Source organism: Stegostoma tigrinum, chromosome 6, assembly GCF_030684315.1.
Source record: "Stegostoma tigrinum isolate sSteTig4 chromosome 6, sSteTig4.hap1, whole genome shotgun sequence".
Classification (NCBI taxonomy): domain Eukaryota; kingdom Metazoa; phylum Chordata; class Chondrichthyes; order Orectolobiformes; family Stegostomatidae; genus Stegostoma; species Stegostoma tigrinum.
The window spans coordinates 87,367,460-87,655,817 of NC_081359.1; the positions used below are offsets into that span (position 1 = coordinate 87,367,460).

Here is a 288,358-nt window from a genome sequence, read left to right on the forward strand (position 1 = left end):
TTAACTGGTAAAATATTCCGTTTTCACATATTATGTTAGAAAAGTTGTTAATTATTAATAGAGTTAATAATATCCCAATTGGAAGCCGCTTGCTTTTGCATCCTCAACAATTGTCGATCTCTATTCTCCTTACCTTCAGCCTCACCTAATTTGTCTTCAAATTCTTATTTTCTGGTTTAAAGCAGCACTGAACAATACTCCTGAGTCATTGGGGGAATGTTCCTGATTTCACATCCAGATGCTGCATTACACAGCAGAAGAATTTCAGAGATTTATAATAATTTTACTGTAAATCTACAGTTTAGCACAAATATCATTTTCCACCTTTCCCTTCTGCACCCCTTTTCCACATTCAGAAACCAACTTTCCATTGGGGAAGAATAAAGCTTTTTTATATAAAACCTGAACCCAGGCTCCCTCACAAACTAATTTGTTACACGTCCCCAAGCAAGAATCATACATTTTGACCAACAAATTGACTGAACTCAGCCCAGTTTTCTAGAAATCAAATAAACCCAAATTAGATAAAGCAAATCTGCCCACCTGTTACATTGTGACAATAACCAGAAACCAAAAATAAAACAAAAAGGGGAAAACAAAACGGATAGTGGACAAAGTCAAAGTATCATTGGAGCAGGAAAAATTGCAACCCAGCCTCGTCTGGGCAGGGATAGAGGGAGGGGGCTAAACTTAAATGGTGTTAAAAGGGGGAAATATTGTGCCCCAGCCTCCCTGGTGCTACCTCTCTCCAAAGCTAGTGGGCACAACTCTTCAAGGACACCTGGACACAAACATAGTTAGGGAAAAGGGGCTGGGAGTTGGGAATCACGGCTCCCCCTATAGCCCACCATTAGGTCCTGTTGAAGGCTACTTTCATCAAACTCAAGAGTAGGATCAAGAGGGGATATAACTCAGCTCAGTTTTTCTTGCATTTCCACTGCCAAATCATTCCATTTGCAAGTTATTCCGAGAATGGCACCTGAGAAGATGGGTCTAGAATCAGTCGTGATGGATGTCATAGGGGTGAAGCAGTTAGTTGATGATGTGAGACTCACAAGAAGAGGCACAAAATCTCACTGGGCCTTATGGTGAGAATCACTGCAAACATCTCAATGCAAATTACACAGTAAAAAAGAATTCATTCCTAACACTGTCCTTTATGGTGATATCACTGAGCATCAGCATTTAAATGAGAAATTGGAGGGAGCCAAGGATAGATTTTTTGTGGGTGAGGAGGGCTTCAGAGGTAATGGTCTGGAATGGTAAGTTAACACATCATAAGAGGTATTCAGTTACGATTAGGTCGATGAAAATGGAGCCAGTTGAGAAATATCCTATTCGTCTGGGCAACAGTGAAGGCTGGTGTGGTCAAAGGCTATGATCAAATTGAGAATAGTGAAAATGGAACATTTATCTCTTTCGTAGACACTTAGGAGTCATTTTGGTTCTGTGACAGGGCACAAAACTGTATTCATGGACTAGAGGGTAGCTAATATAACCCCACTCTTTAAACAAGGAGGGAGAGAGAAAATGGGGGATTATAGGCTGTTTAGCCTGACATCGGTGGTTGGGAAAATGCTGAAGTGAATTATTAAGAATGTGATACGTAGGCATTTAGAAAGTGGTGGCAGAATCCACTCTAGTCAGCATGAATTCACTGAAGGGCAATCATGCTTGACAAAGCTTTTGGAATTTTTTGAGGATGTCACGAGTAAAGTGGACAAGAATGAATTAGTAGATGCTGTGTAGCAAGACTTTCAAAAGGCTTTTGACAAGGTTCCACCAAGAGATCAGTAAGGGAAATTAAATCTCATGGTAACGGAGGCAATGTATTGACATGGGCAGAGAACTGGTTGGCAGAGAGGAAGCAGAGAGCTGAAATAAATAGGACCATGTCAGTGTGGCAGGCCGTAATGAATTGGGTACCACAGGGTTCAGTGCTGGGACCCCAGTTGTTCGCAATATACATTACCAATTTGGATGAAGGAGTTGAATGCAATATCAGCAAATTTGCAGATGACACTACGCTCTGTGGCAGTGTGTGCTGTGAGGAGGATGCTAACAGGCTGCAGGGTGACTTGGACAGACTAGTTCAGTGGGCAAATGCGATATAAAGAATAAATGTGAGGTTACCCATTTTGGTCACAAACACAGGAAGGCAGATTATTATCTGAACGGTAGCAGTTTAGGAGAAAGTGAGGTGCAATGAGACCTGGGTGTCATAGTGAAACAGTCACTGAAGGTTTGCATGCAGGTGCAGCCGGTGGTGTGGAAAGCTAATGGCATGCTGGCCTCATAGCTAGGCCATTTGAGTATTGGAGTAGAGATGTCTTGCTGCAGTTATATAGGGCTTTGGTGAGGCCACACCTTGAGCATTGTGAGAAAACAAGATGTGGAGCTGGATGAATACAGCAGGCCAAGCAGCATCTTAGGAGCAGAGGGGTCTAGGCCCGAAACGTCAGCTTTCCTGCTCTTAAGATGCTCCTTGGCCTGCTGTGTTCATCTAGCTCCACGTCTTGTTATCTTGGATTCTCCAACATCTACAGTTCCTATTATCTCTTGAGCATTGTGTACAGTTTTGGTCTCCTAGTATGAGGAAGCTTATTCTGAGGAAGGCTCACCGGAACTGAAACGTTAACTCTATTTTCTCCTCCACAGATGCTGGAGACCTACTGAGCTTTTTCCAGCAACTTTGTTTTTGTTCCTAATTTACAGCATCTGCAGTTCTTCTGGTTTTTATTGAGGAAGCATATTCTTCATTGGGAGGTTGGGTGTGGTGAAGCCCAGTGAAGATTCACCAGACTGATCCCTGAGTTAGCAGTACTGACATATGAGGAAAGATTGGGCTGACCGGGCTTGTACTCGGAATTTCATAGAAGCATAAAAAGTCCTGACGGGATTGAACAGGCGAGACATGGGAAGAATATTCCCAATGCTGGAGAATCGAGAACTAGGGATTGCTGTCTGAAAATAAGGAGTCAGTCTTTGAGGACTGAGAGGAGGAAGAATTTCTTCATTCAGAGAGTACTGAACCTGTGGAATTGTCTCCCACAGGAAGCTGTTGGGGCCAGTTCATTAGGTATATTCAAGAGGGAGCTGGACATGACTCTTGTGGCTAAAGGAATCAAGAGGTGTGGAGAGAAAGCGGAAATAGGACACTGAAATTGTACAATCAGCCATGGTCATATGGATTGGTGGTGCAGGCTCAAAGGGCCAAATGGCCTATTCCTGTATCTATTTTCTGTCTATGAATTAATTATGGGCTTCTGGGAAAAATGGATGCTAATTCAGAAGGCAATAATATATTCAAGGGCTTTGCAGAAAAAAGGGAGTTTGGAGAGGAAATGTGGTTTATAAGGATGGTGAGGATTATAGTTTTGAGGAGAATTTTGAAGGCTGCAGATTTAATGGAGATAAGGGTAACTCCTGAAGAGAAAATAGCTGTTAACAATATCAGGTTCTTTGTTCATTCAAGGGCCTGGAGTCACATGTCACATGTCACATTTATGAATTAGACAGGTTTTTCTGACAATTGACAATGGATTCACACTCATGGTTAGATTCTCAACTCCCGGTTTTTATTGGAACTCAAATTCTACCATCTACCAAGGTAGGGTTTGAACCTGGATCAACAGTTTAGCATTACTACTAGGCCAACCCCTCCCCTAGGCTAATAGATTGTTGATAGGACCCAGGAAGGTGAGTTTGATGGTCAGTGGGTTAGTTGAAAAAGGGTGAGGAGACAGGAGATGAGTCCAATGGAGAGATGATATTCAAGATTAGAGATGAGAGGAAGACTAGAAAAACATGCAAATTCAGAGCTAGAACAACAATCAAGTTCAGAGGAGGCTTGGCCTATTGGTCTAGCAGCAGGAAGGTGAAAGGATAGCGCCAGATGATTGGATGCTTAGTAACAAAGAAGTCCGTGGATTTCATGCATTTATTGTTCACAATTAGAATAAACGAAGAAGGGAAGAATGGCTAAAATGGCAGCTTGCGGTATAGATAACCCAATTATCATGGGTGACTTCGGTCTGAATGTAAACTGAGTAAATCAATGAACACTGAAGTACATTACAGACAGTTTTCTAGAGCCGCAGGTTGAGGTCACAGCTAGAGAACATTCCATTTTACACCAAGGATTATGTAACGACAAGGGACTAATTTACAATTTTGTTGTAAAAGAACCTTTAGAGATGAACGATGACAATATGGTAAAAATTTTATATTTTGTCTGAAGGAGATATACTCTATTCTGAAGCGTTAAATTTGAATAAGACAAATTATGAAGGCACGAGGCTCAACTTGGCTGAAGTGAATTAAAAAAATACACTAAGAAGCATGAATACACATAGGCATTATACATAGTCTTTAAATAACTATTGCTTGACTCACAGCAACTTGGAGTGCACCAAATTCAGACAAAGTCAGTCAATTGTGACTAACAAAGTGAGTTCAGAATTGCGTAAGATTTAAAGAAAGGCCTATAAATTTGTCGGAAATAGCAGTAATTCTGAGAGTTGTTTATAAAAGACAATAAAGTAAGTTCTAGAAGCAGATAAGGAGAAGTAATATCAAATATAAATGCAATCTAGCAAGAAATATGAAAGTGGTCTGTTTAAATCTTTGATAGGTACATAAAAGAAAATATTTGGCTTAAACAACTATGGGTCTATTAAAGTCAATAGCATTTATTATGGGGAATAGAGAATGGCACAGAAGGTAAATGATTACATTGCGTCTATTTTCATTGACATAGACACAAAATCTTCCAAGAGTAGAGATCCAAGTGGCTAGTGAGAAGGAAGAGCTGAAGGAATTTGGCACTCATGAGAAGATTGTACTGAGAAATTGACGGGGTTGAAAGTTGATAAATGCCCCAGAGCTGATGGTCTTCATCCCATAGTGTTGAAGGGAGTATGTTGTTTACCCGTGGTTGGGAGCTCCTAACAAGGAGGCACAATTTTAAAAATAAGGGTGATGCCACTGAAGTCAGAAATGAGGAGAAATTATTTTACTCAGAGGATTGTGAACCTGTGGAGTTTGCTACAAATTAGAGCTTTAGATGCTCGTTGAGAACATTTAAGATGAAGATAGATAGATTTCCAATTATCAGGAAATGAGTGGGGAATGTTGCATGTGCAGTGTTACGGGATGGCCTGAACATTGAAGTGTTCATTCAGCCATGATCATGTTGACTTGTCAGCTAAGCTCAACAGGCTGAATGGCCTAATCTTAATTCTATGTTCCAAGAAAAGAAGCTGGGGATTGATTTACATTCCAGAGTGACCCTGAAATAGTGAGCACTTTTAGTGGATGGGAGCAGAATTCAAATAGTGCTAGCAGTGAGGTAGGTGTCTTTAAGGGGGAAGATGCCATCCTTCCTCAGTATGATTTCTATTAAGACTACAGTGTCTATGAAATTGTCCTAAATGTATTCATGGGAGCCTTGTTCATGAGGAATGGATAATCTGGAGTTAGATGCAGGAAGGAATGGTCACAACTGATCAGCTGCAGAGTGCATAGAGTCAGTGTTGGGAGCAGTGAGTTGGACAGAGGAGGATTGGTAAGGTTAGTGCCCAGTGGGTGTACTGGACTAGAATGTGGTCAGGACAGTGGTATGGGGAATTTGGGGATGCTGTTTGTGAGGACCCAGTGCTGCTTACTAAGAAAGGCAAAAAGGGAAATTATATTATCTACAGAAAATATAAATCTAGACTAATGACAAGTGAGCAAAAATTTTGAGGAATATTGAAGAATTAGGATTGGGAATTGAGAGCACAGAGTATGTCAGAAGTGGAAAAAGGTATGCCAATACACCAGAGGGATCCAGGAAGTGTAAGAGGAGGGGTATAGAGCAAAGTAGGAAAAAGAAAGAACAAAAGGGAGAATAGAACTCAGATCCAATAAACTTTCAGCAAGAGAGCAAATAACAAATCAGGAGCTGTAGCTCCTGGTTACGCCAGGGTGAGGAATTAATTTTACTGATTTATTTTTATTGCACATGGATTTCTGTAAAATTCATTCAGGTAACCAATGCAACAACCATGGAAAAGTTGCCACTTCAATTGGAAAAACCACAAAGAAATGCTAGTGTAATTGTTTAATGATTGATAAGTTATCACAGATGGCAAAGGTCTTGCAGTTAAGCTGAGCTGAATAGAAAACCAATAATTTGGGAAATTTGAGCAAATTTCTGGAGAAGATAAAGCCAGTAGTAAAAGAAACAATATTTACTAGGATCAAGAAACAAAGACACCCTGTTAGAGAGATAGTAGGAACTGCCGATGCTGGGGAATCTGAGATAACACGGTGTGAAGCTGGATGAGCACAGCGGGCCAAGCAGCGTCAGAGGAGCAGGAAAGCTTGATGTTTCGGTCCCGACCTGAAATGTCAATCTTTCCTGCTCCTCTGATGCTGCTTGGCCCGCTGTGTTCATTCAGCTTCACATCCTGTTAGACATGACTTTGACAACTTAGTAACAGACAAGCAAACATTGAAACTCTCAATGCGAAACCCTTCAATGTGGGTGATTTGCACCAACAGAATGTGGCAAAGTATTTCTGAAGGGGAAGATCCTGCCACTTCTATACATGCTCTCACAAACCATTTCTGTCAATCAGAAAATTCACTGCAACTACCATTTGACCCATTCTGAAAGAGGTAATTAACTGGAGGTGTTTATACCAAACCCAGTTTTAGTGGTGCACCCTATTATAATGTACAGTTCCCCATAATTGTCCGTTTGATCTTTACTCATGACAGCCTCAAATGATTGAACTTTTCTGCTGAATCATGAACTATTTTCATAAACATGAACAATCTATGGTTTGACACTGAGAACTGGAATGAGCTTCTGCTAGCATGGTTTGATCTGTCCTCTATGTTTGGCTTGCTTTATCCTAGTCCCCTTTGTGCTGGGTTGTTTGGTAGACCCTGTATCCTGATTCTACCTGTAATCTGGATGTAGGTATGGTAAAGTAAGTCAAACATTTATTCCCACTATATGGTTTTAGTTACTACCCAATTTTGGCTACAATCATGTCTGTCCAGGTACAAGGCTGTCACTTCCCTCTCTGTTCTGCTAATGTCAACGTTACCATCATCAGTTACATTACTGACAGATTTACTTTAACCTCTTACTCTGATTAGTAAGAAGGTGATAATACTTAAAGGAAAAACACTAAGGAACACCTTAAGCACCACAACAGAATAGCCTGAAATGGGTTGTTAAGATGCAAAATGCAGATGCATTTTATGATCTACCACTTGGCCACTCTTTTATTTTCCTTGCTCAGTTTATCAAGAATGCCACACATAGTCATTTAATCCCTCAGTGTTGTCCTCCAGCGTTCACTTAATAACAAGGATCTTACAGTGGATTTTGACCAGCCTTATGAGTTTTTCAGTTAGACAGGTCTTTTTGATTTGAGTAAACAGAGGCACATTCTTTGTGCACGTAACCTTTTAGTCCTAAGACTCATAGACAACTTCTCAATGTCAAACATCTCCTGCCCCACTTTCTTATATCACAGCTGAAGAGTGTTTCATTTCTACTAAGAAAGAAACTAGTAGGCAATCGGAACAAGATAAAACATGCTGAAATAATACTCACAAATTAAACTACGTCACATGCAGTTTTTCTGCTATGTATCTTTTTCTCGATAAATGGATGTTCTGTTTGCCCAGTGGCTGGTGATAAATTTGGAATGTTGTTGGAATGGTGGCAATAAAAATGTTTGGTTGCTTTGGACTCAATTATAAAAGTGGAAATGGAGGAATGATGCCTCAAATGCTCTGGCCTGCATTTTAATTTCATAGAAATCATGCCATAATTGTTTCCATATTCCATGGAAATATATGGAGAACAGAAAAATTAGTAGTTTCAAATGACAGAAAGAAAAAGATTGCCAGTGCTCTCATTACAGGCTCATGTGAGTTTTGTCAGTTTTAGCAGCTGCACATTAGCAGGAAACATAAATCTCTGCATCTATGTATTCTTTGGCATTCACATTTAAGAGTGAAATGTTTGTGTTTTTAATTTGGGATTAGTAAGATTCTGGATCTGTACAGAAAGCAAACTGTTACGTTGCAGAGATTAATAACCTTGTTATAGCAGAGAAAATAACTGAAAAGCTGCCCAAACCCTTAACCACTGTTAACCACAATAAGAAATTATATCTTTCCCCCTCCAATATTTTTGAAATATTAAACATAAGTTTTGATTTGACGAAAAAATACAACAAATTCTCAGTGAATTGAAACTTTACAGAAGATGGCTCAGTTGGTTAATTGTATTGTCCAAAAGCAGAAAGAGCACAGGATTTTCTGCGCATCAGTGAGTTAGTAAATCAAAGCCAATTACCTGGTGCAGCTATTCTCTGTATCCCTGAACATGAGAGAGGACAAACAGTCAGGCATTCTGTTTCTGAATACTCTCCAGTAACTTCACTGAGCAAGGATGCAGCAGGTGAGGACATGACACAGGGTGTCTGCTTCAATTGGACTTGAAGCTAATGAAATCAGGCAGAGGGTAAAACAAGCATTTGTTGTCTACTAAGAAACAAAAGAACTGAGGATGATGTATAGCAGGAACATAGTTGTGAGGAAGAGTCACCAGACCCAAAATGTTAACTCTGTTTTCTCCTTCAAAGATGCTGCCAGACCTGCTGAGCTTTTCCAGCAACTTTGTATTTGTTGTCTACTCCCCCTTCAGTGCTACCATGCACAAATGCAATACTCCTGTCTGATTTCAAGGCTGACACATTTAAAAGTTCTTTTTTATTCTAGTTATTCTGTCTCCTAGAAACCTGAGCTTTAGAAACTATAAAGTAATATCAGTTTTCAATGGCTCTGACCAGAGTATAACTCAAACTAAGATACACAATCATATAATCATAACATCAAAATTGCCGTGTTAAAAAGTTTATTGATCACTGATATTCTTATGGGCTTGTAGGACCGCTGAACTCTGTAGGATTTATTGCACTTGCCAATTGTTCTGGACTTTGCTGTGCATGGATATATAGGGAATAAGATACCACCAGATGTAAAACGAGCTATTATATCGGGTTGGGCTGGAAATGTAAGAATAGTTTTTAAATTTTGGGGTGTTGGAATTCTGACTCGTTGTCTGCTGATCTGATGCAGGTATGAAAAGCTTGGGTTCTTTTTGAGGCCTCATGCTATTTAGATCAATCTAATGAATTGCCTACCCTCTACAGGCAGCCTGTGTTTGAGATTTGTGTTTGGAGTTTGAGATTGTCCAACTGGCAGTGAAGTAAATTGCGGACATTTGGGCATGGCTGGTTGCAACTGTTGTAGGGAAGCCTAAGGTGACAGCAACCCAGGATATTATTTTCCTGAAACTAGGTAGAAGTCCAACCAGATAAAGATGGCAAATGTGCTTCCTAAAGGGACATTAGTGAAACAGGTGAAAACAAAAATTGTCCATTGCTGATGTTAGATTTCATGTAAATTTCACCAGCTGAAGGAGTGGGATTTGAACCCAAATCCTCACAGTATTAAATAACACAGTGTGGAGCTGGAGGAACACAGCTGGCCAGGCAGCAGAGGAGCAGGAAAGCTGATGTTTCAGGTCAGAACCCTTCTTCGGAACTGTCAGCTTTCCTGCTCCTCTTATGCTGCCTGGCCTGCTGTGTTCCTCTAGCTCCACACTGTGTTATCTCTGACCCCAGGATCTGCAACTCTTACCATCTCCTCACAGTATTAGCCTGGACTCTAGATTACGGGACAAGGTAATCATAACCATGAGGCCAATGTCTTCCCGAAAGAAAAGGGGTTTAGAGGTACACTCTTGCAGGCAAAGCTCCCTTCAATCTATTTAATTGTCTGCAGCCTGTTAGCTACTCTGTGCAGTCAATTTAATTTTGCACAGCACTTTCTAAGGGGAACATTGCTTGTTGAGTAAACCGGTTTACTGATCTGCAGACTATATTGTAAATTTGCTATGCAATCACAAATGCACTCTCAGCTGGAGAACTGGTGAGATTCTACCAACCTGTGATGCTAAGCTTGTTTCTCTTTTCACAGATGATACATGATCTGTGGAGTATTTCGACAATTTTGTGTATATTTCAGAGCTCTAGCAGTAGTATTTTAGTTTTGAGTGAAGAATGCTCTGTCAGAGCCGACTGTGTCATTAATATGGAAAACTATCGTCTTCCTGCTGTAACCTCATTAGGGGTTTACTGCAGGGCCCCCAATAGCAGCAGGGAGATTGAAGAAAGCATAGGTTGGCAGATTTTGGAAAAGTGTGGACGTAGTAGGGTTGTTGTAATGGGTGACTTTAACTTTCCCAATATTGATTTGAACCTCCTTCGAGCAGAAGATTTGAATGGAGCTGTTTTTGTAAGGTGTGTTCAGGAGGGTTTCCTAACTCAGTATGTTGACAGGCCGACGAGGGGAGAGGCCATTCTAGACTTGGTGCTCGGAAACGAGCTGGGGCAGGTATCAGATCTTGTGGTGGGAGAGCATTTTGGTGATAGTGACCATAACTGCCTCACATTCTACATAGCTAAGGAGAAGGAGAGGATTAGGCAAAATGAGAGGATATTTAATTGGGGAAGAGGAAACTATGATGTGATTAGACATGAGTTAGGAAGCATGGACTGGGAGCAATTGTTCCATGGTAAAGGCACTATAGACATTTGGAGACTGTTTAAGGAACAGTTGTTGCGAGCGATGAATAAATATATCCCTCTGAGACAGGCAAGAAAGGGTAAGATAAAGGAACCTTGGATGACGAGAATGGTGGAGCTTCTCGTCAAAAGGAAGAAGGTAGCTTACATAAGGTAGAGGAAGCTAGGGTCAAGCTCAGCTCTAGAGGATTACAGGCAGGCAAGGAAGGAGCTCAAAAATGGTCTGAGGAGAGCCAGGAGGGGGCACGAGAAAGGCTTGGCAGAACGGATTAGGGAGAACACAAAGGCATTCTACACTTATGTGAGGAATAAGAGAATGGTCAAAGAAGGAGTAGGGCCGATCAGGGATAGCATAGGGAACTTGTGTGTGGAGTCTGAGGAGGTAGGGGAAGCCCTAAATGAGTTTTTTGCTTCTGTCTTTACAAAAGAAACGAACTTTGTAGTCAATGAAACCTTTGAAGAGCAGGTGTGCATGCTGGAATGGATAGAGATAGAGGAAGCTGATGTGCTGAAAATTTTGTCAAACATTAAGATTGACAAGTCGCCAGGCCTGGACTAGATTTTTCCTCGGCTGCTTTGGGAAATGAGAAATGCAATTGCTTCGCCACTTGCGAAGATCTTTGCATCCTCGCTCTCCACTGGAGTCGTACCTGAGGACTGGAGAGAGGCAAATGTAATTCCTTTCTTCAAGAAAGAAAATAGGGAAATTCCCGGCAATTACAGACCAGTAAGTCTCACGTCTGTCATCTGCAAGGTGTTAGAAAGGATTCTGAGGGATAGGATTTATGACCATCTGGAAGAGCATGGCTTGATTAAATGCAGTCAACACGGCTTTGAGAGGGGCAGGTCATGCCTCACAAACCTTATCGAGTTCTTTGAGGATGTGACTAGAAAATTTGACGAGGGTCGAGCTGTGGATGTGGTGTATATGGACTTCAGCAAGGCATTTGATAAGGTTCCCCATGGTAGGCTCAATCAGAAGGTCAGGAAGAATGGGATACAGGGGAACTTAGCTGTCTGGATACAGAATTGGCTGGCCAACAGAAGACAGCGAGTGGTAGTAGAAGGAAAATATTCTGCTTGGAAGTCAGTGGTGAGTGGGGTTCCACAGGGCTCTGTCCTTGGGCCTCTACTGTTTGTAATTTTTATTAATGACTTGGATGAGGGGATTGAAGGATGGGTCAGCAAGTTTGCAGACGACACGAAGGTTGGAGGTGTCGTTGACAGTATAGAGGGCTGTTGTAGGCTGCAGCGGGACATTGACAGGATGCAGAGATGGGCTGAGAGGTGGCAGATGGAGTTCAACCTGGATAAATGCGAGGTGATGCATTTTGGAAGGTCGAATTTGAAAGCTGAGTACAGGATTAAGGATAGGATTCTTGGCAGTGTGGAGGAACAGAGGGATCTTGGTGTGCAGATACATAGATCCCTTAAAATGGCCACCCAAGTGGACAGGGTTGTTAAGAAAGCATATGGTGTTTTGGCTTTCATTAGCAGGGGATTGAGTTTAAGAGTCGTGAGATCTTGTTGCAGCTCTATAAAACTTTGGTTAGACCGCACTTGGAATACTGCGTCCAGTTCTAGTCGCCCTATTATAGGAAAGATGTGGATGCTTTGGAGAGGGTTCAGTGGAGGTTTACCAGGATGCTGCCTGGACTGGAGGACTTATCTTATGAAGAGAGGTTGACTGAGCTTGGACTTTTTTCATTGGAGAAAAGGAGGAGGAGAGGGGACCTAATTGAGGTATACAAGATAATGAGTGGCATAGATAGAGTTGATAGCCAGAGACTATTTCCCAGGGCAGAAATGGCTAACACGAGGGGTCATAGTTTTAAGCTGGTTGGAGGAAAGTATAGAGGGGATGTCAGAGGCGGGTTCTTTACACAGAGAGTTGTGAGAGCATGGAATGCGTTGCCAGCAGCAGTTGTGGAAGCAAGACCATCGGGGACATTTAAGAGACTGCTGGACATGCATATGGTCACAGAAATTTGAGGGTGCGTACATGAGGATCAATGGTCGGCACAACATCGTGGGTTGAAGGGCCTGTTCTGTGCTGTACTGTTCTATGTTCTATGTTCTATGTTTTTAACTCTCAGATCCACACCTGCCTGAGTGTGACCTTATATTGTACGCTTTCATTCTGATAACTCATTGTGAATCAGCATCTTACCATCTAACATGTTAAGACACCTTGTGCATTCATGGTACATAATGTAACAATGAGATTTGCAGTGCAGTCAGAGAGGTTTCCATCACTCAAGCACACAGCATGTCATTTCAGGAAACACTGGTGGTTCAAAATGAAATGAAAAGTTATGCGAATTTATAAGAGCTTTCAATTTAGTATGAATTTAAATAACAGTGTCTATCACACTTTGGCAGTCAGTATATTGACTCCTTTTATCAGATGGATCTTTTTAATTTTTTTTCTCAGTTGTTTAATCCTTGCTTTAGTCATACAGGGGATTCAATCTTAGTGTCTTAATTTACAAACTAAGCAAGTTCAAGTATCATTAACTGTTGGTGCTGGCCACAAATCCAAGACTTTTTATTCAGCTCTGTCCAAAATGTTCAACAACTTAAGCTCATCCCAAACTAATGTCAGCTATGCAGCCAGAAATTTAAACACAGGCATCAGTGCATAGGCAGGTTGCACCTTCTCAATAGCTCCCTATAACTTTAAATGTGGATTATCATTATGAATTTATCCAGCTTTACTTTGGCTTTGGTTCAATGTTTACTAATGTATCACAAATCATTCCAAACCATGTGAGAAGCACTTCCATAATGCTTTCTTTGTAATAGCTACGCAGAATCCTTTGAGTAAACTACTGAAGGCTTGCTAATGTCTTGGAAAAGTATCATGTTCAGCAACAACATGGCTTGGTACGATGCCATATGTTAGTGCATATGAGAGTGCCAATTAACAGTTTAATTTCTCGTGACAGGTGTCAGAACAGCAGACGCTACACCAACAAAACTGGATATAGAGACAGATGTAGTTACACTTGTAACTTATGTACTGATTGTTTCCCTTAAAACTTGTTCAAGGGTACCAGAACATCGCGCAATTTACACTTATACTTTACTGATTTCACGTTTATGCTCCGTCCTTCCCCGAAAGTAACCCTCAGGCCGTGGTTTAGTTTCAGCCACCTTCTAACAGCATTACCACACAGTCAGTGTTTGAAAAGCCGAGCATACAGCACACACTGATATGACACAGGCCTTTAGAAATCGGCGGGCACCACAGGGGCTGGGATGCATCATCACTCGGGACAATGTATTTTTGATTTGATAAGTTTCCATACACTGTTTTGGAGCCATAGTGTCAGGCAGCATGGAAACAGACCCTTTGGTCCAACTTGTCCATACTAACCAAGTATCCTAAACTGAACCAGGCCTGTTTGCCTACATTTGGCCGATATTTGTCTATACCTTTCCTATTCATATACCTGTCCAAATATAGTTGTATTTTTGTTACAGTGACCCATCAGTGTCTGTTTAACCCAATTTAAGGTTTAAAAAAGTAGACAGTGCACAGTAGTAATGGTAATGATGTCAGCCAGGTCGACATCATAACACCCTGCAGCCCAATGGTATCAATGTGGACTTCACAAGCTTCAAAATCTCCCCTTCCCCCACCGCATCCCAAAACCAGCCCAGCTTGTTGCAGCATGCTAACGTCAGAGAAGTTATTAAAGTGACTGGCTATGGGATGGTCAGGGTCATACATGCACACAGACTGGAGGTGCTCTGGAAAGCTGTTACCCAGTCTGCATTTAGTTTCTCCAATGTAAAGTAGGCTGCATTAGGTGCAACAAATACAGTACACAAGATTGGAGGACATATAGGTGAAATGCCGCTTCACCTGGAAGTCTGAGTCATTGGTAGCCACTGAGAAAGGAAACATGGCTGTGAAAGCAACTTTTGGAAAACACCTTGTTGAATGCCAGCAGCGAAAATGGAAAGCAACAAAGATGAGCATCGTGAAAAGGACAACCGAAACTCCTGTTGGAGGGAAGAGCAAAGCATCTTCAGCAGTTTACAGCCTTCTGGGCTCAATATTGAGTTCAATACCTTCAAAATGTGAACTAATTCCTTCCCTTTCTTTTAGCTTTGCTTGTTACACTCTCTGTCACTCTCTCTGCTCTCCCTTCACCCTAGTGGGACTGTCTGTCCTTTCCAGTCTGGCAGTTAGACACACAATTGTTCTACCATTCTCACATTCCTTAATCAACATCTCTTAATCAAATATCAACATCCTTTCTCCCCTAGCACTCTAACCTGACACCCCACTATAGCATAAATGCTGCCCTCTCCACTCTTCATTTCAGCTCTGATGAAGACTCACCTTTTCAAACATTAGCTTACTTTCTCTCCGTGGATGCTTCCTGACCCACTGTGATCCCCAGCACTTTTTGTTTTCAACTCATGTTCTATGATGTCGAGCTAACAAGGTGTAGAGTTGGTGAACACAGCAGGCCAAGCAGCATCAGAGGAGCAGGAAGGCTGACGTTTCAGGCCTAGACTCTGCTTCAGAAATGGGGGGAGGGGAAGGGGGCTCTGAAATAAAAAGGGAAAGAGGGAGAGGCGAATAGAAGATGGATAGAGGAGAAGATAGGTGGAGAGGAGACAGACAGGTCAAAGAGGTGGGCATGGAGTCAGTAAAGGTGATTGTAGGTGGGGAGTTCGGGAGGAGATAGGTCAGCCCGGGGAGGACGGACAGGTCAAGGGGGCAGAATAAAGTTAGTAGGGGTTAGATGGGGGTGGGACTTGAGGTGGGAGGAGCGGTTAGGTGGGAGGAAGAACAGGTTAGGGAGGCGGGGACGAGCTGGGCTGGTTTTGGGATGCAGTAGGGGGAGGGGAGATTTTGAAGCTTGTGAAGTCACAGCAATAGGGTGTTTGGTTCATAAATATATCTAATCTCCTAAGGGAAATGAGGAACTAGAGGTTGTTTCCATTTCAGAAGATGTGTGAAAGCCTTTTTAATGGCCCGCATATTAGTTTAAATTTAAGTTAACAGTGACAATATGTACCAAACAAAATGATACTAAATTTGTAAGGGTGTGTCCACCTCATAATTAAGCCAAGAAAATGAGTGACAAATAATGATTCCAGCATACAATTTGGCACTAATACCTTGGCATAGCTCCAAATGTTCAGATTAGGCAGTAAGTCAATGTGTCATCAGGCAATTTGTAGAAATGGTAGAATCAGAGTGGTTGCATAGGAAGGTTTCACTTCTATTACCATTTACATTATTATTTATTTTATTTTAGTTTGCTTTATCACTGGACACCAGAATCTCATGATTCCAACTCCAACTCTGCTCATTGCTGTCATTTTCAATAAGAGAGTCCAAAACAGGTTCAAGGCTGCAATAGTCTATTCAGTCACTGGAAGCAGTTTCACCATTCCATTAGATGCAAGACAATGTGTGCCATGTTCATTAGCCCACCTTTGCTCCATTTCTCTTTTATAGCTTTTTAACAAAAACTTATTGATTACAACCTTGAAAGTTTTAATTCTTCCAGTTTCAACACCCTTTTTGGGGAACAACATTCCAAGTCTTCTCTGCTGTTTGTGTGAAAGATGCTTCCTGACTTTGCTCCTAAATGGATTATCTCCAATTTTACTTTTATCCCATCAGTAGGAATAGTTTGCTTGGGGACCGCTTTGCAGAACACCTCCGCTCGGTTCGCAATAAACAACTGCACCTCCCAGTCGCAAACCATTTCCACTCCCCCTCCCATTCTTTAGATGACATGTCCATCATGGGCCTCCTGCAGTGCCACAATGATGCCACCCGAAGGTTGCAGGAACAGCAACTTATATTCTACTTGGGAACCCTGCAGCCCAATGGTATCAATGTGGACTTCACGAGCTTCAAAATCTCCCCTTCCCCCACTGCATCCCAAAAACAGCCCAGTTCGTCCCCTCCCCACACTGCACCACACAACCAGCCCAGCTCTTCCCCTCCACCCACTGCATCCCAAAACCAGCCCAGCCTGTCTCTGCCTCCCTAACCTGTTCTTCCTCTCACCCATCCCTTCCTCCCACCCCAAGCCGCACCTCCATCTCCTACCTACTAACCTCATCCCACCTCCTTGACCTGTCCATCTTCCTTGGACTGACCTATCCCCTCCCTACCTCCCCACCTACACTCTCTCCACCTATCTTCTTTTCTCTCCATCTTCGGTCCGCCTCCCCCTCTCTCCCTATTTATTCCAGAACCCTCACCCCATCCCCCTCTCTGATGAAGGGTCTAGGCCCGAAACGTCAGCTTTTGTGCTCCTGAGATGCTGCTGGGTCTGCTGTGTTCATCCAGCCTCACATTTTATTATCTTAGTAGGAATAGTTTATCTCTTTCTGTACCTTGTGTGCCCCTTAATATATATTTGGTGTTCCGTTTAGGTTACCCCTCCGACATGTATGGTTTCAGCATGTCACCTGTCTAATTTTGTGCACTGGAATCAGCTCCCTGTCTCCAGTGGGGAAAAACAGAGCACTCCAGACAGATGTAAGTTAATGTCTTTCCTGAACCCAATTGAATAGGTATTATCAGATTCAAGTAGGTCATTGTAGAACAAAGGCTCTGAGTCACAAATTCTCAGACATATTAGTTCTAACGAAGGATGTGTAATCAACATGAGGACCCTACCTTATTTGGAAGAATAATTTGAATTTAGGAAGGGTCATGTGGAGGCAGACATGTTGTCTTTGTCTGTTCAAGAGAACTATTTGCATACAGTTTCACCTAAGCCTTTGGAAGCACACTTCAGTCCGTCTATGAATCAGACTTGGAAACAAGCTGTGGGACATTCAGTTGCAAACATTCATAACCTATTCCAGTTAACTTTCACCTGGGACCCAACTTTCTAGAAATTTTATAACCTGCTGAGAACTATTTGCTTTACAAAACCAAGACTTCAACTTTAAAGCTTTGAAACCATCGAAAAAAACTATAGACAACTGTAGGTGATAAATTACAAGCTTGAATCATTATAACCTGTAAAAGCACATTATCTTCTTGTTAATTTAATCATTAGTGTATGCAAAAATTGGTCTAAGTGTGTGAGAATAAATACCCTTCTTTGAACTAACGAAAGCTTGCCGCTGCTGAGTTTAATTATAATGTATAATCAAACCATACCACTTCCCATACAAAATATACAAAGCATAGGAAGTAAGAAAATACATAAATTCTATCAGTGACTTCTTAAACTTCAAAACTGCTAGCAGTTAAAGCCAATGATGACATCCATTTTCATAACTGAACTATTTGATTCTTGGTTCTATCCATGGCTTTCCTTCTGCCCTTACTGATTATTTTTCTGTCTATTGCTGTAGCCACATCTTTCTGCTTGCGTTTTTTAAAGATTAGATTCCCTACAGTGTGGAAACAGGCCCTTTGGCCCAACAAATCCACACTGCCCCTTGGGCCATCCCACCCAGACCCATCCCCCACAACCTGAACACTATGGGCAATTTAGCATGGCTGTTCCACCTAGCCTGCACGTCTTTGGACTGGGGGACAAAACCGGAGCACCCGGAGGAAACCCACGCAGACACGGGCAGAATGTGCAAACTCTGCACAGACAGTTACCTGAGGCTGGAATGGAACCCGGGTCCCTGGTGCTGTGAGGCTGCAGTGCTAACCACTGAGCCACCGTGCTCTCCCACATGTCCCTGATCCTTACTGATGCTAAATATTAACCAAGTATTTCATTAATGATCATTTCCAGCTTATGACGAGGTTTCTTTAACTAAATCATGGCTGATGCATTGTTCTTTAAAAATAGTCCACTTTGTTTTTGCATGTGGCACACATTGATGTATTGAATTCTCATTTGGACAACTGCTCTCAAATTAGTCAGCAACGCTCATATCTCATGAATGAATACTTTAATTTTTTAATTTTGGGTGGTATGGTGGCTCAGTATGGTAGCACTGCTACCTCACAGCATCAGGGACTCGGGTTCAATTCCGCCCTTGGACAACCGTCTGTGTGGAGTTGTACATTCTCCTCATGTCTGCATGGGTTTCCTCTGGGTGCTCCAGTTTCCCTCCCACAGCCCAAAGATGTGCAGGTTAGGTGGGTTGGCCATGCTATATTGCCTGTAGTGTTCAGGGATATGTAGCTTAGGTGGGTTATAGGGGGATGGGTCTGGGTGGGATGCTGCAAGGGTCAATGTGAACTTGTTGGGCCAAAGAGCCTGTTTCCACTCAATGATCGATAAACTGTTGGGATCTTCAGAGTTGTCAGTAATTTAAAAATATATATTCTGGAAAGATTTGCAAATCTTTCTTTCATAGTTACTTATGAGATTTTAAAGGCTGTGATTCATTGAGCACATTGAAATATTGGCAGAAAAGTTAAACAAATAAAGCAAATACTTTTAATTATAAACACTTTATCAGATTGAAATATGACAAAGTGCTCGGTACAGTGAATTATTTTCTGAAATCTGATATTTATTATGCAGGCAACATTACATATATTTTGCTTCAGTGGGCTTTGAAGATATGGGCATGAATTTAACTTCTGTTCCTATTATCTTAAAATGGTTATTGAATCAACCCAACTAAAATCCGTGGTTGATCGGACCACACACACACACACACACACACACACACACACACACACACACAACTTAAAACGGGTTCTGCTCTCAACCATGGTTAACTCTTAGTTATTTATTGTTGATTATTAAGATTTGACCTGAAAATCTGAGGTCAGGTCCTATTGTACTAGCACTTTAAGTACATTCTCTGGCATATTCCATACTTGTAATTTTACAAAGGGGAAAGAGAGCTGATTAACTCTTCTGCATCCATAATTGTAAAAGAAACTGGGTTTGGGTTGTTTCTTGAATCCTACTTTCCTGCATTATCACCGTGTTGAAATCAGAATTTGTCACAATCATCTCCACTAAAGCATAAGCTTCAAACTGCTAAAATTCTTCTTTCACTCTCTCTTACAATCTGCAAAGTTTTAAAACTCAAAATTAGCATTACCTATGATTTAAATTGCTGCCAAACAACTGAAAACTTAAGCATTGATGGAAGAAGATACATTTTATCATGCTGAACTTTTTCAGCACTTTGTTTTTGTTCCTGATTTACAGCATCTGTAGTTCTTCCAGTTTTCACATTTTATCAAAACCTTTTGTCTTGCACTCATCAGGGCAATTCACATCAACTATCACAAAAACAACATTTAAGCTGAATGACAGTAGAGTGCTGTTGGAAGGCTAGTGGATTCTGATTACCTCATTGCCATGAATGAAGCACAAGTTAATAATGATTGACAGTTAACTGGCAAACCTTTTTAAAAATGTAGGCAGGTTGACTGTGATTGTTCCAGTCATTGTCCTGTGAAATGTATAGAGAATAGCTGCACCCTACTGTGCTAAATTTAACTGGATGCATAGTGTAGATCTATTTTGTCTATAAATTATACTATCCAATGTACTTTGTCTAAGATAGTTGGCTTATAGCATGTTCAAGTCTTTTAGCAGTCAAAAAGGCTCCTTAGACAACGCCTCCCAAACACATAACTATTACCGCATCGTTTTTGACAAGGACAAAAGATTCATGAGGACACCCCTACCTACACGTTTCCTCCAACCACTTACCATCCTGATACAGAAATGTTTCACTGTCACTTCAGGGTTGCTGGGTCCCTAATGGTATTGTGCGTCTGTCCACATCAAATGGACTGCAGCAATACCAAAAGACAGCTGACCACTGACTTCTCAAGGGTAGCTCAGAATGGGCAATAAACGCTGGCTCAGCCAGCAATGTCCACATCCCATAAATAAATAAAAGAAAACCTGTCACACCATAATCCCTGGCAATCTTAAAATGGTTGTCAGCATAATTCTTCAGACATTCAGGATTATTTATCAAATGTTGCCTAATCACAGAATCAATCCTTATGTTGGACACTGTTTTGTGTTTTGCACACACGGGCTAGTTGGATACAGTCATTACCTTGCTGAATGCAAAATGCTGAAGGGATAGGATTTTTGGTACAATCTATCAGTCTGTGGGATGCATGGTCTACATATCTAGCATCACACCGGTACTGAAATTCATAAAGCATGTGACTCATTTGTTGGCAAATGATTGACAGAAAATCATTTTCGTCTGATGCAGCATTCCATTAGCAGTAAACACAAGCATGTTGCTAGAGTATTATAGCAGTGTGAAACAGCTGGCTTCAACTGCTGTCCAAACATCTCAGATACCTTCCCTTTTCAGGGTAATCTGAGGTAGATTGGGCACTTTTCAGCACCAAGCATGACAGCCTTAGAACTCTTTGTGAGTTTGCATGATATCAGAAACAATTTGATCTGCATATTCATTACCCAACAGGCTTGCATTTGAAAAACTTAGCATTGGATGTGATTTTGTGATTGGAAAGTATTCACTAAATAATCCTGTGTGTGCAATGATTTATGCTGCCAAGTAATTTAAGACTGCAGGTAGGATCTCTTGCACTTACATTAATTCACTTACGATGTTCTTTGCAGACAAGAAGCATACTAAACTAGTTAGAACTGAACAAAATAAGTGACAGCCAATCTCTGGTTCATTTTCCAGGCAATGCCTTGATCAATCAGAAACAACCAGCCTGCATTTAAAATTTAAACAAAGCTAGCTTAGTTAACTATCAATCATCATTAACTGTTGCATTCCCATGACAATGGATATGCCCATCAGAATTGACTTGGCAAAAAAAAATCACTATTCTCTCACACAATAAAATTGTTGATTTCCCATTACTTTGGTCTTTTTTGCACATTGTCCTGATGAGTGCGAGAAATGCTTTGACAAAATGTGTCTTTTTTCAGCAATACTGAACACTTTGTAGTTGATTTTCCTTAGACTGACACATACTGTTCCCTCATCCGCCTGGCCGAACTCGTTCTCACCCTCAACAACTTCTCTTTCGATTCCTCCAACTTCCTACAGACTAAGGGGGTGGCCATGGGTACCCACACGGGCCCAAGCTATGCCTGCCTCTTTGTAGGTTACGTGGAACAGTCCCTCTTTCGCACCTACACAGGCCCCAAACCCCACCTCCTCCTCCGTTACATTGATGACAGTATCAGCGCCACCTCTTGCTCCCAAGAGAAGCTCAAACTGTTCATCCACTTCACCAATACCTTCCACCCCAACCTCAAGTTCACCTGGACCATCTCCAACACATCCCTCACCTTCCTGGGCCTCTGTGTCTCCATCTCAGGCAACCACCTACAAACCGATGTCCATTTCAAGCCCACCGACTCCCACAGCTACCTAGAATACACCTCCTCCCACCCACGTGCCTGCAAAAATTCCATCCCCTGTTCCCAATTCCTTTGCCTCCGCATCATCTGCTCCCAGGATGAGGCATTTCACTCCCGCACACCCCAGATGTCCTCGTTCTTCAAGGGCTGCAACTTTACCCCCACAGTGGTCGAGAATGCCCTCAACCGCGTCTCCCACATTTCCCGCACCTCATCCCGCAAACCCCGCCCTCACAATAACCTCCAAAAGAGAATCCCCCTAGTCCTCACATACCACCCCACCAAGCCCCGGATACAACGCATCATCCTCCGACACTTCCGCCATCTACAATCCGACCCCACCACTAAAGAAATTTTTCCACCCCCACCCTTGTCTGCCTTCCGGAGAGACCACTGTCTCCACGACTCCCTTGTCCGCTCCACACTTCCCTCCAACCCCACCACACCCGGCACTTACCCCTGCAACTGCAGGAAGTGCTACACTTTACCCCACACCTCCTCCCTCATCCCCATCCCAGGCCGAAGATGACTTTCCACATCAAGCAAATGTTCACCTGCACATCTGCCAATGTGGTATACTGCTGTACACAGTGTGGCTTCCTCTACATTGGAGAAACCAAGCAGAGGCTTGGGGACCGCTTTGCAGAACACCCACGCTCGGTTCGCAGTAAAGAACTGCACCTCCCAGTCGCGAACCATTTCAACTCCCCCTCCCATTCCTTAGACGACATGTCCATCCTGGGCCTCCTGCAGTGCCATAATGATGCCACCCGAAGGTTGCAAGAACAACAACGCATATTCTGCTTGGGAACCCTGCAGCCCAATGGTATCAATGTGGATTTCTCCACCTTCAAAATCTCCCCTCCCCACAATGCATCCCAAAACCAGCCCAGCTCATCCTCGCCTGCCTAACCTGTTCTTCCTCTCACCTATCCCCTCCTCGCACCTCAAGCCACACCTCCATTTCCTACCTGCTAACCTCATCCCGTCTCCTTGACCTGTCCGTCCTCCCCGGACTGGCCTATCCCCTCCCTACCTCCCCACCCATACTCTCCTCTCCATCTATTTTCTCCTCTATCTATCTTCAGTCCACCTCCCCCTCTCTCCCTATTTATTTCAGAATCCTCTCCCCATCCCCCTTTTTGGGTCAGAACGTCAGCTTTTGTGCTCCTAAGATGCTGCTTGGCCTGCTGTGTTCATCCAGCCCCACTCTTTGTTATCTTGGATTCTCCAGCATCTGCAATTCCCATTATTTCTGATCACTTCTTTTACACAACACTGAGTGGGGATGAAATCTATTCCCTCTCTAGTTTTGTGGATCATTAAATTACCCAGACAGATATTGATCCAATTATTTTTGAGAGCCAGAGAAAGATTCTTACCTCCAAGAGACCAAATGAATTTCCAATATATAGAAATTCCAACAGCAAAATAGTCCACTTATGCAAAAAAATCGTATATCTTAGGTCCAAATTCAGTATCACCTTTTCTCATACAAATCATGGAGTACATATAGGCTAAATGCTTCAACTAAATTGTTTCAACTAACATAAAATTAAAACCCTTTGATCTGGAGTAAACTAAATGATTAACTAAATGATTATAACACATTAACTTCATTGCACAGAAATGGTAGCTCTGTAATAAATTAAAATTTATACAAATAAGTTAAAGTAATGTACTTTAATGGTCTAAGCAAAAGTACATGGTGTTTTTTGAAAATCAGTTATTTAACAGTTGCACTGATGTGTTGCAAAGTATTAAAAACTGCAAACAATATATTGGAAAGAAATACAGATTTGGATTATAGCATTGATTACAAGTGCAGACAAACATAACATTAAGTTCAGAATTGCTCTCAACTTTAGTGTTTCCCAAATTGGTAGCTCGAAAAGCTTACAAAATATGATGATCTTATGGTAACATATCTGTGGTACTCAGAGGCAGCACCACTTGGCATACATCTTTGTTTCATATGAAGTAGGTTATAGTCTGCATGCCAGTAGCCTTATTGTGGCAATACTTAATAATGTACAAACTTGTACATAATAGAATTATATTTTATATATGCATATAATAGTAGCATGTATATGTAGAGTACAAAAGAACAGCAATTCTTGCTCAGTCAGCAGAAAAAAAAATTATCCTGTGGCAGGTTCTAAATGGACCAATAGAGGACAGTGGAGGGCAAGATCATATTGATCCCTGTTGGTCCTCGATGTGCACACCATCTTGCTGAAGTTACTTTATTCTGCTTCTCAACTTAACACCAAGCTATTCAGTAGGTGTAAGGTAAATGTTAAGTCAGACAGTAGACAGACTGTTCCACATTCTCTGACTACAATGTTCTTGAGGCACCAGGAATCAATCATAAGTGGACCAAGCAAATAATTTTGCTTTCACTCTACTTATGGCATGCCCGAGATTGGCAACGCATGGGAGGGCATGCTTCAGCTAAGAATTCCCATCCCAAAACTTCCTACATTGTTCATCAGTCAGTTCATCAGTGTTTCATCCCAAAGCTTCCTACCATTGTACATCACTTCTTCCTGATAATTTTGCAACCTGCTGCTTTTGTATGCAACAACACGTTGGTGGGATGACAGAAAGCAATGGTGAAGATGTGGGAGGAGTTTGGGAGAAACTAAACTTTTATGGTATTACAAAATACTGTAAACTACCAACTGGAAAATCATAGATTACGTATTGCACTGGCTTTCCTCTGTATTAAGAGAAGTTAAATTTCACCCTCACATAGTTCAACATCCTTATGAGATGGTTCCAATCAATGAAATGCTTGTTGAAGAGAATTTCATTGCAACTAATCCTCCAACTGCTTTAAATAAAATAATCTAGCTGAAATGAACCTCAGTCTCCTGTAAACCCTCAATCTTTCATCTTAAAGCTTCCAGGAATTTTTATTACATGTAAAGCAAATTTCAGATGATGACCTAAATTCTGTCAATTACTGCATTTAGTTCTATTCGATATCTGAAGTGCCTTTAGACTTTTAAAAAAAATTACTCTATAGCTACAGTAAACTAAATGGGACATGGTGACCTCTTGATAATCAATATAACGTTAAAGCTTTCATCTGTATCACAAATTGAGGTATGGGAGATATCTTGAGGATAAAATAACAAACAAATTTAAGCACCTCCACCTAATGATATTAGAATGTTATAAATCATTTATCTATTTTGGACTTTTGGGACCATTTTGAGCACTGACAGATTTAGCATCTATATTAAGTATTACTGTAAATGTTTAATCATTTGGCTCTTATTCCAGACAGTTGCTAGGCGATTGAGAACATACCCAAGATTTCAGAAGACCTCAACAATCACACAAACAATTTCTAGGGAACATATTTTACTATTATTTGATATTGTGATTTGAAGGCATGTTTCTAAACATGATCACAAAACAACTCTTGTGACCACCTTCAGTCACAATACATTTCAAATTCTAACTCTACCAATTTTCCCATCAACTATTTGGAATTTACAAAGCTGTTGGATCATTCAGCTCAATGTAAACTACAACAGCGCTACCTAATTATTTGTGATCTCAGTTCACACTTTGCCTTTTGGTTGGTTTTTTGATTTGGGCTAGGATACTTCAGGTTTTCAGTCACAGGCCCAAATATCTTCAAAGGTGTAAATGTCAAGCAAAAATCTCTCACTTTTGGATCCAAAATTCCGATCTGATGTACGTAAGACGTTTTACTTGACAAGAAGTTCATTTTATATTTTTAGTCTAAACCTGATTTTGAACTGCCTGCGGCAAGATACCTATGAGCCAGATGGTTCCTGGTTAGTAAATTTTTCACTACTGTCAATTAAACTCAGAGCCCGCTTCCATTTAGGCTTTGTTTTATACCATGGGATTGGCCTATTTGGGTTTGACAGATCTAGTGGCCCAGAAAACTGGGTGTATATGTCAGGAGCAAAAACACAAGCTACTGGAAAAGCTCAGCAGGTCTGGCAGCATCTGTGGAGAGAAAAAACAGAGTTAACATTTCTGCTCTGGTGACCCTTCCTCAGAACATCATTTGTATATCAATGTGTTAAGGCCAAACCCTTCAGAAATAATTATTCCACCAAACAGAAACAGATAAACTCAACAGCAAGGAAGAATACCACTTTCTGTCATGTTTTTTCTATCAGTTCCTTTGCAAGTTCAAGGGAGAAACTTTATTTGACAATTCCAACTGCTCTTTATCACAGGATGAGTCTGCAATCCAGCATTGAGGTCAGAAATGAGAAATGAGGCCCCACATGTGAACTGAGATGCTGGCGATCTCAAAGCAGAGTTATAATTACAGAGTAGAGTTTTGTCTTAAGGAATTTATGGTGGATATAATTCCAAGATAAATTCTGCTGTGAAGACATGTATGTTCTATCACATGCCCACATTGGAGTATTGATGCAGTCATGACTTCTGATCAGTGAGGAGTAATGTAATTTTTGGTGTTTGAAATTATAAGGAGACAAAAGGCTTGGATCATCTTGCACCTCAAATCAGGTTGGAAAGTGGTTAGACTGGCGGAAAAAGGAAGCAGTGAAGTCTACTACGGATTGCACCCCCACCTGGATTTTCCCCATGTCCCATCATGATGACTATCCTCGTTTGATAATGATGGGGTGCATGGACCCTGACTTCAGTCCCCTGAAGTACCGTCTATTGAGGGTGGTGGTGATCTCTGGGTCAGCATCTCACTGCCTCCCTACCACTGATCAAGAAAGAGCCCCTCAATGGGTGTTTTTCCCTCCTTGCAATTGTCCTGCATACCCAAAACTTTGTTAGGTTTTGAGCCTGAGTAGTGAAACCTAACTCCGATCTTTGTGACATCCTAAAATTGCCTTCTGTTCTGCTGGTGTAGCAGCAGTGATGTCTTTGCAAAACCAGTTTTTTTCCTTATTTGCACTGGTGGAGTGCAGGGACCTGTTCCCACTTGCTGCCCTACAGGCAACCTTGCAGACATAATGACCCCTAGCCCAGGAGATTGGGCTGGATTTACAACATAATTAGACTATTGTATAGAATTACTGCACTGACCCTTCTCCGGCATGAAGAGGAAAATCCATGCCCAAAACTTCTGTATTTTTGCTGTTTACAGGATTTGTTACACGTCTGCATAGAAAGTGACTGTTACTTGTATACAGTAACAGCAAAACACTGACACAAACTTGAACCATACAAACCTATATACTGAAGAATACACATGTTGAATACAATATACCTTGACATGATATTATGGAACAGAACATAAAATACTGCTATTAAGTACATTTACTAAATTTTAACAATGTCACTAAATTACACAATTCTACCCATTTTTGTGTACATATGGATAGATAATAATATTTATAGTTATGTACATGTGTGTAAAAAAAGGCTTTTGCTAGTAAATTGGTCCATTGAACAGCCTTATATAAAAAGGTGAAAAAGTGTGAAAGGAGTGCCATTCTTTCAAATTTATCTATCACGTACAGAGCAGAACGATAGGCTCACCATAAATCTTTTGTTAGGAAACAAAAAAATGGTGACTATTTCTGCCAACTTGCAGATTGATTCCCCTGAGCAGAGCATGCTCTCTGAAACTTCCAAGCAGCTTGAAAGCGAACAGAAGGCATGACTTCTTTACAAATGAGCTTGAGAGATGCCCCAAAAGTCACTGATCCCAGAAAAAACAACTGACTGGCTGTTTTGTAATCAGTTTGTCTTTCCTATGGAGCCATTCTAGGAAGTTCTCCATTAGTGAAAACACGTCTGTAACCAAACAAACAGAAACATCTTCTTCAAGGGTCTCCATTCGTTCTGAAGCATCATTAACTGTTACAGGGAACATCTGCTTTAACATCAGTGAGTTTCAGTCTGGAAAAAAAACTTGTCCAGCACTATCCTTCCCCATAAATGATTTGGAAGGCCTGACACCATGTATTCTACAAACAAGCACTTAAAAAAGAAAGAAAAAGATTCATAAAACCCAGGCCTTGAGGCTTTTGTTCAGATTGACATTCAGTTTGCAATCTTCTCATTTCCCAGATTTTGAATTTCATTCGGAGCAATCAGCGAAACTGAACAGAAACACTGGACAAGTTTCATAAAGTGTTCTGCCTGCAGTTTTCCTCCTCCACAGCCCTCTTGCTCAGAGCTGTTTCTTTGTCCATATTTGGGGTTTCAGTATGGATACTGTTTCTGTTTCTTGCCAGCAAAGCAAGCCAGCCAAGTGCAGAGAAGCATTGCAGCCGCTGCACCTCCTCCAGTACAGTAATAGGCCCATCCCAGCTGGCAAGTACCTACAAATAAACACAATTGTATTAATTTTGATATTGCCCAATTTAGTTTCACATCCAGCTTTCCAGTCAAAGATGTATGAGCTTTTATAACAGGCTCAGCTGCCACGTCTTCTTGGACAAATTCAAACTTCCAATTCAGACCAAGAAGCTGTATCCACAGAAGGAAGCTTCCCAGAGCTTTGTGGGGTTTGTCAAATGGCAAACTCCCAGTCATGGATAAGGAATTCTGGCTACGCACAGAGTGAGACAAGGCCAAGCACTTACTCACCGAGAGACTTGAGCCTAGAAAATACTGGGCAACGTTTATACATCGTACAAGTGATTAATACACTCATATCGCATTCTTCTCTGTCATTTTAATGGAAGAATTAATCCCTTTAGTTTATATGACTTTTAAGATAGGAGTGCAGAAGCAGGCCATTCAACGAGATGTGGCTGATCTCTTAATCTTCAACTCTGCTTTGCTGTCTTCTCATTATTACCCTTGATTCCCTTACCAAATAAAGTTGTGTCAATCTCCAGTAAAGCCTTGAATTGTTAAAAAAGCAGGTAGAGGAATAACATGATTGTGTTCAGCAATCTCACTTTTGCAAAACCAGCAAAGCCTACAGATGGACAAATCAACCCTTTGGCTGCCCCTGGAAGACAGATAGCAATGAACTCACCCATGAATTATTGGGGGCATTGTTTTCAACTCAATATGACACAAATGCTCCACTTGTCTCAGAGATAATGGGAACTGCAGATGCTGGAGAATCCAAGGTAATAAAGTGTGGACCTGGATGAACACAGCAGGCCAAGCAGCATCTCAGGAGCACAAAAGCTGACATTTCGGGCCTAAAAGGGTCTAGGCCCGAAACGTCAGCTTTTGTGCTCCTGAGATGCTGCTTGGCCTGCTGTGTTCATCCATCTCCACACTTTGTTATCTTGCTCCACTTGTCTATTCAGCCGGATGTACCTTTCCTTCCTGTCCTGACACCCCACCAAAATTCATCCCTCCAGCAACGCCATCAAAATAGATTTACAGATTATTTACCAACAGTAACAATTTGTTTTAAACAACGCCTCTCTTGTGGAAAAGCATCAAAGAACCTCAAGGAGGAGATAGATTTAAAAAAAGACCATGAACTGAAGAAGATATTATGAAAAAGTTGTCACAGGTTTGGTTGAAGTTGTGAAATTTAAAGAGGGGTTTAAAAGCTGTGGGGTGGGAGGAAAATTAGAAAGGTTTGGGGATGGAATGCTTGAGCGTGAGGCCTAGTCAATTGTTGGACAACAATTAATGACAAGATAAACTGAGAAGGCATGCAGAGGAGGCTGAATTTAGAGGAACAACGAGTTGAACATGGAGGAGATGACAGAGCTAAGGAGGGGCTTAGTTGGGTTTTAGGCACAAGAATAATTTTAGGCAGTAGAAAGACTGTGTCATTGTAGGCCAACAAGGACAGAGTATAGATGGGAAAGTGCATCACTTTGGAGATCAGTTGAATTATACAGGGGGCGGGAGCTAGGTGACTGCAGGAACACAGGACATAGGAGGACTAGGTCATTAGGTTTTAGATGAGTATACTCAGGCATTAATGAGGGTGTCAGTGGGATATGTGCTGAGCTTGAGACAGTATCAGGTGCAATTTAAGAGGTGACAGTTGGTACTGTTTATGATGGAAAGGATATGAGTTCAGAACTCTAGTTCAGAATTGTATATGCTGCAAACTTGTGTGGAGACTGATATCGTGGTCAGGCGGGAATAAAGCTAGGCATAAGGATAACTTTCAATCTTCTCAAACTTTAAATGCATGAAGTTTTGCCTCAACTAAGAGTAGGAATCAGAAAGACATTCTGGCTGTGTAGTGGAAATCAAGGAGTAAACACAACATATTTGCATATCTCTATGTTAATACAGAAGAGGATAGAGTCAGGAGTGGATCCATAGGGAGCTCCTGATGTGATGGTACATCTGGGAAAATAAGTCATTCATTTTCTGAACAAGAGCACCAATCCGAAACATCAACTTTCCTGCTCCTCTCTTGCTGCCTGGCCTGCTGTGTTCCTCCAGCTCTACACTGTGTTATCTCATTCATCTCTCTGCTACTTATGGAACCTGCTGTGTAAATATTGGCTGACGCATTTGCCTGCACAACAATAGTGAGTACATTTTAAATGTTATGAATTATTTGTGAAGCTTTTGATTAGATTAGATTCCCTACAGTGTGGAAACAGGCCCTTTGGCCCAACAAGTCCACACCAACCCTTGAAGCATCCCACCCAGACCCATCCCCCTATAACCCACACACCCCTGAACACTACGGGCAATATAGCATGGCCAATCCACCTAACCGGCACATCGTTTGGACTGTGGTAGGAAATCAGAGCACCAAATATCCAAATTTGTTCTGGGTTTTGTTTTTCTTCTTCTGATAAGGAGCACGTTTTCATCTATCCAAAACACTTCAACTGTTTAGTTTAGCTCATGCAATCCTCCTCACAATAAACAAATTATCGTCAGGAAGCACTGGCCAATCAGGAATATCATAAAAATGGGAAACTTGGGTGATATGGATATCCTGCTCATTACAGTCTCCTTTTGAAAATATTTCACTGGGCTCTATTCAAGGCAGACTCTAACATTAAAGCCTGGGTTTATTTGGGTGTTGCCTCTTTGTTGGCTGATAGGATGCTCGCGGATGAGAGATCAGGCGGGTTAAGTCAAACCCTGGTCACAGCCAGTGCTGGCTTCTAACAGTCTACTAGGATATATGTGGGAGCCACTTGCACTGTCCCCTCTGGGTCAATCCCTGTTTACACAGGGTCACACATCAGGAGAACAAAATCAGTGATAATGGGAACTGCAGATGCTGGAGAATCCAATATAATAAAGTGTAAAGCTGGATGAACACAGCAGGCCCAGCAGCATCCCAGGAGCACACAAGGCGACATTTTGGGCCTAGACCCTTCATCAGAGAGGGGGATGTGGTGAGGGTTCTGGAATAAATAGGGAGGGAGGGGGAGGCCGACCGAAGATGGAGAGAAAAGAACATAGGTGGAGAGTAGAGTATAGGTGGGGAGGTAGGGAGGGGATAGGTCAGTCCATGGAAGATGGACAGGTCAAGGAGGTGGGATGAGGTTAGTAGGTAGGAAATGGAGGTGCGGCTTGGGGTGGGAGGAAGGGATGGGTGAGAGGAAGAACAGGTTAGGGAGGCAGAGACAGAGATAATGGGAACTGCAGATGCTGGAGAATCCAAGATAATAAAATGTGAGGCTGGATGAACACAGCAGGCCAAGCAGCATCTCAGGAGCACAAAAGCTGACGTTTCGGGCCTACACCATTCATCAGAGAGGCAGAGACAGGCTGGGCTGGTTTTGGGATGCAGTGGGGGGAGGGGAAGAGCTGGGCTGCTTGCGTGATGCAGTGGGGGGAGGGGACGAACTGGGCTGGTTTTGGGATGCGGTGGGGGAAGGGGAGATTTTGAAGCTCGTGAAGTCCACATTGATACCATTGGGCTGCACGGTTCCCAAGCGGAATATGAGTTGCTGTTCCTGCAACCTTCGGGTGGCATCGTTGTGGCACTGCAGGAGGCACATGATGGACATGTCATCTAAAGAATGGGAGGGGGAGTGGAAATGGTTTGCGACTGGGAGGTGCAGTTGTTTGTTGCGAACTGAGCGGAGGTGTTCTGCAAAGCGGTCCCCAAGCCTCCGCTTGGTTTCCCCAATGTAGAGGTAGCCACACCGGGTACAATGGATGAAGTATACCACATTGGCAGATGTGCAGGTGAACCTCTGCTTAATGTGGAATGTCATCTTGGGGCCTGAGATAGGGGTGAGGGAGGAGGTGTGGGGGCAAGTGTAGCATTTCCTGCGGTTGCAGGGGAAGGTGCCGGGTGTGGTGGGGTTGGAGGGCAGTGTGGAGAGAACAAGGGAGTCATGGAGAGAGTGGTCTCTCCAGAGGCAGACAAGGGTGGGGATGGAAAAATGTCTTGGGTGGTGGGGTTGGATAGTGGATGGCGGAAGTGTCGAGGATGGTGCATTGTATCCGGAGGTTGGTGGGGTGGTGTGTGAGAACGAGGGGGATCCTATTTGGGCGGTTGTGGTGGGGGCGGGATGTGAGGGATGTGTTGCAGGAAATGCGGGAGACGCGGTCAAGGGCATCCTTGACCACTGTGGGGGGGAAAGTTGCGGTCCTTGAAGAACGAGGACATTTGGGATGTGCGGGAGTGGAATGCCTCATCGTGGGAGCAGATGCGGCGGAGGCGGAGGAATTGGGAATAGGGGATGGAACTTTTGCAGGAGGGTGGTTGGGTGGATGTGTATTCTAGGTAGCTGTGGGAGTTGGTGGGCTTGAAATGGACGTCAGTTACAAGCTGGTTGCCTGAGATGGAGACTGAGAGGTCCAGGAAGGTGAGGGATGTGCTGGAGATGGCCCAGGTGAACTGAAGGTTGGGGTGGAAGGTGTTGATGAAGTGGATGAACTGTTCGAGCTCCTCTGGGGAGCAAGAGGTGGCGCTGATACAGTCATCAATGTAACGGAGGAAGAGTTGGGGTTTGGGGCCTGTGTAGGTGCGGAAGAGGGACTGCTCCATGTAACCTACAAAGAGGCAGGCATAGCTGGGGCCCATGCGGGTGCCCATGGCCACCCCCTTTGTCTGTAGGAAGTGGGAGGAATCGAAAGAGAAGTTGTTGAGGGTGAGGACGAGTTCGGCTAGGCGGATGAGGGTGTTGGTGGAGGGGGACTGGTCGGGCCTGCAGGACAGGAAGAAGCGGAGGGCCTTGAGGCCATCTGCATGCGGAATACAGGTGTATAGGGACTGGACGTCCATGGTGAAAATGAGATGTTGGGGGCCAGGGAATTGGAAGTCCTGGAGGAGGTGGAGGGCGTGGGTGGTGTCACGGACGTAGGTAGGGAGTTCCTGGACCAAAGGGGAGAAAATGGAGTCCAGATAGGTGGAGACGAGTTCGGTGGGGCAGGAACAGGCTGAGACAATGGGTCGACCAGGGCAGGCAGGTTTGTGGATTTTGGGAAGAAGATAGAAACGGGCCAAGCGGGTTTGGGGAACAATGAGATTGGAGGCTGTGGGTGGGAGGTCCCCTGAGGTGATGAGGTCATGAATGGTGTTGGAGATGATGGTTTGGTGCTCGGGGGTGGGGTCATGATCAAGGGGGCGGTAGGAGGAGGTGTCGGAGAGTTGGAGTTTGGCCTCGGCGATGTAGAGGTCAGTGTGCCATACTACCACTGTGCCATTCTTGTCTGCGGGTTTGATGGTGAGGTTGGGGTTGGAGCGGAGGGCTGCCCGTTCTGCGGGGGTGAGGTTGGAGTGCATGAGAGGGGTGGAGAGGTTGAGGCGGTTGATGTCTCAACGGCAGTTGGAGATGAAGAGGTCGAGGGAGGGTAGGAGGTCTGGGGATGGTGTCCAGGAGGAGGACTTGTGTTGGAAGCGGGTGAAGGGGTTGGGAACTGTTTGGGAACCTGCTTGGGAACCCTGCAGCCCAATGGCATCAATGTGGACTTCACCAGCTTCAAAATCTCCCCTTCTTCCAATGCATCCCAAAACCAGCCCAGTTCATCCCCTCCCCACACTGCACCACACAACCAGCCCAGCTCTTCCCCTCCCCCCCACTGCATCCCAAAACCAGCCCAGCTCTTCCCCTCCACCCACTGCATCCCAAAACCAGTCCAACCTGTCTCTGCCTCCCTAACCTGTTCTTCCTCTCACCCATCCCTTCCTCCCACCCCAAGCCGCACCTCCATTTCCTACCTACTACCCTCATCCCACCTCCTTGACCTGTCCGTCTTCCCTGGACTGACCTATCCCCTCCCTACCTCCCCACCTATACTCTAATCTCCACCTATCTTCTTTTGTCTCCATCTTCGGTCCGCCTCCCCCTCTCTCCCTATTTATTCCAGAACCCTCACCCCATTCCCCTCTCTGATGAAGGGTCTAGGCCCGAAACGTCAGCTTTTGTGCTCCTGAGATGCTGCTTGGCCTGCTGTCTTCATCCAGCTTCACACTTTATCTTAGGAGGACAAAATCAGTTTGGTTATTTAGCAACCAGAAATTTTACTGAACAGACAGTCACGATGAGGAGGATTCCCTTTCATATCACCAATCGGATTTCTCTGCAGACTAATATCGAGCTCTAGGTTTTCCCCCGGAATGCAGCTAAGATTGCACGTTCCCAATATCACTCATATTTTGACCTTGACATTTTACGCTGACTAGAAATCAAATTCCATTACCTAGCTCAAACTGGTCTGAGAGATTGTTGCAGGTCTGCTGCACCTCTTCACTATTCCAGCCCAGCGGATACAGGGCACAACCAGAGCCAATCAGTAGACCTGGAAAACAAAAAGGATAAACACATTTGTTGGACATTTGAACTGGGTGATATCAGTGCACATTATAACGTCAACAACGCACTGAAAACCTAACATGGCACGAGTACATTTGTCAACCTTGTACCCTTCTACAACCTCATTCCATTTACACAATGCTATCCTCAATGTTCGGCCTTGCTAATTAAGGAGTCTGGGACCCAGCAGGCTTGCTGGAATCATGGGGTCAGTTAGCACAGTTGACTGGATGCCTGTGATCTGCAGTGCAAAATGATACCAACACTGTGGGTTCAATTCCCATACCAGCTGAGGTTACCATGAAGGTTCTGTCTTCTCAGCCTTGCTGTGGTGACCCTCAGGTTAAATTTATCACCACTCGTTCCTTTCTAATGAGTGGGCAGCCCCATGGGACTGCATGTTTCTTTTTTCAGAAACAATGATATGTAAAGGAGTTGCCTGAAAACTAGATTTGAATCCAACGCAGTACTGGGGGGAAATACTCAGCAGCGAAGCAAACTAAATGAATGATGTGAAGTAGTACCTTTAGGTCTCAGCACAAAGTTCCCCTGTTGATGGGACAGCTTTCTGAGAGGAAATATGTTGCTTTCATTTGGCCTAACCAAAAAGAAAAACAACAGGCAAACTGTGCATGAGGCTTTTTAAGACTCCCCCCACCTTCTCACCCCAGTTTCCCCCTATTTAGCCTTGAAACCTAATTTCAGTCTCTACAAAGGTCAGACTCACATTTGACTCATTTATTCCAGGCTACAATCATGTTCTGGACACTAAAATGTTTTAACAATCCATGCCTTAACAAGCCACATGCCGAGTCTCTAAAGAGGCCACACAGAAACTCTAATGTTCTAAATGATCTCCCTTTAACCTGTCTTTTGCTGCTGGACTGTTAAAGGGCAGGTACAGCATCTTCTCTTTACTAGTCTGAGATACATCAGCAGAACGGCAACAACACAAAGAAAATTCCCGACTTATTTTCCAAACATTTGGGTGCATGCTTGATGAGGGAACTGTGGGAGTCTGCCAAAACTGCCACAAAAACCAGCTCACCTATGTTCAACTCCAGTTAAGTGCAAGACCTTGGATGCAAGGTTTGTTTCTGGACAGCAGAAAGCAGAGCCGAAGGACAGAATTTAATGATGAGTTCAGAAATGGAGTTGCAGTGTAAAAGTGGAGAGTTGCTTCGAAATCACAATTCCCTCCTATTAGCCTTCATCAGAAAATGCCTGCTGTTCTGATGCTGCTTGGCCTGCTGTGTTCATCGAGCTCCACACCTTGTTATCTTGGATTCTCCAGCATCTGCAGTTCCTACTATCCCTCCTATCCCGTTCTGGATAGGAAGGGTGCAGAGGTTATCTGAGGCTGTTAGGTAGCTACTTAAGGACTGCTTAAGAGCACCCTGTCATTGGAACTTCTACCAAGGGGCAGACAGGGAACTCACTGCAGAGTTAGCCATACAGCAAACCCTCTCAGGCTTCAGGAGGTGGGGTGGGGTGTTGATCTCAGGTGCTTTGAGCCCAATGAAGGACCTCACCTTCCACTGCTAATGCCCCCAACTGTGGGATGTCCCCATCTTACCTAGATGCCGTTATGATCCCAAGCTGAAGTTATTAAAGGGTATCAGGGATGTTGTTGATACTGGAAAGTTTCTGATTGGCAGACAGCTCTTGAGGGTTAGATTCCCACTTTCTACCACCTTAATCCGAAAGGAGGAGACTTCACATTTTTTAGTTAAGTGCCTGCCCCTTTGCATTGAGCTTCCTGAAAATATTCAATGTGGGATTGTGAACTCATCCTCAAGCATAACTTCCTGCCTTAAGTATCAGGCAACATCCACAGTGGGTGCAGTCAAACCACATGCTGTGTACCTGCTCAGTATCAACTTTGGGTGTCTGAAGTCTCTTGTCTTGATCAACATATAATTAATCACAAGAAACCAGTGTGCGCTCATGGGTCATTTTTACATGATTGTACTATCAGTGCTGAAAGTATGCAGGCAATTCTAATGGAACATTTACTGCAGAAGTCTGATCTGCCCATTAAATGTAATATGTGAACCTCTTTGGACACACTACTTTAAGCAGTAATATCAACCTAATTAAATTCAGGAAGATGCATCCTTCTCTCTAGCCTTTAGCAGAGGCCTTTAAACACTATCAGGTTATCCGACTGTTGTAAACGTTTCACCCCCAATCTGCACTAGGGTCTTTGCAGTCACATATCAAGCTGAAATACTCAACTTACAAAAACATACAGCGAGATCAAACAATTAAAAGGCTTTTAAAAATTTGTTCACAGGATGTGGCCGTCACTGACTTAATTAGTCTTTCTTGCCCATCCCTAATTATCCCTGAGAAGGTGGTGGTGGGTAGGTACACCCATAGTGCTGTTAGGAAGGTAATTCTTGGATTTTGATGCAGTAACAGTGAAGGAACAGATATAGTTCTGAATAAGGATTGCACTGAGAATTGGAGAGGAACTTGCAGGTATATTGATGCCATGCATCAGTTGCCCTTGTCCTTCTAGGCGGTAGAGATTGTGGCTTTGGAAGGTACTGTCTCAGGGGCCTTGGCCGTTACTGCAATGCATCATGTACATAGTTCACACTGCACTCATCCAGTAAATGGACAGTATTCCATCACACTAGATAATAAAATGTGAGGCTGGATGAACACAGCAGGCCAAGCAGCATCTCAGGAGCACAAAAGCTGACGTTTCGGGCCTAGACCCTTCATCAGAGAGCACTGTTGACTTGTGTGTGGCTGATGGTGGTCGGAGTTTTGGGAGACAGGACATCAGTTATCTCACCACAGAATTCCTAGCCCTTGATCGGCTCTTGTAGCCACAGTATTTAAATAGACGGTGCTTTTTTTTTCTCCGGTCAATGGTAATTCCCAGGATATTGATATTGGGGGATTCAGTGATGCCCAGTCAATGCCATTGAATATCAGAGGGAGAAGTTAGATTCTGTCTTTTTGGAGAGAAGTGGAGTTTCATTCCTGATTGTAAATTCACTGCACATTCAAACACCATTTGTAAAAGGTATATTTGTGACATAATAAATAACCTGACAGCGATTTGTTGGTAATGGATGAGAAGTGCATATATCTATAGTGTTTGGGTAATACAATTTGGTGCTAACTGGTACTAGGACAAGAGCCAAACAGTTTATTTCTTTCTTGCTGTTTGAAGAATTGTTAATTGAGTGGTAGCACTGAACATGTCTGTTTCTGCTCACCAGCGTGTTTTCTGTGGCTTTCCTCAGCTGTAATTTAATTATTATTTATAACCCACTGTTAAAAATAACAGCAATTGTAAACATGAAATGTCTCAGTCAATTTATACTGGAGCTTATATTTGATGTTACGTTTCACACTGTGCTAAAATTCTACCTTTTATGGTTAGCTCAGTTAGTTAGACCACTAATGTGTGGATCAGATTAATACTAATAGCACAGAGACTGATCATTTTTACAGCTGAAATAAACTTGGGGCGTGTCTGCTCACCCCACCAGTAGTAAAAAGAACCATAGTATTTTGCTGTGGTTCAGCAAATAATTACCAAGGACGTGCCTTTGGGCAGAAAAGTCAAAAGGAATATTCATAGAACCACAGGAACATTGAAAATAGGAGCAGGAGTAGGCCATTCAACTCTTTCTGCTGCTTCACAATTCACATGATCATGGCTGACCATCCAATTCATTACTCTGTTCCTGCATTCTCCCCTTATCCTTTGATCTCTTTAGCCCCAAGATCAACATCTAACACCTTGCTGAAAACATTCAATCTTTTGGCTCAACCGCCCTCTGTGACAGAGAATTCCAGAGGCTCACCACTCTCTGGGTGAAGAAATTTTTCCTCATCTCAATTTTAAATGGCATACCCTGTAGCTTAAACTGTGGCCTTTGGTTCTGGACTCCCTGGTCATTGGGAACATCCTTCCTGTGTTTACCCATGTCTAGTTCTGTCAGAATTTTATAGCCTTCTATGAGATCCTCCCATCATTCTTCTAAACTCAAGTGAATATAGCCCTGACCGATCCTGTGTCCCTTCATGCATCAGTCCTGCCAACCTACAAAACAATGTGGTAAACCTTTGTGCATTCTCTCCAAAGCCAGAACATCCTTCATCAGATAAAGAGACCAAAACTGCACATAATACTCAAGGTGTGGTCTCAGTAAGCCCTGTACAACCATAGCAAAACATCCTTGCGTTTGAACTAGAATCCCGTTGCCAGGAAGGGCACTATAGCATTTACCTTCTTCACAGCCTGTTACACCTGCATGTTTACTTTCAACAGCTGACAGAAAAGGACACTCAATCCCAATCTAGCACTGTTCACCCTCCCACCCAGCTTTGAGTGACCTCCAACTTTCTTGTTGGTCTGTGAAATATTGACTGTGTTCCCTGAACAGACAATATTCAATGACAGAGTGGCAAAATCTGCCCCTGAATTCAGCTAATGGGCAATCACCATGTGTTCAACTAACTGCATCTCCCTGCAGGGAAAGTGTTCAGTATTTCTTGACAACAGCATAAATATAGTTAAGGCCTCAAAGTTATTGGAACTGTAGTTGTGGAGTCTGTTCTAGCATTCTCATAGCCTGAACCCTGGCCATCAAACTTCAAATAAGGTTCATGTTTACCAACAGTCTTGGCATTTACTTTTCTTCTGGTAACTTTCATAACTTCACTACCTCAAGATACCTACTTCTTCCAATGAATACCATTTCTCCATTCTTTGGTTGCTTCTTCAAGTATTAGAATGTGCTATTGCCTCAGACCATTCTGTGTCCCATTACTTCTTGTTTGAAATTGTCAATCTGGCTTCAGGTCCACCATTAGACTCAAATTGAAATAGTCTAAATTATTACAGATTACATTCTGAGTAACTATAATCATGAATCTTAGTTCTTTCTCAAAACCTTCAAGTTCTATGCCATCATCCACTAATGTCCCATCCCTACACTCCATGTCTTTTCTCATCAATCTGATCATACCTGTTGAATGTGGAGTCAACTGCAATAGTCCAAAAATCTTCCTTTCCTACCTGTCTTCACTTTTCAATTTCTTTTGCTTTTAAACTCTTCAAATTCCTGTTATTCAATTTATTTTTCAGCCCCTCCCAACCTAACTCTCCCTCTTGAACTTATTTCTCTTCTGCATGGCATCCACCTTAATGTAACTATTGTTAAGTCTTCATCCAAGGAATGCTATAGGAATGCAGAATCACAGAAGAGTTATGGCGTGAAGAAGGCCATTCAGCTCATTGTATCTGCCTCAGTTTGGTAAATGAGCATCATTACCTAGTGCCAACCTCCTGCTTTCTTCCCATAACCTTGCACATTACTTTTATCCAAATAATCATGCAAGTTGCTGTTACGGAGTATGGCATATCAGAACTTCATTACAAATAATTCAGAGCACATATGGAGGTTATGCAGCCCATTGTACCTGTGTCTTCAAAATGATATCCAATTGGTCCCATTAGTTGCCCTTTCCCTATAGCCCTGAAAATTATCCCTTTACAAGTAGATACACAATTCTCTTTTGAAAGTTGCTGTTGAATTTTCTTTCATCATCAATCAGGGAATACACTCCTGGTCAAAAGAATTCACTGCACTGCGAAAATGTTTAATCATCCAGCTTGCCTCTTCAGCCAAATAATAAAGGCAATTACCTTATTATTCTACTATATCAGTGCTACTGAAATGTGACTTTATTTATAAGCACTTCATCTTTATTTAACTGGTGCTTGTTTTATATTATTTTATTAATTTCTAAATATTGAAGCTTGGTCTCTCCCAATATCTCTTTAAAGTCTTCATCTCAAGTAAATGAAAAAAGGAGCAAAACAAGCTGAGAATTATAACCTTGAAGCATTGACACATTAATCTATTGATGTGTATTCCCCAGAACATGTGCCACCAATTTCCGCTTCAGGTGACAGTATTTGCATTAGCTTCTTTATTGTTTCAAAGGGGAAACTGGTTGGGCTGAGCAAGTCACATCCTTAATTCTGCATTGGCCTGGCAGCTATCAGCTAAATATCATTGATTAAAACATTACTATTTTTCAGTTGTTTGAGAAGCGTATATTCTAGAAGAAAATAAAAGGATAAGTTCATAGTTTTTTCACCTGTTCCCAATAGCTGTTATGTTTGCCTTACAGAATCAAACTAATTTGACTTTCTCCTTTAGTTTCTTTTCCTTCACAGCCCCGGATCAACTCATAGCCTTGGGTAAGCCTATGGGAAATCTTCCCCTGATAATACCCCATCTATAAATCAGAGAATTATTCCCCAAAACTGGAAATCTTTTAAAAAATCCATTATTGTTGGAAAACCAAGAAGGAATGTGTGGCCTAAAATCTCCAGCCTTAAAAAAACTGCAATTAAAGTGAAAATTATTTACACTTTGAACCAAGTGAAATATTTCAGGGACTATTTGTCTGGAACATCAATGGACTGAAATATCTTAGGGACAGTCAAATCATAGTAAGTCTTTGGATTTAGCTCTAATAATGATTAATGAGACGACCACACAGATAAATTACAGTGACACAGAACAATGTCCAAATGCTAGAACCTGGCAAAATGCCCCTGGCCAACTTTATTCTCCTTTTAGTTTCGCAGTTGATCTACTTACGGGTTCTTTTCAAGTTAACTATCAGGAATAAAAACAGGTAATAAGGGCTGTGATTTTCTTCCAGGTTGAAGTCAACAGATTTGAAGTGAGCACCATCTATAATAATGTTTTAACCTCACAGGTATAATGGTAATTCCCTATGAGCAAATGCCTACTAGGTATATTTCACCATAGGAAAGCCAAGAAAGGACTTGAAAAGAAATTGGTAAATAAATCTAGGAAAACCCAACTTTTTAAAATATAAAGATATGAAACACAACAGAATGTCAAAAGAAAGAGTGCAGTTTATTTGGGATCATTTTGGTACCCTGTTTCTGAGGAGGATATTTCTGTATTCACAAAAGTGTAGATGATACAGACTTCTCAATCAGGGAGGAGTGTGAACTATCAGGTGAAATTAATAAAGTGAAAGAAGATGTATGAAGGAGTTTAGTGTCTTTGAAAATGGATAAATCCTAGGTCTGGATGAAATATATCTTTATCTGTTGAAGGAGGCAACTATAGATGTTGTGCTGTGGTTGAATTTTTCTGAAAAGTTTACATGAGGGTTGATGACAGTAGTGAGTTGTTTGAGTTTATACAGATTTCAGCAAAGCATTTGATAATGTCCAACTTAACACACTGTCCATGAAAGTAAAAGCCCAATGCAAAGTGGCAGATTGGATGCAAAATTGGCTCAGCGACCAGAAACAAATGGTCGTGGTCATGCTGTTTTTACAACCAGGATCTTGTTTCCAGTGGTGTTTCAGAGGTTTCAGTGTTAGTTATCTTGTTTTTTCTATTACGTGTCAATGATTTGGACTTGAATGAAGGGAGTATTATGAAACATGAAACAAGCTTTCAAAGTGGAATCATGCAGTTCTGAACGCAAGAAGGTAACATAATTGGACGGAATAGTGGCATATCTGTATCTCACTTCCCTCCAGTTAAGTTCTGGACAGGAAGGCCCAAGCCTGAGTGTCCTGCCCTGCCACCAACGGAGGTCACTTAATGACCGGTTAATGATCTATTCCAGCCTGCGCTGCAATTCCCTCAGCTTTGGGTGGGATTGGAAAGAGTTAACTCGCCCAAACGGTAAACCAGTGTGGGCAGGCAGCCAGTTGGTTGGATGGGGTCCCCTGGATGTGCACTGGATTGAGGGGCTGGAACCAGAGCAGGGGGATATGGTGGGCCTTGCCTTGCTGTGAAGAATTCAGTCAGGAGTCATGACAACTTTTCTGCAAGTAAGCGCTAAACCCTGTGACCCCAGAAGATCTGTGTGTACCTATTTAATCCTGTTAAGAATCTTGCACGATTCATTCAGATTGTCTCTCACTCTTTAAATTTCCATGTATTTTAGAATCAATTTATCCAGCCTTTCATTGCATGACCACCTCCTCATCCCAGGAACCAATTTAGTAAACCTTCACTAGGCCACCTACAAAGCAAGTGTATCTTTCCATGCCAATAGATGCCAACCCCCATGTATAATGTGGGCAGTGATCACTCTTCCTGATATTGAGCTTAAAGGCAAGCAGGGTATTAACCTGGGTGGGATGGTGGCATATCTGAGCCTTGTTTCTCCACACCTTCTGAGTTCTAGATAAGCAGGCCCGTCTTTGGCCATCTTACCCCTTCACCAGTTGAAGTCCTTAAATGACTAATTAAGGATTTATTTGGGCCTCACGCAGCTGTTGACAGTAATAAGTTAGTGGCAGACAGGACCGGTGACTTGCACAGTGCGCTGCTGATAAAATTGTGCAGTCAGTTTTGTACAGATTCTGGTTTTGAAAAGAAAAACTGCTACTGTTTTAGGTAGTTTGATCACCCCCAGTTCCCTAGTTCTGACACCCGACTTAATTTAGGCATGTGAAGTGAAGAAGGCAGTAGACAGGAATTTCAGGGCAAAGAATCTCTGTGATTATTAAATACTAAGGTGAGAATATTGATATAGTGTGGAGCTGGAGGAACACAGCAGGTCAGGCAGCATCAGAGGTGTGGTGAGGATTGGCCGAGCCAGGGTTTTGTACAGCTGGAGCATAACTTCACGGCTCTTGAACACAATCCCTCTATTAAAGAAAGCTAACACACCATATGCCTTCTGAACAACTCTATCCACCTGAATCCTCCACAAGAATCTTTCCATTAACCCTGTATTCTGCTTTCAAGTTTGTCCTTCAAAGATGAATCACCTCACACTTTCCATCTGCCATTTTTCAGCCCAGCTCTGCATCCTATCAATGTCCCTTTGTAACCTAGAACAGCCCTCCGCTCTGTCCACAACGTGGCCCACCTTTGTATCATCCACGAACTTGCGAATCCACCCTTCATCCAAATCATTTACAAAAATCACAAAAAGAAGGGGACCCAGAACAGATCCTTGTGGTACACCACTTTTCGGCTTCCTAACAGCAAATCAGTTTTGCACTGGGGAGCGAAGTTGATCTAAGCCCATTGTTTGCATATGCACAGGGCTTCCAGATGAAGCTGTGAAGCCAACTGCATTTACTAATGTGGCAGGTGGCCGATTTCTGGCAGATAACATGCAAGTCAAACCTGTCCTCCATATTGGAGGCTAAAGAGGCAATTTCAGCTCCTGATAAACATGTCGGGAGTTGGCGGGGTTGCGGGGGGGGGGTGTGGGGAGTGGTCCTGCCGCATGGTTGAATTTCTCCAGCATGACATTTCATGTTAATATCATGAAGACACAGATACAAGACACTGTTTAGCCCTCAGCAGGAGTATGGTGTACTGTTGCAGGCATTACATTACAGGGAAAATGGGAATGCATTGAAGACAGTGCAAAAGTGATTCACAAGAATGGTTCCAGAAATGAGAAACTCAGTAATGAGGGCAGATTTAAAAAGTTGGCTCCTTGGTGAGAAGAAAGCTGAGAGGAGACTTGACAGGGATTCTCAAATTCACAAGCAGACTGGACCGAGTAGATAGGGAGAAGCTGTTTCTGACTGTAAAAGATTATGGAAAAGTACAATAGGGCAAGTGAAATTTGAAGTGGCGTGTAACTGAAACAACGCTGATGTGTGAAAAACATTAAATATTTGGGTTATGGAATGCACTGCCTGGAAATGTAGTGGAGGCAGTTTCAACTGAGGCATTCAAGAGGACATTGTATAATAGTTTGGATTGAAATGGTTGCAGGGAATGTGGGGAAAGGTAAGAGATTGGCCCTAGGTAATAAAACAGGTGCAGGCACAATGGGCTGAATGGCCCTATCTGTGCCGTAACAATTCTGTGACCCACATATATGCTAATTTGCTAAAATTAGGCCTTTAAATGAATGGCTTTTTTCATTGTTTTCAAAATGCTAGTACCACAAGGGTACATTTAGAATGTTCTAGCAATTATTAAGTGGGGAATGTTCCTTAAGGAGGAGAAGTCTCACAGTTTTTGAAGCAGATTAGTTTTGCTTATATCAAGTTGCCAATGCAAACAAAGTCTTCCTGTGGGTCTTTTCCAAGTACATATTTTATTAACAGTGCTATAAGAGTGCAGGTTACGAGTTTTTAATTTTCTTTGTCTCATTTATTCCTCAAGGATTTTTAAAGTCTACCTTGGGTTGACTAACTCCATAAGCCAGCATTCCTCTAGAAATCACTTGAGAGGTAAGTCAATGTCTCTGTGAACATATAATTAGCAATGAACTCCAAGATCGTTGTTAGTGATTTTAATTCACATCCTGTTTTACACTGTGATAATGGGAACTGCAGATGCTGGAGAATCCAAGATAATAAAATGAGAGGCTGGATGAACACAGCAGGCCAAGCAGCATCTCAGGAGCACACAAGCAGACGTTTCGGGCCTAGACCCTTCTTCAGAGAGGGGGATGGGGTGAGGGTTCTGGAATAAATAGGGTGAGAGGGGGAGGCGGACCGAAGATGGAGTGAAAAGAAGATAGGTGGAGAGGACAGTATCGGTGGGGAGGTGGGGAGGGGATAGGTCAGTCCAGGGAAGACGGACAGGTCAAGGAGGTGGGATGAGGTTAGTAGGTAGGAGATGGAGGTGCGGCTTGGGGTGGGAGGAAGGGATGGGTGAGAGGAAGAACAGGTTAGGGAGGCAGAGACAGGTTGGACTGGTTTTGGGATGCAGTGGGTGGAGGGGAAGAGCTGGGCTGGTTGTGTGGTGGAGTGGGGGGAGGGGACGAACTGGGCTGGTTTTGGGATGCGGTGGGGGAAGGGGAGATTTTGAAGCTGGTGAAGTCCATATTGATACCATTGGGCTGCAGGGTTCCCAAGCGGAATATGAATTGCTGTTCCTGCAACCTTCGGGTGGCATCATTGTGGCTCTGCAGGAGGCCCATGACGGACATGTCATCTAAAGAATGGGAGGGGGAGTGGAAATGGTTTGCGACTGGGAGGTACAGTTCCCAGAGGAGCTCGAACAGTTCATCCACTTCACCAACACCTTCCACCCGGGCCATCTCCAGCACATCCCTCACCTTCCTGGACCTCTCAGTCTCCATCTCAGGCAACGAGCTTGTAACTGATGTCCATTTCAAGCCCACCGACTCCCACAGCTACCTAGAATACACCTCCTCCCACCCACCCTCCTGCAAAAATTCCATCCCCTATTCCCAATTCCTCCGCCTCCGCCGCATCTGGTCCCACGATGAGGCATTCCACTCCCGCACATCCCAGATGTCCAAGTTCTTCAAGGACTGCAACTTTCCCCCCACAGTGGTCGAGAACGCCCTTGACCGCATCTCCCGCAACACATCCCTCACACCCCGCCCCCGCCACAACCGCCCACAGAGGATCCCCCTCGTTCTCACACACCACCCCACCAACCTCCAGATACAACGCATCATCCTCCGACACTTCCGCCATCTACAATCCGACCCCACCAGCCAAGACATTTTTCCATCCCCACCCTTGTCTGCTTTCCGGAGAGACCACTCTCTCCGTGACTCCCTTGTTCGCTTCACACTGCCCTCCAACCCCACCACACCCGGCACCTTCCCCTGCAACCACAGGAAGTGCTACACTTGCCCCCACACCTCCTCCCTCACCCCTATCCCAGGCCCCAAGATGACTTTCCATATTAAGCAGAGGTTCACCTGCACATCTGCCAATGTAGTATACTGCATCCATTGTACCCGGTTTGGCTACCTCTACATTGGGGAAACCAAGCAGAGGCTTGGGGAACGCTTTGCAGAACACCTCCGCTTGGTTCGCAATAAACAACTGCACCTCCCAGTCGCAAACCATTTCCACTCCCCCTCCCATTCTTTAGATGACATGTTCATCATGGGCCTCCTGCAGTGCCACAATGATGCCACCCGAATGTTGCAGGAACAGCAACTCATATTCCGCCTGGGAACCCTGCAGCCTAATGGTGTCAATGTGGACTTCACCAGCTTCAAAATCTCCCCTTCCCCCACCGCATCCCAAAACCAGCCCAGTTCGTCCCCTCCCCCCACTGCACCACACAACCAGCCAGCTCTTCCCCTCCACCCACTGCATCCCAAAACCAGTCCAACCTGGCTCTGCCTCCCTAACCTGTTCTTCCTCTCACCCATCCCTTCCTCCCACCCCAAGCCGCACCTCCATCTCCTACCTACCACCGCATCCCACCTCCTGGAGATGTCCGCCTTCCCTGGACTGACCTATCCTCTCCCTACCTCCCCACCTATACTCTCCTCTCCACCTATCTTCTTTTCTCTCCATCTTCGGTCCGCCTCCCCCTCTCTCCCTATTTATTCCAGTACCCTCACCCCATCCCCCTCTCTGAAGAAGGGTCTAGGCCCGAAATGTCAGCTTTTGTGCTCCTGAGATGGTGCTGGGCCTGCTGTGTTCATCCAGCCTCACATTTTATTATCCTGTTTTACACTGTGTTTTACTGAGTGCAGGGGGTGTGTTTCTTTTTACCCCTCTACATTGTAAAGAGAAATAACTATATTTGTAACTTACCACATATTGATTACTTTTTGTTATTTATCTACAAATAAACGTGTTTGCTAGTTTTAGATTATGCATGCATAGTAGTCACAGAATACAGTTTAAGTTACAAACAGGCTTTAGAAAAGTGATAGAATCAGAGCTCTGTCTTGCTTCAAGCTATCAACGTTCTGCATTTGATTTGTTTCATGTGAGACTTATAACTAGGTCAAGTATAATAAATTCAAAATCAAACACAGTCATTTTTGAAAGGAATAGTTGTTTTCAGCATTGCAGCCTGTGTCTATGCAAATAAGAAAGATTTGCATTTATGTAGCACCTTTCACCTTTTCCCAAGGGTGCTCCAGCCAGGTAAGTGCTTTTGAGTTAATGAAGACATGGCCTCCAGTTTGTATACAGGTGCGAAAACACGGCATTCTGATAATGAAACTATCTGTTTATAGTTTTGGTAGAAGGATATTGGTCAGGATAACACTGGAGAAACTTCCTCATGCTTCTTTTAAACAGAGCCATGGTATTGTTTATGACCATGAAGATAACAGATGAAGAAATCTCAGGTTGAAGTCTCCAGTTGTCATCTCATCTGAAAGACGGCGCTTCCTTCAGTGCAGTATTAAGATGTCAACTTAAATTATGCACTCAATTCTCGGGAGTGACACTTGAATCTAGAACTACTCAGAAGTGGGCGTATTACCACTGAGCAAAAGTTGACAACTATAATAACTATAATTTAATAGCTGGTACAAAGGATTGATGCATCTCCAACTACACACGCCAGATATAATGGCTTCATCTACTGCTACAGTATATCGCACACAAGTCAGCATTTATCTTCCCTGAAGGTCTTATAAAGGGCATAACTAATGCTCATTCTTTTTAGGAAAGCTGTCAATAGAAAAGTCTTTGCACTCCTCTCCAAGGCACCAGCTCTGATGTTGGTGCCCTTGTGGTCACTCTGGTAACTTGTGCAAATGGATACTAGTGGTCCAGCACAGGAAAGGAGCATCTCTGCTGAACTCTATACTCCTCTAATCTTCGACATAGAGGCACATTGCCACAAGATATCTGGATAGCAGTCTTGGTCAGGAATGCCTTGCACCAAACATCTGTTTTTCAAATAAACCATTAACATGACTGCAATACACAGTGCATCTTCTTGTACTCATTCGCTCGATGTGGGCATTACTGGCACTTATTGTTCATTCCTACCCAATGTTGAGAAGGCAGTGGTTGATCTATCACCTTGACCTGCTGAAGTCCATGTCTACCCAGAATGCTCTAAAGGATTTGGCTGACAACAGATAAAATGGATTTTGCAACAAATTCTTTAATCTCCACCCTGTGGCGATCACCATCCCAAACATGTGGGTGGTATTTAATGACGGGGGCCCTATCCACCAGCTGGAGAGCCAGCAACAGCCCTGAATCACTGCTTTTCGGGAATTCCTGCTTTATTAATTTTAGATACATTGGCTTGGCAATAATGTCACCAGACTAGTAATCCAGAATCCCAGCCGAATATTCTAGGGACATGGGTTCATATCCCATCGTGGTAAATGATGAAATCTGAATTTGATGAAAATATGGAATTAAAAGTCTAATCTAATTTGGACCTTGAAACTATTGTCAATTGTCATTTTAAAAACCCAACAGGTTCACTAATGTTCTTTTGGGAAGGAAATCTGGTGTCCTTGCTTGGTCTGGCTGGTATGTGACTCCAGACCCACCGCAATGTGGTTGACTCTAAACTGCCCTCTCTGGGCAATTAAGGATGGGCAATAAATGCTGGCATAGCCAGTGACGTGCACAACTGATTAATACATTTTTTAAAAATGTCACTCGGGCGTTTAATGGGAGAGCAAGCACTCTCTGGGATCAGGGAACACCAGGGAGTGAAAGTCCTACCCAAAAGAGAGCTTCCAGCCCATCAGAAGTCTGCAGCTCAATTAAACATCAGTACACCATGGAAACAGTGGGTGCTACCGGTACAATACCCAACTGAGGCCTCGTGTTAAAACTGGATCCATGATGACAGCAGAGTAGGGATGAGTGAAGGATAGGGATGAGGTGCCTAGGCACCAAGGATAGAGTTTGGCTCTGAGTAGCATTACCCACCCTTTCCCCCCACCCCCCTGCCTCCTTAGGAGGTTTCAAGCAAACCTGCATGGCTTTGCTTAAGATAACAAAGTGTGAAGCTGGATGAACACAGCAGGCCAAGCAGCATCTCAGAAGCACAAAAGCTGACATTTCGGGCCTAGACCCTTCTTCAGAGAGTGGGATGGGGTGAGGGTTCTGGAATAAATAGGGAGAGAGGGGGAGGCGGACCGAAGATGGAGAGAAAAGAAGATAGGTGGAGAGGAGAGTATAGGTGGGGAGGTAGGGAGGGGATAGGTCAGTCCAGGGAAGACGGACAGGTCAAGGAGGTGGAGGTGCGGCTTGGGGTGGGAGGAAGGGATGGGTGAGAGGGAGAACAGGTTAGGGAGGCAGAGACAGGCTGGGCTGGTTTTGGGATGCAGTGGGGGGAGGGGAAGAGCTGGGCTGGTTGCGTGATGCAGATGGGGGAAGGGGAGATTTTGAAGCTGGTGAAGTCCACGTTGATACCATTGGGCTTCAGGGTTCCCAAGCGGAATATGAGTGCTGTTCCAGCAAACTTCAGGTGGCATCATTGTGGCACTGCAGGAGGCCCATGGTGGACATGTCATCTAAAGAATGGGAGGGGGAATTAAAATGGTTCGCGACTGGGAGGTACAGTTGTTTATTGCGAACCGAGCGGAGGTGTTCTGCAAAGCGGTTCCCAAGCCTCCGCTTGGTTTCCCCAATGTAGAAGAAGCCACACCGGGTACAATGGACACAGTATACCACATTGGCAGATGTGCAGGTGAACCTCTGCTTAATATGGAAAGTCATCTTGGGGCCTGGGATGGGGGTGAGGGAGGAGGTGTGGGGGCAAGTGTAGCATTTCCTGTGTTTGCAGGGGAAGGTGCCGGGTGTGGTGGGGTTGGAGGGCAGTGTGGAGCGAACAAGGGAGTCACGGAGAGAGTGGTCTCTCCGGAAAGCAGACAAGGGTGGGGATGGAAAATGTCTTGGCTGGTGGGGTCGGATTGTAGATGGCGGAAGTGTCGGAGGATGATGCGTTGTATCCGGAGGTTGGTGGGGTGGTGTGTGAGAACGAGGGGGATCCTCTGTGGGCGGTTGTGGCGGGGGCGGGGTGTGTGGGATGTGTTGCGGGAAATGCAGGAGACGCGGTCAAGGGCGTTCCCGACCACTGTGGGGGAAAAGTTGCAGCCCTTGAAGAACTTGGACATCTGGGATGTGCGGGAGTGGAATATCTCTGATACAATTTCAGGCCTAGACCCTTCATGGCTTTGCTTATCAGGTTCTCTTAACAGAATGACCCTCCCAGGCTGCCAATCTGACCAAGTGGATGCAAGATGAAGCCCTTAACTAGGTTTCAATTGCACACTTAAGCCAGCCACATGCTGCAAAGTCGGAACAGCATCCACAGATCTTCCTGAAACTGACCTGATTGAGATGGCTGATGGGAAGGCATGGTGTCCCAAGCTGTACCCTCCCACCTGATTTAAATGCCAACACCACCGCACCCCCCCGACCCTGCCTACCCAAAGTTACAAGACTGTGAACTAAATTCTGACCTGTTTCAGGGGAAACATGTGGAAAAAAAACCCCACTGTCTTGAATCACAAATTAATTATGTGTGATGTTTCCTTTGTATATTTGTTACTAAAGTTGTCGAAGCATGCCTCAGACTCGGGGCCAATTCTGTAACCAGGGTCGCTATGTGGAGCACAGCAATGTGCCCATGTTCTTCACGGTTAATTCTTTGTCCATTTTTGTCTAACGACAAGAATGTACAGGCTGTGCATAAGTTGGAAACTATACAATTTCATTTCTTCCTCGTCTCACGCTAAGTTTTCTCTCCAACAGTGAAGACGACTGTGGCCAAGTTTGATCTTGTAAGCATTCAGTTTCTTGTAAGCATTTCAGTATTCAATAACTTGTCACTGTATGGTAATACTGAATGGGCAGTCTGTCTGACTTTTATCCTTCCTGAATTTAGGACTGCATTCTGCCCGTTCGCAGCAACCTTACCATGTCCTCAGCTGAGATCACTTAGCAAGGACTAACCATCGGCTCTGGGACTTTTTTGACTTTCTGAGTTTCCTGAAGATCTGATTCACCACTGAACAAAACAGGCAGTTAAGTAGGAAAGTCTATTCATGCATTATGGGATGTTTCATAGCCTGGGTTGTCTCTGGTTTAAATTCTACCATTCAGCAACTTGTTGCTTATGCTTGCAATTGCTCTTAAAAATACAAACATTTAATATTTTCAGAGATTTAAGCTTTCAGATGCATTTGTGTTCGAGAGACACTAACACGATTAGGTCAAGGGAGGTATCATTGGTTATTTTGAAACAAAATCAGATTTTCGGAGATTTTCAATGCTAGAACATAATATTCAACTCCTCCTGGTTATGGTTACGAACTGTTCAAGTAAACCAGTGTTGAGATGAACACAAATACACCTATTGAGAGTCACCATTTGTGAACTGGACTAATTTGCAAGTAAGATCAATATTAAGACTGGGAAATGTTATTATTTTAGCATTTTACCTGCATACTGCATTCACATTTGGTAATACCTAAACTTTATGTTTAAGAATAACTCTCCCTAATACCAAAGTAGGAATTTATTTCTACTGTTTAGTTTTCCAGTAACAGAGGGCCTGAAGTGAGCGCTCAGCAAAACATTTTAATGTTGCATTTATTACACTGAGGAATGTTAGGATATGAGATGCATATCGGAATGGCAGTGAAAGCTGAATCTATAATAGCTTTCAAAAGAGAAGCAAATAAATATAACAAAGGCAGGAATCAGGGTATTGGGGGTAGATGAGAATATGGAGTTTAAAACACAAATAGATCAGCTGTGATCTTAATGAATGGGCGGAACAGGCTGAAGGACATTTCGTCTTGAGCTCCTATTTTGTGTGTTTGTATGATTGTTTTTGGAAAAGAAAAACCCAAGAGGAATAGAGAAAATATTGCCCACATTGTGCACCTTCCAGACATGTCTGAGCAAGAGTGTCAATTTGTGTCAACAAGCAACGTCTGGATGCACATAATCTAAAAGTCCAAAGTTCAAAGTGAAAGGATGCTACTTCAGTGAAGGAGTCTCTTAGTCTGGAATTATTGCCATCATAATCAGCAGTAAAGAGTGAATATCTGTGTTGCAGTTTGGAACAAATTCAAGAAGCTTGCCAGCACCAAGGACAAAGCCGCCCACTTATTTGGCACCACACCCGCAAACATTCTTTCCCCTCCACTTTGGATGCTCAGTAGCAACAGTGCGGGCCACCTACAAGATGCACTGCAGAAATTCCCCAAGATCCTTAGGTTGATATCTTTCAAATTGAGAAGAACTTTGATATAGAAGGGCAAAAGCAGATACATGGGAACACCATCACGTGGACATTACACCCCCCACCCCCACCCCCACTCCCACTCCCACTCCAAGCCACTCACTACCCAAACTTGGAAATATATTGATGTTCCTTCAGTGTCACTGCCTCAAAATCCTGCAAAAGTGTGTCTGCAACTGACAACTAAGACCACATGACTCACCAAGTTTCTGCCCCACGTTTCGAAAGTATTCACCTTCAGCACCTCAGGTCATTTGGTGCTCATGACAGATGCCATATAATGCAAGTCTTTCTTTTCCTCAGTCGCACTCCCTTGCTCGATAATAGATGTACACAATGTACTGGAAAATACTTAAACGTCAAACCCAGTCAGAGAAGTTATCCTCCCCACGTTTTATGGGGATGATGAACTGTCAAGACCTCACTGGTTTTTCTCACTCAGAGAATAGCTAACCCTGGCTCAAAAGTGGGATGAACCTCCAGCTTTCTGCAAAGCAAAACATGCCTTGAAGGTGCTTGATGTCTCAACACTTCAAAGCCCAAAAGGAGGTCACCCAGTTCAAGGCGAAGGCGAAGTTTGCTTACTGGTGGAAATATGAGTGCAACGGTTTTACGTTTAACATCCTGTAGCATTCAATTTGGTTTCTTTATATTAAATAAAACTGTGGAAATTTAAGGAATGTTTCTGGTCCATCCATTCTGCCACCTTGGAATCACATTGGTCTGACAGAGCTAAGCTGTGTTCTGACCATCTGCAATCTCCTCCTATTTCCCACTGCTGTGCTGACCTTGGTCCTGATCGCTGACCCTGCATGATTCTGAAGGCTGACAGTAATGAACACCAGCAGAGTTGCTGTCTTCCACAATAAAAGGGATTAAACTTGGAAAATAAACATGACACCAATTATTTTATCCTTGATATGAAGTGGAAGTTGCAACATCTCATTCTGTCCCGATATTCTGGGACTTACCAGGCCACAGCAAGCAAATAATTGTAAAATCTATAATTAGAAGAGAAGATTTCTAGGTGTTAGAATTTTTGGAGACCAGTTTGTGCTGTCATGCCCCGCTGCGCTAAAGCTTGTCACAGATCAAATAAGCCCCCACAGATTTATTTATTGCCTGGAAACTTACTCCAAGCAAAAGCTGAGCATAGCAAACTGTCACTTCCCTGTCATTCCGCTATAGATGGAGTCAGACTGCTAAACAATAACTGACTAGTGAAGGTTCCAAATGTGTCCTTCAAAATTCAGATAAATGCTTGCAGTATTATTCCTGAAGGTACCATTAAGGGGCTGACAACACAGTTTGCTGTTTCCTGCTCTGAGGCAGGGTCACCAGACCCAAAACGTTAACTGTGATTTTTTTCTTCACAGATGCTGCCAGACCTGCTGAGCTTCTCCAGCGACTTCTGTCTTTGTCGCTGTTTCCTCCACAGTTTCACAATCTTCCAGCTTTCAGGGCAATGACTGTGCTACCAGACAGAGTCAGTAGAGGGGTAAGGAAATACTTTTGATCTGGGCACCTCCCCTTCCCCAGGACACCCCACCTCACCACCTCCCTGCAAAATTTGTCTGAATCTGTGTGCCCCTGACATTCATGCACATAGGAAATCAATGCATAGCAATCACAAAGAGCTTTAGTTCCTCTCTCCCCATTCCAAGTCCAAGATACTGAAGTCAATTGTAATGGTAGGATAGACAGACTCTCTCCCCCATGCTTGTAATTTGATCTTCCTGATTATGAATATTTTTAAAAACGTGGTTATGAGACAGTGTCACATTGCTGTCCAGATCATTCTAAATGTCATCCCATTCAAACTGATTAACAAATTCTGCTTCCTTGGGTCCAGTGTCACAAACATGTCTGTCCTTTGATGCAGAGGAAAGGTGGCTGATTACCGCCAATCTGACTTAGGGACAAGACACTGGTTTCTGAGGTTTTGTGTTCTCAGCGTGTTGTTGTCTGATTGTGAAAGATAGATGCCTTAAAGCTACCACGAAAGGAAGGTCAACACCCTTCATCCCCAGTGTTTGCAGCACATTATCATCGAAGGGCAAAATCATGCATTTGGCAGTCCTCTGGAAGGCACATCTCCAGAATATTTTGACAGTCATCAAACAGGAATGACATTGCTGGCTGAGACATATTTGCAGGATGAAAGATACATAAGAATATAGAAAATAGCTGCAGGGTAGCCCATTTAGCTCATAGAGCCGAACCCGCCATTTGAACTACTGTGACTGCAAATTCCACAAGCTCACCACCTTCAGAGTGAACAAATTTCTCTTCATCATATGCAAAACAGCCTCCTCAGTGTTCTGAGACTGCGGGGGGTGGGGCACACATCCAAAGATCTTCCATATGTTGAGGCAGTTAGTGCAGGAAGAACAGCATGATAACTAAAACACTACTTCAAGAATGCTTACGAGCCATGTTGTGAAGGCCCGAAGCAATGCTTTTTACATCTGGGAGACACTCACCAACGATGAAAGAAAATGATGATATAGCTACGGGCTGGCATGTGTCACGATGAGGAATAGTGACTGCACAAGGTTGATAGTGGGAAGTAAGACCGAAGGCAATTCCCCAGATCAATCTGATAGCCACTAGATATTTGGGACTTGTGGCATAAGCTGGTCTCTTTAGCCATCAGCTACATGCAATATATGAAGCCATTCTATTGCCAATGGTTTTGTTGATCTATATGTCCATCAATCTTACATAAATTGAAAGATATCAAGTGTTACGGCATAGTCACCTACCTATCAAATTGGATAAATAACCCATCAGTTGGGAATTAAATTCCAATCAAACCCAGTTGTGAAATTGAGTTCAAAAAATCTGACAGTTTGTAGACTATTAACACTCACAGAAAAAACTGCTTAATTGTCAAGAAAACTCAACTGGTTCAATAATGTCCTTCAGGTAAAATAGTCTACTACTGTATCTTTACCTGATCCTGCCTATAATGAACTTCAGTTGCTCATGGTATGATTGATTCTTAATGAGCTGAGGTAAACACGGCATGGGGAACAATGCTGAGATAACGAGGTGTAGAGCTGGATAAACAAGCAGCATCAGAGGAGCAGGAAAGCTGACGTTTTGGGTCAAGACCCTGCTTCAGAAATGGAGGAGGGGAAGGGGATTCTGAAATAAATAAGGAGAGAGGGGGAGGCGGATAGAAGAGGGATAAAGGAGAAGATAGGTGGAGAGGAGACAGACAGGTCAAAGAGGGAGCCAGTGAAGGTGAATGTAGGTGGTGAGTTAAGGAGGGGATAGGTCGGTCCAGGGAAGATGGACCGGTCAAGGATGCGGGATGAGGTTAGTGGGTAGGAGATGGGAGTGGGGCTTGAGGTCGGAGGAACGGTTAGGGAGGCAGGGACGAGCTGGGCTGGTTTTGGGATGCAGTCAGGGGAGGGGAGATTTTGAAGCTTGTGAGGTCCACATTGATACCCTTGGGCTGCAGGGTTCCCAAGCAAAATATGAGATGCTGTTCCTGCAACCTTCAGGTGGCATCATTGTGGCACTGCAGGAGGTCCACGATGGACATGTCGTCCGAGGAGTGGGAGGGGGGAGTTGAAATGGTTCGCGACTGGGAGGTGCAGTTGTTTGATGCGAACAGAGCGTAGGTGTTCTGCAAAGTGGTCCCCAAGCCTCCGCTTGGTTTGCTCGATGTAGAAGAGGCCACAACGGGAACAGTGGATACAGTATACCACATTAACAAATGTGCAGGTGAACATCTGTTTGATGTGGAAGGTCTTCTTAGGGCCTGGGATGGGAGTGGGGGGGGAGGTGTGGGGACAGGTGTAGCACTTCCTGCGGTTGCAGGGAAATGCGCCGGGGGTGGTGGGGTTGGAGGGGAGTGTGGAGCGGACAAGGGAGTCATGGAGAGAGTGGTCCCTCTGGAAAGCAGACAAGGGTGGGAGGGAAAAATGTCTTTGGTTGTGGTGTCGGATTGCAGATGGCGGAAGTGTCGGAGGATGATGCGTTGGATTTGGAGGTTGGGGGGGTGGTACATGAGGATGAGGGGATTCTGTTTTGGTTGTTATTGCGGGTGCGGGGTGTGAGGGATGAGTTGCGGGAAATGCAGGAGACACAGTCGAGGGCATTTTCAACCACTGAGGAAGGGAAGTTTCAGTCCTCAAAAAATGAGGACATCTGGGATGTCCGGGAATGGATTGCCTCATCTCAGGAGCAGATACGGCAGAGGTAAACGAATTGGGAATTGGGGATGGCATTTTTACAAAAAGGTGGGTGGGAGGAGGTGTACTCTAGGTAGCTGTGGGAGTCAGTGGGCTTGAAGTGGATATTGGTTTCGGTGGATGCCAGAGACGGAGACAGAGAGGTCTAGGAAGGAAAGAAATCGGAGATGGTCCAGGTGAACTTGAAGTTGGGGTGGAAAGTGTTAGTGAAGTGGATGAACTGTTTGAGCTCCTCATGGGAACACGAGGCGGCGCCGATATTGTCATCAACGTAACGGAGGGAGAGGTGGGGAATAGGGCCAGTGTAGCTTTGGAAGAGGGACTGTTCCATGTAAGCCATCATCTCCCAAACTATCCATTATCTCATCACTTCAGGTGACCTCCCACCCACAATCAGAGCCTTAATTTAATATCATACGTCAGGCATGCATCTCCATCAGTACAGCATTCCCTCAGTACTGTATCGGAATGTCAGTCTGCATTTTCGGGCTCAAATCCTCCAACGGGACTTGAATCCATATTTTCAAGGACAAATATACAACTGAGCACTGTCTATTGATTCATAATTTTGCTTGTATAATGATTTCTCCATCTTAAAACCCGTAAGATTCTATTGGATGCTGAGTTCTTAAAAGGAAATAAATGGAAGATTTAGCAACCTTAGAATATAAATCAAATACTTTGAAAGCTGTCACTCCTGGTATTTTGGCAGACAAGGGAAAAAAGATTATAGGTTGGTGAAATGAATACAAGGCCCAAAACTGCTCACAATATTCCAAGAGTGGTCTGACCAGACCCTTAAATAGCCTCAGTAGTACATCTCTGCTCTTGTATTCTAGCTCTCTTGAAATGAATGCTAACGTTGCATTTGCCTTCCTGACTGCCCACAGAACCTGTCTGGAACAAGGACTTGGAAGTCCCTTTGTGCCTCAGATTTCTGAAGGCTTTCTCGATCTAGAAAATAGTCTACTCCTCTATTCTTTCTACCAAAGCATATAATCTTGTACTTTCCCACATTGTATTCAATCTGCCACTTCTTTGCTCACTGTCCTAGCCTGTCCAAATCCTTCTGCAGCATTCCTATTTCCTCAGCGCTAACTGTGTCTCCATCTATCTTTGTGTCATCTGCAATATTTGCAATAATGCCCTGACTTCCTTTGTCCAGATCGTTAATGTACAACGTGATTTGTTGTGGTCCCAACATGGACCACTGGGGAGCTCCATTAGTCACAGGTTGCCATCCAGAAAAAGACACCTTTATCCCTACTCCTTGCCTTCTACCAGTCAGCCAATTCTCTGTCTATGCCAGTACCTGGCCCCCAACACCAGGGGCTCTTGTCTTGTTTAGCAGCCTCCTGTGCAGCACCTCATCAAAGGCCTGCTGGAAATCCAAATAGATCACGTCCATTGGCTGTCCTTTGTCTACCTTACATATTACCTGCTCACTGAATTCTAACAGATTTGTCAGGCATAACCTCCCCTTGATGAAGCCATTTTATTTTACCAGGCAGTTCCAAGTACTCCACAGTCTCAATCATAATAATGGACTCTAAAATCTTACCAATGACTGAAGTCAGGCTAACTGGCCTATAATTTCCCTGTCTTCTGCCTCCCTCTCTCCCTTCTTAAATAGGGGTGTAACAGGAGCCATTTTCTAGTCCTCTGGCATACTCCTTGACTCCAGTGATTCCTGAAAGATCATCACCAGTGCCTCTACAATCTCCTCAGCTGACAACTTCAGACCCTGGAGCGTAATCCATCTAGCCTGGGCGATTTATCCTCTATCAGACCTGTCAACTTGCCCGGTACCTTTCCCTTAGCGATGGACACTATATTCACCTCTGCTCCCTGCTGGTATGCTGCTGATGTCTTCTACTGTTAAGACTGATGTAAAGTACCTATTCAGTTCCTCTGCCATTTCTTTGTTTCACATTACTATTTCTCCAGCCTCATTGTCTAGCGGTCCAAAGTCTACTCATGGCTCTCTCTAACTTTTATATATCTAAAAAGGCTCTTGCAATCTTCTTTTATATTACGAGTGGGCTTACCTTCACATTTCATCTTCTTCCACAACCCCCACCTATTTAATCGTGCTCTGCTGGTTTTGTACCACATTCTCCTCAAATTCACTTTTGATATTTTGTGCCATCTCTTGCATAGCACTTGACAATAATAACATCCTCTCATGAGTATATCCATGGGTATCATTCTACTAACCCTATCGGAACCACTCACAATAACCATATTCGATTGCAATGTGATCTTTCTCAAAAGAAAAAGAAAATACTTACTTCAATATGTCAAGAACTCCATAATAATTTAACCCCCTGGTGACACCATGGGAAATATATATTAACCATGTTAGAAGTCGAATTAATGTGACTCCCATTGTAAAAATCCAAAGTCAATTTACAATAACCATGTTGAAACATTTAGACCCTTTGTACGTCCAAGAATCTTACACAATAGCAAATTTAAAAACTGCATGCTGCAGTCCAAACTAAAACAATTCATCATCCGTGAACACAGTCAGCAGATCTTTGGCCTGGATAGATTTTAATGTCATTCAAGTATTTCAGCCTGTTTGACAGGAAATTACTTACAGTGTGCGACTATGTTTCTGTCAAGACCTATGTTTCAGAGGACATTAGAACTAGCACAAGGCAGACACACAGTAATCCATTCTTGTTTTAAAGTTACTGGTGCAGGCTTGTGATGTCTGGAGTGCAGAGTACAATCTACCCATTCGGGCCATGAAGAGCTACCGTGGCTGTGAGTTAGATCTGCTAGATGATGCTGAGGCGTCTTGAGAACAGATACATTCTCTCTGACAGTGCAGCACTCCTTTACGAATTCACCTACGGCGGTGTAGTATTCACTCAGTACTTTGCCTTCAACAGTTTCAAGCATTCAAATCTTCCCTTTGGCAGTGTAGCACTTTGTCAGTGTGAAGTAATTCTTTAAAAAGATTGCAATTTTCTTGAACAAAGTTAGATTTGTCCAAAAAGCTAGTTGGTGAAGATACCGACTGAACAAATTGTTACTCAGTTGTATATTTATTTACAGAACTAAAATGTAGCAAGCATACACCTCTTCAGACTTCCAGTAAATGCCTTTTTAGAATTTTATTTTAACAGTACAACTGTGGGGCACTGTGGGACTTGAACCTGGACCTTATGGCACAGAGGTAGAGAACCTATGACAGTGGCACAAGACCCAGACCCTAATTCTGTGTACTCAAGTAAAATGTCAATTCATGTCCACAGCCTGCATACAAACGAAACATAATGAGTATACAATTATAGAACAAGTTGAAGTACTCTTCAAACAGGAAACGCAGAGATTGCTTCAAAATAAAATCACCCATCTGAGGGTTGGAGAATGTATACACATGGATGATAGGCAGTGCTATTCTCAAAATAAAGTCTGTTGTTTTGATTAAAGTTCATCAATATTGTTCCTCTCTTTAAAGTTGCTGCATGAATTGCTATGTATCTCCAGGAATTATTTTTAAAATCCAAGTTTGTTGCTTGTACTTTATTCAAAGCTGCAGGAAACATGCAGAAACAGTAATGGTGGGAGGGTTAGAAAAAATACGGCTGAAAGCAACTAATAGTCTACAAAGTAACTAGATCAAGTTGGAGAAGTGATAAATCCTTCTAGGTCAAAAAGTCCCAAATTTTTTACCCACCCTCTGATGAATTTTCATTTTCATTTAAACATGACAGTTAGGATGGGGAGATTCCAGATTCCAGAACCTGCACTCTGACTCATTATCTGCTATAGATAAAGGTAGAAAGCAAAAGAGAAAGTCACCCAGAGGGCTCTCTCATTTGAAAAAAATAACTGGTAGTGAACATAACCTGACACTCACATGCCCCAGAGATTAAAACTCATATGGACCAGTCTGAACCTGATACAAAACCAAATCAAGATCTATTGGGATATTTTGCTTTTGATCTGGTCAGATCTGGATTCGTATTGAAGATGACCACAAGACTGGTCATTTTGATGGTCTGAAACTGGCACCAGTAGTTTTCAAAGATAATGGGAACTGCAGATGCTGGAGAATCCGAGATAACAAAGTGTGGAGCTGGATGAACACAGCAGGCCAAGCAGCATCTCAGGAGCACAAAAGCTGACGTTTCGGGCCTAGGCCCAGTTTTTGTGACTTTTTGGCACTGTGCATTAAGCTCTATTTGTCTCTACATCATCCATTTGAGCATTATGTTCATTGCTTCTTTCTAATTTTTTTACAGGTCCTGCACAGGCACTGACTCCCACCCTCATAATCCCTCTTCCAACCACTACCCTACGTCACAATCCCTGTACCTATCACTCCCCACTCTCACAATCCCTATCCTAATGATTTCTCACCCTCACTGTTCCTGAAGCCCAAATCAGCCACACTGACCCTACCTTCACAATCCCAGTCTCCACCACCCCCCACCCTCATGTGAATGACCCCGATGCCCCACACTCATGGATATCACCCCCAACTCCCTGCCTTCACAGCTCCTGTGCCAGCCCAACCTCTATTCTCTCCACCTTTACAACTGCAGTTATAAACTCACATCAAAACCGCATGTTAATTGTAGCGATTATTATGTTACAGAATGAAGAGTCAAAGAATCGTAGATAGGTGGCAACTCACATTTCCATGAAAGCCAGGCTTGAAAAGGTGACCTCAACCAAGACAAGAATCGAGCCTGTCCTGTTGATATCACCGTATGGTATAAAAGATCATCCAGCCAATTGAGCTAACTGACCCTGCAAGGCAGAGAGAATGTGTACCGCACATGTGATGAACTTGGCAAAGCCACCCTATTGTGGGGAGGGAGACTTGAGGTGGGGGGAAGGGGGTTTGCATTCTTCCATCATTCTGTTATATTCACAGGTTGAATGGGCAACTACCCAGGTACCTGTGAGGCTGTACTGCAGCGAGGAATTAGGCAATTAGCCAAGCAGTGAAAAATAGAGTAAAAGGAAAAAAGAACAAAGAAAGGGAATACATGATATTAAAAAAAGCCTGCCAACAATGGTTTCTAAATATTGTTGATCTGTTTTTGGGATCTTGCATTTTACATTAGCAGCAACTTGAATAAAGAACAGTGCCAAGCGATAAAATTAAAACTAGATGAAACAATCCTGGCTGAAAATCTCTCCTCCCTGGCACTGAGTCTGGGCGACACCCTAACCTGCATTTCAAGGCAAACACTGGATTTCATTAAACTCAATCAATTTTGAAATCAGAACAGAGTTAAGCAGTTCCTGCAGAATATTTTATGTAAATGCAATTTGTGAATCCACATGAGAAGCTTGTGTAAAGCATGTAATACCTTCCCAGGCTCTGCAATCTGGTGAATAACAAGTGAAAAATTAATAATATTATCCGCTGGTTTCACTACACCAATGGTTATCGGCTTCTCTCTGCACGCCTGCCATCTGCAGGGTCTGCCGAGGGCACCAGTGGTGTGAGCTCGAAATGCCAGCTGCATCAGAAGGCAAGCGATCCATAACCAAATGAACTGTCAGCCTCAAGTGACTGCTTTATGGCTGTTGCCCCGTCTCAGCAAAGCTAGGGAGCCTTGATGACAATGTGAATTTCTGAGGGTTGTAATAAATTTATGGCTCAAAAGCCGGGAAAATAATCCCCTCTCACAATGCAGGGGATTAGGCCTGAAGCAGGAGTCGGAGCATTAGACGGAAGAAAAGGCAGTGTAATTAGAAGACCTTTGACCTCCGACAGTTTGTTCCACTGTCTTCAGCTAGGTCCATTTTAATGCCTGACAGCTCATTTTTTATATTCTTGTTAAATTCCCTATTACAAAGTCCTCCATCCATCACACAGACAAAAACAAATGGTCTGTGCTTTATTCTGAGCTGTTCACATGAGCTTTTTCCGTACCTGATTCAGGAACAGACAGTTTTGCCATCATGAGGGTTCTCATGAGCTTTGAGTAATAATCTGATCAATCCTCTTTGGAAATGGCACTGTTCTCGCTTGAATAATTCATGCAAAAGTAAAAATGCCAGAAAAAAAACTTCTCCATGTTTCTTTTCCTTCTTGTTTCAACGGGAACTATTCCCTCTCCTCTCTGAACTGTATTGATCTACAAGTAACCTTTTCTTCAAATAGAAAGTGTGCATGGGGAGCAGAATTAATTTAACTCTTTACATTCCGCCCACTGACTTGGCATTTCAGAGTGAGTGAGTAATAATATGTGTGCATGTGCGCGTTTGAGATTATATAGAAGCATCAATGTTCATCGCTCTAAATTTCTGACAATGTATGTTAACCAATTGTCGAATAGGGTTGGGTTGTTTTCATAATAAACCAATGCTTGTTAATTATTAAACCTGGTTAATAGAATAACTAGTTTTGTTTTATGTTGTGACCCATGTAATGGTGGAAATAGAGCATCGATGTACTCCTCCAGTCTCAGTGGTAACACCACCATGAGGTAATGGCGAGGTCAATGATATTCTATCCATTCCATCTGTACGACTCAACTGTGCATTGCTCATTGGCTGCCCACTAACTGATTGCTCATGGCCAGCATCCCACCTCCACTCAAAAAAATCCAGCTCATTTTCTGCCTAGCCACTGGGCCACTCACCACAGCAACAACATTCTGACCCTGGATTCCCCAACCAGTGTGTTAGTTTTATTCCTCCATCCACCTTATCTGTTCCCCTTCACATTTTGAAAGGTTTGACCATGTACCCCTTAACCATTTAAATACAAGTACATACAACATTGCTTTGGGTGGTCCCCTTCCTCAAATGTTAACCTCAATGCACAAGTATATCGGTAAGTCTATATTAGCTGCATTACTTCCAATGATACTATACTCCTGCTAAGATGTGGAGTCCAAAAATGCTTGCAGTACCCCTGTTCTTCCCTTCCTTCACTCTGAGTTCTTAGGATTTAACAATTTTGATAAAATTATATTCATTGCCTATCCCTGGGTTCCTGAGGACATTGGGTGAGCCTTCTTTAACCTTTTGCAATCCAACAATAAAGTTGCTAGGCAGGATTTGCAGGATAGTAGCCCAGAAACAATGAAGGAATAGAAATAATTTTCCGCTGATCTGAACCTGATTTAGAACACATGTGGTTTTAACCTTTAAACTTACATTACTAAAACAGATTAGGACCCTTACCCAGTTATGAGTCAATTCATTCTGTTTACAAAACAGTATAGAAATGTAATTTTGCTATCCTGAAAACTTCTTCACTGCTAGATAACAAAGTGTGGAGCTGGATGAACACAGCAGGCGAAGCAGCATCTCAGGAGCACAAAAGCTGACGTTTCAGGCCTAGACCCTTCATCAGAGAGCTCTGATGAAGGGTCTAGGCCCGAAGCGTCAGCTTTTGTGCTCCTGAGATGCTGCTTGGCCTGCTGTGTTCATCCAGCTCCACACTTTGTTATCTTGGATTCTCCAGCATCTGCAGTTCCCATTATCACTGATACAACTTCTTCATTGCTCTTGTGTTCTGTCCAACTAACTTGCTTCATTCTACTCTAGAATCACATTTCAATGTTCTAAATCTTTTGGATATATGTTTTTCTCAAAGACAGACATAGATTTCAGGTGTTTAAAGATGGAACAGTAATTTATTGCCACTTGTACAAAAAATACAGTGATGAGTGTTTAAGTCACCACACTCTGGTGCCTATATTAATAACAGAAATCATATATTAAAAACAATTAAAACAAAGTCCATCTTTGTTCAATTCATTGCCCACCTTCTGTTCTCAGGGTGAACAATTTGTCATAATTTGAGGTTTTCTACCAACACTTGCTTTTTATTCCCAACAGCAGACTAAATCACCTTGTGAATCAAAGTCTGTGACCAGAAGGGGCAGAGGAATCATGTGTAATACTGTCTTCCAAAAGGGCATTGGAATTGGAGCTGTATAAAATGGGAAAATTCACAAGAATCAGATGAATAAGCAAGGAGGTAGAAATAACTGGACAACTTTTCGTGAAACTGGCATTAGCATGGTGGGCTGAATGGCCTTCCTCTGTGCTGTTTGATTCCTAGGAACCAGAAAGAACAGAAAAGACTCAGTCTCAATCCACTGGGTTTCTGTATTTTTGATAATTAGAGCTTAATTGGAGATATGGGTGGGATAAGAGGCCCCAGTTCCCTTGCTTGTGGGCTTGTGGTTGAAAATGCAGGTCTGTGAACTTCAAGTGAGGAGATGATAGTGTGGGTCTGTTATGCATGCAATAATAGAGCTGACTGTCAACAATTGCTGGCTAGATTCTCACATGATAGAAAGCGATTTTGAGCCAGTGAAAAGCTGTTGGTAATAATTGAATTATTAGAGATCAGTAGACCTCCGCTCAGCTGATGTTTGAGGCTTATGGAGAGACATGTTTGTGTAGAGGGCAAGAAAGTGTAGTTTGTTTATTATAACACAGTGGTGCAAAATTCCTCCCTAATAGAAACCAGTTTTGTCGACATCAAAGGCAAGCAGCACATTCAAGATGACAGTTTGTAAATGCTGCGCCCTACTTGCTTGTTGCGAGATTTACAGAGCCTCCACTTCTTTTTCCTTAAGATTTTATATTACTCAATTGCTGAGATGTTAGCTGGTCTATCACTTTTGCTCCGTAAACTAACAATTTTATGTATTGTAAATATTTTCATCTATAGCATCGCACAAGTAATTACTGTGTCACTTTTACAACAGAAGTATTTGCTTCAGTGGACTGTGCAATTTGGTTAATGATCCAAAGGTAAAGCTAGTAATCTACAATTATTTCTTGATCTTTGGAAAGTCTGCAGTCGCTCAGATTTCATTCCAACCTGTAACCTGAGGAGAGTGAGTGCTGGCACAGCAAGAAGAAGCCATTTGTTTCCAGTTAGAGTCAAACCATTGGTACCCGAGGGGAGACTGTTCATGGCACAGTGGAAATTAGTGTGTATTCAGTCCCATCAAAAAAGAAATTGGAGCCAAGAAGAAATATGACTCTGTTGTAGGGTATAGCTTCAATTTTATTTCTCAAATACTCTTCTCTTCTCTCTTGAAGTTGCTAACTTTTCATGCAGAATAGTTCCTGAAGCTCCAGCAGCTTTCCTGTGCCTCAGCCAGATAGCCATCCTTCATGTATGAGTCCTGAAAATGAGTGATAGTGAGCTGGTTGACCATGGGATGGGCATATCAACAAGAGAGCTCGTTACTGAAATCCACATATATGCAATGTTGGGAGGAGTTACTGAATGGCTAAATGGGTAAGAACCCTGCCAGTGAAGCGTAGTAAAGTATTTTATATTCTGTCCAATCTAAGATCAACAAACACAGCACAGAACTTCCAGTCTACATGGATGAACACAACATAATTCAGTTTACCAACTAATGGCATTGGGACACCATTCTTAATTCAATTTAGTTGTTTTCACTGCTCTTTGTATTCTAGACTTCACATGTAAATATACCAGTTTTAAAATAGCCCATGAAGTGACTGTACTAGATACTATGCAGGAAAGTAGACTGTCAAGAACACCACTAATAATAATATTTTTGAAATATCATTTAGAAATATGATTACTTTCATGGCATTTGATGATCAAAATTCTTTGAAGACGTAACAAGCAGAACAGATAAAGGGAGAATGGTGAACGTCCAATATTTGGATTTTGTCAAGGTGTTTGATAAGATGCCACACATTAGGCTACTAATAAAGTAAGAGCTCATGGTGTTGGAGGAAGTATTTTAACATAAATGGAGGATTGGCTAAATAATAAAAGCCAACGTCGAGATAAGGAGGACATTTTCAGGATGCCAGAGGTATCTGTGGGGTCACAATTATTCAGAATATATATTAATGACTTAAATGAGGAAAGTGAATGTACTGTAGACAAGTTTCCAGACGACTCAATAATAGATGGGAAGGCAAGTGGTGAGGATGATGCAAAGAGCCTGCAGAGTGATATAGAAAGGTTGAGTAGGTCAGGCAAAAACTTGTTCATACATCACAAAAACCTGGCAATGCTAGTTCAGCAGGTAATGGGGAAAGCAAATGGAATGATGGCCTTTACTTTGAAAAAAAAATGACGTACAAAGATAAGCAATGTCTTTCCAAAACTATACAATTCTTTACCAACATCTGTGAAGAAAAAATCAGAGTTAACATTTCCGGTCTGGTGGCCCTTCCTCAGAACCGGGTCACTAGACCTGAAACATTAACTCTGATTTTTTTTCTTTACAGATGCTGCCAGACCTGCTGAGCTTTTCCAGCAACTCCAGTTTTTGTTCCTGATTTACAGCATCCGCAGTTCTTTTGATTTTTATACAATTCACTAGTTTGACCATATCCGGAATTCTGTGAACAGATTTGGTTCCCTTATCTAAAATATACTGACATTGGAAACAGTCCGGAGGAGGGTCTCTAGGCTGTTCCTGGGTATGGAGGGAATGTTTTATGAGGTGAAGATGAATTGGTTGGGCCTGTACTCATTGGAGTTTAGAAGAATGAGAGGTGACCTTATAGAAAATTATAGAATTCTTAGTGGGCTTGATGGGGTAGATTGAGAAAATTTGTTTCCCCTCATGCGAGAGGCTAAGACCAGAGGTTTGTGATTAGGATGTCACACATTTAAGAGAGAGAGAGAATAAGGGGGATAATTCTTACTTGGAGAGTAATGAATCTGTGGAAATCTACACCTCAGAGGGCTCTGTCATTGATTATATTCACACTGAGTTAGATTAACAATCAGGAAGGGAATGAAAAATTATCAGCAGAAAACGGGGAAGTGGAATTTAGGATTATCAGATCAGCCAGGACCTTACTGAATGGCAGACCTGAATGGTCTTCTTCTGTTCCTATGTATTTTTTTAAACTTGTTTAGTTTACAGGCCATCATGCAGCAGCAGAATCATAAATCTGCAGAAAACTGTGCTCACAGAAAGCCAATACACACCAAATGAATTTCCTAAAGCCCAAAATGAATAGTTGTAAAATATTCTAACCAGAGAGTTTGATACTCTTAGGCCCTCATCATCCCAATAACTGTCACTATCATGCTTGTCAAATTCCTGCTTGAAGGACAAGAGCTCTTTTTAAATTCCAGTTGCTGATATTTTCAGACAGTATCCATAAATTTAATGATGCTGTCCCATGCCCAGAGACAAAAGCAATTTTTCACAACTCTGGAGAAGTGGTGTCACATTGATTAAGGTTTGGGCCAAACACAGTATAATTAAACAAGGAAGCTAATAACCAGCTCTACAGATTACAGTTAAAGGAGCATTATCTCCACGAAAGAACTATCTCGGGACTACTGTTCACATGCAACCTTTCTCGGTCAGATGCAAACATTTACCAGCTCGATCTTTTCCCCTTCTCACAAGGGGCTGCTTGTCAGCCCGAGCCTATATGTGCCCATTCTGTATGAATGATGAGTAAGTGATTTAATCAGCAATTACATCACTGAGCTAGGTTAAAAAAGAAGCATTTTTCCTAGCCCCAAAGCACAATGCATTCTTATCAAAACATTTCTTGTCAGCCCCTCCCTGGTGAATGGGCAAATTAGATCACTGATGTCATCAGACAGCTGAGTGCTCAAAAACAAAAAGGTCCCTTACAACTCATTAACTTATTCGCTTTCCACTCCAGATGGACGTTTGGTTAATTTGATAAGATTAGCTTTTAAGAATTAGCTGATAGAATATTTAATAGAGAAAATGTTCAGTTTTTGTGCTCCAGGCAATGCCTCTAATACATTGGGAGTGTTTTAGAAATTTGCAGACACTCCTAGTTCACAGATGTCTAATTCACATGTTAAAATGAAAACTGCAGAAAATCAAACCCTGCTAAAAACCTGATCCATTCTCTGCGCTAGAATCTACTCCAAAATATACCAGCAAAATTATGCTCTATTGGATAAAATTAGCAGCAAACAGGACAAAAGGTGAAAGATTTTCTGCAGAATTGATCTATATCATTTTGACAGCGGTTGGGCTTCAAAGTAGCTCAGAGTCTTTTTTGACTTGAAACCTTAAATTTGTTTCCCTCTCGACAGATTCTGCCAGATAAGTTGAGTATTTCCTGCACTTTTTGATTTTTATTTCAGATTTCCAGCATGTGCACTATTTTGCTTTTATATAGCCCCTGCGCAAGGGAAGGAGAGCACAAATCTGTACCAATTTGTCAGTTCCAATACCTACCGGAGAATACAAGGTAATCAATTTACTTTCATTAATCTTTACTGCTAGAATTCTTTGAAAAGGTAAAAAACATGATTGATAAAGGGATACTGGTAGATGCAACACATTGGGACTTCCAGAAGGCATTTGATAAGGTATGACAGACACATTACACTATTAATAAGGTAAGAGCCCATGGTGTTGGAGGTACTATTTTAACATGGACAGAGGGTTGGCTAATGAATAGAAACCAGAATAGTGTCCCTTTTTGTCTTGTAAACCTTTATAATTCTGGCTTTAAAGTTACATTGTTCAAACTCAAAGATGACGGAAAGTTTGCAATTGCAGTTTCTGGCTAATGATGGTCATTTAAATTGGATTAAGGGTCCAATGGAAGGAATCTTATGGGCACAAGGGAGGTCTCTGCTTGTAGCTACAAAGCTGATGAGAGCCCCACATTGTCTATATTAGGGAAAGCCTGCCACATCTTGATCCATTCAGGAAATTGACAAGCAAGTGGTGAGTCTTCCCCATGATCAAGGAGTCCAGCAGCTGTGGTCCCTCTCACTGAAGGCTGCCAGACAGAGGCTTGTGCCTCTATTTAACTGCAGGGTTACAGGGGAGGTAATATTTGCTGCCTGTACTACACCTACGCAAAGTCTCTGATCATTGTTAGACCCCATGCCAAAGGTGATGGTGGAGAGTTGGCTCACAGTTTGGGAGGAGTCATGGAGGGTACGTGGTAGCATGGGCAGGGATTGGGTCTTAATGCACTCTCTCCATCTTAGCCAATATCAGGTCCTCAATCAGGCACTAAGTACCTTTGACCAACAGACACCTCCCTGGATGCCCACAAGGAATCCCACGTGGATCTGCTTGTTGAGGTTCTCTTATGGTGAAGCTCCCACCCACTGTAGAGGTAATACTACAGTTTACATCCACATGGCTTTCTGCAATGGGCTTAAACAGGGGGAAGGCAGAAGGTCCATTAATGGTTTTCCCAGCCACCAAACCCATCAGAGAAGATACCAGATTGTGACCAATAGCAGGAGATGACCATCAAAATCAACGTCTATCTCTGGATCTACGCAATTGCTTGGGATCAAACTCCCTTCTTTGAATAAAATATGTTTCTAAGAGCTTGGTGTCCAGTTAACATAATTAACTTCCTACTGTACAGTTATCCATCAAACATAGTGATAAGATGTATGCTCGCCTCTTTCTCAACAATTTCAATTCTTTCTCAATTTTGCCCTGACTGTTAATATAAGTGAAATGTTTGATACATTTTCACACTATCTCCCATAATGTGAGATGCCATCATGCCTAAGCCCAGTGCATGCTAAAGCCAATTGGGATCACAGTAGGTCAAAATGATGTTACTAGGCAGTATTTTCTTCACTACTTCAAATGCTTTCTGACATTCCACACATCACTCCAAAGCTGATATATCTTTGAGTAGTCGACGCAACAGATCAATAGTGAATGCTAAGTCAGGGATGTACTTAAAACAATACACAGCAATTTGCATGGAATTACTGTTTTCATCTTTGTTCTTGGATTTTTATGCTCATAAAATTCACTCAGCCTTCCCTTTCATGGGTGCATACCTTTGCCAGTGTATTGCGTGATCCAAGTACATTACACTTGCACCATGAAGCTATACTTGTGTTTTCTTTTAGATTTGATTTTCAACTCATCAATCAGAGCTTTGTTCAAACTTATCTTCTACTTTTCTGTTGACTGGGATGTGTGCAAGGCCAGTATTTATTATCCATAGACAACAAAATTTATTGTTCATTTCAGAGGGTCATCAGTATTGCTGTGGGTCTGAGTCAATGTCGACACAACAGGGGATAATTTGTCCAGTCATAACATCATCTGGGATTATAGCCATATAAACAGTCTCAGTTTCCAAATACCCCAGCTGGGTGTTATTTAACACTGACATATTCAATAAAATGGCTATTTTCCTAACCAATGGAAGGGGAATAATCAGGCAGGGTGGAAAAGGGGTGCCCAATCTTGTATTGTCATCACTTAGATTTAAAATGACCCCTACTGCATTTAAAAACAGTTGCCCTGTTACATAAAGATGACATTTTTATATGCTAGTAATTAGCCATTGTCCATAAAGAACCTTAGGAAGAACTATCAGCTAGTTTGGGGATTGAATCTGTCTTTTGGCATCATGCTATGCCACAAACTGGCCACATAACTCCCCACCCCCTTACTGCATTCTACAACAGCAGGTGCAGATAAGGCAAAATCAATTCCAAATTTAGTGGGAATAAAGTATGAAGAAAGTTTACAAATATAGACTACGGGTGTACAAGCAGACAGTTCATTACTATCCTCTCAAGGGTGTTTAGTGATGGGCAATAAATACTCACCTAGCCTGCAACGCCAGCATCCTGTGAATAAATACAACAAAATTTAATGATGGATGTTCAGAAAAATCAAAAGGGGTAACTGAGGTTTGGATAGATGCTTAGTATGATTTCAAAATAGGCCAGCAAAATTGAATCACAGGATGTGTATTTAAACTATTGTAAAGTAAAGATAAAATAGGTATAATGGTAAAGTGTTTTCTTTTGCCCATGTTTGGAATAATCTGCCAGAGTAGTTGGGATATAAATAAATATTAGAAATGTTTTAAATGTATTTGGTTACCATGAGCAAGCTTTTAACTCTGTTAAAACCTTCTAACTAACACAGAACAAAAACAAGTAGGATTAGGATAAAGGATGAACAAGCTTTAATGGAACAATGGCCTTTTATCATTTTACTTTTCTAATTATATTACAATTTACCAGATGTATTTTTTTAAAACTGATGTCCTGCCTTGTTAAAGAAGAAACTAAATGCAATATAAGTTCACCATGACTGTGACCAAATAATAACTATGACAATGCATACTCCTGACTTGAAAGAGTCAAGTCTGAGAAAAACAGAACTGACCCTGCAGATTGTCTCTTGCTGTTGTTGGTCAGATGTTTGAATTGTCTTTTATTTTCCAAAGTGAACATTAAGGTCATGGGAAATTATCCAACTCAATGCCAAAGGCAGTTTCCTGGAGTTTAGAGCCCGGGACTGCACCTCCTCAAGTTCTTCAGCAGGCTGATGAGCTGCATGTCGGATTTTGCAGAGTGGAAACAAGCCAACATGAGGCAGATTAGCCAGTAGAAAGCCATAAATGGAGAAATTATTTGTAAATTACTCTGCTGGCAAGCCACAGCTTTCCTTAACCCAACCACCATGTAAACAATGAGGTCCTACATCTGCAGCTCCAGCTCTAACTAAGTAAAGTGATGCTGAGCGTGTTGGACTGTGTTAAAATGTACTGATGCATACAACACACTGACACTCCTGTTGCCTGGATAATTTATTTCCCACAATCTATCCTCCATTTCTCAGGAATAAACACTAGGAAAGAGTCAATAAGTTTTGGTTGAAAAGAAAATCCTCACTTTTTAGCAAAATACAGCTTTAAATTAAATAACCAGGACAGCTTAAATTATGATGCAATGAACAAAGAGGTGAACAAAAAACTGACCATCAGTACGGATGAATGCACTCAGTACATTCATCTTTGCAAACTGAATTGCGCAGCTTTTCAAATCATTCATTTCTACAGCTCATTGTGTATTGTTTGGTGCACAGTGATGATGTTAATTGTTCTTCCTGTTAACACAACTCTTCCAAAATTTTGCTTTCATGACTGCACTCAAAAATGTGAGTAATGTTGATTGTCAAGGAAATCCAAGTTTATTCCACATTTCAGCACACTTTGGAGGTTGCTGTCTGGATACTTGATCATCAAAAAACATGGAAGGTTGAGAATACAGATGACAGATGCAAGCACATCTGTTAAAGCAAGTATGGAAATACTGATAACAAAGGGGCCTGTCTCCCAGAATTTAACGATTTTACTCTCTGCACTTTCTCTAATTAAGCTGTTAAAAGGCAGATATCGAGAAAGTCAATTCTACGGGCTGTTTCTATGCTGCCGATGCACCAAGTTTAGCATATGACCTATTTGAATTGTTTGAGGATCGATTGCATTTGGTCCTCAGGTCTCATCAGTGCACTCAGCGTGAGTAGATGGAGCCGACAGTGTCTCCACAGGCAGTTCACCATGCAAAGTGATCAATGTCAGGCCACTATGAAAATTCATGCCTGTTTCGAGCCTGAAGAACCAATGCAATACATACCAATTTCTACTCCTATACATGAGTTTTTACTGAACACAGGACAGGCAACACAGACTAAGCTCAGCTTCCATGTTGCTGTCTCTATATGGTGTCACAGGCAGATCTGAAGGTTTTCTTACTAGCTGTGATCAGTTTGGTTTGTACGTATGGTTGTGTTGAAATATTACCTGAGAGTAAAATCCCAATTTTATTTTTTTCACCAGCACAATTTTTGTAACTTTTAAAATAAAGAAAGAAATACATTACCACAAACTTGCCTTGGATGTTCAAAATGCAACATCTTATTTGCTTGCCTCACTTGCACAATCGCGCACACACACAAAGATTAGGTACAGAATGAAGTGAATCCATACAAATACAATGTATGGCTGTCTCGCCTTCTTTCAGAAACACAGACAATAGGAACAAGTGTAGGTCATTCTGCCTTTTGAGCCTGCTCCGACATCCAATATGATCATGTCTAATCATCCAACTCAGTATCTTGTTCTCACTTTCTCTCCATACCCTCTGATCCCTTTAGACATATGGATTATATTTTTCACTTGGGGGATGTGTGTGTCACTGGGCAGTTGGTATTTATTCCTTGTCCTTGGTTACTCTTGAGAAGGTGGTGGTGAACTGCCTTCTTGAACCTCTGCAGTCCATGTGCTGTAGGTCGACCCACAATGTCGATAGGGAGGGAATTCCAGAATTTTGACCCAGCGACAACGAAAGAATTTTGTCCTGCTTGGAGCGGAATTCTCAGGTGGGGGTGTTCCCGTGTATCTGTTGCCCTTATCCTTCTAGACAGAAGTGGTCATGAGTTTGGTAGATGCTGTCTAAGGAGCTTAAGCAAATTTCTGCAGCGCACCTTGTAGTTAGTATACACTGCTGCCACTGACCATTGGTGGCAGAGGGAGTGGCTGTTTGTGGGTGTAGTGCCAACCAAGCAGGCTGCTTTGTCCTGGATAGTGTCAAGCTTCTTGAATGTTGTTGGGGCTGCACTCATCCAGGCGAGTGGGGAGTATTCCATTATATTCCGGACTTGTACCTTATACATTGTGGGAAGGCTTTGAGGAGTCAGGAGGTGAATTACTCACTGTAGTATTCCTAGTCTCTGGCCTGCTCTTGTATTCACTGTATTTAAATGGAAAAATACATCATTGTTTCTCCAGGTCAAACAGCTGGAAGTCCCTCTGTAATGACATTGTGGTCTCCCTACAGCACATGGATTGTAGCAGGTCAAGGATGCAACTCACCACCACCTGCTCAAGGACAGCTAGAGATGGTCAATAAATGCTGACTAGTGACACCCACAACCCATGAATAAATTACAAAAAACCCAGTCTCAGCATTGAAGATTTTCCACAAGCATTTTCTCCAGGTCCTTGCGGTCTGTCATAGCATGTGAATTTGGCATTGTGTGCCAGTATTCTTGATTCCTGTGCTTTCAGCACACTGAAAGCCGGCCAGATATGAGCAATATGCGTAGTGCAGCAATGCAAGAAGCACTTGAGATAATTCACAGAGGCCGGTATCCCGTCAACAAGTCATCCTTTATTTAAACGTGCAGAGTCCTTGAAACTGATCCAGCTTCCTCAGAGCCAGCTCTCAGAACGAACAGGATGTCTGACACTTCTGTTTTTTATCTGTCGGCCAGGGCTGCCCAATTGTACCACATTAACAGCCCCATCGGGGAACTCATATTCTATGAGGTCCACCTGGCTGACCTCGGTACAATCACTACAGCGCTGTTATAGATGGAAGTTCTAGCTTCTGAAAATATTGGGCCTGGATGAGGTTCTCTGCAGCCCCACTGCTGATGCAGGTAGACACTGGCAACATGCAAAACGCTGCTGGAGCAAACTTTTCAGCTCCATTGAATTTTGTCATTAAAATGGTTTAGGAATAAAAGTCATGTTACAATTCTAGTTGAATAATTGTCAAAAATATGAATTAAAGTCACATCAAGGCCTTGCTGGTTCGGTGATTAGTTTTGAACAACTGCATACGTTGTAAAATAATTTCAAAAGATCTAATTTGCCATTTAGCACACTTGTAATAACCAATCCTGAAATATCTATTGCATTATAATACATGTTGGAATTCATTAGCTGGAATGGGTTGATATGCGGTGAGGACACAAAGAGCTAATTAGTTCCTATTTGAGACAAGTTACTGTGTAGGCCAGTGCTTGCTTTAAAGACTTTAGTCAATGCCAGTTCACTGCACATTTCACAAAATCTAACCTAATTGACAAAAATAACTAATCCACTCAGTCACGGATGTAGCAGTATGTCAAATGGCTGAATATCAAAGTCCTGCCTTTTTGTGTGTCTAACAGATCCCTCTAATGTAAGCAATCTTTTCACATGACCAGAATACCATTATTGTTTATCAGATACTTCTGCTCCATGGATGCTGTTAAAAGTGGGCTTAAGTCTGGAAACAACTGTGTGCAACATAAACAAGGTGCTTACCCCACTTGCTGCAGTAGTATTAACCCGCTCCAGTGACCCACAGAAATGACCATCAGTAATGTTTCACAGCACAGACTACTGGTTTCTTTCAAATTAAGGCAAGCATCATATACGTTGGCAATGCGTTTCTCCCTCTTTGACTTGGAAAAAGTTCCATACCAGAATCTTGAAAGTTTGACATTTTTGAACAACAGCAGCCTCAACTCCCAGCCAATGCCCTATATTCCTCTGTGTTGTAAACACAATTCAATCATGGGGCAGGACAGATTCAGAGTCTGGAACCTATGGCATCTCACAAGGATACACCACTGATACAATACACAATCTGCACATTGCAACACCGTTGTGTAGCCCTTCAGCGAGGCCCCACACGCAAGCTGGTAGGAAGTTTCAGTTTTTGCTGAAAAACTTGTGGACGTGTTCCGGGTACATTGCTCTTTCATAAGACCATTAGAAGGAGAAAGAGGGGTAGGTCATTCCGCCCCTCAAGCCTGCTCCTCAATCACCAGGATAATTGCTGATCTGTCATTCTTCATCTCCACCTTCCTGATCTTTGCCCATAACCCTTGGCTCCCTGACTGATCAAGAATCAACCTATCTCAGCCATAAAAATACCCACTACAGGTCTCTGTGCAAAATGCTCTAAGAGATGAAATTCATCCTCATCTCAGCCCTAAAGTGGTGCCCAATTATTCTGAGACTATGCCCTCTGGTCCTTGACTCTCCCATGAGAGAAAATATCCTCTTGGTGTTTATCCCATCAAGCCCCTTAAGAATTCTATTTCAGTTTCTCAACGTGCACAAAAGCTACAGAACTTAATAATATAAATCCTTAAAAAGGTTTACTGTTGGTGCTATGTAATCTTATCACTACAAACTGGACAGAAAGGCTTCAAATATGGTTCTATTTGCTTTTCCTTTCAAAATCTCAGTGAGCAGATGTCTCAAATCCTAGTTCCCGGTGCTTTAAGTAACAATGCAATAGTTAGGTACAAGGAGCATGGTTTCATGGGCACTGGGCATAAAATGGAATGCCTCTTTCAACTGACGACCCTTCACACAGGAGACAGACTAATGAGTGTTGATGTGTTAGTTGTCTCAGGATTCCATCAGTAGACAGCAACAGATAACAGATAGTAATTAGGAACAGGAATTCTGCTTGATTTAATTCCTCCTCCCTAGCTCGGGAGCACCGAGGCCAACTGTGTGCCCTCAACACTGGCCTAATTCAAATTACTAACTTGGAAGGGACTGCCTGAAGCTAGTGCGGCTGAGTGCCATACAACACTCTGCCTTTGTCTACTGAACTAACAAGGAAACCATAACAAATTTGTTACTTTTGTGCAGAGATGAGTTATACAAGTACAGGAAATGCAGTTTGCTTTTACAGCACCCCATCTCACAACCACTCATTCAAGAGAAAAACACTGTTACAAACACCAGAGTAAGGTATATGCCATTCCACACCCTTGAGTTCAATTCGATTGTGGATGATCTGCATTTTAACTCCATCTACTCAGTTTGGTTTTAAAGCCCTTAACACCTTTACTGACAAAAAAAATGTCAATCTCTGCTTTGAAATGTTCAACTGATTTAGCTTTAGCAATTTTTCATTGTTTACAATGCATCATTGACAATGATGCAATATTGATAATATGTTGTTGCAAGCACTGGCTAATTGCTAGAATTTTAGTTATTATCTTAATGTTTCAAAGAGTTTTAATGAACAGCAGAAGACCAATACAATGTAAAACAGCACCTCAAACACCTCGTCATAACTCATTTGCTCACTCTAACTATGTAGTGTTTGGAACGAGGTCAGCCTAGAGACTGAGTTCCCTGGTTCGAGGCTGTCGACTTGGTCCAATCAAGGAGTCCTGGCTGACTGATATAAACAGGAGTGTCTGGGATTTGGCCTGCTTTAGGAGTTGGCTGTGCCTTGTATTATAAAAGTGGAAAGATAGGGTGACGAGGTGATGGCATACCAGCCTTCGAGGGGTTATTTCAGCAGCATCTAAAGAAAAATGTCCTGGTCACTTCCATGTTATTCCGGATATACTTATTCCATAATTCTATCTCATTTCTTTCCTACTTCCCAATTTACAGGTTACGTTCCTTTTTTGCTTTGGCATAGATAACAATAGTAATATATTACCAAGCTCAACTTCATCAATTGACTTCACTTATTTTTTTCTAATTTTCAAACTCTTCTGTCTGCTAAGCAAATCCTGTTAACTATACTTATTTACAGTACCACGTTTTATACAGGAACAGATTAAACCAAATGAAGCTCATAATCCCAGCAAGACAATAGAACTGCACTAGCAGTATGTCAATGTCAGGTGAACAGGATATTACTCGAAACCACATTACAATTATCAGCTCAAAGTAGGATTGTAACACAATTTGGAAAGTGGCATTGATGTGCACAAAGCCCAAATTTAAAGATTTATTATATCTGAGACTCCTTTAAACTGACTCCAGTGGTTTCTGTGTTCTACACTTACACAGCAGCAAAGGAATGGGATACAATTTAAGAGAAAGGTCGATATTGCTACATTAATTATCAACTGCACACCTCTCATTTTATGATGTTAAATGCAGCCTGAGTTATTAATATGAATCCATGCTTTTATGCCTCAGTGCCATCAACATAGATGTCCTTGATTTTTACACATTAAATGTCTAGACTTCATAAATCATCAGAAAGGTTGGCAGCTTCAAAAGATTATTTCACTTATCATCTGAATTGACAATTAACTGACACTAGGTTTGTTCTAATCTTCAAAAGAATTTCTTATTGCCACACTATTTTATAACTTATTTCACAGATCTGTCCATCTTACAGATTTGTATATAACAGCAAATATCTGGTCCCAAGTCTAAAATCAGGAGTTCAACATTGTAAGCCTTGTTGAATCAATCAGCCGGACTGCTCCTGAGCATGAGCTTCCAGAAAGGCATTGCTTGGAGGATTGTTCCCTTTGACAAATGTTAGTGAATAAAATCATGATTCTTAGCCTTGTGACTCATTAAATTCTAGACACAAAATCATTTGAAAGCAGCAATATTTGTCATAAGGAAAAGTAAGCATTACTCTTTACAACAGCTGAATTCTTGATGTCAGAGTCTGTGTTTCCAAATCAAAGGTTTATATTCTATATTGCTAAGTCAGCAGGACACAGTTCCAGAAATATCAGTAGACTTCTACAAAGGAATTTCTCCTCGCTTAAGTTGGTCTACAGTGGCACACATTATTCCTGACTTCACAGACATATAGCTTGTTTCTTGCCACTTGAAGCATCTCACAGCTATCATGATTAATATTGTATTAGATGGCATTGTGGACAAACAACAGATGAAAACTTATGAATGAAGTCTGGAATGCATGTGCTAATCATCTGTACCACCAGCCAGACCGCTGTATTTACTTTTCCTTCCAGTTTAAGGAACTGATACACGATACTGTTCCACAGATAATAACTATCTCAACTATGTGGCTAATTTTCCATGAAGATAGTGAGTTCCAGAAAGCAATTTGACATCGGAAGCTGTACTTGATCTAATTCTCATCCAGTGTACATAACAGGCCTACTTACAAAAGAGTCAATGGCTAGTGATCATGAGTGTGGCCTTAGCTGATTATTCCCATCCCTAACCCAAGAATCTGCTGTTGGCAGCTTTCATGATGCCATGGCCAAGATTAACAAAGCCAACATGATACTGTCCCAGATCACATGCAGGGTCACACTTTGAGGAGTATCTGCCAACCAGGTCTTTGAGGTAGTTTTCATCTGTTGCAGTTGAAGCATTAACTAGGACATTTAGAGCACATACAGGCCTGGCTATATGCTCCACATGAGCTTCATCTCACCCTCCTTCATTAATCACTAATATCATAATTTTAAAGACGCATATTAGACAACTTATCTCTATTTCTGGAGAAAAGAGCCACATCCTGTACAATCGTTCCTAACAGTTAGAATCCCTCAGGTACACAGTACCACAGCATTTCATATAGTGATAATGCTTCGTGTGAACTGCCACCTCTCAATTCATTATTCAAATCGCTTGAAAAGAAAATTCCAAAACAACCTTTCCAGCTTACAAATTGGAAGAGAATGATTGTGTAGAAGTACGCTGGACTCTGCACAACACAGCCTTTTCATTCCAGTCTACTCTGGGAAACCTAGCTCAAGATAAATATCTGAATGCTTTATCATAATGGGTTTGACGTTTATTCTAAATGAGCTGAAGAATCCTACTGCAATAGGAAAGTGAAACATAAGCAGTGGGAACTGCAGAGTGGACCCAGCACGAAATAACAACTGTAAATCAATGAACTGGCTTCCAGCACCAATAAACAGTTTATTAAAGTTCCACAGTTGGCTCATTCACTGCATTCTTTCATTCGCCTGTGGGACTAACGAGGGTGCTAATGTCAGTGTCAGGCTTAGTTTCCCAGAACTGAACACTAGCTCTCTGTATTGCTGTTACTGCCCAGTGGCCATTTAGCTGAAAATTAATCAGTGAACGTTTGAAGAAAAATAAAACACTGCTAATAGGATGATGAATCAAATGGGGCAGAAGTCCATTCCAATACACTTTGCTCTTGATGAAATAACTAACCAAGGTAGACATAATGTCACACTGTGGCAGGGTGATCAGCAGTTTTCATTTTTACTCTCCAGACTGCACAATCATTGCCTTGAAGCTTTTGTCCCAAAAGAGCATGGGGCTTGACAAATGCAGCTCCTCATCTTCAATTTACGAAGATCAAAGAAGTATGCCAACCAGATGCATATGTTCAAAGTCATAAAGAGGATAAAAATGGATGACACAGTAGGGAAATGGCTTTTAAATTAAAACTAGTCAGGCAAGAACACTGGCTTGCAAAGACAGAAGTTGTTGCTTGTAAATGGGATGTTTAAATATGCAAGATTGCAGCAGAATCCATTTGATCCTCACAGCGACAACATCCCACATTTGTACAGCACCTTCAACATAATAAAACATTCTATGTCACCTCATTATAAAACAAAATTTGACACCAAGTCACTTAAGGAGATATTAGGCCAAATGAGCAAAAGCTTGGTCAGAGAAGCAGTTTTTAGGGACCATTTTAAGGAAGGAAAATAGGTAGAGGAGGCAAGGTTTAGGGTGGGCATTTCTGAACTAGGAAGTTGCAGCTGAAGACATGGCCATTGAAAGTGGAGTGGTTAAAGTGTTCAATGACAGCAGAAGTAGGTTAGTGCAGATATTTTGGTGGGTTGTAGGGCTGGAGTTACAGTGATGGGATAGGGAAAGGCCACGGTAAGAATTTACAAACAAGGGATGACAATTTGCATTGCAACATGAGGCATGAAGACAGAGGTGACAGCTGAACACAAATTGGTGCAAGTTAGGCCTCAACCAGCAGAGTTGTTGATAACCTCAAGCTCATGGAAGATGCTAGATAGAGTGCAGTAAGCAGCATGATTGAATAATCCCATTCAGAGTGAACAAAGACATGGACTGGGGTTTCAGTTGCAGATGAGTGTAGAGTTGGCAAGGTTATGGAGGTAAAAGTAGATGGTTATGCAGTGGGTTGTAAAAGTTAAATTAATTTAGAAAGCAAAAAACAAAATTGTTAGCTATCAAGGTTCTCAAACTCAAAGGCATTTTTGAATTTACATAGAACCGTACAGCACAGCACAAACCTGTCGGCCCACGATGTTGTGCCAACCTATTATCCTACTAAGATCATACTACCTTGCATACTGCACATTTTACAATCCTCCATGTGCCTACCCAAGAGTCACTTAAAAGTCTCTAAAGTATCTGACTCCACTACCTCTGCCAGATGTGCATTCCACACACCTGCCACACTCTGTGTGAAGAACCTACCTCTGACATCTTCCCTATACCGTCCTCCAATCACCTTAAAACTACGTTCCCTCATAACAGTCATTTCCATACTGGGAAGAAGTCTCTGACTATCCATTCTATCTATGCCTCTCATCATCTTGTCAACCTCTATCAAGTCACCTCTCATCCTTCTTTGCTCAAATGATAAAGGCCCTAGCTCCCTCAACCTTTCTTCATGAGACCGGCCCTCCAGTCCAGGCAGCATCCCGGTAAATCTCCTCTGCATCCTCTCTAAAGCTTCTACATCCTTCCGACAATGAGGCAACCAGAACTAAACACAATATTCCAAGTGTGGTCTAACCAGAGTTTGCTAGAGCTGCAACATAACCTCACAGCTTTCAAACTCAATTCCCCTGCCAATGAAAGCCAACACACCATACACCTTGACAACAAAGTGTGAAGCTGGATGAACACAGCAGGCCAAGCAGCATCTCAGGAGCACAAAATCTGACGTTTCGGGCCTAGACCCTTCATCAGAGAGGGGGATGGGGAGAGGGTTCTGGAATAAATAGGGAGAGAGGGGGAGGCGGACCGAAGATGGAGAGAAAAGAAGATAGGTGGAGAGGAGAGTATAGGTGGGGAGGTAGGGAGGGGAAAGGTCAGTCCAGGGAAGACAGACATCTCAAGGAGGTGGGATGAGGTTAGTAGTTAGGGAATGGAGGTGCGGCTTGAGGTGGGAGGAAGGGATAGGTGAGAGGAAGAACAGGTTAGGGAAGCGGGGACAGGCTGGGCTGGTTTTGGGATGCGGTAGGAGGAAGGGGAGATTTTGAAGCATGTGAAGTCCACATTGATACCATTGGGCTGCAGGGTTCCCAAGCGGAATATGAGTTGCTGTTCCTGCAACCTTCGGGTGGCATCACTGTGGCACTGCAGGAGGCCCATGATGGACATGTCGTCTGAGGAATGGGATGGGGTGTTAAAATGGTTTGCGGCTGGGAGGTGCAGTTGTTTTTTGTGAACCAAGCGGACGTGTTCTGCAAAGCGGTCCCCGAGCCTCCACTTGGTTTCCCCATTGTACAAGAAGCCACACCGGGTGCAGTGGATACAAGGTACCACATTGGCAGATGTGCAGGTAAACATCTGCTTAATATGGAAAGTCATCTTGGGGCCTGGGGTGGGGGTGAGGGAGGAGGTGTGGGGGCAAGTGTAGCACTTCCTGCGGTTGCAGGGGAAGGTGCCGAGTGTGGTGGGGTTGGAGGGCAGTGTGGAGCAGACAAGGGAGTCACGGAGAGAGTGGTCTCTCCGGAAGGCGGATAAGGGTGGGGATGGAAAAATGTCTTGGTTGGTGGGGTCGGATTGTAGATGGCGGAAGTGTCGGTGGATGATGCGTTGTATCCGGAGATTGGTGGGGTGGTGGGTGAGAACGAGGGGGATCCTCTTTGGGCGGTTGTGGCAGGGGTGGGGTGTGAGGGATATGAGGGATATGTTGCGGGAAATGCGGGAGACGTGGTCAAGGGCGTTCTCGACCACTGTGGGGGGAAAGTTGTGGTCGTTGAAGAACTTGGACATCTGGGATGTGCGGGAGTGGAATGCCTCATCCTGGGAGCAGATGCGGCGGAGGGGGAGGAATTCGGAATAGGGGATGGAATTTGTGCAGGAGAGTGGGTGGGAGGAGGTGTATTCTAGGTAGCTGTGGGAGTCGGTGGGCTTGAAATGGACATCAGTCTCTAGCTGGTTACCTGAGATGTCCAGGAAGGTGAGGGATGTGTTGGAGATGGCCCAGGTGAAATTGAGGTTGGGGTGGAAGGTGTTGGTGAAGTGGATGAACTGTTCAAGCTCCTCTGGGGTGCAAGAGGCAGCGCCGATATAGTCATCAGTGTAACGGAGGAAGAGGTAGGATTTGGGGCCTTTGTAGGTGCGGAAGAGGGACTGTTCCACGTAACCTACAAAGAGGCAGGCATAGCTGGGGCCCATGGCCACCCGCTTTGTCTGTAGGAAGTGGGAGGAATCGAAAGAGAAGTCGTTGAGGGTGAGGACGAGTTCGGCTAGGCGGATGAGCGTGTCGGTGGAGGGGGACTGGTCGGGCCTGCAGGACAGGAAGAAGCAGAGGGCCTTGAGGTCATCTGCATGAGGAATGCAGGTGTATAGGGACTGGACGTCCATGGTGAAAATGAGGTGATGGGGGCCAGGGAATTGGAAGTTCTGGAGAAGGTGGAGGGCGTGTGTGTTGTCACGGACGTAGGGAGGGAGTTCCTGGACCAAAGGGGAGAAAATGGAGTCCAGATAGGTGGAGACAAGTTCAGTGGGGCAGGAGCAGGCGGAGACAATGGGTTGACCAGGGCAGGCAGGTTTGTGGATTTTGGGAAGGAGATAGAAATGGGCGGTGCAGGGTTGAGGAACAATAAGGTTGGAGGTCCCCTGAGGTGATGAGGTCATGGATGGTGTTGGAGATGATGGTTTGGTGCTCGGGGGTGGGGTCATGATCAAGGGGGTGGTAGGAGGTGGTGTTGGAGAGTTGGCGTTTGGCCTCGGCGATGTAGAGGTCAGTGCGCCATACTACGACTGCGCCTCCCTTGTCTGCGGGTTTGATGGTGAGATTGGGGTTGGAGCGGAGGGAGCATAGGGCTGCCCGTTCAGCCTGTCCCCGCCTCCCTAACCTGTTCTTCCTCTCACCTATCCCTTCCTCCCACCTCAAGCCGCACCTCCATTTCCTACCTACTAACCTCACCCCACCTCCTTGACATGTCCGTCTTCCCCGGACTGACCTATCCCCTCCCTACCTCCCCACCTATACTCTCCTCTCCACCTATCTTCTTTCTCACCATCTTCAGTCCGCCTCCCCCTCTCTCCCTATTTACTCCAGAACCCTCTCCCCATCCCCCTCTCTGATGAAGGGTCTAGGCCCGAAACGTCAGCTTTTGTGCTCCTGAGATGCTGCTTGGCCTGCTGTGTTCATCCAGCTTCACACTTTGTTGTCTTGGATTCTCCAGCATCTGCAGTTCCCATTATTTCTGACACCATACACCTTCTTTACGACTCTATCAATTTGGGTAAAAACTTTGAAGGATCCATGGACGTGGACCCCAAGATCCTTCTGTTCTTCCACACTGCCAAGAATCCTATCATTAACGCTGTAATTTTCTTTTAATGTTTACACTCTGCTATTGGAATATCTGTGCTGAAAATATGAACACCTTAAACCTAATGCATATTTTTAAAGATGCTTTCTGATCAAATAATAATCACCTCATACTGATACATCGAGCATCCTTACCAACCTCAGAAAGAATGATACGATTTCCTGTCACCAGCCAGTCATGTCATGCAATTCTTTTCACAGCATGTACTTCATTTGGAGATTTTTCCAGCACTAGATCTCCAGTCTGGACACACCCTGCATCAATTTCAGCAAAAACACTTAATCAATCAGCCCTTGCACAAATTAATGCCTTTGTAACAGCATGCCCAATGTAGCATTTCCAAACCTTGATTTGGGCCAAGTTGTCAATTGGGACAGCAACGGGGAGTTCTACAAAGGACCGTACCAACCCTGTACTGGAGGAAAAACACCAGTTGGATTCCTCATCCTGTTCAGTATTCAATGACCCTGCGGAAAGTTGATGTGGGTGATATACCAAAATACATCATACCTTGGCTTGTGTTACTGCTTCTCACAAGCAAATAAAAATAAGCACATAGAAGAAGAAGTGAAAGATATTTGTTTATAGTCAGGGAATATTTGGAGTTTTCAATAAACTAAATTCCTGCCTCCTTATAGAATAAAAACCAATAACAGAGCTTAGAAAAAGGAACTGATACGAATAATACAAGCATTAAATCTCTGAAGATTTAAAACAGTCATATGACTTGAAGGGATTGGGAACAATGTAACAACAATTTTCTGCTTTTTGCAAACAGAGATACACTAATAGCAGAAAGCATGGCTTTGTAACATCTGTGATATTAGCAGAGCAAATTTAATAGTTTCTTTTAGCTACAGGCATTTTAATGATAATTTCTGCTGCTTTGGAAGAACAAGCAGTTAAAGTATACGTGTCAGTTAACCATGGTCAACAGGGTTAGAATTTTGTGACTCAATAGAACAGGGCCATGTCAAACTTTCCAGTACCAGAGAGTTGTGCAAAAGAATGTTCTTATCGAATGGTGGATCAGCCAAGACACAATCCTCGTTTTGCCTCTGTACTGATTAAAGTCAGTCTTACAGGCCACGCACCATTTAAATTCTTAATATTTCTCACTTCTGGCACGGTGTCTGACTGTATACTTATTATGTTCCAACAAGGCCGGGATTAACTGCCAGTTCTGAAGAAGGGTTCGCTCTGCCTTCTTTCTACAGGCACTGCCAGACCTGCTGAGTTTTCCCAGCAATTTCTGTTTTTGTTTCTGATCACAGGGACACACTGGTCTGAAACCTAAACATTAAATGAAATGCACCATTACCTGACAAAAGGACTGAATGTCAAACTCTTTCTACCACTTGGCACTGATTGGCATAGGGTGCCACTGTGAAACAAAGCATGAATCTGGTCTCCCTTCACTCCCTATCTGCAACCTCTCCATGTTGACTACAGATCTCAGCAGAAAGGAGTGGACTCTGGAAACCCCTTGAAAGTAAAAGTGTGACTGTTTCTCCAAGATATTGAAATTCTGTTTTTCCCCCTCAAACGTGTTTTCTCTTTGCTGGTCTACACAACATTTCAGCGCCCAGAAGGAGAGAACAAGAAAACTTGCAGACGACAGATACTGGTCTGACTCATACTATATACCTCAGAACAGTATGACTCTAGCTGTTTTTACAACTGGTCTTCCCCATGAGGGTGGTGGGGCAGGCAGGTTAAACCAGATCCTGGCCTCAGCCAAGGTTTCAAGGGCTGTGTGAGAGGGAAAGTATGACCTCATGAGCTTTCAGACACACCTTCTGTGATTGCGCTAATGGCAGGCAAAGTCATTGCCATTGGGAAAGATGTTTGAGGTCTCTTGAACCCAAATCCTTTAATAAATCCTGACAAAAAATGTGCAATACCCATAGCGCAATAAGTCCTCACTGAAACGAGTATGCAGTGTGAGCAATGTTGACTAGCTCTGGATTCAATTGGCACACACCCCTTCTCAGTGCCTTGGCACAAATACCACGTGAAATTCAAAACATGTGTTGCCTCCCCCTCTCCGCCAATAAACAGACTGCTGGGACTAGTCCATTTTATAATATTCTTTTCATGGGATGTAGTCAGTATTTATTGCCTGTTCTAAATTGCTTGTCAGAAGATGGTAATGCTCTACCAGCTTAATGTACCACAGTCTATGTAGTACAAAAGATTTTCAGGATTCTGACCCAGTGACAGTGAAGGAGCAGCGATAGAGTTCGAAGACAGGGTGCTGCATGTGTTTCGTATGGAATATGCAGGGTGTCCTAAGTATCTGCTGCCTTTTGTTATGAAGATTCATCACACATTCTTACTATTTAGGCTATAAAATGGAAGAAAAATATATTTTAATTTTTACATTCTATGAAGATCTAACCTGTTTTACAACCAGAAATCATTGAGTTGAAAACAGCATTTCCAAGAAATCAGAGATAATGGGAACTGCAGATGCTGGAGATTCCAAGATAATAAAATGTGAGGCTGGATGAACACAGCAGGCCAAGCAGCATCTCAGGAGCACAAAAGCTGACGTTTCGGGCCTAGACCCTTCATCAGAGAGGGGGATGGGGGGAGGGAACTGGAATAAATAGGGAGAGAGGGGGAGGCGGACCGAAGATGGAGAGTAAAGAAGATAGGTGGAGAAGGTGTGGGTGGGGAGGTAGGGAGGGGATAGGTCAGTCCAGGGAAGACGGACAGGTCAAGGAGGTGGGATAAGGTTAGTAGGTAGCTGGGGGTGCGGCTTGGGGTGGGAGGAAGGGATGGGTGAGAGGAAGAACCGGTTAGGGAGGCAGAGGCAGGTGCTGAGAAAGGTGATGTGGCTGTGGTACCTGGTTTGCTTCAGGACATGGTCGAGCAGTTTCAAGGCCGAAGAGATCCTCTCTCCCATTGAACCAACCTCAGGGAATCTCTCTCCCATTGCAACTCTCTTGTAATCTCTTCGGCCTTGAAACTGCTCGACCATGTCCTGAAGCAAACCAGGTACCACAGCCACATCACCTTTCTCAGCACCTGCCTCTGCCTCCCTAACCGGTTCTTCCTCTCACCCATCCCTTCCTCCCACCCCAAGCCGCACCCCCAGCTACCTACTAACCTCATCCCACCTCCTTGACCTGTCCGTCTTCCCTGGACTGACCTATCCCCTCCCTACCTCCCCACCCACACCTTCTCCACCTATCTTCTTTACTCTCCATCTTCGGTCCGCCTCCCCCTCTCTCCCTATTTATTCCAGTTCCCTCCCCCCATCCCCCTCTCTGATGAAGGGTCTAGGCCCGAAACGTCAGCTTTTGTGCTCCTGAGATGCTGCTTGGCCTGCTGTGTTCATCCAGCCTCACATTTTATTTTCCAAGAAATCATGTGATTTCAGCTAAATGACCAGCAAGCCATTCAGGAAATAATTGCTAAGGTGTTTGCTGATTTGAGTTTTAGGACCCAGGGAGACAGAGAGAGAAAGAGAGAGAAAGAGAGAGAGAGAGAGAGAGAGAGAGAGCGAGAAAGAGAGATAAAGATTGGAGGAAGCAGCTTGTTTATTCAGATGGAGTAAGTCCAAAACAGCAGATGTTGTTAGTAGCAGACCATGAGCTGTCAGGGTTTAGAGAGATGTTCTGAGTGGCTTAGAACTCAGTGAGAAGAAAGATCCAAAAGCAGAAAGCGATGGAGCTGTCAGAAAGGAAAATCTCCTTCATGGCTGTTAACGATATAAGAAATCGCATTCGAAATAATTCACAAACTGAGTTAGCAGTTTGGTTTGAGGGACTTGAGAAGGGACACTGACTGAGGAAGAGATCATCAAGTGAATGTGCAGAACACCAATTATAGGTTTGCCAGGTGAGCAAGAAGCTGTAGGGTGGAAATAGTGGTGAACCTTCACCAAGGTTTGAGGGTATTGATGGGGTAAAAGGGATGACTCTTTCATTCTGATATTGTAAGATCATTCCAATAGTTCTGGTAGTAAGTAATTTAGTTTGGTTTTTATAATCTTTTGTTAAAAAGTATATTGGCAGCCTCTTGTGAATGTGTTCAGTAACTAACCTCCATAATAAAAAGATTAAAAAATATAACTTACTGTCTATTATGCCAGGTTTCACTTTGGATCTGGGATTTGGGATCTGGCTTGTCCAGTATTACTCAGCTGAGATCACAAACCTTGTCCTTCAAAGTAATAGTTTACAGGTTTGGATGTTATTTCAAGGCGGAGAATTCCTAGGATTTCCTTTTGGACTTGACCCTCAAGTTGCTGTTAGCTTTCTTCCATTAGAATTTCATTCAGGATGGATCTGGAATTTGCAGCATATTGTCCTTCCACTCATGATGAACAATCAGCCAGCATTCTCCAAAACCCTGGTGATTATCAATTCAACCTCCACTCCCTCCTGCACCAACCAACATTTATGGTTCCATCATAGAATGGCATCCCAGCAATTAATTAGGAACATGATGCTTAGGGAAACAGTGCATCAGAACGCCATTAAACTTGAAGTGCAAAATGCAATGCAACTGGATTTTGTTTTCATTGTTCCACAAGCATTTTTGTCAATTAGGGAACATTCTGATCAGATCTGAATCTATTCGGTAGAGCAAGATTCTGGGGATTTTGGTCCTATTTAGTCAGTTCAGTGAGTCAGGAGGTCACAAAGCACAACCCTACCAGAGAGATTTACAGCCTGGGTTCTTCTCACTGGGCTGAGTCAAAGGATCGCATGGAATAATGAAAAGGATTAAAAAACAATTACGGAACTTATTGGAACTGGAAGCAGAGAGGCCAGGAACAATCACATTAAAAATATTTAACTTATTTTGGTTTGGTACAAAGGAATTGTAAGAAACACAATGCTCGCCTTTGAATATCATAGTGTACAGTAACTGAGTATTGTAGTCAATACCCTGCATCGTTTTAAACCTATCACCATACTCAATCAAGCAATGTAAAAAATAATATCTACCTCGTGTTTGGAATGTTAGCTTTAGAATAGTTGATTGTACAATGTACATATTAACTGATAAATGCAGAGAAAAAAAACCAACACATTTTTGTCATTTTCACAGGGGAGTTGTACCTGGGGTGGTTTTCCATTTTCAGGCATTTTCCGTTGATTTTTGTTTTAAAAAGCTCACATTGTAATGACTCAGAAGATGCAAAGCAAATAAGAGACCAGCATCCAACGTGGACCTCTAGTGTCTTTTCAGAATGTGATAGGCAGTTTGAAACCATGGAGGGAGATGAGGTTGATCTCCTCTGACTGGTTACACACCTGGATCCACATTATAATATCTTCAGAACATGGGTGCCAAGTGTGGCCATTTTAATGCAGGGTGACAAATCAAGGGCCCTGAAAGCGTTCAATAAACAATTAACAACCTATACGGAGTTGATTTCCTCTTTGCGTTTGTTAGTTTGAATTGGGTGATGTGCCAAGGAGATTTCCAAGCACCCGGAAGCAGTGATATTATTATGCAAGATAAGTAGCCAATTGCATTGAACAATTCTCACAGACAGCAAAGCAGGGAGTGACTTTTCTTTACTTAATTATATTTTGCAGAGGACAAAATAAATGTTCGGGACATACACTGGGATTAAGTTAAAAGGTAAAGTCCCATAACAAACTTTTAAAAAAAGCATATCAAGGTGGAATTTATGGGGAATAATGGAAGCTGAATGGAAGGAAAATTGGCTAAAATCTGATTCATTTTTAAAAGTCCACCCTGCACCCATAACATGCCACAGGTGGAATAAATTCCGTAAGATTAGAACTTCAATCCTTTACCTGGGAGCAGGTTCAATTCTTGGGAGCTGCCAGCTAATCTTATTGACTGGCAGCTTCATCATTCCCAACAGCACCAAAGGTCAGTCTTGGATACAGCTGGGAATGCCAAGAGGCCAGAGGAATGTCCCACCCAAGAGTATAGGTGCTAGGGTTTCAGGGTGGGCAGGCATCCTGGAAACCAGGTTGGGTTCTCATTGCAGGGAAGATGTGGAAGCTTTGGAAAAGGTACAGATGAAATTTAACAGGACGTTGCCTGGAATAGAGGAAAGGTCTTATGAGGAAAGGTTGAGAGAGGTAGGGCTTTTCTCTTTAGAACGATGACGGATGAGAGGTAAATTGGTAGAGATGTATAAAATGATCAGACGTATAGGTAGAGTTCACAGCCAGAGATTTTTTCCTAGGGTGGAGGTAGCTCTTACAAGGGGGCATAGTTTTAAAGCAAGTGGAGGTAGATATAGGGGAGACGTCAGAGGTAGGTTCTTTACTCAGAGTGGTCATTTCGTGGAATGCATTGCCAGAGAGGGTAGTGGAGTCGGCCTCATTAGGGGCATTTAAGTGGCTATTAGATAGGCAAATGGATGATAGTACAAGGTAGGGGTGGAGGTTAGATAGACCTTACTTTTAGGGTAAAAGTTCAACGCAACATCATGGGCCAAAGGGCCTGTACTGTTCTATGCTCTCTATGTTCTATGTTTGGGAAGTGGGGTTAGGTCCTGGTAGCCAGTTGATGTGGATGGAAGGCGGGGTAGATACCCCAGTGACCACAGAGAACCTCCATGTGAGCTACCAACTTCCTTCCTTCCTTCTCCTTCTACATTTAAGAACATCCTGACCACGCCCACCTTACCACTCACACCAACAGCATGAAGTTTATTATTTAGGCCAATAGACTCACCTTTAATCCCTTATTTAAATATGCTGGGTGGTCAGCTGATTTCCACACCGAGCACATTATGAAGGTGAAACAACTACAAAAAGTGCTGGAGCAAACCTTTGAGCATGGGAGTTGGAAAGTCACGTTGAGGTTGTACAGGACATTGGTGAGGCCCCTTCTGGAGTACTGTGTTCAGTTCTGGATATTCCTAAACTGGGCAGCGTCCAGATGAGATTTATTAGGATGTTGCCAGGTACGGAAGGTTTGAGTTATAGAGCAAGGCTGGATAAGCTGGGACCTTTCTCACTGGAGCACAGGCGTTGAGAGGTGACCTGATAGAATTTTATAAGATAATGAGAGGTATAGATAGAGTTAATGGTTGTTGTCTTTTCCACAGAATGGGGGAGTTCAAGACTAGAGGACACTTTTAAGATGAGAGGACAGAGTTTTATAGAAGGCATGAGAAGCAAATTTTTTACACTGGGGATGGTTCACACATGGAATGAACTTCCTGAGGAAGTAGCGGATGTGGGTACAATTACAACATTTAAAAGGCATTTGGATAAGTGCTTGAATGGGAAAGTTTAGAGGGATAATGGCAAGGAGCAGGCAGGTGAGACTAGTTTAGTTTGGGATTATGGTCGGCATGGACTTGTTGGATCACAGGTCTATTTTGGTACTCTATGACTCAGAGAGAAAGCAGAGACAACATTTCAGCTTTGGCGACCCTTCTAAGCTCATTATTGTTATTTATTGTTTTTATTATGGGAGTGAGCTTGGGAATAGGTGGGAAGGTAGAGAACTAACCACCTGATCTATTTCACATGCCCCCATCCTCTGTCAATATTCCTGAGGCGGGGAGGTGCTATGGAGGGCATGTATAATCTAATCACTGCTCATTCAGCATCATGTGACTTCTCCCAAGTCTTTAAACAAGCTAACAGAATAAATAAGCCGTCTTCCCTGGACTGACCTATCCCCTCCCTACCTCCCCACCCACACCTTCTCCACCTATCTTCTTTACTCTCCATCTTCGGTCCGCCTCCCCCTCTCTCCCTATTTATTCCAGTTCCCTCCCCCCATCCCCCTCTCTGATGAAGGGTCTAGGCCCGAAGCGTCGGCTTTTGTGCTCCTGGGATGCTGCTTGGCCTGCTGTGTTCATCCAGCTGCACATTTTGTTGTCTTGGAATCTCCAGCATCTGCAGTTCCCATTATCTCTAACAGAATAAAATGGTCTGTTTTCATCAGTTCAGTGATTTATAAAAGTGATTGCACTCCCTGGGTGTTCAACAGGATCCCTCTTGGGTGACTGCAGAATCACTATGAGCTACTTCTGGAGTTTCATTTTGTTGAACTCTGTTAACTGTGTATGTGCAGATTCCAGAATACACTGTCAATTTCAAACGGGTAATGGCAGCGAATGCTGACAATTTTGAAATCATGACACCCACACAATCCAGGCCTTTCATGAACCCATTTGAAGAAACATAGAATACAGGGAGAGCTGGCCATTTGGATACAGAGCTAGTTTGAAGGTAAATGACTGAGGGCAATGGTGGAGGGTTGCTTTTTAGACAAGAGGCCTGTGACCTGCAGTGTGCAGCAAGGTTCAGTGCCGCGTCCACTGCTTTTTGTCATTTATATAAATGATTTGGATGTTAACATAGGCAGTATGGTTAGTAAGTTTGCAGATGATGCCAAAATCGGATGTGTTGTGGACAGCAAAGAAGTTTATCTTGGACTGAAATGAGATCTTGATCAGATAGGCCAATGAGTTTAATTTAGGTAACTGTGAGGTGCTGCATTTTGGGAGACAAATCAGGCAAGATTTATACACTTAATGGTAAGATCCCGGGGACTGTTGCTGAACAAAGAGACCTTTGAGTACAGGTTCACAGTTCCTTGAAAGTGAAGTCACTAGTAGATAGAATAGTGAAGGTGGTGTTTGGTAGCTTGTCTTTATTGGTCAGTGCATTGAATATAGGAGATGCAAGGTCATGTTGAGGCTATACGGGATATTCATTAGGCCACTTTTGGAATGCTGTGTGCAGTCCTGGTACCCTTGCTAAAGAAAGGATGTTGTGAAACTCAAAAGGGTTCAGAAAAGATTTACAAAGATGATGCCAGGTTTGGAGGGTTGAGCTATAAGGAGAGGCTGATTGGGCTGGGGCTGTTTTGTCTCTCAAGGCTGAGGATGATCTTATGTAGATTTGTAAAATCATGAGGGGCATGGATATGGTAAATAGGCAAGGTCTTTGCCCCAGAGTGGAGGAGACCAAAATTAGAGGGTATAGGTTTAAGGTGAGAGGGGAAATATTTAAAAGGGGCCTAAGGGGCAAGTTTTTCATGCAGAGGGTGGTGCATGTATAGAATGAGCTGCCAGAAGTGGTGGAGGCTGTACAATTACAACATTTAAAAGGCAACTGGATGGGGATATGAATAAGAAGGGTTTAGAGGCTTATGGGCCAAATGATGGCAAATAGGTGATAATGGGAATTGCAGATGCTGGAGAATCCAAGATAACAAAGTGTGAAGCTGGATGAACACAGCAGGCCAAGCAGCATTTCGGGAGCACAAAAGCTGACATTTTGGGCCTAGACCCTACATCAGACCTACATCTCTGATGAAGGGTCTAGGCCCGAAACGTCAGCTTTTGTGCTCCTGAGATGCTGCTTGGCCTGCTGTGTTCATCCAGCTCCACACTTTGTTATCTTATGATGGCAAATAGGGCTGGATTTATTTTGGAGATTGGTCTACATGGACGAATTGGGCCAAAGGGTCAGATTCTGTATTGCATATCTCTATGACTCAATGACAACATGCAAGCATTTTTAAAAGCTTGCGCAATACTGGTTTTTCTCATTTTGTTTATAAGTGGATAGAAATTACAGCAACAGGAGTTAATAACATTCACAACACGGTAATGCACTGAACACTTTTGTTTATCTAGTTAATGAATGTTACATTTACATTACAGAACCACTTCAAATAAAATTTGTTTAGAAACAGAATTTAATTTGTGGTGCAATGGAATCTGACAGTGCCCAAACAAAGATTGTGTGTGTACTGTTTGCTCCCTACTTCAGTGTTCCTGCAACTGGAGAAATTAAGAGAAAGCATCTGTAAGACACAAAGAATTAACTTCACTTTAAGAGGGGCTACTGTCTCTTTTACAATTCAGCATGGTTAGGACTACAAGATAATAAAATGTGAGGCTGGATGAACACAGCAGGCCAAGCAGCATCTCAGGAGCACAAAAGCTGACGTTTCGGGCCTAGACCCTTCATCAGAGAGGGGGATGGGGGGAGGGAACTGGAATAAATAGGGAGAGAGGGGGAGGCGGACCGAAGATGGAGAGTAAAGAAGATAGGTGGAGAGAGTGTAGGTGAGGAGGTAGGGAGGGGATAGGTCAGTCCAGGGAAGACGGACAGGTCAAGGAGGTGGGATGAGGTTAGTAGGTAGCTGGGGGTGCGGCTTGGGGTGGGAGGAATGGATGGGTGAGAGGAAGAACCGGTTAGGGAGGCAGAGACAGGTTGGACTGGTTTTGGGATGCAGTGGGTGGGGGGGAAGAGCTGGGCTGGTTGTGTGGTGCAGTGGGGGGAGGGGATGAACTGGGCTGGTTTAGGGATGTAGTAGGGGAAGGGGAAATTTTGAAACTGGTGAAGTCCACATTGATACCATATGGCTGCAGGGTTCCCAGGCGGAATATGAGTTGCTGTTCCTGCAACCTTCGGGTGGCATCATTGTGGCAGTGCAGGAGGCCCATGATGGACATGTCATCAAGAGAATGGGAGGGGGAGTGGAAATGGTTTGCGACTGGGAGGTGCAGTTGTTTGTTGCGAACTGAGCGGAGGTGTTCTGCAAAGCGGTCCCCAAGCCTCCGCTTGGTTTCCCCAATGTAGAGGAAGCCACACTGGGTACAGTGGATGCAGTATACCACATTGGCAGATGTGCAGGTGAACCTCTGCTTAATGTGGAATGTCATCTTGGGGCCTGGGATGGGGGTGAGGGAGGAGGTGTGGGGACAAGTGTAGCATTTCCTGCGGTTGCAGGGGAAGGTGCCGGGTGTGGTGGGGTTGGAGGGCAGTGTGGAGCGAACAAGGGAGTCACGGAGAGAGTGGTCTCTCCGGAAAGCAGACAGGGGAGGGGATGGAAAAATGTCTTGGGTGGTGGGGTCGGATTGTAAATGGCGGAAGTGTCGGAGGATAATGCGTTGTATCCGGAGGTTGGTAGGGTGGTGTGTGAGAACGAGGGGGATCCTCTTGGGGCGGTTGTGGCGGGGGCGGGGTGTGAGGGATGTGTCGCGGGAAATGCGGGAGACGCGGTCAAGGACGTTCTCGATCACCGTGGGGGGAAAGTTGCGGTCCTTAAAGAACTTGGACATCTGGGATGTGCGGGAGTGGAATGTCTTATCGTGGGAGCAGATGCGGCGGAGGCGGAGGAATTGGGAATAGGGGATGGAATTTTTGCAGGAGGGTGGGTGGGAGGAGGTGTATTCTAGGTAGCTGTGGGAGTCTGTAGGCTTGAAATGGACATCAGTTACAAGCTGGTTGCCTGACATGGAGACTGAGAGGTCCAGGAAGGTGAGGGATGTGCTGGAGATGGCCCAGGTGAACTGAAGGTTGGGGTGGAAGGTGTTGGTGAAGTGGATGAACTGTTCGAGCTCCTCTGGGGAGCAAGAGGCGGCGCCGATACAGTCATCAATGTACCGGAGGAAGAGGTGGGGTTTGGGGCCTGTGTAGGTGCGGAAGAGGGACTGTTCCACGTAACCTACAAAGAGGCAGGCATAGCTGGGGCCCATGCAGGTGCCCATGGCCACCCCCTTAGTCTGTAGGAAGTGGGAGGAGTCAAAAGAGAAGTTGTTGAGTGTGAGGACGAGTTCCACGCCGACGCAACCCCGCCCACGGTCGACGCCGACGCAACCCCGCCCACGGTCGACGCCGACGCAACCCCGCCCACGGCCGACGGAACCCTGCCCACGGCCGACGGAACCCCGCCCACGGCCGACGACCTCATCGCTCCACCCACAACCTCCACAGCCTGCAACCCCAGAGGAGACAGCCACACTGAGCCCTGCCGCATCTTCACCATCCCCCCAGACCTCCCACTGACTGAGGACGAACGGTCAGTCCTTAGCCAGGGGCTCACCTTTGTCCCCCTACAACCACACATCAACGAATACCAGTCACGGTCGGACATAGAGCAGTTTTTCCGCCGTCTTCGCCTCCATGCCTACTTCTTCAACCGGGAACCCAACCCTCCTTCCACTGACCCCTTCACCCGCTTCCAACACAAGTCCTCCTCCTGGACACCACCCCCAGGCCTCCTACCCTCCCTCGACCTCTTCATCTCCAACTGCCGTCGAGACATTAACCGCCTCAACCTCTCCACCCCTCTCACCCACTCCAACCTCTCCCCCGCAGAACGGGCAGCCCTCCGCTCCCTCCGCTCCAACCCCAACCTCACCATCAAACCCGCAGACAAGGGTGGCGCAGTGGTAGTATGGCGCACTGACCTCTACATCGCCGAGGCCAGACGCCAACTCTCCGACACCACCTCCTACCGCCTCCTCGATCATGACCCCACACCCGAGCACCAAACCATCATCTCCAACACCATTCACGACCTCATCACCTCAGGGGACCTCCCACCCACAGCCTCCAACCTCATTGTTCCCCAACCCCGCACGGCCCGTTTCTATCTCCTTCCCAAAATCCACAAACCTGCCTGCCCTGGTCGACCCATCGTCTCAGCCTGCTCCTGCCCCACCGAACTCATCTCCACCTATCTGGACTCCATTTTCTCCCCTTTGGTCCAGGAACTCCCCACCTACGTCCGTGACACCACCCACGCCCTCCACCTCCTCCAGGACTTCCAATTCCCTGGCCCCCAACACCTCATATTCATCATGGACGTCCAGTCCCTGTACACCTGCATTCCGCATGGAGATGGCCTCAAGGCCCTCCGCTTCTTCCTGTCCCGCAGGCCCGACCAGGCCCCCTCCACCGACACTCTCATCCGCCTAGCTGAACTCGTCCTCACACTCAACAACTTCTCTTTTGACTCCTCCCACTTCCTACAGACTAAGGGGGTGGCCATGGGCACCCGCATGGGCCCCAGCTATGCCTGCCTCTTTGTAGGTTACGTGGAACAGTCCCTCTTCCGCACCTACACAGGCCCCAAACTCCACCTCTTCCTCCGGTACATTGATGACTGTATCGGCGCCGCCTCTTGCTCCCCAGAGGAGCTCGAACAGTTCATCCACTTCACCAACACCTTCCACCCCAACCTTCAGTTCACCTGGGCCATCTCCAGCACATCCCTCACCTTCCTGGGCCTCTCAGTCTCCATCTCAGGCAACCAGCTTGTAACTGATGTCCATTTGAAGCCCACCGACTCCCACAGCTACCTAGAATACACCTCCTCCCACCCACCCTCCTGCAAAAATTCCATCCCCTATTCCCAATTCCTCCGCCTCCGCCGCATCTGCTCCCACGATAAGACATTCCACTCCCGCACATCCCAGATGTCCAAGTTCTTTAAGGACCGCAACTTTCCCCCCACGGTGATCGAGAACGCCCTTGACCGCGTCTCCCGCATTTCCCGCGACACATCCCTCACACCCCGCCCCCGCCACAACCGCCCCAAGAGGATCCCCCTCGTTCTCACACACCACCCTACCAACCTCCGGATACAACGCATTATCCTCCGACACTTCCGCCATTTACAATCCGACCCCACCACCCAAGACATTTTTCCATCCCCTCCCCTGTCTGCTTTCCGGAGAGACCACTCTCTCCGTGACTCCCTTGTTCGCTCCACACTGCCCTCCAACCCCACCACACCCGGTACCTTCCCCTGCAATCGCAGGAAATGCTACACTTGTCCCCACACCTCCTCCCTCACCCCCATCCCAGGCCCCAAGATGACATTCCACATTAAGCAGAGGTTCACCTGCACATCTGCCAATGTGGTATACTGCATCCACTGTACCCGGTGCGGCTTCCTCTACATTGGGGAAACCAAGCGGAGGCTTGGGGACCGCTTTGCAGAACACCTCCGCTCAGTTCGCAACAAACAACTGCACCTCCCAGTCGCAAACCATTTCCACTCCCCCTCCCATTCTCTTGATGACATGTCCATCATGGGCCTCCTGCACTGCCACAATGATGCCACCCGAAGGTTGCAGGAACAGCAACTTATATTCCGCCTGGGAACCCTGCAGCCATATGGTATCAATGTGGACTTCACCAGTTTCAAAATCTCCCCTTCCCCTACTACATCCCTAAACCAGCCCAGTTCATCCCCTCCCCCCAATGCACCACACAACCAGCCCAGCTCTTCCCCCCCACCCACTGCATCCCAAAACCAGTCCAACCTGTCTCTGCCTCCCTAACCGGTTCTTCCTCTCACCCATCCCTTCCTCCCACCCCAAGCCGCACCCCCAGCTACCTACTAACCTCATCCCACCTCCTTGACCTGTCCGTCTTCCCTGGACTGACCTATCCCCTCCCTACCTCCCCACCTACACTCTCTCCACGTATCTTCTTTACTCTCCATCTTCGGTCCGCCTCCCCCTCTCTCCCTATTTATTCCAGTTCCCTCCCCCCATCCCCCTCTCTGATGAAGGGTCTAGGCCCGAAACGTCAGCTTTTGTGCTCCTGAGATGCTGCTTGGCCTGCTGTGTTCATCCAGCCTCACATTTTATTATCTTGGAATCTCCAGCATCTGCAGTTCCCATTATCTCTGGTTAGGACTACCTGACAGTTCTCGGATCCCAGCAAAATGCACCTTATCTCTCAGTTGTATCAGCTAAATCCAACGGACACCTTCAGTATTTCTCGTTTGTAGCTCAGTAGTAGACAGTGGAAACATAGTTTAATGACAATGAATTTTAAAAAAGAATACATCAGTTCAAATCTACCAAGCACCCTGGTTATACTAACTGTGGTTGGATTTGTTTTCTTTCTCCCCCCAAATGAAAATTATAACAATCTCCTAGGCGTTGCATTCAGATTAGCTGATTTTTAAGACTAGAAATCCTTAGCCTTAATGTACTACAAAAGAGATGCATATAGAGAAGGAAGGAGTGTGATACAACTGCTACCAAGTGCTGTGTTTGTTGAAGATGGTTGTACAGCAGAATTCATTCTTTTGTTATCCTATCATAGAATGTGAATGCTGCTGATTGGACCTTCCCTAGTTGTCCTTCAGAAGGTGATGGTGAGCTGCTTTCTTGAACTGCAAAGTCCACTTGGAGCAAGTAGACTAACAATGCCAGTGAGGAGAAAATTCCAAGACTTTGGCCAAGCAACAATGAAGGAACAGCAGTATATTTCCAAGTCGGCATGGTGAATGGCTTGCAAGGGATCTTAAAAGTGGTGGTGTTCCCAAGTATTTACTGCCCTTGACATTCTAGATGGTGTAGGTCCTGGGTTTGGAACAAACCATCTCAGCAGTCTTGGTGAATTTTGGCAATCCATCTTATATAAGGTACACATTACTACTGCAGACGGTTGATAATACTACGTCCACTTTTCCTGGGCAAGGAAGAGTGCAAAAACAATTAGCTAAGGCGTTTTACTCTCAGTGATGAACAGCGGTCCCAATTTTTTTTAAAAGTATGTGTATGGACTCCAGGATTCCATTTTTTATGAGCAGAGCAGGAAATCATAACTTGGGAGGGAGTAATGGCTGAAAAATCTGCATCACTTCCTGTGTTGTAGCTTCTGTATTTGTCCTAGGTGTGATTTAATGTGCTGAGGACACAGCGGCTAAGGAGCAAGACTGGTGACCCAGAATGCGAGCCTAAACTCCACAATGGTGTTGTGAAATTAAGTTCAATAAATTTGGTAAACGGTGACCTGATATCATAATGAAAATGACCATGAAGGGTTATTACTAATTACCCAACTGGTTCATGAATGCCCTTCAGAAAAAAAAACATGTTTCATCTAGCCAGAACTGATTCAGAATTCTAGTTCCACATATTATGGTATAATTTATTGCCTCCTGAAGTGGCCTAACAAGCCATTCCCTTGTTAAAAAGTGAAAGCTACAAAATCTGTATGTTCGACCACTGCCTTTGCAGGGCAACGTGAGATGACATGAACTTTGGTTCTGTCAAAATCATCTGAGAATGAAGCAAGAACACTCTCAGCTTTTATAAGGAATGGAATTTGAATGGGCTATGATGCCCCCAACAGTTGAACAGCCTCTTGATGCTCACTATCAAGGCTCAAACTGGAAAATGGTTCTTTGAATCTGGCAACAGTAGACTGCTTACTCCCATGGAACAGCAGCCAAGCATTTGTTAGGACTTTCAGAAAGAAAAGAAGGGTAGTGCAGAGAAATACCAAGGATCAGGAAGAGCAATCATGAGAGATTATTTCAGCAGAACTATAATCGCATCACAAATACTTTCATACTATAAGATTTTATTTCTTACGGCTTTGCTCATGCAATACCAAAGAAACTTTTAAATAAATGCCTGTACCTTTTGACTTTTCTCAGTACTCTATCAAATGCTGCCAGTTTGATTCAGAAAACAGAAGCTATGTTCTGTTTCTGAGTTCATAAATCATTTCATTTAACTAATAGTCTATTCACTAAGATTCCCAGAACAGCTCAATCTCATCAATTATCTAATCATTGCAAATTTCAATTCCTGTTCAATCATATTTTTCAGATGATACAAAGGAGCATTTTGCCTTGATGCACGGATTCAGATTCGATCCAGTTCCCCAGGGATCTGGATTTATACATGTCTTTGTTGTAATTCATTAATCGGGAGGTTCAGACAAGATTTTATCCAAGTATTAGGCACAGATCGATCTGCGGCTCTGAAAATAATAGGCTGTATGCGTACCAAGGTTTCTCTATTAGCCGAGTTACTAGACACTGCCACGTTTTCCAGAAATCATGAAGGCATTTTCGGATGTACTTTGTAATTCTTCAGAGGACAAACAAAACCCTGTGGTGAGCAGTCCTACCTCTAAGTTCACCAAAGGTCTAATATATTACTGACCTGTGAAGGAACAGATAAATCTGCTGTGACATTGCAGTCTCAATTCATTAAATATTTAACAGACGATGGCCTTTATGAGAAAGTTGAAAGAACTGAAAGAACTGAAAGAAGATATTGTGTGAAATGAATTCATGACTTTGTCGGCATCAGCTGATTTAAGATACAGTCTGGAATTTCTGCCCTGGAACAACGCTCACTACTTCAACCATCAATTTTCACAAACAGAACCTAAAAGATGGTTAAACAGTGCTGGAACCTTTTGTTTTTATATATTATATAACATTATAATGATGCATATGCTGCCACATTGGTTTCAGTAAGACATTGCCATCGAAGTGCACAGCATTTGATGCCTAAACCCACTATGTCAATAGATAAAAGTATAGTTCATAGCAACAATGAAATTAAATAAATATTCAGTCATTCATTGTATTTAATTCTTTTTATTAGCAAGAAAACCCAGAGAAAAATTTCTCCAGGATCATTACATTTTGCCAGTCATTAAAACTGAGTCTTTTGCAGATGGGCATTTTCACCATTGATTTTTCTTTGTTCCTTCTTTAATCTGTTGATGTTATGATCACAATTGCTTAAATATTCTCCAATTGAGAAACAGCCACTTGCCCTACTTAATTTCTCAAGTTAGATCCAGCACATTTTCATACTTCATTTTACTGGCAGTATACCAAGTAAGAAAAGTTCTCCTGTAAACATTTTTAGAGACAGCAAGAACTGCCGATGCTGGAGTCAGATCTAACGCAATGTGGAGCTGGAGGAATACAGCAGGCCAGGCAGCATCAGAGGAGCAGGAAAGTTGATTTTTTTAGACCAGGACCCTCCTTCAGAAAATTTTTTGATTTTTTGAATAAGGGTCCCGACCCGAAACGTCTACTTTCCTGCTCCTCTGACGCTGCCTGGCCTGCTGTGTTCCTCCAGCTCCACATTGCGTTAGATTTGTAAACATTTTTGCTATTTTTGGTGCTTCTTGCTCTTTACATTGCTTCCATCAGACCCCAGCCAGCCCGCAGTTTATTTGAAGCTAGTTGAAGGTCTCAATAAATATTACTCTGTTTCTTGCACGTTTCTAAAAAGTTGCCATAGATTTGCTCCTCTTTCAAACATTTCTCAGAGCTTGGAAATAGTTAACCAACAGTCAGCAACGTAACAGTACTCCTGCTGCACTGGAATTCCAAGCATAAACATTTCATCTTTGATCACTGCAGAATATTTTCTCTGCAGAACTGTAATGTTACCCTGGATAAATACTGTCTCCCATTCACTTCTTTTGCCCACCTCTGGATGTATCATATCAAGCCTGTTCTCCATCTTCCTTGTGGCAAATAATGTACTCCACTTTTAGCAAGTTACCCACCAGTGAAGTTGAAAAGTCGGAGAGAATGTACAGACTTCCCAACAATTCATTTATCTCATACTCCAAGTATGATCTGCCCTGCCTGTGATACAGCCTGTGGTCCAACTTATCAGCTGTCTCTGAACCCATTAAATAGGACTGGAGGAAGTCATTCTCAGTGTCGACAATCTGCCAAAGAAGATTGAACCACGAGCGATAGTTTGAGTGCCATGGCTGCAGGGGATTCCTGCATAGTATTCAGGAAGAAAACAAAAATCAATTTTAACTCCCAACTTTCTTCATTTATCTTCTTCTTTGGACTCTGCAGCTTTAAAGGTGTAAATCTGAATTTATTTTCAATTTGCTTTATACAGAGTAACCTTTGCTGTCATTTGCAAACCTATAGTGTGAACAATGTGGTGCACATACTTTTGGAGACATCAATTGAATTCTCATGTATAGGTTTTACTGCCTATTTCCAGCAGTCAAATACTACCAGTGACACTTGGCACTGGGTCTGACATTTCAATTCAGCTTGTGAGCTGCCTGAGTTACCATTCCATCATTTGGAGGGGGAGTACATTTTTTCATTCAAACTATCTGATGTCATGGAATGCCTGTAGCCAGAAGTAATAAAGGCTGAAAACAAAATTAAACACTAAAGAATTCAACTCAATGAAAATGGACTCATCTCATCTTTCTCAAAGCTCATATGCTGACTGCTGTTTAAGAGCAGTTTTAAGCCCACTTTAGATGGTTCATTGATTTAAATTTCAAATCTAATTTATAAGGATCTCATTTTCTGGGACTGCAACTGTTATGACAGTTCCCTATTAAATCTATTTGTCTAGAATCTTGATTATTATGCAGACATAGCTGACAGAAATATATTGTTCTGGCCGAGATTCTGTCTATTTAATAGAAATGGGAAGAAAATCTGGACCAATGCTCCATGCACTAGGTTGAACATATCCTTATTAGGAGATATTGTCCTTGAAACAGAGCCACTGGATACTAATCTGCGAGTATTTAACGTGCTTATCTGAAATTAAAATAATGAGTTAATGCCTAGCATAAGTCAAAGGTCATTGGCTATTTGCCCAACAAGCCGTCCCCAAGCAATTTCCTCTGCAAATCAAAATGCACAACCAGTGGGAAACCCTGACATCAAAAAAAATCATAGGTACACAATGGATAGTTTTAACTTTTGATGATTATTCTGAGTTTTGGAGTTTGGACAGATGGAAAAACTAATAAATTAAGGTCATATAAGAGTTTAGAAAACAAGAGATGGAAAAATATAGCAGGGGTGCATGTAGACCCCCTAAAATATGGTGGCGACTTGGAGAAGGCATTAAACAGTATATTAGAAATGCACACAATAAAGGTATTGCTGTAATTATATGCAACTTTAATCTGCTTATCGATTCAGCAAATCAAATCAGTAACAACACAGTAGAGAAGGAATTCTGGGAGTATGCACGAGTTGGTTTCCTGGATCAATACGCTGAGGAACCAACAACGGAATGGGCCATCCAAGTTTGTCACAGAAATTATATGTGAATAAATGTTCTGTTTGATATTGAAGTGGACAGTGAGACTGCAAATAATCTGAATCAGTTTATGACATTGACCTGGAAGATGAACGCAGCCAGTGGTGAGGTTACAGGATATGTGGCATGGGCTGTAGACATTGGATTTGATCTTTTTAAGTTCAGCTTGAATAAACTAAGACTCACCTAGAATAAATGGTATTTAAGTACTTTGATACAGAGTTGGGTATCATCAGTTTATACTGATTCTATATGTGGGGATAATTTTCCAACAAGTTAATGAAGAATCAATACATTGGGAGTTCTTGCAGGTGACACTGTGAGGTAAAGGAAGAGACTTTTCTATTTATGCTCTGGCTACAATTCAACAAGTAAATGTCAAACTAATGGCTTTAGATGACATTTAGGTCCCTCACCCAGGTTATATTCTGTGTGAGATTTGTTGCTGCGGCCAAGTGAAGGAGTACGGATTCATTAGCCAAGCCAAGATGTTACATCATAATGAACAGGAAGTTTTCCTGCCAGTGGTTGACTTGATGACTGGAGACATCATGGGGTCAAGATTCCCAGAGAAATCGCTACTCCTGGTGGGTCAGTTCTACTGGCAGGACAGAACAAGACATAACCAGGGTTGGTGATGGAGGAGTCTGGCAAGTTGACAAGTGTGATTTGGGTGAGTATTTTTTTATCTGACTTTGCCAGTCTGTGAAACAACTGTCCAATTTTGAGACAATCAGCGAACAAACAGAACTCAGTGTAAACTAGATGCTTCTTAGTCATCTTCCTCATTGCTGGATTTGTATAGTTTCACAGAGATAAGAATGGATTTGGGAAATAGAGTAATCTACCCTTCCAAAGACGGCAAATGTCATTAGTAATTAAACAGAAATAAGATATATATTTTAGTTTGAAAATAACCAATCACTTTAATATTATGGGTAAGAAGCACAACACAGAGTGGAATAGCATATGATCTGTATCAGAATTAATGACAAGATTAAAACTTCATTGCCATTCAGTGCTAATTCCCATCCTCAGCTTTGAAATACTTAATTTCTCTTACATATATATTGAAACATTCAGAGCCACGGAGCTGAAACAAGATGTGTTTGGCTTTTATATCAGCAAAGATATACCTCTCAAGATGTAGCTCATTTATTTTGGATTAGGCAATACATTCTTTCAAGTTATTGACTACAACATGCAGCTGAAGCACCGTGACTAATTAGTCCTGCAGCAAACTAGCAATGTAAAATGAGGGACTTTCATCCTGCCATCTTTAGTCGATCCAAAGCGTACATAAACAATGATGTGTTTTCATAATACGTGAACATTGTTACATTCACATTCAGTATGAGCTTATGAACCCCCAGGGAGGATTTCAGGATCCGACTTCTTCAATACTCACTTCAATATTTCCTCTTCTTTAATTTATATGAGGAAAGTGGCAATGTGTGATAAAAATGCAAATATATCTTACAATTTTGCTTCATGTTCCTGGTCGCACCTTATCATCCTACTCTTCCACCAACTTGTTCGAAATGATATAATATAGTGTTGTCCATACATGATTATCAAAAGGGATGTACAGTCATCAGTAATTCTGCAGAGAGTTGATTATGTATATCCCCATCACTAATCTGCCACTGTGGACTGATGGAACAAATGGACTTCTAACATTATATGTCACAGTACAGCGGAATGACAGATTTTCTGAAACTGAAGTTATTTTTCACATCACATTTCAAAGTCTCGATTTATAGGAATAATATTTTACCCTAAATTCATGAAAAAAAGTATTTAAAAAAGTAATTTCTTTCACAGGAGTCTCTAACAGGGACTCAGTCATGAAGGGATTTTCAGGAAGAATAGTGAAAAATCATTCTTTTAACTAGGGGGCAAATTGTTAACAACTGGGTACAAATGGAGAATTAGAATAAAAAGAACAAATGGCAGCTTCCACCAGATACCTACAGTATTAGCAACTACAAGAGGCAGAATGAAAGTTGAGATTTTCGACATCGCATTTGCATCATATTACTATCCACGATCTATGACAGGAGAATTCACATTGGCAGGAGCCAGTCCTTTACATGGTTAGGGACTGTAGGTATAATTTATACTTGAAATTAGTTTCTTGTGGATTTGTCTTGTGCCAGATAATAACTGAAGAAAGTAAAGCCTATTTATGCTTTTTATATGCTTCTATGTAACTTACAAAGACAAATCAATAGATACCTCTCATTTGAAAGATGATACAGTGCAACGTCGATATTCAGTGTCATTGGCTTGACTGCATGGGGAAATATTGCTATGTTTGAATTACTGCAATATAACTGTCTCTTTTCTGGAACTTCCTAAAGCCTCAAATCTTCAAAGTGTTTATCTCAATTACCCATTTGAGAGTGCAGTTAAAGATGTAAGTGCTCCCTATATTATCGAGAAATATTATTATACAACTGAGCCCTAAGGTTGGTCTTTGATGACAGATTTTCAGTGCACAAGATGGATGATTGCACACTGTCAGCTATCTGAAATGACTAACTCGATATAAAAAAGTCATAAATGTAGCCATTGACTGGGGAATTAGGAGATGGTAACAATAGTGTTTTCACTATGACTGTTCTGCAAATCCCTTTGCTGAAAATTGTCATTATTTTCCCTTGTCTTGTCTCTTAAACAAGACCTGTACACTTCAGTAGTGGTTGCAACACTTGTCAGTTTAGTTTCCAGAGGTTGAACATGCCCTTCCAAATCAAAATGAAGGAGCTTTTGTTCTTCATTAGAAAACTGAACAAAGGAATTTCATACAAGACAAAGCATTATGACAAAAGTCTGGATAAGATTCTTGCTTTTTTATATGTCATTATTTTATTTTCTAATGTCTTCTCTTCTGAATGTGTTGTGGTACGGAGCTTCTCTACCTCCATCACAGGCACTATCCATTTGTGAGAGAACTGAAAGGTCAGGCTGATATAGGGGACTGGTACAGCAGTAGATGTGGCGGATCATAAGACCATAAAACATAGGGGCAGAAGCAGACTATTCAGCCCAATGAGCCTGTTTTGCTACTTAATGAGATCACAGCTGATCTAACAATACTCAATTCCACCTTCCTGCCCTTCCCTTAATTCCCTTACTGATGAAAAATCTGTCTAAATTAGCCTTGAATATGCTAAAAGTCACAGACATTTCCGGTTGTTTCTGGCCACTATTGTGCACAGGTGGTTTTATCTGGCTGCAACTACTGGGTGACCACATTTTGGAGCTGGTATAGCAAGTGAACTCACTGTGGAGGATCTGTGACGCTGAGATTGTCGCAGACAGTACATTCAGTGAGATGGTCATGCCATAAGTAAAGACTGAACTTGGGGGTAAGGCATGGGTGACCACCACGCAGAGTTGAGGAAGGCAGATAATGCAAGAAACCTTTGTGGTCGTCCTCCTCTCTAACAGATACACCATTTTGTGGGAGACAACATCTCAGGGGATGGCACCAGGAGTCAGGTCGATGGCACCATGAGTCGTCCTGCTGCACAAGAGAGCAGCAAGTAGTGTCACAGATATACTGATTCACTCATAAGAGAAACAGACAGGTGTATCTGTGCCCACAAAATAGATTCTAGGATGGTACGTTGCGTCCTAGTGCTGGGGTCAAGGATTTCTCAAAGTGGTTGCATTGTATTCTGAAGGGGGAGTGTCAATAGTTTGTGGTTGTGCTATGTATCAGCACTAACAATATCAGTACAAAAAGGATGAGGTCCTACAAACCAAGTAGAGAAAGTTAGGACATGAATTAAAAAGATTGTATTTACAAGTTTAGAAATAACAGAATATATCTTATCGAGTTTTTTGAGGATGTGACTAGTAAGGTTGATGAGGGTCAAGCTGTGGATGTGGTGTATATGGACTTCAGTAAGGCATTTGATAAGGTTCCCCATGGAAGGCTCATTCAGAAGGTCAGGAGGAATGGGATACAGGGGAACTTAGCTGCTTGGATACAGAATTGGCTGGCCAACAGAAGACAGCGAGTGGTAGTAGAAGGAAAATATTCTGCCTGGAAGTCAGTGGTGAGTGGGGTTCCACAGGGCTCTGTCCTTGGGCCTCTACTGTTTGTAATTTTTATTAATGACTTGGACGAGGGAATTGAAGGATGGGTCAGCAAGTTTGCAGACGACACAAAGGTCGGAGGTGTCGTTGACAGTGTAGAGGGCTGTTGTAGGCTGCAGCGGGACATTGACAGGATGCAGAGATGGGCTGAGAGGTGGCAGATGGAGTTCAACCTGGATAAATGCGAGGTGATGCATTTTGGAAGGTCGAATTTGAAAGCTGAGTACAGGATTAAGGATAGGATTCTTGGCAGCGTGGAGGAACAGAGGGATCTTGGTGTGCAGATACATAGATCCCTTAAAATGGCCACCCAAGTGGACAGGGTTGTTAAGAAAGCATATGGTGTTTTGGCTTTCATTAACAGGGGGATTGAGTTTAAGAGTCGTGAGATCTTGTTGCAGCTCTATAAAACTTTGGTTAGACCGCACTTGGAATACTGCGTCCAGTTCTGGGCGCCCTATTATAGGAAAGATGTGGATGCTTTGGAGAGGGTTCAGAGGAGGTTTACCAGGATGCTGCCTGGACTGGAGGGCTTATCTTATGAAGAGAGGTTGACTGAGCTCGGTCTCTTTTCATTGGAGAAAAGGAGGAGGAGAGGGGACCTAATTGAGGTATACAAGATAATGAGAGGCATAGATAGAGTCGATAGCCAGAGACTATTTCCCAGGGCAGAAATGGCTAGCACGAGGGGTCATAGTTTTAAGCTGGTTGGTGGAAAGTATAGAGGGGATGTCAGAGGCAGGTTCTTTACGCAGAGAGTTGTGAGAGCATGGAATGCGTTGCCAGCAGCAGTTGTGGAAGCAAGGTCATTGGGGTCATTTAAGAGACTGCTGGACATGCATATGGTCACAGAAATTTGAGGGTGCATCCATGAGGATCAATGGTCGGCACAACATTGTGGGCTGAAGGGCCTGTTCTGTGCTGTACTGTTCTATGTTCTATGTTCTATGTTCTATATCAGATCAATACATGGCTAAAGGAATGGTATAGAGGGCGTGGTTCAGATTCCTGGGACATTATGATCTAGGGAAGATGGGACAAAAACAAAGAAGATAAGTTTCATCTGGGCATGACTGGGACCAATGTCGTCAGAGGGCTGTTTGCAAGTGCTGTTGGGGAGGGCAGTTAAGAATCAATAAAATTTCTGAGAGCCTGGAGACACGTACAGCTCGGTAAAGATGGCAGATTTCCTTCATGAAAGGCCATTAGTGAACCAGGTGCATTTTTACAACAATGGACAATGGTTACGTGGATTGCCATTATTTTAAATTTATTCTAATTTTATTGAATTTAAATTTCACTTCCTGCCATGGTGAAATTTCAGACCAGACTGTTAGCCTAGGGCTCTGGTTTTCCAGTCCAGTCATATTACCTCTATATCACTGCCTTCTCATGTACTGCCTGTGGATCTGCTAGGTGGCTCTTTTGATTTTGAGTATTCGTTCTCATTTATGTCTGGCTCAGTATCTCTGCCAGAAACTCAGCCTGCTGAGTAGCACACCAGCTCCGAACCAGAAGGGCCAAACTCTAAGGACAGTTGGAAGGAGGACAGCAGCAACTCCAGCTTCTCACAGCATCACCTGGTAGGCACTCTTGTTAAACCTACTCCCTGCGTCTAGGTCAGTATTGCATTGGGCTCTAGGTACCAACCACTGGTAACTTGTGTGCTGGGTAGTTCACTGCCATCAATCCTTCTTTCTATGATGAGTTTAAGGACCGGTTTAATCCTCAATGAAAGAAGATAACCTACTCGACAGTCTTAACAAGAAGAGGCACTTGTTTTACAGAACAAGGTGTAGTTTGTCGTGCTACAGCAATAGGTACAAGTTACCTGAGCTAGTCAGGCATCTCCATCAGGACTGCTTGTAAGGCTGTCCAATGATCCACTCAAAGATCATGCCTGATTGGGTGGAGCTAAAACAACTTGAAAAGTTAACTCTTTCAGACCCATTTTAAACAAAATTTCCCCCGAACATTTGCCCCATGTTAATATTTGTACATTCATATAAAAATATACCTACTTTTGTTTTGTGCCACCATGTCATCTGCCCCACCCTCAACTTCTCCAAACTTACAAATACAGGGGGGTCTGACGGCAGGGTTGAGCAATTCCTCTAAACAGATTCCCTTCTGACTTGGAAGACCAATAGTTCTTTGGCTAGAGTACTGTTGACCTTAACTGTGAATATTCATGTATTATTTGTCCACTGAAGGATCCTTTATGTTTTGGACATCCCTTGCAGAGGATGTTGTTCCTGTTAAACCCACTACTTAAACTCATTACCGTAATTGCAGGATCCTTAATCATCTGAATCCCCTAAGCTGAGGGACTCCTCTGTTAATTCCAGTTGGTCCAATTGGGCCTGAAGTCAGATATAAGTCAGACCTGGTAAAGATGGCAGATTTCCTTCACTAAAGGCCATTAGTGAGCCAGGTAGATTTTCCCAACAATTGACAATGGACTGTGCTTATGTTAAAAGTCTCTTTAAAAGATTTTTACAAACAAATATTAGACGTTCTGGTATAACAGCTCTGACCGCACGAAAAGTAAATCATTGTCTGATGTACTCAGCAACTCTGAAAACAAAGTCATAACTTCCAAACATATTCAGTGCTGTGTAATCTGTTCTTGGTTTTGCTGCTTTGATTCAACTTGATGCCCCTTGATGAATGTTATCTAACAACAGTTTTGGCTGGCTGTAGAATGGCTGTTGTTCCTACTATTGGCTATCTGACCTGTTGAGTAGAAAATGCCTTTTATTCATTGCAAAATAAGTAATTGTAAGGAAAAATGTCTGCATGTGGATCAAATGGATGTAATAAATTTCTGAAGAAGGGTTCTGACCTGAAACGTCAACGTTCCTGCTCCTCTGACGCTGCCTGACCTGCTGTGTTCCTCCAGTTCCACACTGTGTTACACCTGCATTTGGACATAAATTTTACCTGGAGGAGCTTTAATTATGTGAACGCTTATCATGGAAAATGGTTTCTTTGTTGAAACCAGCACTTTCTTCCTTGTAATATCCTGGATGAGGTATTGGTTTTGGCCTTGACATCAAAATAACATAATTATCTAATAAAAAACACAACTTGCATTTGCATTAACATTTTAAATATTGTCAGAATATCCCAAGGCAACTCACAGGAGAATTCTAATAGAAAACATGACTCTGAGTCACAAAAACAGACAGGTGGCTGAATGCTTGGTCAAAATCATAGGTTTTCAGGAGTTTTTAAAAGGCAGGAAGAGGAGAGGCAAGAGGTTCATGAAAGGAATTTCCGAACTTGGATCCTCAGCTGCTGTAGTAAAACAATCCCAAATGCAATGACCAGAAATGAATGACTTGCAAGAGTGGTGAAAACAGATACATTAATAACTTCTAAAGGAGAACTACATTTCTCCTTGACAAAGGATAATTTGCAAGATTACGAGAAAAATAGCAGGGCAGTGGATTTAAATGAATTAATCATTCAGGGGGTTGGTTAAATTTAATGATGTTGGATTCTAGATTTTAGTTGCTGTGGTCTCCCTATAATAAAAGAAACTGAATACCCATATAACACAGCATGTATCAGACAAAAAGAATCAGTGTGGTCTGTATTCACCTCCCCAGTTACTGATATGACAGCCCAGTCAGTATATATAGCATAGAAGCTTAGCCTTTCTGAAAGTTCAATTGCAAAAATGCATTTGGGGATGAACAGAGAGGCAGGAAGTCAGGAAAAATGGTACAAGGAGTCCTGCTGCCATGCCATTTTATCCATCACAGAAAAATTGCCAATGCATCATCCTCCAACACTTCCCCCATCTGCAATCCGACCCCACCACCAAAGACGTTTTTCCCTCCCCACCCTTGTCTACCTTCTGGAGGGACCACTCTCTCCATGACTCCCTTGTCCGCTCCACACTCCACTGCAGCGCCACCACACCTGGCACTTTCCCCTGCAATGCAGGAAGTACTGCACTTGCCCCCACACCTCCTCCCTCACCCCCATCCCAGGCCCCAAGAAGACATTCCACATCAAGCAAATGTTCACCTGCACATCTGCCAATGTGGTATACTGCATCCACTGTACCCGTTGTGGCCTCCTCTACATCAGGGAAACCAAGCAGAGGCTTGGGGACCGCTTTGCAGAACACCTACACTCAGTCCACAACAAACAACTGCACCTCCCAGTCGCAAACCATTTCCACTCCCCCTCCCATTCCTTGGATGAGGTCCATCCTGGATCTGCTGCAGTGCCACAACGATGCCACCCGAAGGTTGCAGGAACAGCAACTCATATTCCGCCTGGGAACCCTGCAGCCCAATGGTATCAATGTGGACTTCACCAGCTTCAAAATCTCCCCTTCCCCCACCGCATCCCTAAACCAGCCCAGCTCATCCCCGCCTCCCTAACCTGTTCTTCCTCTCACCTATCCCCTTCTCCCACCTCAAGCTGCACCCCCATTTCCTTCCTACAAACCTCATCCCACCCCCTTGACCTGTCCATCCTCCCCGGACTGACCTCTCCCCTCCTTACCTCCCCACCTACATCTCCTTTATCGCCTCCATCCCCACCTCTTTATCTGTCTGTCTCCTCTCCACCTATCTTCTCTTCTATCCACCTTCAATCCACCTCCCCCTCTCTCCCTATTTATCTCAGAACCCTCTCCCCATCCCCCTTTTTCTAATGAAGGGTCTAGGCCCAAAACGTCAGCTTTTGTGCTCCTAAGGTGCTGCTTGGTGTGCTGTGTTCATCCAGGCCCACACTTTGTTATCTCAGATTCTCCAGCATCTGCAGTTCCCAATACCTCTGACAAAAAGCCTGCCTGGAGTATAACTGTGCCACCTAATTCGCAAATTAAGAGGTTCTTTCTGCCCCTATTGGCACTTTACCAATGGCAGTGCAGCCTATCAAGTAGGGAGCCCTATCAAGCAGGAAGGGAGGTGTAGGAAGGCATGGGGGCCTCTTTCTGAGCAGTCTTTGCCACATGGAGGGGCCACACCCTCCCAAATCTGCACCAGCAACTGCACCAGAATGCCGCCTGCCCCTTGGTTGCTCGAATGGCCCTAATGCTCAGAATACAGCAGGTCCAACAATATATCCTTTTCCTCTCAGTCCAACTCTGACAATAGATACCACCAAGCATGCTCTAGATGAGTTGGCATCTCGGAGGGGAGGAGGGGCAGACTCCTTGATATGATAGCAGCCCCGATGGTGGCCACTTCATTAAAATATGACCCATATTGGGTCCTGCTGCCCCAGTAAAGGAAGGTCACTCCCCTCCTATCACCCTGAGGCTCCTGCTGACTCTGAACAAACTGCAGCACATATTTTCAATCAGATTGGGTGTTACACGTTTCCAAGGATGAAAAAAACAAGCTCTCAAAGAGCTTCCATAAACTGTTCAGACCCCCATTAGAATATTAAAATGTGTCATTCAATATCCAGGCAAGATAAGCTATGATAGTCCCTATTTAAGTACACATGACAATAAAGTTTAAATCCTGGGTTTTCAGGAGTGCGGCATGTTGATTATTTCAGGCTGATCTTGTACAGACGACGAATTCTGATAATCAATTTTTATCAATTTAATTCTAATAATCAAAGTCAACGTATTACATGGATTGGTGACCTGACTAATGTGGCTATAAGCACTTGTGTCTGAGATTGAAAATATAATATATTAGCTTCTCATTCAACCACACAGTGCCTCAGGCACACACAGAAGTTATACAAACCAAAAGGGCTCTTTTTATTTATTCATTCACAGGACATGGGCGTTGACAGCTAGGCCAGCATTTATTGCCTACCCTAACTGCCCAGAGGGAAGTAATGAGTCAACAACATTGCTGTGGGTCTAAAGTCACTTGTAGGCCAGCAGTTTCATTCCCAAAAGGGCTTTTCTCAAAAGTCATCAATGGTTTAATAGTCATCATTAGGCTCTTAATACTCGGTTTAGTTTTATATTGAGTTCAAATTCCACCATTTTCCATCTACCAAGGCATTACCTGAGTTTCTGCATTAACAGTCTAGCAGTAGTAGCCCTAGGCCAGGACTGGGGCTTCTATTTTAGCCTGTAGTCAACTCGTCAAACTGTTTGATTCAATTCATATGTTTTGAAATCCCTGACAGAACGGTGCTTGAAATGTTTGGATAGCTGAAAAGCCTTTCATACTGTTACCTGCCATACTCAATAAAAGAGGTATTGTCTGCCTGGGGCATCACATCCAGTAATGCAAAGATCAAATCTTTTTCAAGCAGACCCAAACTGAACCTGTTGCATAAGACACATTTAAACAAAGAAATATTGAACTTCCCAGTTTCTGCAGAGAAGTGTAGTTGCTAATTCTCCTTTCAAATCACCATGCCACTGATTATAATTTACACCTGTCAATTTGTGAACACACGATTAGAAAAAGCCTTATGGATTGGCCTCATATCAGCAACTTCAGGGACCTCTCTGTGTATCATGGAGCCAGTTCAATCTGTAACTCCTCCTGGCTTCAGGTACCAGAGTCTCTGTTACCACTGCATTCAGCATTTCAAGTAGGTCAATCCCAGCACAAGCAACTGACTAAACCAGCTATTTAAAGCCTTCTCATAATTACCATTATCCCTTACAATTTTTGCTCCACATCATTAGTTATAGAAAGCAGGGTCCTAATAACATTTTCAGCTTTTGTGCTAAAATGTGGACTTGAGAATCATTAAAAGAGAAACGCACCTAACCATTCTACTTACTTTCTATATAGGCTGTCGCAAGTTCTGACTGACGATATGATCTGAAAGTCCAGATTCCAGGAATGAAATGCAGAGTGGCAGGCTCATGTGCTTAATGGGAATTAAGCGCATTAAAACTCACTTATACATCAAAGATTAGAAAGCGTAAGATTGGGAAAAGACTGCAATATATATTGCAGTCTTTTCCCAATTTTTTTTTCCAATATTTTTAATCTGGTCAGCGTTTCCAGGTACTCAATTCTCCTTTCTCAATTTCCTCTCATTTTATCTTAAAAACCATTGAATTATGTTGAAGCATTAATTCTGCATGCAGTAGGCCACCATGTAGATTTTCCAAACAATAAGTGCCATACAATTGTAACACTGGAAGCATGAGAGCTGAATCTAATTCTGTATTGACTTGTCTGCACACAAGCTAATCTTTCAGCAGGAATCATAGGTAGTGACTTGGACAAGGGTAGAATCATAGAATCCCTATAGTGCAGCTAGAGGCCATTCAGCCCATGTAATCTACACTGACACTCCAAAGAGCATCCCGTCCAGACACAGCTCCCTGCACTATCCCCACAACCTCACTTTTACCCTGGCTAATCCATGTAGCCTGCACATCCTCACACACTACGGACAATTTAGCATGGCCAACCCACCTAACCTGCACATCTTTACATTGTGGGAGGAAACTGGAGCACCACACAGACTCAGTGAGAAAGTGCAAACTCCACACAGACAGTCACCCAAAGCTGAAATTGAACCCAACTCCCTGGAGCTGTGAGGCAACGTGGCTAACTTCCCTTCCATAACCCACAAATGCGCAATACCAATTATTGTAGATCTACTACACTCTGGCTGAGAGCTCCAGGTTCAGGAGCAAAAACAGACTCTCTCAGTCTGTGTTTGTCAGCTGCAACTGAGTCATCAAGGGAGCTAATTGTCCATTCACAGGCATAATCCATGAAGTGAAGACCCAGCATCATGAGTCAGGCGGTGAGCAAAACAAGGAGAAAATCAGACAGGAAAATACTTGGGCTGAATACCATCGAAGGGCACTGTTGAGAGATTGGGATCTGTCTAAGGGTCAAGGTATAGAAAATCAAGGCTACAGTCTCTACAAGAGCCACAGGCATTTTGTGGTAGTGGGCTTCGGCCACAATTAAATTAAACGGCAGACAGGCTTTAGAGGGTGAATAACCTATATCTCTGTTCTTATGATCTCCCTCCCCCCATTCCCACTCACAGCCAAGCCAAGCCCCTGTTATAATCTGTTCTTTTACCCTCTTCTACAATTCCAACAATTAACTGTTTCCATAGCAACTTTAATTTGTCCAGATATGCTTGCACACTGCATTCCACATAATGCTACAAATGAAGCGGCTCAGGTAGCAATAATGCACTGGAACTTGAATGGACTGCACAAGGAACGGAGAGAAAAAAGACACCAAACAACTTTCAAGAGTCATTTAATGGTGTTTTTGCTTTCAGGCTTTTAAAGGAATTAATAGGATAGACAGAAATCTAATTACACAAATGAGTGAAAATAGTATTATGAGGCAGAACCTTAACACCAGAGACAGGCTTTTTAGAAAACCACGGGCTGAAGGCCTTGTCTCTATGTTTCAGGACTGTATGACTCTTTAAAAGAAAACATGGGACACCCACTTTAAAGCAAAGCCAACCCAGTGTGCCCTCACATGGAATTAGGACCCCAGATGCAGAGGTTCTGCCCAGGGCAGCTGCCAGCCAATCAGGGCTTGCTGTTCTCACACTTGGCAGTGCCAATGGACGGATCTGTGGCTGTTACTGCTGGAACAGTATCCACCATCAAGGCTCAGTGTCAGTGGTTTGTGGGGTCGGGGTAGGGGGGTGATTCTGGGAATTGGTCACAAAGCACCTATTTATTTGAGATAACAAGGTGTAGAGCTGGATGAACACAGCAGGCCAAGCGCGTCAGAGGAGCAGGAAAGCTGACGTTTCGGGCCTAGACACTTCTTCATTTCTGAACGTCAGCTTTCCTGCTCCTCTGACACTGCTTGGCCTGCTGTGTTCATCCAGATCTACTCCTTGCTGTTTCAGATTCTCCTGCATCTGCAGTTCCTACTATCTCTGAACCTATTTATTTGAATCTTGTCTTCCAGCATGGTCTGAAAGTTACAGTGCTTCAAGTGACCAGCTAAATATTAGATCTCTTGTCACCTTCATAGATGCATGGTCAATGGATGGCAAGGCAACAGAAAAAAGAAGGGGAAAAGGTGAAACTTAACAAGGAATAAAAGATGACAATAACAACTTTACATAGTGGAACATAATTGTTGACAAATGGTTCTGTCAATATCAATGCAGTCTGTATTGTCAGAAACTGCATGTAGGCTTTGGAGAAGATATGGCTCAACGAGTCTGCAATTGGCTTCATTGTTACGATAGAATAACTAAGAAGAGACAATGCCATTTCTTGGTATTTATGGCTCTATTATAATATGACCTAGAACACACTTGGAGGTCAGCTCATGACACTTAAGGCAGAGAGAAAAACATAAAGGCCATTGTTTCAAAGTCTGATCATAAGACCACAAAATGTAGGAATAGAATGAGGCCATTCAGCTCATCATGTCTGCTCCACCATTCAATCACGGCTGATATGTTTCTCAACCCCATTCTTCTGCTTTCTCCTCTTAGCCCTTAATCCTCCTAGTAAATCAAGAACCTATCTCTCATAAAGAATCTCAGTGATGTGGCCTCCACAGATTCACCGTATTTCTGGCTGAAGAAATTCCACCTCACTCACTCAGTTCTAAAGAGTCCACCCTTCACTGTGGGTCCCAGTCTCTCCTACTAGTGGAAATATCTTTCCCATGTCCACTCTATCACAGCCTCTCTCTATTCTGTAAGTCTCAATGAGACCTCCATCATCCAGTATAGACCCAACTACTCCTCATACGACAAGCCCTTCATCAATGGGATTATTCTTACGAACTTCCTCTGGACCCCCTCCAATGCTAGCATATCCTTCCTTGGATATGTGGTCCAAATTGCTCACAATACTCCAAATGTGGTCTGACCAGAGCCTTATACAGCCTCAAGCAGTATGTCCCTGTACTTGTATTCTAGCTCTCTTGAACTGAATGCTAAAATTACATTTGCCTTCCTATCTGCCACTGAATCTGCACGTTAACCTGAACAAAATCCTGAATTACGACTCCTAAATCCTTTTGTGCTTTACAAATTTCCAAAGCTTTTCTCCATTTAGAAAATAGCCTGTGTCTCGATTTTCCCCAACAAAGTGCATAACCTCACACTTTCCCATATTCTATTCCATCTGCCACTTCTTTAGCCACCCTCTTAGCTTGTCCAAGACATTCTCCCCACTTCTGTAACACTACCTGTCCCTCTGCCTATCTCTATGTCATCTGCAAATGTAGCAACAATGCCCTCAGTTCCTTCGTCCAAATTGTGCACGTAAAATGTCATGAATAGTTGTAGAACTAACACTGACCCCTGCAGAACTCCACTACTCATTGGCTGTCATCCTGAAAAAGAACCATTTATCTCTAATCTCTGCCTTCTGCCAGTCAGCCAATCCTCTAACCATGCCAGTATTTTGCCTTTAACGCCCTGTATTCTTATCTTATTGAGCAGCCAATCGTGTGGCACCTTACAGACTGGAAACCCAAACAGATCACATCTACTGGCTCTCCTTTGTCTAACTTACTCATTATTTTCCAGGCAAAACCAAGCCATGCTGACTCAGCCCTATTTTACTATGCACTTTCAAGTACTCATTATCTCGCCCTTAACAATAGACTCCAAAATCTAACCAATGATTGAGGACAGAATCACTGGCCTATAGTTTCCTGTCTTCTGCCCCCTGCCCTTTGGAGGCAATTGGGGGTGTCACTCGAAGTTTTGGTATGCTCCTGGTGTCTTCTACAGTGAAGGCTGATGCAAATTACCTATTCAGTTTCTCAGCAAAAACAGGAACAGAAAGATACAGTATTACAACAGCCCTCAATGAAAGGGACGCAAAAATGCTTTTCTTTTAGCCTTGATTAGTTTTCTCACTAAATACTGTATACTTCTGTCCCGAGCTTCATCACTGTGTTAAATGGAAATTTTAGTTAATTTGATTTTCTTCGATGGTCAAAATAGATGTAGGTAAAGAGGAGCATATCTGTCTACGTTCACTTTGTATGCATTCAAAGAACGGATTAGGAGAAATAGTCACAGGAAAGGGCTGAAAATTAGATGGGGTTCAAACACTCTAAAAATCTTCACGATCCACAGAGCCTTTATTACCGAATCCACTGGCCCTAGGGCAAATCTCTTGTTCTTCCACTGCACTCAAATATAGTTCAACAACGGGTATTTAGCTGCAAGGTAAATACAGTTTGTAAAAATGAACAACAAAAGAGAGCTAAAGAGGGAAACAATTGGAACATTCTTCCACAGCAACTCAACGATTAATTTAAATGAAAGGTCAACTCAGCATTGTGGTTTCTAACCGAGCGGTTGCAAGTCAGCAGGGAAGTCTACTGTGATCAGTGTGCCAAAGAACAACTCATCCCAGCATCAGTTATGTGTGCCCAACCCCCACAAATCTTTTCAGTATGCATACACACCACTGTGATAGGGTCTGAACAAACAGCAGTCGAGGTGTGAGATTCAGCAGCTTGCGGTTTGATTTTGTCACTTTTTAATTAACAGAATTCCCCCAACTTAGCCAACCGTATTTGTCGATGGTGACATACCCTGCAAGATGAAAGCAATTCCCAATCAGAATGTGTTAAAAATACATCTAAGTTTCATAAAAGTAGCAGCAGCCCTATAATTACCTCAGTGGGTATCTGAATGAAGGTGTGTCTGAAAGCTCAAGAGAACGAAAGAGAAAAGATGCTTTTCAAAAGGGAGTCTTCAGGAAACAATACAGAATGAAAGCACAAATTATTTGAAGGTTCCCCATCTGGTGTTTGATGTGTCAAAGTGCTTCCTATGCCATTAGGAAAAGATCAGCCATAAAATAACCATAATAATGTGATGAACAACACTGACAAATCTTCTGGGAATCCAGGGCTTTCAGAAGCTCACATCATCTTAAAGCATTTAAGTATTAACAGGGGCAGTGGTGCCATCAGTCATGTAATTGCACCATCTCCATTGAGATTACTTTAGTGTGCTCATTTAAAAAATTAGATATTCTCATTCATTTCTGAAAGGCTTTCAGTGTGCTGATAAATGATTACTCAATATCTAAATTATAGTTTGCTCTGAAGTTTCACACTATTAAATTAAACTCACTTTTATTAGAAATTGTAAAAAATTAAGCCTCTGGTGTCTGATTTGGCTTCCAACATCAGAATCTGGCATTCAAAGAAGCTCCATAATAAATTAATTATTGACTTTTTCCTGAAAGTCCTGGATTAAAACACTTTTTAAGAGTACACACTTGTGCATAACTCACTTACTCAACATACAACACATATGAACGATCAGAGTTCTTCAGACTAATGATTTACATTCTCCAAAATAATCCATGTAAATCTGTGGTATTATTATTTATTACATCCAGAACAGCACATTGCAGCATTGTCTAAGCATTGCACACTCTGACATTGCAGACATTAGTTGCTAATTACTGATTTCAAACAGTCAGCTTCAATCAGAAGAGATTCCAAATTAATGTGGATTTAATTTTGGTTTAAAGAATCCAAATCTACAACCATTTAAATGTATAGAGAGAGAGAGAATAAAACTTTTCGTTTAGTTGTTCATTATCCATTTATAATGCAGTCAAAAATCACAAAACAATTACAGACAGGAAAGACTCTCAAACACCTGGTTTATCCATTCACCAATATCCTAAAATAACCTTCACAGGAGAATCAGACTGGTGAAAATAATTCCCAGTTCCGAAATAATTTCTGGACTTTACGATATCTGCAAATGTTTTAAATGCATCGCTCACTCTTTTCAAGAAGTTTCTTGATTTTACTAAGATGTTCTGAAGTGGTTTTTTTTGCTCAAATCTGTAGAAACTGTCTAATTAGCCTGGTCAGAGATGTTGTTACACATCTCTGCTGCAAGTGGGACTTGAACCCTGCTCTACTCTCCTCATTTAAAGGGAAATTCAGGGTTCATTCTCTCTTTAATTTTATTAACTTTGTTTTCATCAAAATCATGTCTCACATGCCTCCTTTCCAAGCTGAAAATATCTCAAACTATCCAATCTTTTCTCATAACTCAAGCCTTCAACAAGACAGATCAGACTTACAGTATTTCCTGGGGCACATCATCCACTCGCAATCTGACCAGAACCAGAAGCAAGTCTCATTGTATGGTCCGATCAGAACTGAATGGTGCAAACGGACCAGGACTCAGTAAAATCTTATCATAACTATCTCTAATATACACTCTGCTGGTGGGGTGGAGGGGGGGGGGGAATAGCGGGAGCTAGTCAGATCATTTGGTTGTGTTGCTGATTTGTGATGCAAAGTGATACCAACAGCGTGGATTCAATTCTTGTGCGTGTTGAGGTTACCGTGAAGAACACTCCTTCTCAACCACTCACCTTGCTTGAAGCATGGTGACCGTCAGATTAAACCACCATCAGTCATATCTCCCTAATAAGCGAGTAGCCCCTGCAGTCTGAGAGGACTATGGTGGCTTTTATATATTCTAACATTGCGAATCTGTATTTCAGCATATGATTAGTTCCGTTGCTTGCTTTCCTGGAAGGGCATCATTCCACCAATTCCACTAAGCTCACTTCCAACATTATTCTTTGCTATTTCAACACCAGTCTTCAAGTATTTATCCAAGCAATATGCAGCATTTCCTGTATTAAATCTTATACGTAATTGTTCTGCCTACTTTCCCTATTAGTCCAACTCCCTTCAGTTTTTCCAGATTTTATTGTTCCCTCTTTGATATCATGTCATTAATGTAAATTTGTTCACAGTACTTATGTGAATTATCAGGTCTGGTGTCATCACTGCCGCAGTCACTTTTTACTGTGGCACAGTGAAAAGCTTCAGTTAACCCTTATTTTCTGAGGAGGATTTAGTTCAGCTGTTATTTTTTTCTCATCAGAGAAACCTCATCGCAGACTGAAGTTCCTTTCCAAAAATAGAGAAGGACCACTGTGCTCCATTTTCATTGTGCTTAATTTCAATTGTAACCCTCCCCTTGTCTCAGTATTTCCTTTAATTCACAGGTCCTTGTAATGATGTAGAAAGTGTGAGAAATAGATGCTGACCACTTGAGCAAGAACTGTATGTCACACAATATTGCTTCATCCATGCTCTGTTGTCAATGTGGTCAAGAACTAAAAATATTCATGCATATAGACAGTTAAACAGCAGAAATTCTGAGTTGCATTAGCCCTCCAGGTTAAACTGCTTCATTGGCAGTTAACACTACTTATGTGCGTTTGTTTGCTGTTAAAATCATTTAATGTTTATCTTTGTTGGGTCTAATAAGCACGTTTGCAGTAACATGTGCTATACAATGTTAGCAAAATGCCCAATGTACGGGAAAAGCCCTCTATATTAGAATAACTAGTGATACTGGCAAAGGTGCCAATAATCTTATTTAACAAAATGTATGAGGAGGAAAAGCAACTTAAACAGCACTTACATTATAAGAAGTCAAAAAATAAGTTCCCCCAACCATATCCCCGGAATTGAGAAATGTTTAACTTCAGTTTTGACATAAAACTACAGCCCACTATTTATGTGAAGACTGCATTTAATTGTGTCAAAAGTTTAAACGTAACCTACCACGGAAGAGTGAGGTTGGAGAAACATAGGGCAGGGAAGGTATATTTTAAACTTTAGGACCTAAGGAAATGCTCACATCCAAACAAATGAATGTTTTTAATAAAAGTAAAATATTACAGATGCCGAAAACCTGAAACAAAGACAGAGAATGCTGAGGAAGCTCAGGTCTGGAAGCATCTTAATTTGATTTAATATGGATTTATCATTGTCACATATACCAAGACATGGTGGAATTATTGTTTTAAATGCCATCCAGACCAATCATGCCTTACATAAGTACATCAGGGTAATAGAACGGAATGCATAATATAGTGTTATAGCTATAGAAAAGGTTCAGAGGAAGATCAACTCTAATATATGAGAGGTCCATTCATAGGTCTAATTACAGCAAGGAAGGAGCTGTTCTTGAATCTGTTGGTATGTGTTTCTGAACTTTTGTATCTGTGCAGAGAGAAACAGTGTTAACATTTTGAATCCAGTATGACTCTCTCAGTTGCTTGTGATTTCAATTAGACCCATGCTCTCATATTAGCATTTCTGTTCTGGGCTTGCTGCAAATATCCAAATGAAGCACAACGCAAGCTAGGGGAGAACCACCTCACCTTCTGCTTAAGCACTTGACAATGTCCAGGCCTCAACAACAAATACCAAAACTTTGGAAAATGACTGCATTATGTTTGTTCTCCACTTTTCTTACATTCTACCATATCCCACCCAACGTTGCCACTGGCCTGTCTTGTGTGTGTCTTGCTTCCTTTGCTCTTAGTGGAGAGGACCCATTCCCTCCCATTGACACCTTCATTTCTGCCCATTTGACATTTCTGTTTCTCTTCCACCAGCCATTAACAGCCATTTCACTGTTCTCTACTGGTCCTCTACACGTGGAGCTGCCTTGCTCCTCTTCTGCCTCTTTCAAAAGGAATATTTTAAACAATTCCACCATCTTTCAGTTCTGAAGAAGAGTCATATCAGACTCTAAACATTAACTCCATTTCTCTCTCTCCAGATATGGTCAGATCTACTGAGTTTCTCCACCAGTCTCTGTGTTTGAATGAAATGCTTTTTGGCTAACAGTTATATCTAAAATCCTTTAAAGCCAGACTGAAAATCGTGCTTCTTGTAACCACAAGAAGGCAAAGGAAATGTAGCAATATATTTGTCATCTGGCTTAAAAGATTCTTTTGATCATTTGAAATATTAAGTTGATTTCCAACAAATCTCAATGCCTTCACTGATAACAAAGCACTGTTTTAGGATAATGAAGATCTGTTTGCTGGATCTCATCTGTTTGCTGTTTTCATGGAGAACTAATAACGGTAGAAATTACTGCCAATTCATTTCATCCTGCAAACACTGAACATGTTCGCAACACATTCCTCTTGCTATTTTAGTAAAACCATTTCCTTATTTATATTAGCTGTCTCTATTAACGTAGTTGAGGTAGCAATTGAAAAGAACATATCACGCTTTTAAGGATCCCAAAATGATTTCCAATCCCGCTGAACTGCAGAGTTGAGAGACTCGTCTTAGGTTTTATTTGCACTACTTTTAGGCATCAGGAAGCCATTTCAGAGTCATGTTCTGATTAATAATTTACCGATTTTTTAAATCTGCTGTTTTCAAGAGATTAGGAAAGTTTGTGACAGTACAGATTAGAAGTGAGTGCAATGGATCAAAATGATATTTCACTGACTAGGTTCGTATATCTAAAGATAATAGCTCTGAACAGGTTGATTAGGAAAATATCCAAAGGCTGCTGGGATGGAGCAACATGTTACCGACATGTAAATGTAAATTCAGTGTGTTGCACAGAGGCAAAGGAAATTGCAGGTTCAGTTTTTAGATACTTTTAATCAACCGGTTCAGAAATATTATGACACGTGCCCAGGATAGGTGGGATTTGAACCCAGGCCGTCCAAACCTTTACGTAACAACAAATTAGGAAAAAAGGAAGTTTTCAGTTAAGTCTCAGGACTCCATATGAAGGAACGGAAAAATAAGCCTGTGTTCTCAGTCCTGATTGTGTAGCTTCAGATTTAGTTGTGGCATTCCTATATTACAGCTGTTCAAGCACTGACTAACCTAAGGTGAAGTTGCAGCAATGCAGCTTTCACCAATTGCACTCAGTTTAGTAGAAAATGCCTTACTTATGCTCACACAATGCAGGTAAATGTACCTCAGAATTCACTTCACAAAGACCTCTTCATCATTGAATAACCAAGGAAGTGGGGCTCTCATAATAAACAAACAAAACATACATAGGTTAACCATTATATTTACATTTTACAAATAAATGGACTAAAATTAAGATCCACATACAAAGATTGTGGAAATATGGGTCGGGATTACGTACCCAATGATGCACTCTAATCATTTGTTTTTCATTTATAAATCAGAAATTGAATATGTTACATTGGAATTCGCTAATCAGTCAGGCAGCTAACAATGAATGTACTAGATTGCAATGTCCTTAGATAACTTGCCAAGCTCACTGTCAAGGCTCACAGCCGTGTATCGTGGGCTTGGATGAAGTACCGCAGACCTGCAAAGGTTTGAATGCTACCCCGATTCAATTACTGCATTCATGACAAAAAGCAAAAAAAAATCACCATTAATCTTTACCGATGCAATGTTACCAAGTGAACGAGGCAATTTTTACACAATGATTTTTTTTGCACTTGTTAACCTTTTTGATGCAGCCTCAATTTTAACTGTCTCTGTATCATAGACTGTTTAGAGAGAAGTGAGCAAGCAGAAGGCTTCCCAAAGGAAAACTGAAATTTCCCCTGACTCTAAAAGCAATCAAGTGAAAAATTTAGAGTTGTCTGCGTAACATCAGTCAATGCAGTCACTCGTGTTCCAAAGATCAGAAGAGATCTGCAGCCATGTCTTTTCCTAAAGCATGTGGTAGCTATAATCATTATATTTCAATCCCCTTCATAACTAGACACCTCGCTCCTTTTAATAGGATTTATCATACTGTTACTAACCAGCTTTTATGAGTGTTTATTTAATATGGTTACTACTTTTGTAAGAAGAAAATAATTTTCTAACTGCAGGTGCAATTTGAAGCCTGCTAACTTTGTAACAAAGTGTTGTATCGTAACATCTCAAAATAGGGCAAGTTTTATCAAGAGGGATAATGTCATTTCCAATTATATTACAGATGGGAGGCCTACCCATTTCTTAAAACAGAATAAATTTCGTTGATCTGCATCATTCGTCAGAAGAAGAAACTTCCTATATCTCTATAACAATACTTTACAGGAGATAGCCAGGATGCTCATTCATTGTCTGACCTTACTTCTTTTGGCTCCTCTGAGAAATACCATTCCAGTTGGTCAGATTGAGAACAAGACACAAGACCAGTCAGCTGTAATCTGTAACATGCACCTCACCTTCAAACATCTGGTGTTCTCTATATCCTTTAATGCCCTTACCAACTAAAATATATTAACATAATATTTTTGAATTTTCAAATGGCCTAGGTTCAAAGGCTTTTTGTTGAATTTTGCAGAGTCTCACAACCCTTTGTATAAAGCACTGCCTAATTCTGATATCATGTAGAAATGGCCTGGTTCTAATTTATGGTGACATTCTTACGGCTAAATAGAGAAACACCACGGCTCCTTAAGGTGGAGTGAATCCAATCAACTTACCAGGACGAGAAAAGTGCTGTGATATGTGAGCTCTTAGACTACAAGTATTGTACATACATCTCATTGCATTCTATTTAATGAACTCATGAATTTTGTCAACATCAGTTCCAGACAGCCCAGGCAGATGAATTCTTAAAATTATGTTAGGATGTGCCTCTCTCCTTTGCAGAAATTCCACCCCAAGCTGTTAATACTGAGGTATGTCTTTCATGGAAAGTGCTGAGTTCTTGGAGGATCGTGGTTCTCTACACTGAGCTAGGGTGCCTGAAGATTTATTAACAATCTTGACTGGTCAAACACTAACCAGGTGTGACATTTGATAACTGGAGTTCTCGTGTGTCTTCAGGTTCATGGGAACCTGTGACATTGCCAATCCCTTCCAGCAAAGACAAGTTGTTGATTTGTGCCTGACATTTAATTATTTAAGATTAGCTTTTAAACTGGCAACCAAGTTACAAATTTTTGCTGGACACTTGCACTTTATTGGAAGTGTCTGTCAGTCAAAGGCCCACAGAGACTATAGTTGCACTGCTATCCAGTTAAAGTGTGTATACTTCAACATCACAGAAACACAGTGGTTCCCAGGTACAGGAACTGGAGGCTTTGTAACCTTAAATTTCAGTCAATCTTAGATGGCCAGATGTGACCTAACTTCAAATCATTGAGTGCGACCACATTTTATATTCCCTGCAAAGCAGCTGCAAGACAATAACTACATTCTATTACCAAAAACTGAGAAGCTGGATAACAGAAAACACTGGAAATACTCAGCAGGTCTGGCAGCTTCTGTGGAGAGAGACAAACTGAGTTAATATTTGAGGCTGCCGACAATACATCATTAATCTGAACTTAATTGTTGTTTCTCTGCAAAGCAATTGTCAGATCCAATAGATCCAAAACCTAATTAAACAGCACGTGGAACAGAAAGCGCTGGTGCCTGCTGTCTCCATATTTTGGCAAAACTATCATTTAAAATTGAACTTTATTAGAAGCCTGTTTTTGGAACAGATGGCTTTTTGATTTGGGCACCAAATAATTAAATTGTATTATGTCTGCATTTTAGATGAACGTGAAGCAGCCATTGTTTAGACAGATTCCAAATTACTAATATCTGTAAAGCGTGGCGGATGCCTGCAATTGTGATGATATAAATGTTGATTATTATTTTATTCTCAAAATAGTGTTTGTGTTGCACCTACATAAGCAAGGTAGAAGACCAGAAAATCTTCACAGACATGTAAAGAGGGAGTGAAAACCAAATCAGCAGCTGGCTGGAAATGCTGAAGGTCATTACATGAAAAGATCTTTCAGTGCTGATGCGGTACTTGGAAGCTTGACAAAGAAACATTGATTACATTAAATTACAGCACCTGCATCCAATACAGCAAGACTTCCCTTGTTATTGCAGAATTGACAACCTCTAGCCTTCTTTCACAGTCAGTGAAATAGGTTACAATAGATTTCAGAAGCAGCAACCCTCACTGGGCTTTGGAATAGGAATTAAGCTTACTAGCTGTCAAGTAATTTCTAAATAAGTGAAGGTAATTGAAAAGCTGCTTTCAAATTAGGAAGCACAAAGGGTTATGAGAAGGCTGTAATTCTCTCTCCCAAAAGGTTGCAGATGCTGGATCAAGGCAATATTTTCAAAACTAAAATTGACAAGAGTTTTATTGGGTAAGGGTACCAAAGGAGATGGATCAAAGGTGAGGAAATGGCTTTCATATCAGTCATGAACTACTTGAATGGAGGAACAGTATTGGCGGGGGTGGTGTGAATATTTTTATTCTTGTAAGTTTTTTTAAATTGAGTGAATAAAGTTATTTTCACAAACTATATATGAAAATATTACAATATAGAATCATTTGATGAAACTATCCTTTGGGAACAAAGGTCCCTGCCAGTATAGGAATTAGGAGCTGTGGTTCTAATCCATAAAATATTTGCTTGGCAATGGAAAATCAATTGTGATACAGTATGATGTGGATGCAATCACCTTTTGGCTAAATAGAGGGGATATTTTGAAAAATCATTATCAAAACCAGCTCTCCTCTCCCTTTTCCAATCTGTAGAATCTTCTCTCTAGAAAAACTGATTTTGGTAATCTGAATTGCTCTACAGTCTTGTGAAAAAGGATTCTCTTTGTTAAAGAATCTTAAAGATTTTAGAAATGAATGGCAAGATGAATACATATAATTACAAAGCTCTCATTATAGTTATTCTCATTAAGGCAGGGCTTGGAAAAATTAGGGGGTGTGGTGGTATTTAACACAAATTAGAGAATTATTTCTCTCTTAACCTACTATTCTTTTATGGATTCAGTTCAGAGCTGTTAGGGATTACCTTAATTTTTGACAGGTTGGCTGAAATTGCTTTACAAAATATACTATTAAGTGAAGAACTGAGATTACTTGAATGTATTACAGCATACAGTAATAAGCAAGGTCTTTAGTCACAAAATCTCACCCTTAGCTGAACTCACTTGAAAATCTCATCGGAAATAAGTGACAAAACTGTCTCCAAGAAATAAGCCTAGCGAAGTGGTGGGAAATATTTCTTCTGTAGAGTTAACATGGTTCTGGAACCTATCCAGTAACACAGACTAAATACAATAATGAGTTTCCAGTCCACTTAAAAAAAAGTAATAGGGTGAATCAACCTGATGAGTTCATTGGACAAAGCCAAGTGTCACTCCATCTGTTAAAGTAATGCCCATTGCTAAAATTGAAACTGAATTTAAAAGCTGAATTTGAAAGTTAATTATCAGTGCTTAAGTTACTTGTGCAGCCTATTTTGTATCTTTAGCACCATGTGTTAATCTTCTTCTTGAGGACAGGGTGCAGACGGTCGGACATTTTCAAAGCCTGTGAGACATCACAATTTTTTTCTGTTCAATGAATCTTGGAATGAGTAGGCCAACAATTTATCTGACAAATAACCCGGGCAAAATAAAATCCACCTTTTAAAATTCATGGCACAGTCAAAAAGATTATTTTTTTCATTCAGTCAGAAACAAAGGCCCTAGTCTGCAGTACTTCCTGGAATGGGGGAGGAGTAGTTTGAGCAAAATCTCAGAATACCATCTAAAACACCAACACATGTTTCCTCAGAGAAGCATACATTTTAATATTTCCCATCACATGATGGAGGCCCTCAATCAGGGAATCTATTCCAGACAATACAACTATAGTGATTGCAGATGTTTAAACAAGACAAGACTCCACCTAAACGAGCTACTTGTCACTATAATTTCCTGTTTTACAAACAAAAAGCTCACCATTCACGTCAGCTTGTTGTTTGGCTGTGTTTAAATAGATACATTGAAGTGTTTATAAAAACAGCATTTTTAAAAAAAATTATACCTTGGTAAAGAGGGAAAATCATAGCATACAGAGCTGCAGAATCCAGTTAGAAATCCCTGATATATAGCCTGAAACATTATAATGTAGTTTCAGGTTTGTCACCTGACGTACAACTTTGTTCCTTTGTCTTAAACTCAAAGGCAAGCATCTATTTGTTTGTGTTATAATGTATTCAATGTCTCACAATTGTTTCAAAGTTCAATGCACAATACGTCAGTGTTGAGTTATTCTGACCAGTAAGGTCCCAGATATAAATCCCTACCTTGGTACTTACTAAAAATTCACATTAGCAGATCTCAGTGAGGAACAGAATTGTTTTGCTTGTGAAAACCTTTCACAATGAACAGTCTCCTGACATTCCATGTCTAGGTTAACACATGAAATTTGGTCTCCCAGGTGCAATGCCCAGAACTCACAGGACAGAAAGGCAGAAACAGAAGGGGAAATTGCCAACACTTTACAATGCATTTTATTGCTGTAAAGGTATGTTCTGTTTCTATTACCATTCAAAATTCTGAATTATTAGGTGGGCTTTGTGATATTTTGAGCTTGTGGTACAAATCTGAGGGGTATGTTGTATTTCTGCAGTAATGACCTATGGTCACGTTCAACAGTGAACTAATGGAAAATTTGGTCCCTTTTATATTGCCATAACCACTCACTTCTATCTTCCTGTGAGGATAGCATGCTTCTTGTATTGATTGCAACTTAGCCCATTCTAAGATATTAACTATTGACCTCTTCACTCTCCCCTCACAGTAGTAATGCCCATTTAAAATAATAAATCACGCGCAAACAGCCTTGTTTCCTGATTGCAATACCCCAACAGAATTTGAAATTACATAAAATCCTGAATCATTAACACTTTGATTGGGATGGGTCTTCCTGCAAATCCAGCCTTAAAAAGATAGCAGCATAACTTTAAAACTATGTATCAGCGCTATTGGGACCATAAGCTGAGAAACCCTTGGAAACATGATCAGTTCTTGTCATTATTAGTTAATACATGACCCAATAATGAAGCCAGCTTGTGTAACATGACTTGAAAATGTCAGCAAGTTCATTAAATATCTACAATCACCAGGCAGAGATGTTGCCTCCCAGTGGGGGAACACTGCAGTGGTTAAGGATATTCGGCCTCGGATCACTGGCTAAAGGGCCTTTGAGGCTGACTTTGGGATACACCACAATAGAGAGTCACCGAGCAGAGACTGATAGCCAAGTCTGGTTCCCATGAGGATGGTCTCAGCCGGGATTTTGAGTTCATATCTCATTACAGGCGACCACGTCACACGTCACACGTCACACGTCACACTTCACACTTCACACTTCACACTTCACACTTCACACTTCACACTTCACACTTCACACTTCACACGTCACACGTCACACGTCACACGTCACACGTCACACGTCACACGTCACACGTCACACTTCACACTTCACACTTCACACTTCACACGTCACACGTCACACGTCACACGTCACACGTCACACGTCACACGTCACACGTCACACTTCACACTTCACACTTCACACTTCACACTTCACACTTCACACGTCACACGTCACACGTCACACGTCACACGTCACACGTCACACGTCACACTTCACACTTCACACTTCACACTTCACACTTCACACTTCACACTTCACACTTCACACGTCACACGTCACACGTCACACGTCACACGTCACACGTCACACTTCACACTTCACACTTCACACTTCACACTTCACACTTCACACGTCACACGTCACACGTCACACGTCACACGTCACACTTCACACTTCACACGTCACACGTCACACGTCACACGTCACACGTCACACTTCACACTTCACACTTCACACGTCACACTTCACACGTCACACTTCACACTTCACACGTCACACTTCACACGTCACACTTCACACGTCACACTTCACACGTCACACTTCACACGTCACACTTCACACGTCACACTTCACACGTCACACTTCACACGTCACACTTCACACGTCACACGTCACACGTCACACGTCACACTTCACACGTCACACTTCACACGTCACACTTCACACGTCACACTTCACACGTCACACTTCACACGTCACACTTCACACGTCACACTTCACACGTCACACTTCACACGTCACACTTCACACTTCTGAATCAATGGGGTGAATATGTATTTGCAGATACATTCTATTTTGTTCAAAAGCACACAACTTAAAGACAGTCAGTCAATTTGGCATTTTATAAATTCCTACTTTAGAAATAAAACCAGTCTGACTCCAAACCAAAACACAAACACATTCTAAACAAGGCCTCACACTTCACATGCATTGTCTGACCTAAAATGTCATCTCTTCTTCACACTGGCAAAACCTTTAGTTCCCTCAGGGCAGTGACTTCAAAGGAATTTGGGCATTTATATTAACATACTGATCAATTAAAGCCATCTAACTGATGAAAGATTTAACAGCATCTTAGGTTTGTTTAGTACATCTTCATCAGTGGTGTGACCCTTTGATCTTTTATTAATAAAATCTCTGTCTGATACTAGCTCTCTCACTGACACCTGAAGAAGGAGCAAGACTCTGAAAGCTTGCGTTTTCAAACAAATCTGACTCCAAACCAAAACACAAACACATTCTAAACAAGGCCTAATACTTCAAATGCATTGTCTGACCTAAAATGTCATCTCTTCTTCACACTGGCAAAACCTTTAGTTCCCTCAGGGCAGTGAAATTTCACCTGGTGTCATGTGATTTCTGACCTTGTCCACCCCAGTCTAACACTGGCACCTCCACAACAAGAAAGCTTGCAGCCCATGTTAAATTTACTGTTCCTTCATGAGTGTGGTGAGCCAGTGAAATGATTATACAGGAAAAGTTTCCCCTACCTATTAAAGGATTTTAAAAGGCAGTTATATCATAGCTTGTATTTTGGGGTCCAGCTGGTTTAGGACAGCGAAGACAGAGGCTGCAGAGTTAAACTAAGTTAAACTCACTGCTTCACACTGTATCTTTGCACAGTTCTATATATACTTAGCTAAATGGATGTGCAGTGGGCCAACAAACACCTGTCAGGTCCATTAATTTCTAATCTTAGGCAGGCCAGCTATCTTTCTACCATTAGAAGGAGTTTAATAAGCTCCCAAAGAGACTTTATATGGCAGCCAATATAACATTGCAGCACTGAAGCTCTTATGGCACAGTGGTACTATCTCTGGGCGATGAGTCCTGGTTTCAAGTCCCACCCGCTCTAGACCCGAGTCAGGACATATTGCATGAACAGATTGATTAGAAATACCTGAAGTTGAAATATTGTAAAACTACTTACTAAATGCTAAAACTCTGCTACTTTGATGGTTTCCAAATCTGTACCCCGCCCCATGACTTCAATAAAATTAAAATTGAATTGGATGTAAATTTGCCATCTATACTTCCAGTGTCCAGGAGACAGTTGTTATGGTGGGCTAGGTTAAAATTAATATTGCTATTGGTGGAAATGCACAGTTCAGTGGTTAAGACCTTAGAATAGATGAAATTGTAATCAAGATAATAAAATGTGAGGCTGGATGAACACAGCAGGCCAAGCAGCATCTCAGGAGCACAAAAGCTGACGTTTCGGGCCTAGACCCTAGGCCCGAAACGTCAGCTTTTGTGTTCCTGAGATGCTGCTTGGCCTGCTGTGTTCATCCAGCCTCACATTTTATTATCTTGGATTCTTCAGCATCTGCAGTTCCTATTATCTCTGAAATTGTAATCAGTCTGCACGGGAGGATAGAAATGAGTAATTATGGCAATAGAATGTATACAAGATCAATTGGGTTAAATTAATGCTCTATTTTGTTAAAGATATTCAAAGAATATTTTGGTAAAGAGGAACTTGTTACACATCTGAATTCTCTAAAGGTCAGACCTATGTTCAATGTGTGAGCTTGGATGGATCCAACTGTCAGAACAGAACTATGATACTTGTCTCCATTATCTCACAATTACTTCACAGGTTTTAGGTATAAAAAACAGTTGCACTACTAGAAATTTGAGATAAAAATAGAAATTTCTGGATTTCTGCCCAAGAGTTTGTATAAAAACATTACCCTATCCTTTTTCTTTTCAGATTCTGATAAGAAAAATATCAATTTACCACCTTTTAAATTTCGCCAAACTTTAGCCTTCCTTTATTCTCCTTCGCTCATGTTAAACAATAGTGCAGGGAGGGTTGAACACAATGCCAGGGAAAATTTGGCAAGTTAAATTGAAAGGTTAAGATAATACTGTAGGAAATTGATACTGTAAGGACAATGAAACCACTGTGTGACTATAAGGGATGAAGAAGACAACTATAACGGTGCATCAGCAAATGAAATGAAGGCAGCCAAAAAAAGCAAAATGTTTAAAACTAAAATCCCTTCACCTGAATGGGTGCAGCATTTATAATTGATTACACAAAGGAGAAATGAATGAGTATGATGTAAATACCCATTACAGAGATGTGACTGCAATGTGATCAAGGCTGAGATCTGAATATTCAAGGGTATTTGAGATTTCAGAAAGGGAGAGGAAATGGGAAGAAGGTTGAGAGAGATGTGTTAATTAAGGATAAGATTAGTGTAATATTGAAAAGATGCCTTAGCTCAGAAACCAACTTCTGGGATTTCTGAAGAAAGTTCTAAGCCCAAAACGGCAGCTTTCCAGCTCAGAGATAATGGGAACTGCAGATGCTGGAGAATCCGAGACAACGAAGTGTGGAGTTGGGTGAACACAGCGGGCCAAGCAGCATCTTAGGAGCACAAAAGCTGACATTTCAGGCCTAGACCCTTCATCAGAAAAGGGGGATGGGGAGAGGGTTCTGAAATAAATACGGAGCTAGGGCTTTTTTCATTGGAGCGAAGAAGGATGAGAGGTGACTTAATAGAGGTGTGCAAGATGATGAGAGGCATATATAGAGTGGATAGTCAGAGACTTTTTCCCAAGGTGGAAATGAGTATTGCGAGGCGACATAATTTTAAGGTGCTTGGAGGAAGGTATAGGGGAGATGTCAGAAATAGGTTCTTCACACAGAGAGTGGTGGGTGTGTGGAATGCACTGCCGGCAGTGGTAGTGGAGTCAGACACATTAGAAACTTTAAGCAACTCTTGGATAGGCATGTAGAAGATGTAAAATGTGGGATATGCAGGGTAGATTGATCTTGGTAGGATAATACGTCGGCACATCGTCGGCCGAAGTGCCTGTACTGTCTGTACTGTTCTATGTTCTATATGCATTAGTAACAATACAGCAAGCCAAGCCCAGGAACTTGTGAAGCTGTCTGTTTTAAAATTTCTTTTTTATTTGTCATTGTATTCTTTTCCTTCCATTGTAATTATTGTATCCAGGTTATTATTTTGTCGTGACAACTGTGTGGAATGGAAACAAGCCACTCAGCCCAACTGGTCAATGCTGGTGTTCAGGTTTCATTCAAGCCTTTTATTTACAGCCTATTCCTCATCTATTTCTTTATCTCGTCTATTAACACAGCAGAGTTGCTTTCTCCCTTAAGAGTATATCTAGGTTCCTGTTGAATTCATTTATGTGATTGGCCTCAATCATTCCAATGTGGTAGAGAGATGCGCATAACTGGGATAATATCAGTGACTGACATCTCCAAAAATGAGCAAGTAGGAAAATCTTTACAATACCCTGAAAAACCACTCACCCTGTCAATTCTTCCTTTTGTCCTCCTACTTTCCACAACTTTGTTGGTTCTAGCTGACATTCTCCTGAAGAACATTTTGCAAACTTTCTGCATAATATAAAACCACCAGTTCTATTCCAAAGAGTTCATCATAGAGTGCATGTCCTCAGTGCTATTGTTGGAATGTTTGAGTCAATAACCTTTACAGAATTCAGTGTCTTCAGCTGTTTCTTGATATTCCAGAGTTATTTGGTTGAAGACTGACATCTGTGAAACAGGGAACCTTAAACCACTTCTCTTTTGTTTTTCTAAATAATTCTACTTTTGTTACTACTTCATAATTGTTGCATTATCTTCTCTCCACCCCCAACTCTAACTTTTCAGAGTCTCAATTCCAATCAACAATAGTATTAAGCCAGTGAGGAAAATAAATTGATGGTGTTCCGATATAAAAACATATCATTTTTCTGTGGATGCTTTACATCAAATCATATAGCTTAAAAACTACGCTAAACTCTTGTTGATGGCTAAATGTGCTAAGAGACTGAGTAGCTGCATCATTTTGGACCTGCGGAGGATCTCAATCATTACTTAGTTTGCTGGTCTCAGCTGGCCAGTAACATATACACGACAATTTGCTTCAGTACCCTCAGGTTAGTGGTAGTGGGGATGTGGGGGTGTTGGGCGGGGTGGGGGGGGGATGGTGGTAAGCGTTAAACTTGAGTTGCTACTGCAGGTCATTGTTCTGTGTTCCCAACTGGAGGTAAGGACGGTATAGTGTTCAGTTGTGATACTTTACTAGAGTGCCAACACTATCAAAGCTCACATGTTAAAAATGCTTTTGTGAGCATGGTGTAAGTGAATGAAATGTTAGTGATTTTCTGGAATGCACGGCAGAACATTGAGCAACTTTATTCAAGCTACAACAGTCCAGTCAAATTGTGAGCTAAGACGAGCAACAAAGATAGAAAGGTTTCTTATTCCATCTGCACTGTCAACTTCCTTTGAAAGAAATTCAAATTTAACCTCACATCTTTCCTCTTCCTTTGGAAATTCAAACCATTACCCAAACCTTTAGCCAAAGCAGATTCCAAATCTCTCATTCAACAGGCTGACATACCTAAGATTCCAATCTGCAACATCAAGTGGGGAAGTGGAAGTCCTACTCTATAATTCTCACTCTAATGTCCCAACACTCTCTATGTTAAATAACTTGTTTGGGCTTCATGACAACTCAACCCAAAACAAAACTATTTGAAATTTCCAGATCAATGCCAGGACCCAGCATATCTTGTTGCACCAGCTGTTATAGTAAAAGGGAGCTATTCCCCATGTCCCACTTTATGAAGAACATCCATGTTTGGAGTGAACTGGTCAGTGTAGCTGGTCTGCAGCAAAATCTTCCTGGTCCCAGTCTCAACCAAAAGGGAATAGGAAAACAAAGGTCTGTCTGGTTGGCTACCATTAGGGCAGTTTCAGTTCAGCTCCAAAGTTGATTTAAGTTGTTACTTTTTTTGAAATGAACTATTTGACATGATCCATTTTTTACATGTCTATTTAAATAAGAAAAACTAATTGTCATGCAAAATATATTCAGTATTTATCGAATGGCATCAACAGCAGCAGCAGCAATCAATTTCTAAACAATATTCTTTATTATAGAACCAAGAATTTTTGAAATATGTTGTTCAAAGTAAATACTACAAGGAAACATGAAACTGCCGCAGTTCTTTCAGGCATCTGAATATTGTCAATCAAGACCCACAAGCATTGAATAACTGATGTATGGTTTTCATATTATTTATTAGCTATCTGTCAGCACCATTTTTACAAATAAATAAGTTATTTGATGTCAATCCATTATATTTTTAAGTTAGGATCAACATCTGGGGAATGATAAAGCCTGGTACCAACAATTAGAATGAAACAAAGCTTTATTTGAAAGCTCTGAAAAGCTACTTACTTGGAACAATAATTTGAAGCAGATGGCAAGTCACAAAAAGTCCTTTCTTAGGAATATACAATGAAATTATCAGTTTTAGATGTCATACTCAATTAATATTTTCTTAATGTTGACTTCATCATTGTTTATCAAGTTTCTTTTTTTCAAATTAGGGCTATTTATCCACGTTTAAATTAATTGATGAATGAGTACCTTATTTTTCACATTGTTTGTTGGCATTTTCCAACATTTTCCCCTGCATTTTAGTGACTCCCTTAACATAAGGTCTGCTAACATCAGATTTGACACTAAGTAATATGCAAAGCAAGTGTATATGACAGGGAGAATTTTTTGTGCAGTTTTGAATTATTTTCTTCATTTTCATGGTTATGCCTCCTCTCTCTCAACTAGTACAGGGGATAATACCCTGAAACCAGGTACTTGGAACAATCTTTCCAATATCCCAGTGGGGCAATGATTAAGAATTCAGTGTTCTGACCCTATCAAAACATATGATTTATTTACATACATTATGGCATAGAAACTAATCTTTCAAACCAACTAAATTGATTTTCACCAACATATTTCTTTCACATCAAATTAGCTTTCTCTTAAAATTTGGAAATAACATCCCTTCGAGTGCATCTGTGCATCTCAACCACTCCATGTGTTATGAACTTCAACATGTTCAACATCCTCAGTTGCAAATTGAGCTTCTCCAAATACCCACTAAAGATTAATCAGGAAAGCCAGTTTCTCTTATGCTGCAGCCCTGACTTATTGAGCTTTAACCTTGCCCAAATATTTCCTACAACTACATTTGGGGAACAAGCAGGAGGTAGGAAAACCCGACACTGGAGGTTTCTATGTCCCTCACTTCTCAGAGTCGAGGCACATGGTTGGCATCCAGAATATTACGTGAGAACAAAGTTATGTTTTTGCTGAAAGGTGAATACACACTCCACAGATGGTGTTCGGGCAGGATCATTCTGTGAATCCTCGAAATTGGCATCCATTTTTTATAGATTTCAATCTATTGGTCCCTTTCATGCTGGATGCACTTGTGGTTTAATAAAGGTTATTGGGCTAAATAAGAATCTGGAGAATGTAGAGATCACAAATAGAGTAGCCGTAATCTCATTGAATGGTAGAGTATGTTTTCATACACATATGATCTCAGGGTAAATGTGATGATTACAGCCCTTGGGACCTCTGAATATAATAGAATTTAGTTGGTTTGAGGAGGGTATTGGATGGATTGTATTGCCCTTTCCATTTTCTTAAGTGCAATGAACAGAGTGGGTTACACAGAGCAGTACTCAATACTCAATCCAGTTCACCATCAACAAGCCACAATTCAGAACTGCAATGTCTGGATGATGTGGCTCTAGCAACAAGCAGCACTTTGGGCAACGGATGGCATGTTGGTGATGTCACTGGGCTAGTCATCCAGAGACCCAAGCTCAAAGATGTGAGTTTGCTCGCTGAGGTGGAAGGTTAGTTTTCAGACATTTTGTCACCTTTCTAGGTAACATCATCAATGAGCCTCCGGTGAAGTGCTGGTGTTATGTCCCGCTTTCTATTTATCTGTTTAGGTTTCCTTGGGTTGGTGATGTCATTTCCTGTGTTGGTGATGTCATTTCCTGTTCTTTTTCTCAGGAGGATGGTACATGGGCTCCAAATCAATGTGTTTGTTGATGGAGTTCCGGTTGGAATGCCATGCTTCGAGGAATTCTCGTGCGTGTCTCTGTTTGGCTTGGCCTAGGATGGATGCGTTGTCCCAATCAAAGTGGTGTCCTTCCTCATCTGTACGTAAGGATACTAGTGATAGTGGGTCATGTCGTTTTGTGGCTAGTTGATGTTCATGTATCCTGGTGGCTAGCTTTCTGTCTCTTTGTCCAATGGAGTGTACCAGAAACCATAACCACTCTCCCCGACATCAAAGACATTTCAGAAATGACTGCCAGACTACTCAGACGTCTTAGCATCATGGTAGCCCACAAACCCACCAACACACTAAAACAGCAACTAATGAGCTTAAAAGACCCCATACAGACAAGCAAAACAAACGTCATCTACAAAATACCTTGCAAGATCTGTGACAAACACTACGTTGGACAAACAGGCAGAAAGCTAGCCACCAGGATACATGAACATCAACTAGCCACAAAACGACATGACCCACTATCACTAGTATCCTTACGTACAGATGAGGAAGGACACCACTTTGATTGGGGCAACACATCCATCCTAGGACAAGCCAAACAGAGACACGCACGAGAATTTCTCCAAGCATGGCATTCCAACCGGAACTCCATCAACAAACACATTGATTTGGAGCCCATGTACCATCCTCCTGAGAAAAAGAACAGGAAATGGCATCACCAACACAGGAAATGACATCACCAATCCAAGGAAACCTAAACAGATAAATAGAAAGTGGGACATAACACCAGCGCTTCACCGGAGGCTCACTGATGATGTTACCTAGAATGGTGACGAAACGTCTCTAAACTAACCTTCCACGTCAGCGAGCAAACTCACATCCAGAAACTCAACATGGAGCTACAAATCTTCTCAAAACTCGCTAACCCAAGCTCATACTCTAGGAAATGGCTTTGAATTCAAAGGCGAAATTTGAATTTCATAAAATCAGGAATTAGAAGTTAGCCGAATGGAAACCTTAGGATCATCGTTAGATGTCATTTTTTAAAAAAATCATACGTACTAATGTCCTTTATCTAAAAAATAGTCACTGCCCTTATTTGGTCTGGTGACTCCAGATCACAGCAATGTGATTGACTCTTAACGTTTCTATAAAATGGACAGCCTATCAGTTCAGGAGCAATTAGGGATGAACATAAATGTTGGCATTTCCAGCAATACCCACATCCAGTACAAGGATAAAAAGAAGCCCCACCCGAGACTAAGCTACCTCTTGGTTGGCACCCAATCCACCAACTTAAACATTCACTCCCTCTATGGTCTTCACTATTCAAACTCCTCATACCATCTTTCACAGAGGAAGGCACTAGTAGCATACCAGAACTTTAACAGAGTCAGAGGCAGAGGGGTGGCCATCACTAGGACAAGGTGCAGAGGAAGTGAAATGTCTGAAGATGAATAAATCACCCAGACCTGATGAACGACACCTCGGATTTCTGAAGGAGGTAGCTGAGGAGATGTGGAGGCATCGGTAGTGATCTTTCAAGAATCAGAGGAGTCAGAAAGGGTCCCAGAGGACTGGGAAATGACTAATGTAACACCCCTTTTTACAAAAGGAGGGAGGTAGAAGACATGAAATTATAGACCAGTTAGCCTGACCTTGGTCATTGGTAAGATTTGGGAGTTCATTACTAAGGATGAGATTGCGGAGTACTTGGAGATACATGGTAAAATAGGGCTGAATCAGCACTTCATAAAGGGAGTCATACCTGATAAATCTGTTAGAATTCTTTGAGGAAGTAATGAGCAAGTTAGACAAAGGAGAGCCAGTGGCTGTGATCTATTTGGATTTCCGGGTCTTTGACAAGGTGCCACACAGGACTCTGCTAAATAAGATAAAAGCCCGTTGGTGTTAGGGACACAGTATTGGCATGGATAGAAGATTAGATGACTGGCAGAAGGCAGAAAGTAGGGATATGGGGGTCTTTTTCTGGATGGCAGCCGGTGATGAATCGGGTTCTACAGGGGTCAGTGCGGGGACCACAACTATTCACACTATAAGTCAGCTATCTATAAAACGAACAGAGGACATGTTGCCGAGTTTGCAGATGACCCAAAGATAGGTGGAGGAGCAAGTAGTGTTGAGTACCCAAGGAGGACGCAGAAGGACTTGGACAGGCTAGGGCAGTGGGCAAAAAAATGGCAGATGGAATACGGTGTGGGAAAGTGTGAAGTTTGGTAGGAAGAATACAGGAGTAGACTATTTTCTAAATGGGGAAAGGCTTCAGAAATCTGAAGCACAAACAGACTTTGGAGTCCTGGTTCAGGAATCTCTTAAGGTTAATGTGCAGGTTCAGTTGGGAGTTAGAAAGGCAAATTCAATTTTAGAATTCCTTTCAAGAGGGCTAGAACACAAGAGCAGAGATGTACTGCTGAGGCTGTATAAGGCTCTGGTCAGATTGCAATTAGAATATGGCGAGCAGTTTGGGCCCCATATTCGGGAAAGAGTGTACAGGCCTTGGAAGGGGTCCAGAGGAGGATCCCAAAAATGATCCTGGGATAAAGGGCTCGTCAAATGAGGAGCAGTTGAGGACACTGGGTCTGTACTCAATGGAGTTTAGAAGGATGAGAAGGGATCCCACTGAAACGTACGCTAGCAGAAGAGACTAGGACCAGAGGAGACAGACTCACGGTGAAGGGATTAGCTTTTAGAAATGAGATGAGGAGGTATTTCTTCAGCCAGAGGGTGCTGAATCTGTGGAACTAATGACCCCAGAGGACTGTGGAGGCCAAGTCATTGAGCATATTTAATCAGAAATAGATAGATTCTGCTTGGTAAGGCAACCAAGGGTTATGGGAAGAAAACAGAAGAATGGGGTCGAGAAAGATATCAGCCATGATTGAATGGCAGAGCAGATTCAATAAGCGGAATGGCCTTAACACACTCCTTTGTCTCATGGTTTTATGGTTTTATCCTAGATGGTATTGAAACAGGCTGCGAAAAATCAGCATAAAAGCAAAAAACGATTAATAATGTTGTCCTCAATTTCGGTAACATTTAACATATTAAAAAAAAAGCTGCTTGCACTCTTATCTTTAAAAGATTATTGAGCAAAATTCACCAAACTATATACAGTTTCTATGAAGCACCTCCACGTCATCCTAACAATACAAAATTACAGCCTTAATATATTTTTAATGAGCTGGGGAAAGTAGCAACAGCCTGTGACCATGGTATTATTTCTAATTATCGTGGCTGTCACCTCTTGTACATTGAGAATATACAGACACTGGTTTCTTCAGTCATTATTCTTTCCCAAATGAATTAAGGTGATCTGTCACAGACAGAAAACAATGATCAGAACACATGATCATCTTGACTAATGGTGCACCATTCAAGAATCCCATTGCTCAAAGTCAACTGAGTCTGGCACCACTCATGGTGCAAGGCTGTGGTGTGATTACAATCAGTGCCAAGCAGCCAAAGCATCAACAGCAATGGCAGAATAAATGATAGGCTGAAGATTAGATTCGCTGGTTGAAGGTACAATGTAGCACGGGTATTTTCTCACATTTTCGTTCTAAAAAAGATGTATGAAGCAGCCACATTAGCTGATCTCAGTCTAAAAGAAACAAAAGAACACTAAACAGTTTGACCTACCAAGCGTGAGGGAAACTGAAAGTTTATGTCTTCCTATGCTTCAGCAAGACCGTGAACTTCAGTCAAATGAAAAATTACTTTCACATCAACAGTTACATCAAGTGCAAAATTTGGAAATATTCTACATGATTTTCTGTAGAAAGCAGCAACAGTTGAGTTGCTAATTTTTCCAACAATTTTGTTTTGTTCATTCGTGCGACTTGAGTGTCGTTGCTGGTTCAGCATTTATTGCCCATCTCTAGTTGGCCTGGAGAATGTGTGGTGACCTGCCTTTCCACACCCTGGTTGTCCATGTGCTGTGGAGAGACCCACGATGCCATTAGGGGAGGGAGTATCAGGATTTTGACCCACCATCACTGAAGGAATGATGATAGATTGCCAAGTCGCAATGGTGAGCAGCTTGGGAGGGCAAGATGCACTGCACAAATTCACCAGAGATCCTTTAGATAGCGCCTTCAAAACATGTGACCCTTCCACTTAGAAAGACAAGGGAAGCAGATACATGGGGACACCACAACCTGCAAGTTCCCCTCCAAGCACTCACCATCCTGACTTGAAAATTTATCACTGTCTTTCAGGGTTTCTGGGCCAAAATCTTGAATCACCTTCTTTAAGAACATTAAGAGTCTACCTGCAGCAGTTCAAGAAGGCAGCTCACCACTACCTTCACAAGGGCAATTACAGAAGGGCAATAAACTTGATCCAGCCACTGACACCCATACCCCTTGAAATGAAAAAAAAAATCGTTGCAAAAATTAGCTGCACAACTATTGTCAATATCTACAGAGAATCTCTTGTCTCCAGCAATATGTAGGAGACCTGTTGTTTCTCTCGTTTTTTCTAATCCTGATTGGTATGATGTATCTGAAGCAGATTTATATCTGCAGTTTATCTGTAAATAATAGACACAATAGATAGTCAGCTTTCACCGAGGAGTCTTACCTAACTAACATTGTAGCTTGACTGCAATTGAGATCTGTAATTTGATTTGGCCTCACAATGTCCTAATAAGAAAATGGCTTAATTCCACATTTGTCTTGTTGAAGTAAACCATTTTATTATAACTAACGCTGGTCCTCATTGCAAACTGAGACCTTTGCTGTGAAGAAAAGGCAACAGCCCAACGTCTCTGGAGAATTCTTCAGCATTCTAACAAGGCTGATTCCCAGCACTCTCTAACGGAATAGACAATGAAGTCCATCATAACAAAGTGTGGAGCAGGATGAACATAGCAGGCCAAGCAGCATCTCAGGAGCACAAAAGCTGACGTTTCAGGCCTAGACCCTCCATCCGATGAAGGGTCTAGGCCTGAAACATCAGCTTTTGTGCTCCTGAGATGCTGCTTGGCCTGCTGTGTTCATCCAGCTCTACACTTTGTTATCTTGGATTCTCCAGCATCTGCAGTTCCCATTATCAACGAAGGCCATCAGCCTGTTTCTCATAAATGATGCGTGGCTAAAAATGCAGGGAATAAGATGGTCAAAATGGTGATTAATGAATAACTTTTGTTTGGTGCTAGATTGAATTTTGCTAAACTGAAAGACCCCAGTCTTGGCTGAGGCAACAATGTTCCAAGCACTTCTCTCCAAGGACGCAAAACCCTGCTCTAATTTCTATGCGGTGACTTTGGCCAGCTTGCAATATCTCCATTGTTACAGAGTCCGCCAGCACACTCCACCTGGCCCAGTACTTATGGTGTATGGTTACTTGGGTGGGGTGGGGCTTTAAGTCCAAATCTCAGACTAAACTGAATTTTTCAGAAAAAGATTGAAAGGTCTGAAAAAATGTTACGGGAAACAAACTGACTTTCGGCAGATGTTTGGAGAACAGCTCGATGAAGAACATTGCAATGGTAGGCTTCTCCAAACAGGCTAAAAATACCGAAGTATTTCATCAGAAAGAGATACCCTGCCACATGAGCAAATCTATTATTGGCCACTTGTTGAACAGCAGACAGTCTGCAGAGACCATGTACACAGACATGTACATAGCTCTCACTCCATATCACACCACCATGATTAAGTAACATTACAACAGCAAAATAAGGTGAAAAGAGCAGAAGGCTAAATAGTAAGAACAGGTGTGGGGGTGGGTGGAGTGTTTGAACCAACGTATGTATAAATCATCTTTATCGCTTGGTGGATGCCGTAGAGTTTGATGTTATCAATGGATATGGATTGGATACATACACTCCTTGTGGCACTACATTCAGATGTAATAAAAGAAAGAAAATATATGTTAGCAAAGGCTATTAGTAAAACCTTACAATGCTTTATGTAGCTGCAAACCATGAATAAGGCCAATGGCCCATATAAATGCCATTGATTTCTGTCCCTAAATAAGACGTAGGTGACAAAAAAAACTTCCAAAGAGTAATCAATGGTGTTAGTGATGGTGTAATTGTCAACATGCTGTAATGTATTCAAGTTCACTTGCTCATGTAAGGATGTCCAATAACACTTTGAGTGGATTTTCTGCACAAAAATCACAGAGCAGCAGCTTAACACTTTACTAATAAGTTTCACATACTGTGTGCAGTTTACTGCCAGGATGAACTGTTACCAATCACAGATATGCAAATTCTGGATTCCGGCAACACTATATTTTATTAGAGGAATTAGCACATTTTAACTATGTAATGAAAGGTTCCAAAAAGGTCCTGAAAAGTTGCACTCCATTTTGCAATATAGTTTTCATAACACAGGCAACTGAAGACAGCCTCACAGCACTGAAGAAAGCCTTTCAGCCCATCATGCCTATATCTCCTCTTTGAACTATCTAATTAGTCTCACTCTCCTGATTTTTCTCCCTAGCACTTTGATTCTTTTTCTTTTTCAAATATATACTATTGTTGTGCTTTTGCCTGCAGTAATATAGCATCTAAATCGGGTCCATTAACTCTAGACCCTGACCTAATGTCCTTATCGGTTCCTTGTACTCATGTCCTCAATAGCTTGTCAACATCTTTGAGTATTTTGTGAATGTTAATGGGAACTCATGAATCTCCTAAATTTGAAACACGCCGCCCTGCCAAGTTTCATATATTTGTTGTTCTGAGGATACAATCTTTCTTAACTTCAAAAAAGGCATATCAAAGGCCTGGTTTTCAAGATTTCTTTCTTTCAAAATTTTCTTTGGCTAAATTCCTGAGTTCATATCTGCAAAACCATCCACAAACACGCTTCTAATTTTTTAAAACACTCCTCCAGGGAATAACATGGGAAGTAAGTTGTACTGAGTAACCACAATCTCCCCTGCAACGGGACAGCAATACAGTTGATGTAAACCCGAAACGTTGACTTTCCTACTCCTCGGTTGCTGCCTTATCTGATGTGTTTCTCCAGCTCCACACTGTATTGACTGCTGATTTAGTTGTCAGCTTAGCTACAAACTAGGAGAACAGAATGTGAATATTCTTTCTTATATTAAGTTCATTGTCTGGATTGAGAATTATACTGCAGGAAGCATAGCAAGGGCAAACGCACCGAAATATTCTACATCATGTGCCTTCCAGTACACATCATGCTTTCAGAGAAATGGAATGACAACCCACCTTGTCAGAAAACGATACATGAAGGGAGCAGAGAAGGAGGAATCATTGGCAGCTGAGTAAAACAGAAACTTGCTGAAACGTGAAAGATGATTTTACTTTTTGGTACCAAAGTAGCCAGTTTAAATGTTAGGATCTCTGGGATCAATTTCAATTTCAGAGGAAGGAAAAATCAGTCAGATCCACAAAGCACGAGCCGTTCATAAGTGATAGTGATAATGGGAACTGCAGATGCTGGAGAATCCAAGATAACAAAGTGTGAAGCTGGATGAACACAGCAGGCCAAGCAGCATCTCAGGAGCATAAAAGCTGACGTTTCGGGCCTAGACCCTTCATCAGAGAGCTTATATGTCTAGGCCCGAAACGTGAGCTTTTGTGCTCCTGAGATGCTGCTTGGCCTGCTGTGTTCATCCAGCTCCACACTTTGTTATCGCCATTCATAAGCAGCTGCTTTGCATCCTCACTGAAGTTCGAACTCATTCTCTTTTTCTTGGACAATTAGCTAATGTTAGTTGAACAATTAATGCAGTTGTTTTCTGATGCTTCAAAGATGCAGTGTTGGAGCAGAAAGCAACCAATTAAGTATGTGGGCCCAGTGAAGTACAGACATGAGCAAGGTAACTGCATGGTATCTTTGTGATATTGTTTCTGTCATCTCATGAGTGCACACGTAACAATCAAAGAAAAGATGATACCTAGCCAATAATAGGACTACATCAAACTTGGTGTAAGATAAATAAATGATCAAGAAATTTGAGATTACTTATCTAAATGGTGTTAAAAATGAAGATTCTCTAAAATTTAGTTTATGACCTGTGTTAGTTAATTTTTCTTCACACAAAAACGAATTTCATTTGGAACAAGCAAAAACAAAATTGCTGGAGAAACTCAGCAGGTCTGGCAGCATCTGTAGAGGCAAATCAGTACTAACCTTTCAAGTCTAGCATCCATTCTTCACAATTCAAAAATGTGTTGTATTGTAATAATGGCAGCATTTAAATCCAGGGGGAGTGCGGATTTCCATTTTTCAGGAGCTCGGGGGCCTGGTGTATGTATCAAAACCGCTGAAATTTCTAAAGTGCAAGTTCCATTCAAGAGACAGAGGCAATATGAACTCACTAGCAGGATGTTGCTTCCATTTTTTCATGCCAGGGCAGTCTACAAAGATGAAGATGAGAAAAGGTTGGAAGAGCTATAGTGTAGAGAAAGATTCCATGAAAGATGAAATCTTAAAAGATCACTGCTGCACTGTCCATGCAAGACTAAATGACGAGGAATTCAACAATGGAAGGAAGAAGATGGTTGCATTCATGCAAAGTCAGCGAATCTCTGAACACAGACCCTTCAAGTAAAAGAGAAGAGAATGCACAGAAAAATACCAATATTCAACCAGTAGACTGCTACAGCAGACTACAGTTAAGAATAAAGATAATGCAACAGAAAGCCAAGGAGAGGAAAGCATCTGACAAGTTGATGAGTCTATCGACTGGAACATTCATAAAGACACTACTGGGTCATTTCCAGAGATGACAAAAATTACCTGTGGTCACACAGGTCCTCAACCAAGCAAAAGCAATTGTGACCCTAGCAATTACCTGTCTATTAGCCTGTCAAGCTGCCTAAGCAAGCTGTTAAAATCATCACATACTGTGCCCAGTATCACCTCAGGGAACAAACCTTTTCAATTCACGCCAAGCAGGGCTCAAGAGACGAAGAAACAAGTGACAACTTATTACAACTACAATTGCAGGTTCTCCAAGCTTTCAAAGCTGACTTGTATGGACTGGCATGACCATGATTTCAAAGACTAACAGCTAGTAACGTATAATAGTGGTTGAAGTAGTACTGCAGCCTCCAGAGGAGCTTTGGAAAACCACTTCCAAGTAGTTTGTGCTGTCTCTGGTAACAATCTGGTCAGCTCATTAAAATGCAGTTGATGCTGCACGTGGTGTAAATAGGCAGCAAAGAGCCAGAATCATACTGTACAGAAACAGACCTTTCGGTCCAATTAGTCCATGCCAATCAAGTTTCCCAACTAAACTAGTCCCACTTGCTTGTGTTTGGCCCATATTCCTCCAAACCTTTCCTATCCATGTACTTATCCAAATGTCTTTTAAATGTTGTAACTGTACCTGTATCCACCACTTCCTGTGGCAGTTCATTTCACATACGAAGTACCCTGTGTGAAAAAGTTGCCCTTCAGGTCCCTTTTAAATCTTTCTCCTCTCACTCAAAACTTTATCTCCTAGTTTTGAACACCCCAACCCAGGGAAAAGGCTTTTGCTATTCACCTCATGATTTTATAAACCTCAATAAGGTCACCCCTCAACCTCCAACACTCCAGTGAAAACGTCCCAGCCTATCCAGCCTCTCCTTATAACTCAAACCTTCCAGTCCTGGCAACATCCTGGTAAATCTTTTCTGAACCTTCTCCAATTTAATGATACCCTTCCTGTAGCAGAATGATCAGAACTGTACACAGTAATCCAAAAGTGGCCTCACCAACGTCCTATACAATCATAATATGATGTCCTAACTCCTATACTCAATGGTCTGAGCAATGAAGGCAAGCATGCTGTCTACTGTGATGCAACTTTCAAAGAACCATGTACTTGAGCCCTTACCTCTCTCTGTTCAGCAACTACCCTGTGCCCTACCATTAAATGTATAAGTCCTGCCTTTGTTTGTTATATAAAAGGGCAAAAACCAACTATTCTTCATCAAAATTTATCTATAAAGAATATTGGCTGAATAACCCAGATCCTATCATGTTTCTCTTTCTGACTCACTCCAACTTTTCATCTCTTCCTGCCAAGTATCCATTGTCCACATGTGAACCTTAACTGAGTGTGCTGGCAAGATATGAAGCTATGTGGAATTGGAGTGGAACTTACCGACAACCAATTGTCCTCTCCCGAGTCCTAGTCACACATACCTCCATCATGTGTCACTGGTTTAGCATTATTATTAGCACTAGTCATTTTTCATTTGTTTTCACCAGGGACCCTGGGGTTAATCTCTTCATTCTCTGGGACAGTAATCAACTAATTCATTCACCAAAATCAAACCTGTCTGTTCTCCGTTCCTCAAAAATAGATAAGGGAAGATACTCTTGGAGTTTTTAATTACATATTTAACTAAACAAGACTCATGAATGCCTGCAGCTCCTTGGTATGGCCAACAAAATATACAAAATAATCAGCCTGAGAAGAAGCCATTCCTTAATCCATTTAAAAGGTTGACAGCAATGTGTGTACAATTTGGCTAAAACGCAGGGATCATGACTGTAATTGTTCCATGGTAGCACACACCCCTCTGTTAAAGCTGTGGGTCTGAGTCTAGTCTGACACTTTGAGAGCTGCAGTGTTGGAGGTGCCAACTTTAAGAACAGATGGAAAATCTAACTATCCTTTTAGCTAAATGTGAAAGATAGCACCACACTGTTTGAAGGGCTAGTGAGTTCTCTCCAGCTTCCTGATCAATGATTATCCCTCACCCAAAATCATAAAGTAAGAGATTATCTGGTTATTATCTAGTTGCTGTTTGTGATGCCTGGTTGAGCACATATTGGCCAATATGTTTTTCGAAATATGTTTTATACATTTAATTTCAGAGATCGTGGCAGCTGCTAATATAAATGCAATTTCCTTGACATTTTTTAACATGCCATATAAACTATGCATATTTTGGCACAAACTAGAAAAATTTGCACGAAAAAATGAGACAAAGCGCAGGAAGTAAAATAAAAATGCAATACAAAGATCAAAGCAATTCCAAAATCCTGAGAAAATCTCAAACATTGTACACGTTACATTAGCATTTATTTTCTTTTATGAGATACATGACTGATGAGATTTATTGTGCCCTAATTGCCCTTGAGAAGGTGCTGGCGAGCAGCCTTCTTAAATTGCTTTGCTCCAACCTTGTGTAGGTAAACATCTGTGGATGTTGTGCTGATCTCCTACTGAACTCTTCAGTTTTGACAGAACCCTCAGAAAACAGCACAGCACCACTCCCATCACAGTAGCACCGCAGAGTCAGCTTTGATTTCTGTACCGAAGTGCCCAAGTGGGAATCAAACTCACTCACAACTCTCTGATGCAGAAGCTTAAGCACTACTGATTGATAACTAACATACCACATCAAACAAAGAAGCTCTTAAACCAAAATCATGAGGGGAACAGAAAGGGATGCGGTGAAATTATAGGTCCATATTTATGATTTACATACAGAGCCAATAGATTGAAGTGGATTACAGCTCATAAATCCTTTATTGCCTTATAGTCATGCGTTTTCGTCATGCTGATACAAGCCTGAAGTTTGGATGTACAATTCTCTTGCAGCTACCAATTAACTGGCCTGTGGGAGCTTTGATTCCATTGATTTTTGGATTAACATTGTTCCCTTCGTTCTGAAACAGTTCGGCTCCCCTCCAATGGCCCATAATTCAATATCAATTACATTACAGACTTGATCCTTTCCACTGTTTTCAGCTTTCTTCTGTGCTACTGATCCAATTTATTTTGCTGTCCTCTGCACTGAAATAATCTGCTGTTAATGCTATGCTACTACTGCAAGGCATGAGTCTTGATACTGTATTTACTCAGGACCGTGGAGCAAGCAGAGGAGGGTCTCCCAATGGGAAGTGAGGCTATTTGGAACTTCCTGCTGAATTTAAAAGTGAGGTGCCCTTTAAATGTTTGATACAGGATTCCCACATCCTTTTCTTTATCTGTGATCACAAAGTGTGGAGCTGGATGAACACGGCAGGCCAAGCAGCATCTCAGGAGCACAAAAGCTGCTGCTTGGCCTGCTGTGTTCATCCAGCTCCACGCTTTGTTATCTTGGATTCTCCAGCATCTGCAGTTCCCATTATCTCTTTTCTTTATCCGTACCTGATTTAATGTTAAATTCTCACCCTCAAGGTGATGCATCTTTCTCAAAGTTGCATGGTTAATTTCACAATTTTTCAATCCAATTGTTTAAGGAAATAAAACAGTCGGTTGCCTCTTCATTCTACTCCCAGATGTCCCATTTCCCTCACTAATGTTCCCAGTTCAGATACACAACTTGCCAGACTAATAGGCAAAAGTTAAGTGGAGAGCAGCAAGTTAAACAATGGTAATGCTGTTAGATCAATTCCTACAAAAAATTATGGTCCTTTGGCCTTGCTAAAAATATCACAAACATTTGGCCTTGAACTGAAAAACAAAACAATAGTAACCATCTTACCAACAGCAAGTATGACTTACAAAAGCACATCCTTAACATATCGCTGTGCAACACAAAGATGGAACTCACTGATCACTTCTTTCATTGAAATAAGTTTTTAAGACATGCCAACTATGTGGGGGTGGTTTATGTGAACTATAGAAGGGAGGAATATATGATTCATAGGAAAACTGAATTAGGTGGGAGCTGAAATTTTGTTTTCTTAATGCTGGGTTCAAATGTAGAGATTAATTCACTCGTATGTACGCCTGCAGATCAGGCCTCATGTCATCCCTTTGGTGGATTCCTATTTGGAATGCTATGTTACAACTTTTTGCAGAAATTCCCAACTTTCATGATAACATTAGGTGCACAGAAAAGCCTCATGGCCCTTTGCTCACAACCATTCTAAAAGTGTCCTGCTGGAGGAAGGGTCACCGGTCCCGAAACGTTAACTCTGTTTTCTCCTCCACAGATGCTGCCAGACCTGCTGAGCTTTTCCAGCAACTTTGTTTTTGTTCCTGCTGGGGATGGTTTTGTGCAATTATGTCTGATATTGACGGATTTCCTGTTGAACTCTTCAGTGCAGGTGAAGGGAACAAGAGAATGACAGCTTGCACGGTAGCTCAGGACCAGCACAGATGAGTCAGCGGTTAGTGGGGAGCGGATGTGAAGTGGGGTCAAGCGCACAGAGGGGTGAAGTAGGAATGGCCTGGAATCCAGGGTATAATGGGGATGTGCTGGCACAGTCAATACAGGTAAGTAAATGAAGACCCTCAAGGATGGTGATGTCCACGTATGCATCATCACAGAGCATTAGCTCAGAGTTTCTAACAGGGCTTTGAGTTCACTGGCAAAATTTCAACTAGTTATCCCCTTCCCTCACTGACAGAGATTTTGGACATTGTCCCTTACAATGATTCTCTCATAGACAAAACGTCTGTTGGTACTGGCTATCTGGGCACATGTATGAAGAGTGGTCACTTGAACAAGGTTCTGCTGACCTACTAGGGAGGCCCAATCCCAGCATGAGGGAAGAACATAGAGCAACAAGCCATTAAAACAAACAGGGAAATAAACTAAACATAAATTCCATTTCATACAATACGCTGTCAACTACTTCCGGTACACTTTACTGCACAATGTCACACTCAGTTACAAACAGTAAAGTTAACGTTTAGTCTATGTTCTGAGTCATTCCTGGCAATGCTACCTAGTGCTTTTCCTAAAAACTTCTACGGAGAAAGTGAAAGAAATTGTCAGATGGAGTTTAACGCTGAAAAGTGTGAAATGATTCATTTTGAAGGACAAATCCGAAAGCAGAATACCGGGTTGATGGAAAGATTCTTGACAGTGTGGAGGAGCAAAAGGATCTTGGGGTTCATGTTCACAGTTCCCTGAAAGCTTCCACCCAGGAGGATAGAGTTGTTAAGAAGGCGTGTGGTGTGTTAGCTTTCATTAACAGAGGGACTGAGTTCAAGAGCAGTGAAGTTATGCTCCAGCTATACAAAACCCTGGTTCGGCCACATCTGGAGTATTGTGTCCAATTCTAGTCGCCTCATTACAGGAAGGATGTGGAAGCATCAGAAAAGGTGCAGAGGAGATTTATCAGGATGTTGCCTGGATTGGAAGGATGGTCTTACGAGGAAAAGTTGACAGAGGCAGTGCTTTTCTCTTTAGAACGCCAAAGGATGAGAGGTGACTTGATAGAGGTGTGCAAAATGATCAAAGGTACAGGTAGAGCAGACAGCCAGAGACTTTTTCCTAGGGTGGAGGTAGCTTTAAGAGGGGGCATAGTTTTAAAGCAAGTGGAGGTAGATATAGGGGAGACGTCAGAGGTAGGTTCTTCACTCAGAGAGTGGTAGGGGCGTGGAATGCATTGCCGGAGAGGGTAGTGGAGTCGGCCTCATTAGGGGCATTTAAGCAGCTATTAGATAGGCATATGGATGATAGTATAAGGTAAGGGTAGAGGCTAGATAGACTTTAGGTTTAGGGTAAAAGTTCGGCACGACATCATGGGCCGAAGGGCCTGTACTGTGCTGCACTGTTCTATGAAACAGCACAAGTATCATTTCAAAACAAGTTAGAGAATCACAAAAAGAATCACATTACAATCAAATGAAATTGTGCAGTGCTCCCATGCTAACGCCTTCCTGATTACTTGCTGTTTGGTTGGGCAGGAATGAATAATCTTGATTCAATATTCCGAATTTGTTGTTTGGGTCATTGGTATATTTATAAACTTCTTCTCCCGCTATTTAGCTCTGCACTCAACTGAAAGTAAACTTTTTTTTAAATATAGGTTCCTCAGGAACTTACATATTACTACATGCTAAACATAGGAAGGCAGTAAATATAAAAAGTGAACATAGAAGGGTGATTGAATCTGTGTGCCCCTCCTGTACACTGTTATATGTCAAATTGCTGCATCCAAATGGCACTAGAACTTGTGTTTTACCTTTTTAAGAGAGTAGGTAAACTCTTTTCACTACAGCCAAGAACGGTGAGGATAGTAGTGTTCAAAATTATGGAATTATGAACTTGGGCACAAATGGGGAAAAATATTTTGGACCACAGAGTGATTAACTGGATCAAAAAAAATTTACCATTGATCTTTAAACAGTCATATGAGTCTTTTAAATGAACAACTTGTCAAGTCATGGAAATCCCCACTGGAATTAGTAGTAGCAAAAATGTCAGGTAAATGTTACTGATATGGACAGATCTTTCAAACAGTCAGCATGGATGCCCTGGCTCAAATGGACAGTGAGGTAATATGACATTCCAAGATTTGATCATTTACAATGGCTTAACTGGGAAAACTGAGCTGATAACTGAGACTCACAGCTCCACAGACCATCACAAATGTGTAAGTACACAATTAAAGGACCAAGATAACCAATTTGCCTGACTGATTGCTAGTCACACCAGGTTTCATCAGTAGAAAATAATTATTTGTTATAAACGGACAACTTTTTAAAATGGCAGGCAAAATAACAGATTGCTAATTTACTATTACGTGACTCAAACTAAATCCCAATACATACAACCACACTCATTTATGAATGAGATAAAGTAAAAAGGACAGTTGGGACAAAAATTATAGATGGAAAAATATGAAAAAACAAAGTTCTGAAGATGGAAAGTCCAGATCACAAGAATGGGTTAAATTGTCTCTGTTGGTTGTTTGGATTTTAACAAGGCTGACACATGATCATCCCATTTTAGACAATTTTGATAGCTGATCCAGTGGATCTAGGTATTTCCTTGTATTAGAATTCTCCCTGTTCAGTTTCCTTTTTTATGTCATTTCACTCACACTGAGAGGAGGAAAGAGAGATGTTTTCTATTCGCTAGGAGTAGATGTCTGCTCTGCATGAAACTGCAGCTTGACCAATCCGAAAGCTGTTGTCAAGCAGTTCTTCCTTAACTCTCTCTCTCATTGTATCCAACTGAATGTTGCAACAACCAACACCATCTTGTGCACTTAAAAGTGAGCACCACTTGATTTTTTCAAGTTGCAAAACTCTCCTGGTATTTCACCTATACAGCAGTTTATCATCCAAAAAAGGAAAAATATGTGGTTCCTTGCAATGTAAGTTTACCTCAGGAAAGTCAGAATTTCAAGCGCCTAAGATTTTTTCTTCCAGTCTAGCATTGCTACAATAAAATATAAACAACCTGCTGGGACAACTCAGTAGGTCTGGCAGCATCTGTGGGCAAAGAAACAGAGCTAATGTTTTGAGTCCGATATGACTCTCCTCAGAAACCCACAAATAAAGAAGAGTCATAACAAACCTTAAGTATTAGCTCTGCTCCCTCCAACAGATCTGCCAGGCCTGCTGAGTCATCCCAGCACTTTCCACAACACTTTGTTTTATTGTAGGTATAACAACAATGTTATTCAATTTCTTTCATTTTATTGCACTTAAACATTTGTCACTTTAAAAAGGCTTCATTCTTAAGCATGACTGTTGATTTTAAAATGGTCAAGGTTCCTCTCAATATTTCCTGCTGTTAAACATATCTTTATGTAATAGAAAATATGTTGGTAGGAACATTCATAAAATGTTGTTGACAGACTCTTATCTTTGCCTCGAGTTTCTGCTGATAACCCGTGCAAGTTTCAATTGATAACTGAAGAAACCAGTGTAAGTTCCTGACAAGTCTGCTTGGCCTTTGGCCATTTCCAGTTTCTAAGTCCTATGTCAGGGATAGTGGCTCTGAAAATTAATTAAGAATATCCCTGTTCTTCTGAGAGGGCAGATATTTGTCAGCACTGCACTGAAGTAGCAGTCTGCATTGTATAATAAAGTTCCGTCAGTCGGATTTGAATCCGTTACCATCCAACTTAGAGGGATGAATGCAACCCACTGAGGCACAGAAAACATGCCTGTGAAATATGCTGTCAGACTGAGTAATGCACAGAGTTAGCTGCCAGAAAGTTCGACACTAAGGCACTTAACCTTCTGGTTTTCACATTTGTATATTTCAGTGTAGCTACCATTCAAAGGCCAATTTGAGAACATGGCTATCGACATAAGGGAAAGGAAGCGACATTTGAAAACTGCTGTCTTGAGATCTCATTTAAAAAGCAGTCCTACCTTGAAACTGCCCGGGAGTTCTCTATGGCTCAATCAAGGAACCCATTCTTCTAGAAACAACATGAATACCTGCATTTATCCAATTCTCTGGAAGATTGATTGAGGTTCTTGCATTCGGCTGGGTGTACCTGCATTGGGCTTGTTTATGTTGGAGTTCAGAACGCTGAGGGATGACCTGATTGAAGAGTCTAAGTTCCTGATTGGGTTTGATAAGATGGGTGTGGAAAGGATATTTCATCTTGTGGGTGAGTCCTGAACTGTTGTAAAATTAGGATTCACTCCCTGACACTGAGATGAGGAAACTTTTCTTTACACTCAGAGGGTTGTGCAACTTTGGTACTGTCTCCCTCAGAAGGCAACAGATATCCAAACCTGGCAAATACAAAACATCTCCCTCTCTCCCTTCTCTTGATGTCAGTATTATACCTTTCAGACAGAAGTCGATAGATTCTAGTTCTGTAAGGGAATCAAAGGTCACGAGCTCTAAATGAGAATGTCGAGTTCAGAAGAAGAATAGACCAGCTTACTGTCTTACTGAAGACAGAAACAAGCTCAAGGAGCCAAAGGTTTTGTATGTATGTATGCATCCTGTGGAAATTCTCCCGCATTATGAGGACATCAAGGTGTGCGCACAATTTAAGTATCAAAACGATTCTCACATTGATGTCTTTTGACATTGTTTCCTATTAGTAAACCCTTTTCTTGCCTCATGTATTGTCAAAATTCATGATGGCCTGAGTGTAAGGGCAGTTCTGCCCATTCCCCTTCCCTCATTGAGGGTTGACCACTGGCAGTTTGCTTCAAAAATGGTCTAAAAATCAATGAACTACTAATATGAACAAGCACATGGTTTAAAACCATTTCTAAACAAAAACTGAAAGAACTACAGATGCTCTAAATCTGGAACAAAAACAGAAGTTTTTGGCCAACATCTGTGCATCAGGCTTGCTGCAGTGTTCCAGCAAAGCTCAACATTAACTGGAAGAACAACACCTCATTTTCCGCTTGGGGACCCTTCAGCCCTCCGGACTCAATATCGAGTTCAATAATTTTATAGCCTAAACTCTCCCATGTCCTGGCTCTCCACCCCACACACCAGGCCTTGTTATCACATAGCCTGCCATTACATACCACCTGTTGTTAGTCACTATCAGTCCCAATTAACAACAATTCACCCTCCCAGCCAGATCATTATTAATTTCTTTGTCTACCCAACTGCTCTTCTGTCTCTCTTTGGGCTATATCCTATCATTTACTCCCTACCCCATCCCCCTCCCTATTGTCTGCATATAAACCAACATTTTCCCAGCTACCATCAATTCTAAGAAAGGGTCACCGGACCTGAAACATTAACTGATTCTTTTTCTTCACAGATGCTGCCAGACTGGCTGAGCTTTTCCAACAACTTCTGTTTTTGTTCTTGTTTCAAACCTATTTCTTCTGGTTTAAACCTATGCAGGATTTGCATTAGTTATTTACAGGAACCTGATGTGAACTTCCTGCTATCTCCTAAACAAAGCAAAGCAAACAGGAAGAGATGGAAGTCTTTGTGCTATCAGATTCTAACCACTCAGTTAAAGATTGTTTGTTTTGCTTTTCCTTCATTGCTGCAGCCCACTGCAGTTGGACTCACTACTTCTAGCTAATTCTGTTAGTGGAAACCTGGAAAAGATACTGATCTGAAATAAAAGCAGATGCCCAGTTAATTGACAGCAGGTTAAGCAAATTGTGGAAAGGAGAAAAAGGCAGCTTGCATTTCTATTGCAAATCCTTCTTCAGAATGGAAAACCTGAAAACAAGCTTTCCTTTCCAAGGGAGATAGCAAGAACTGCCAATGCTGGAAGTCAGAGACAACACAACGTGGAGCTGGAGGAACACAGCAGGCCAGGCAGCATCAGAGGAGCAGGAAAGTTGACATTTCAGGTCAAGACCCTTCTTCAAATACAGGGAGGGGGAAGGGAGCTGGGAAATAAATAGAGAAAGGAGGGGTGGGGCTGGGGAAGGTAGATGGGATGGTGATAGGTGAATGCAGGTAGGGAGTGGTGGGGATTGGTCAATGGGATGGGTGGAGCGGATAGGTGGGAGAGAAGATGGACAAGTTGTGTCAGGTCAAGAAGGCGGTCATGAGAGAGGGGGTTGGTTTTGGGATGAGACTGGGGGTGGGAAGATTTTAAAACTGGTGCTACACCTGCCCCTACACCTCCCGCCTCACCTCTATTGAAGGCCCAAAACAAATCATTCATGTCAGACAGGGGTTCACCTGTATTTCTGTCAATTTGATCTACCATATCCGTTGCTCCTGATGTCATCACCTCTACATCAGTGAGATCAAGCACAGACTCAGAGACTGTTTCGTACAGCATCTGCATTCTGTACACGACAAACACCACCACCTTCCGGTCACCAACCATTTTCAACTCCCCTTCCCACTCCCTGGGCGACAGGTCTATCCTGAGCCTCCTCCAGTGTCACAATGCTGCCACCTGCAAATTGAAGAAGGAACACCTGATATTCTGCTTCAGGACCCTATATGCCATAGGCCTAAACATAGAATTCACTAGTTTTAAAATCTCCCCTGACCCTGCCTCATCTTAGAATAAATTATTAATTGTTGAGCAAAACGTCAAGATATTTGTTGAATAAAATATCAAGACAAATGTTGCATAGATGCTTACAGTATGTTTACCCACATAATTTTCTTTTGGTGCAGTGCCACTGTAGTTTGTCAAAAGAGTGAATGAACAACTACTGCTACTTATCTCATATCTGTTTTAAAAATAATATAAATTCCAGATACAAGCATCATTGAGAAAACTACTTTTGACCATAAATATGCCTTTATGTTAATGACAGAAGAATGCAGACCTGCATATGCTTTGAACACAGAGCTCCAGTTAACACCGAGTGCACAGAATCGCTGTTCAAAGGCACATCCTTATGTCAAAGTTGTTGATATGGCTTGACATTTGCAAATTCATCTCCTGTTACCACCTGCTACTGCCTGAATTGACTAAAGGTACTTGAGGGAGGTTGTTTGAACAGTGTTTCAATCATGAAGTCAGTGTTTATTAGTCTTGATAACTTCAATTAAGTCCACACAAAAAGATGATGAGTCATGAAGTCTGGTTTATGTCCTGCAATGATCAATCCCAGTGAGAGATCTCAAAAACAGTGATGGATTTTACTCTGCATCCATCAAAATGTCTCCACTCATAAAAGAGATAAGAACAAGAGAGCACAGGTTTAAAGTGATTTGCAAAAGCAGCAAGGGTGAAGTGAGGAAAAATATTTTCACACAACAAACTATTAAAGAATGGAATGCACTGCCTGGACGTCTGGTGAAGACAGATTCAATTGAGGCATTCAACAGTGCATTGGATGAGTACTTGGAAAAAATGAAAAAGCAGGAGATTACCAGTGGGCAATGATGCTCATTTCATGAGCTGGTGAAGTACAACGGGCCAAATGACCTCATTTTTCAACATACCACTTCTGTGATTCCTTCAAAGTGAATTGTATGGTCGGAGGTAAATAATTACTGGTTTTCACTTATTTACTTTACTACTTCTGGCTGTGTCTTGCAATGTCAGATCCTTTTGGTACACTGTGGACCAAAAGCAAAAGGCATTGACAAGTGATTTGCCAACCCCTTTCATATATACATGACACGTCAGAAGTTAATTGTTGGAAAACAAATGGAAAAATTTGAAAATAAAACATAGATGAAGCACATCAGGCACGGATTCCTGATTAATGTACCAATAAAAAGGCTTCATGGAAAATGTTGGAAATAGCCACTTAGTTAATGGACTTCAAAAAAGAGAAAAGGTAGTTTAAGATTTCACGTGAGTATCATTTATCAGAACTGAAAACTTTAGTGCCTTGATAGGCTGTAAGGGAATGAAAGGGGAACAGAATGAAGAAATATCAAATATTGATTACTGAAAATTTTTAACAAATGGCCTTTAAAATATTTGAATACAGTAGCATCTTTTTAAATAACGTAAAATGTCTGATGGTAAGAAGAGTTGAGAAGATGAACAGAATATGCACATTGCTTGTGAGAAAGGTACAAAGAGGACGATATTCAAACTTAGGATTCAAAACTGGCAATAATAAACGGATGCTGTTTTATCCATAGAAGTTGCTGCGGAAGAAAATTTGATCTTCAAAACAGCAGTGGGAATACAAAATTCTGGAAACACCAGGGATGGTAATTTGGTTGGTTTTAGCCATTATCCTCATGATGTCCTACTCCATTCATAGACAGAACAAATAACAAAAGACAAGTGCATCACAAAAACAGGCCCTTTTGCCCTTCCAAGCCTGTGCTGATCATCATGCCCTGACTAAACTGAAAAAAATAACCTTCTGCCCTTATTCGGACCAAATCCCTCTATTCCCTCCCTATTCATGTAACCATCCAGATGCCTCTTAAACGTTGCCAACGTGCCTGCTTCCACCATCTCCTGTGGCAGTGCATTCCAGGCTCCTATCACTCTCTGCGTGAAAATCTTTCCTCAGACATCTCCCTCAAACTTTTGCCCCCTCACTTTAAACCTGTGTCCTCTTGTAACTGAAACTTAACCCTGGGAAAAAAACCTCTGACTATCTACCCTATCTATGCCTCTCATAATTTTGTAGACCTCTGTCAGGTCTCATCTCAGCCGCGATATTTCCTGTCAAAACAATCCCGGTCTTTTTAACCTTTCCTCATAGTCAGTGCCCTCGAGACTGGGCAACATCCTGGTGAACCTTTTCTGTGACTACGTTTTTGCCTATTCTGTACATCCAAATTGATCAACAAACTCTTTGTGAGACATTTTACTGAACACTCTCTGAAACCCCAGACATGGTACTGCCTTTATCAATCAGATAAATTTCCTCAGAGAAGTCATTACTTTTTTTAGCACAACTATTTTTTAAACAACAGGCTCTTACATGCATTTCAAAATGCTTCATGCAATGGATTTTCTTTATCGGTGGCTATAACTTTGTACAGAAATTTATTAGGTACAAAACTGAATTCAGTTATTAAAATAGCTTCGATGAAATGTTAACTAACGCAGGCTGTAGAGTAGGAAAATGTTAATTTTTGCTGAACTTGAGAAAACAGTAACTTGATATTAACATTGCAGAACACAATTTATGAGAGGTAGCTTTGAAAGGCTGACTATAACACGAAAGAATTGTCAATGACATAAATTATTATTCAGATTTTTCAAAGTTTTGTTCAACCGGAATCATGTGACCTGAATTTGTCAAACCATGAAAGTGAATAAAAGACTATTCAATCTAAATATCCCAATTATCAAGCTGTGTATAAAATGAAATTTTAAAAAGGTATTTTAGCTCAAATTCTGCCATTACTCGTTTCTCTGTGTTTTCATTACATTCTAGGCAATTTGGTGTGTCTCGATCCTTCTGCTAAATATATTGTATCTGTAAAAAAATGATCACTTTAGTCTGTCCACATTAGTACGATAATGTAGTATTTTCAGTTCTTTTTTGACCGAGTACATGGAGGCCGTGTAATTTGCAGTAGTCAACACCACAATTAGGAGGAATTGTTAATGATATCACACAATACATAAGATTGCACCCCGAGCACAGAGCAGTGGTTCTTTAACTCACATATGGTCACATCAGTTTCAAGGTAAGAAGGTCAAAGAAAAAAGGCCAAGCTTCAACTCCTGAATGTAATCCGTGTTCGCAATTTATCTACTCTTGGATGCCATATTAAGACAGAAAGAGGCAGTGATAGGACACTCACACTTCTGCTGAAGCCATTGTTCAGGCTTACAAATGAACAATGGCCAATTCCATGAACTGCCAGAAAAATGTTATGAAACCGTACCTCAGCAAATTCTGTTTTTTGTTTGCTCTTCAGATGTGAATGACATGGTCAAGACCACAACTATTGGCCCTTCTTTGTTGCCTTGAAGGTGGTCAGAGCTCTCCTGTCACTAAGGTATTTCTTTTTTCTGTCTATACTGCCATAACAAAAATGTCAATGTGTATTCATATCATGCCTACAATCTAATAAAACATCCCAATGCATTTCACAAAGACGTTGCAAGAGTAAGCACAGATATACCACAAGTTTTAGGCATTGCAGGTCATCACAGAAATAGGGAAAGGCAAAGCTAAATGGTATTTGAAAAGGATGAAAATTTTAACATTAAGGTGTCGTTTAACTAGGAGCCAGTGTTGATCAGTGAACAGGTCGGTAAGAATAGCTCAGAGGTGAGGGTGAATAGGATTTGACAGAAGAAAAACATGAGAAGAGTTTGAAAGCTCAGGGATAGTAGAATGTGGCAGCTGGCTATTACCATGTTGGAATATTCAAGGCTTAAGGTAGCAATGGCATGAGTGAGCATGTCAGCAGCAGATGAACAAGGGCAGATACTGTATTAGAGGTGGAAATAGTTCATTTCAATGAGAGAGATGTGACCAGTAGCTCATTTTGAAGTCAAAATCCCACAGAGAGATGTGATTTCACCTCAACTAGAGCACTTTATCTTATGCAGCAATGCTTATGTTATTTCTTGGAACGTAACACTCTAGTTATTGTGGTATTGAAGAATCCAACGAGCAGTGCAATGAGTTACAATTAATTATTACGTACAATCATTGCATTCACCGGAGCATAAATATGAGGGCTAACATTAAGCTACTAGATTGAACAGCACAGCATGCTTCTAGAGTGTGACTTCCTTCATGTGATCAAGGGTAAAGTGTTGAATATTTATACCCTTAGGTCACACATGATAAGCTGATGACAACATGAGCATTTCTCTTAGAGGTATTCTGATATTCTGACTGCTAGGCATAGCACAACACTGCATTTGTATAAGGAGAGATGGTAATGGAGCGAAAACAGGAAATAAAGCAAAAAATATCTTCTCTCAAGTAAATCAAGCAGGCTAGAATAGCAAATCTGCAGATGGAGAGAAATGTTACAGTCCTTGTTTGGAATACTGCAGGTAGAAGCAAAGAAGGAAAGATTCACTTGACAGTGATGAATGTCAAGGATTGTGTTTAATACACCAGAAAACAATCTGCCACAAGGCAAAACCAAAAGAAAAACAACAGCCCCTGGCGCATTAATATCTTGATAAATGAAACCCTGAACAATAATGCATCTCTGAGTTTGTTCAGCATATTACATGTTTATAAATAAGCAGCACCATTTTCACCCGCTATCAACCTAGCACTGGTGTACTCTGTTAATCCCACAGCACAAAGTAAAAAATAGGTCTCTCTGTGGGAGAACGCTGTGTAACCAGGGCAGCTCTGCTCCAATCATGTGAAGAGAGTAGACCGTGTGCAGAGAGTACTTCTACACAATTTACCAAGGGAGTGAGCAGTTTGCAATGAATATTTCCACTCCATCCATCAACAAAGTATGCAGTTTGCCCCGGGCTACTTCACCCCCAACTATCTTTTAACTGTACAAAGTGTACCCATGACAAGTTTATGCTTTCAGACTTCAATAATGAGAGCACGATAATGATTATTCAATTCCATCCAACTGCTGGACACAGTGTAACTACAGCAGCTTCAATAAATCTATGGGGATGGGTGGAAGAGACGGACAGAAATGAAAGTGGGCGGCACAGTGGCTCAGTGGTTAGCACTGCAGCCTCACAGCACCAGGGACCCAGGTTCGATTCCAGCCTCGGGCAACTGTCTGTGTGGAGTGTACATTCTCTCCGTGTCTGCATGGGTTTCCTCCAGGTGCTCCGGTTTCCTCCCACAGTCCAAAGACGTGCAGGCTAGGCGGATCGGCCATGCTAAATTGCCAGTGTTCAGGGGTGTGTGGGTTATAGGGGGATGGGTCTGGGTGGGATGCTTCAAGGGGTGGTGTGGAGTTGGTGGGTCGAAGGGCCTGTTTCCACACTGTAGGGAATCCAATCCAATCTAATCTAAAATGGATAGAGACTGTAGAATGGGGAGAGGTGCAGTGGGGTAGTGATAGCAACTGTGAGGTGAGGGGGTGATGAAGGTTAAAGGGGCTACATGGGTGACAGAGGCTGAAGGTGAGTGGGAACAGCTTTAAACTTCTCAACGTGTGAATATTTAGCTAAACGGGAAATAGCAAAACCTGAAGTCATGGAGGTAGTGAATTCGTTACAGAGATAGTAGGAACTGACGATGCTGGAGAATCTGAGATAACAAGGTGTAGAGCTGGATGAACACAGCAGGCTAAGCTACAGAAGGGTCTCCACCTGAAATGTCAGCTTTCCTACTCCTCTGATGCTGCTTGGCCTGCTGTGTTCATCCAGTTCTACAGCTTGTTATCTGAGGTACTGAATTCCTTGCATATAAATGAATTTGGCGTTTCTAGCCTAAACCTGCATAAGTTCATATGATTCTGTATGAAAAACTGTAGTGGATACTGCAACATTTACACTTGGTTTGTTGGATAATTTAGTACTGAACAATTTTACTTCACAAGAAAGATTTGCACTTGTACATTATCATATCTCAAAGCATTACATATTGTTGAATTACATGAAGTGCAGTGACCGGATTAAAGATAAGGAACAACCATTTTGCTTATACTAAGATCCCAGTTAGAAATGAACAGTTTCCAATTTTGCAGTGCTTTTTAGGGCCTCATAACAACCCATGCTCTTTAGCCAATTAAAGACTTTACTGCTGTAATGAAGGAGCTGTAAAGAGATGAATGTTCAACTAATTTGGAACAGTCAAGGGCTTTTGGGAACGTAATCTAAAAGTTAGAACCAGATCTTTCAGGAGTCAGATTAAGACACATGTCTACACATAAAGTGTGGTAGAAGTTTGGAAGGCTTTTCTGCAGATAGCAATTGAAGTGAAATCAATATCAATGCTTGATCAATTGTTAAATGTAAGTCTAGGATTGAGAACAGAAATACAATAAAAAAAAGTTAGTTAAAAAGGTGGAGACCTTCCAGCTTTGTGTATGTGAGATGGAAACAGATTGGTTGTGACCCACTAGTTCATGGAAGGCATATTTAGGGTGATGACTTTTTGTACACAGCAGTGTGTGTCAGCTATTTGGGGGGAAAAAAGGGTTGTTGTTAGCTTATGACAGTTGCCTTGAGCCAATCTAAATGCTGTGGTGTCTTGGAAATCAATGTTTTCTTTGTGTGTTGCATTGCATTTAATGCAGATGTGATGATTATTGATGATATTGATTTAATTCTTCCAGTTCTATTTATGTATGAATCCACATTCCTTTACATTTGTATTGACATGAGGTTATATATAGTACAAGGCTGAATGTAAAAGAGTTAGTGACAATGAAAAAGGAACCCCAAAACCCAGAAAAGAAGCCCTCAACAAAATCTTGGAGTCCTCAAAAAGAAAGTTGATCCTTGAGTAGAATATGCTTTACACAAAGGTAAGCTTGACTGCTCTCAGTTGTGGGAGGTGAATGGGAGGTAGCAAGTTTGGTTAGACACAGACGTGTTCAGTCTTTGTTCCACTCCAGCTGTAAATTCTAATGGTAAATACAGAATTCAAAAGAAACATGTTTTACCCATGAGACTGCTTAGAATGTTAGAACCTGTTGTTGTATGGAGTACTTAACAAGAAAAGTCCTAGTACATGAGCTAGAAAGGACAGAAGGATATGCTAGTATGGTTAGATTATGTCAGATGGGAGGAGGCTTGTATGACATGTAAACACCATAATGGCCAGCTTGGTCATTCAGACTGCTTACAGGTTGTACATTCTAACTAAAACACTAATATCCCAAAATCAATTTGGACAATACAGCAATAACTTTGCGTAATCAAGTGAGCTTAAAGTGTCAGAGTTAATATCAATATGTTTAAAAAGAAACTGTTGCAGACTGTGCAATGAATGGTTAATTTATGAAATCACTTACTGAGTTCAGATTCTACAAACTGCTGTTTAGGTATTTAAAATATTCCTCGAATTGCCATTTCGATATTGTTTGTGTTTCTGTCTGTCTTATTATTCAGGAAAATAGGATTGATATAAATGTACAATTCTACGCATGTACCACTTGTAAAGTATCTAAAATGATTTCCTAAATCAATTGGAACAGCTGTGTCATATCTGTTAAACAACTACCTACAGTAATCCAGCTGTCTTATCGCCGCTTTCATTTACTGTCACATCTTTATGAACACTTAACACGAAAGGAGTTATATTGTCTTTCAGACAATTACTGACATTTCATTAAGAAATCCCATGTATAGCATAGCTCTTTGGCTAGAAATAATGATCTCCCCAAGGTATGTTTGGTGATGGGGATTGTATTTAATCATGTGGGAAAGTGGTAGATGGGGAGACCCCTGCCCATCTACTACTGCCATAACTATATTTGGGTGGTAAGGTTTGTGAACGACCATCTATCCCAATGTGGGAAACCCAACAGTGGGCGTCCAAGGAGGGTTCTTCATTCAAAAGCATTTAATGCCTGATCAAGGGGCCATGCATCAGAATTGGGGCATCATGGAAGTCTGCTGGGAGCTAACAACGCTTACCCTTCTTGCTGGCACTCCTTTCCCATTGCACCTCCTTCCCACCATCACTCACCAATGACCTGAGTCTTTTGGTGATCCTGGCCATTGGGTGGGAGCATTGTTGGCAGCAGCCACACCCTCTTCACAGAGGCACTGCCAAGCAACATACAGCTGATGGCCTCTGATTGGCTGGCAGATCTTGGCATTGGGAGATACTTGCCACCCCCATCCAAACTCCTGGGTCTTTGATTGCCAGAGAAGGCCTGTTGTTGTCTAGTTAAGTGACTGAAAGTAAGGAATAAAACTTTCTTGTCAGCGCTCCATCCATCAACTATTGTAAATTACACAATTTTAATCTGTCACATTCAACAATAATACTGAATAAAAGTATTAAGTATTAGGAATAGGTAGGTAATTTCTCAACGCTGTTCCACCATTTCCTACAATCATGGCTGATCTCATCTTGGCCTCAACTCCACTTTCCTGCGCGTTCCCCTTTAACTCATCATTAAGTAAAAATCTATTTATCTCCTCCTTTAAATTTATTCAGTTTCCTGGCATTTGCCACTCTCTGCAGTAGTGAATTCCATAGATTCAATGCCCTTTGAGAGAAGTAATTCTTCCTCATTTTTGCTTTAAATCTGCCATCCCTTAGATAATGACCTCGTCTTCTAATGTTTTTTTTAAATTAACCTATTTTCCTGTTCAACTTGTTCAGAGATGTTATTACACACCTCTAGAGCATGTGGAACTTGAACCTGGGCGTCCCGGTCCAGGGGTAGGTATGCCACAAGAGGGGGCCTATGACCTCTCCTTCTAGACTGCCCCACCAGTGGAAACTTTTGCTTCACATCCCTTTTGGTATCTTACATCTTATGTGCCTCAATTAGATCTCCACTCATTCTTCTAAACTCCAGCAAGGGTAGGCCTAAACTGTTTAATCGCTCTTCATAAAACAAGCCTTCAATCTCTGGAACTAATCTAGTGAACCTTCTGTGAACTGCTTGCAATGCAATTAGTTCCTTCCTCAAGTGAGGGGGCCAAAACCGCGTGCTGTCCTCCAGTTGAAGTCTCACCAATGTCTTCTGCAGCTGCAGCAACGCTTCCGTACTTTTATACTCCACTTCTTAGCAACAACTGTTAAATTTCCATTTGTCCTCCTTGTTACCTGCTGTTGCCTGCATTCATTGAATAATTATAAATATGCAAATATGCACCATTTAGCAAATTGACACTGTTGCTATTATTAGATTTACTTTTCATTTAGTCAAAAAATTCCCATCAAGATTCCATAAAGTTATTTAAAATCCTCTTACTAACAAGATTAATACATAATAATGCATACTAATTGTGTGACGATGTATGTCATACAGGAAAAGGATTAAACAGTTGCTTCAACCTTTGAAAAACCTAATCAACCCTGAGTACCCCTTTGAAAACAACGTAGTCCTTTAATAAACATTATTTAACCCTGTAAGCACTGGAGGGCAATACAAACCAATTGCATAAGATGTAATAAACCGTCTACATAATGGGAAATGATCTAGGTTCTTTTAAAAGTTACCAATCTCTGAGCGCTGAGTGTCATTAACTACTCTCAAAGGACTTTTGTTTAGTTTTCTTTCTGCTTTGAGGCTGCTGACTTTAATCTGCCCACAGTTTAAATGAAACGTTGGCTAATTTATTTTAAATGGGCTAATGCATTCCATTAAAACAGTTCGAAGGGTGTCAGCAATTCTCTGACGCCTTGCCTTAATTACCACTTGAATGTGTTATTTTAAACAACCTTTCCAGAAATACTTTTGTGACGGGCAAGAATTGAATGCAGACCTTCGGGACCATACAACCACTGTGCCTCAAGAGTTCCCTTAATCTCCTTATACAATGACAGTTAAAACAATACAGTGAAGATCAATTCTATCTTCACTCAATATCCACATTTCTGCAAAATCTACTCTCTCAAATTTTGTTTTCATTCATTTGTGCGATTGGTGCCACTGGCTGGGTCAATATTTATACCCCTCCCTAGGTGCCCTTGAGAAAGTGGTGGTGAGCTGCCTTCTTGTTTTACTGCAGTCCACATGCAATCCCGATTGCTCTCAATACTAGGAAAATCCTTTGTTAGTTTCCATTCCTCTGGTTAGTATTATACTTAAATTCAGTGCATTGCCATGTCTTGATGTTGCGCCTTTGCTATTGAGCATAATTGCAGGAACATTAAAGGTAAGGTCTCCATAGTCCTTTCAAACTGTAGGGTTCCTCTCTCATTTGAGAGAGACAACTGATGATGGTTTAACCTGAGCCTCAGACAAAGGGACAGGTTGAGAAGGGGAGTCGTTCTTGGTAATTTCAGCCAGTGCAGGAACTGAGCCCAAGCTGTTGACACCACTCTGCCTTGCAAACCAGCTGTCCAGCTAACCGAGCTAACCAAGCCCAGAAACATTAGCAAAGGGAAGTCAGAACTAAGAACAAAAACCAAAAACAGCAGTCAGTTAGTAAAACAGAAAGATTAAAGTTCAGGAGTGGCTGAAAAGGACATGAAAAGGTCAAGTCGAGAGGAGAAAAGGATGAAAAATTAACAGATTTACAGCCAGCTGGATGGGGAAGGCGAGAAACAAAAGAGAAACAAAAGCAGGGAGAAAAAAGTAGATAGATAATTCACAGAATCCCTATGGGATCACAGAGTGTGGAAGCAGGCCTTTTGGCCCGTCAAGTCCACACTGAGCCTTTGAAGAGCATCCCAAACAGACTCACCTCCCCCTACCCTATCCCTGTTACCCTGCATTTCCCATGGCTAATCCACCTAGCCTACACATCTCTGGACTGTGGGGGTAAACCAGAGCACCTGTAGGAAGCCCATGCTGCTACAGGTAGAATGCACACAGACAGTGAGCCAAGGCTAGAATCCATTCTGGGTCCCTGGCGCTGTGAGGCAGCAGTGTTAATGACAGAGCCACCTGTAAATTGTAACTGCGATTTCAATAATTTAGTTCAAGGGTGCTTGAGAAGTTTATATATGATGTTGTCTGAACAATTTATTTAAACAGCGAAGGTTCAATCACAAGTTAAGGTACAGAGATAAAACTCGCTGCTCCAAAAATGGTCAGACACTTCTGCATAAGACCAGTGGCACAGCAACATAAATACTTTAAGTTACACTTACTGTAGGCATAATTGACTTTGAACTATTGTAAATACATCAAGAAAGCATTATTCATTTTTTTGTTTTTGTGAACAGATTTAATATAACATTCTTATCCATTCAGATGTTGCTTTAAATAGTTTGCTCTCTGCTGGGTTCTAACTCCCCTTAAGTCAGCTGTGGTGCCAGACTTGATAATGGGAGTATCGCAACTGTCACTATGCCATGTGCTAGGTGAGAAATTGTATTAGAAAGCAAAGCTGCAGTCTGGACTCTGTTTCCCTCTACATTCAAAATAGTTGCCCCCAGCAAATAATGCTGTAATTGAATTTGTAAGCAACTATAAAGGTCTAGAACAATAGCTTTTTATACAAATCATTGTATATTTATATGAAAATCTTTTGTCCAATGTTTAAATGAAATGTTGGCCCATTTATTTGAAATGGGTTACTGCCTTCCATTAAAACAGTGCACAAAGGAATGTTATCCAAACATTTGTCATGCGTCATGCACCAAAATAGCAGGTGATAATTTCCATGCTGGTACTTTAAATTAGAATGTAGGTTTAGTAGTAAAGCCAATTCTATTACCACCAAAACAATTAGATAAAATTATCTCTTTAAACCAGAAGCTGGGATATGTAAAGACAGAATCGTACACTACTTTTAAAACAAGTTTTCTTGGAACAAAGTGTTCAGACTTATTACAAATTGAGTCTGATTTTTAAAACATCTTTTACATATCACATGATTAAAAGTAAACAGATATATTGTAATCTGTAACTCCTTTGAAGCGTGATGAAAGGAGATGCGTTCACAATGAGATGGAGTCAAAGCTGACAATGTGATCACACCAAGCAGCAGCAATGCACTATCCCCAGAATCTAAGGCTATTAGAACAAAAATATTTTACAGCAGCAGAATAAGGTAACAGAAACAAACTTGGTAAATTCAATTGCCATAATTCAACCAAAAATTGTGAAATTAAATCTCTTGTGATTTGAAACTTATTGGTGAAGTACATTTTAATTATTCTGATACTTTTAAACAGACTTGCAAAACAGCTATTCATACATAGTGTTAGAGGCTCCATGGTGTTTTTGTCTGTTATGAGTTATTGTCTATTATCTGTTTATGGCATTTACAATACCTTCCTATTAATTGCTTTATTCTGCTCCACTTGCAATGCTTTGTACACAAAGTACTTTGTGACAAGTCAATAATCTCAGAAAAGTGATTCTGCTAAATTGGTGAGAACACAAAGACCATTGTACCAGAATGTCACAGAGCCAAATCAGATCCAAGTTTTCCCTAACCACAGCCTGAAGCTCGCTCCCAAGATCCCTCAGTGCACATGGTCAAAAATTTGTGGACCTGAAATTGTCGCACTTTTATTGATCTTCCCTACATGTTCCTTTATCGCATCCAAACCTAAAATTTAACATTTTCATCCCTTTCAACATCTTGCCACAACCAACAAAGTAAAGTGTAACTTTGTTCTGTCTCCATAGATGCTGCCAGACCTGCTGAGCTTCTGCCAGCAATTTCCACTTTTGATGAATAAGATGGCTTACCTCAAGCACAATCTACTGCTGATACTTCAGCCATTTAATTTCACAAGCAATTTGAAGTATGTAACAAACTGTCTTAAAATCGCTTACGTGGCTTGGTGTCAAACCGTTTGATAACACTCCAGCAAAGCATCTGAGGATCCTTCAGGTATTAAAGTTGCTATACAAATGAAATTATTGATGTAAGAGTAAATCAGCTGACAAAACCAGAGGTTTCAATAATAAATTTAAAAAATTAAGGCTCTGTATCTGCATGTGGCATTCAAAACAAATAGATGAACTGATAGTACAACTTGAGATAAGCAAGTGTAATCAAATAGACATAGCTGAAGAATAACATTGATTGGATGGGAATATTGAAGAGTATGCAACATTTAAGAACAAGAATCTAGGAAAAGGTGGCAGGTTGGTTCTATTGATTAAGGATGATGTTGACACATTGGAGGCTGTTCAGAGAAGGTTTATCAGACTAATATCTGGAATAGGTTAGTTGTCTTACAAACAGAGGCAGAATAAACTAGACTTGTATTTATTGGAGTTTAGAAAAGTGTCTTCACTGAGAAATAAAAGATCCTGAGGGGATCAGGCTCCATGCCCTGAGGGGACTTCATAGGGTAGATGTAGAAAAGACTCTTCCTCTGGTGAGAGAATCTAGGACTAGAGTTCACTAATTAAAAAGTAGAGATTGCCTCTTTCAGGCACAAATAAGAAGTCTTTTCTTCCCCTCACAGAGGGTACCAAGTCTTCGGATACCCACGTACTAAGCTTTAGCAATTAATGCATTGGACGATTTTACATTTTCTCCCTCAAAAGGCAGTGGAAACAGAATCTGTATTTTTTTTATTACAGCAGTTGTAGATAAGCATGGGGTGAAAGGTTATTAGAGTTAGGCAGGAAGATGAAGTTGACATTAAAATCAGCCAAGATTTATTGAATGGCAGTGCAGATACGTAGAGTTGAGTGGTTTACTTCTGCTCCCAATTTATATCTCTAAGTTGGTGTCTTAATTTGAATGAAACAATACAAGTAACACACATAATAAAACGTGAGGCTGGATGAACACAGCAGGCCAAGCAGCATCTCAGGAGCACAAAAGCTGACGTTTCGGGCCTAGACCCTTCATCAGAGAGGGGGATGGGGAGAGGGAACTGGAATAAATAGGGAGAGAGGGGGAGGCGGACCGAAGATGGAGAGTAAAGAAGATAGGTGGAGAGAGTGTAGGTGGGGAGGTAGGGAGGGGATAGGTCAGTCCAGGGAAGACGGACAGGTCAAGGAGGTGGGATGAGGTTAGTAGGTAGCTGGGGGTGCGGCTTGGGGTGGGAGGAAGGGATGGGTGAGAGGAAGAACCGGTTAGGGAGGCAGAGACAGGTTGGACTGGTTTTGGGATGCAGTGGGTGGGGGGGAAGAGCTGGGCTGGTTTAGGGATGCAGTTGGGGAAGGGGAGATTTTGAAACTGGTGAAGTCCACATTGATACCATTGGGCTGCAGGGTTCCCAGGCGGAATATGAGTTGCTGTTCCTGCAACCTTCGGGTGGCATCATTGTGGCAGTGCAGGAGGCCCATGATGGACATGTCATCTAGAGAATGGGAGGGGGAGTGGAAATGGTTTGCGACTGGGAGGTGCAGTTGTTTGTTGCGAACTGAGCGGAGGTGTTCTGCAAAGCGGTCCCCAAGCCTCCACTTGGTTTCCCCAATGTAGAGGAAGCCGCACCGGGTACAGTAGATGCAGTATACCACATTGGCAGATGAGTAGGTGAACCTCTGCTTAATGTGGAATGTCATCTTGGGGCCTGGGATGGGGGTGAGGGTGGAGGTGTGGGGACAAGTGTAGCATTTCCTGCGGTTGCAGGGGAAGGTGCCGGGTGTGGTGGGGTTGGAGGGCAGTGTGGAACGAACAAGGGAGTCACGGAGAGAGTGGTCTCTCCGGAAAGCTGACAGGGGAAGGGATGGAAAACTGTCTTGGGTGGTGGGGTCGGATTGTATATGGCGGAAGTGTCGGAGGATAATGCGTTGTATCCGGAGGTTGGTAGGGTGGTGTGTGAGAACGATGGGGATCCTCTTGGGGCGGTTGTGGCGGGGACGGGGTGTGAGGGATGTGTTGCGGGAAATACGGGAGACGCGGTCAAGGGCGTTCTCGATCACTGTGGGGGGAAAGTTGCGGTCCTTAAAGAACTTGGACATCTGGGATGTGCAGGAGTGGAATGTCTTATCGTGGGAGCAGATGCGGCGGAGGCGGAGGAATTGGGAATAGGGGATGGAATTTTTGCAGGAGGGTGGGTGGGAGGAGGTGTATTCTAGGTAGCTGTGGGAGTCGGTGGGCTTGAAATGGACATCAGTTACAAGCTGGTTGCCTGAGATGGAGACTGAGAGGTCCAGGAAGGTGAGGGATGTGCTGGAGATGGCCCAGGTGAACTGAAGGTTGGGGTGGAAGGCGTTGGTGAAGTGGATGAACTGTTCGAGCTCCTCTGGGGAGCAAGAGGCGGCGCCGATACCGTCATCAATGTACCGGAGGAAGAGCAGGCCAAGCAGCATCTCAGGAGCACAAAAGCTGACGTTTCGGGCCTAGACCCTTCATCAGAGAGGGGGATGGGGGGAGGGAACTGGAATAAATAGGGAGAGAGGGGGAGGCGGACCGAAGATGGAGAGTAAAGAAGATAGGTGGAGAGAAGGTAGGTGGGGAGGTAGGGAAGGGATAGGTCCGTCCAGGGAAGACGGACCGGTCAAGGAGGTGGGATGAGGTTAGTAGGTAGCTGGGGGTGCGGCTTGGGGTGGGAGGAAGGGATGGGTGAGAGGAAGAACCGGTTCTCCTGCACTGCCACAATGATGCCACCCGAAGGTTGCAGGAACAGCAACTCATATTCCGCCTGGGAACCCTGCAGCCATATGGTATCAATGTGGACTTCACCAGTTTCAAAATCTCCCCTTCCCCTACTGCATCCCTCAACCAGCCCAGTTCATCCCCTCCCCCCACTGCACCACACAACCAGCCCAGCTCTTCCCCCCCACCCACTGCATCCCAAAACCAGTCCAACCTGTCTCTGCCTCCCTAACCGGTTCTTCCTCTCACCCATCCCTTCCTCCCACCCCAAGCCGCACCCCCAGCTACCTACTAACCTCATCCCACCTCCTTGACCTGTCCGTCTTCCCTGGACTGACTTATCCCCTCCCTACCTCCCCACCTACACTCTCTCCACCTATCTTCTTTACTCTCCATCTTCGGTCCGCCTCCCCCTCTCTCCCTATTTATTCCAGTTCCCTCCCCCTATCCCCCTCTCTGATGAAGGGTCTAGGCCCGAAACGTCAGCTTTTGTGCTCCTGAGATGCTGCTTGGCCTGCTGTGTTCATCCAGCCTCACATTTTATATCTTGGAATCTCCAGCATCTGCAGTTCCCATTATCTCTGATACCGGAGGAAGAGGTGGGGTTTGGGGCCTGTGTAGGTGCGGAAGAGGGACTGTTCCACGTAACCTATAAAGAGGCAGGCATAGCTGGGGCCCATGAGGGTGCCCATGGCCACCCCCTTAGTCTGTAGGAAGTGGGAGGAGTCAAAAGAGAAGTTGTTGAGTGTGAGGACGAGTTCAGCTAGGCGGATGAGAGTGTAGGTGGAGGGGGACTGGTCGGGCCTGCGGGACAGGAAGAAGCGGAGGGCCTTGAGGCCATCTCCATGCGGAATGCAGGTGTACAGGGACTGGACGTCCATGGTGAATATGAGGTGTTGGGGGCCAGGGAATTGGAAGTCCTGGAGGAGGTGGAGGGCGTGGGTGGTGTCACGGACGTAGGTGGGGAGTTCCTGGACCAAAGGGGAGAAAATGGAGTCCAGATAGGTGGAGATGAGTTCGGAGGGGCAGGAGCAGGCTGAGACGATGGGTCGATCAGGGCAGGCAGGTTTGTGGATTTTGGGAAGGAGATAGAAACGGGCCGTGCGGGGTTGGGGAACAATGAGGTTGGAGGCTGTGGGTGGGAGGTCCCCTGTGGTGATGAGGTCGTGAATGGTGTTGGAGATGATAGTTTGGTGCTCGGGTGTGGGGTCATGATCGAGGAGGCGATAGGTGGTGGTGTCGGAGAGTTGGCGTCTGGCCTCGGCGATGTAGAGGTCCCCTTCCCCTACTGCATCCCTAAACCAGCCCAGTTCGTCCCCTCCCCCCACTGCACCACACAACCAGCCCAGCTCTTCCCCCCCACCCACTGCATCCCAAAACCAGTCCAACCTGACTCTGCCTCCCTAACCGGTTCTTCCTCTCACCCATCCCTTCCTCCCACCCCAAGCCGCACCCCCAGGTACCTACTAACCTCATCCCACCTCCTTGACCTGTCCGTCTTCCCTGGACTGACCTATCCCCTCCCTCCCTCCCCACCTACACTCTCTCCACCTATCTTCTTTACTCTCCATCTTCGGTCCGCCTCCCCCTCTCTCCCTATTTATTCCAGTTCCCTCCCCCCATCCCCCTCTCTGATGAAGGGTCTAGGCCCGAAACGTCAGCTTTTGTGCTCCTGAGATGCTGCTTGGCCTGCTGTGTTCATCCAGCCTCACATTTTATTATCTTGGAATTCTCCAGCATCTGCAGTTCCCATTATCTCAAGTAACACACATTATAATTTTGTGCTATAACAAGCATTATCAGCTAATTTGAGTTTAGAAGTGAATTATAAGTAAATTGTGCTTGTCACTGCTATAAGGTTTATGAAAACAATGTTACTTGGTTCTCCCTTTGGCTTTTCTCCCTTGCTCTAAGGAAGTCACGTCCATACAACATTGGACAAAGAAATGAATTAAAATTTCTCTCTCTCTACTTAATTAGGCAGGTTTCTGCAGTAGGTAACAGAGTCATACATTAAGTCTCCAGTTAAAATGCCAACTCGTCCTAAGCTAGCTATTTTCTGTTAAGGCAGGCTTAAGGATATTACAGTTAGCATAGGAATTACTGGTGTTGGAAAGAGAAAACCATCCTGCTATATTTGACCAATCTGCAACACTTCGTACAGTAAATATGTAGATATGATGGAAGACAGGTGTGAGGAGGATTAAAGCGGGCAGTGCTGTGCCCTGTTCACCAGCTTGTTGATGTTGAGGCATGAATAGCACCCTTTTAGCCAATGTATTAGACAGTGCCTCGCATCCATAAAAAAAACCTTGGGTTTATCAAGCACCTTTCACATCCTCAGGATTTCTTAAAATGCACACACCATATGCTATGAAAAGTGGAGGAGTGATGGCATAATGTTATTGTCACTGGTCTAGTCACTGGTGGAATTTATAATTCTCTTTAATCGAAGGAAATATGCTATCTATTCCTGGTCTGGTCTACATATGACTCACACCCAAAACAATGTGATTGACTCTTTATTGCCCTCTGAAATGGCTAAAGAGCCACTCAGTTCAAAGGTAATTAGGGAAAAGTAACATCAGTTCCGAGGAAGGGTCACTGGACCCAAAACGTTAACTCTGATTTTTTTTCTTCAGCAGGTCTGGCAGTGTCTGTGAACTTTTCCAGCAACTTCTGTTTTTGTTCCTGATTTACGGCATTTGCAGTTCTTTCGGTTTTTATTTAAAGGAAAACAAAAAGCAGTTATCGTAACGTAGGGAAGTAAGCCAGCCAGTCTGCATGTAACATGGTTTCATAAATGTCAGAGTTAAATGGCAATAGCTTTTTTTGGTGGTGTAGCATCTAAAATGGACGGGAATACCAGCGAAGCTTTGTTGCTTCACAAATTGTACAATGGAATCTTTTGCATCAGTACAATAAGACAAACAGGGCTTCTAATTTGAATAAGTGACAGACATCCTCTCTAACAATGCAGTCTTCCCTCAGTACTGCACTGACTTGTCAGCCTACACTGCATTGCAGTCTTTGCAGTATGATTTGAACCTCACATCCTCTTACCACTAAGGCATGGTATTACCAACAAGTGGAAAATTGATTCCTGTCAGAGAAAGTAGCCTGGATTTAAAGAGAAGGAAACAAACATTTTTTCTGGAATGGCCAAAATGTCTATAAAGAATATGAACAGCAAGTACTGGAAAAATTTCAGCAGGTCTGGCAACATCTGTGGAAAGAGAAACAGTTAACATTTGAGAATAATATGACTCCTCTACAGAGCCATTGGGACATTTTCTGCTTTTGATTTCAGATATCCAGAAACCAGGGTATTTTCCTTTTATTTAAAATATCTGTTATAGAAAGCAAAAATAAATCTGTATGGATGAAGACGTGATTTTAGACACTTACTCTCGAATATACAACATATACTTTCACTTCCAGTTGACAAAATTAGTTTTTTTAAAGGAGTACAAATACTCAAGTTGCAAAGACTTGAAAACCATCAAATCATACAGAGCCAGAAGTAAACGCTACTCAAATCTAATGACCCCTGTCAAGTGTGTAAATCATGCTCTGCCATTTCGCATTAAATATAAAGAGATGCCATGGAGGGAACCATTAGCTGACTGGGCCACATTTTGCAGATAAAAAGCAATGGTAAAATGAAGGCTGCCAACACAACTCAAACTTATATACAACAAATCAGAACTGAAATATGCACAATCCAATGCCTAGAATCCTGTTTCTAATGTGAAATCCCTGCTGATTTTTGAACTTCATGACCTAGTTCTGGCAAGTAACTCCTTCCTTCGCATGCAACCTGTCCTATTCCCTCTACATCAATGCTGTCAAACATTTAAATGCAGAAGTTTGCTAAAATAAGTAGGATAGATTTCAGTGATAATGGGAACTGCAGATGCTGGAGAATCCAAGATAATAAAGTGTGAAGCTGGATGAACACAGCAGGCCAAGCAGCATCTCAGGAGCACAAAAGCTGACGTTTCGGGCCTAGACCCTTCATCAGAGAGGGGGATGGGGTGAGAGTTCTGGAATAAATAGGGAGAGAGGGGGAGGCGGACCAAAGATGGAGAGAAAAGAAGATAGGTGGAGAGTAGAGTATACGTGGGGAGGTAGGATGAGGTTAGTAGGTAGGAAATGGAGGTGCGGCTTGAGGTGGGAGAAAGGGATGGGTGAGAGGAAGAACAGGTTAGGGAGGCAGAGACAGGCTGGGCTGGTTTTGGGATGCAGTAGGGGGTGGGGAAGAGCTGAGCTGGTTGTGTGGTGCAGTGGGGGGAGGGGACGAACTGGGCTGGTTTTGGGATGCGGTGGGGGAAGGGGAGATTTTGAAGCTGGTGAAGTCCACATTGATACCATTGGGCTGCAGGGTTCCCAAGCGGAATATGAGTTGCTGTTCCTGCAACCTTCGGGTGACATCATTGTGGCACTGCAGGAGGCCCATGATGGACATGTCATCTAAAGAATGGGAGGGGTAGTTGAAACAGTTCGCGACTGGGAGGTGCAGTTGTTTATTGCAAACCGAGCGGAGGTTCGCAATAAACAACTGCACCTCCCAGTCGTGAACCATTTCAACTCCCCCTCCCATTCTTTAGATGACATGTCCATCATGGGCCTCCTGCAGTGCCACAATGATGTCACCCGAAGGTTGCAGGAACAGCAACTCATATTCCGCTTGGGAACCCTGCAGCCCAATGGTATCAATGTGAACTTCACCAGCTTCAAAATCTTCCCTTCCCCCACAGCATCCCAAAACCAGCCCAGTTCGTCCCCTCCACCCACTGCATCCCAAAACCACCCCAGCCTGTCTCTGCCTCCCTAACTTGTTCTTCCTCTCACCCATCCCTTTCTCCCACCCCAAGCCTCCCCTCCGTTTCCTACCTACTAACCTCATCCCACCTCCTTGACCTGTCCATCTTCCCTGGACTGACCTATCCCCTCCCTACCTCCCCACCTATACTCTACTCTCCACCTATCTTCTTTTCTCTCCATCTTCGGTCCATCTCCCCCTCTCTCCCTATTTATTCTAGGATAGATTTCAGTACCTGTTTTTAAAATAGATTTGCTACCAGTTTGGGTAATTTCATTAGAAGCAAATGGACATTATTGTGACAGCACAGAATTTAATTAATGATTAAGGTAGGATATAATCATGGCATAAAAATGGATGGATATTCACGTTTTGCATGAAAGCCAGATAGGTAAGTATGCGTACACTGGCTTCAAATGATAATGTAATATTTAGAATGGAGGTGTTGAGACAATTTAAAAAGTAAGAGATCTCCACTGAAACAGCAATTGCAAATTCACAGTCATATAGAAATCCCTCAAGACCATAAGAAATAGGGAGCTGAATATGGCCATTTAGCCCACCAAGTCTGCTGTATCATTCAATCATGGCTGATACGTTTCTCGACCCCATTGTACTGTCTTCCTTCCATAACCATTGATACCTTTTCTAATCAAGAATCTATCTCTGTCTTAAAGATACTCAATGACTCGGCCTCCACAGCCTTCTGTGGCAATAAGTTCCACAGATTCAGCAGCCTCTGACTGAAGAAATTCCTCCTCATCTCAGTTCTAAAGGGTTGTTCCTTCACTCGGAGGTTATGCTCTCAGGTCCTAGTCTCTCCACTGAGTCAAAATATCTTCTCCATGTCTACTCCATCCAGGCATCTCAGTATTCTGTAAATTCCACTGAGACACCCTGTCATCATTCTAAATTCCATTTAGTACAGGATCAGAGTCCTCAACCACCCTTCAACAATTGGATCATTCTTGTAAACCTCCCCTGGGCCTCTTCCAGTGAGAGCACATCCTTCTCTTAGACAGAGGGCCCAAAGCTGCTCACAATATTCTGAATGCGATCTGAACAGAGCCTTACACAACCTCAGCAGTACATCCCCGCTCTTGTATTCTAGTCCTCTTCAAATGAACGCTAATGTTATATTTGCCTTCCTGACTGCCAAATGAACCCGCATGTTAACCTTAAGAGAATCCTGAACTATGTCTCCTAAGTCCCGTTCGTCTTCAGATTTTCAAAGCCTTCCCCCATTTAAAAAATAGTTTATTCTCTATTCTTTCTACGAAAGTGCATAACCTCACACTTTCCCAATTTGTATTCCATCTGCCACTTCTTTGCCCACTTTCCTAGCCTGTCTAAATCCTTCTGCAGCCTCTTCCACTATCTGTCTTTCCACCTGTCTTTGTGTCATCTACAAGCTTAGCAACAATACCCTGAATTCCTTTGTCCAGATAGCCCCAATATGGCTCCTGATAATCACCGGCTGCCATCCTGACAAAGACCTCTTTATCTGTATTCTCTGCCTTCTGCCAATCAGCCAATCCTCTATCCATGTCAATATCATGGCCCTAACTCCATGGGTTCTTGTCTTATTTAGAAGCCACCCAAGCGGCATCTTGTCAAAGGTCTTATAGAAATTCAAACAGATCACATCCACTGGCTCTCCTTTGACTAACTTGCTCACTACATCCTCAAACTATTCTGACAGATGTCAGGCATGACGCCTCCTTAATAAAAATGTGCTGTTTCATCCCTATTTTACCATACACTTCCATGTAATCTGTAATCTCCTCAATAGTAGACTCTTAAAATTAAGTTAAGGCGAAGTTTCCCGCCTCTGCCTCCCTCCCTTCTTAAACTGGAGTGTTAGATTCAACATTTTCAAGCCCTCTGGGACCCTTCTGCCCTCAGTGATTTCTGAAAGATGGCTCCACAATATTTTCAGCTATCTCCTTCAGAATCCCAGACTATAGTCCGCCTGGTCAGGGTGGTTTATCCATCTTCAGATCTTTCAGCTTCCCCAGCATCTTAGACATGGCCACTACACTCACCCTGCCCCCTGACTTTTAAAGTTCTAGTTTGCAACTGATGTCTTTCACCATGAAGACTGATGTAAAATACTTATTCAGTTCCTTCACTGTTTCTTTGTTGCCTGTTACTACTTGTCCAGCCTCATTTTCAAGTGGACCAATGCTAACTGTTGTCTCTCTTGTCCCTTTTCGGCATTTACATTCATATTTTTCAGCTTTTTTGATGAAATACAAGTAATAGGACAAATCAATACGATGGCAAAGTTTCTTGATCTCTGCAAACCTTTTTCTAAGTTTTCCTTTCACTGGGTATTGTGCTCTAATGCTGTTAACTTGAATTGTTCCTGGTTTGAACAGGAGAGAAGGCTGTAATATAAGGACAATCAAGTGGACAGTACTTATGATACTCATAATTGGTTAATGCATATAGATATACACAGAGGAAATTATCAAGAGGTAATCTGGCACTTGAGATAACCATGCAAAGAAACAGATGCATGCAATGAATACATACACAACCAAGCAAATAATAAGAGTTTGTACTGCTGGTATTAATACAAAGTTGCTAATATAAATTGTGAAAAATCCCCCGTTACTGATCTCTGATTTCAGGCTTCCACACTGTACTTATGTAAACTATCTCATGAAAATCTCCTGTCACTGTGCCACAAATCATGACCAAACATGTTTAATTCCTTGGCTTTAGAAATCGATAGTGGACTAGAAGGGATGGAAAATAATGTCAAGTCTAAAACAATATTATTCAAAACTGAATATGATAGTGTGATGTAGAAGTAGTTGTGTAATTAGACATTTTAAGTTCACCCCAGATCAATGGAGAAACACATCTATTGGTGCAAACCTCAGGTCTCAAAGCAATACATCCCTGTTAAGTTGGTATTATCACCATCACTGGTGCACCCCTGCTCTACAACAACCTGCAGATGAAGAAATTTCTTTTAATTGCTGTATATGAAATCAACACACAGAGGAACTGAACTAAACATATGGCAGTAATTTATGAATCATTAACATATGTTATCAAGTAGTCTATAATCTTCCTTCTATTGGGGTAAATGCCTCAGGCTCCAACACTGGTTATAAATATGAGAAACTCGCAGACTGCTGTATAATCCCATTGCACTGCTAGAGTCAAATTCAATTTACACCGTTAGTCCTGCAGTGTGGAACAATCTAATCATGATATTCCCCACAGGCCTCATACAGAAGACCACCAGACTCAATTCTTGGGTTGCAAGGTATTAAATTCCCTATGCAATGCATTTGAGACATTTGATTTGCAGCTAAGGTCGGCAGGAATTTCAGATCAGGCACTTACACTGACCTGATGCAAATCTTTTACTTTATAGTTCCAAATCACTCTGAGGGCAAGCAGTGGGAGCTTTTACTCTATAAATCAATTTCAATTGGCTAGGTTGCAAAACTCCTGCTACAAATTAGCAACATTTTCAAAAACATTACATAAGCAAATATTTTATACTGTATGCGCACTACATTTTGTAAATAAATGTTTGTTTAAAAGGACCTACTTAAATGAATACAAAGAAATTCCCATTCAACACAATGAGATGCTTAATCAATTAACATAACATAGTTGCCTAGCAACAATCATTACAAATCAAATTAGTGTAAAGTTTAGCATTAACTCGTAATTTCACACACCAATAATATATAGAAACAATATTGTATGTAGCTACAGCCTAAACACTATCAATTTAGAGTAGTAAAAGGTCAACGCATTCTACTCTAATTTTCATCTTGTTCCATTTCAGATAATGTTACCAAATTATTATATTTTTTCTTGTAAACTACGCTTACTTTTCTGTGTTTTTTGAATATTCTTGTTTTTCCTGTGTGATCATAAGAGCAAAAATGAAACAAAAATAAAACCAGTAAAATGATTATATTTTGCTGAAAGTGACAAAATACAACCATATCCTCGGGTTAATACCTAGTTACTCATTAACCCACTTGCACATTTATTCACAACTGAATTGCTCATTTGGCAGTGCCTGGCTAAATCTAGAGGAGGGCTGGTGAACACATCATTTATCTTATCTTTCACTTGTTTTGTAACTGTACAGTTTAAAAATTAACATAGTGTTTCTATACGTTATTAACTAAGTGCCAGGACCACTGCCCACCATCCCGTTTCCTTTCTCTCATATCAGTTGAAATTGCCACCTATTCTCCCTACTTTGTTTATAATTTCTGAGTATCAAGCAAGAATTTTCATATGTTTTGGTGCAATCTCTTGCAGACTAAAATCCATCCTTATGTCTGAAAGAAAGTGTATATCATCTGCAGTATGTCCAAGTTAATCCTTCCTTTTGTGTTAGTATAATTACATTCTCTTCCTCAGTTCTGTGATCTACATATTTGGCCATCCTTTTTTGTCGTTTTGATCACATGTTGCATATACTGAAAATAATCAAATCTCACAGATGTAGTCAATTGACAACAAAAGAAAATGATCCTGTGATGTTGCAAACCAGCCCCTTCAAAGAACACATCAAAGTTCTGCTGCTTATTTAACCCAATTCAAAACTAAGCAGAAGGGTCAAACGCTGGCCTGGCTGAACTCAGTGATAACATCCAGAGCGGAACTGGCAACAAAAACAACAAGCATCAGCCAAATGTTATTAATTCTCCAGCACAAATGTTGAGAACGGGCATGAATGAAACACAAATGCTTACGAATCAACTACAACCAACGGTTATAATGGTTTCACAATGGAAAGCACACCTTCATTCATTTTGTTCAGAAAGGGAATGCAATTAACTTATTCTCATATAGGAATATAATTGGTATTCATTACTTAGCTCAACATCTAAAATGTTACATATCTGAAGTAGTTTCCAAATTTGCAGTGATCAGCATTTTGGTTTTTCCATGGAAAGCAGCATTGTATTTCTGTAGTATTTTGTAGTTTTTTTAAGTTCATGGTTGGTTTAAGCTGTATTGTGGAATCACTCTGTCGTTGCAATTTTGTTAACAGCAGAGATATTATTCTATTAAACCTACCACTGGCCAGCTAACACTGCAGCATAACTGAAACTTATGTTATTGAACTTTAAGGATTACAAAAATACACTGCTTTATTAAAATCATACCACGCATAATTCCCTGAGGAATCAGTTCTGAGGAAGGGTCACCGGACCCGAAACGTTAACTCTGTTTTCTCCTCCACAGATGCTGCCAGTCCTGCTGAGCTTTCCCAACAACTTTGTTCTTGTTCCTGATTTACAGTATCTGCAGTTCTTTTGGTTTTTACAATTCCCTTAAATGTTGGTTGGTAAATGTATCATTAGTGTGCTGCTGAACCACAGATTTAGCTCAGCATCTTTGGACAAATTGTATGAAAAAGTAATCTAGATTCTTGCTCCTAATGTTTTGACTCAACCTATCGTCTGATTCACATGTGAAAAGCATCCATTTGGTTAAGATGCCAGTTTAAATGCCAAAGATTAAAGATTAGTCAGAGTCCAGGTATATGCTTTACCAATCAGTTTTATTTCAGTTTATACATCACAAAACTCAACATACGGGTTACTTGTTCCACATATATCCATACACGGATCTTGCTCAATTATCTCTTAATTAAGGTATAATCAGCCTCATTCTATTTGATCTCAGACATACCAATCACCTGTACAATTATAAACAATAGCATGACAGAATCTTTGGAAGAAGGCATGAGAAACTTGGGAGGACTGTATGTTTTGATGAGTATGGGCATCTGGGGCAACAAATGTAATGTTATCAATAAAAGCAAAGTATTGCAGTTAGCTGGAGATCTGGAATAAAGTAGAAAGTGCTGGAGAAGGAGTCTTGTGGCACAATTCCAGCAAAGCCTGATGCAATTTGGAGGAACAGCACTTCATTTTCCGCTTAAACACTTTACAGCATTAAGGACTCAACATTAGCTTCAACAACTTCAGAGCATGAATGCTATTCTCCACTTTGATTACACAACCCTCTCCCACTCAGTATCATTGCTGCATGCATTTCCCCTCTGCAGAGTTGACCTACTTACTGCTTTTAACACCCACTAATAGCACCTATTCTTCTCCATTTCTTTCATCTATTATCATTAGCATTCTCTTTGCTTTTTGTTCTGGGCACCCTCACCAGCTGCTCCACTCATCCCAACTTGTCAACAGCATAACAACCTTCATGTACCATCCTCCTTTGGTTTCAGAGATGAAAATGTTAACTCTGTTTCTCTCTCCACAAGAGCTTCCAGGCATGATGAGTTTCTTCAGCAATTTCTCATTCTCATTCTGTCAGTACTCATGAGGCTGCCCATAAGGTACTTGGAGATTTGTCTCTAATATTTTTATCTAGGCGCTTACGATGTAGCAATACTTACTAAATCCTTCATCTAACACTCAAGGACAATATTTCCTTATTGTTTTGAAAGGCGTTTCAACAGCAGTTACAATATATATCTGAACTTGTTGAAAACTTGGACAGAATACCAACCAATAAACTTGGAAGAAAGTGTATAATTCAAAGGAGTAATTGGCAATGCTACATCAGACTCCCATAGTGTGATCTTACATATGTCTATGCAAGTTCTAAGTTACTACACATAACCGCAGTCATAGATTTCAAGTGACCTCACGCTGTAAGTACACATGTAATTCTGTCCACAACCAGACATAATGGTGCATTCACACTTTGCCATTTGTATGTCAACATTGGAGGTTCCAATTTGGCATAATCTGTTGCATAAACTCTTCTTATTTCATTATTGCTTGTACAATGATGTTTATTTATGTTTTCGTGAAGGTCCAATTTTGACAGTAATTGCTTTCAAGTGCAATGAGGATGCAAGGTGGTAGCCTTGCCATCCTTTAGGAATCAGACTGCTTCCTATATCTGGCATCATCAAGTTTCTAGACTACAATGTAAGCAGTTCGGCTTCTTCCCAACCCAATTAATCTCTATTCTGCGGCTCATTACACCAGGTCTCATCAAACAAATTTCAGTAAAACCACTATTCAGTTCACCATACTATTTCATATTCTGTAATATGTTTGGGCAGGCTTACCATCTGTCTTCATAAATGTGACTGAAATGATTAGATTTTAAGACTTTTTTCTCCAGTAAAGTTAGTCCCAATGTATTCAGAAAAATTGATATTGCATTTATAAAATAGTTTTTGTGTCTTTAGGACATCCCAAAGTGTTTCAAAAGCAATGAATTACTTTTTTGCTGCCAATTTACTCAAAGTCAAACATCAATAAGCTGACGTGAGAAAGCACGTAAAAGAGATTCACAAGATGAGGAATTCCAGTTACTTAGATTGGAAAGGTTTGGATTATTTTCATCACAGCAGTGAAGACTGAAAGGAGATTTGTAAAGGTATCCAAAGTCACATGGGTATGAGCAGCATCGATGGAGAAAATAAACAGTTCCCATTGGTGGAAGGATTGAGAGCAAGTCGGCACAGATTTAAGGTAACTGGCCAAAAGAAGCAATGATGTGAGGAGAAGCTTTTTCACACATAAATGGTTAGGATCTAGAAGGGACTGCCTGAGAGTATGCTGGAGGTCGTTTTCATCACAGAATTCAAGAAGGAATTGATTAACTGTAATGTACAGAGAGTTATGGGAAGAAGACAGAGGAGGGGCACTAGGTGAATTGTTCCTTCAGGAGCCAGCACAGTCATGACTGGCTGAACGGCCTCTTTCTAACTTGAATACATTGTGATTCTATGATGAAAACTTCAGTTAGTGGTATTGGGAGACAAAGGACCCAAGAGCTCAGTTGCTTCTCTTTGGAATAGTAACATTGCATCTTTCACACAGCCTCATTGGGTACCTGGAGGCTCATCAGAATGAAAACACTTGTAACAATGTAACAGCCAGTCAGCACTGCACTGAAGTATCGGCACAGATTAGCTGCTCAAGTCCTCCAGGTGCAAAACACTTCTCAGTGAAGCTAAACACTCAGCTCATCACTAGTCCATTGAGGCAGACAAAACATACATAAGAGAATTATGTATATCAATAACATCAAGGGTAACTGTAAATAACAAAAGCTATCTCTGCCTATGAATGCTGCCTAACCCGCCTGGCAATTTTCCAAGATTTATGATAATGGTCACAGCAAATAATAAGGTATCACCTGGCATCATTTGGAAATAGTAGATGGGGTTTCACTGCACTACTGTTCTCACTCCATCTGAGGTCTGAGGATATGTTCACAGTAAGGTTTAATGACTCACTACAAACGTATAGAGTGACAGTCTGCAGTTGACTAAACAGGTACATGCTAATGTTTATGGTGCTGTTAAAAACTGGAGGTGAATAGGAGTGCTGCTCCCTTGCTGAGACCCATTTTGCACATACAGCCAGTCCCCCGTGTGTCACTTTGAAGGCACTTACCTCCCACGAACTGAATGCCTCCAGCCACCCTGCCCACTGTCCTGGATATGAGCTCGGAAACACAGCAGCCCATGAGCGCAGTGAGCGCCACCAGCAGGAGGAGACCACATCCCACCCCGGTCACCACCGAGCAAATCTTCCAGGCCAGGCTGGGGATACCCAAGAAAGAGGCGTATCTGCCGCACTGCTCCACCATGACCACGGACTGCAGCTGACCCTCCTGGCGCACCGGGTAGGTGCAGCGGCGGAACACGCCGAAACTGACCGGCTTGTCGAGCTGGGAGCCCAGTAACCAGTAGGGCATGAAGAAGCCGGTGCAGGAGGCTGCAGCACACAGCAGGGACAGCATAGCCCACAGCATCCCGGCGCAAGTTAGACTTGAAGACATCTCCCCCAGCAAAGCCACAGATCCCCCTGCAGACTCTCTCCGGCTGTTTGCTCGGTAATAATTATTTCCACTGAACTTCAGCAGAGCTGTTCTGAAGTCGTCTTATCCATGCCGTCTTCCTCCCTTCTGGAAAACCCTGATAGAAATAGGGGGAAGGAGGGTTAAAAACTCTTTGTTAAATCGGATTTTTTTTTCTTTAGTTTTTAAACAAAAGTTGCCATTTGAACGTCAGCCGGGGTTGTCCAGTTGGAGCGACCCTGCGCTGAAGAAAGCGTTGAAGGCGTCCAGTGTGTCTGGAATCTGAGCTTGGCAGCCACCTTAAACAGCGGGGAATTATTTAATAAACTCGATCCTTAAACAACTTTTTTTTTAAATCGACAAGACGTGAAACGCCACTTCTGAATAATAAACAAAACAGCGGTCTTCACGATTGTTTTGGAAAATCCCACTAAACTCTTTTATAACCTATCTTTCTAAAAAAAACTTTAAAAATATGTAATTGTTTACCCTAATAATTATTCTTTAAAACAAAAGGACTTTTAGTTTGTGAAAATCCGAACAGGGTGGCTGAAAGTGCCATTCTATTTCAGCCAATACGTACTTACGTGTTCGGCGCTGATCCTTCCCGTAGTCCGAAAAGGTTGAATTTTGGAAAAGAACTTCCCTCCAGGAGACAGGGTTTTTTTTTGAGGAAGAAAGCCTCACTCCTGCCTTTCTCCCGCCGCCAGTGTTGAACTGCCTCCTGCACACACCGAGTCAATCCCAGAGTGTCTCACTATACCGCTCTTCCTGACAGCAACTATTCAGCACACATTCCGAGGAGCAGAGCGAGGCGGCGTTGGTGGGCGGGGGCGGGAGGGGGGGTTGAATGAGTATTCCTGACAGCTCAGCCCCGAAGCTGTCAATCAGACCTCAAAACTCCTCAGAAAGCAAAACCAACAAATAACACGCCCCACCCACACAATCCCTTCGAAAGCCGAGGGAATCTGCGAATTTGTCACTAAATTCGCTTCACATTTTTTGAGAGATAATGGGAACTGCAGATGCTGGAGATTCCAAGATAATTGAAGTGTACGTTGAGTCACGGGCACACACCCACCGGAGTGAGAGGTAACAGGGCTGCGAGCCCAAACAGCTGATGTTTCCATCCCTACAATCTCAACGGCGCTGACGAAGGAGGCCGTTTCTACCGGAGTGGTTGTACTAGCGAATGACTCGTTGCCAGTGAGAGGGAAATGGTGTGTGGCCCATGAAAGACTCAAATCAGTTTTGCTTCCCTGCCTTGCACAGTGAAGAAATGCTTGACCGTGCATTTATGGTCGGACAAACTTTGTGATGCTCTGCTGGTGTTGCCTTAATACAATCTGGCTCACTCGCTGCCGTTGCTTATTTTGCAAGGCATGTGTGGTAACGGATCCTGCACTCCGATGCAGATTGTCCACAGACCCCCTCTCCATTTTAGCTGAGAAGGTCTGGTTCGAGCTGACACCGAACCATCGACTTGCAGAGTAGTTGCACTGTCCTAATAATGCTGCCTACCCTGAGGTCCGGGTGAAACCCGAAAGAACTACAGATGCTCTAGGTCAGGAACAAAAGCAGAAGTCGCTGGAAAAGCTCTGGCAGCATCTGTGAAGAAAACATGTTGCGGGTCCAGTTACTCTGTTCTGAGGAAAGGTCACCGGAACCGAAATGTTAACTCTGATGAGATCTGGGTATCAGCGTTCAGTCTGACACTGAAGAGGCTGTAAACTTTGAGTCTGCTGCATCTCTGGTTGTACCTCATCCAAAAATGTCTATTGTCTGCAGTTCTACTAAACTCTTTGCACACTATTATACAATCATTAAACTGATCTTTGTATTACAGTTCTCCAGTACCATAAGATAGGAGCTGAAGCCAGCCATTCCAGTCTGCTGTGCCATTCAAATGCCATGACTGATCTGATCATCCTCAAATCCACTTTCCTGCCTTTTCCCACAAGTTACAGAGGAGCTATGAGATATAAAATTCATGCCAGTCCAGTTATTCCATCCTGTCTTCTGAGTGTCAATATAGAACTGCTGATGTCAGAGTTGTACCATCAGAAATATATCATTAACACATACATTCTCATTACACTACAAAGTATATCGTTCAAAAATGCTAAAAGTGCCATTGCTAGCTGGTGCTGAAGGACAGGTTATTCAACTCAACTGCGGTCAGAGTGCAAAAAGGTTGATACAGGAGACCTGGATGAAATGTTCCTCAAACAGAAGCACTGACATTGAAATCATAAGTTGCAAGACCAGCAGTAGGCCATTCAGCCCTTGGAGTCTGCTCTGCCATTCAATGAGATAATGGCTGATCTGATAATCCTTAACTCCAATTTTCTGCTTTTTGCCCATGACCCTTCCTTCCCTTACTGATTACAAGTATGTCCATCTCAGCCTTGAACGTACTTTATAACCCAGCCTCAATGTCCTCAACAGTAAATAATTCCACAGACTCACTACCTTCAAAGAAGTCATTCCTCTCTATTTCTGTTTTAAATCTGTGACCCTTCATTCTGACATTATACCCTCTTGGTCCTGAATGCTTCCACAAGGTGAAACAACCTCTCCGCATTTACCCTGTCAACTCCTCTCTGAGTCTTGTGTACTTCGAGAAGGTTGCTTCTCTTCTAACTTCCAATGAGTGTGGCCCAACCTAGTCAACCGCTCCTTATAAGCCTGTGCTTCCGTACCTGGTATTAGACTCCTGAACCTTCCCTGGATGGCCTCCAAAGCCAGTATATCTTTCCTTAGGTAAGAGGCCCAACTGTTCACGGCATTCCAGCTGCAGCCTTGTATAGTCTTAGCAAAACATTCTTAATTCGACACTCCATTCTCTTTGAAAAAAGGAAAACATTCCATTTAGTGCCATTTCTGAAGAAGGGTCCTGACCCGAAACATCAGCTTTCCTGCTCCTCTGATGCTGCCTGGCCTGCTGTGTTCCTGCAGCTCCACATTGTGTCATCCCTGACTCCAGCATCGGCAGTTCTTACTATCTCCAAACGTTCCATTTAGAGCAAAATTCTACTTTTGCAATTCTATTTCCACCGCGCTCCCATAGCATTTGAATGTCTGGCTGCCTCCATAGATAAGTTGATGACTGCCATGGGCAGTAACGTATAGCACTCTCAGACTCTCCTGGTAATATGGAATATGTAAAGAGATTGTTCTGCCAATCTCCTTCCAGGAGACATCTGTGGAAATTTCTGGTGTACAATTGTAAGTTTATTTTTGTATGCAAATACTCACAAACAAATCTTTCTCCCAATTTCCTTGATTTTTATTTTAGGTGCATGAATGCTTAATGCAATATTCACAGTAGCAGATCAGAGGAAGAAGATGACAAGCACTGTAAAGGTTTATGAGATAACAGTTGGAATAACTGTACAAACATATGAATTGAGATTAGAACAAGATCATTCAGGCAGTTTGAGCTGATTCTGTGGAGGAGAAAACAAGCGTTAACATTTCAGGTCCGGTGACACTTCCTCAGTTTGTTTTTCTTCCTGATTTACAGCATCTGCAGTTCTTTTGGTTTTTATTGAGCTGATTCTGCTGTTTTATAAGATTTTGGCTGATTTAAATGTGGCCTCAACTCCACTTTTTAGAAACTGATATCCATTTCAAGACCAACTATGCCTACAGCTACCTAAAATACACCTCCTCCTACCCATCTTCCTGCAAAAATGCCATTCCCTATTCCCCATTTCTTCGCCTCCACCGCATCTGCTCCCAGGATGAGGCATTTCACTCCCGTACATCTCAGATGTCCTCGCTTTTCAAGGACCACAACTTCCCCCCGCAGTGGTCGAGAACGCTCTCAACCATGTCTCCCGCATTTCCTGCAACTCATCCCTCACACCCCGTCCCCGCAAAAACAGCCAAAAAAGAATCCCCCTCGTCCTCAAGTACCACCCCACCAACCTCCGGATCCAACGCATCATCCTCCGACACTTCTGCCATCTGCAATCTGACCCCACCACCAAAGACATTTTTCCCTCCCCACCATTGTCTGCCTTCCAGAGGGACCATGGTTTCCATGACTCCCTTGTCCGCTCCACACTCCCCTCCAGCCCCCCCACACCTGGCACTTTTCCCTGCAACCGCAGGAAGTGCTACACCTGCCCCCACACTTTCCCCCTCACCCCATCCCAGGCCTCAAGAAGACTTTCCACATCAAGCAGATGTTCACGTGCACATCTGCCCATGTGGTATATTGCATCCGCTGTACCCGTTGTGGCCTCGTCTACATTGGGGAAATCAAGCGGAGGCTTGGGGACCGCTTTGCAGAACACCTACGCTCGGTTCCCAATAAACAACTGCACCTCCCAGTCATGAACCATTTCAACTCACACTCCCATTCCTCAGACGACATGTCCATCCTGGGCCTCCTGCAGTGCCACAACAATGCCACCCGAAGGTTGTAGGAACAGCAACTCATATTCTGCTTGGGAACCCTGCAGTGTGGATTTCCCAAGCTTCAAAATCTCCCCTCCCCCTACCGCATCCCAAAACCAGCCCAGCTCATCCCTGCCTCCCTGACCTGTTCTTCCTGTTCCCTATCCCCTCCTCCCACCTCAAGCTGCACCCCCATTTCCTACTTACTAACCTCATCCCGCCTCCTTGACCTGTGCGTCCTCCCTGGAGTGACCTATCTCCTCCCTACCTCCCCACCTAAACTCACCTTTACTGGCTCCATCCCTGCCTCTTTGACTTGTCTGTCTCCTCTCCACCTATCTTCTCCTCTATCCATCTTCAATCCGCCTCCTCCTCTCTCCCCATCTATTTCCCCTCCCCCATTTCTGATGAAGGGTATTGGCCCAAAATGTCAGCCTTCCTGCTCCTAAGATGCTGCTTGGCTTGCTGTGTTCATCCAGCTCCACACTTTGTTATCTCAGATTCTCCAGCATCGGTAGTTCCTATTAACTCTCCACTTTTTTGCCAGCCCACAAAATCCTTTGGATCCCTTGTTTGTTAAGAATCAACCTGTCTCCCCTTAAAAATATATTCAATGACTGCTCTCTGGGGCAGAGAGTCCCAAAGAATCATGATCCTGTGAGAGAAAAAAAAGTTCTTCATCTTTGCTTTAAATGTTTCTCTCTTTAATCTTGTTCCTGAGAATCTCTTCCTCAAGGAGAAACATCCTTTCAACTTCAATCCTGTCAAGTCACCTCAAAGTCTTATATGATTCAATGAGATCACCTCCTATTCTTCTAAACTTCAAAGGATACAGGCCCAGCCTGTAAAACCTTTTCTCATAAGATGCATATCCCCACAGCTTATAATGCAGGTACATCCTTCCTTAAAGAGATCAAACTATACAGAATACACTAAAGGGGACCTCAGCAACACTCTATCCAGTTGTACCAAACATTTCGAATTTGACATTCAAATTTGCAATAATTACAAAATACAATTTGCCTTCCTCATCTCTTGTTTTATCTGTATATCAATCTTTGTGATTCAGTACCAGGTCCCTCTGTAGCTCAGAGTTTTGCAATTTCTCTCCTTTTAGATAATATGCAGCTTTTCTTTTCTTCCTGCCAAAGTCCCCCTATTTAACTACATTTGGCAGGTTTTCACTTATCCTACCTATACTCCTTTGCTGACCTCTTTTGCTTAAAGTTCCTCGTAAGGTGTATGCATGCACAGCCATTCTTATGTCCTGCACAGGCAATTAGCATCAGCATGTCAATCACGGCATTGACTTCTGGTTCCAGAAGTCGCTGCCATGCACAGGCCTTGGTGGCCTATGAAGCCAGGAAGAAAATTTAAGGGGATGCTTATGTCCTCTTCCCAACTTAGTTTTCTGTCTATCTTCATCTTATAAGAAAATTTCACCACGTAAATTGTAAGAATTAAAGTTCCAGTATTGATTCCTATGGTGTTCCATTCATCATATCTTGCCAAGCCAAAATGGACTCATTTGCACCTATTGTCTGTTTCCCATAGGTCTACCAAATTATCTATCAATGCTAATATGTTATTCCTACACTACAAACACTTGTTTTACATAGTAACCGACAATGATGCAGCACCTTGTCAAATGCTTTCTGGAAATCTAAGTATAGTATGTCCTCAGGTTTCCCTTTGTCCACACAGATTATAAATTCATCAAACAACTCTAATAAATTAGGTAAACATGATTTCCCAAGATGAAAGTCAAAGCTAGTGGGTGCTGCTCATCATTTGCTTCTCCAGATCTTCAGAAAACTTGGTCTTGACCACAAAGTCCCTGCTCCGTGACATGTTCTTCCATCCTTCATCCTCTAATGGGCATCCAAACCACTGGCCTCATATCATCATATCTGCTCTCAGACCAACTCAAACCCAATTCCACCGTTCAGGACTTCACTTTTGAGCTCAGAAACACTTATAACTTGCTTCGACTAGCTCACATTGCATGCAGGAACATACACAACATCCCATTCATCTTACACAGGTCGGGTCTTGTGGCTTATAGCATTCTTTCTTAGCACTTACCACGCGTTGCGCTTACCTGGACGCTGCCAGCCTCTGTGGCTCGCATTGCTTTTTAGTCTTTGGGAAGAGGTGGCAGCTTGTCATAGTTTATGGCACTGAGCTGTCGAAGGGGTGTACATGTTGTTGTATGGTGCCTTGCCATGTTAATTTCACTTCTATAGCATGTGCCAGCAGCTTACCTGCAAACACACTGCAAGTGTATCAATCAAAAGGCCTAGTGAAAATCAAGGGGACCAGTGCGAAGTGGAGACAAAGGAGAGGACAGTCAATTAGGGGTAACACCACAGTCTGTCAAGGGACCCACCTGGAACCAGTGTAAGGGGCTGGATACGATCAGTTCTGCAACCAGTCCAAGGATTACAATGTATGGCAATTGGGTACTGTGGAGATATTTGTCCAGGAGTTGGCCACTTTTTCCTGCAATGAGTCAAAAAGAGGGACTGAATCTATTGGAAATGAATTGGAGAACATTTCGTAATGAGGCAGGAGCAGGAGAGGTGTTGACGGAAAGGCAGTGAGTGAGTAATGTAGATGACAAGAAGATTAGGTTGGGAGGATGAGGGGTTGAGAGCTATTCAGTGGACATGATGCATGCAATAAAATGAATTGTAATAAATATGCCTTGTAAGATGGGTGTGCAATGATAACATTAGACAGAATGGTAGCCCTGAGTGTGATATAGTGGAGAGAAGTTGGTGGGACTTGCCCTTGTGGACCACAGCTTATCAGTAACCCTCTCACTGCATTGCAGGGCCATTGAGCTTCATGAAGGACACTGCTTTGATCTGGAACATTGGAACATAGGAATTAGGAGTGGGAGTAAGCAATTCAGCCTTCAAGCCTGGTCTGCCATTTAACATAATCACAGCTGATCTTATCCTGGTCTCAACTCCACTTTCCTGCCTTCTCCCCGTAGCCCTTTACCTGGTCTATATTGATCCAGGCTGATTGAAACTGGTGGCATGGAATCCTTTGCCAGTCAGCAGGAAGATGCACTCCTCTTTTTACCACCACAACATCCACTGGCACCTCCAGGACCCTGTTGGTAAATCAAAAGACAACTTGGCCCTTGTCAGGCACTTTCTTGGGTGTAATGGAACAGGAGCACAGTGTGGACGGCAGTTCTGGTTTGCAGTATCTGAAATGGTGTGCAACCAGAGTTTAAATGTGGCAACATAAACAGCACAATGTCTTGGTAGCAGCGAGCAGTTCCATAATTCCATGAGACGGGCACCGAAGAGGCCAACTAATGGGATCAGGAGTAGACCTTTGTGAGAGAAAAGCCAGCTTGGACCTCAGCTGCCATGAATCTCACTGAAAAAAACACACTGTCAAAGAACAGAAAAATTCAGTCCTTTTTTTAATAAAATGTTATATGTAGTATGAAAAATATAACTAAAAAGTATATGGAATCATTTAAAAACTAATCAAATTCTGCAATGAGAACACTTTATAGATTTTCTAGACGAATGAATTAGGATAGACCAAATAACTTCTTTTTTTTAACCCATTTGTGACCTTGTAAATCAAATGTCATGGGAATTGCCTAGAACCCTTCAGTCAAAATGAGTTTGAGAATTCAAAATCCAAATAAATTCCCCCTGAATACATTTCTTTATTCGTTCACAGAATGCGTATGTCATTAGTTGGCTGAGTAGTTATTGCCCATCCCTAATTGCACCGGTGAGGGTACTGGTGAGCTGCCTTCATGAACTCCTAAGGTACTTGGGCTGTAGGGAGAGATAGTGGGAACTGCAGATGCTGGAGATTCCAAGATAATAAAATGTGAGGCTGGATGAACACAGCAGGCCAAGCAGCATCTCAGGAGCACAAAAGCTGACGTTTCGGGCCTAGACCCTTCATCCAAGGATCCAAGCTCCTGAGATGCTGCTTGGCCTGCTGTGTTCATCCAGCCTCACATTTTATTATCTTGGGCTGTAGGGATGCAACATTGTTGTTAGGAAGGAAGTCCAGGATTTTAACCCAATGTCAGTGATGGAATGGCAATATGGCTCCAAGGCAGGGTGGTGAGTGACTTGGAAGGGAACATGCGAATGGTGGTTGTGCTCCCATGCATCTGTTCCCATCGAGTTTTGAGAAGATTTGTAGCTCAGGTTGAGGTTCTGGATGTGAGTTAGGAAACCCAAGGAAACCTAACCAGATAAATAGAAAGCGGGACATAACACCAGCGCTTCGTCGGAGGCTCACTGACGATGTTACCTAGAATGGTGACGAAACGTCTGAAAATGAACGTTCCAGCTCAGCGAGCAAACTCACATCCAGAATCCGTTCCCATTTCCTTGTAGGCAGTAGAGATCACTGGTGTCAATAGAGCCTTGGTGTGTTACTGCAGTGCATCTTGTCGATGGTTGCACTTTTGCCACTGTGTGTCTCTGGTGAATGGAGTGAATGTCGAACGTGTTGGAAGGGGTGCTAACAAAGTGAGCTGCTTTTCCTGGGATGGTGTCCAGCTTCTTGAATGTTGTTGGTGCTGCAAGCCACACTCCTAATTTGTGCTTTGTAGATGATGGACAGGCAGTGGGGAGACAGGAGGTGAATTACTTGCCACAGAATTCCTATCCTTTGATCTGCTCTTACAGCCACTGCATTTATATATCTCATCCATTTCATCTACCAGTCAATGACAACCGTCAAGATGTTATTAGTGGAGGATTCAATGATTTTAATGCCATTGAATATCAAGGATGAATGGCTAGATTCTCCCTTGTTGAAGATTGCTGTTGTTTTATGTTCAAAGCAGATGTGCGGTATTCCTCTAAGGTCATGCACATTATGTCATCACCATATCATACCATGTGATCGAATAATATCAGGCTCTCATTCTCCTTCTTACAGAGCTCTGTCCCCCTGAAGCCTGGATCACTAAGGGGAGCTTGCTATTGTGCATCCAAATTGTTTAGCTTGAGCCCAGGCACAGAAGTGCTTGTGATTGAAATCTACCTACGTAAATACCAGAAGCTGTAATAAAAAAAACATTGAATTATTTAGTACAACATGATCCATAACTTATATTTCTGTTATTGGAGCTAACATAAGTATCACAGCATGTTAACTTCAGATCATCACTATACCTGGCTCCATCAAGTCATGGTGACAGCTAGATAGTAAGCAATGAACAAAACTACTAAGAAACTAGGAATAAAAGAATTCAAATGAAGATTAGGCAGTCCTGAGTCATGACGCAGTCAGATGACAAACCACAATAAGTTTATATGAGTATCTTAAATAGCCAGGAGACAGGTATACCATTTTTCAACATCAGGCTCAAGATTTATCAAGCCAGAAGCCCTCTATCTCCTTTTCAAAACTAAGAAAAGCTTCAGGCTGCTTCCCAATGTAAAAGTTAAGGTACAGTTGTTGAAAGACTTCTCACAGGTTTAAAAGCAAAATCCATATATAATAGGCTTCTTACAAGTGATACTGCCCAGTTGACCCACACCTATCTTCTTTTCTCTCCATCTTCGGTCCGCCTCCCCCTCTCTCCCTATTTATTCCAGAACCCTCACCCCATCCCCCTCTCTGATGAAGGGTCTAGGCCCGAAACGTCAGCTTTTGTGCTCCTGAGATGCTGCTTGGCCTGCTGTGTTCATCCAGCCTCACATTTTATTATCTTGGACCCACACATCCCTCCAGTTTGAAACAAAATGGCTTTATAAGCTCTGAAAGTGTTTTTCTAAACTAGAGAAGCTTACATATGTATGTTTAGTGGTTGATTGGTTCCACATTTTATTTCAAACATACAAACAAGAACAAGAGTAGACCACTTGGCTCTTCAAGCTTGTTTGACCATTCAATCGGATCATGGCCAATCTGACTTTAACCTCAGCTCTACATTCCTGCACACCTTTGATAATGTTTCATCACCATGGTAAACAAGAATCTATCCACTTCTTCCTTAAAAATATTTAAAGATTCTGGATCTAATGCCTTTTGAGCAAATCAATTCTAAAGACTCACAACCCTACGAGAGAATTTTTTTTCCTCATCTATATCTTCTTATTTTGATGCCACTTAGTTCTAGACTCTCCAACAAGAGTAAACAGCCTTTCCACATCCACCTAGTTAAGTCCCCTCAGGTTCTTACATGTTTCAATTCAGTCACCCCTGACTCTTCTAACCACCAGAGCATAGTGGTCTAGCCTTTCCTTCAATTTGGCATCAAAACCTGCGTGACATCATCAGTCCTTAATTGCTGTGAACTTTCCTTACAGACTGAAACCTCCTACTAAAGGCCTCTGTCTCTGAAGGATGCAGACCTGCAGTCGACAAAACCTCTTAAAGAAGCTACACTGTGAAAAATAAGGTAAAATAGGCTATTGCTATACTGGTTGTTTGGTGGAAGGGCAAGGGACAGGCTGGCAGGGAAGGAATTATAGCACATTAAAACCGAAAGAACTGCAGATGCTGTAAATCAGGAACAAAAACAGAAGTTGCTGAAAATGCTCATTAGGACTGGCTGCATCTGTGAAGAAAAAAAATCATATCAGAGTTAACATTTCGGGTCCGGCGACCGTTCTTCAGAACGGACCCAGAACGTTAACTCTGATTTTTTTTCTTCACAGATGCTGCCAGACCTGCTGAGCATTTCAAGGAATCATTGCACAATGCTTAGAGAATATGTGTGTTCAGAGTGACTCATATGAACTCTACCTCTGTTGTATTTAATATCGCTTTAGTAGTATGAAATCACATTTATTGAGAACACCACCAACAGATAGCACAGATTGCATAAACATGCAGGACCACAGACTTGCACTGACCTACTGCCCAGCAACAGAGTGGCAGCAGCTGCCACCTGGCACAGAGATGGAGCTGGTGGGAACAAATCCAAGGTACAAAGAACCAACCAGCATAGCCGCCTGTTCCCCATTCTATCAGCACTGGAAAGCAGGACGAAGATTTTTAATTTGATCATGGGATGAGGGATTCACCGGCTGGGCCAGCATTTCTTACCCTTCTCTAACTTCCCGGAGGGTAGTTGAGAGCCAACCACATTTCGTAGGACTGAGTAACATGTAGTGCAGATCAGGTAAGGACAGAAGATTTCCTTCTCCAGAGGATATTAGAGAACCAGATGGGGGTAAGAAAGTGGCCGAAGCAGCACAGGTGAAATTTTCAAATAAAAGTTAATTCATGTTAAATAAGGGTGGGGCAGTCTGTGCTAGAGCTACGTGTGTGTAGGTGCAGCTATTCAGACTGACCACTTCAAAAAAGAGTATCAGGCTATTTGAGTAAACTTGGTCTTGATTCAGCCTAAATAATTTCAACATGACTCATTTCAAGGATCTAGCTAAATTTTATCTCCCAGCTGCAGAGTACATGCACATGACTCCAGCCAGCAATACACCGTTTACCCAAGGGCTGGTGAAACTTGCACAAGGATTTTAAGGGATGTGTTGTTGGCTGGAGCCATGAGTATATGCGACTGAGGGATAAAATATAACTAGATGCTTGAAACAAGGGGCATCGGAATTATTTAGGCTTAATCAAGACCAAGTTTACCCAAGTAGCACCAATTTTTTTTGGCAGCTTGTACCTGACAGCTATGTAACCATGTATGTATGGTGTAGAAATTGGATACATAACCAGTGAAAAGAGTGAAGGGAAAGTGACCATTATTCCAGAGGATGCCCTCTCGTTAGAGAGTGACAACTGGCAGTGAGTTTATCGTGAAGTTCACCATACCTGGGGTGAAAGGTGAGACTTTCATGGTGACCTCAGTTTGCAGGGGAATTGAACCCACAATGTTGGCATCACAAACCAGCCAACTGGGCTAACCGACTCCCCAGAGACAGCAGAGTGCAGCCTGACAATGACTGTGACCATTGCTCACCCTTAAACCACCCTAATAACTGCTGATTTTCTAGTTCAGGCACAGACTAGAACCATTACCCTCATGCGCCTCGCCCCCCTCTCTCTCTCTCACTCTCTCTCGTGCCTCTAAAACATGTGTTTGTGTCCGACTCAATGTGGTCCCCCGGAACCATTGTGCAGTATCAGGTTGCCGTAGGGATGCTTTACCCGCCTGGTTTCCGGTGAGTTGGCCCAGCTGGATTGAGAGGCTGGCTTCCTGAGAGATGGCTGAGTGCAGGGTGGAGGCGCCGGGTCCTATCCTTGTCCCTACCCCGGACTCGGGGGTCGGCGGAGGCGGCAGCAGTAGTAGCAGTAGCGGCAGGGAGGCCACCAACAATAACCCACTGGCCAGGAAGCTGAATAAAATATTGGAGACGCGGCTGGACAGTGACAAGGTGGGGGCTGTCACTGAGCCTACTGGCAATTATGACCAGCTTTACTTAATAGGCAGGTTCATAATCTGTTCATTGAGAACTGTGTTAGAAAGTAAGTTTCCTGGATTTTTATTCTCAAACGTTCCGCGAATGTTAGACGCTGCGATGGATGCTACACGGCCTCTGGGATACATAGTTGTTTTTATTCAAAAAAAGGGTTCGATTCAGAGAGCCCCTGATTGGGAGTGACAGTCTACGTCTTGCAGTTTAAAAATGTAATCTGCTTTGGATACGTCAATGTGCTCGAAGCAGTACAGCTCCATCTGTTTGAATTGATTAGCAAAGTGTAACTTACAACAACAAAAACAAAATTGCGAAAAGCTCACCTCTCTGATGAAGGGTCTAGGCCCGAAACGTCAGCTTTTGTGCTCCTGAGATGCTGCTTGGCCTGCTGTGTTCATCCAGCTTCACACTTTATTATCTTGGATTCTCCAGCATCTGCAGTTCCCATTATCTCTTGCGAAAAGCTCAGCAGGTCTGGCAGCATCTGTGAAGGTGTTAATGTTTTGGGTTCAGTGACCCTTCCTCAGAACTTTTCTTTCTGTAAGACCGTTTAAATTCGTTCATTCTCACCTGCTGTGAGTGATATTTACATCTTGACATTAAACATTTCTCTTTGTAAGTCAGAAGCGACTTCATTGGGCAAGAGTCCCATGGGATCACTATGGTCCTACTTCTGATACATTGCATTGTCACTTCCTCAAATTGTATTTATTTGGTGTACATTCAGTTCAGCTATTTAACAATGTATGACATCAAGTGCGATAAGACCTCAAAAATACTTACTGGTCCAGAATCATTCTATAGAATGATGGCTGATGATTATGAGCTTGTCCTCAAATCCAAAGACTTTTTCCTTTACCCCCACAAATCTGAGCAGAATAAACAGTTGTAAAGTGAAAGGACTTCAAGTAACCAGAGACAAAGGACAATTGGGAGCATACTGGATCTCAGGCTGTACAGATAGGCTTTCAAACATCAGTTCCTCTCTCAGCACCTAAGTGTTTCCGTTGCCACATGATGGTACACCTTTGAGCAAATTGGTGGAAATTACAGAGTAAACTAATTGAATCCATCTGAGTACATAAAATAAGTACAGAGAAAAGAATTCTAACCAAGAATACCACAAACCAAGTTTTAACATTGTCTGTGACTGAGACCATCTACAAATACCGCTGTGTGTGGGAAAGGTGAACAAAGTAACTGACAGCTATGTAGAATTCTTGTCAAATGCAACAGTAATTCCTTAAGTCTCAAATAAGGCAGGATGCACTTAGAGATACAGGAGTTGCATTTCCTCTCTTGTTGGAGATAGGTGTAGCTCTTCCACAAATGAGCACCGTGAATGCCAGGATTTTAGTGAACAACATTGGTGGGGAGTACGTACATTTAGGGTTTTAGCTAAGATTTGTAGCTCGGGTTCTGGGTGAAATTGTCAACTTGCTCACTCAGCTGGTTTGTTTTTGTTCAGATATTACATCACCATGCTAGGTAACATCATCAGTGAGGCCTCCGATGAAGCGATGTTGACTACTCCACTTGGAATTTATACTATCTGGTCCACTATTATGAGTAATTCATTTCTGGTTTTGTTCTGTATGGGTTTGTATATGGGGTCCAATTCTATATGTTTGTTAATTGCGTTAGGGGTTGAGAGCCATGCCTCTAAGAATTCTCACGCATGTTTATGTTTGGCTTGGGCTACTATAGTTACATTGTCCCAGTTAATCTGATGGCCTCATTGTCCGAGTTAATTGATACAAAGTAACATTTGTCAGGTTGTTTTGCTGCTCATGTGTTCTGATAGCTACTTTCCTTCCTGTCTGTCCGATGTAATGTTTGTGGCAGTCGTTGCATGGTATTTTGTAGGCTGTTGGTTCTGCATGTTGTGGGAATGGGGTTTTTAATCCTTGTGTGTTTGTCGTAGAATGGCTGCAGGCTTGTGTGCTACTGTGAATCCTAGTGGCCGTAAGAGTCTCATCAGTTTTGATATGTGCCTGATGTAGGGCAGTGTGTTAAAGCATACAATGTCCTCATGTCAATACCCACCATAACAGACTGGACAATATAAATTCCAAGCAAAGTAGAACAGCATCACGTCATGGGAGGCCTCACTGATGATGTTACCTAGCATAGTGACAAAACATCTGAACTAAAACAAATCAGCTTGGTGAGCAAGTCAGCAATGTCAGTACATACCTTTGATTTGGTTGCAGTTGAAGTGTGATCTAATGTCTGGAGCAAAAATTATACGGTTTGTCCACAAGTTACCAACAGTTTTAGTTATTCTCCTCAAGAATAGTTTGGCTAAGATTAAAGTAGTAGCTTCTCCAATAAGCTTGGAAAGGCCAAGTGGAATTGAGGAGAATTGAGCAGTAGTGAAAAAGGTTCCAGGAATAGTTCCTTCATGTGTAGAGACTCAAGTAATGACAAAATAAATTTCATCCTACGCAGTCACTTTTGCACTGCAGACAAATATTTGGCAATCTGAAGTGTTCATTGGGATTTGGATAATCTAAAGGAAATGTTCATTAAGTCTTCTTTGAGGCTCAGCAAGCTGATTCAAACCTAGGTACAGTAACGCAATGGCTCAAACTGAAACTAAAGCTGAGGGAGTTCCAGTATGCTATTGTATTAAAAAATCGATTTTGATGAGAAAGTGGAGACCTCTTACAAACCTGTATATGAAGAGTGGAATGTGATTTGTCAGATTGTGGTGCTGCCTAAATATTGTCAGAAAATATTAAGAACTGTCCATGAAATTGTTGAGGTGGAACACATACGGGTGTGGAAGACCAAAGCATATATACGTTGATGCTTTTTAGTGGCCAGGACTTGCAAAGACTACACTTTGTTTTGTTTGTCACCCTGGATTCACTGAATTAATCCACTCTGATCTTTTCGGTTAGTTTATGGGTATGAGGTAAGCGAACCTCCAAAACTGATCAAACAGAAGTTTTCAGAATGGAAGGATGGATCTTCCATTTTAAATTATGTAAGTGTGTTCTGCATGTGGCTCACAGGAGGATGCAAAGAGGCTTAGTGAAATCTTAAAGATTTACAAACAACTATGAAGAATTGGGCTGACAAATATGCCAAGACCTGAACATTTCATCTGGGGATGTGTTTGTACAACTGCTTTTACAAATTGAACTGCTGAAACCATTGCTAAATAATCCATATAGCATAGTCAAAAGGGTTGGGAAAGTGAATAATTGGACTGATACCCCAGATTGCTGGAAAAACAGTTGGCTCTATCTCATTAATATGAAGTGGTTTCCATCCTGAGATGAGGATAACCATGTGCAGGTAACTCAGGTACTAAGGACATTGGAGGATGAAAGGGGTAGGGTGAATGAGGTCGAGGGAGGCATAGACATTCCCAAATTAGAACCTCCTACTGTTTGGTTAGAAAACTCTGAACTGTTAGGGAGGATATACATCATAATTGGTTGCATAACAATGAGGAGCCATAACAAGGCTTCACTCAGAACTGAAGTGAATCTGTAGGGACCAATCAGGATGTTTAACCATAGCCATACATGATGTGGATGTGGGAGAATTTTCTCCTGTAAAACGGCATCCTTGACACTCCAGAAAACGGGTTTGGGTGAAAGCAGAAATCCAATGCATGTTGAAAAACCTCCTAATTGAACTGAGCCAAACTAGCTAGAGATCCCCAGTATGTTAACGATGAAACCTGAAGGTTCAAATGGATTCTGTGTAGAATACAGAAATGTCAGTGTAGGAATAAAGGCAGGCTCCAACCCAAATTCTCACTTAAAAGGTTATATTGTTGTCAGGATAACAAAGTGTGGAGCTGGATGAACACAGCAGGCCAAGCAGCATCTCAGGAGCACAGTTGTCAGTGCCAGATTTCTTATCAAAATATAACTTTTAAAGAGACATTGGCAGGTTCCTTTAACACCCAAAGCTAAAGATATGTAGGCTAGATAGTATTTTTCAGTGCTGAGTGATTCCGTTTAGGCTATAAAATATGTACCTAATTTCCAGAGACCAGTAATTGTGATGATAGTATGGTTTCATGAGGTATGTTTCACTGTAGTTTTGTTTTTATGAAGAAAGTGTAAGATAGAGGGGAGAGCAGCCTGCTCAAAGCGAATAAAGTAAACAGCTTGTGAGACTTTTGTTTTTTTTATAAGTTGGAACAGTAGAAACAGCCTGGATGGATGGGGTCAAGCTCCTCCAGAATCAGGATTTTTAGTTTTAGCTTTATGCAGGGTTGCCATGGTAGTTCAGTGGTCAGCACTGCTGCCTCACAGCACCAGGGACCCGAGTTCAATTCCAGAGTTTGAATATTCTCCCTGTGTCTGCGTGGGTTTCCTCCCACAATCCAAGGATGTGCAAGTTAACTGGATTGGCTATGCTGAATTGTCTGTAGTGTCCAGGGATGCCTAATTGAGGTGGTTTAGCCATGGGAAATGCAAGGTTACAGCGATAGTGTGGTAGGTGGGGTGGGGTGGGGTGGGGGTGAGGCTGGGTGGAATGTTCTTCAGAGAAGTGATGTGGACTTGTTGGTTCAAATGGCCTGTTCTATGATTTAGGGTGCTGGGGTCTTGAAACTGCATGTGGAAGCTCTTATTCCTCTCTCTGTTACAGCGAAAAGCTGGAATTCTCTTCCTGCTGCTAGAATTATATGTGAGGCAATCTGTTTTGCTGAGTGTATGTATGTAGGATATTACTGTATAGTAAGTTGATTAGTAATAGTTAATATATCTAATATATCTATTTTGATAGTTACAGTCAAGCTAGTTCTTTTATTTTTATTTTGGCTGTTTTATAACTATAGCGTAACAGTTGTTTTGCTTGACTTCAAGTAGTTTGACCAATCAAGTTGCATTGGAACAGAATGCCTTATACTTGCCTTTAAAATAAAAAGTAGTTAGGGTCTAGGCTATCTTCTTAATACATTTTGAGGGTGTCTGGTTTGATCCATAACATAAACAAGTAATAGCTGGTATTGTGAACTGTGTGCTTTGCTGTGATGTGCTGTCTGACAGTGAAACTTTGAAGGACCACTTTAGAATAACCAGAAGCTCTGTTTATAAAACCTGTGATTAGATCATAAGAGATTGGCAGAGCAGATTCATGGGCCAAATGGCCTACTTCTGCTCCAATCAATGAGATCATGGCTAATTTGATAATCCTCAACTTCACTTTGCTGTCTTATTCCCATAACCTTTGATTCCGTTACGGATTACAAATCTGAACTATCTCAGCCTTGAATATACTTATGACCTAGCCTCTACAGAATCTGCAGCAAAGAATTCCACAAAATCAGGACCTGCAGTATGAAAACTTTGCTTCATCATCGTTATCTTAAAGGGCGACCCCTTACTTAGATGGTCTGCTTTTGGTCTTGGACTCTGACAAGGGGAAACAACCACCCTGCTTCAATTCTTTCAAATCCTTCTAAGAATCTTGTATTTTTCAATAAGGTCACCTCTCATTCTTCTAAACTCCCAATGAGTGAAGACCCCCGTTTTATTAGAAAATCATAAGAAAGTTGACTGATTTGCAGATTTTTTTAAAAATGTGGGTGTCGTACTCCTGGAGCATATAGTACAGCATTGGCGAGCTATAAAATATCAAAAGTGCAAGCATTGGTGGGACAATCGGACTGGAGAGGGAGAGACAAACGTGCATTCTTCCTCTCTCAATCATAGCAGTTGGTGTTAATTTTTCTGCTCTGCTTCCTACTGGGGTCTCAGGAATTACTTCTATTCCAAAGATAATGAATGTGTAAGCAGATGATGTTGCTGTTGTATCTGTAGAGAGTTTATAAATTTTGGTGATTATCTCTGTGATATTGGAGATGAAGGTTGGTCAGCTATAATTACAAATGCCGTGTGGAAATATGACAATGCAGCAATAATGGAAATGGGGCTTAAAAATGGTGAGGTTGAGTAGCTTAATATACAGGGCTACAAAGTGTTCAGAAAAGGTAGGGAAGGGAAAATGGAGGTGGAATGGCATGACTGATTAGAGACTGTAGTGCTGGAAAGAGAGGATGACCTTGGTGGATCAGAATCCATTTGATTAGAGTTTAGAAGCAACAAAGATGTAGTCTCACTACTGTGGAAAAATGCTACAGGCTTCTGGACAGTGCAAGGAGCGTGAAGAACCAAGCTGTGGAGAAATGACAATGACTTGCAAGAACTATAAAATATTTCTGAATAAAGAGAAATGCTGTTAAAGCTTTTCATTTTGGGCTCATCAGGACGACACAAGATTTTGAAAGGAAGCAACAAGTCATGCTGCACAAAAAATGGCTCATTTCCTCAGCAAATTGACTGATCGCGTGTGGCACATACATGAGGAATTTTTGAGCCTAGACTTTAATTGAAAGAAAAGCATGTAATGCATGGACATGTTCCTTTTGTCCTGCAGAGGACAGGTCCTTGTGAATGACACACTTGTTGGAAGCTATGTGTAAAGTGTGCCATATTGTGAACCCAGATGATTATTGTAATGCAGTTCTCAGCACACTTGGGATTGTTCAACATGTACTGCTCAATTGCAGAATTATATCTAATGTTAAATGTTATGCTCTGAGCTTTGCAAACACAGGCTGATTAAGTATCATCAGTACTCTTCCTACTTTGAAGCTAGTGGGTCAGGTTGTTTGGAGCAATCTACCAGCTTTTGTTTTTGTTTTCTCATTTTGTCAACTTTAATGAAGATAATTTGTTCAATAGTTTAGTCCAGCCTTATGATGAGACTTCATCCTCCCTCCTCCTCCTCTTTCATCCTGACTGGTCTGAAAGTGGAAAGTACTAGAGATTGTACACAAACCGTGTGCCTAAAACCTTGAAAGAAACAGTACATATTGAGAATAATTATGGCATCTGGGGCTTCATAAGAAGAGGTACTGAGTATAAAAGCAGGGAGATTATGCTGAACCTTCATAAACCTCTGGTTGGGCCTCAGTTTTATCCCGTTCTAGTCACCACACTTTAAGAAGGGTGAGGGGTGCTTGAGAGAGTGCAAAAAAGATTTGGTTGTGATGTGGTTGATATTGATGAGAGATCTTGGCTACAAAGTGGGGAGAAAGCGGAATTATTTTTGGAACAAAGGAGATTGAGACAGACTAGATGAAATATTCATACAAGGTGAACATAGAAAAGCTGTTCTTGTCATATGATTATATGAGCAGGAGGGGACACAGCTGTAAGTTTTCAGATAAGATTTCAGTGGAGGGGTTTTTTGTTTGCACAGTGAGTGATCATGACATAAAATTTGCTGCCTATGAAGATGGTGGAAGCAGAGATTATGAATAGTTTCAAAATAAAATCGGATGGACACTTGAACAAAATAAACTTGTAGGGCTTTGGAGACAAAGCTAGAGAATGGGACGAACCAAATTTTATACATAGTGAGCTCTCATGACCAGGATATGCCGAATGGCTTCTTCATATTCCATAATGATACCATAAAAGCATATTTGTGAAACGTAGTGACCATATAAGTTACCCAATGTTTAAACAGCTTTGCAGCATCACACACTCTGACATAAATATCACTCCTAACATCTCTATTTACAGTTATGATATATTAAGTCATGTGTGGTATTAAAAAGATGTTTACCAACCACCAAATAAGTAGCTATTGGAATCCATAATTGACGGCTGAGTGACTGAATACTTTGAGAAATTTGAACAGATTTATGAGAGCCAGCATGGTTTTATAAATGATAGTTCATGTTTATTGAACTTAGTAGATTTGGGAGAGAAGTTAGGCAACACGTCTTTGTTCACTGTCTGCTAGAAGTGTGGAAACCTACCATTGAAAAAGCAATCAGTGCTAGCTCAATAGTAATAAAAAATTTGTGGTCAACAGGATTTTGCTGCCCAAGGCTGTTGAGGGAAATTGATCCAACCTGGGAGGGGAGTGGATTGGAGTTTATATCTGATCTGTATCCAATCATAATGGATTGTGGAGCAGGCTAAGGGGGCTGAGTAACCTGAAGGTTCCTATGATCCTGGGAATTTTGTGCACAGCAGAAAGAGTGACCTTTGTGGAAGAAAATTTTGCATACCTCTATTTAAAGGTAATATTGCTACTACTTTGCAGGTAGTCGGTCCAGCCAGGCCATGCTGACCATAATCCAAAATAAATAGTCCCACCTGCCTGTGCTTGGCCCATATCCCTCCAATTATTTCTTAGTCACATATTTATCAAGTTGTCTTTTAAATGCTGTAACTGTACCCACATCCATCACTTCCACTGGAAGTTCATAGAATTATAGAATCCCTGCAGTGTGGAAACAGGCCCTTTGACGAAAGCAAGTCCACACCAACCCTCCGAAAAGCATCCTACCCAGACCCATCACCTTACCCTTTCCCTGAAACCCTGCATTTCCCACGGCTAACATACCTAATCTACACATCTTCGAACACTCAGCAGTTTAGCATGGCCAACCCACTTAGCCTGCACATCTTTGGACTGTGGGATGAAACCAGACCAGTCAGCAGAAACCCACACCAACAGGCAGAGAACATGTAAACTCCACACAGACAGTCACCTGAGGGTGAAATCGAACCCAAGTTCCTGGCACTGTGAGGCAGCAGCGTTAACCACTGAGCCACTGTGTTGTCCACACATGAACCGAACACCTGTGTACAAAAAAGTACAAAATCTTTCACCTTAATAATATGGCCAGTAGTCATGAAATCCCCCATCCTACAGAATAGACACCTGCCATTCACCTTATCTATACATGTCATTATTTTATAAACCTGTATAAAGCCACCTGTCAACCACCCATGCCCCAGTGAAAGAAGCCTCAGCCTATTCAGCCTCCTCTTATAAATCCAACATCTTGGTAAATCTCTTTTGAATCCTCTCCATCTTAATAATATCCTTCCTATAACACTGTACTTCAGAAGAGCCCTCACCAACATCCAGTACAACCTCAACATAATGCCCAAATTGCTGTACCCAAAGGTCTGATCAGTGAAGGCAAGCATGTTAAATGCCTTCTGAACTAACTTTTTCTATATGTGCTTCAAACTTCAAAGAATTATGTACCTGAACCTCCAGGTCTCTCTGTCCCACAACTCTACCCAAGGCCCTACTTTTAAATGTCTAAGTCTTACCCTTGTTTGTTTTACCAAAATGCAGTACTTCGCACAGTTAAACTCCATTTGCCATGCTTCAGCCCATTGACCCAATTGATCAAGAGCTGTTTGTAATATATTAAATAACATGATTTTAGTTTGATTTTATTACATCACAGCTATGTAATTGTGTGACTACTGAAGGAACTTTGGAACCCAGGAGCGATAGAGGTCTGTGGATTGAGTACTCAAACCACGCAGCTTGATAATGAACTATGGAATTTAGTTTAGATTTTTCCAATCAACCTGTTAAGAAATGTTATAACACACCTCTGGAGCAGGTGGGACTTTGAATCCAGGCTACCTGCCTCAGCAGTAGGGATACTAGTGCTTTGCCACACGAGCTCAATGAAGATTCTTCCTTCCAAATTACAGGTTTTGCTTCTGTCATATAAATAAAGAAACAAAATTGGCAAGTGAGAGCCACTAAAGAATTTTTAAAAAATTTATTCATCCACAGGATGTGGATGTCATTGGCCAGGCCAGTTTTTATTGCTCATCACTAATTGCCAGTTGAGAGCCTACCACGCTGCTATGGGTCTTGAGTCACATATAGACCAGGTAGGGTAGGGCTAACAGATTTCCTTTCCTAAAGGACATTAGTAAACCAGATGGATTTCATGGTCATCATTAAACACTTAATCCCAGTTTTTTTAAAATTGGATTCAAAGTCCACCATCTGCCATGGTGGGATTTGAACTTGGGTCCCCAAAACTTTACCTGAGGTTCTGGATCAGTAGTCTTGTGGTGATGCCACTCTGTCATTGACTCCCTTATTAAAGTACAATAATTTTTAATTTAGAAATTATGGATTGCTGATGCCTCTTTTGGAATGAAATGACAGAAGATAGTGACCCTCACTTTCTCCTGTTCCAATTTTAAATTCATTGGGAATATGCCACATTAATTGATCACACATTGTAGCTGCTTTTTAAGAGTGTCACAGGCAGTCAGAAAGCCTGGGTAAGACTGGTCCATGAAAGGAAAGCAGGAGAGTGCATTGAAGCTTGTGGATATTTGTTCTTTGCTAAGCCTCTAGAGAGATAAGCATTATATTTTGTTTGCTTTAAAAAAAACACTAGAAATAGTATTGATTCTGGATGGGCCAGATTACAGACAAAGTATTTTCTTGCTTCATACTGTGCAAAGCACTATGAAAAGTTGACGAGATCTGTCACCTTTGAAAGCAATTTTTAACATCTACCTACACAAATAATTTAGGCAAATATTTTGATACAACAGTTATTCACAAACCTGTTAGCTCCTCAAATTTAACCTGTCTTGTGAATGTTCAGGTGTCACTTAATGCTCGAGAAAGTGTGTAATGAAATCAAATTTGATGTATTATAACACGTATTGTGTGTTTTATCTCCTTCTAAAACATATTACCTAGCATACGTCTGGAATTTTAAATAAATATATTCTGTTAAGGGAAAGCTGAAGGGAGTACTTTGATATTAAAAATGCACTGCAGTCCTAGATAATACATTTATTCCTTTCTAAACTGATGATGGCAATTGATGATTTTCATGCTAACATAAATGCTTTCATGCTTTTTACTGGTGGAAGATAAACTGGATCTTTCAGCAGTTTGGTTGATTGGGAAACAGGATGACATTGAGGAAACAGCGTGTAGCTGCAAGTGAGGGGATACTTGGTGTGCTGGGTAGAGAACCAGATGGAAAGGAATAGTGGAAAGAATAAGGTACGTGGAAAGCGATAATCTTGAGGAAGAAGCCAGATGGAAGGGACCGCCATGAGAGCAATGTGTATTATGTTCTCTGACATCCTGTTGTCCCAAAGTATTCCAATCTGTTATATTGTTCAGATGTTAGTAACCTGTAAAATAATGACACCAGTGAAAATTGTAACAGTGCAGCATTGAGCATATTCTGGCTAATATTGCAAGCCCACTGATTGTGCTGAAACACATTAGCTTAATATTTATGTTTTTGAAACTACTTATTGTAAATGTTTTGAGTTTCTGATATTCTCAAGCTCTTAACTCCAATTTCAACCGTTGCTTCTAAAAATTTCAGGTATGAGGCATTAGCAAAATTGTGAGAGTTCTCTTCTATTTTGTACATAAGTGTATGGTTCTGCATGTTATCAGCAAGTTACCATAATGATACGGAAGATCCAAACTGGCTGACTGAGTGATTCTAGCTAAGCAGCATTAAGAACACTGCAATTAGGTTTATCTCTATAAAAAATGAGCTAGGTTTGTTTTTATTCTGATCAGACTACGTCAGACAGGTTATCCATAATGTTTTCTGTGACTAACGACCCTTGCCACCTTGAAGAATGAACTCTTGAGACACATGTCAGAAGCCCTAAGTCGCATGTCAAACTGTATTGACTGGTGTGCTGCTGTTGTGGCAACGTATAATAAAAGAAAACCATAAGAAATAAACATCTGCCAGCAGTAGATTCTTCATAATTGTGTGGTAACGGTTTTGAGTTCCTTTGATTTCTGTTGACAGTCATACAGATATTAAGAGTCAGGTTTATTATTCACGCCTACCAATAAAAAAAGAGAATCTCTGCTTCCCCTACTGGAAAAAATATTGAATCCTGTAAGTCAGTTCAGTCCTGTTACTGCAGGACATTTTAAAAACTTTTTTAACATATTCTGAAAATATACTGAAGCAGAAATAGGAGCTGACGTTTTGAAGCTGCATTGTGCCAGTGTGTATTTATTTGTTCTTGGCACTGCTTAAATTTATCTGTTCATCTCATTGCATGGTGGAGCTTGAGAATTGAGCAGCTTTTGTGAGCAGGCTGATTTCAGTATTCTCCCGGGTGTTAACTCTTTGCAATCCTAAAGGCAAGTGTTCTCCCATTCTAAAAGTTTCAATATTTATACTTCTAATTCATCTCAGTCCTTTACGTTCACTTTAAACTGGCCTCTCACAGTGAATAGAGAGCATTTTTAGCAGATTTGGTACAATTGCTATTTATTTTGCCTCACTTGCCCCCAGTATATACTCCTGTTGCATGGCTCCAAAGACAATGACAAACCTTTGATACCTTGTCACATTGGTGATTCATCTCAGGTAATTCTATACAGGGAATATTGACATTTTGACTTGGGAGAACATTAAAGCCAAAGTTAATCCTGTTCTGAAGTTTGCTTTCCTGGACTCATGATTATGATTTTCCTTTCCCCTCCCTAGTGAGATATGTTGTAGTTAATCTTAACCTTCAGTTGTACCTTACAGTGAAACCTGTACTTTACAGATACTTTAAGAGCCGGCAGCAGCTTTCACTGTTTTGCAGGTGTTTTAAATTTCAAAATGACCATTGTATATACTGTAAACATCATCAATAAAGTGGGGACTTTTATTGTTAGCATCTATAACAATTAATAATACAAATCATTTGTATTCAACTGTGAAATGGACTGAAAGAGTAATTTGTGTTTTTTGACAACTCCAGTCTGTCTCTGCGACATACTTGTAACAATCAGAGTATGAAGCTTTGACAGCAAGTGTCAACATGTTATCCATATTGGGGTTAGCATATCTGAACCAGGTCTTATTCAAACATACCTGTTGCCAGCCAGGGTCACTTAGTATGGTGAAGAATTTGCAGTGTCAACTCGAAACAAAGGCGTGTGTAATTTACCTATAAACATCTGTCTGACCTCAGCTAACAGGAGATAGTCAAAGGCTTACCCTAGAACTGTCTTGGCTTGTGTGCCATTGGTGCATGGTGCATTGAGACCTTGGGTTGTTGAATTGTTTTTGAAGCAGCTAGGTATTTAACTAGATTTATCACTGCTAAAGCAAAAGCAACGCTCATTAACTCTGCAATCAATAAAGCCTTGAAATCCGTATTACCTACTTTTCAACAAAATACATTAATTCTCTGTGATACTTTAATTTGTCACAGTGATTCATAGAGACTATAGTTTTTTGGAAGAATTCCTCAGTAAATAATGATTTGCATGTGATTCACGTTTCTCTAAGGATTTTGTTGATCTCACTTATCGTAGTTCTTGCTTTGACAAGTTTCTTACAGACATGCCCCAAATTCTTGGTAATGACTTTCTTATCAAGCTGTTGTAATATACTTGCTACTTTGCTAAAATGTGTGCTATTGATAGCTTTTTTAGCAACAGTTTTATTTATTTAATATGTAGTATTGATGAGAAACGTATATTTAATTTTAAAAATAATGAAAATGTACTGCAAAAGAATATAAAACTTAATGGAATTGTTCCAGATTTTTCACCTTATGAATGGATGCTGCTGTGCATTTGTTTGTTATTCATTTTGCTAATAACTTGAATTGCAAGCCCAAAACCATAAATCATGCTGTTTTACAACAGTTTTAATATGGCTCCCCATAGCAAGGTCAGCAAAGACAGGTAGCCAGCTTTTCAACTATAATTTAATAGTTCTTAATACAGTAAGTTTTCTAATAAATTGAAATATGTATTTTTCTCAATCAACAGGATATGTTGGAGGCTCTTAAAGCCTTATCTGTATTCTTCACCGAGAATAGTTTACGCACCAGGAGAAATCTACGAGGAGACATAGAACGGCGTAGCCTGTCTATTAATGAAGAATTTGTACGTGTGTTCAAAGAAGTCAAAGAGGTACATGTAAAACATCTCTTACAATGAAAAAGATTGTTATGTGAAGTGATGATGGTAATTAGATTATAAATTAAGTTTCTTTTTAAGATCAAAAATAAAGTTGCAAAATAACTGATCACAAGACTATTCGTATCTTTGTATCAACAAACATTAAATTTAGCTTTGTCCATTACAGAGGTTTTGTTGGCTTTCAACAAAGTTGCTGAGTGGACCATCACTGAACTAGTTTGCTTCATTTCAATAGAAAGAGACAGGGATGGCATGACCAGACCTGAAATTAGTATTTCTCTAAACTTCGTGATCACAATGAAGAACATTAGAAAAGTTAGGGGCACAGAAAGGCTGGTTAGCTTTTTACTCTTTCAGCTCTCCCATCTTAGGATAGTTGCAGGTTGAAAAATCCCGGTATTTTGGTTTAATTACCTTATCTGACAGATTACACTGAATGTTGATACTAAGCATGCCTTTCACTAGTTTATGTCCTCCATGTGACTGGTGTGCTTTGAAGCAATAACGTGGACTTGCATGCAGAAAAGGTATAAAAAAAACACAGTTTGCATTAATGCAGTGTCTTTTGTCATTTTGTCAACAAAATACTTTTACTGTACTGATTATGTTGAAACTAAAGAAACAAGAGCAAATAATTGTAGAATGATAAAAACTAAAAGTTTGGAGGAGACCATTCAGCCCATCATGTATGTGCTGGCTGAAAATGAGCTCATTCCTGCATAATTCCAATTTCCAGCTCATGGTTCATAACGCTTTGGGTTACAGAAACTCGGTGAGGGATTCTGCCTCTACCATTCTTGCAGTCAATGAGTTTTCAGCCTTATAGGGTAGGGAATTCCAAAGATTTGCCATGCCTTAAATGAAGAAATTTCTCTTCACCTCAGGAAAAAAGGTAGGTCTTTTCCAATTGAGAAAAGTTCCCTGGTTCAAGAGTCACACGACAGGGAAAATCCCATCTAAAAGATCTGATGAGAATATACTGAATAAACCATCTGGCATTGAGCTAGCAATCAAATTTGGACATAGCATCTTAAAAAGCAAACCCAGCTAACTCTGCAAAACTTCCTCACTAACATGTGAAGATTTGGACCACGGGTAAGAGCTGTCCTACAGATGAGTCAAACAACAGAACAACATAGTCATTCTGAAAGATAATAGCAATCAGCTAATTTCCCAGACTCCTTCATGACACCCTTCAGTGTGTCCTGTCCCACAAGCAGAACAAACCCATGAGAGATGACAATACAATTGTACTTTAAGTAGGAAAGAGTGCCTTCAGAACCTGAAGAATAACTCACTTTACATGACATTTCATGACATCTCTACCAATTGCTTTCTCTCAGCTGGGGAAACAGCATATAAATACCAAAAGAACTGCAGATGCAGTAAATCAGAAACAAAAACAGAAATCGCTGGAAAAGCTCAGGTCTGGCATCATCTGTGGGGGAAAAAGCAGAGTTAACATTTTGGGTTGAGTGATCCTTCCTCAAAACTCAAGCATTACTGCATGTTGGGTAACTTTTTGACAGAAGCACTGAGTGCCTTAAGGACACATACATATTCTGAATGGGTGACTTCATGCTGATCAAAATGGTATGATGGTACTGGAAAATGGAAGTCATCAATTGGTGAAGAATCAGGTGTATTTTATTGACCAGTGATCAGTCCACCTAGTCATCACATTTTTGGATTGTGGGAGGAAACCAGAGCACCTGGAGGAAACCCTCGCAGACACGGGGAGAACATGCAAACTCCACATAGACGGTCGCCCGAGGGTGGAATTGAACCCAGGTCCCTGGCGCTGTGAGGCAGCAGTGCTCACCACTGAGCCACCGTGCCGCCCCTTTTGAAAAAATATTTGAATTCCTAGTTCCCAATTTCCAGGCAGCATGCTCTTCTTTGCTGACCACCCTGATTGCAATCCTATGTCTCTTAGAGAGTTGCTCCCTCTTTTTCTGCCCAACTTGAGGGAATTGCACTATAAGATTTTGAATTTGAACTCTCACAGTAACAACAACATTGACTAAACACAATTTAGCAAGTAACATTAAACTGCAGAAAAAAAAATTCTTTTAGTACACCTGAAAAGATGCCATGGTTAAATCTGCCATCTCACTCTCACCTGAATGTGTTTTCACAAGAATCTGTCTGAAATCACTTCCAACCTCTAACTGGCTACTCTCTCCTTGATTCGCTAAGCTGTAATGTTGAATAACCATCAAAATGCATTTCTCTTGGTTTTTGGAGGAGCCCTGATGTGAATAATGATAGACAGGCCAATCTAGCAGTACCTTTCCCCATTAACTATGGCAAGATGAATTTTACAGATTTCTGGAATTACTATGGGATGCACCTCTTCGACCAGAGACCCTTTCCCTCCTGCGCCCTTCTTGGTTTTCATTATGGAGCACCATGGTCTTTCTTGCTGACTGCCCTAACTTTGCCTTTCCCTTGCCTCGTGTTCACTTTTGCACTCGCACTCACTCTTGCTGTTGCTGCCTCTGGCACTGGATTTGGAGCAGTTATCAATTGGGGAAGAATCAGGAGTATTTTATTGACCAGCGATCAATATTGAAGCCAGTATATAGCTTTCAGATAGTGGAGTTCCCATTTACCTGCTACCTTTTACCTCCTAGATGGAACTGGTGGTGGATTTGGAGGGCACTATCTAAGGATCTTTGAATTTCTGCAGTGCATCTTGTAGATGCTGCTGTTGATCAGCGGTGGTGGAGGGAATGGATGCTTGTGGCTGTGGCGGCAGTGAAGCGAGCTGCTTTGCCCTGGATGGTGTCAAACATTTTGAGCGTTGCTGGTCCAGGCAAATGGGGAGTATTCCAACACAGTCATAAGTTATGCCTTGTAGATCATGGACAAGCTTTGAGAGTCATGAGATGAATTACTCATCCCAGAACTCTTAGCATTTGACCTCCTCTTGTAACCATCGTGTTTATGTGCAGCCAAATTTCTGGTCAGTGGTAAACCCTAAGGATGTTGTTAGTTGAGGATTCAGTGATGGTAAAAGCACTGAATATTGAAGGGGAAAAACCACATGGTGGTTAGGTTGTCTCTTATTGGAGATAGTCATTGCTTTGCATTTGTGTGGTGTGAAGTTTACTTGCCATTTATCAACCCATGCCTAGATCTTGTCCAGATCTTGTCACATTTGATGTGAACTGTTCTTTATCTGCAGAGTTGTGAATGGCATTGAGCATTGTGTAATCATGAGTAAACATTCCCACTTCTGCTTTATGATGGAGAGAAGGTAATTAATGAAACAGACACTACCCTGAGGAACTCCTCAGAAATGTCTTGGAGCTGGGATGACTGACCTCCAAGAACCGTGACCATCTTTCTATTGCTTGCTGTGACTCCAAGCAGTGGAGAGTTTGCCTCCTGGTATGCATTGTTTCCATTTTTAAGCAGGCTTCTTGATGCCACATTTGGTCAAATGTAGCCTAGATGTCAAAGGCTGTCACTCTCACCTCAGGAATTCAGATCTTTTATTCATGTTTGAACCAAGGCAGTAATAAGACCAGGAGCTGAGTGGTCCTAACAGAACCCAAACTGGTATGGAGGTTATTGTTGAGGAGATGCTGGTTAATACCACTGTTGATGACATTTTGCCACAGCTTTGCTGATAATAGAGAGTAGACTCATGGGGCACTAATTGGCCAGTTTGGATTTGTCATGCTTCTTGTGTTCCTACCTGGGAAAATTTCAACATTGTTGGATAGTTGCCAGTGTTGTAACAATACTGAAGCATCATGGTTAGGGGAATGGCAAGTTCTGGAGAAATGGCAAATCTTCAGTACTATTGCTCATAGGGCCCATAACCTTACCAGTTGGTGTTTCTGACCATTTCGTGATATCATGTGGAATGAATTGAAATGGCTGGACTCATAGCTGCGATGCTGGGGACCACTGGAGAAGGCCAAGATGGATCATACTTCAATGTAATGTTAAGGTGACCCAGGTGCTCTGAAGGAAGAGTGAAAGGCAATGGTGAGGACCCACTTCTCAAATAAAAGTTTTGAATGCAGAAAGCTTTCTCAATTTCAGAATATTTTATACCTTAAATATTTTTCTTAATATTATTCTTTCCTGTTTGTCATCTAATTCTCAATTAATCTAAATTAGCAGTATTTTTCTTTTACCAGTAATATTAGCTTTGCCCAGAGAATTTGCAAATGAGATTACCAGTTGGTCATCTCGGTCTGTTTCACTTCCTGGTATTATGTATTTTGGGTTAATAATGTTTTATCAGTTGAATAGAAACTTCTGTAGTTTTGCTTTGGAGGTTATAGTCATACCATCCTTCATGTGCAAGTGGACTGGTCATTTTTATAAACCCAAAATGTAGAATTGAATTTTCATTGATGTGCAAAATGTTTAATTTTTAACCAGTATGCACACATTTATTTTGTTGTAGTGAAGTTGTTCTCTTCAATGAAGTGTTTTTAAGAGCTATGTATAGATGGTGGAAAAGAAGGCAACAATGTACATCATAATGTTGACATGTTTAGTGATTTCTTGGTTTGAAACAGAGTTTCTACCTCTAAGTGTACAGAACACTTGAACTCGACCAAGATTTTCACATTGCCTCTGGAAGTTGCAAAACATCTTCACTGTTGACATGGTGTAATAACTTCACTGTAGCATAATTGGAAAGTTGTGGATCAAAGTACATTCCTATAACCCTGAAACCTGTGTTAACAGAGATTCTGTCTAAAGCTGAGACATTCTTTGCTGCTGATAGTTTTGTTGGCAATACTCTAAATAACATCTCATAATACACAAAATGTGAAGTCTTGATTTGTTTAACTTATCACATTTGAATTTACATATTTTTAGACAATTTTTCAAGCAGCTGTGACTATGGCAGGTGAGAGTTGTACATAACTTTTTTTTAGTTTTGTTGAGAGTTCTGGAGCACGGTGTTTGCTTGTCTCCTGTTTTCACCATGTTACTCATAAGGCAGTGGCTGCAGCTGAGCTGGGGAGTGGGAACGATTTTCTATCATGTGAAGGACGGCCGTGGTTTACTGGAGTTTAGAACATGTTATAAGCATGAAAGTATAATTAAAATGTTTAATTATTTTACAAATTCTGTAAAGACATTGCTAGTACTATAAGATCATCTATGCAGGCTGTTGTTTAATAGTAACAGATAAATATGAACACAGCATATGCTGTTGAGTTAGTAAAGAAGTTTCATTCTCTGCTGACATTCACATGCATTTTAGTCCAATCTGTGCCTCTACCCTGCTCCAGTCCACCCCATCCAGTTTGACTTCGGTTTTCAATATTTTCTACTTTTTCTTGATGCATTATTGCTGTATTTGTCCTCTGAATCACCTTTTGCTGTTCACCTTTTTCAGTTCTCACTTTCCTGGCCCCCGAACCTCATCCTTACAAACCTCAACTAATTCAAAATGTTGTTCTCTCTCTACATTAAAACTGCTTATCTGTCAGACATGCCCTTGCCATTGGATTCAGTACTGCCTTTCTGCCCTTAGAATTTCGCAGCACAAATGCCCATTTGGTCCGTTATACTTTTGCTTTGAAGGAGATTGCAATCCGTATCACACGCTTACAGTTTCCCCATTGCACTGGATGTTTTCATCTCCTTCTATAGATTTAATTTAAAATCCTTGTCCTGACTTGTCTTGTTCCCTTTAAAAAAGCTTGTTTCAAAGCCAAGAAGTAAAAATGTGTTTTCTTTTTGGATATCTTTTTGTACTCCCGTTGTTCCCGCCTCTCTACCTTACTTTTGTTGCAGAAGACTTCAGTCATCTTTATCCACTTTTGGAAAGCCTGGTCATTCCCCTCTACCTAGATATTTCTTTTACTATCTTCAAAATTCTTCACAAATCCTCCTCCATCAGTCATGATTTTGTTGTTTGTGCCAAATCTGCTATTCACTTATTTTTGCATCCTGGTGCTCTTTGCTACTTTAACAACATTGTATAAATGTGAATGGTTGATCTTAATTTCACTAGGCGAAGCACCTCAAGCAGGCACTTTGATTGCAGACCTCAGCTGATGCTGCTGTAAACGTTGAGTTCACACCTAATTTTTCCTTAAAAAGACAATGTGCTCCATATCTCCTCATCACAAATATAATAATTTTCTTGACAGTTATGTTATTACAAAAGTGTAATTTTACTTTGAATAGAAAATAGAAAATGCCCTGTGTCCTTTATCGCAACTGTTTAAAATTACATGTTGATTTCACTCTATCATAGGAGCTGGAGGGTGTTCATGAAGATGTGCAAGCAATGAGTGCCTGCTGTCAGGATATGACCAGTCGTCTAAAAGTAAGATGTAATAAATCCACACCTCTCACAATATATGTAGGAATATGGCTGTTGATATTATTTAGAATGTCTGACATTGACAACTGTTAGATTTTTACTTCATGTGATGTCTGCAGGGGCATTTTGTGGTTTGGGTTTAGGATTGACAGATGACTGCCATTACCGTATGACCCATATAAGATTATGAGGATGAGATTATTCCCTGCCAGTTTGCTAACAGTAGTTACATATGTCATTTGTGGATTCCATCTGCTTCAAAGTAACATTTAGTGTCTACATATACTTGTGTTTCCAAAACAACCAAGATTCAGTGTATTCTCACTGCTTGAAATTTGTTTTGCTTTGCTTTAATGTTCAACAACAACATGCATTTATATAGCTCCATTAGCATAGTAAAACATCATAAAGCATTCCGAAGTTGTGTGTCAGTAACAAATTGACACAATCCAGTAAAGGTGATCTAGTGTCTTAAAGAAAGTTGAGAAATATGCAGATGTAGAGAACGTGTTTCAGAAATTGTGATTCATGCAGCTGAAACTATGATGGCTAATACTAAGATGAAGGAGGTTCTTTACCAAACCAGAGCAGAATTATTTTCTTGTCACTCTTACTGTTCTGGAACCCACACAAACATATAAAGTGGAGAGTTTCCAAAGCATCAAACTGCAGTGAAAACTTTTGGAATTAACATTCAAATTATCATACAGCCAATGCATAAATGTTGCAGTGTTGATGCCTGCCATGGTGTTGCCAGGTGATTACTGCAGTGATTTGGTTGTAACATACAAGTTCCTGAGAGGTCTTGACAGGTTAAGTATGGAAAGCTGTTACCTTTTGTCAAAGATAAAATAGAACAAAGCAGATCAGACAAGAACCGTATTGCTGAACTGATTGACTTATTGTTGTAACACATACCAAGATACAGTGAAAAATACTTGCGTACTCTGCAGGCAGTTTGTACAATACAAAGTGCGTTAGGGTAATAGAAGAGAGTTTAGAATACAGTGTAACAGAAGGTTCAGAGGGTAAGATTCGAATGAACATCTGAGAAGTTCATTCAAAAATTTGATAACAGTGGCAAAAAAGCTGTCGTTCAATCTATCCATACATGTATTCAAATTTTTATAACTTCTGCCTGATAGAAGAAGGTGGAAGAAAGTATAATTGAATGCGAGTGGTTTTTGATTATGGCAATGAGAAGGGTAGTTGGATTCAATGGATGGAAGGCTGGTTTGCATAATGGATTGCGCTGTGTTCAAAACTCTGTAGTTTCTTGCGGGCATGGGAGGAGCAATTGCCGTAAGATGCTGTGATGCATCCCGATAGGATGATTTCTATGGTGCATTTAAAAAATTTTGGGAATAGACGTTGTGTACACTAGTGAGTGGTTCTGCCTACAAGTGAGCAGTGACGCGCCATTCTTGATGCAAAAACAAGTAAAAACTTCAACCCTAACCTTGAGAGTTGAATTTCGGTTATCTTTTAAATGACACTTGTATTAATGATGGCGCAGTGACCTTTAAGGCATGTTTGCATTAGTGCACTAAGAAGAGGGAGGAAGTCAGGAAAGGAAGCTACACAGATAGCCTCAATCATGGTGACAAAGAAGACCATGACCTCCTTACAATTAATAGAGGTAATGGAGGAAGAGGCAAGGAAACCATTTATTGTGACGACTTGAAGTTCAGAGAGGCCAGACATAAAATGCTTACCAGAAAGATGGTGACTAGATCATTTGTTTTCCATAGATTTTGGGGATCCAAGATACTGATTTTTTAAAAAAATTCATTCTTGGGATGAGGGTGTCACCATTAGGTCAGTATTTATTGCCCACCCCTAATTGTCCACAGGCAGTTAACAGTCAATCACATTGCTGTAAGTTTGGAGTTGCATGTAGGCCACACCAGGGAAGGATGGCAGTTTCCTTCCCTAAAGGGCATTAATGAACGAGATGGTTATGTTGTGGGAAATGGCAAGTGAGGGAGCATTGATTTTAATGAAAACAAGGCAATTATAAGTGACCATGAAGATTTTGTTGAGCAGATATGTCCAAGTGAATGAGGGGTGTCAATGTTTGTGCAGTTACGAAGTTTTAAATTGCCATTGTTGGTTACTTTGAAAGGGTTTTTTCCAGCAATAGACACGAAAGGAAGTAGGGTTGGGAAGGGGGGATGTGAAGTGTGCAGAATAATTGACTTTGGAATCCGGCCAAAAAAAAGACGGAATGAATTTCTATCTTTTATCCACAATGCTTTACCGATAGTGCTCTTTTGGAGAGTTGTTGCCTTTTAAATATTTGGAAGACAGTCAGAATGTCATTTGCATAAGCCAAGGAGCAGTTTATCCATTCCCCATGCTTTAAGGAAGGTGGAAGTACTGAGAAGATTAAAGCAGTATTCTGAGTAGGAAGATCAAAAGTATTGAATAATTGTCGTTCTTCAGTTAACCTTCTATAAGTGATATGAAAAACATATCAACTTGTGGAAGAATTTTTGATGTGTTATCTAAAGATGTTGTACCTATTTGACTTTTCTCAAGTATGTAACAGCAAAACACATCTTTTCTGTTTTCATTTTCAGCTAGCAAAAGAACAGACACAAGATCTGATAACTAAAACTACTAAGCTTCAATCAGAAAAGTAAGTAATATATGTCATTCTCAGCCCTCTTTTGAGGTTTCTTTTAATGCTTAGCTCAACCAGGATATGATCTACAATGCTATCAGTATTGCTTTGAATATCCAATAAAAATTCTTGAGCACCATAGTCTGTGTTTCTTCTAAGAAATGTGGATGAAGGATGGTCATATTTAAAACTCAAACAAATGGGTCATAGGTCGTTTATACATCATAGTACTATTCCTGAGGATTTCTTTTGATCCTACTTCAATAAGTTACATTATGGAGCTAGTGGCTCACTTGGTGGGTCAGATGGCAGAAGAATAAATCCTTTGTTAGAGAATGTGATTTCAAATTGTGTTTATTAGAAGAAAAAAGGATCTCGTAACGGAAAACCCCAATGCTGATTTAACTGTGCTTTTGAACTATGAACTAATCTACTTGCTGGAGTAAACAAATGACACAGCTGTATAATCTCTTCATAATACTTAAGTTTTCTTACATCAATACATGCTAGGGTTTACTTCAGATGTTAGATGGTGTAGCTGCGCTGGATAACTTAGTTGGAACTAACTGTATGGGATATGATTCTAGCACTGGACTCTTTTTCAATCTTAAATCTGGATTGTAGAAACTGTGATGTCATACCACAGATGTGTGAAGCTTATTGGTTCAGGTGGTAGCTTCCTGAATTCAGTCCCAACTCTGAACCTGAATGCATTGCTTTAAATTGATTTGGCTTTGAAACAGAACATTAGCCTGCATTAGCAGGCGTTTGCTTGCTTTGAGATATGCATGTGTTTGCATAAAAGTAGTACCAGTGAAGTGGCACTTTGCATTTGCTTCAACGTGCAAATAATTAGCAGTAGCAACTGTTGGTAGGCTGGGTTTATTCCCTGAAGCATCAGAGACTGAGGGTTGACTTTTACAGAGGTTTATAAAATCATGAAGGCCATGGATAGGGCCACGTTATTTTTCCCAGGGTAGGGAGGTCCAAAACTGGAGGGCCCAGGTTTAAAGTGAAAGGGGAAAGATTTAAAAGGGACCTGAAGGGCAGTACTCTCATGTAGAGAGTAGTGTGTGTGTGGAACAAGCTGCTGGAGGAAGCAGTGGAAGCAGGCTTTTAGATGGGTGCATAAATAAGAAGGGTTTAGAGGGATATGGGCCAGATGTTAGCAGAGGGCACTAGATCAGTTTATGGTATCTGATTGGTTTGGACACATTGGACCGCAGGGTCTGTTTATGTGCTGTATAACTCTGTGACTCTATGACTCTATAACTAATCCTAAACAGAAAAGATTCTCTCCCCATTTGCAGTAATCAAAAGACTGTACAAATTGTACATAGTTGTCAAAAATAGACTTTTTCTGATCTGATTATGTGTGCAAGATAATACTCTCAGCAGGTACTCCTCACAGAATAATCTTTAAATATGCATTATTAGACATTTGATCCAATATATTAGAGCTAAGAGTGCATTGAAGATCAAAGAGTTTACAAAATCCTAAAGACACAGGTTTTTTTAGTTTTTTTTGAGGGTTTTGGCCTTCTTGCTACATCAGGTATTTTGCAAACCAGGACTGGCAGAATTTATCCAGGAAGCTGTTGAGCTTTACAGCTGATTGGAGCACAGTCTGTGGTTAATACTAAGATCAGTCGAGTTAGTCTCAGGGCTCCTGGGTTAAGGCTGAAGCGTTGACCAAGTTTCCAACTGGAAGAGAGTGCATGCACATGTCTATTATCAATGTGCATTTGGCTGGCTATTGCACTAACACTTATCAATAATGTGTCAAGGATCTTGAGTAAAAAATTGACACTTTGATGAGTTACACAAGGCTGTGAGATCATATCCTCTGAGGCAGTAAACACTTAATGCTAAAGAAACAATTTAGATTGGTGATTTTTGATTTAAATCCTACTTATTTTTAAGTTTTTTTTCCTATAAACTCGTGTGCTAAAACAAAAATTGAGGGCTAGTGGAGAAACAGATAACATAATATTCTGAAACACACTTACACTGCTCAGAACGCAAGTTTATGTTCAAGCCTCTCATATTAATCACATCACGTGAGATAAAACTGAAGCAGTTTCCTACGAAGTGTATCAATAAGCCAATAGAAAAAGAGAAGATATTTTTCAAGGGGAGGATACTCAAAGTGCTAACTTATTGTTGGACAGATTTTTTTTTAAAAATTGTGCTTATTGTTTGTCACAGCAAACATGTTTCTGCCATGATTTTTTACAAGTTTTTAAATTTGAGATTGATATTTAATAATAAGAGACTTAAATATTAACCCTTCCAATCATTGAGCAAAGCTAATTACTTTCAGCTGAGGCCAAAGTCATCTCAATGACAACTAGGGATGGGCAATAAATATTGGCTGGCTGCTTATGCATATATCCCGCGCAAGAATAAAAATACAGAATTATAAAAAATCCTCAATCCATGGAGTACTTGATTTCTACAGTACATACTTTGTTTATACCATCTTCAGCCAGACAGATTTTCTAAGATCAGTATTAATGGAGACAGGGTGTTAAGAGTAACTCCGCTCTCTAACAAACCTGGAAAATTTAAATTCAAGTTGTATGAAACTCATCTTTCTGCACCAGTATAAACATAGGTTACATCTGTCTGCTGTGCTTGTGAAAACCCCTCATCTTCCAAATATCCATTGTTATAAATTTAAGTAATGATGAAGTGAGGATTCTCCATTGTTTGGTTCTGATCTTTTTGTAACTGTTAACTGCGGGAGCAAAATAAGGAAAAGCCAATGTGTACATTTGTGGTTTGATTCATCAGATTTCCCGAAACAGATTAGGTGCAGTAATCTATAGATTATCAGGGCTCTACTGCCTTACAATGTATAATTTTTGTACCTGTAGTGCATCTGTTAACTACTGATTGCAATTCTCATTTCCAAACTCACTTAATATTCTAAAGAAGATAAACAGTTGGGAGTGGTTGAGTGAAATGATCAAGTAACATATTTGTCAATAGGTTCCTCAGAGTTTAACAAAAAATACCCATTTAATCTTTAAATAAAGTTATTTGTTACTCTGTTACAGCTCTGTGATTACTAATTAACTGTTACGTTTCTGCATCATTGACTTTCTCGTTTGAATCATACTTAAAATAATCGTAAAAGCGAGTGCTGTATCAGTACTTCTGGAAATGCAGTCAGTTTGATATGGGAAAATGATTGATTGTAATTTTTATGCCTTAAAATGTCATATAGTTTGTTCTTCAGCTTGTTGCTAAAGGGAAAGAATCAGATTACTAAATCAAAGTTAGAAACTGGAAGCATTAAATTGACATTTTCAAATACTGCTATCCTCAAACTGTTCTCAAATACACAGCAACAGTTTGGACCTGGAGTAAAATTAACTAGATTGATCTTTTTGTGTGTGTTTTATAAATTTAGGTTTTGTGCTGCTGCATGAAAATGCATTTTGTGAAAGCTTTTTGTCTTTCACTCGTGACAATTCACAAGAAATATCAATCTAAAGGTAAAACAAAATGTGTTCTGTAATAAGGAGAGTATTGATTGCTTAGAAAGTGGACTCTGATAGAATCGTTGGAACGAAGGATCTGGTTTTTTAATAGGCACAAGTGTGTCAGAATGAATGCCTGACTGACAATCCTAAATTGGTTGTCAGTATAACACTTTGTACACTGAAGATTATCTCACTGTCCAAATGTTGTTGATTTTCAGAATTACATATAATGTTGATTACTGTATTGTGACTGTTCCTGACTAACCCAAGAGCAAGTAAACATACTGTGCCTATTTCAAATCAGCAAAATAGTTGAGAGCCATTCTGCAGTTCATTTCTTAGGGCAATGCCAACCAGCGTGGTTTAAAATTTTTTAAAAACTGGGCAGGTAACTGCCAATCATCATTTAATGATGCATTCTCAATGGCAACACTTCCACCAATTGGAGTCCACTGGACAAACAATCAGCATTCTCCTTCCATATAGGATAAGTGTTTTCCCTTTACATTGGTGTTTCTTGTGAATTGCCCTGATAAGTTTCAAGACAAGCTTCCACAAAATATCTATTTTTCAGCAATACACAAGCTCTGTACTACCAAACAACTAATAGCTTAAGTGCCTTGTTGCATTTATTGTGTATGGTGCCTAAATTTTTGCAAATGTTTAATAAGTGCAGAGTTGTACTGTGCTTCACTAATTAAAAGTAAGTAAGAAGGAACAATAACGCTATATTCTTGTATGAACCATTTTGTTGTGATTTATTAATACATTTTAGTGATTAGATGTGGTAAACCCAAGGCGCGCAACTGCATACTTCGTAATTTTTCATTGAAAGATCACTTGAAGTTCATGCACTATATGTTATCCTTTTTCTTTTACCAACACTAAAATTCACAGATCAGATACAGAGATGGCATTTATTGCTGCCTACTGCCAGAATCATCTCAGTATTTAGCCATGACCTGAATTTGATGATTTGATTTTAAGTTGCCACTGAAATTTATAATTGAGACTGGATTTTAGGTTCTTGGCTAACAGCTGATCTAAACAAAGTAATAATCCGTTATGACATTGCACCTTTTTATGTAGTACTTAAATCATTAGTTGGTGCAGTTCTGTTCTGTTGACTATGCAGCTTGAATTGTCCTAAAATACGTTACTGCTTTTTTTTTAAAACTAGCCTCACCTCACGGATAGCACTGATTCCTTTGAATCAGAAGACTAATAAATCTTACTTGATTAACTTTTCTAAAACTAATTATCCAAAGTTATTGTTAGTTGGTCTGATAGAGGAGAAATGAAACATTGTGGCCAAAAGACCCAGATAACAAAGTGAAGCGTGAGATCTTATGAGATTGATTTCAGGTTTGACCCTTTGTGCATAATTTATCTCAAAAAAATGTTAGCCACCAAACTGGAAATCAGTAACTTTTAAGTGTCACAGGTACCCACCTGATAAATACACTGGAATGTGCATTGTATCTGCAACAAGAGTACCCCACACTGCTTGAAATTTCTGTACAACTTGGAAGAGCTTGTAATAAGAAGCTTCTGGCTGCTTGAATCGTGGTTTCAGCCTAAACGTACCACAGTAACATGAAATGAGGTCAGAAGTTTTAAAATAGCAACACTAGAATCAGCAAACTTGGCACTTAGTAAAGATGAAACCATGGATGTTGTGTTGAGTCGAACCTGAAAGAAAATGCATTATTCCAGAATTTGATCAATTAGTTGTAGCTATACACCTTTGTCTTGTTTTAATTGAAGGTAACCACATTTCAGTGCAGTATCACTCTTGGCCCAGTATCTGTAGAATGCATTACTCAACCAGAAGAGTTAAATTAGACAGCTGATTGCACAATGCTGCACTGTATGAACTGCTTAGTAAAGAGACCAACGATGTGCATGCATTAATTGATCACCATCTAAGCCAGTTAATTTTTAATAAGAAAGCATGAGCTGCACCTAACACACACATAGTTTTGAAATAAGTGTTTAAGCAAATGCTAAGACATTCTTAAACTTTTCTCCAAGCTGAAGTTAGACTATGCTAAATTGAAAATGCTAATTTAGCCTTGTTTATTGGGGCTAAAATGCAGTGACGGGCAGCCAATATGTGTCGGAGTTCTGCATTTATTTGAACTGCCGCATAATGTCGATAATGAAGTTTGAAAGGTGAAGAAATTACAGTCATTTTATGCTTCAATAAGGTACTTTTTATAATATGGTAATTACCCTAACATGCTAGTAAGTGTCTATTTTAATGGCCATACTTTGCATTAAATCTTTGCTGTCACCAAGTATAGAACGGTGCCTATTAATGTGGAATGGGGCAGTTTTGTGCTATTTGTAGCCAGTTTTTATTCTCATCTTGCTGTCCAACAAGTGTTAACCCTTCGCTGGCATTTGATTGCATTAATCCAAATCGTACTTTGATATGAGTTACAGAAGTCACTATTGTTTACATGTAATAAGTATTGTCAGACCAGTCAACTATCGGGAAAATCAGCATAGTATTTTGTCTTTTTTCTGTAGTGATGTAAATGTTTGTTCTCCCATGAGGCTTTTACTACAAACAGATTAGTTGAAGAGTTTGCCTATTTTTTCTTCTCCCAGATTCAGGCCCACTAATATTATTTATGACACCATTTTTTAATAAATCATTCATAGCGTGTATGTTTTGTTTTATTCACTCATCGGGACATGGGCATTTTGGCTGGCCAGCATTTATTACCTGGCTTTAGTTGCCATTGAGAAGGTGCTGGTGAGCTGCATCTTGAACCATTTTAGCCCATGTGGTGTAGGTAGACCCAAAATGCACTTAGAGGGAATTCCAGGATTTTGACCCAGCAACAGTGAAAAAACGATGTGTTTCGAAGTCAGAGTGGTGAGTGGCTTGAAGGAGAACTTGCAGGTGGTGGTGCTGCCATGTATCTGCTATCCTTGTCCTTCTAGTTGGAAGTGGTTAAGTAAAGCAATTTAGATGGAAGGTACTATCTGAGGATCTTTGGTGGATTCCTTCAGGGCATCTTGTAGACAGCACACATTGCTGCTATTGGGCCGTGGCTGAGGAGGGGTTGGATGCTTGTGCGTATGGTGCCAATCAAGCGAACTGCTATGCCTCGGAAACTGTCAAGTTTCTTGAGTGTTGTTGGGGTTGCAGTCATCCAGGCAAGTGGGGAGTATTCCATCACATTCCTGGCCTGTATCTCATAGCTGGTGGACAGGCTTTTGGGAGTTAGGAGGTGACTCATTCGCTGCAACATTCTTCACCTATGACTTGCTGTTGTAGCCACTGTATTTAAATTGCTAGCCCAGCTGAATTTCTGGTCAATTGTCGAGTCGTCCCCAGGATATTGATAGTGGGAGATTCAGTGATCATAATGCTGTTGAATGTCATGGGGCAGTGGTTTGATAATCCCCAAAAGGAGACAATCATTGCCTCGCATTTGTGTGGCACAAACCTTACTTGGCACTTGTCAGCCCAAGCCAGGGTATTGTCCACATCTAACTGTATTTAAACGTGATCTGCTTCAGTATGTGAGCAGTAGTAAATGGTGCTGAACATTGTGCATTCGTAGGCAAACATCCCAGTTCTGATTTTTTGTGGAGGTGAGGTCATAAATGAAGCAGCTGAAGATGGTTAGGCCTAGGACACTATGTTGAGGAACCCCTGCCAAGATATCCTGGAGCTGAGATGAGTGACCCCGAACACCATCTTCCTATGTGCCGTGTGTGACTGCAATCAGTAGAAAGGGTGCCCCCAGGACCCGTGGATTCTAGTTTTGTTAGGGTTCCTTGATGCCACACTGGATGAAATACAGCCTCAATGTCAAAGGCTGTCATTCTCATCCACCTCTGGAATTCAGCTGTTTTGTCCATTTTTAAATTAAGGCTGCAGTGAGGTCAGGAGTTAAGTGGCCCGGGTGTCAGTGAACAGGTTATTGCTGCGGAAATGCTGCTTGATAGCACTGTAGATGATGCCTTCCAACAGTTTACTTATGATCGAGAATAGGCTGGAGTGGTAATTGGCCATTTTGGATTTGTACTGCTTTTTTGTATACAGGACATACCTGGGCAGTTTCCCACATTGTCGAGTAGATATCAGCGCTGTACAGGAAGAACTTGGCTAAGGCTACAGCAAGTTCTGGGACTATTCTGGGGCTGTTCAATACTATTGTTGGAATGTTGTCAGGGCCCATAGCCTTCACAGTGTCCAATTCTGGTTAGTTAAGTTATCATTTATTGTTCGTTGAGTGGATGACGTTGGTCTGCATTCTTCAGTTGCTTTAGTCCACATGGGATAGATACACCCACAATTTTGTGAAGGAGTGAGTTCAAGGATTTAACCCAGTCACAGTGAAGGAGCAGTGATGTAGTTCCAAGTCAAGGTGACATGTAGCTTGGAGGGCAACTGCACATGACGGTGTTCCCATATATCTGCTGCCCTTATCATTTTAGGTAGTGGACTTTGTGGGTTTGGAAGTTGCTGTTTAAAGAGCCTTGGTGAGTTGTTGGAGTGCTTTAACTCTTGCCAGTATACATCGGTGGTGAAGGAAGTGAATACTGAAGATTTTTAAAAAGTATATTTTTGATGTTGATAAGGCCCACATTTGAGCCAATCCCTAATTTCCCTTGTGACAGAATGATTTGCTTGATCATTTCAGAAGGCAGTTAAGGATCACCACATTAATGTGATGTGGAGTTATATCTAGCTCAGATCAAGTAATGATGGCAGATTTCCTTACCTGAATAACATTAATGAACTGGATGGGTTTTTATAACAATTAATTGTGATTTTGTGTGACCATTATTAAGAATATCTTCGTTGAATTTAAATTCTCTTAACTACTGTGGTGGAATTTGAATCTCTGTTGTCAGAGCATTAGCTTGAATCTCCATATTATTAGTCCAGTTACATTACCATTGTGTCACCAACTCCCATTAAACTGTAGGATGGAGTGCAATCAAGCAGATAGCTTCAGGTAAGGTTCCAAAGTTCATTATGGTTCCAGATGGGATACCCCAAATGCTAAGCTCCTGGGTGAAGACGGTTGATATAGCTCCCCTGCTTTGTTCATCCACTCTTTCAGTTGGCTGCAACAAGGTTTATTTGATGAGAATACCTTTCTTCCAGACCAAATGAACTTATGCTTTCAAAAGGAGCAAATTTAGCCACATTTCCTTGAAGTAACAAAATGTGAGTTCACTAATTGCTATATGTGACACAAAATATTGACACAAAATATTGACACAAAATATTGACACAAAATATTGACACAAAATATTGACACAAAATATTGACACAAAATATTGACACAAAATATTGACACAAAATATTGACACAAAATATTGACACAAAATATTGACACAAAATATTGACACAAAATATTGACACAAAATATTGACACAAAATATTGACACAAAATATTGACACAAAATATTGACACAAAATATTGACACAAAATATTGACACAAAATATTGACACAATGCATTTACAGATTTGGGGCAGCTTGTTGGTTCAGCGGTTAGGACTGCTGCCTCACAGTGCCAGGGACTGTGTAGCGTTTACACATTCTCCCTGCATCTGCATGGATTTCCTCCGGGTGGCCCATTATCCTCCCACGGTCCAAAGGTGTGGAGGTAAGGCAGATTGGCCAGGCTAAATTGCCCCATAATGTGCGGGCTAGGTGGATCAGCCTTTAGAAATGCAGGGTTACAGGGATAGGGAGGGGAATGGGATGCAGTTCAGAGGGTCAGTGTGGATTTGATGGGCCGAATGGCCTGTTTCCACATTGTAGGGATTCTGAGAAATAAGAGGCGAGTTCAAAAAGATAAAAATTAATGGAAATGCTATACAGATCAGTCTCTGAATTGTTCACAAAGGGGAAATAGCAGCAATTGTGGTTGCGCCAGTGTCATTGTTGGCAATCGATCTATCGGTTTTCAAGATTTTTGATTTTCTAGCCTGGTCGAGGTTCCTTTGTCCTTTTTTGACTGGCTTGTAGCTCTTAGAGACAGTCGTCTTTTCTTTACCCACTGTGCAGGGCTGCTTTGTGACTGTTCTCAAGCAGTGACCTCCACAGCATACCAGGTACACTCTCATCCACAATTGCTTAGTAGTAAACAGATGGGTGTCGACTCTTCTCTTTTGTGTATTCCCGGAATGGAAAATCATAAAAATGGTTGTGAGAGGTGGCTTTTTCCCGAAAGGGTGGATAGTCAACCTCATTATCCCAACTTGCTGTGTTGTCGTTTCTTTGCAACCTTTAGATGTTGAATTCCGATAGTCCTGCACTTTTTGTTTCTCTGGACAGCCACTGAGATTTCACCTGCAGTTATTTGATCTTGATAACAGTACTCTTAAAAGCACACATTTTGGATTTAGAAGCGAAAAACACCCATAGTATTTCGGGATTGTGACCCATTGTTGCAACCATATCACGGACAGTAATCTTCATTTCTCTATGTTGGCATGAAGGCTGTAATGAGAATTTAGAGACTTTGCAGTATCCAGTGTCTTCATCGATTTCTTGGCATAACATGGAATGAATGAAATTGACTGAAGACTGACATCTGTGACGCTGGGGATGTCAGGAAGAAGCTGTGGTAGAATCTGATTGAGTGGGCTTGGCAGAACTCAATCTGAGCATCAGTCAGCTGGTTGTTAGCATTTAAAATGACACCTTCTATCTCTGATTGAGAATAGACTGATGGAGCAGTAATTGGCTGGGTTGAATTTGTCCTGCTTTGAGTTGAAAGGATATGAATGAGTAATTTTATATATGGTTAAATAGATGCCAATGCTGAATCAGCTTGCTTAGGGACACAGGTAGCCCTGGAACAGAAGTCTTCAGTACTATTGCCTGAATGTTGTTACAACTCTGCCTTTGCAGTATTCAGTGCCTTCAGCAATGTCTTGATATGACATTGTGTGAATGATGTTGGATGAAGACTGCCGTCTGTAATGCTGGGGATGTCAGGGCAAGCCCAAGGTGGATTCTCCCCTCAGCACTTCTGGCAGACATTTGCAACTGCTTCAGTCTTAACCTTTGCCTTGCATAATTGAGTGATGTGGTTACAGATTAATAAAAGGTCATTTTTCTGAAGAAGGGTCTACACCCAAGACGTCGGTATTCCTGCTCCGCTGATGCTGCTAGGCCTGCTGTGTTCATCCAGCTCGACACCTTGTTATCACAGATTCTCCAGCATCTGGAGTTCCTACTATCTCTAAATGTAAAGTTGCTTGCTGAATGTTAGTTTGAATCTGAAATTCACTCTTTACATCCCTTCCCAGTAAGAAAATATTATCTGACATTTCTGTGCTTAAGAACTGTTCCTTTTTCATAACAAAGATGATCTCAAAAGGTAGGCTTTTTGTCAGCCTGGTAATGTTCGAAAGAAATTCAAACTGGAAAGTACTGCTTCAACATATCTAGCACAGTCAAATTCACCAGATACTGCTGTTTTGTATTTTCGCTTAGAAGAATGAAAAAGCTGGACATATGTGGTGAGCAGGTGCTTCTCTTGCTCCATTTATTTGGTGCAGGCTTCATTGTGAACAAGGTCATTGAGAATGGCGAATAATATTGCTCCTACCTTTGAAAGTTTTATAATTATAATCCGGCCAGAATTTTGCTAATATTCTCAGTTGAGATTAAAAAAGTGCAGAGGAGAATTGATAAAAGACAAAATCATGAGAGAGATTATATGAGAATAGATTACTGGGTAGTGTAAAGGAATCTAAACTGTCTTTTAAGCATAGAAGTAGTAAATGGCAATGAAAAGAAGGGTGGGTTCAGTAAGAGACAAAAAAGGAGATCTTGTGGAGGGTGAAGGCATGACCCAGGTACTAAATCACTACTTTGCAATTGGCATCTTAAAGAAGAGGATGCTGCCAATGCCACAGAAATTAAGAAGGTAAAAGAGAAATTGAAAAGGATTTAAAATAAGCTACTAAAAGGGCTGGTGGCACTTAAAGTAGAAAATGCTAGTTCAGATAGGATGCATCCTTAGTTGTTGCTTGAACTAGAAATTGTGGTGATTCTAGCCACAATCTTCCAGTCCTTCTAAAGAATGGGAGTTATACAAGAAGACTGCAATAGAGTTACAAGCGCAATATCATTGTTTAAATAAAGGGACAGGGATAACTTTGGCAAAGACAGTCCAAGCAGTCTATCATTGCTGTTGGTTCAGTGTTCACAGATAATAATCCAAGATGCGTTAACAGATGAAAGCCAACATGTGTAATACTGCTTGATGTTTAACTAACTCCCTTTTGTTCTATGAAGTAATAGAAAGTGCTTGTGAGGAAATGTAGTTAATGTTGTGGATACGGACTTTCTAAAGTTTTTTGTTAAAATACCAGACATTAGACTGTTAGCAATAATGAAGTCCATCGGATTAAAGAATCAGTGTCTGCATTGATATGAAATTCGTTTAGGAAGAGGAAGCAGATTGTGCAGCAAGTGGCTGTTTTTCATACTGAGAAGTAAATAATGGCCTCCAAGGGTTGGGTTTAGAATCAGTGCTCTTTCTAATACATAATAATGATGTGAACTATACAGGCATAATTTCAAAATTTGTAAATGTGAAGCTCAAATGTTATAAATCATATTAATTAATTTCATGAGGACGTAGACAGACACGTGAGACAAACAAACAGTGCTTACTAAATTCATGGTGGAAAAGAATGAACTGATTCACTTTGCTAGAGTGACACACAGAAATACACATTAAATACTATAATTTTAAAGAAAATGTAGGAATACGAAGACCCACAGAATATTTACAATTAAGTATTTGCCGGTGGCAAGATAATTTGAGAAAGCTGTTTATAAAAAATGTGTATGAAATACTTTTATAAATACAGATATGAAATATAAAACCGTGGAACTTATCTTAGCCCTTTAAGAAATATTGCGTCAGCAGAAGTTCCAGTTCTGGACACCACATTTTAGAAAGGATATCAAAGCTTCGGAAAGAGTGGAGAGTAAATTTGGTTGAATGGTACAGAAACGAAAGGCTTCAGTTAGTGGAGACACAAAAGAAAATGGGCTTGTTCTGAGAACAGAGAGTTTTAGGGGTATCTGACACAGGTGAACAAATGATAAGTTTTGACAGACTAAGTCGTCAAAAATGATTTTTCCTGGCCAGAATCAGTAGCCAAAGAACACCAATTTTAAGTTAACTGGCAAAACACATTGATCATGAGGATTTTCTTACAAATACTTACTACTAAGGCCTGGTCTGTGCTGCCTTAGATGGTGACCGAAACAGATTCAATAACAGCATTGTAAAAAGAATTGGAAAGAGCATCCTATAATGATACAAAGGAGACAATATTATGAATATTTAAATAATTAAGCTCAAATGTCCAGTCAGAAACCAGTCTCAATTTTTAAAAATCCTTCCAAAAGTCTACTTTAACAGTCAGTACTGCATTCTAGCTTAATATGATACCCAACAAACAGCCACTTGATGTACTACTTTCATTTAAAAACTGGAGAGCCAAATGGGCCATCATAAAACCCATATTTTTCTGAAGTATAATAAATATTCCAAATAAATATTTGTTGGAAGTTCATGGAAGAAAGGCAGTTTTGATTTTTATGTACAAATGCCATTTTAAAGTTAAAGGAAATCATTTTTAGGTACTGTGAACTTGTAAAAAATATAGAGGGATACAGACCGATTAAGTGAGTTGGCAAAATCTTGGCACAATGAATGTAATTTGGGAAGAAGTTTAGTTATGCCCGCTGTCAGAAAGAATTGAAGAGCTGAATATTATTCGAATGGAGAAAACCTGCAGAAAGCTGAAGGATATTGGGTATCCATATAAATGAATAATAAAAAGCTAGCATTCACATGTAGCAGGCAATGGCAATGCAAATAGACTGTTCGCCTTTAGTTCAAAGAGAATGGAGGATTAAAAATAGGGACCTCTTGCTAAAACTATGTTAGACATTGGACAGATGACACCTGGAAAACTGTGACCATTTTTGGACCGATTATCTAAGGAAGCACAGTGGCATTGAAGGCAGACCAGTGAAGGATCACAAAGTCGATTCTAGTTAGGAAGGGATTGTCTTGTGAGGAAAGGTTCAGTAGCTTCAGTCTGTGTTCATTGGAGTTTAGTAAAATGAGAGGCGACTTTGTTCAAGTGAATAAGATTCTTAGGGGGCTTGACATCGACTGGAGAGGTTGCTTACCCCTTTTGGAGATTCTCGGACCAGAGAGCATTGTCTCAGAATAAGGGGTCACCCATTTAAAAGAGAGATGAGGATTTCTTTTCTCTTAGGGTAAAGAATCTGGGTTATTTTTAATCACAGTGGGTGTTGACCTTGGCTTGTTAAAGTGTACTCAAGAACTATGGGGATAAATCAGGAAGATGAAGTTGAAGATCATCAGATCAGGCACAATCATGTGGAATGGTAGAACAGGTACGATAGACCAAATGACCTACTTCTGCTCCCACATCTTGTGGTCTAACATTTCTCAGTGTATTTTAACGCTATACTGTTTAAAAGAAATGAGTGGTAGTAGTTCCAGTAAATCACATGAAAACTTGCTTGTGCAAACTATTTTCCAGTATAACTCAGAATGATATAAAAATGCAACTCAACCTGCCTACTTCATTCAGTTGCATGATTTGTCGCACAGATATGTGTTTCACATTTTATAAATTATCCTAACAAGATCCTCATGGGTAATATTAGACTAATTTTAATTTTCTTTCTGTTGTACAGTTTGGAATTTGCAGGCCTTTGTCTAGCGGCAGACATACATCTTTAATTTACATTAACCGAATTAGTTTAGGACTAAGCATATTTGAGAACAATTTTGCTACTAAGATTTTTTTTTCCTTTCCAGATCGGATTTTAGTACAACAAGACATTTAATTCTATGTCTTATTTTTAAAAGAGAGTCTCTTGAGATATAGTTGGTAATAATCAAAATTCCTTCCTTTTCCTATGTATAAATATTTTGAGTATTACTGAAAAAAAGACACATTTTGTTAAGGCTTTCCTCTTGCACTCATCAGAACAATTTGCAAGAAATACCAATATAAAGGAACACTTTTTAAGGTACAAGGTACAAAAGGAAAGAGCTGATTGGTTGGCAAGTGGACTTTGATAGGTGTAGGCATTGCCATGAGGATTGTACCAATTTGATAAAAATTGACAGGTGGGTTGACTCTTTATCAAGGCTTTGTCCTAACAAATGAATCAGACAATCTTGTTCTTTACTTGTTGAGTTGAAACAGATGTGGTGTGTGTGGTTTGTAAGGAACGGGGCCCTGCATATTAATCTGTAGCTTCCATTAAGTGGAAGTGTGCCATACTGTGAACCCTTTGACGATTCTAAATTGGTTCTCCTGATAATTCCTCACTTGTTCAAGATTTCATAGCAAGTTTTGTCCAATTGCAGAATTATATCTAATGTTGGATACTGTGTGATTCTTGCAAGTATGGCTTGTTGCATATGCTTTAGTACCTTGCTTGTTTTGAATTGTCAAAGGTGTATGTTGTTTTATATGATCCATCAAACTTTGGGACAAATGACCTATATACATTAGCATTGAAATTACTCACTTATGTCTTTGACTGAATGCCTGTTTAGCGTGACGGCATCTTTTACTAGTGGCAAACACGACTTGAGTTGTGTGGCAACGTGAAACAGCTAGCTTTATCAATGGCTCCAACTTTTGTCAAATCCTACCCCTTAATCTGAAGTAGATCGGGCATTTTCCAGAACCAAAAGTGATGGGTTTAGGCCCATTCGCAGGTTTGCGCGATATATAGTGAGAATCTATCAGGCTGGTCATTATTCTTGCAGGATAGCATTGACATGCCTTATTTCAGAATCAAACTGGTAGGATATTTGTCAATGAAGCAAGAAAACAAGTAAGGTGCTCATGTACAATTGGGAATTGGTCAAAAAATATTATTACCCTTGAGAAGATTAGGCAGTGTGAAAGGGCCTCTGTTGCTCAAAAAGAGCATAACTGACGTTGGAGGTTTAAAACCCTGGTTGATTTGCAGGCAGATCTGAAGCATTCTAAAGTCACTCAATGATTGATTAGTTGGCCTGAACCACTTGTTGAATCTAAATTGGTAGAGCTTTGGAAAATTGATTCTTTCCACATGGTAGCATTCAGTATTTTTCAGGTGGAGTTATTTTAGATCAATAAGCCTTGGATGCTTATCAGCATTTCGTCCTAGTAAACTGCATGGTTTTGATAGTGTACACTGTAGCTGATGTCCTGTGTATAATAGTGAGTTAGGCCCAATTATATTTGTTTTGACTGGCTCAGTTATTACGTGATCAAGACTGCCATAATGGATTGCTGAGATCCAGATCTCCACAACTCCCAAATATGTCATGTCAGAGCTATTTCAATCCTACCTGCAAGGGTTCAACTTTCAGAACCTAAGATAAATCAAAATCATATTCAAGGCCGAATACAAGAATTGATAAACAGATGGTGACAGGTGATAGCGAGTTTTGAGATGACAGGAGAGTATAGAGAGCATGAATCTTAAGAGTCAGCCAACAGTTAATACTAGAATTTATAGACAGAGTAAAGGCTAAACCTGAAGGCTGTGTATCTGAATGCCCACACTGTGCCAAGCAAAATGGACGAATGAAAGTGCAAATAGAAATGAATAAGTATGATCTTGTAGTCATTGTACAGGTATGGCTACAGGATGACATGGATTGGGACCTGAATCTTGAAGGGTACAGGAAAATTAAGAACAACAAGAAAATAGTGGTGGGTGGTTGTTAGTTATTGATGATACGAGCACAAGAGAGAGGGGTGGCTTAAGCTCTGGAAACTAAAATGTGAGAACAGTTTGGATAGAAATTGAAATGATAAAAAACAACAAGGTTTTCCTGGCAGTTCCTAACAACACATTCTGGAGCTGACTGAAGAGCAGGCCATAACAGATCTGGTATTGTATAACGAGAGAGGATTGATTAATGATCTCATGGTGAAGACAGCCCCTAGGTAAAGCCTCCAGAATGTGATTGAAGTTTGCATTCAGATTCAGGGAGAGAGGAGAGATTTTGAGACTATTCTTTTCAATTTAAGTAAAGGCATGAAAGCAGAACTGGATAAAATGAATTGATGAATTAGGTTCAAAGGTTAGGAAAACAGAGTTATCATGTCAGACATTTAAAGGGGTATTTCAGAATGTACAGAATGGATACATTCCAATAAGTAAGAAAGTTTTCAAGAAATGGACCTGCAATCTGCAGTTAACTAGAAATGTTAAAGATAATATCATACGGAAAGAAAGCTCGTAATCGTGCAAAGAGAGGTCAGAAGACTGGATAGAATCTCTGTTTAAAAAAAAAAGCAAAGAATGATTAAATTAATAAAGAATGAAAACTTAGAGTACAAGAGACAACTAGTTAGAAATAGGAAAAAACTAGTCAGAGTTCATATAAGTATTTTAAAAAGAAACGAGTAAACAAAATGAGTGCAGGTCCTATAGGAAGTTAGACTGGAAAATTAATTATGGAAAACATGGAGATGGCAGATGAATTGAACAGCTACTTTGCATTGGTCTTAACAAGATCCGATACAAGTAGCATTCCAGAAGCAGCAACAAATCAGGAAATGAAAGGGAAGGAGAAACTCAGGAGCAGTACAATCTTCAGAGATGAGGTACTTTGTAAATTGTTGGAACTGTGAGCTGACAAGAGCTCGAGTCCTGATGCATTTCACTCTCGGGTCTTTAAAAAAAATGGCTGGTGATCTGGCTGACACATGGGATTTAATTTCCAAAAAGCCCTTGGTTTAGAGACAGTTTTTGTAGATAGGAAGATAGTGAACGTAACTCCTTTATTCAAAAAAACACAGGAAGCAGAGAACTACAGGCCAGGTATTTTAACAAGCATCACAGACAGAATGTTAGAATATGTTGTTAAATAAGACATACTAAGCAATGGGATAGGTTTAAGGCAATCAGGCAGAGTCAACATGGGGTTTTAAAAAAACAATTTTTTTTTGACCCATTTGGAGAATTTGTGGAGGTAATGCATGCCGTGGATAAGGGGGAGTTGGTGCGAGTGCTGTACCTGTACTTCTAGAAGGCATTTGGTAAGGTGCCACATCAAAGATTACTGCAGAAAATAAAAGGCCATGGAAGAGGAGGCAACATTTTGACACAGATTTAAAACATTGACTAACAGGCCCCAAGATGACATTCCACATCAAGCAGAGGTTCACCTGCACATCTGCCAATGTGGTATACTGCATCCACTGTACCCGGTGCGGCTTCCTCTACATTGGGGAAACCAAGCGGAGGCTTGGGGACCGCTTTGCAGAACACCTCCGCTCAGTTCGCAAAAAACAACTGCACCTCCCAGTCGCAAACCATTTCCACTCCCCCTCCCATTCTCTTGATGACATGTCCATCATGGGCCTCCTGCACTGCCACAATGATGCCACCCGAAGGTTGCAGGAACAGCAACTCATATTCCGCCTGGGAACCCTGCAGCCATATGGTATCAATGTGGACTTCACCAGTTTCAAAATCTCCCCTTCCCCTACTACATCCCTCAACCAGCCCAGTTCGTCCCCTCCTCCCACTGCACCACACAACCAGCCCAGCTCTTCCCCCCCCACCCACTGCATCCCAAAACCAGTCCAACCTGTCTCTGCCTCCCTAACCGGTTCTTCCTCTCACCCATCCCTTCCTCCCACCCCAAGCCGCACCCCCCGCTACCTACTAACCTCATCCCACCTCCTTGACCTGTCCGTCTTCCCTGGACTGACCTATCCCCTCCCTACCTCCCCACCTACACTCTCTCCACCTATCTTCTTTACTCTCCATCTTCGGTCCGCCTCCCCCTCTCTCCCTATTTATTCCAGTTCCCTCCCCCCATCCCCCTCTCTGATGAAGGGTCTAGGCCCGAAACGTCAGCTTTTGTGCTCCTGAGATGCTGCTTGGCCTGCTGTGTTCATCCAGCCTCACATTTTATTAACTAACAGGAAATGTAGGTCTAAATGGATCGTTTTCAAGTTGACAAAGTGTAGCAAGTGGTATGTCACAGGAATCGCTGCTGAGACTTTTACTGTTTACCTTTATAAAATGACTGGTGAAGGACAAAGTATGGTTACCAAACTTGCTGATGGCACAAAGATAGATCGGACAATAAGTTGTGAAGAGGCCACAAGAAGGTTACGAAAGAATATTGATTTGTTGAGTGAGGGAGCGTATATGTGACAAGATATGAAATTGTCCATTTTAGCAGGAACAAAGAAAAACATTACAAAATTGTGAAGGTTGCAGAGCTCTGCAATGCAAGAGAAACTGGATGTCCAAGTGGATGAATTTCTAAAGGATTTATGCAGGTTCAACAGTAATTAGGAAAGCTAATAGAATGTTACCATTTGTCACAAGGTGAATTGAATATAATAGTAACAAAGTTATGTCTCAGTTATGCAGGGCACTGGTGAGACTAAATTTCAAGCACAGTATACAGTATTGGTCATTCTATTTAAGGAAGGATTGAAGGGGTGGGAGTCAGTTCAGAAAATGAAGGATTAAATGCATTAGACACAATTCAAAGAAGGTTTACTAGACTAATATTTGGAATGGGTAGGTGCCTTATGAGGAAAGGTTGGACAAGTCAAGTTTGCATCAATTAGAGTTTAGAAGAGTAAGATGCAACTTGATTGAAACATTTAAACCCTGAGGAATCTTGATAGGGCAGACATTTTCCCCTCTTCTGGGAGAGTCTAGAACGAGGATTTGTTATTGAAAATTCAGGGGTCACCTGTTTGAAATAGTGATGGGGCAAGATGTTTTTGAGTCTTTGGAACGCTGTTCCTAAAAAGATGGTGGAAGTACAGTCCTTGAATATTTTTAATGCAGAGGGAGATGGGGTTGCAAAATTATCAGGTGTAGATGGGAATCTGGATTTGAGGTAAAGTCTCACACAGCAATGATCTTATTGAATGGCTGAGCAGGCTACAGGGGCTAAATTGTCTGAGCCTGCTCCTACTCCTATTCCTAATTTGTTTGTTCGTTCGTATGCCTAGCTGCATTTGACCTTTTACAGACAGGTAACCATATCCTTTCACCATTTCCTGACTGAAGGGTGAACTGTTCATTCACTATTATACTATTACTCTGTCATGTTGTAACACAATGCTGGCAAATGTGTTAAAGTGGCACCGATTGTTGACCCTCCAATACCTCTATCTTTCTCTTACCCCACTTTACACCCAATAAGTATGGCAGACTTTGTAATGTTGACCATCATTGGTCGCATATCTGTTTTACTATACTTGATATGGATAATTTCTCTTTCCTGAGATAATTTTTCATTTTTGCACATTAAAGTTTGTGTTTTAGATTGCACACTATCTTAAAATTCAGAGTTACCAGGCATTATTTTCTTCCCAGAGTCTTAGAAGTTTTTTTCCCCACTTTTTTGTTTCTTGACCATTATTTTCTCATTTCTATGCCCTTAAGTCTTGATAAGACTGTTAATCTTGAAACATACCTGGTATTTTATCACCACTTTGTTTTTTTTTCCTGCTCTAAGCGATTGTTATGTACTGTAACCGTTCAAGTTATAACTTACAGGATGTAGCAATGTTATCAGATGCAGACAGCCAGTTTATTTATGAAGGTCTACCTATGTTTATCTTCAGAAAGTAAAACCAACTTACTCCCTTTTAACTGAATTCCTGCAATACTTCACTGTCTTTGAAGGTTATCAGACACTTTTTGACTTTCTTTTTCCTGACGTGATTTCTTTTAGGGGTTGTTTAAAGTAGTAAGCTGTAATTCTTCCCTCCAACAAAAGTTGTTGTAGCTGCCGCTGTTCATGCAATTTGTAAATTTGAAGCACTTACGTTGCAATGCATATGTGAACAAAATTCACAATGTCGCATTGAATGGTGTTGTTCCTGCCTCCTTTTCTAATATTTTACTGTCCTCCTAGAGAGTGTAATTGTTTTAGGGTGCAGTTGTATCAGCTACAGCAAGACACCTCTATTAAGTGGCCTTATTTCAGGCATTAACTTAGTCAATGTGTATTGGCATGATGTTTTACTACGGAAATCATTCATTAAATAAGTTTATCCTCATTAAACATATGTCAGACACTGGATACCAGAAGACTGGGAACTCAGCCAAGATACATTTGCTCTTTCCTAGTTCATAGCTTAGAGTCACAATTCAGCCAATGTGCAACATATTTACAATAATTTCTGAGGAAGCGCCACTGGACCCAAAACATTAACTGTTTTTTCCTTCACTGATGCTGCCAGACCTGCTGAGCTTTTCCAGCAATTTTGTGCTTTGAACATATTTATAATATTGCATTAAGAAACTCTCCGCAGCTTAAACCATTCAGTCTAGTACTGGAGGCCCAACTGTCTTCTACTGTTTCATCAGTGACACTTCCTTCATCATGAAATCAGAATTTGGTTGCTGCTTAATCATTGTTCAACTTTATTCTTCAGAGAGTAGAACAGTTCCTGGATGGAAATGTTCATGTTCATGTAGTGAGATCCTGATAATAGCCAAACTTGCAATTTTAAATGATAAATAACATTCGTGCCACAAAAATGGCAACACTAACATGGAGCAAGAAATGCCCCTGTTTAGACAATCATTTTATCTTACTTTTGTTAAAATCCCACTATCAAAATTTTGACCTCAAATGCAACTGGATCGTTGCATTGTTTGGACAATATACAAGCTTGGACTGATAAGTGGCTAGTAGCATACAAAAGTTAGGCAATGACCTTCTTCAACAGGAGAGAATCTAACCATCGCCTCAGCATGGAATTACTGTTGCTGAATACCCCAGTATTAAAATTCTGGGCCTTTCAATTCAGAAAACAAATTGATCAGCATTGTAAGTATTGTAGTTACAAGAGCAGGTGAGATACTGGAAGTTCTATGTTGAATAATTCCCTTCGTGAATCCAGTTTGCTGTCTACGAGGTGTAAGTCTGGAATGTGGTGGAGTGTGTACTATCGAAAAGATGCTTTGTAACAACTCGACGATGCTTCTTGGCAACCGCTTCCAAACCCCTGATTTCTACCACCTCAAAGGACAAGAGCAGCAGATGCATGGGAACACCAGTAATTGCAAGTTCCATGCCAAGCCCCCCACCATCTTGACTTGAAGCAATATTGTTGTTCCTTCACTGTTGCTAGGTCATAATGCTGGAACTCCTTTCTTAACAGCGCTGTTGGTGTACCGACACTACATGGACTGCAGCAATTTGGGAGAATGATTTGAATGTATCATCTGGCCCTTGAGAAGATGGGAGTGAGCTACCTTCTTGATCTACCACAATCTGTGTAATTGTACACCCACATTGCTGTTGATGGAGGGAGAGTAAACTCATCAGATGATGGATGGAGTGACATTAATCATGCAAGTAAACCAGATACAGTGTCCAACATTAGATGTGATTATGCAGTAGACAATGTTTGCCATATAATCCTGAGCATACGAAAAATTACACTGACAGCCAATTTAGAATTGTTAGTTGGGCTTGCAGTGTGGCACACTTGCATTAACTGGAAGCTACATATATTAATATACACAGCCCTGTTCTTTGGCCGCAGGGAGAACATAACATGCACATACAGCTGTTTCCACTCAACAAAATAGGTACGAGCTATTCACTGATTCATTTCTCAGGGTGGTGCCCTAAGCAATCAGTGTCAAACAGTCTGGTTTAAAATTTAAACAAAGCCTTGGCTGTTCATTGTGAGTCAGCGTAATTTGGTACATTTTCAATGGCAATATCATTACAAATCATAGTCCATTTGTCAACCACTAAGCACTTTCCTCCAATGCATTATAAATATTGGTTTTCCCCTTGAACTGGCATTCTTGCAGATTGTTCTGAGAAGTGTAGACAAAAGCTTTTCATTATTTATTTAGGCACATTAGATGTATTAAAAGATCAATATTGAGTCAATAGAGTGAGGCACATTTAACGCTTTATTAATCAATACTGCAACTAGACAGACAGTACTGTGCACAGCATATTCACCACAATACAAGAAGGAAATTGTAACTTGAAAGCATACAGAAGAAGGCAATCAAAATAATTGAGGGAATGAAGGGCTGGAGGAATTAGATTGCAATGATCGATTGAGAATTGGGCATGTTCTCACTTGACAAGTGAAGGTCGAGGTGACATAATTACTGTTTTTAGCACTTTAAAGATGATGTAGAACATGATGAACTGTCTCAGTGTGTCTACAGCAGCATAACACAGGGCTAGCAGACTGGATTAACCTCCACAGAGAATGTGGGAATGGATTATGTTGATTCATTCAAGTGAACACACTTGTACAAGGGTATAATCAGAAGGGAAATCCCCTGGCAGTGAAATCCCTTTTCCGTTGCATAAAACCTAGTAAAGCCAGTTGATAAGTTCACACTGTTATACTTCTTATAGCCAGTTGATGTAAGATGATGCCAGATCCCAATTTTTACAAAGTCTCATGTTTTTGTTTTGTATGGTGAAAGATTACTAGAAATACTTCTCAACCATAGTTTCAGTAAATGTCTCTTCATAAGTGAATAAGTAACCAACCTGCTTAGACCTACCATGAGACCCCTGTCATGATCAGCACAAGCTGTGGTGGGCCTTAAACCTGGACCTTCTGGCCTGGAGGTAGGGGCCCTACCACTTCCCCATAAGTATCCTGATGTTGCTTTACAATTATGTTTGAAACAACATGTTTGAACATGTTATAACATACCTCTAGGACAGGTGGGACTAGAACCTGGACCTTAGCTGCAAAATGCAAAGAAGGAGCACGAACAATCCATTCAGCTTGTCAAGCCTGCCCTGTCATTTAGTACAGAGATGGAAGATATGTTTGTAATCTCAAATCTCCTAGTTGGGCTAGTTCCTGCCTCTCCCGATAACCTTTCAACCTTTTGCTTACCAAGAATCTGTCCACCACTGCCTTAACAATATTCCAAGACTCTGCTCCCACCATTTTTTTTGGAGGAGAATTCAAATGACATCCAACCGTCTGCGAGAAAATATTTTGCCCTATCTCTGTTTTAAATGGCTAACCTCTGATATTTAATGTGACCCCTTGTTCCAGATTCTCCCAGGAAAGAAAATATACCCTTTGTACAGCCATATCAAGTCCTCTCAGGGTCTCCTGTGTTTCAGTCAAGCCATCTCTTCCCCCGCTAAGCTGTGGCAGATACAAACCTTTCCTATTAAGACAACTGCTCAGTCCAGGTTAGTCTGGTAAACATCCTCTGAACTATTCCCAGGCATTTACACCCTTCCTAGATTGGATGAAGTACAATGAGGCTAAACAACACTTTATATTCTGCCTCGGGCGCTTGGAGCCCAAAGCGTCAACGTTGACTTCACCAGCTTCAAAGCCTCCCTACTCCCGGCCCCATCCCATGTCCAGCTTTTCCTCTCATCCCCGCCTCCTTGACCTGATACAAACTCTGTATCTTCCTTCTCATCTATCCACCCCACCCTTCCCATTGACCAGTCTCCACAGCATTCACCTGTCACCATCCTATCTACCTCCCCCAGCCCCAGACCCCTCCACCCCATTTATTGCTGAGCTCTTTTCCCACTCTCCAGTCCTGATGAATGGCCCTAACTTGAAATGTCGACTTTCCTGCAGCTCTAATGCTGCCTGACATGCTGTGTTCCCCCAGCTCCACACAATATCGACCTCTGACTTCCAGCATCTGCAGGTCTTGCTGACTCCTAGTCGCATCGTCGGGGGTACCAGTTTTTATGATTAGCAAAAGTAAAATTTCTCATTCCATATTTGAGGAATAACAGGAAATTCTGCCAGAACGCTAGGAAATATTTTATAATCAAATTAAAAACAGATTGTTTAATTCATTGTCTTTTTGCAAGACATCTGTGGAGTAACAGCTGATGTGCTTCAAAAGTAACTTGTTGTTTGTGGGAGGTCTTGAGGACATGAAAGATGATCTACAAATGCGTTATTACTTGCAAGTCAATTATCATTGAAGTAAACTTTGTAATTTTTGATGAAATAACATTTAATTTTAATTGTCAGTTAATTTATTTTGCATGTAAAATTGTGAATAACATAAGAGTACAGCTATGTACCTTTTTTGAATTGTTTTGTTCTTATTCATTAGATCAATTCAGATTGAAAGCAGTTTGAATACTTAACTAAGCAAACTAAAACTGCAATTATTCAGTTGTTGAAATAATTGGACAGGTGGCTTGAATATAGTGATGGATCACAGTTTTTTTTTAACCTTTATTAATAGAAATTGAGTCAACAGTGGAATTTTGTGTCAATGATAATTGCTGCTTCAGTGTATTTTCTAACATCTTGGGCTCTTGTAGCACATTGGTAGTGTGCCCACCTCTGAGCCAGCAGTCCTGGGTTCAAGTCCCACCGGCTCCAGAGATATGTAATAACATCTCTGAACAGGTTGATTTGGTTATTATCTGTTGTCTCGTGTTAGGGGAAGCGATGGCCTAGTGGTATTATCACTGGACTGGTAACCCAGAGACCCAGATAATGTTCTGGGGAGCCGAATTAAAATCCCACCACAGCAAATGGTGGAATTTGAATTCTATAAAAATCTGCAAGTAAGAGTCTAAGGATGACCATGAATCTGTGCCACTTCTCAGAAAAACTCATCTGGTTCACTAGTGGCCGTTAGGGAAGGAAACTGCCACTAGTGGTCTGGCCTACCTGTGACTCCAGACTCACAGATGGTTGACTCTTAACTGCCCTCTGGGCAGTCAGGGATGGCAGTAAATGCTGGCCTAGCCAACAATGCCATCATCTTGTGAATGAATTTTAAAAATTCTATAATTCACAAGGAAAATGTGTCTTTCCCAGCTAGAATGGTGGGCTGGGGTGGAGGTGAAGGAGTGGGTGGATCGTTGCTCTTGTCAGAAAGCAGAGAAGCCAGCCCAGTGGCCATAAACTGTATACTTGGGCATCAATTTACTGTAGGATAGACAGCCATTATATACTAAAATGCTAATGGTTACTGCAGTAGTTAATCTTAATTGTACTACTGTGAAATTGTAGAAGTGGATAAATTCACCTGTTCAACAAGACTAATTTTCATCAACGTCGCGCTTTTCATGACACCCAATGAAGTACTTTGCAAAAGTATGTAAGAAACATTTTCAAATATGTTTTATTACAGAATCACTTCCTTTCTTTGTCAAATTCAACTGTGCTATTGGCAAATATACATGATTTATAACATACGCTTTGTTCAGCAGAGGGGAACAAAACCTTTTATTCATACAAGATAATGAAATGTGAGGCTGGATGAACACAGCAGGCCCTGATGAAGGGTCTAGGCCCGAAACGTCAGCTTTTGTGCTCCTGAGATGCTGCTGGGCCCTGCTGTGTTCATCCAGCTTCACATTTCATTATCTTGGATTCTCCAGCATCTGCAGTTCCCATTATCACTTTTATTCATACATCTCTTTTCACAACTTCAGAATGTTCTAAAATGTTTGCAACCAACAAGATAGTTCTAAAATGTAATTACTGCACTTGCATAGATTCAATCTTTGTGAATCCAAGTGAGGCAGCTGCCTGAAGAAGCTTCTTTCTGATCTCCACACCATTGCAGGCAGTTTAAGTTTTTTCATTGTTCTCCAGTTGAGGGAAGAATGAGAAAGGGTTGCCCTCCCGATTCCCTTTCTCGAAATTGAGTTTGTGAATGTTGTGTGAGCAAGCATCAGGTGTAGTGAAGTAGCAGGCAAAACATATTCGGTTTTTGCCAAAAATGTAACAATTAATCTCATATTCAGGCATCAATAATTGCCTGAGTACTTGTATTGAGTGAAAATTACAGAAGGAAAGATATATATCCATCAATGTACCAATTCTATAATTTATTCTATCTTTTTTCTGTTATCTTGTTAAGAATTTTCATGCCAATAGAATAGAAACCTTTGATATGATACAGAGTAGAAATAGGCTAACATCAATGTATTGTCAAGAACTGCCTTCCAAAATGATTGAAATTTCAGTTTTGAGTGCAGCATTGCTAATTTAATTTTGCAGTTGCAATATCTACAACTTATAAAGCAGATTGAAAGGAAATGAACTGGGTCTTGGGCAATAGAACAAAGAAGATAATATTGAATCATCTCATTTGATTTCCATTGATTGTTCTGAAAAACAATTGGGCCATCAACTACTATTCATTTTGAGTTATGTTCAAGGCCAGTTTCACCCTCAGTATGTCCTAAAATATAAAAGGAAATGCTACAAATCCAAAATGTGATTTTTATGTGCAAAATTTGCTGGAAACAACGAGTTATTCAGATCTGAAAATGAATGGTGTCTTCATTTCTGTCAGAATCAAGAGGACAGCATCCTTATATTTGATTAAAGAAGAGATTGCAGAATAACAGATTAAAGCTCAAGAATAAATACACACTAACTGTTTTCATAAGGAGACTGTAATACCTTGCAACACCCTGTAAATACATTTTGAAACATAGGACTACTTTTTTCACAGAAGCAATACTGCTCCATTATTCCACAATTAGTTAATAAACATGCATGAGCCAAGGCCTTGAACTGCTGTTGCTTCTCAAATTCATGTTCATCATTCCAGAACTCCTTGCTCGATTCCCTCCAATCAGTTTTCCAACCCTGCCAAAGTTCCAAGACTGCTCTTATCGAAGTTAAAGTTGATAACCTATGTTTGCGATTATGGTTAGCGTGGACTGGTTGGACTGAAGGGTCTGTTTCCATGCTGTATGACTGAATAACTGTGACAAAGGTAAGCAATGCCCTTGTCCCTGATTTGTTTTCACACTGTTTGAACACATCATCCTCGTTGAATATCTTTTCACTAGTGTTCAGTTGAGTGGGTTTGTATTGAACTCATCTTAGATATATCTTGCCAGTTGTAGCCAGAAAACCATATGCAATGGCTTTCCTTCATGCTCCCATTTCATTCCTTCTCCCAACCTGTGTTTATTCCCTTCATTTTTCTCATTTACATATTATACTTCAGCAACATTATCCAAAAACAGCATGAGTTTCTAAATCAGTGCTAATGACTCCCAGCTTTATCTCGCAAGTTATAATGTAAATGCTTCTTCTGAAACATTGGCTTTTTGCCCAGTGTGTTAACAGGGCCCTCAACCACATCTGACCTATCACCCATGCTTCCTCCCTTGCCCTTTCCCATCACTCTCAACGGTATGATCAGGTTCCCCTTGTCCTCAACTTTCATCTCACCAGCCTCCGCATTCAAAGCATCATTCTCCACCATTTCAGACAACTCCAGCAGAACATCACCATCAAACATATTTTCACCTCACTGCCCTGTCTACATTTCACAGGGATCGTTTCCTCATCGACCATTTACACCACGCTCCTTTCCCACAGCACCTTCCCATGTAACTGCAGAAGGTGCAACATCTACTCCTTCGCTTCCTCCCTGCTCACTATCCAAGGGCCTAAACAGTCTTTCTATGTGAAGCAGCATTTCACTTGTACTGCTTCCAATGTGGCTTGTTCTGCATTGAAGAAACTGAAAGCAGACTGAGTGATTGCTTTGCAGGACACCTCCAAGTGTGTGTATAAGCATGACCCCGACGTTCCCGCAGCTGGTCATTTTAACACAACATCCTGCCCGTTTGTCTGTCCCCTGCATTGCTGCAGTGTTCCTGGAGGAAGAACAGCTCATTTTCAGATGAGGCACATTACAGCCACCATGTCCTCTCTTCCACCACCACCCCTCCTTACAATTCCAGTGGAACATGTTCTTTCAAGTCTGGCAGTTAGATCCACCATCTGTATTTCTCACATCCTGATCACTTAATCTGAACTATTAACATATTTTGTCCCCAGCAGTCTCCACTCCCCCACTCCAAGACCCAGGTCCCTGGTGCTGAGAGGCAGCAGTACTAATCACTGAGCCACCATGCCATCCTGTTTATAGCTCGAAGAAAATGTTCAAAAAAGGTAATGGTTACCGATAACAAGACCTCCTGCAGTCTTTATCAATCCCGAATAAAACTTGGTGACAATCACAGGAGATGGTAACAGAGCTACTAGCTCTGTCAACCATTCTGCTGTTTTTAAATTGGGAGACATCTAGTACAAGATTATCAGAAATTTCTTCTAACGTTATTACTCTTACCTCAAGACTTAACTATTTCAACACATTACTGCCCTGTGTCCCGGATTCTGCATTATATAATAAACATCCAGAATTCAGCTGCCTGTGTCATAATATGCACCAAGTCCTGTTCACTCTGTGCTCCCTGAACTACATTGACTTTAGTTAGTTAATGCCTTCATTATACAATTCTCTTCCTTATACAATTCTCTTCCTTATTTTCAAGTCCTTGCCACCACTGTCATACTCAGCACCACAGCCCCTCATCCCTAAACCTCTATGATCTCCTCCTCACAACTTTGCAAGATGTTTGAGCTGTGGCCTTTTCTGTGTCCCTGAGTTTAATCACTCCACCTTTGGCAGCTATACTGTAAGGCTGCCAAAGCCAAAGATACTTAAAGATTCCTACCTTTGTTTCTATAAAGATCTCCCTCTTAAACTAAGGTCACCTACCCTAATATTTTCTATGTTGCTCAGTATCAAATGTTGTTTAATTGTACTTTTAATAAAGTACCTTGAAATGGCTCACCATGTTAAATAGGATCCACATTTCAATTTTCTTCACCACATGGCCAGTGGTGGTGAAATTTCAGAACGATGATGTTTTGCAGAATAGTGGACATGAATTTCAGAAAAAAGTGCCAAAACAATAAATTCATGTCTTGTCTTGCAAGTTGTAAATATTTCAAGGTTACTTAATTTCATCAACAAAGCTTAATCCTGCCCTACCTGAAGTTCACTACCATGTAGCATCGTAAAATAAATATGACAGCTTATTGCCGATCTCTAACACGTAGGATACTGAGACCAATTGTAAAGAATTATAATCAATACCACCGCGCGCGCGCGCGCGCGCGCGCACACACACACACACACACACACACACACACACACACACACACACACACACCCCTACCTCTCACTGGGATCAGATGTTTTTTCAACAGGCCAGGGCTGTCATGTGAGCGATTTGTCGTGGCTTTGCAGAGGGTGTTCATTTGTCAACATAATTATTGAGGGGATTTTGCAGGAGCTGAAGCATTTTCCCCCAAGTCTAAGTTCTGATTTTCCTTCTTACAGTACTCCCCAATGTTCACTTTGAATCATCAGTTCAATAATTTATTCAGTAAAATCTCTCTGCACGTTACGTACATTTGACACAGATTTGTAACAGCAGAATTTAATAAGCCTATTATTCAGTGCTCAGAGTTAAAAAAGGAATTCCAGCTGAAACACTTTTTGGAAAAACTAGCTAAAATCTGTCACTATTATCTTCTGACACTATATTAATAAAAAGCTGGTGATATCACAAAGAGTGCAGTCAGTTTCTTGGGTCCAACTTATTTACACTTTGTTGTATCGCTGAAATATACTCCTAAATAATGAGCTTACTTTATTAGCAGTTTAATTCTTCACTGTTAATGTTAACAGTGAGAAATCGTTAGTGTTGAGTCCTTTGTATAGAATGTGTTGTGCAAATGAGATAAACCTCCATCAGACTGTCATCATTTGCTCATCTGAATGTGCTACAAAAGTAGTGAAATTCAGAAAATATTCAAGTGAGTTCTCATTAAAATTGCACCTTTCAGTAACACATTTGTTGAATAGTAGGCCAGGCAGCATCAGAGGAGCAGGAAAGTTGACGTTTCGGGTTGGGACCCTTCTTCAGAAAAGTGGAAGGGGAAGGGTGCTGGGAAATAGAGAGAGGATGGGTGGGGCTGGGGAAGGTTGGTGGGATGGTGATAGATGAGTGCCGGTGGGGATTGGTCAGTGGGATGGCAGGGGCGGATAGGTGGGAGAGAAGACGGGCAGGTTGTGTCAGGCCAAGGAGGTGGAGATGAGAAGGAGGCTTGGGTATGGGTTGAGACCAGGGGTAGGGAGATTTTAAAACTGGTGAATTCCATGTTTAGGCCATTGGGCTGTAGGCTCCCAAGGCAGAATACGAGGTGTTGCTCCTTCAGTTTGCGGGTGTGTCATTGTGACACAGGAGGAGGCCCAGGATGGACATGTTGCCCAGGGAAGGGGAGGAGGAGTTAAAATAGTTGGTGACCGGAAGATGTTGTCGTTTGTCGTGTACGGAGCGCAGATGTGCTACAAAACAGTCTCTGAGTCTATGCTTGGCCTCACCGACGTAGAGGATGCCATATCAGGAGCAGTGGATACTGTAGACCCAGTTGACGGATGTGCTGGTGAACCCTTCCTTGACCTGTCACACCCTGTCCAGTATCTCTCCCACCTCTCCACCCACCCATCCCACTGACCAATCCCCACCTGCACTCACCTATCACCATCCCACCTATCTTCCCCAGCCCCACCCCTCCTCTCTGCTTATTTCACAGCTCCATTCCATTTGTATAAACATACAGTCATCAAAATTAGACTCTGACCAAGCAGGTTTCAGGACTGTTAGAGTTAAAGACAATTATCTTTCTCCTCTAAGCAGCACTATGGGAAATGAGTTATTTTAAGGAAAAGCATTTAGCAATTGGGTCAGTAGCTGTACGTTGCTTTTTGTATTTATCTAGATAGTTGCACATCTTGAGCTGAAGTAATTTACTGTCATCATTCAGACTTGATCAAAGCTACATTGTTGGCATGCTCAGTTTCTTAGATCCTTGAACTCCATGCCAAAAGGTTTTTGTGTTCCTCTTGTCTGGAAATCCCACTTGTGTTTCAAATTATAAAAGCATGTGTGTGCAAGTCTGCTGTATATGTTTCACCTTACCTGACAATAATACTTTCTTCTTCCATCGGTTTACAATAACTTGCCTCTTGTTCTTGTCCTGAAAGCTAAGATATATTTCCATAAGTGTTATCAGTCCACTAATAACTTCCAAGGCCAAAATATACACTGCACACGTGGTGCTAGTGGTGGTTTCTGCGAAGTAAATTTCAGAAAGGTGAAGTTTGGTAAATGGCAAACATGAATTTAAGAAAAAAAGCTCCAAAATAATAAATCAAACAATTCAAATAAATGAGTAATTGATAAAGATGAGCTTTAAAACTGACAAGTAGCAAAGCTATCTAATAAAAGCTTCTTTGCCGTTTTGCTTAAGCAGTGTTAGAGAGACAGACATACTGGGCCCCAAGTCCTAGCCACAGAAACATAGAAGCAATTGTATAAACTTAATTGAATCCCTGTCTGACGTGCACATAAATTGATATCAAAAGTGAACTAGTCCAGTGATTTTGATCTCTCTTGTATATAAAATTATGTATACTCTTAGAAAATTTCAGATCATGGAGTAAGTTAGATAGAAATAAAACGGCCTTGATTTCATTTGATCGTGTTAGCGAATGTTATTGGCTTCCTGTTAATATGAAGTAAATAGGACAGCAACCTCACGGTACATACACACACAGCTAAATGGAGAAACCCAAAACTTTTGAGACTGAATCACCCTGCCCTTTTGCCAGCTTTGATGTAATGGTACCTCACTGATAGATGGCATTGAAATCAGTAAAAGAGTAAAGTTATATTTGTTCAGTAAGCTTGGCAGCAAAAGTTAGGGTTGGTGAATCTAGATGTTAGTGAATTTTAGTGGTGTGTTATTGCCAAATGTCCTTTTTGCATGGAAAGAAAACTTGAATAAAATGTCATTCCTTCAGGATTTTATCTGTCATGCACATTTTTAAAAAATGAGGTAAAATACATTTTTAGACAGTTGTTTATTTTGACCCTATTTTAATACTATCTTTCACTTTCTTTTTTCTGTATGTACATTGAGTTAATTTTTAAAAATTCTTGATTTTGACTCTGAACGTCTCAAAGATTCTTCAATATGGTAGATTGAGTGATTGTATTGCTTTCCTTGTTTACTCATGCTGCATATCCTCTATAGAAGATGCCACACTATATATCAGATGTCTGATGAAAAGAAAGGCTTCTGCAGAAAAAAACATGTAACATCTCTGCAGGCTGCTGTCACTGTGGTGAAATGTGATCATCATTCCTTTGTGACTGATGGTTTGGGCTTGGATTTTGCATTGTGAATTCTTGGAAATCTTGCCAATCTAGTGTTAAGAAGAAAAGTCACTGGACCCGAAATGTGATCTCTGTTTCCCCCATCCAGAGATGCTTTCAGACCTGCTGAATTTCTTTAATTCTGTTTTTGTTTCAGATTTCCATCATCTGCAGTTCTTTGATTCATTTTAGTTTGCTGTTTATTTTCTTGGAGGTTGTGTCAAAATGGTATGCTAGAGACAAGACAATGGTTGTGATGTATTGGGCCACTTTTATTCAGTTTTTCTGGACTGAAACTAAAATTAATGATGGCAGGAATAATTGGAAATACTTGTGATATTGTTGGGTAATCGCAGAATGGTGAATTAGAGATTTTTATCAGACTTGCTTTTTAATTTTTTCATGGGATGTGGGCTTCACAGACTGTCCATGTTTATTGTTCACCCTAGTTACTCTAGAAGGTGGACTACCTTGAACCATTCGTAGCCCGCGTGGTGTAGAATGTGCAATGCTGTTAAGAGTTCCAGGATTTTGATCTAGTGACGTCTAAGGGACTGTGATATATTTCCAAGAGAGGATAGTGAGTGGCCTGTGGGGGAACTTGCAAGTGGTGCTGTTGTATCTACTGCCTTTGTTTTTCTAGATACCCCTCCTGGTAATGGGTGTGGATTTGGAAAATATGTCAAAGGAGCTTTGGTAAACTTTGTGCATCTTGTAGATTGTACACATTGCTGTCACTGTATATTGGTGCAAATGGAAGTAAATGTTGCAGGTGGTGAATGGATTACTTTGTCCGAGGTAGCATTGAGTCTCAAGTGCTGTTGGGGAATCACTGTAAGTTGAAAGTTCACACTTCTGGCATGTGCCCTGGAGGTAACAAGTTTAGACATGTCAAGAGGTTTAGTTAGTCACCAGAAAATTTTCAGCCTCTGACCTACTTCTGTAGCCATTGTGTTTATCCAGCTAGACCAGTTAAGTTTCTGGTCAATGGTAACTCCCAGGGATGTGATAATGAGAAAATTCAGTGATGGTATTGCCATTTAATGTCAAGGGGCAATGTTTAGATTCTGTCTTGTTGGAGGTAGTCATTGTTACAAATCTTACCTGCTACTTGTGAGTCTAAATCTGGATATGGTCCGGGCTGTGCTGAATTTAGAAACGGGCTGCTTGCTATCTGAAGAATCATGAATGGTGTTGAACACATTCCAATCATCATCGACTGTCGCCACGTTTGACCTTGTTAGGGTCCAAAGTGCCTCCAGCCATTTCATGATATGATGTGGTGAATCGCATTGACTGTAGACTGGCATCTGTGATGCTGAGGACCTCTTGAGGCCAAGATAGATCATTCACTTGGCACTTCTGGCTGAAAATTGTTCTGTCTAAAGAACAGTTCCTTCTTAATGATTTTTCTTTTCATATGAAGTACCTTGCATTACTCACAAAGCCAAGATGGATCATCCACTTGGCACTTCTTGCCGAAAATTGTTGCAAATATTTGAGACTTATCTTTTGCACTGATATGTTCAATTCCTTGTGAAGTTACCACAGACGCAGAGTTCATATGCAAAAGAAATGAAAGGGACAGTGTATTTTTTTTTTAAAATTACAGAGGTTGGGGAGATGATAGTGGTGGAGGAAAATCATGAGCGGACTCATTGGTCACTTATAAAGTTTCAGGTGATTCAATGATCGTCAAGATAAGACAGCTCCATGCTGAACCAGCAGAGTAAGCTAAAGGAGCATTTGCAGTTAGCTGATGAATTTCAGTTGTATATAATGCAACGTACTTTATATGGAAAGAAAAATCATTGAGAAACAAACTGTTACTTAGAAAAAAAAATGATCAAAAATAAAGCAATCTGGATTGTCTTGATTGGCACTTTGAAGTTATCATAGCAATACAACATGTTTGAACATGTCATGACATGTCTCTAGGACAGGTGGGACTAGAACCTGGACCTTAACTGCAAAATGCAAAGAAGAAGCAGGAACAATCCATTCAGCTTGTCAAGCCTGCCCTGCCATTTAGTACAGTGATGGAGGATATGTTTGTAATCTCAAATCTCCTAGTTGGGTTAGTTCCTGCCTCTCCCGATAACCTTTCAACCTTTTTGCTTACCAAGAATCTATCCACCATTGAGTCTGCTCCCACCATTTTTCAGGACAAGAATGCAAATGACATTTGATTTCTGTAAGAAAATATTTTGCCCGATTTCTGTTTTAATTGGTCGACCTGTTATTTTTAAACTGACCCCTTGTTCCAGTTTCTCCCAGGAACAGTAATATCAATGCGTTACCATATCAAGCCCTCTTAGGGCCTCCTGTGTTTCAATCAAGTCACCTCTTCCTCCTCTAAGTTCTGGCACATACAAACCAAGCCTGTGCAGCCCTTCCTGTTAAGACACCTGTTCAGTTCAGGTTAGTCTGGTAAACATTCTCTGAACTACTTCCCATGTATTTACATCCTTCCTAGATAGGATGGCCCATACTGCATCTAGCATTCCAGAGAATCTCAGCAGACCAGATTCTGAAGAAGAATCGGACTAGATTTGAAACATTAGCTCGGTTTCTCCTTCTCCACAAATGCTCCCAGATCTGCTGAATTTCTCCAGCTTTCTGTCTGGTTGTTTCCGGTTTCCAACATCTGCAGTATTTTGTCTTGATCTAACTATAAATAGCATTGGTCTGCTAGTGAGGCATGTTAGTATTCATGCTATGTAATTGGTATATATTCAGGAATATGTTTTACATTATGTTAATCAGATCAAATCAGTATCCTTTAGTTATTACAGAATTATTCTCTCTCTCCTTCCTTCCTTTCCTCCCCAGTGAAATATCCAATTATATCATTATTTGTAGCTAGCTATAATGCTTTCAATAAAGTATCACCTCTGCCCAAATCTTAGCAAACATTTTGCAATACTACTTTTATCTCGCAGCTTTTAACCAGCTTCTATCATTCTCAATCCTACTTGTATTTTAGACCAGTTTATCATTCAATAGATTTGCAAACTAATAGAACCATAGAAGGATCATAACTTTAAAATGTGTCTCTTTGGCTAGTCCCACACCAATGCTCTTTTCCCATAGTCCTACAAATCTTTTTTTTCTTCCAGTTCCCTTTTGAAAGTCATAATTTCATTTGTCCCCACTGCCACATTCTCCGGCAGTGTGTTGCAGATCCTAGCTACTTACTTGATTAAGAATAAGTTTTGTTCAGATGTCATATCTGACTGTTTCCTCAGTCATCTTATATCTCTGTGCAGTGGTTCTGAACCCTTCCTCCAATGGGAACAGTTTTCTCCTGACTGTTTTTTTGCCTCTAAAAAAATTTCTCTCTTTCTACTCTTTAAGAAGAACTCAACTACTTTTTTTTTGGCATATGGGCAGCACTAGTTAGGCTAGTTGTATTGCCCATCCTTAATCCTTTCTGGGAAGGCATTGGTGAGCTGCCACCTTGAACCACTATCGACCATTTAGTGTAGGTAGATTTACAGTGATTGGCGGAAGGCAGTTCGAAGATATAATTCAGCAACTGAAGGTGCAATGATATAGTTCAAAGTCAAGGTTGTGTGTGACTTGGTGTGGAACTTGTCAGTGGTAGTGTTCCCATAACACTCATGACAACTGTCTTGCATTTGGTGGATGGACTAGGAGAACTTTTGCAGCGACTTATCATACAATTCCCAGAATCTGATCTTTTATAACCATTGTATTTATGTAGAAATAGAAAATTGGAGCTGGAATAGGCCATTAGGCCCTTCGAGCCTGCTCTGAAGTTATGGCTGATCATTCAACTCAATACCAGGTTCCTGCTTTTCCCCCATAGCTTTTGATCCCTTTAGCCCCAGCTCCTTCTTGAAATCGTAAAAAGCTTTGGCCTTGACGTCTTTCTTTGGCAGTCAGTCCCACAGGTTAACTAATCTCTAGGTGAGTACATTTCTTCCTGTTTCAGCCCTAAAGGACTTACTTTGTATCCTTAGACTTTGATCCTTGGGCCTGGATATCCCACCATCAGCAATATCCTTCCTACATCTACCCTGTCTAGTCCTATTAGAATATGATAGGTTTCCATGAGATTACCCCTTATTCTTCTGAAATCCTGTGAATGTAATCCTGAATTATTTAACCTGTCTCATACAACAGTCCTGGCATTCCAGAAATCAACTTTTGCTGCACTCCCTCAATGGCAAGAACGTCCTTTCTCAGATCAGGAGACTAAAACAACAAATAATATTCCAGGTATGGTCTCATCAATGCCTTGTATAATTGTGGCCAGACTCTCTTGTTCCTGGACTCGAATCATCTTGTTATGAAGACTGACATACCATTTGTCTTTTTTACTGCCTGCTGCACCTGAATTCTTTCCTTCAGGGACTAATATACAATGGTACTCTGGTCTCATTGCACATTCTGTTCTTACAATTTATAACCATTCAGGTGATAATCTGCCTTCCTGTTTTTACTACCAAAGTGGATAACTTCACACTTATCCACATTATACTGCATTAGTCATGTATTTGCCCACTCACTCAACTTGTCCTTGAACTTTGTTGGTCCTCTTTAGTTTCTGCTCAGGATGTTGATGCTGGGGATTTTGCGATATTAATGCCATTGAATTTATCCGTGTAACTGAAGTCTTCTACCTTTGCAGCTCTTTGCTGTTTTCAATATTTTCACTTTGTTCCAAAAGTGTGATGCCCAGATTTGAACATACCACTTCAGTTAAGTTCAAACCATTATTTTATAAATGTTCAACATAACTTCCATATGTTTTACATTTTAGTCCTCTATTTATAAAGCCCTCATCTCAGATGCCTTATTTACCACTTTATCAACATTCCATCCTACTTTCACCAATGTGTGCAATATTTATCATCAGGCCTTTCTAATCCTGAATCCCCCTTAGAATCATATTATTTAGTTGATATTCCCTTTCCTTTTTTCTTCCTATTAAAATGTGTTGCAGTTTACTTCTAGTTCTCAATATGTTAAAGACAGAATATTTTAAGTTAAAGTTCAGACAGCACTACAGTTAACTAACTCCAGTACCTTCTCGTCGAGGGCAAAGTTGCCTTTTTTTGTCATGCGTCATGGCACCTGGGTGATAATTCCATAGAGCAGTTCACTTTGTATTGTGCAAAAGAAGAAAGGACACCTAGTGTTAGCAACAACTTTGCAGTGAATGCTCTCTCACTGAAGTACTATTGCCTTGGAAACAATTATAATTGTGGCTCTCTGGCTCCACTGGATTCCTCCTGGGAATATAAAGCAAGCCTGTGTTCCGGCTTCTTTCCTTGCAGGGGTGGTATTTTATGCCTCAAGTTCTCATGTTTTGCCCGTTTTCATTTATGTATGAAGAACGCAGTATGAAAGCCAGGCTTGTCTTCATAGGAGGGTGTAATTTTAATATGACTGCATTATCTTTAAAAACCTGCTGAATTGTTAAAATGCATTTTTGTTAAGAAGAACAGAGCATTGAGCACTTCTGTTGTTAAAGTACAGTCACAAGGTAAACTAAAAGCTTTTTTTGGTTAACGTGAAATGAGACACTTATTTCTGCTCATTATATCGAATTATCTGCTTCTCATTCACTCCTAATAGTCTGTAGAAGCACAAATTCTAAATGCTGCAATATTCTGTTGTGGGATTCACAGATGACAAAGATAGTTGAAATGCTGTAACTACTTAAGAAATTTATTTATGAAAAAAGGAAAGATTTTCTGTTAATCTGATTAGTTTTCAAAGCCAACATGGGCAACATAAATCTTTCTAGCACAGATTTGTTTGTATTTTTATTGGCTTGTTTTCAAGTTTTCTGATTGGCTCAGATGAAGCTGAGTTTTCTGATTAGTAAATGTTCTCATTAATAATAATGTACTAATCAGGGAAAATTACTGCTTTCTGCTGCTAACAGTAGCTAGTCCAGTAATCTTAAAAAAGGGGATGAGATAAATCATAACTAACCTCCATGTTGCTTTTCAGCAGATTCCTGACTATCATTAACAAAACCTTTGACGTAACTTGTTCCCTATTCCATCAATTTCCCATTATCTATGCCTGAACCCTTACCTTTTATTCATTTCCACTTCTGACTAAAGTTTCTTTTTCTTGACTCAGCCGCCGGAACCCCCACTCCCCCCAACAAACCTGTTGCACATCCTTGCAAATTGGCCACTTTTTTTAAATCCACAAAAGAGAATGTGGATATGGTGATGAACCTCCAGGAATGAATCCAGAACCATTATTTTCAATACTTCTTCTATCCCAGACACCATTTATTCATGTGGTGGATAATCATTAACATAGACTAATTGGGCCAAATAGCCTATAGCAAATTATAGCTTCTGAACATTCCAGTCTGGTACTGATATGGCTAAGAACATTGTTTCTCACTGGTTTCTAAGAATATTATACTGATCAATATCTTGGTAATAAGGCCTCAAATACAGACCAAAACCTGTGCTGTATAAGAAATTGTAAATTTCAGTGGAGCGTAGGATGTTGAGAGGTGACCTTATAGCAGTTTATAAAATCATGACTGTTATAGATAGGGATAATGGTAGCTGTGTTTTCCCTAGAATGGTGGTTTTCAAGACTGGGGCATATTTTTAAGGAGAATGATTTAAGAAAGACATGAGAGCAAATTTTTTACACAGAGCGTAGTTCGCATGTGGAATGACCTGCCGGAGGAAGTGGTGAATGTGGGCGCAATTACAATGTTTAAAAGACACTTAGATTAGTACATGAACAAGAAAGATTTGGAGGGATATGGGCCAGAAGCAGGCAGGTGGGACTAGTTTAGTTTGGGATTATGTTCAGCATGGATTGGTGGGACTGAAGGACCTGTTTCCATGCTGTATGATTCTGTGACTCTATGTAAAACTGTTTTACCCTTCAGTGTAGCATTGTTTGGCACCCAGAATTAACCAAGAGTTCTGGAAAGACAAACAATTATTGAGCAATCATTCTGTCTTACTTGCCTTGTAGATTTAAGTAATATTGTAACTATTAATTGTAAATTCTGATATGCGTGTCAACATTTTTAATCTGCACTGAGGTCTTGACAGTATATTTGGAGATTCTGTATTAAAATTGTAATGTTCAACATTGCCTTAGAGCTGATAGTTAACATTTTCATTGGATTCTCAGGAATACTGATTTATGTTTAATGAGGCAAACATAGGTCATTCCCACCTATATTTTAAAAATTGATGCACAGATGGGTGCGTACATATTTTGTGAAGTAATTGTATGTTCATCTGTACAACCACAGATACTTTATGAAGTCACTTGTGTGTGACAGTTAAAATTTTAAGGAACAGATACTCCCACATTTATAAAGTCTCTATGCGTGAGCGAGTTTTGAGAAGATCTGTAGCTCAGGTTGAGGTTCTGGATGTGAGTTTGCTCGCTGAGTTGGAAGGTTAGTTTTCAGACGTTTCGTCACCATTCTAGGTAACATCATCAGTGAGCCTCTGAGGAAGCGCTGGTGTTATGTCCTGCTTTCTATTTATCTGGTTAGGTTTCCTTGGGAAAGCGGGACATAACACCAGCGCTTCCTCGGAGGCTCACTGATGATGTTACCTAGAATGGTGACGAAACGTCTGAAAACTAACCTTCCAGCTCAGCGAGCAAACTCACATCCAGAGTCTCTCTGCGTCCTGTGGAAGGTATGTGTCATAATGCCAGGTTCCATACACTTTAGGTGGGGTGGGGTGCAAATAAACTGATTTAGCCCTTATTTCTGGAATTACTAGTTTCTGGATAGTGGAGAGATGTCAAATTTCCTTTGGCTAGTTGGTGGATTACCATACGGAAAGAATAACGAAAATGGAAGCTGAAGGTCCCCTGGTAACCTGTGGCTAAATACACAATTTAATGTGACACTGTGCAGAAAATCGGCAAGTTTAGCTCTTGACCTATTGGAACAGTGTAATGTTGGCATTCACATCTAATTTTATGGGTAAGGAGTTGTCACCATTCCTATTCCTTTCTCTGTTTCTGCTAAGCATTTTTTCCTATGCTAATAGAACAAGGTAGAATCTCTCACGATAAAAAGACCCACCTCATCAGGATGGCAATCCACCAACTAGCCAAGGGAAACATTGATTGTAGTGTATGGAGCAGCTCTCCACTATCCAGAAACTCTGCTGACTCCAGAGATAAGGGCTATTCAGTATCTTCTGCTGAAAGATGTAGAGCTGAATGAACACAGCAGGCCAAGTAACATCAGAGGAGCAGGAAAGCTGACGTTTCAGACCTAGACCCTTCATCAGAAATGGGGGAGGAGAAGGAGGTTCTGAAATAAATAGGGAGAGAGGAGGAGGCAGATAGAAGATGGATAGAGGAGAAGATAGGTGGAGAGGAGAGAGACACGTCCGAAAAGGGTATGAGAGAGTTGCAGTGGGAGAGAGATCCGCTGAGGTCTTTCCAGAGGGAGGAGGAGAACTTCTTCAAGGTAGGCATCCTTAGAAGAGGCTTCACAGTGGCGATAAAATTGTTTCAGAGATAGTAGGAACTGCAGATGCTGGAGAATCTGAGATAACAAGGTGTTGCAGTGGGGTTAAAATTGAACTTTCTCGTAATCTCTCTCCCACTGCAAATCTCTTGTAAGTTACCTTTCTCTCTCCGGAAAAACCTCAGTGGATCTTTCTCCACTGCAACTCTGTTGTAATGTCTTCGGACCTGTCTGTCTCCTGTATCCATCTTCTATCTGCCTTCCCCTCTCTACCCTATTTATTTCAGAACCCTTTTCCCCTCCCCCATTTCTGAAGAAGGATCTAGGCCCGAAATGTCAGCTTTCCTGCTCCTCTGATGCTGCTTAGCCTGCTGTGCTCATCCAGCTCTACACCTTGGTATCTCAGATTCTCCAGCATCTGCAGTACCTACTATATATGAAAATGTAGCTTGAGGACAAAATTATGCTTGGTTGTTAAGCTGCACAGTCAAATAACCAGCACAGTTATTTATGGTTTAGAAGCACATCAGAATTGAATTAGGTACTTTGTACGGGGAGCAGGGTAGTGAAGGACAGATGTTCGAGACACCTAAGAAGGAGAAAATATGATGCGCAAGAACAAAAATAAAACTGTATTAAGATATTCTTCAAATTACATCCTGCTGTGCAGTAATTTTTAATTTCTTCTATTGATCAAACAGCTGCATTTTGTTTAGGGGCAAAGGTTGGAGATGTGCTGATCATTGCTGCCACCTTTTGGATTCTTTGCAGTACTATCTAGTCACAAAGTTGTGTTATAAAGCTAAAAGGCAAAATTATTTCTTCCTACCCGTATTGATCTTGCATTACTGCAGTGATTCATTTGAAAGTGCAACATTGAATGGTAAAGACCTTTGTAACATCCTAAGTCCATGAATGGTGCTCTAGTGCTAAATGCAATCACAAACATAATAGCAGACTTCCTTAATTTCTTGTCCGTGATATTTTGTTTTATAAAGAAAATGTTCCAACTGTGTTACTCCTCCAGGGTTCTACTTCTACTGGTCTCAGCAAAAGTGCTTTAAACCTGCTAATCTCTTGTGGGGCTCCTCAAGATGCCAAGAGCCAATAGCCTAATTGTTGCCAAGTATATGAGAGCCTAGCTGTAGATTGTTGCACCTTGGCTCTTCTCGGGGCAGTCTAGCCTAGCTGATTTACTGGCACCCTGGTGGATCCTGGTTTAGGGGCATGGCAGAAAAAACATGTACGGAAATCGAACACAAGCATAATGCTTCCACTGCACCACTGCCATTCTTACAGCCTTTTCCCTTCCACTGATCTGCAGGTATGCAGTCTTTAAAGGATGAATAGCACAATGAAAATCCCCGCCCATTCAGTTTATCTGTCTGCCCAAGACGTATAACTGTCTCTCTAAGATGAAGTGCAAAATTTACATGGAAAACAAATTGGGAGCAGAGTAGGCTGTTCTGCCCCTAAGTTTGTTCTGCAGCCAGATTTACGATAATTAGTTACTATCAGTTCTGAAGAAGGATCACTAGACCTGAAACGTTAACTCTGATCTCTGCACAGTTTTCTCCAGTACCACCTTCTCAATTATGTTGGGTACATTGTTAACCAAGTTTGCAGCAAATCATGCCTAATGTGGTCAAATTCATATGGTGTTTGAGTTTTTCCAGTAGGTTGTTTGGCTGGAAGTTGAGCAGTAGCGAGCCATAGCTTGTGATTTCATGTGTATACTGTTTTCTTTTCATTACAGTCAACGATTAGAAATCCGAGCTGAGGTAGCAAATGCTTTCTTGTCTAAGTTTCAGCTTACTGCAGATGAACTGAATATCCTTCGAGGCCCAAGAGAAGGACCAATTACAGAGGTAATCCATACACTCTCAATTCTTATTATGTAGAAAAAGCATGATGTTATACTTACAGAATTGTGCCTCATAATCTTTTGTATGCCTTTTAGGACTTTTTTAAAGCACTTGGAAAAGTGAAGCAGATTCACAATGATGTCAAGATTCTATTACGAACAAACCAGCAAACTGCAGGGTAAGGAGTGTTTTTCATGCCCCTGCACAGAAATGCTCTAATTTTCAGCCTCTGTAGCAAAGTATATGTTGTGTAGAGGAAACAAAGGAAAGGATTGCGAGCTATACTACTTTGATAACATTGTTTAATTGTAACTTAGGGTATGGCTTTTGAGCAGAATATTTAGGAATGAAACAGACACACAGACGGTGAGCGGAAGAGGTGAGTGACAAAAGAATGGAGCTTTGTGACCATGGAGCTGACTAACAGTGCAGTCTGATTGAAACTGAAATAAGAGTCAAAATCTGAACTAAAACAGGAAGGAAATGTTATCGATTTCCTGTGAGGTAACAATTAGCAGGAAATTTCAACACCAAGATGCTTGTGGGAAAGCAAATTCAGAGTATGAGGCTGGGTAGAAAAGTATTTGTGGAACAAGTTGTTAAATTGGTATCATGGGTTGAGGCCAAAAGAAGAAAGCACAATTAATAAAATGCAGTTATAGAGTCATAGAGATCTACAGTACAGAAAATGGACCTGCAACCCATCATATAAGTACTGGTCAAAACAGCCACCTAAGTATTTTAGTCCCATTTTCCAGCCTAAGTCCACAGCTTTGTATGCTGTGGCATTGCAATGCACATCTAAATGTTTCTTAAATGTTCCTTCCTGTAATGTGGATTCCAGAACTGCACACAATATTTTACATGTGCCTATAGCATAATCTCGCTACTCTTAAACTCTATGCCTCAACTAATAAAAGCAAGTTTACCATATGCCGCCTTAAATATCAGGACAGGTGGATAAAGGAGTGAAGGGACTGGTGTACATGTACATCAAGGTCTCTCTGATCTTCAGTGCTTCTCATGGCCCTATCATTCATCATGTATTCCTTTGCCTTGTTTGACCAGCCCAAGTGTATCACCTTGCATTTATCCAAATTGAATTCCATTTGCCACTGATCACCCATCTGACTAACCCATCCATTTCCTCTTGTTGTCTAAGCCTATCCTCCTTACTATTTTCTGTCATGTCCATTTTTGTATCATCTGCAAACTTAACGATCAACTCTCCTACATTCAAGTTCAAATCGTTTATACAAACCACAACAGCAAGAGCCCCAAAGCTGACCTCTGTGGAACCCCCAACAGACACAGACTTCCATTTAGGAAAATACCCCCCAACAATCACCCTCTGCTTCTTGCCACTAAGTCAGACACTTATTTGTAAAGAAAATGAAATCTGAGCCTTCTGCCCTAGCCTGTCCCATTTGTTTGGCTTATACCTCCTTTCTCATTCCACTGGTTAACTGAGGCCAGTTAGAGCAAATTTCCAGCAAGCCTGATGCTGTTCAGGCTAAAGTCCAAGGATTACAACATTGAGATCAGAAATCCTGACCAATTTTAAATTCTGTAATGCAGAATATTAAGGTTATTGCTAAGAGAAGTTAATTTATCTCGTACTGGTAACTGAACTATGAAACCTACCATTGCATATCGTCCACTTAATCATCAAAAATTCTCTGCTGTATGCTGTTGAAATATTAATAAAATTAATCAAATATTTAATGAAATGATCAATTACTGTGGGTTGACTTTTCAGTAACTTTGTTCAAAATAGAGATCAATTAAAAGCTTTTGACTAACAAAGCACATTTAAAATTAAAATTTCCAAAAATTTATACTTAGAATTTACACATAAATTCCACCTGCATTAAATCTATTTATACCTTGAGGCTGTGCCAATCAAAAATGGCTGTTTGCTCGAGAGTTTCATATGTGTTCCTGGAAGGTTGCTTTGAATAATTGCATTTTACGTTAGGCACCCTATGAATGCAGCCTGTTAATTAAGCAGGCAGAATACATCTTCCTTTCTAAATTTCGTCTGATCAGTTTCCAAAGCTATGAACGTGTTGCATGTAAATATCGCATTTTGTCATGTAAAAATGCATTGTACTGCTGGTGTGCAATGATCAGAAAAAGAAATGTAACATAACATCAAGGGCTTCAGTATGATCCATTACATTCTCTGTTTTAAAGACTGGAAATTATGGAACAAATGGCACTGCTCCAAGAGACATCATATGAAAAGCTTTACAGATGGGCGCAAGGTATGTCTCTTATCCAATAAAGCTCTGATATAACAAACTGCAGAAGTTTTATATGAATTAAGCAGAATGTGTCATGTATGCTCAAGTCAATCATTTGAAGATTCTCAGTCATGTTTGGCAAGAAATTTAATTGAAAATTGCTAACTGTAGTGATTCATTCTGAATAATTTTGTTTTTCTTTGAAATGAGAATTTTTTGTGCATATCGTTATACTGTAGATACAACTTTACCATTGTCAAATTATTTCAGCTGCTTATAATTTGCACTGACTTCTTGTGCTTTAGGCTGCTGACCTTAGCAATTAAATCAAGACTCAGTGATCAAATTTCCATGAGTTGAAATTCACCATTTCTGTTGATTATTCTCAACATATGTAACTTGTGAGCACAAACTCATTGTGAAGCATGTTTGCCTTAGACTAGACGTTCAAATTTTTTAGTAACATTAATTTCATTGAGCTCCTACAGAGATCCCACTGTGAAAAGATTTTGATGAAGGAATACTTTATTGAGGCCAGTTCTTAGAACAGACGTTCTGCAGAGTATATTGTCAGTCATGGATTGATTTGATGAACTTTAGGTGTTCTCTGGTCTGTGACTTAAATTTTCCCTCCTTTCTTGAAAATGGTGACTTCTGCTTGGGGCATACATTTCATGCATGGCAGCAGCCTCGGACAGCATTTTTTTTTGTCAAAGATAAAACAGTGAATGATTCTGTCATCCTCAATTATCTGGGTTGTAAACAAGATTTCTGCTGACTTTAATCTCTTCACTTACACAAGTGGAGTCAGTTGTAGACATCAGCTGCCACCCCATTTGGGATTAGCTAATTCATTACAAGTGTAAAGCTAAAGCTGGATCATTTATAATCTGCATGGCTCAATAGGACTAGAGATAATAGAGAATTATTCTAATGCTGTTGAAAATACAAGTGCAATGCTACATGGATTCCTCCAGAATTCCTGATATCAGTGCCATCTTTCAAGCCCAGACAGGCACCCAGTCAAGTCTGCAGCTGCCATACACATTTCCTGTCAATTGCCCCAGATATGTTGGACAGCTAGAAAATGGCACCCAGTTTTGCCAACAAGGACCTGTGGATGGTGATGGTTGGAGGTGAATGCAATCACTGACCGTGGAGCATGGCCTCAGATGTAGGTGTCTGCTGTTGAATCTAGAAGGCTGGACAAGCAAGCAGAGACCTGGAATCGTCAGCTAACCCCTCTGATGTATACACCAAGAATTTGCTAGTTTCTATCTGGCAGGGGAGAGAATGGCAAACTGTATACAGGTAGTTCTGCTATAATGTGTGTTTCATTAATGCGAATTGGCTGTAATGCGATTGATGAATAGTGGATGCTGTTTGGGTAACATCAACTTTTTGCTGTGCAGATACAGTGATTTTCTATGGCGATTTCCCTATAATGTCATTTTCAATGGCAATTTTTTATAGTGCGAAGTCAATCAAGAATGCAACTATTGCATTATAGGAGATCTACCTGTATCAATGAGCTGAGATGGCATGATGATAATAATAATAATAATAGAGGTGGTCTTGCAGGCAAATCGGCCCTTTGTTGCTCGGTGGTGACAGTCTTGTCTTGACTTTCACTGCTTGGTTGGAAAATTAAACTTTGTGCTGTCAACGTCGGGGATCTCCTTGCTGCCCAATCTCATGCAACACACCCGAATTGCTAATGCTAACCTTGCCCGATAGCTGGGAAGATTCTGCCCAGTGTTACACTATGCTGTTATACTTTCTTCCTGAATAAATCAGGCATCTTCTCCACTTAATTGGGTTATTCAGCAGCTGTCTGAGGACACACCAAAGCGAGCACTCTCCCATTTGAGCTAATTCCCCTCCTGTGGTGCAGCTCCACACACTCAGTTGATGTCCAGTGGATTTGAGCAGCCATTTTCCCCCTACTCCGGTATCTGCAGGAAAACCTTGCCTCCATCAGCCCGCTGACCAAGCTCTGCCAATGTTTTGCTCAGACCAATATGCCCAAGCAGCAGTTGGACTCAGACAGGGCAGAAAGCCACTTTGATGAGGAATGAAATGCTGAGAAGATTGTAATTGTTGATTCGAGGGCGAGACAACTTCAGCCTTGATGCAGCCACTGTGGTGTGACGTGGTAGGGCCCTGTCTGACTGACAGAAGAATTAGTTTGCGTTGCAGTACTGATTGCTTGCATGCATTCTGTTGGGAGAAAGAAACACCCTGCTATGACCACCTGAAGCTTGTTGGCCTCCCAGATCAAAGAGTTGACCCCGACTGAGTGTTGCAGACTGGCACATTCCAAGATCCAGGACGCTCTGCTGAGGGACGCAATAAAGCTTGAAGCAGAATTCTTTCATTCTTCTATGGGATGTGAGCATCCCTGACAAGGCCTTTTTTTGCCAAACCTTAACTGCCCTTGACTTGCGTGGCTTGCTACACCATTTCCAAGGTCAGTTAGCAGTCACCCACGCTGCTGTGGGTCTGGAGCCGCATGTCGGCCAGATTCATAAGAATGGCAGATTTCCTTCTCCAAAGTACGTTAGTGCACCAGATAGGTTATTGTGGCAATGAATTATCGTTGTTATGGCCTTCATTACTGAAACAAGCTTTATCCTCCAGATATTTTAAATGAATTTAAATTCCACCAACTCCCATGGTGAAATTTGAGCCCATATCCTAAGAACATTAGTCTGCAACTCTGGGTTACTGATCCAACGAAATTACCATTACAACTTCCAAATTGCAGTTGGCAACTTTGGGATTTTGAAAAATATCCTTAGGTAAATTCATCTCTCAGGTTATCAGTTGAATGAGGAATACACAAGTGATGCACCCAGTACTCAGAAACTGAAGGCAATAACACATCACTGTAAGTTATTGACCATGTACCTATATTCCTAACGATGCACACATTCTCCGCAGTTTCCATTTAAACATATAACTCTTGACTGGTTGTTCAATATGACAGATGTTGAAAGAAATAAACAGCAAAGATGGCTGGACAAACGTTTGCTTTATTCATTCATGGAATGTGGGCATTGCTGGCTGGGCCAATGTTTATCGCCTCTCTCTTATTGCCCTTTCACTGACTTGTTGGCCATTTCAAAGAGCAGTAAGTATCAACCATATTGCTCTGGGGCTAGAGTCACATTTAGGCCAGACCAAGTAAGGATGACGGATTTCCCTCCCTCGGGCATTACTGAACAAGATGTGTGTTTGTGACAATTGACAGTGGCTTCCATAGGTTAGTTTTTAATTACAGAATTTTATTCAGTTTAATTTTCACCAAGTGCTATGGTGGAATTTGGACCCATGTCTCCAGAGCATCAACCTGAGGTCCAGTGATATTACCACTGCCACCACTTCCACTGATAAATACTGATAAGCAGAACATCTTTTTTTTAAAAAAAAGCTTAATTCCACTAATTATTTGTAATTTAAATGCTCTACAAAGCTTTTGTTTTCCAATTATAGGTTAGGTTGCAGAATATGCAATCCTTTCTTTTGAAACCGTAACAGTACACAAAAATACAGATCGGTGGACTGATGAAAATCATCTTCTCTATCCCAGGTTTTATTTGCTTTAGAATCAGAGAGGTGTGGTAAACCTGCCTGCCACATCTTGTGAGGAGATACTATTGCAAAAGGGATTAAATCAGAGGTTTAAGTTCATTCTGGGACAAAAATGACAGAGGTTCTATCAAGAAATTCTTCATTTTTCAACATGTTTATATGAAATTCCCCAGTGCTTTAGAAGATACAGGAACTTCCCAGAATTAAATAGTAAGTTCTTAGTTTTCATCCCTGTTCTGTTCTGAGTAGCTGGTCTCAGCTGGAACAGTTATTACGTGCAGGATAGAACGGAGTCATAAATTTGTGGTAGTCTCAGATAAATTGCGTGGAGCAATTAATAGAATCTTCTTTACTCGGGAGTAGGTACAATGTGGAATTTGCTGCCTCGTTGATCAGTTGAGTCAAGTAAGGCAGATACATTTAAGAGTAAGTTGGATAAACACATGACGGAGAAAGTCATAAGGGCATGTTGATGGGGGTTAGGTTGGATGAGGGGAACAAAAATACCATCTCTGTTAAAACTATAAAGAGGTAACAGCAGTAGGCTTTTCAGATTAACAAGTCTGCAGTGCTGTGCAATAAGATCATAAGATCAAGTGGTAATCCTCAACTCTACTTTCCTGCTGCTGTGTGTGATGGACTGGGCTGTGTTCACAACTCTGTGATTTTTGTGGTCTTGGGCAGAGCAGTTGCCATACCAAGTGTGTTGCATCCAGATAGGATGCTTTCTATGGTCCATCTATTAAAAATTGGTAAGAGTCATTTTGGGCATGCCAAATTTCCTTAGCCTTCTGAGGAACTAACAATGTTGGTGTGCTTTTTTAACAGAAGTGTTGACGTTGGTGGATCAGGAGAGATTGTTAGTGACACTTATTTAAGGAATTTGACCACCTCCACCTCAGCACCATTGATGCTGACAGGGATGTGTCCTCAACTCTGCTTCCTGAAGTCAACGAACAGCTCCTTTGTTTCGTTGACATTGAGGGAGAGATTGATTTCCAATAAGCTCTCTATCTCTTTCCTGTACGTGTCTTATCATTGTTTGAGATCTGACCTATCGCAATAGTGATGTCAGCAAACTTGTAAATGGCGTTCAAGCTGGATTTGGCCACACAATCGTGAGTGTACAAAAAATACAGTAAGGGGCTGAGTACGCAGCCTTATGGAGCAGCGGTCTTGATTATCCTGGAGGAGGTGTTGTCTCCTATCCTTATTGATTGCAGTCTGTGGGTCAGGAAGTTGAGGATCCTATTGCAGAGTGGGGAGCAGACTCCAGAGTTTGGAGACATGTTTGGTTGGAATTGTGGTTCTGAAGGCAGAGCTCATGTCAATAAGTAGGAGTCTAACATAGGTATGCCTGTTATCCAGATATTCCAAGGATGAGTGTGAGGCGAGGGCGATGGTGAATACTCTGGACCTATTGCAACAGTAGGCAAGTTGTAGAAGATCAAGGCAATCTAGGAGGCTGGAGTTGATGTGTGCCATGAGCAGCATCTCGAAGCACTTGATAATGAGAGATGTCAGAGCAACCAGATGGTAGCCATTAGGCATGCTGCTTGATTTTCCTTTTGCACCAAAATGGTAGTGATCTTCTTGAAGCAGGTGGGCACTCCAGATTGTCATAAGGAGAGGTTAAAGAAATCTGCAGATATTCCCACCGGCTCGTCTGCGCAGGATCTGAGTACACAGTTGAAGTCTCCATTCAGGCCAGTTGCTTTGGGTTTCCTCTCAAGATCGCTGATCTGAGGTCTGAGATGGTGATTGTGGGTACAGGTGCACCCGAGGCTGCCAGGGGAGGCAATGTTGTTTCACTGACCTTCTGCTCAAAAAGAGAGTAGGATGCTTTAACACACTGGGGAGAGATGTTTTGCTGCTGGCGATTCTACTCCACTTCACTTCGTAATCCATTATATCGTGTAAGCCTTGCCACCATTGACAGGTGTTCATGTGGTTAGTCTGAGACTCTAGATTAGTCTTGCATTGCCTCTTGACATCTCTGATGGCCTTGCAAAGGTCATACCTAGATTTCCTAAATCGGTCAGGGTCTGTTGATTTGAACATCTTAGACCTGGACTTCAGCAGACAGTGGATCTCCCGGCTCATCCATGGCTTCCAGTTGAGGAACACCCGGATTAATTTCTTTGGCATGCAGTCCTCTGCACACTTACTAACGAGGTCTGTAACGGTAGAGGCAGACTCATTTAGGTTGGCCACTGATTTTTTGAAATTGGATGAGTCCACTGACTCTAAGCAATCACAAAAGAGCTCATCTGTTACCTTAGATTAGCATTGTACCAGGTCTTCATGCTTCAGTTTCTGCTCAGAAGCTGGGAGAAGGGGCATAACGTTATTGTCTGATTTTCCAAAATGTGGGTGGGAAATGGAGTGGTTGGCATCTTTGTTTGTGTAGCAATGGTCAAATGTATTTGGACATCTGGTAGAACATTCTTCTACGTTCCAATGAATGCAGGTCCAACCTACTCATTCTCTCCTCATAAGACAGTACTGCTGTAACTGGTATCAGCCTGGTAAACCTTCTCTGGAGTGCTTCCTTAAGCCACTTTATCCTTCCTTAGATAAGGGGTTCAAAACTATTCACAATATTCCAGCTGTGGTCTGGCTAATGTCTTCTGTAGTTTTAACAGGACTTCCCTATTTTTGTACACTATTCTTTTTGAAATTAAGGCCAGTGTTCCATTTGTCTTCCCTATTACCTGCTGAACTTGAATGCTAGTCTTCTGTGATAAATACACAGGCCAAAGGTTGGGCAGAACATAGTGCTATAATCAGCATGTAACACTCAGTAATACACTGAAAATCAAAATTCAAACATTAAAAATCTGAAACAATTTTGACATTTTGTATTATTCATTGCAGCTGAATGTCGAACCCTGACTCAAGAATCTTGTGATGTTTCTCCAGCACAGACTCAAGCTATGGAGGCCCTGCAAGACAGACTTGTGCTCTACAAGTTAGTACAATTTTATGTAATTGACCTAATTTAACATCACTATGTTACTTCTTGGAAAATCTCCTGAGAAGCTGCGCAAATTTACCATTGTTGTCTGACACCTTTTCTTTGAACTCAGTTTAATCGTTAGCTGCTTCTATGGTGAGCGCACCGTAGGGCTCACACCTTACCTTGAGCAATACAATTTTAAATAATCCTAGTTTTGATCCACTATCTAAGCATGAGCTAAGTGGCATATTTGTTTCTCTTTCCCTCTCAATTCTTCCTAATGCTATTTCTGAGGAAGAATCATATCAGACTCAAAACTTTAACTGTCTCCACTGATGCTGCCAGACTTAGAGTTTCTCTGACATTTTTTCTTTCCCATCTTTGTTTTTGTCGACTCCAGTGATTTTTTGGGCACATTCAACTTTTGGATTGAACTTTTGTCAACTAGTTCTCAAGTATTTTTATTGTATGGATTTCCAAACCAAGAAGTATGAAATGGAGAGCTACAGGTTAATTCTCTAGTCTTGAGTCTTCTTGTTCTTAACAAATATGAAAATGACTTAATTTTGAGGCTTTGAAACTGGAGCATCTGCATCTGTCTAGTGTCCTTTCCAAGAAATTGCTCACCTTTGCAATGACGAAAGTGTCAAATTGTGTGCAACACATTTCACAGTCTCTGAAGGTTCGTGTTACTCTATCTAGAGTCCCGGTTATGGGTGATTTAGAAGAGAGAGAAATCACATATTGAAGCAATCTATTTTATAAAATAACATTTAAAATACAAATTATAAATGTTATTTTCTTGCAGACAGGTATAAAATGCAGTGCAAAAAACTTGCAGTTGTCGTATGTTGAAAGCCATAAATTGTAATTAACTTTGATTAGTTTTTCTAAATATTAATTTTCCATGTTCTCTGGAGTATTTTATTCACCCACATGTATTGATGTTGGATATATTCATCCTGATCATGCACCCTGCCCTGAAGGTAAATTAAGATCAGGCTTCAGGTAATCAGGAGCATACAACCGCACTAATCCCAACTATCCATCATGGAGAATAGCTATCTTTGTGGATAGCCAACAAACAATGAAGGGTAAGAATGGTCTCTCTGGTCCATCCAGCCTGTGCCACAGAACAGAACTTTACAATGTCATTAGTTTTGAATATTTTTGCAGATATCCTATTAGTTCAATTTGCATGTATAATTAGTTCCTATGCTCAGTTTGCAGAGCTCTATCTAAAGAGATTTACAGCCTTACAAAAATTAACTCCTGACCTCACAAGGTGTGTTCTCAGTAAGACTCTGGACCCTCAGCAATGTGGTTGACTCTTAACTGCCCTCTGGGTGATTAAGGACAGACAATAAATGCTGGTCACTGATAACGTCATCCTGTGAATGAATAAAAAACGAACTGACCTCAACAGGGCCATGAAAGGTTCCTGCAATTAGCCTTTGTTCCTTTTAGGCAGGAGTGAGAAAACCAGAGACTGGTTCTTGTTATTCAGATTCCATTGGATATTGTACAGGACGAACAACGTTGCTCTCAGCTATGATACCCTGCAGAATTAAATAAACTGACAGCAGTTATTAGAGATCACACAGTGAACATTGGGGTGAGTAAACGTCATGGTTTGTGTACTGGAAGAGCAGCTCTGCAGTTGATAGATGAAATCCCCCACCTTGGATAATTGTGGAATTTAATACGATAAATATGATAAGCTGTAACAGTTGTCAAAGAAAATAATCACGAAAGCTTTCAGAATGTTATAAAAAACCTCGATTACGAAAGATTTGCAGAGAGGAACTCTGCCATTCTACTTAGTCAAACCTCCCTATGAATTCAGTCCCTCACTATAAGATTGACTTTTCAATTTAAACAAAAATTATTAGAAACACCTTTTAAAGGTGTTTTAAAAGAATTTTTTTAAAAATTGGCAATTATGATTTGAAACAGAACTGATCTCCCATTCTATTATTAGACCTATGTAGAGTAGAATCAGGGCAGGTCATCTAAACTTCAGTGTCTTGCTGAAATTTTGGTCCTGCCACTTAATTTTGAAGGCTTGGTCCAGAGTTTTGATTATTGTTACACAGTTTATGAAGAATTTTGGGCAACTGTCTGCACCCTGTTCCTGTATTCCATGTGGATTGGGCATGTGCGGACTCCACAGCGGATGGAAGAAATCACGTATATAAACTACATGCGATGGAAGTTGGTCCAGGTTTAGCGTTGTCAGTAGATTTTGTGAATGTTCACATCAGTCATTATTTTTGGACTGAAAGGAATGTAGTTATACATTACAAAATTGAGAGAAATCCACTGTGTTGACTTCCTGCCACTGCTTAATGTTTGCTTCTAATACAACTTATTTGTAGTTTAAGCCCTATATGGAGCAAGGGTTTGAACATAGAGATAATTTTTTGGGATGAGGTCGTTGGCATGAATTTGATTGCAGCTAGAGGTGTAACACTGTGAAGCCAATTCTTATACTCATGTTTACATACACCTGCATGCTGCATAGTTATTCTGGTGCAAGAAATCTCTTTAGACTAGTGTCATATGGCTTGTAGTTGCTCTGTACACAACTTAAGCTAATTGACAAATATGACACAACAACAAAAAAAACTATGATTCGACTAAATCTGCTTTTTATTGTCTTGTTAACAGTGTATTGAATCAACCAACTTCATTAAAGACAAAAACTTAACATGGTTACAGTGATTTTTCGAACTTTTAACCAGTCATTCCTGTAGGGAAATAAATATTTTATTTGATTCTAACAAAAAACATGTTTGAAGTATGTTTGGAAGGAGTTTGCAACAATACCTGGATTAATATGCATCAATGGAAGTTATGTGCATTATGCAGGATAGCTAAGTACTAAGTTCTCTTAAATCCAGATAGAATTCACTATAAAAATACATTTCTAGGTAGATGTACAAATCATGGAAGGCACTGCAACCTAAACCTGTTGGACTATAACCTGGTGCCATGTGATTTATTTTAAACAAATAAAATATAAATTTACCTCTGTATAATAATGATCATCACATTAAATTCTGCCCAAAGAGTAACCAAGAGGAATCCAAGTCCCAATGGCAGAACTAGAAGTGGGTTCTGTTCCCATAGTGTGTCATTAGCCAGTGCACATGCAGTTACATGCCCTGTATGCCCAGCACCTCCCCCTCCAGTGTTGCCTGCTTTGGGTCTTCCAACCTCTGTTGTTAGTTGGCAACAACCCTCCTTTGTCATATTCTATTCTGCTGTTCCACAGGTTGCAAGAATATTGAGTTGTATAAGATCTAGAGCAAATTCACTGAGTTAACTGTGTGAAGACCACACTGAGTTGACTATGATGTGGAGGCGCTGGTGTTGGACTGTGATAGACAAGGTCAAAAATTTGTACACAGTCAATGTGGCATTTTATAAGTTCCTACTTTGGAAATAAAACCAGTCTGACTACAAGTTAATACAGCCAGATTCTAAACAAGGCCTCTCATCTAAACTGCATTGTCTGGTCTGAGATGTCACCTCTGATATACTGATAAAACCTTTAGTTATCTCAGTGATTTGAAAGAAATTCTGGGGTTCGCATGTTAATCTTAACCGATTAAAGATTCTCTAGCCATCTTAGGTTTGTTCAATACATTTGTGTCAGTTCTATGACCCCTTGATCTTTTGCTTACAATTCTGTGTCTGGTACTTGCCTCAAGTACTTGCCTGAAGAAGGAGCAAGACTCTGAAAGCTTGTGTCATCAAGTAAACCTGTTGGACTATAACCTGGTGTTGTGTGAATTTTGAGTTGACTTTGTGAAGGCAAAATGATATAAATGCTAAAATAAAAGCATACGGATGCAAACATTTAGAAATGCTTCACAAGTCACATCCAAAACTGCTTTCATTCCTTTCTCTATCTCCTATTCTGTGGCCTCTATCGAATTGAGCTGGACTCCTGCCAGCTGAATCACAAGGTTGGAGCTATCACCAGTGACATGACAACAAACCAGTCACTGTCCATCCTCCAACAGCTTCAGATTTGAGCCTATCACCTTGACACACTGACCGCGTGCTTTCCCTTGGTCATTCTTGAACTGTCCACCATCACCCTAATACTGTAATAGTGATAATGGGCATGCTATTACATCCACTTGACTTTACACCCGTCACCATAAACCTTTGTCCTCTGATCTGAGATAACTCAATCACTTTAAGTCCCTGTCCTCTGTTTACTAATGCAACTACCAGTTGCACTCACTATCTCTTACTTTTTCCCACTATTTACAAATTTAGGGTTTGCTTATGATATTTGAATAGCTTTCTCAAGGCTGTCCCACCACTTTCACAGATTTGATGTATGTTTAGCCCTGTGTGTATCTGTTCCTGTATCCCTATAACTTTTGTACTGTTTATATTGTTGTTGTTCAAAAAGCATAATTTCACATTTGTCCGGCTTAAATTTAATCTATCATCTATCTGCCTCTTTTACCAGTCTGTGTCCTCCTGAAGTCTTAGGTGGAAATAGTACCAATCCCTGATTAGCAACATACTCCCCTTCGGTTTTAATAACAACTGTTCTCCATTAATCTCCCCTTCCCCCACCGCATCCCAAAACCAACTCAGTTCGCCCCCTCCCCCCACTGCATCACACAACCAGCCCAGCCTGTCTCCGCTTCTCTAACCTGTTCTTCCTCTCACCCATCCCTTCCTCTCGCCTCAAGCCGCACCTCCATTTCCTACCTACTAACCTCATCCCACCTCCTTGACCTGTCCATCTTCCCTGGACTGACCTATCCCCTCCCTACCCCCCCGCCTATACTCTCCTCTCCACCTATCTTCTTTTCTCTCCATCTTCGGTTCGCCTCTCCTCCCCCCCCCCCCCCCCCCCCCACCTCCCTTTTTATTCCAGAACCCTCTTCCCAAGCCCCTCTCTGAAGGGTCTAGGCCCGAAACGTCAGCTTTTGTGCTCCTGAGATGCTGCTTGGCCTGCTGTGTTCATCCAGCTTCCCACTTTGTTATCTCTTATTCTCCATTGCTGTCTGCTTTCTGCCCTTACTCAGTTCTGTTTCCACACCACCGTTGCCTACTTAATCTCATGGGCTGCAATTTTGCTCATGTCTTTTGCAAAATTTTTAATTGTGACTTGTTCTTTTGCAGCAGTCATCAAAAACTGGGGCTATTAGAAGAAAAACTAATTTAGTTGATTATAACTAAAAGCCACCATAATGGATGGATGTAACGAAATAAAATTAGAAGTGTTCACTGCCAAATGAATGTCAATATGTTGATGAATTCAAATTAACATAGTGAGTGAAGGTCTGATGCAAAATAATAATTTCAGTAGAAGAGCTGGCAGCATTGCGTTGTTTGCAATTTAGAATAATTTTCTCTTTTTAATCATTCAGTGGTGTTTTGATATTAAATCTTGCGAATGAACTATACAACAGCAATGATTTCACTTGCAGGAAAAAGGCTTGCACAAAGGCAGTTGCTTATTGCAGTCTTTAGGCCTTTTTAGGTTGGTGCTAGTGACCCTATTATATATATGCAAAAAAACTGACAATTTATTCTGGCCTAAATTGGCATTTAAATGTATGTCGAGTTAAATTGTAAAGATCTAGACTTGAGAAGTATAAGTTGTACAAGTTTGTGTTTGATTTTTGTTTCTTTGTTCTAGAGACCCATACCAAAGAAATTCTGATACTTGTTTCCAGCTTTTTCTGATATGAAGTATTTCCCCTCTTTTAACAATAGATTTCTAATCATCCCATCACCAAGCAGGAAGTTGTGGCATATTGGAACTCCAAGAAATAGCCACAAACTTGTGCGTTGAGTTTGTAGGGATTGACTGATTTGCATTCTTGTCATTTCTGTTTCATGGTTTGGCTGAGGTTACAAATTCATTGGTGGGAATGAGGATGTGTTAAATTGTAGGTATGAATCCATACCCAATAGATGCCTGAAATCAGCAAGTGAGAGTCTTTGAGATGCTCAGTGAGGTAACTTCACCTGATCAATTACAAGCCTATTTTCATACCTAATTGCAGGCGACCATTTGTTATCATTTGTTAAAAGTTGAGGGTGGAGAGATATAAATTTAAATAAAAACAGAAATTGTTGGAAAATTTCAGCAGGTCTGGCAGCATCTGTGGTGACAATTCAGAGTCAAAGTTTTGGGCCAAGTGACCCTTCCTCAGAATAGTTATTCCATAAATCCAAAGGAAGAATTTCGAACTTCATAGAAAAGTCCTCTTAAATAGTTCATTTAAAGAAATAATGCTTTAGAAAATAAGATTTCCTGTTTGACAGTGAACAATTGTTTCACAAATTTATTTTTCCCTTGCACTGTTCGATTATATATTTCATTTTTCATATTACACCTATGTATTTATTGCCCTAGCTACATTCTTGATGAGTTTGGCACAGCCAGGAGGAGTGCAGTGGTTCGTGGTTTTATAGATGCTCTCACCAGAGGTGGGCCCGGTGGAACTCCTCGGCCAATTGAAATGCACTCACATGACCCTTTAAGGTATGTCTTTGGATATTTCAGCGTTTTAAAAATGCTGTTAGTATTTTCCTAAACCTGACTTGAGTCCATCTTATGCTTTCAGATATGTTGGGGATATGTTAGCATGGTTACACCAGGCAGCTGCTTCAGAGAAAGAACATCTTGAAGTTTTGCTGAAGCTTGTAACTATGCAAGGTAATTGTTTAACCTTTTAAGTGGACTGCTAACTTCTGTGATTTTGAAGAAGCTGTTTGCATAGTTGGGGTCCCTAAAATTTAGTGGCAGTTCAAGACTAATTTCCATGACTAGCTGTGTAGAATTTTATTCAGATGTCAGATTTGGTATTTATAGTGAAGAGTTCGTTACAGTCACTTAAATGTATAATTAATATTTGCAGACCAGCAATTTTCCACTTAAGAGAAATAATGAAAACAAATTAGTTTTCTTGGTATTTAACTGGGGAACGCGCCAACCACCTATTAGCAAGTAAATGATGTGGTGGAAAATAGATTTACAGAAACCAGTGGGAAGCATTTTTAACTTAGGATAAATTACATATTTTAAAATATATTCATATTTATGATAATATTTTGTTTGGGATTCACTTTAACTCTCGCAGCATATTCTTTCTGACTGTCTGCATTTGTGCTTGTCAGTGACACAGCAGAAATCAGAATGAGATGTAGTCACAGCACCAGAAAGGTAGAAAAACAAGAAGTCAACATTTTTGTCATAGGTTACATCATGATAAAAGACTTATTCTTTGTAAGCGTTTCTGTCAATTATTGATTAAAATCTTGCTTAAAATTCCTTTTCAGTATCTTTATTTCAGAGAATATTACATAGCTCTGAATTATTGACCAAACAAATACAGATTCTGGTTAAACTAAATTTCAATTAAAATAGGTAATTCAGCTTAAGCTGTCATCCACTGTGATTTGAATGACCTTTTCTAGACATATTTCAACTAGTTCTTTTTCTAATGCCACCATGTTCAAATGTTCCTCCTGAACTGAGCTGAGCGATTTCCTTTTTCCTTGCTCCAGCTGATTCAAAATGTGTTACACTAGATGGCAGTCTATTCATTGGTCATTCTGCATGTGATTTTTTTGAAGCAGGAGCCAGTCGGCCTGGACAAACTAACTTGTGCAGCCCAAACAACAGTTCTGTTTCTGCTGGTAACTTGAAATTTTTGCCCAATTGAAATGTCATTGTTCTATGGGCATGTTAAGGGCAGATGTTGGTTTGGTTGTTCTCTTGTCTGATGAGTCCTAAATTAGAATACTTGTCTGCAGCTTGAGATTTTAGTTAATTTAAAATTGGTTTAAACTCTGAGGCTTCCAATGACAGATACCTTGTAAACTCAGAACGTTTGGACCTACCTGCTTTCAGGGAAGATCCAGCAGAAGTGGTTGGTAGGCTCTTTCTGTTCATAGTGTTGGTACTTTGGAATACCTTCCCAGGAGGATTATAAGAAACACATTCTTTGCAGGGCAGTTTTGTAACATCACAGGTGGGGCAAGCATGTCTTCACCTCAAAGCAATTGATTGGTTTTAGCCATAATTGCAAAGAGTTTGTTTAAATATTTCACTTCCATCAGTGTCATTCTCAATCTCTTGTTTCAGTAATTCTCTATGTCTCAATTTTACTTAGTAGACTGCATAATTGTTTTGCAGTTAAACATTGACCACTGTTCACACTAGGTTAGATTCAGTATCAATATTACAAGCTTATAAGTGCAGAGTTGCCCTTACATTGAAACATAGAAGGTAGGAGTGGGAATAGGCCATTTGGCCCCTCAAGCCTGCCCCGCCTTTCATTACGACGATGGCTAATCATCAAGTTCAATGCACTAATCCCATCCTCCCCACTATGCCTTGCCCCTTTAGCCGCAAGAGCTATATCTGCTTCCTTCTTGAAAACACAATGTTTTAGCTTCACCCACTTTCTGTGGCAGCAAATTCCACAGGCTCACCATTCTCCAAGTAAAGAAATTTTTCCTGTTACCCTTAATCTATGGATTCTGGTTCTGGACTCTCCCACCATCGGGAACACCCTTTCTGCATCTTAACACTCTAGCCTTGTTATAATTTTACAGGTTTCTATTAAATCCTGCCTCCTCCTTCTATACTCCAGTTAGCACAATCCTAATTGCTTTAATTTCTTCTCTTATGTCAGTCCTACCAACTTGGGAATCAATATGGTAAACCTTTGCTACACTCGCTCTCTTGCCAGAATATCGTTCCTCATATAAGGAGACCAAAAGTGCACATAGTATTCCAGGTGTGACCTTACCATTGCCCTGTATAATTGCAACAAGGCATTCTTGTTCCTGTACTACGAATTCTCAACATGAAGGCCAACATACAGTTTGCCGCCTTCACTGCCTGCTGCAAATATGTGCTTAATTTCAGCAACCGGTGCATGAGGACACCCAGGTTTCGTTGAACATTCCCTTTTTTCAATTTACAGCCATTCAAATAATAATCTGCATTCCTTTTTTTGCCACTTTCTTTATAGAGCTTCATTTCACAGAGGTGTAAGCTGTTCCCTTGCCAGAACTGTGGTTTTTGCTGAGATCATGGAAGATCTGAGTATGAGTAAAAGTTTTGCCACAACCAGGTTAGGCTGTACTTTAAAGTAAGGCATTCTTTATTATTACAGGTGTGCAAGATAATATTCAGCAGGTGGTGGGACACATCACTGAAGGAGTGTGCAGACCTTTAAAGGTACCAACTGAATTTATTAGTCTTTTGATCTAATATATTCAAGCTAAGAATGCATTGAAACTCAGTTTATGAAAACCTAAAGGCATGGGTTTTCAATTTTTATTCGAAAATTTTGGCCTTCTTGCTGCTTTGGGTTTATTGCATATCATGAATGGTGGAATTTATCCAGGGTATTATACAACTGGTTGAAGCACAGTCTGTGGTTAATGCTAGGATCTGTACAGTTAGCCTCAGGGCTCTGGTGTTAAGGATGAAACATGACCAAATTTCCAGCTTCTCATCACTAATCTTGCGCCTTTGCTGGAAGATTGTGCATGCACATATGCATTATATTTGTGCATCTGGCTGGCTATGACACCAACACTTGTGAATAATGTGCCAAGGAACATGAGTAAAAAAATTGATGCTTGGATGAGTGACAAAAAGTTGTGAGATCATATCCTACTAAGCAATAAACACCTTTAGGAGGATCATGACAAGAAAATGAAAACAATAAAGAAACTATTTAGCCTCGTAGTTTTTAATCTAAATCCTACGTATTTTAAGTTTAATTTCCATAAACTTGAGTGCTGAAATAAAAATTGTGGGTTTTTGGAAAACAGGTAATATAGTAATCTGGAACACACTGTTACACTGTTCAGAACGCAAGTTATGTTGTATGTCCCTTACATTAACCATTTCTTCTGAGATAAAAATGAAGCTCTTTCCTACAAAGTGCATCAGTAAATTAATAGAAAAAAGAAAAATATTTTTCAAAGGGATGTTTGAAAGGGATATTCAAAGTGCTAACTTGTGATTAGTGAGTTTGTTAGAATGACTAGGTTTTTGTCAGGAAAGGTTAATTTTTATTAAGAAAACTAAGTAACCTGCACTAACATGCGTGTAAAACACACATTGATGACTTTACACTATTGTTGCAGAAAAACATTGCACCAAGGGGTGAGTAGCACAACTTTGCATGATTTTGCGTGCAACAGGTTTCTGATTGCAGCGAATCTTCTGGTGATGCAAAGGCAGAGAAATTTGAAATCGAAAAGGTTAATCCATTCAGCCTATTTTTTCCTTGTGTCACTTAATTGTGAATGTATGAAAGCAGATAACTTGCTCAGATGAAGGAAATGAAGTGCAAAATAAAGAAAAGGGGAGCAGTGTGGAGAATCACACCAATATGTTTACAGTGCAGCAAACGCACGATTATCGATTATCAATTCTCAAAGGGAATCCTGATGCAGTCGCAAAACAGGTGTCTTAAGGCCCCGGTAGAAACTATTTTCTAATCAACCTGTTGAGAGATGTTATTACGCAAAAGGTACAACTTGAATCTGAATCTCCTGGCTCAAATGTAGGGTGCTATCACAGCACCTCAAGATCCTAAGGCTTGTACAGCATCTTCGTAGTGTACGTAGAGATCCTTACTTAGATATTGGGTTCACCCCTTTGGAAATGGTAAGTTGTTGGCACTGCCAAAAATAGCTTGTATTCTGTTTAGTTGTTCCACCCAGCTTTAATGCAATGGATGCAAAGTATTGTTTTGCATTTCCTGACTGCACATCTGTGTTCGTCTTCATTCTGCCAATCAGTACTACCCTGAGAGCAGAGATAATGGGAACTGCAGATGCTGGAGAATTCCAAGATAATAAAATGTGAGGCTGGATGAACACAGCAGGCCAAGCAGCATCTCAGGAGCACAAAAGCTGACGTTTCAGGCCTAGACCCTTCATCAGAGAGAGGTTTACTACCCTGAGAGCATTCGTGCTTGGCAATAATTGTGGAAGAGTTGTCTAAAATTGTAATGCATCATGACTACAATTTCTTAATGAAAACCAAAATATTGTGCTAAGTTAGATACTTAAGATTAGTCTGAATTTGTTAGGGATGGAAAACCATAAGCTGTATACTAAAATAGAAGTAACTGAAAATGCTGGGCAGTTCTGGCAGCATCTGAGGAGAGTGTTATGCCTCATTGAGTTGGAAATGAAGATCTGCAATTCCTGGAGTTCTCACAGACATTTAAAATGTTCTAAAACTATGCAGGACTCCATAATTTACCTGGCTTTTCCAGCCTAGGTTGACAGAAAGCATGAATCATGTTTCTGTACTTAAACAAGAATTACAATTCTAATTCCACCCTCCCACATACATACATACTTGTATACAGACAAACACAGGCAGATGGAAAAAAATTGTTATGGGAGAGAGAAGGACTGGGGAAGTAGGTCAATGGTGCATATTCTGAGGGTTCACTGAGATGATCCTTTTTGCATATCAGGACTTACTGTCCCTCAATCTTCATCCTCCAGGTATATTCACTTGCTTCCAACAGACCCAAAGGAGCTGATTCACTCATTTATGGAGTATCTGACTTAACTTTTAAGAGCCACAGCTTACAGGAAGTAATGAGAGGAAAGAAACTGGCTTTCTTCAGGCTTGTACCTTTATTTTAAATGCAGGGAAAGCTCGGCTCTTTTCTTTCTGGCGGTTTGATAGTTTCTGACTAATGGTTCACACTCAGTAGCTGTTTAATAATCTAGAAGCTAATCACATAGTCATTGGCTGGCAGAAAGGCTTTGCCATTGTTAATGGACTGCCATTCCTTAGAGCAATCACCTAACCTATTTCCAGCTTAATCTCCATTCATATACAGGCCTTGGCTTCAGTTTGTCTGCAACTAGACTTCCCCCACTTCTTGAACAAACAACAGTATCATCAGCACTTTACAATGAGTGTCAGGTAACTTGCTTTTAAAAAGTACTACAATACTTTTTCACAGTCCTTCATTGTAATAACAGGCCTTTTCCCATTGCAGTCAGAATCAAAATGCAAAAGATACAGACTTTACAAGAAAATAATGGAGTTAGTATTTCAGCTCTGTGACCTTTCCTCATAATATTATTTCCCATGGTACAAGGCCAAAAGGAGGTAAAAGGACAAGTAAAGATGCAAATATTGTGTCTAGAGGAGGTGTGAATGGCAGGATCCTGAAAGCTGCCAACCAAAGCACCAAAAGATATCAGTAAAAGAAAAGGAAACAAAATTTGGGGTTGAGGTTACAAATGAACATTGTTAACTTAACATTGAGTCTTGACGGTTATAAAATGCTCAGGCTTGTTCGAGATCTATCCCTGGAGCTTCTTTGCAACACTGCAGGAGACCAAGATCAGAAAAATCAAAGTGGTAGCAAGGTGGAGATTGTGCGCTTAGATACAGCCTGAATAGACGTGTTTCACATGACAGCCACTCACTCTGTGGTTGGTTTCTTCAGTAAAGAGGATACTGCATCTTAAGCAGCAATATGCTAAATTGAAAGAAGTGCAACTAAATTTCCATTTTGGTTGGAAAGCATCTTGGAAGCTTCGAGACAATAAAACTGAAGTTGCTGGAATCCAGTGTAGACAAACAGGAGGCTGGAAGAACACAGCAAACCAGGTAGCATCTGAAGGCAAGGAGAAGTCAGTGTTTTGGGAATTACCCTTTTTCAAGGACTGGATGTGGGCGTAGGGGGAGCTGCAGATTAAGAGAGGGGGTGAGGGAGGTAGTGGAATGGTGTTCATAGGTGGATGCTGGTATTAGGTACAACCTGGTTGGTCAATAGGAGGGATGAATGTGGTTGTAGCTGCAAGGAAGGGTCAATACGTGGAATGGAAGGCGAGGAGCGGGTGCTGGAAAGGGAGCCAGGAGATGGGAGGGAAGGTTCCTTGAAATTAGAGAACTCAGTGTGGAGTTCTCTGGGCTGTAGGGTGCCCAGGCAGAAGATAAGGTGTTCTTTTTCAAATTTCCATTCTGAATTGCTGCGACACTGGAGGAGGCTGAGGACGGACATGTCGGAGGGAGATTTGAGGTGGTGTGCAGTTGACATGGGCGGTGACCAGGCAGTTAGACTGGCCATTATGGGCCAAGCTAAGATGCTCAACGAAACGGTCACCTCATCTACGTTTGATCTCACTGATTATAGAGAAGACCACGTCGGGAGCCCTGGATGCAGTAGACTAGGTTGGAGGAGATGCACTGAAGCTCTGTCTCACCTGAAAGGGATGTTTAGGGCCCTGAGTGGAGGCGGGTGAGGTGGTGTGTGGGC

The 288,358-nt window shown here is 41.4% G+C and overlaps 2 protein-coding genes across 5 annotated transcripts in view; one reads left to right on the forward strand and one right to left on the reverse strand.

Annotated features, from left to right (window-relative positions):
* Window positions 1-23,655: 23,655 nt before the first annotated feature.
* LOC125453400 (LHFPL tetraspan subfamily member 6 protein-like) lies at window positions 23,656-188,639 on the reverse strand. 2 transcript variants are annotated; one of them, XM_048532923.1, is made up of 4 exons: window positions 188,413-188,639; window positions 187,420-187,943; window positions 34,502-34,600; window positions 23,656-28,266 (listed from the first exon to the last, which is right to left on the reverse strand). In XM_048532923.1, the coding sequence occupies exons 2-4, from the start codon at window positions 187,805-187,807 to the stop codon at window positions 28,148-28,150; spliced, it is 606 nt and encodes a 201-aa protein (XP_048388880.1). In that variant the 5' UTR covers window positions 187,808-187,943; window positions 188,413-188,639; the 3' UTR covers window positions 23,656-28,147. The 2 variants fall into 2 exon arrangements, with proteins under 2 accessions (XP_048388880.1, XP_048388879.1); XM_048532922.1 differs by having other exon boundaries at window positions 188,409-188,639.
* Window positions 188,640-198,566: 9,927 nt separating this feature from the next.
* cog6 (component of oligomeric golgi complex 6) overlaps window positions 198,567-288,358 on the forward strand; it is a 117,011-nt gene continuing 27,219 nt past the window's right edge. Inside the window, exons 1-11 of one of the 3 annotated variants that reach the window (XM_059646738.1) lie at window positions 198,567-198,641; window positions 214,225-214,368; window positions 220,622-220,693; window positions 223,273-223,331; window positions 266,138-266,249; window positions 266,342-266,424; window positions 268,443-268,513; window positions 274,964-275,057; window positions 281,446-281,574; window positions 281,657-281,748; window positions 284,219-284,283. In XM_059646738.1, coding sequence (XP_059502721.1) covers window positions 214,228-214,368; window positions 220,622-220,693; window positions 223,273-223,331; window positions 266,138-266,249; window positions 266,342-266,424; window positions 268,443-268,513; window positions 274,964-275,057; window positions 281,446-281,574; window positions 281,657-281,748; window positions 284,219-284,283 — 918 coding nt within the window. In that variant the 5' untranslated portion in view covers window positions 198,567-198,641; window positions 214,225-214,227. Of the gene's footprint in view, window positions 198,642-199,210; window positions 199,368-200,379; window positions 200,587-214,224; window positions 214,369-220,621; window positions 220,694-223,272; window positions 223,332-266,137; window positions 266,250-266,341; window positions 266,425-268,442; window positions 268,514-274,963; window positions 275,058-281,445; window positions 281,575-281,656; window positions 281,749-284,218; window positions 284,284-288,358 lie in introns of those variants that run through there. The other 2 variants (XM_059646737.1, XM_059646736.1) reach the window with 2 other exon arrangements.

What these genes read in the sequence shown, in the direction of transcription:
- LOC125453400 (XM_048532923.1), bottom strand. Translation starts at nt 187,807, where the DNA reads ATGTCTTCAAGTCTAACTTGCGCCGGGATGCTGTGGGCTATGCTGTCC. An exon ending in AGGCATTCAGTTCGTGGGAG is followed by an intron (nt 34,601 to 187,419) that starts GTAAGTGCCTTC and finishes TTTGTTTTCCAG; the next exon opens with GTCTACTGATTGGCTCTGGT. An exon ending in CTCAGACCAGTTTGAGCTAG is followed by an intron (nt 28,267 to 34,501) that starts GTAATGGAATTT and finishes GTTTATTTGTAG; the next exon opens with GTACTTGCCAGCTGGGATGG.